Raw genomic sequence first — 288,358 nt, forward strand, 5'->3', positions numbered from 1 at the left:
ATTTACCTTTCACGAAGTGGCAAAAAGGTGGCGGGCCCAGGTGAAGTGGTTGCAAGGAAGGCTAAAGGATGAATATCTTCTGGTAGATCCAACCATCCATGTTGTTTTGTGATGAAAAGATGGGTGAGGTTTATCCTTCACAAAGTAGTGAAAGATTGGTGGGCCCAACAGGTAAGCTAAAGAATGAGTTAAGGATCATGCATCTTGTTCATGATCCGATGGTTAGCACTATTTTGCATGGTGGAGATGTGTGAAGTTTACCTTTCACAAAGTAGCGAAAGGGTAGAGGGCCCAACAAAAAGGTGGCTTGAAGGATAAAAGATGTGCATCTCCAAGAAGATCCAACGGTGCACATTGTTTCATAGCCCGAAGCAACAAGAAGTTTACTCTTCGCAAAGTAGCGAAAAGGAGCTGGTAGTTATGTGGTGGATAAGGTGGCAATACAGTTGGATGTCTAGCTAAGGCAAATGGTGATCTGTCAATAGGACACATGGGTCTGAATGAATCGTGAGGGGGCCCATTTGATTAAGCGGTAATATTGATGAAATCCACAGCCAGATAAGACACATTGCGGTTCAGATGTGGAGACTGACAAAGTTTTTGAGCGAATGAATGGCCAACACGAGGGGGCTATTTTCCAGAAATCAGTAGGACAAGTGGATTTCGCGTAGAGGGTCCAATTTGAAGGTTAAAGAAGTTAAAAGTTGCACATCTCAAAATTGATCCAACGATGCGCGGTGTTTCACATGGTGAAGATGCGAGGTGATTAACCTTTACAAAACAATGAAAACCATTAGCGGTGAAGGTTTCATGTAGTTAGTTAGATAGACTAGAGGTCACCATGGAGAATAACAGTTGAGCAGATGATATAAGATCCAACAGTCCGCATTGTTTCACAATGAATAGATGCATGAGATTTATGCTTCACGAAATAGAGAAAGGAAGGCGAGGCCCATTTCTAAGTCGGATGACCCAGGTAAGGTAAAGAACGTGCATGTTTTTCAGGATCCGATGGACGGCATTGTTTCACAATGAAAAGATGCGAGGTTTTTATCCTTTGCAAAACAGTGAAAAGACAAGATGCTTAGAAAATTCTTTGTGGTCAGTTGGAGCCATATTTTGAATTCAATTGTGAATTGATTTCCGAAGCATGTGGCTTAATGTTTATATTCAATGCTCAATTTCCATAATAAGCTTCACATTAGCTAAAACCTTGGCATCATTTCAAAGAGTCTTGCAGAGGAACCGATGCATAGAGAAAATTTCTTCAGGCCAACAAGTAAGTTTCTACATACTACTTGATAGTTACAATTTGAATTGTATCACTGGGTTCTTGAATTCTCAGAGGTCTATTAATTTTTAATTGAAATAGCTGTAATTCAAAGATGGAACCATGAAGAGATTTCACAGGGAAGGTGAATTATCAGGAGAGAGCCATTTGTGATTAATTTTTTGAACAATTAACTATGTCTACCAATATCACAGCAAAAATGAAAGAATTAGTGCCCAAGGCTCCCTGTCTGAGAATTGGCGACGGTTTATATGACAAAGGGAACTGGTTAAGGGATTCCAAGATTGGGATATCAAGTCTGGGACTCTTCAAAGTAGGATTTGGCCAGAGAAATTCCTCTGCTCCAATGAATAGTATATGGGAGTTAGATGTTAAAAATCTCGTAGTCCCAAGGGTTTTCATGGATGTGGACCTATTGACATAGATTACAAATAACTATGATCTTGTTGCCAGGTGTGTTAGAAATGTAAATGGGGGGTCATTAATTAAGATAAATGTTGATGAGTTTAGGAAAGTGTTCAGACTCAGTGAGGTGTCAAATTAGTTAGAGCCCATCAATTTTGAAACACTTGCACAGGTCTGTAATATGCAAAGAGATCACCTCAGGAGTGGCCCTTTGAAATAATTTTTTGTCAAAATAGGAGGATTGACTATTGTAGGCCCTAGCACCATGTAACCTTTCTCTCTAAATTTATTTTCTTTGAGGGCTAAAGGGATGTATTGGTCCCTATGTTCAATTTTTGGGGAAGATGCTGAAACAACCATGCCAACCCACTATATGCTCATGTTAGCACAGATTTTGAACCCATCTCTAACAGTAACTTTTGACTTTGCACCTTATCTTACTGATGCCATTTATGAAGGGTTGATGGGGATAAAAAATGCTAAGGTAGACAAACCTTCTGGATGGTATTCTCTTCTTATGCACATGTTTTTATTCAAAGGTGTTGATTATTTTGCTAATGATATGGACCTAATGAAGGAAAAGGATAATGAGGAGATGCATGTTCAATTGTGGAGAACAATTTTGTCTTGGGATAGAGAGGATTCGATTTATATGAAGTTTGATATATGTTTTGCATCTAGGCTTAGGATCCTCTTGTACCCACAAAACCCTAGGATCCCTAAAGTTGTCTTAGAGATCCTTAGGCCTAAGGAATTCACTCAGGATATTAATATTGTTCACAACTGGGGTGATATATACTTGTACCATGTCTCTACTGTGTTCAGAGTCTATGGTTTTAGAGGAACTCCATATTTGTTCCCTTGTCAAGTCCCATTCAAGATAGAAATTACGGAGGTCATGAGGTAAATCAGAGGTTTGCAAGAAGTAGAGTTAACAAATAGGGGGAAAGGCACAATTTTCCCAACTGTCACTATTGCACATCAATTCGTAATTAACAAGGGTGGTTGGAAACATTTTGATGATTTCTTTTAGCCATACAGGTTGTCTACTGTAGTATCAAGTTTTGCTAACCCTGAAGACTTTTTTAATGGTATGTTCAAGAGGAGAGCCATATGTAAAGGGAGACCACACCAATTCCATTTTCTTGAGGATTTGATCTAAAATGAATGCAACCTTGATGAATAGGAATTAAGAAAGGAAAAATGGATAGAATACAAAAGGGCTCTTGATTTTATCCACCAATTTGATATTGGTTATGACCCTTTGTCTAATTTTACTCCCTTTGAGGAAAAGGCTAAATACTTGATAGTTTATTTTGAAGATTTAATGCAGACCTTAAATGACAAAAGGGAAGTTATATTGAAAAATAATCCTGAAAAGGCTAAGTTGGTCCTAGCCAAGTCTGCCTTTGCTAAGGCCATTCCTCTAGGTGAATATGTGATGCATAGGAGGCCAAAATATAGTGTGCTAGTGCCAGTCAGGGGTGAGCCTTCTACTTCAAAGGGGAAAAGAGAAATAGAAGATGTAGTTGACATCCAAGATTCCCCTAAAAGGCAAAGTATGCGAAAAGAGGTGCAAATAGATGAGCCTTTATACTCTCCATCCCAATCCCCAATCCATGTGGGACATGAACATGTAGTGGCCGAGAAATTATTACAGTTAGGAAGTCTTGGGGAGATTGTCTGTACTTATGAAGAAGTACAAGAAGGGATGCCTGAAGAGCCACCAAGTGCTGAAATGGATTTGACTGCAGAGAATTTTAAAGGAAAAGAGTTAGACATTAGCATCAAATAAGACAGTGAAGAATTCTTGGCTGATAATAATTTTGTTACAACAGGATCTTTCATACAATTTGTTTGGAAGCAAAATATAGAAAAATTCAAAGCCAATTGTGAAAAGAGGAAAAGTGAACAACCCCAAAAAGATGCATCTATGGTGGAGGAAGAAGTAAAATAGCAAATGATGACATAATTCGTAACCATTACTCCTTAGCAGGGGAGAGAAATGATAGCAAAAGATGGTGTCCTAATTCTCGCTGATAAGCATATGTACTCATTCTTGGAGCAGTAAGGAAAGAAGCAAAGCCCTTGGAAGGAGTGACATTTAGCAAGGACCATGTTGCTTTGGTCATGTGGTCTCTAAGGAGGGATGAGAGCAGAAAGAGGAAGGACACTTTAGGGTCTAGCTACCTTGGAGGTATGATTGTGAAAAGAGTGCAAGACATAGGGGTAGTAGAAGCTATCAGCACAGTTTTGGAATCAACAAAATTCAATGTGGTAGTAGCCGAAAAGGAAGCCAACGAAAAAGTTGACCTCTAGGTAAAACTATAGATGGTTCTAAAGGCTTATAATGAGGCAAAAGGGGAGATAGCCCATAGGGATAGCATCATTGCCAAGTTGCAGAATCAGTTAGCAGGGCTATACTAGAAAGGTGAATCTTCTACTTTAATGATTGCCTGTTCTCTAGAAAAACCTCCATCCACCAGTCCAATAATTGAATTTCCCCCTTCTCTTATGACTTCTATTTTTCAAGCAACTGAGACCATAAAAAAAAAATGGAAAAGTTGAAGCAGGATCAGGCCCTGTTTAGAAGTAGGTATGAGGAAAAGTTCAGAGGCACAATTTTGAAGTTTGCTGACATAGTAGGAGCTTCTATATTGTACATTTATATGAAAAGAATTTTGAACATGTTGATTGATTTGAAAGAAGAGAAGTCTACTCTGGAGCCAGTTTTTAATAAGTGGATGTCTAGAGAGGTGGATTTGGAACTTATCTATCCATCTTATGAAGAGGCAGACACTGATGCAAATATTAAATCCACTTGTGAGTTAGTGAAAAACATGACCAAGTTAGCAGAAGGAAGAGTCGGTGTAGAGAGAAAGGCCAACTTGTATAGAAAAGAATATGCGAAACATAAGTTTGAACTGTTTCCTGGGGGTTTGGTTAGTTCAAGTCAGTTGAAAGATGAAAAGGTGTGGCTTGATGAGTTAGGATATAACTTGTCTCAATGGATAAATGAAGTCATCAATACAGATGACACATCTTTATTTATTTGAGCAATTGAAGAAATTGAGAAAATGTAGTCACATTATGGTTTTTTGGAAACAGAGGTTAAGCAATTAAGGAACACATGGAAAAGGTTGAATAAATTGAAGAAGAAAATTGTTAACTTCTCCTGGCATGGTGATGACGTATTCCAAGAGTGGAAAAACAAGTATGCAGTGCAAGAAGCGGAGGTTCAAGAACAGTTAGAAGATGCTGCAGCGGGATAACAAACTTCAAAGCTGTTAGGAATGAAATGATTGTAATTTATTTTTAGTGGGAATCATGGTTGTAACAAACTTTTCATAGGGAAGTCTGAAGCTTGTTTGCATCCATATAATTATAAATGGATACTAGGACTTTAGTAAAAAGGTATCACAAGAATTTGTAAAGAAACTCTACTGAAATATATCTAAGGTTTTCTGGTTCTTTTAGAAATTACCTTGAGTTATGTAAAACTTTCAAAAATGAATAATAATATATAGATCAAAAACTTTTTGAGCCTAAATATTCATTGTCTTCTTGTGTGCATTCATTGATTTACTAGTTTCTTTTGGATAATTTACGGTTATTCGACTGAATAGGGATTGCAAGGCAATCTTATAGATATGTTTTAGGCTTTTCTCTTTAGGAGAGGAATGCAATATACGTGAAACATATATGTTAGTAGATCAATTGTTTGTTTCTTTGAATTTGATAAATAGTTTTAGTTTAAAGGGAAATAACTTATATATATGTCAAGCATATATTGGGTTAATGAAAGCTGAAGTGATGAGATGTATGAGAATGTCTACATTTGGAACTCTTATTTAAATTGGGTGACTTTGTAGCCTGGATAAGGCACTGATATCAGTTGAGGAGTTTTTTCTATCTTTCTTGGGGTCAAGACTAAAAATGAATACATGTTTTCTTTTAATGTTTCAGTATTATTGAGGTGATGAGGTTCATAGATTTTTAGCATTGGTTTGCTATGGATCTGATATTAAAATTGTGAAAGTATTCAAAAGAGGTATACCCACCTGAGATTTGGATAAGCTTAAAGTGTAGAAGGTTTTATAGAATCCTTGTTATATATTTTTTTGGAATTGTATTTTCTTGTTGTCCTCTCCATATGCAATGGAGGTTTTGAATTTTCTTATTGTGGGAATTGGGGAAATCAGAATTTGAGAACAACAAAAGTCGCGACTCTGCTGGGGAGAGCCATAGTATGAATTTATATTGCAGATCTAGTTCTTATATTGCCCAAAAGTTTGTTCGAATTTGTGTGTGTTTGGTCCTTGGAGCAGGCCGTTTTCATCCCTAATCTTTGTTATTTCCCTCTCTAAAGATCTTCTTGTTTTATAGTCTTCTGCAAGTGATTTGTCAATCTTGTTTTTTTAATTTCCCATTATTTTGGGTGGCAACTCTGACATAAAATAACCAGTACTCTTGAATAAGAATATTTCATTTTAAGGAAAACAAGTATAATGTAGAGAGGAAGAAACACCAAATCATTCATGAGGAAAAATCCTCAAGAGATGTTGCAAGAAGGATTACCTGAGCAAGAACGAAGAGGCTAGAAAAGATTAATTGCACATGAGCCATCTAGTGCTACTTGGATACAAAAAGGCATTCATACAGGTAAGTCATCTGATAGACCCATATATGCAAATTCAAATTCTTCTTCCCATGAATCTGAGCAAGAAATTTTGGGTTTCCATTCTAGTTTGTGTTGGTAATAATGAGGATGTCCAAGTTTTGAATCAGAGGATCTATCAAGCTAGTTGATTTGGAAAGGATAGGAATAGTTCTAATGTTAAGATGGATTCTGTACCAAGAACTATAGATGTAAATATTAGTTTGATTGATATCAATCAAGTCAATGTGTCAGATTCTGAAGAGATGTTCCCTAATGAAGATAAGGTATCCCAAGAAATTGAGGCTCTCAATAGAAGAGTTCATCACTTGATCTCCCTAAGAGCACAAAAGGAAGCAAATAAAGAAAAAGAAGTTAAAGCTAAATTGATTGAGAGAGATAGGCTTTAAAGATAGATCACTGATCTTGAATTGTTCACCCAAGAGAAAACTAAGAGTGAGGATGAAGGTCTAGTCATCAGAGAAAATCTGACTGCCAAGATCAACCCTGCACACAAATTTGTTTTGCAACCTAGTAGGGACGTCCTTAGTGACCCACAACCTACTAGAAGTAACGTTGACAAAGGAAAATAGAAGTACATGGAAAATGGGTCCGGGTCTAAGAATATAGCAAGCATCTCTCATCAGTTGTCTGCACATGAGAGAGAGATAGATAGGATGAGGAAAGAGAAGGAAGATTTGCAAAGAGAATTGGAGAAAGCTGAATTAGAAGCAGCCAATCAAGAGGTCAAAAGAAAAAATAACTACCTAAAGGCTTCTCCCATAACCTTTCCTTCAACAGACCCAAATAATCTTTCACCTCAACATGCCTCATTCCCTCCAATTAAAATTTAGTCAACCCTGCTTGTGAGTACTATTCCAGTTAGTCAAGTCCCTATTACTAATCAAAGCAACTAGGTCCCTCCAACTCATGGTCTTAATATGAGAATGAAAATGGGTAATAACCCTACTGCTAACCAATTTCAGAGAAGACCCATTAATTTGGAGCTATACAGACAACTTTTCTTTGAGGGAATCCTAGGGTATCCTAACCATGTTCCTACCAAATTAAGGGATAGGCTTCACAAATTTGCTAGCAATAATGCTATAAGTGAAGAAGAGCATCTAAAATCTTTTAGTGACCTGATAAATAACTATGAGATTGTATATGAAGATGTCATCATGAAATTATTTGTACAGTCCTTTGTGGATGATGCAAGGGATTGGTACAAAGGTCTTCCTATAAATAGCATTGGTTCTTGGGAGGACTTTAAGAATTGTTTCCAAGAGCAATATGGTGATAAAACAAATGTGAGCTTTATGCTCAATGAGTTCAATAACATTCGGAAGTCTAATAATGAAATTGTCATAGATTTCAATGCAAGATTTCAGAAAGCAATGTATAGGCTTTACCAAGTGATGAGACTAGATATAATATGTGTCTGAATACTTATTATAATGCTTTTGATTCTAAAATGGCTTACATTCTAAGGGATAAAAACCCACATAGTCTGACAGATGCATTTAGAATTGCCCTCAATGTGGAAAGTAATAGGAAAGCATCTGGAAAGGTGGGAAGGAGGATTGATGGAAGGTTGTGGCAAGAATCAAAACAGCAGCCCAATAAAGTTGCTAAGGAGGAAGACAAAATAGAAAAGTTAATGACTTCTATGAAAGATCTTACTGCTAAGGTAGGTAAGAATGATAAACCTCATTATAATTGGCAAGATAGGCCTCCCAAATTACATGATATGTCATACAACACTACCTGGAAGGATGGTAAACCTCAAAATGATAAGTCAAAGAACACTCAGAACTAGGACACCCTAGACCCTTTGAAAGGAGGAAATGTACACAATAGTGAAAATACTCCTTTGTGCATGGCTTGTGATGGGCCACATTCTCCTCATTAGTGTGTTTTAGCTCAAGCTCTTGAAAAATCCATGAGAAAAGAGGGTGAGCTTGATATTAACATGTTTGACATTGTTATTGAAAGTGAATCTAGTGAGTGTGATGTGCTAAATTATAATAAATGTTATCAAGGGTAGCTGAAAATTGATTGGCATCCCACTTAAAATGTGGTAACCATTGAAGATGAATAAGTTCATCTCAGAAGACCCAATGATGAAGAGGTAAAAAATCTTACCAAGGCTGCCATAGCCAAAGCCAAGCACAACTACAATCTGATATGTAGTAAAAGGGATGGAGATCGGGGTGAACCTGGCTCCTTGTTTATGAAAGAAGTATCTTAGAAAAAAGACAACAAGTAATAGCACCCTGCCTCAAGATGGTCATGCAAAAAGTGACCAATCCAAAGATGTAGCCAAGAGTGCAAATAATAATACTACTAGTGATTTACAAGGGACTACTATAGCTAAAAAGGTAGGTCAGCCTAAAGTAGAAGGCCAAATTTAATACTAAGCCAATTAATAGTTCTACTTTTGATATGACTCAGGCTTTGACCCAAATAAAGGTTACAATCCCATTGTTAGAACTGTTGAAAATAAAGGAACATAGAGAAGTTACTCTCTCTTTATTTTCTAATATATTAGATAATACTACAGCTTTGCATATAGGTACGATGAAGGATGAAAAGGATCATGAGCTGCAAACCCTAGAAGTATATGTCGAAACAACTATTACATAAGAACCTTCATAGGTTGATAATTTCTATGTAACTTTGTTAGTGAATAACAGATTAATTAAGAACTGTATGATATACTCCGCTGCTACTGCAAATGTGATGCCATATGGTGTCATGAAGGAGTTGGGATTATCAGTAAGTATTGTTTATGGGAAGTGCTATGCTATGGATAATAGAGAAGTACCTATGATAGGTACAATGAAGGATGTGGAGTTAAAGATATCAGAATTTCCTGAAGCAACATATAAGATGGATGTCATAGTAACTAATACAAAACCTCATTATGGCATGCTATTATCCAGACAATGGGCTGCAGCAGTGGGGGAAATGTTTAGTTAGATCTTTCATATGCTAAAATCCTAGTAAATGGAAGCCATGTTAAACTATATAGAGAACCACATGCTCCTAGGGTGATTGAGAAGATAGACCCTAATATGCTAAATTGTATGATTGATGTGGATCTTGATAACTTCAGATTACAACCAATTCTACCTCAGCTAAAAAATATTGATCCTATTATTGGTGAATTGGAATCTCAGCAACAAGGTTTATGGTATATGTATTTTGATGGATCTTTCTCTAAGGAAGGGTCCGAGCAAGAGTTTTTTTGTGTCCCCATCAGGTATGAATTTCAAATACTCTTTTTTGTTAGCTTTCTAGTGTACAAATAACACTGTTGAATATGAAGCCTTGTTATTGGGGCTTGAAGTTGCTAAAAGGAATGGAATTCAGTTGTTAAGAGTATTGGATGACTCAGAGTTAGTTGTTTCTTAGGTAAGGTCTAAGTATGCATCCAAAAATGATTGTTTAAAAAGATATAAACATGTTGTTTGGGATGTGATTGAGCATTTTTGTACATTTTCTATTAATTGGATAGAAAGATCACAGAACATCATGGCTGATTTCTTAGCTAATGTTGCATTAAAAAATGATGATGTAACATTAACCGGTGTATCTATAGTTGAGATTAAAGCTAGGCCTACTATTCCTGATAATGTAAATAATTGGTAAGTGTTTGCGGATGATGAAGGTATTCTCAAATTCATACAATGCATTGATGTCTATGATGGATAGAAAATTGATTGTAATGCATTAGTAGAAGTGGTGGAAGATAGAGAAATAGTGTTTGCAAATGACATGGTCCAGTTAGAAACCACTGAAATCCCCAAAGGATTAGTAGAATTGGAAGGTATGTTTAGTCACGGTGACAATCATTTGCATCACCAGTCAGCCACCAAGTTAGACGAATTGGAGGAAGTGAACTTAGGGAAAAAATTATCCCCTAAGTTGGTATATATTGGGAGGAGCTTGTCTCCTCACATTAAAGAAAACCTTATTAATTTCTTAAGGAAGTATAAACATGTCTTTTCTTGGTCTTATGAAGACTTGAAGGTATATAGACAAAATCTATTTCAGCATCAAGTCCCTTTGCTTCCAGATGCTAAGCCTTTTCGACAAAAGCAAAGACCTATCAACCCCCTTTTGGAAATCAAAATGCAACAAGAGTTAACCAAGTTGAGGGAAGGGGGGATCATTAAGCCTATAAGACATTCATCATGGGTGTCTAATTTAGTTCCAGTTAGAAAGAAGAATGGGGACATCAGGCTCTTTGTTGTTTTCAGGAATTTGAATGTTGCTTCTTTGAAAGACAACTATTCTTCCCCCAATATGAGGTAATGTTGCAAAGAGTAATTGGTTGTGATTTGTTGGCCATGATGTATGGGTTCTCAGGATATAATCAAGTGTTAGTAAAAGAGTCCAAATAGTTCAAGACTTCTTTTACCACCCCTTGGGGGATGTATGTATATGTAAGGATGTCTTTTGGCTTAAAAAATGTTGGAGCTACTTTTTAGAGAGCAATGGATGTAGCTTTCAAGGAATTTATCAACATTATCATGGTTGTATACCAGGATGATTTAACATGTTTCTCCAAAAGGGCAGATGACCAGTGCAGGCATTTGGAAAAAGTTTTCAACAAAGCTCTGGAGTTTGGTGTTTCTTTAAATCCAAAAAAGTGTCATTTTGCAGTCACTGAAGGGAAGTTTTTTGGGCATATTGTCTCCAAGGAAGGGGTTAGAATAGACCCTGAAAGGGTCAAAGCCATAAATAATGTACCTAACCCAAAGAATGTCAAGGGCATTCAATATTTCTTGGGCAAGGTGAATTTTGTTAGAAGGTTCATTGCCAACTTTGCTGAAATAGTCAAGCCTATTGTTAGGTGGCTTAAGAAAGATACAAAGTTTTATTGGGATGAAGAAGCTATGCAGGATTTTGGTGAGATTAAAAGGGCTAATTCAGGAGGCACTAGTATTGAAGTCTCCTAATTATAGTAAGCCCTTTTCATTGTTTTCTTTTGCTTCTTATCATATAGTAGTTGTAGTCCTTCTTCAAAAGGATGCTGAAGGATATGAACACCCTATTGCTTTTTATAGTAAATCTCTACAAGTTGCAGAGCTGAAATATGAAATCAAGGAGAAGAAAGCATATGCTTTTTTTAAAGTTGTAGAAGCATTTAGGCCATATCTTGTGAATGCACAAGTAGTTGCTTACATCCCACATGCGGCTGTCAAGGACATATTATCTCAATCTAAGGTTACTGGCAAAAGGTGCAGATGGATAACCAGAATTCAAGAGTTTGATCTAGAGATTAAGATCACTAAATTGGTAAGAGGGTTAGGTCTTTCTAAGTTAATGGTTGAATCAAATCTCCTTGATGTTGAAGTTAACAATGTTGAAACTGAGAATATTCTGGTCACAAGTATTGAGACACAACCCTGGTATTCAGAGATAGTACATTTTTTAAGGGATGAAACATACTCGGAGGGAATGACTCCAAACCAAAGAAGGACATTGAAACTGAAGTCTCAAAAGTATGTCCTTATTCAGGGTGATCTATATTGGTGAAATAGAGATGGGGCATTCTTGATGTGCTTAGATAAATCCCAAGCTAGAAGGATGCTAACTGAAATGAATAATGGAGTATGTGGAGGCCACTACTCTGCCAAGACCACAACTGGCAAGATAGTTTGGGCTGGATACTATTGGCCTACTTTGTTCAAAGATGCCCATGAGCATGTCCATAGGTGTGACCCCTGCCAAAAATTTTCTTCCAAGTTAAAATATGAAGGAGCTTTGCCCCTTTACCTAGTTACAGTGGAAGCCTCTTTTGTCCAGTGGGGCATTGATTTTATTGGGGAAATAGTTGAGAAGTTAGGAACAGGTCACAGATGGATGAAAGTGGCCATTGATTACTTCACTAAGTGGATTGAGGCTATACCTACTAAAAGAGCCACTAGTAAAGTTGTCATTGATTTCTTGATGGATAATTTTATAACAAGATTCGGTGTTCCTGTGAAATTGATAATGGATAATGCTATGAGCTTTAGATCGGAAGAATTCACTGAATTTTGTACTAGCCATGGAATAATTATGTCTTATTCTTCACCATATCATCCTCAAGGTAATGGACAAGAAGAATCCAGCAATAAGAGCCTTTTGAATATTATTAAGAAAATTCTTGAGGAGAACAAAAGGTCTTGGGATCAGAAACTAAAATTGGCCTTATGGGTAGACATGATTACTATTAAGAAAGAAATTGGTGTATCACCATTTGAATTGATTTATGACACACAATCTAGGGTGCCAGTCAATAACCTTCTTCCTATATACAAGTTCCTACAAGTTGAGGAGATGGATTTATCAGAACCCATGGAAGACAGAATGATTCAAATGGTGGAAGTGGAAGAAATCAGGACTTTGGCTCATAAATGAAATTTGAAGATTCAGTTGTAATCCAAGTACCTTTTTGACAAAAGAACCACATTGAGGAAGTTTCAAATTGGTGACATGGTTCTTCAATGGAATGCAAGAGGGCAAGATAAAGGAAAGCACATAAAATTTGAGTCATTATGGATGCGCCCTTCTATTGTTTGTGATCTTAATGGAAAAGACTCATACTTTTTGCAAACAATGAATGGTGAGGTACAGGAATTTCCATTGCATGGATAATTCCTAAAGCATTACTTCTCTTAAGTCCATGCACAATAGGTTGTAGTTTGTATAAATTTAGGTTTCTTTTTGTTGGTTTCTATTTGGGCTTGTTTCTTTTGGTCTGTTCTCCAAAGTTTTCTGTATTCTTGTGTTGATCTTGCAATCAACCATCTCCAATCAGAGCCACTGTTATCACTATTTTGATTATTGGGTGATTTTATTCTCTAATCTGCTAAAGTCTGCAGTTGTGCTTAGTTTCTTCATTTTTTACCTCTGAGGGTTATTGGTCTAAGGGTTTAAGGTTTTTACAATTTACCCTTTTCTATCTTGAAATCCTTGCAGTCTATTTCCTTGTTACTTTTTCCACTTAAGTGGAAGGGTCGGTCCATTGTGAGGAGGGGTTCCCCCTTTTAGTTTTACCTTACGCGGGTCTTTAATAATGTTTTAATTTTTTGCCTTCTCCTAAGTTATTATTTCTTTGTCAGGCTTCGTAAAGATCATGCAAGTGCTAATTGATCTAATGGTGCATGCGATCTCACAAAGGGAAGATGCCTGAAATTTACCTTTTGTGAAGTGGCAAAAAGGTGGTGTGCCCTGGAGAAGTGGTTGCAAGGAAGGCTAAAGGACGAAAAATCTTCCGGTAGATCCAATGGTCCCGATTATTTCATGATGAAAAGATGGGCGAGATTTATCCTTCGCGAAGTATCGAAAGATTGGTGGGCCCAATAGGTAAGCTAAAGAATGAGTTAAGGATCATGCATCTTATTCATCATCCGACGGTTGGTGCTATTTCACATGGTGGAGATGTGCAAAGTTTACCTTTTACGAAGTAGCGAAAGGGCAATGGGCCCAGCGAAAGAGTGGTTTGCAAAATAAAAGATGTGTATCTCCGAGAAGATCCAACCATGTGCATTGTTTTGCAGCCCGAAGCAACATGAAGTTATGTGGCGGATGAGGTGGCAATACAACTGGATATCTAGCTTAGGCAAAATGTGATATGTCAGTAGGATACGTGGCTCTGAATGAATCATGAGGGGACCCATTTGATTAAGCAGCAATATTAATGAAATTGATGGCCAGATAAGACACATGGTGGTTCAAATGTGGAGACTGACAGAGATTTTGAGCGAATGAATGGGCAACATGTGTGGGCTATTTACTAGAAATCAATAAGACAAGTGGATTCCGCGTAGAGGGCCCACTTTGAAGGTTAAAGAAGTTAAAATTTGTGCATCTCAAAATTGATACAACGATGCACGTTGTTTCACATGGTGAAGATGCGAGGTGATTAACCTTTCCAAAATAGCAAAAACCATTAGTGGTGAAGTTTTCATGTGGTTAGTTAAATAGACTAGAGGTCACCGTTGAGAATAATAGTTGAGAGGATGATAGAAGATCCAATGGTCCACGTTGTTTCACAATGAAAAGATGCATGAGATTTATGCTTTGCGAAACAACGAAAGGCAAGAGGGGTCCATTTCTAAGAAGGATGACCTAGGTAAGGTAAAGAACGTGCATTTTTTTCAGGATCTGATGGATGGTGTCGTTTTGTAATGAAAAGATGTGAGGTTTTTATCCTTCGTGAAATAGTGAAAAGGCAAGATGCTTAGAAAATTCTTTGTGGTCCGTTGGAGCCATATTTTGAATTCAATTGTGAATTGATTGCTGAAGCATGTGGCTTAATGTTTCTATTCAATGCTTAGTTTTTGTAATAAGCTTCACATTAGCTGAAACCTTGGCATCATTTCAAAGAGTCTTGTAGAGGAATCGGTGCACAAAGTGGATTTTTTTAGGTGAACAAGTAAGTTTCTACATACTGCTTAACAGATACAGTTTGAATTGGTTTCACTGGGTTCTTGAATTCTTAGAGGTTTGTTAAGTTTTAATTGAAATAGCTATAATTCAAAGATGGAACCATGAAGAGATTTCATAGGGAAGGTGAATTATCAGGAGAGAGCTATTTGTGGCAATTTTTTCAAACAATTAACTATGTCTACCAATACCAAAGCTACAATGAAAGAATTAGTGCCCAAGGCTCCCCATCTGAGAGTTGGCATCAGTTTATATGACAAAGGGAACTGGTTAAGGGATTCATAGATAGGGATATCACGTCTAGGACTCTTCAAGGTAGGATTTGGCCAGAGAAATTTATCTGCTCCAATGAATAGTATAGGGAAGTTAAATGTTGGAAGGCTCATAGTCCCTAGGGTTTTCATGGATGTGGACCTGTTGACACAGATTGTAAATAACTATGATCCTCTTGCCAGGTGTGTTAGAAATGTAAATGGGGGGTCATTAATTGAGATAAATGATGACGAGTTTAGGAAAGTGTTCAGACTCAGTGAGGTGTCAAATTATTTAGAGCCCATCAATTTTGAAACACTTGCACAGGTCTATAATGTGCAGAGAGATCACCTTAGGAGTGGCCCTTTGAAAGAATTTTTTGTCAAAATAGGAAGATTGACTGTATTAGGCCCTAGCACCATAGAACCTTTCTCTTTAATGTATTTACTTTAAGGGCTAAAGGGATGTATTGGTCCCTATGTCAGATTTTTGGGGAAGATGCTGAAACAACCATGCCAACCCACTATATGATCATGTTAGCACAGATTTTGAACCCATCTCTAACAGTAACTTTTGACTTTGCACCTTATCTTACTGATGTCATTCATGAAGGGTCGATGGGGATAAAAAATGCTAAGGTAGACAGACCTTTTGAATGGTATTCTCTTCTTATGCACATGTTTCTATTCAAAGGCACTGATTATTTTGCTAATGATATTGACCTGATAAAGGAAAAGGATAATGAAGAGATGCCTGTTCAATTGTGGAGCACAATTTTGTCTTGGGATAGAGAGGATGCGAGTTATTTGAGTTATGATATATGTTTTGCATCTAGGCTTAGGATCATCTTGTGCCCACAAAACCCTAGGATCCCTAAAGATCTCTTAGAGTTCCTTAGGCCTAAGGAATTCACTCAAGATATTAAGATTTTTCACAACTGGGGTGATATATACTTGTACCCTGTCTCTACTATGTTCAGAGTCTATGGTTTCAGAGGAACTCCATATTTCCTCCCCTATCAGGTCCCATTGAAGATAGAAATTGCAGAGGTCCTGAGGCAAATCAGAGGTTTGCAAGAAGCAGAGTTAACAAATAGGGGGAAAGGGACAATTTTCCCAAGTGTCACTATTGCACATCAATTTGTAATCACCAAGGGTGGTTGGAAACATTTTGATGATTTCCTTCAGCCATACAGGTTGTCTACTGTAGTATCAAGGTTTGTTGACCCTAAAGACTTTGTTAATGGTATGTTCAAGAGGAGAGCCATATGTAAAGGTAGACCACACTAGTTCCATTTTCTTATGGATTTGATCAAAAATGAATTCAACCTTGATGAACAGGAATTGAGAAAGGAAAAATGGATAGCATACAAAAGGGCTCTTGATTTTATCCACCAATTTGATATTGGTTATGACCCTTTGTCTAGTTTTACTCCCTTTGAGGAAAAGGCTAAATTCTTGATACTTTATTTTGAAGATTTAATATAGACCTTAATGGAGAAAAGGGAAGTTATATTGAAAAATGATCCTGAAAAGGCTAAGTTGGTCCTAGCCAAGCCTGCCTTTGCTAAGGCCATTCCTCTAGGTGAATATGTGATGCATAAGAGGCCAAAATATAGTGTGCTAGTGTCAGTCAGGGGCGAACCTTCTACTTCAAAGGGGAAAAGAGCAATAGAAGATGTAGTTACAATCTAAGATTCCCCTAAAAGGCAAAGGATGGTAAAAGAGGTGCAAATAGGTGAGCCTTTATACTCTCTATCCCAATCCCCAATCCATGTGGGAGATGAACATGCAGTGGCTGAGCAATTATTGCAGTTAGGAAGTCTTGGGGAGATTGCCTATACTTATGAAGAAGTACAAGAAGGGATGCTTGAAGAGCCACCAAATGCTGAAATGGATTTCATTGTAGAGGATTTTAAAGGAAAAGAGTTAGACCTTAGGATAAAATAGGCTAGTGAAGAATTCTTGGCTGATAATAATTTTGTTACAACAGGATCTTTCATACAATTTGTTTGGAAGCAAAATATAGAAAAATTCAAAGGCAAATGTGAAAAGAGGAAACGTGAACAACCCCATAAAGATGCATCTGTAGTGGAGGAAGAAGTAAAAAAACAAATGATGACAAAATTCAAAACCATTACTCCTGAGCAGCAAAGAGAAATGGTAGTGAAAGCTGGTGTTCTAATTCTCCTTGAATCGGATATAGCAGATGCACTCATGCTTGAAGCAGTAAGGAAAGAAACAAAGCCCTTAGAAGGAGTGACATTTAGCAAGGACCACATTGCTTTGGTCATGTGGTCTCTAATGAGGGATGAGAGCAGAAAGAGGAAGGACACTTCAGGGTCCAGCTACCTTGGAGGCATGATTGTGAAAAGAGTGTAGGACACAAGGGTAGTAGAAGCTGCCAGCACAATTTTGGAATCAACAAAATTTAGTGTGGCAGTAGCCAAAAAGGAAGCCAAGGAAAAAGTTGACCTCTTGGTAAAACTAGAGACAGTTCTAAAGGCTTATAGTGAGGCAAAAGGGGAGATAGACCACAAGGATAGCATCATTGCCAAGTTGCAGAATTACTTAGCAGGGCAATACCAGAAAGGTGAATCTTCTACTTTAATGATTGCCCCTTCTCTAGCAAAACCTCCATCTACCAATCCAATCATTGAATTTCCCCCTTCTCCTATGACTTCTGGTTTTCAAGCAACTGAGACCATAAAATATGAAATGGAAAATTTGAAGCAGGCTCAGGCCCTGTTTGCAAGTAAGTATAAGGAAAAGTTCAGAGGCACAATTTTGAAGTTTGCTAACACAGTAAGAGCTTCTATTCTGTAAATTTATATGGAAAGAATTTTGAACATGTTGATTGATTTGAAAGAAGACAAGGGTACTCTAGAGCTAGTTTTAAATAAGTGGATGTATAAGGAGGTGGACTTGGAACTTATGTGTTTATCTTATGAAGAGGAAGAGGCTAATGCAAATATTAAATCAACTTGCGAGTTACTGAAAAACATGACCATGTTAGCAGAAGGAAGAGCCAAGGTAGAGAGAAAGGCCAACTTGTATAGAAAAGAATATGCTAACCATAAGTTTGAACTATTTCCTGGGGGTTTTGATAGTTCAAGTCAGTTGAAAGATGAAAAGGTGTGGCTTGATGAGTTAGGATATAACTTGTCTCAATGGATAAATCAACTCATTAATACAAATGACACATCTTTATTTATTCGGACAATTGAAGAAATTGAGAAAATGAAGTCACATTATGGTTTTTTGGAGACAGAGGTTAAGAAATTAAGGAACACATGGAAAAGGTTGAATAAACTAAAGAAGAAAATTGTTAACTTCTCCTAAACTAGTGATGATGTGTTCCAAGAGTGGAAAAACAAGTATGCAGGACTAGAAGCAGAGGTTCAAGAACAGTTAGAAGATGATGCAGCGGAATAACAAACTTCAAAGCCGTTAGGAATGAATTGATTGTAATTTCTTTTCAGCGGGAATCATGGTTGTAACAAACTTTTCATAGGGAAGTCCAAAGCTTTTTTGCATCCATATCATTATAACTGGATACCAGGACTTTAGGAAAAAGGTATCACAATAATTTGTAAAGAAACTCTACTGAAATATATCTAAGGTTTTCTGGTTCTTTCAGAAATTACCTTGAGTTATGTAAGACTTTCAAAAATGAATATCAATATACAGATCAAAAACTTTCTGAGCCTAAATCTTCATTGTCTTCTTGTGTGCATTCATTGATTTACTAGTTGCTTTTGGATAATTTAGGGTTATTCGATTGAATAGGGATTGCAAGGCAATCTTACATATATGTTTTAGGTTTTTCTCTTTAGGAGAGGAATGAAATATACGTGAAACATCTCTGTTAGTAAATCAATTGTTTGCTGCTTTGAATTTGATAAACAGTTTTAGTTTAAAGGGAAAAAACTTATATATATGTCAGGCATATATTGGGTTAATGAAAGCCGAAGTGATGAAATGTATGAGAATGTCCAAATTTGGAAATGTTATTTAAATTGGGTGACTTTGTAGCCTGGATAAGGCACTAATATTAGTTGAGGAGTTTTTCCTATCTTTCTTGGGGTCAAGACTAAAAATGAATACATGTTTTCTTTTAATGTTTCAGTATTATTGAGGTGATGAGGTTCATATGTTTTTAGCATTGTTTTTTTGTGGATCTCATATTAAAATTGTTAAAGTTTTCTCAAGAGGTATACCCACCTGAGCTTTGGATAAGCTTAAAGTGTAGAAGGTTTTATAGAAAACCTTGGTATATGTTTTTCTAGAATTCTATTTTCTTGTTGTCCTCTCCATATGCAATAGAGGTTTTCAATTTTTCTTACAGAGGGGAGTGGGGAAATCAGAATTTGAGAACAACAGTTTGCACATTACTTTCAATTGTTTCTACACTACCAAAAACTTCTTTGTTTCTCTTGGTGCATCTAACAAATCTTTTGCTTAAGTTTTAAAAATATTGAGATCTACCTCATAACCCATTTTTGTTACCCATACTATTCTAGGAAGTACTGCTTCCATCCATGTCTAATCCTTCTTGATGACAAAATAGATTTCTTTGTCATATTTATCCACTACACTCTGTGGTAGTCTTTCTCTAGTTTTCATTTTAGCTTGAAAATCCTTAAAGTATTCTGTGATGTTGTTTTCCTTAGCAGTACCCATGCTGATGAAAGCTTCCTATAATTGTTTGCCTATCGGTATGTCATATGCAAATTCTTTTGGTCATATACCAGGGATTTCCTTTGTGAAATACAACATTTAACATACTAAGAGATTACCAAAATGAAATGTCCCTTTCTTATCACGTTTTATCTTTTTCAAATTATCTATGAGTTCATCCTTTAGCCATTCACACACATCTATTTTTGCATCATTGTTGACCATTTCATAAGCACTATTAATGCAAAGACTAGAAACTGAATTAAGTTAGTTTGCATGTGTAGTTTTGTAACCAAGTATCATACTTATGAGTCTCACATTGATGTCCTTGATGTCATTGACTCTTAGTGATCTACTATCAGATGTTGCTCAGGTTAGGGTCATGAATTTGTTGTTAGGAACCTTCTTTGTTTTGTCAGGTCTGTTGCCAGTCGAGGGTAAGCCTGTTACTTCCCTTATTGCTTGCCGGGTGAATTTGTAGACAGAGTCTAACCAAAGAAATTCTCCATGTGCCCTACTTAGGACAATTCTCACTACTTCCAGAAATTCAGGGATGTTCAAAATTTCCACAAAACCTAAAGTCTCAATAATCTTGTGCTCGGGTTTGACAGTTCCATTTTCATCACAAATTATGGTTGTAAACATTTTTAACAACTCCTCAGAACCTAGTTCTTCAATGTTGCAGTGAATAGAAATCCTAGGGTCTTCAACATAAGCTACACATTTAGGAATCTTTGAAAATGTGCCTATGGAATCATCTTGCTTAGCTACCTTAGGAATAATTTTGAACATGGGCCTAAGGTGTTTTATATTTTCCAGGATAGTAGGGTTTGCAATAAATTTGGGAGAAATAGAAGAAGCCATTTAAAAAATACCTTTAGCTACCTGATAATGTCTGAATGCTTGAAAGAAATTGCTTCACACCTTCGCGTTGAATTCCTTTGCTCAGATTTTGCGCTATCTCCTAATTTGAATGCTCGGTAAATAAAAAATGAGGGAAAACCAATGATTTACAATGACTTTTCCTTCAACAACCACATTAAATGCTCGTTGGTTAAGTGAAAACTTAACACATTTTCTAGTAATGAAGAAATATATCTTCTCACCATTGACCAAGGGTAATCTACATGATATTCAATTTGCTGTAATACCCCCAAAGGGTTACTTCTTAGTTGGATGAAGAATCTCCTGCTGGTGGAGTAATACTTTGTTCTACCGGTGCAGAAATAGTCTCATCAACATTTTGATCTGTCTTCCTAATCCACTGTTTTGAAAATTCTTGCTTTACCTCATCTACCTTTTCTTTGCCTTTCAAACTGGGTCCTTTGTTATTTGTCAGTCAAGTCTTGCTTCTACAAAATTTTGCAATATGTCCAATTTTGTTACATGCATAACAAGTCATATTATTCTTATTAATAGCCTTTCCATATCCTATGCCGGTTTATGTTCAACATTGATTAGATAAGTGCCCAAATCTTCCACAAACATAACATCTCACATTCATTCTGCAGTTTTTTGAATTATGACCAACTTTGTTGCATTTGGAATATTGACCGATGGGTGTATTAATGTTCTGATTGTTTATAGATCTGCACTAATTTTCTCTATTACCAAACTTGTTACAGTTAAAGCATTTCCCATTAAATTTGTAAGCATTAGGTTGTGTTATCACTGTTTTGAAAATTGGGTGTTCTTGTCCCATAATCGGCTAAAATATGCAAAGATGTATTTGGTATAACCTTGTTGGCTTTGTGTTTTTGGGTCAAAGAGGGTTTAAGGTTTTTGTAAGATTTAACCCTTCCTATGATTTGAAAAACCCTTGCATTCTATTCTTGCATTAATTTTTCCACTTAAGTGGAAGGGTTGCTCCAACATGAAAGTGTCCCCCCCTTTAGGTTTTCCCTAGGTGGTCTTTTAAATATTTTTAATTTTTTACGCCTTTGCCTATGTCTTGTTTTAATATTTATCAGGCTTCTTAACTATTGTACAAGTCAAGGTTGATCCTGTAGTGTGCATGGCTTCACTAAGAAGAGATGCCTGCAGTTTAGCATTCGCGAAGTGGTGAAAGGGGTAAGCGGGCCTGGCCAAAGGATTGTTCGTCAGCTAAAAGGAATGCATCTTTTATTGGATCCTGTAGACACCTAAAAATGGTCAACGCTTGTGGGATCATACTTTAACATTGGCGCATTGCCTCATTTTAGGTTTTTGCGTCGCATTAACATTTCTCCTATGTCACGCACTTCGTTTTTATCATTTGCGAGCATCGAGTCATTCTTCTATCATCTCGCCTTCGAATTTGGTCTTGTCGACAACAACCTTCAGTCATGATTTTGGTCGATCTTTGTCCTTGTCAATCTTGTCATATTGCGATCGATTCGTCATCGATCCTTGTCCTTTTCAATCATGTCAATTTGGATCAATTTGTCATTGTTCCTCGTCAATTGGTGCATTTTTCAGTCAAATCGTTTATCACATTGGTCATTTATCAATCCAAAATCAAATCAAATCGAGTCAATTATCTTTCAAGACCTAATTCGTCTTCTAGGGTTTTATGATTTATTCATTTAACCTAATTTGTCATTTCTTCCTCTAGGATTACTAAATTATTTATTAATCCTAGGTCTTCTCATTACAATTAAATCTTTATTTAATTGGCTAATTATTCTTCCTCTTGTAAATTAATTAATAAATGACAAATTATTAATTAATTTACCTAATTTCTTCTAGTTCCTAATTTCCTATTTTTCCATCAATTTCTAATTCCTAATTGTCATCAATTTCAATTTTCTAATTTTCTTAATTTCTAATTTCTTTTCCCTCCTATTTCATCTCCTAATTCCATGGGAATGACATTTCAATTTGTCATAAATTGTCATAATTGATAATCAATCAATTTTGACATAGAATGTGTCATAATTTGTCATCAATTATCAATCAATCAAATTGTGCATGGAAAGTGCATAATTTGTCATAATTTGTCATATTGATTTGCAATTTCCATTTGAATTGCATCATGCTAATCTTGTCATTTATCCAATTCTTCTATAAATTGGATGATTTTCTTGAATCAATCCCGAATCCCTAATCAAACTATCGAACTTATGCTTCTAGTACTCTTGACCAATAACCAACATCCATCTTGCTTTCAATTGTATGTGTGCACTTGTAGGTGAGATCCACAAATCCATTTGAAGAGGAAAGAAGAACAATGGAGCCGCATGGAAGAAGCATCCAAATCGCCATCTAGTTTGCATGATATTCATTTCTGAATGCTTTGTTTTTATGTCTCTATTGAGTGTGCTTAGGATTAGATCATTGCAATGTGTGTTTATGATTGAGCTAATAATGAATAACATGTCTTTATATTTGCTTTGATGATTCCTAATTCCGATGCTACAGATCCAATGGCTCGCATTGCATTGCTAGCCCAAGATGCATGTGATTTACCCTATGCAAAATAGCGAAAGACTTGGTGGGTCCCAAAGGTAAGCAGTTCCTTTGGTTAAAGGATGATCAACTCAGAGAAGATCAACAATGCGCGTAGATTTGCAGCTGAAAGATGTTCATATTTTACCTTTCATGAAGTAGCAAAAAGGTGGAGAACCCAACAAAGGTGGTCACAAAAAGGTTAACAAGTGAGTAGTTTCCAAAGATCTAATGATTGTTGTTGCTTCACGAAGATGAGTTGCCTGAGGTTTATTGTTCACGAAGTAGCGAAAGGGTTGGTGGGTCCAAAAGATAAGCTAGTCGTGATTTTAAAGACCGATCAACTTGGATTTGATTGAATGGCCCGCATAGATTCGTAGCCCCAAATCAAATGAAGTTTACCATTCATGAAATATAGAAATGACATGGTAGGATAGGTGGGTCGCTTGGTTGAGGTAAATGATGGCTTGTCAGATGCATGTGGCTCTAAAGGATTGCTTAAGGGCCCACTTTGATTTAACTGATGATGGTGTTGAAACCCACGGTGAAATAGAACACGTGGCAGTCTTAGAATGGAGCCTGCTGGAGTTCTTGAGTGAATAGGAGACCGACACGTAAGATTCATTTGCCAGTGATAAAACAAAGCAAGTGGTTTCCAAGTCGAGGGCCCACTTTAAAGGTTTGAGTATGTTAAATGGTGTACATCTCGAGGTAGATCCAATGATGGGCATTGTTTCGTAGCCCAAAGGTGCACGGTGGTTAGCTTTTGTGAAATGACGAAGACCACTAGGAGTAATGGTGGTGCGCGGTTAGCAAAAAAGACTAGTGGTCACCGTAAGTAGTAAAGATCGTGCGAGTGATAATTGATCGGATGACCAGCGTTGTTTCGCGCAATGAAAGTGCACAAGGTTTAGTGTTCGCGAAGTAGCGAAAAGAAGGTGGGGCTCGTTATTAATATAGAAGGACCAGAAGAGTAAAAGAAGTGCAAGTTTCCAAGGATCCAATGAAAGTCATTGCTTTGCAAAGGAAAGGTGTCGGGGTTTTAAACTCTGTGAAATGGCGAAATAACGAAACAGGGAAATACTTAGAAAATTTGTGATCCATTGGAGCCCATTTTTGAATTTGATTCGCGAATTCAATTCCAAGCTCATGGTCGAAGCATGTGGGATAAATGTCTCAATTCAATGTTGAGTTGTTGTATTAAGGTCCACATCAACTGAATATTGGCACCATTTCGATGAGTTTTTTGCAGAGGAGCTGGTGCAAAGCGAATTTCTTCAGGAGAGTAACAGGTTTTTTGTATATTGCTTGCTAATTACAGTTTGAAAATCGGTACTTTACTATGTGCTTGCCTTATCAAAGTTGTGTTTGAATCTTAATTGATATAATTTCATAACTAGGATGGCACCAAGAAGGGATTTCACAGGGAAGGTAAATTATCAAGATAGGAATATATGTGATGACTTCCTAGAACAATTGACCATGTCCTCAAATGATGCGGCCAAAATCAAAGAATTGGTTCCTAAAGCCCCCCGTCTAAGGATTGGAGATGGTTTATATGACAAGGGTAGATGGTTAAGGGATTCATAAATAGGGATTTCAGGGATGGGTCTTTTTAAAGTGGGATTCAGTCAAAGACATGCCAGTGCCCCAGTGAATAGCATATAGGAACTAGACATGGGGAAGCTCATAGTCCCTAGGGTGTTTACGGATGTAGACATGATAACCTAGATCACACACAATTATGATCTTGTTGCTATATGTTTGAGGAATGTCAATGGAGGAGCCCTGATAGAAATCAATGATGATCAATTCAAGAATGTTTTTAAGCTCAATGAGGCATCAAATTTATTAGAGCCTATTGATTTTGAAACATTGGCCTAGGTTTATGATGTGCAGAAAGATCACCTTAGGAGTTGCCCTTTGAAGGAGTTTTTTGTTAAAATAGGAGGGTTAACTGTAGCGGGCCCTAGCACCATAGGACCCTTCTCCCTGAATTTGTTCACTTTAAGGGCCAAAGGCATGTATTGGGCACTATGTCAGATCCTTGGGGAAGATGTTGAAACAACCATGCCAACCCATTATATGTTAATGACGGCACAGATTCTGAACCCCTCTCTAGCAGTGACATTTGATTATGCATGTTACCTCACTGATGCAATTCATGCAGGGCTTGTAGAGATAAAAAATGGTAAGGTGGATAGACCTTTTGGATGGTATTCTCTTCTAATGCACATATTTTTGTTCAAAGGATCTGATTATTTTCCTAAGGAAATGGATTTGATCAAAGAAAAGGAAGGTGAGGAGATGCCTGTGCAACTGTGGAGGACAATTTTATCTTGGGACAGAGAGGATGCCAGTTATTTAAAGTTTGATAGATGCTTTACATCTAGGCTTAGGATTCTTCTATGTCCACAGAACCCTAGGATCCCAAAGGATCTTTTGGAGTTCCTCAGGCCTAAGGAGTTTGTTGAAGGTATTAAGATTGTTCATAATTGGGGTGATATGTATTTGTACCCTATTTCTACAGTTTTTAGAGTTTACGGTTTCAGAGGCACTCCATATTTATTGCCTTATCAAGTCCCTGAAAATAGGGATTGCAGAGGTCTTAAGGCAGATTGGAGGTGTGCAAAAGGCAAAGCTGACAAATAGGGGTAAAGGGACTAATTTCCCAACTGTTACCATGGCCCATCAATTTGTGATCACCAAAGGTGGTTGGAAATTCTTTGATGAATTTTTTCAATCGTATAGGTTGTCTACTACAGTAACTAGGTTTGTTGACCTTGAGGATTTTTTCAATGGTATGTTTAGGAGAAGAGAAGTATGCAAAGGTAGGCCACAACAATTTCATTTCCCTGAGGACCTAATTAGAAATGAATTCAGTTTGGATAAGAAAAATTTGAGGAAAGAAAAGTGGGTGGCATACAAAAAGGGTTTGGATTTCATTCATCAATTTGATAGCAGTTATGACCCTTTGTCTAGCTTCAACCCCTTTGAGGAATAGATCAAATTTTTAATTCTTTACTTTGAAGATTTAATGCAAACTCTGAAAGAAAAGAGGGAGGCTATAATAAAAGATAACCTTGACAAGGCTAAGTTAGTTCTAACTAAATCTGCCTTTGCTAAAGCCATCCCTCTTGCTGATTATGTGATGCACAAAAGGTCAAAATATAGTGTATTGATGCCAATAATAGGTTAGCCTTCCACTTCAAGAGGGAAGAGAACAATTGAAGATGTCATTGACATCCAAGAATTTCTAAAAGGCATAGGGTGGGGAAAGAAGTGCAAGTAGATGAACCTCGATACTCTCCCTCTTAATCCCCTATCCATATAGGAGATGAACAGGTAGTAGCAGAACCATTGTTGTAGTTAGGAAGCCTCAGAGAGATTGCTTAGACTTGGCTGTCAAGCAAGCTAGTGAAGAGTTCCTAGTTGACAACAATTTTTTCACAATAGGGGTATTCATGCAATTTGTATGGAAAAAAAATATTGAACAAATCAAGGTGAGATGTGAAAAGAGAATGAGTGAGAAGCCTCACAAAGATACAACCTTAGTAGAGGAAGAAGTTAAACATGAAATGATGGCTAAATTCAAAGCCATCACTCCTGAAGTAGGAAGGGAAATGGTGTCAAAGGCTGGTGTTCTACTCCTCCCTGAATTGGATATAGCAGATGCCTTGGTACTTGAAGTAGTCAGGAAAGAGACAAAGCCTATGGAGGGAGTGACATTCAGCAAAGATAATGTTGCTCTGGTCATGTGGTCCCTAAAAAGGGATGAAAGTAGAAAAAGGAAGGATACCTCAGGATCTAGTTTTCTAGGAGGTATGATAGTAAGATGAGTTCAGGATACAGGGGTGGTAGAGGCTGCTAGCACAATTTTAGAAATTGCAAAATTCAATGTAGCAGTGGCAGAAAAAGAGGCAAAGGAAAAGGCTAATCTCTAGTTGAAATTAGAAACAATCTTGAAGGCTTATAATGAGTCCAAGGAAGGAATAGCTAACCGAGATAACATCATTGCTGAATTGAAGTGTCAATTGGCAGGACAGTACCATCAAGATGAATCCTCTACTTTAATGATAGCTTCTTCTGCTACACAACCTCCATCCACTAGTCCCATCATCAAATTTCGCCCTTCTCCTATGCCTTCTAGTTTTCAACCAGTTGAGACCATTAAGCATGAATTGGAGAAGTTAAAATAGGCTCAGGTCTTGTTTGCAAATAAATTTGAGGTAAGGGTAAAGGCCACAATTTTGAGCTTTGCTGACACAATAGGGTCTTCCATGGTGCACAATAGCATGAAGAAGATTTTTTATATTTGGAATGAGTTGAATGAAGACAAGGTTATTCTAGAGGCAATTTTGGATAAGTGGATGCCAAGAGAAGTGGATCTAGAACTTATGTGTGCATCTTATGATGAAGAAAGATCGGATGCTATTATTAAATCCACATGTGAGTTAGCAAAAGGTCTGACCAAGTTAGCAAAAGGAAGAACCAATGTGGAGAGGAAAGCCAACTTGTATAGGAAAGAATATACTGAGCATAAATTTGAATTGTTTCCTGGGGGTTTTGTTAACCAAAATCAGTTGAAGGACAAACAGGTATGGCTTGATGAGCTAGGAGCTAACTTGTCTCTAAGGGTGAATGGAATCATTAATATAGATGACACATCCCTATTTGTCAAGACAGTTGAAGAAATAGAAAAGATAAAGTCACATTATGGCTTTTTGAATTCAAAGGCTAGTTAAGTTGAAGGAAAAAAGTGTTGGCTACTCATGGCCTACTAATGACGTGTTCCAAGAGTGGAGCAAGAAATATGTGGTGTAAGAAGAAAGAATCCTAGAGTATTTAGAAGATGTTACAGAGAAGCAACAAACTGAAGAGGTCGTTGATACTGAAAAGGACTTGTAACTGTTTCTTGGAGGATATTGCAGTTTGTAACAAACTTTTCTTAAGAATGTTCGAAGCTTGTATGCATCCATAATGTTATAAATGGATACCACGACTAATAAAAGAGGGATCACAAGAATTTTTGTAAAGAAACTTTGCAAAAATATATCTGGGTTTTTTCTATCTATCACAGAGAATACTTTGAATCATGTAAGATTATTTTCAAAAATGAATATAAAGATACAGATCAATACTTTTCTGGCCTAAATATGTGTTGTCTTCTAGTGTGCACTCATTAATTTGCTAGCTTCCTTTGAATAGTATAGGGTTATTTCATTGAAACATGGATTGTAAGGCAATCATATGGATGTGTTTCTAGCTTTACTCTTCAAGGGAGAGGAATTAAATATGCATGAAATATCTCTATCAGTAAATCAATTGTTTTCTCATTTTGAATTTGATGAGCGGTTTTAGTTTTAAGAGGATAAAACTCATGTATATGTTAGGCATGTATGGGGTTAATTAAGGCCGAGGTAGTGAAATGTATGCGATTGTTCGGTTTTGGAATTCTAATTTGATTTGGGAGACTTTGTACCCAAATAAGGCACTGGTATCCAGTTGTGGTTTTCTTTCTATTTCTCTTGGACATTAATATTGAAAATGAGTATAAGCTTTTCTATTAATGTTTCAGTTCTATTAAGGTGATGAAGTCCATAGGTTTCTAGCATTGGTTTACTATGGATCTCAAATTTTGAAAGTGTGAAAGTTTTCATAGAAGGTATACCCACCTGAACTTTGGATAAGTTTGAAGTGTAGAAGGTTTTGTTAAAACCTTGTTATATGTTTTTCTGGAGTTTTGTTCTTCCTTGGTGTCCTCTTCATATGAAAATAGAGTTTATTGTATTCCTAATAGGGAGGAGAGAAGGGAATAAGAATTTGAGAACAACAAAAGTGACGACTCTGCTAGGGAATAGTCATAGTGTGTATCTATGTTATAGATTGGTGCCTGAATTAGTTTGGAAGTTTGTTTGGATATCTATGTGTTGTGGAAGATTGCCTTATCTCTCATTTGTGCTATCTTTCTCTTTGAAAATCTTCTTGATTTGTTAAATATTTTCAAGTGATTTGTTTAAGCTTGTTTTCTTATTTCCCATAGTCTTTGTGGGTGTCAACTCTGACAAGTATAACCAGTGCTATTAAATAAGTATAATTATTTTAAGAAGAACAAGCACAATGGAGAGAGGAAGGAACACTGAGTCATTCATGAGGAAGCATCCTCAAGAGACATTACAAGAGCGATTACCTGAACATGAATGGAGAGGTCAGAAAAGATTAGTTGTACATGAGCCATCTAATGTTTCCTGGGTCTAAAAGAGCATTAATATGGGTAAGTCATCTAATAGACCCATATATGCAAATTCAAATTCTTCCTCCCGTGAATCTAATCAGGACATTTTGGGTTTCCATTCTGGGTTTTTTGGTAACAATGAGGATGTCCAAATTTTAAATTAGAAGATCTCTCATGCTAGTTTTTCTAGGAAGAACAAGAATAGTTTGAATATTAAAATGGATTATGTGCCTACGACAATAGATGGAAATATTAGTTTAATTGATATAGACCAAGTCAATATATCAGATTCTGAAGAAAGGTTCCCTGATGAAGATAAGGTGTCCCAAGAAATTGAGGCCCTCAATAGAAGAGTCCATCACTTAATATCTTTGAGAGCACAGAAGGAAGCAAATAAAGAAAAGGAAGTGAAAGCTAAACTGATTGAGAGGGATGGGCTTCTAAGGCAGATTGCTGATCTTGAGTTATTCACCCATGAGAAAGCTAAAACTGAGGATGAAGGTCCAGTCATCAGAGAGAATTTAGTTCCCAAAATCAACCCTATGTACAAATCTATTATGCAACCAAATAGAGAGGTCTTAAGTGATCCACAACCTGTTAGGAATACCATTGACAAAGGAAAACAAAAGTGTATGGAAGATGGGTCTGGGTCTAAAACTACAGCAGAAATCTCTTCTATGTTGTTTGCACATGAGAAAGAGATAGATAGGATGAGGAAAGAGAAGGAGGATCTGCAAAGGGAATTGGAGAAAGTTGAATTAGAGACAGCCAATCAAGAGGTTAAATGAAAAATTAGTTATCTAAAGGCTTCCCTTATAATTTTTCCTTTAGTGGACTCAAGTAAACCTTTACTTCATCCTACCCCACTCCCTCCAGTAAAAATCTAATCAACCCCATCTACTAGTATTGTTCCTGTTAATCAAATCCCCATTATAAATCAAAGTAGCCAAGCTCCTCCAATTTAGAACCCTAATGTGAGAATGAACATGGGTAATAACTTTACTGGAAACCAATTCTAGAGAAGAACCATTAATTTGGAATTGTATAGGTAGCTCTTCTTTGATGGAATCCCAGGGTACCCTAACCATGTTCCTACAGAATTGAGGGATAGACTCCATAAATTTGCTGGCAACAATGGAATCGGTGCAAAAGAGAACCTAAAATATTTTGGTGACTTAATCAATGATTATGAAATAATAGATGAAGATGTCATCATGAAATTGTATGTATAGTATTTAGTAGATGATGCCAGGGACTGGTACAAAGGTCTCCTTGTGAATAGCATTGGGTCTTGGGAAGATTTTAAAAACTGTTTTCAACAACAATATGGTGACAAAACAAATGTGAGCTTCATGCTCAATGAGTTTAATATTATTAGAAAATCTGATAATGAAATTGTCACTGATTTCAATGCTAGATTTCAGAAAGCAATGCATAGGCTATATCAATTAATGAGATTAGATGATAATATGTGTCTCAGCACTTATTATAAAGCTTTTGATTCCAAAAGGGCCTATATTCTTAAGGACAAAAACCCACATAGTTTGAGGGATACTTTTAGAATTTCTATAAATGTGGAAAGTAATGGGAAAGCATCTGGAAAGGTGGGAAGGAGGACTGATGGAAGGTTGTGGCAAGTATCAAAACAACAACCTAATAAAGTTGCTAAGGAAGATGACAAAATAGAGAAATTAGTGATTGCCATGAAAGATCTTACTGCCAAGGTGAGTAAAAATGATAAGCCTCATTACAATTGGCCAGATAGGCCTCCTATATTGCATGACATGCCTTACAATACAACCTGGAAAGATGGCAAACCTCAAAAAAAGAAGCCAAAAAATACTCAGAACCAAGTTACCCCAGATCCTTTAAAAGGAGGGAATGTTCAAAATATGGAGAACACTCCTTGGTGCATGGCTTGTGATGGACCACATTCTCCTCACCAATGTGTTGTAGTTCAATCCCTCAAAGAATACATGAGAAAGGAGGCTGAGTCTGATATTAATATGTTTGAGACTATTATTGAAAGTGATGATGAGTCATTACAGAATGAATTTAGTGAATGTGATGTGCTAAATAATAAGAGGTCTTACCAAGGATAGTTGACACTTGATTGGCATCCCACTTTGAATGTGGTGACTATTGAAGATGAAGAAGTTCATCTCTGAAGACCCAGTGATGAAGAAGTAAGAAATCTTACTAAGGTTGCCATATCCAAAGCCAAGCATAATTACAACTTTAGAAGTAGTAAGAAGGATGGGGATCAAGGTGAACCTGGCGCAATGTTCATAAAAGAAGTATCCCAGAAGAAAGCAGCAAGTAATGCCACCTTGCCTCAAGATGGTCATGAAAAGAATAACCAAATTAAAGATGTAGCCAAGGGTATGGGTAATGATTCTATTGATGATGTGCAAGGAACTGCCACAATGAAGAAGGTAAGTTAGCCTAAGATAGAGAAAGTTAAGACTAATACTGAGTTGATTAATAATTCAACTTTTGATACGACTTAGTCTCTTACCCAGATGAAGGTCGCAGTCCCATTGATAAAATTATTGAAAATAAAGGAACATAGAGAAGTTGCTTTATCTTTATTTCCTAAGATATCTGACAGTAGCACAACTTTGCCTTCAGGTTAAATCAAGGATGAAAAGGATCATGAGCTGCAAACCCTAAAGGTATATGTTGGAACAACTATTACACAAGAGCATTCATAGGTTGATCCTTTCTATGTTACTTTATTAGTGAATAACTGGTTAATTAAGAACTATATGATTGATTTTGGTGCAGCTGCAAATGTGATGCTATATGGTGTCATGAAAGAATTAGGGTTGTCAATAAGTATAGTGTATGGGAAGTGTTATGCTATGGACAACAAAGAAGTGCCAGTGATAGGTACAATGAAAGATGTGGAGGTAAAAATAGCAGCATTCCCTAAAGCAACATATAAGATGGATGTCATAGTAACTAGCACAAAACCTCACTATGGCATGATTTTATCTAGACAATGGGTTGTAGTAGTAGGTGGAAATGTTCATTTGGATCTGTCATATGCTACAATCCCCATCAATGGGAGTCAAGTTAAGTTGTATAGAGAACCACGTGCCCCTAGGGTAATTGAGAAGATAGACCCTAGTATGTTAAACTGTATGATTGATGTGGATCTTGACAATTTTAGAATACAACCGATTTTGCCTCAATTGAAAAATACTGAGTCTATTGTGATTGAATTGGAATCTCAACAACATGGTTTATGGCATATGTATTTTGATGGAGCTTGCTCTAAAGAAGGATCTAGAGCAGGAGTTCTTTTTGTGTCCCCATCAGGTATGACCTTCAAATATTCTTTTCTACTAGCCTTCCAATACACAAATAACACTATTGAATATGAAGCCTTGTTATTGGGGCTTGAATTTACAAAAAGGCATGGGATTCAGTTGCTCAGAGTACTAGGGGATTCAGAGTTGGTTGTTTCTTAGCTTTTATAACTCATAGAGGGCTTATTGGTTAATCTACAATTAGCTATTCTATGCCCAAATTTGTTACACTGGTAACTATAACCATGAAAGTTTGAAGCATACCGGTTAGGTTGCCTTGGTTGTATAAGGGACTGCCTCACTAGGGGTCTTCTCTTCATGTTGTTGACTCTAGTGAATCCTTCATGGTCACCTCTTTCATTTCTCCTTAGATTTGCATGTTGGTACAATGAATGTGGCCTCTGGTTCATTGCTTGTGTATACTAGTTTGTGTGATGATTTCCAACAACATCTGCATATATCTTCTTACCGGTATCCTTGCTTACAGTGAATGTCTTCTTTTCTTCACCTTCATTTGAAGATGTGAATTTTATTTCTTTGTTGGATGTGTTTTTGTTGTTTGAACTTTGACCTTCTTCAAAGCCTAGGCCATCAGTATCTTTGGATTTCTTTTGTTTGCTCAACATCTTATCTAAGGCTTCAGTGTTGCCTTCATATTTGCTTCTTACTTTTATTTCTTCCTTACTTTCTTCAAGTTCCTTTCCGAGCTTCACTATTTCACCTTCCAGATCCTGATTCTCCTTTTCCTTCTTCATTAGATCAGAGGATGTAACTTCACATATCCTCTTGGCTTCTTCTAACTACAGTTTCTAGTTAGATATAACTTGATTGGACTCATCCAGAGATTGATTCAAGAGACCTTGTTCATCTACTGCAGCAAGCTTGACCTTCTTGAGTTATCTTCTTGTTTTACTTAGTTCCTCAAGAGAAATTATAAGTTCTCCTTCTAAATTCACTTCAGCCTCAATATCCTCTTCTTCCTCATCTTCACCAGTTGGTAAAACTAGTGTCATAAATAGATTAACTTTTCTATCATTCTCATGGTATTCATCTTCAGATGCACTTTCTTCATCCGTGGTATCATCCTCAATAGTATATAGGTTCTTCTTCTTTTGATAGCCTCTCCTTTCTTGCTAGTAGACATTTCTTTCTTTATCTTTACTAGCAGATCTGCTAAGACCTCTTGACTCAACTCCATTGGTTTCATTATAAGGACATTTTGCAGCAAAGTGCCTAAGTTTACCATGGTTAAAACATTTTAGTGGTAGCTTTCCTTAATACTTGTTGGATCCTCTTTTGAGCTTTCTGACAAATTTTTCTACCTCTGCATCATAGTCTTTATTGGATCCTTTATGAGCAACTACTTCTTTACCCTTTTGGGTGGTGTTGAATGTCGCCTCTTTCCTTAAGGAAGCATCACCAGTTGTTCTCATTTCATAGGTTGTTAATGAGACAAATAGCTCATCCATTGAAAAAATCTTTAGATCCTTGGCTTCTTCTCTGGCAGACACCTTTGTATCATACTTAAGTGTAAGGGACCTAAGTACCTTCTTAACAAGGATCTCATCTGCAATTTCTTTTCCAGGTCCTTTGATGGTGTTCATAGTTTCATCAAATCTGTGAAGGTATTCTACAATCTTTTAATCATCCTTTATCTTGATGCCTTCAAGTTGGCCCCTTAGTACTTGTAGCTTGGCCTCTTTGAATTTTGCATCTCCTTGGCTAATGCACTATTTATGACTTTGACAAACTCATTATCAAACAACCCACTCAGGATAACATGTTTGGCCTTTGCATTAATCTCATACTCCTTCTTGGAATCCTGATCAATGGGAGGAACACTAGGAACAACATACCCATTCTTGACAAACATCCACACATCAAAACCAAGGGAGGAAATATAGGTCTCCATTCTCTTGCTCCAGAAGACATAGTTGGATCCATCAAACATGGGGTCTTTTGAGAAAGAAGACTCATTTCTTTCCATTGTGTTCTAAGTCCAGAATCTAACCAAGGTTTATAAATAATTGAGAACCTAGGCTCTGATACCAATTGTTATACACAAAGTACCACTGAGAGGGGGATGAATGAGCGGTTCCTAATTTTTTGACTTTTAAGGCAACTTTAGAATACCGATTGTTATCATAAGCACTAAATAATCAAACTAGTAAATCAAGTGTGGAAACAAAAAAGGACAATCACACAAATGCAACCCACAACACCAGATGTACGAAGAAAACCCAATATGGGAAAAACCTCGGTGAGAAATGTTGTTGGAGACTACTGCTCCAATCTAGCCTCACAAGTGAAACACTGAATTATAAAGTTTTAGGGCACCAAACGAAGGAGGACCAAGCTCCAACTTGGTGATGTATATAGAAATACAATTTTGATACAGTTATAACTTCTTGTTGCAAATGAGTTCTAAAACTCTTGATCAAATAGTTTATTGTCAGTTGATAGTCTTTTCTTCTCTACTGGATCTCACACTATTGGTTATGAGATCACTCTCTCTGATTCTTGGCCTCTATTCTCTCTCTCTCATAGTCTCGCAACTCATTGTGTCACACTTGGATGTACTCAATCACTGTCGGTTAAACCCTCTCACCGATTTTATTGTTGATTCACTCTATAACTTACTCAAAATAAATTCTAAGAGAGATGATTCTTCTTTGCACTCAAGCTCTCTTTACTCTTCTTCTTCTCCTCAAGCACCAACCTTTTCTATTTTGAGCTCATGTATTTATATTCATGGATTCCTACCAAGAATGCATTCAAACATTGTCATGTTAGGTATTCCTTCTCCAACTCGATCCAAATATGATTTGGTTTGATATGCTTTTCCAAGGATAAGATCTTCATGACATCGATCAATCACCAGCAAAGCTTCACATTCCAATAGACATTTTCTAAATCTGGAGGTCTGCACCATGCTTTTCTATTTTTTTCTATCATTTGTCATTATTTCCTTCGCCAAACAGGTACAAAGATCAAATCTTCTTGTAAGATCAGTGCAATTTCTTTTCCAACGCATCTTCCTCGAGCCGCAATCCTCTAGCATCCTCCCTGACTTGCGGGTTCCTCATAAAATCTGACCTACTTGCAGATTTGTTACATTGATGCACTCTTCACCGACCTATGCAATACATCCACCTAGCATCCAGCTGTCATGATTGTTGACATCCACCTTTTCTTGGATTCCTATGTTGGTTTAACATACTTTGACGACCAAGGTTGACTACCAGTTTAGTTTATGTTACTAGTATGACCATCAAACATCTTGTTTGTTCTGTTCACGGATTGTTGTGCCTTCATAACACACAAACAACCTTAATCCCATTTTATGCCTTACCGGTAAGCCTTCTTTAATGATAGATGACACAAGTCACATTTACCAGTAGCCTTCCTTCTGTCTTTCTCTTCTTATTACTTTCACCAATTCTTACTTACTAGTTACCTGATGAATACTAAGAGGGAAGGGGTGAATTAGTATACCAAAAAATACTGAGCTTAAACACTTAAATAGTTTAGCAGTAAATCGATATAAAAATTTTACTAACAAACCGGTTAACACAAATGCAAACCAAACAACAAATAAGGCATTCACCCATAGAAGAACAATCACCATAACACAAGAGATTGATGTGGAAAACCAAATGGGAAAAACCATGGTGAGATGAAACTCACAAGTAACTATCTGCAGAATAGTAACTAGACCAGTTAAGGTCATACAATGTTCTTTACCAGAATAGATCGTGTTAGGAATCTCAATCTTTGTTAGGAGATAAGTCCAATTAAAGACTACCTTGTGAGAGGATTTCAAATCCACAATTATGAACCACCTTGTTAGAGGATTTACAAAGGCTTTTCCAGGTCTACCCGATTAAGGGTTACAAACTTGTCGAAGATGTGAGTAATCAACAAGTGAGTGATCTAAATACTAGCACATTATGCTTGGTTAGATCCTTGGTAGGTCATTGTTAATGCATTTCAATATTACTTCAATCTTTAATATCTTCACACTCTGTTTCTTCACACAGACCTAGTCTTCTTCTGTGATTGCACATGCAAAAACTTCAGTAACCACACAAAATCCCTAACACCTTCTACAACCCTAGACATGATGTCCTTATAAAGGAATCTGATTTCATGTCGATCCAATAGGATTACATTGCAAGTTCCTAGGTTCAGTGCATTTAGACACATTTGGTAACACGACACAGAATCACTACCAAAGTGTCGGTGGATGATAACTCATCACAAAAATAATACCGGTTGGTAACTCATCACAGAGTAATATCGGTTCATACATTTACCTATTACCAGTTCACATATTTTATCGATTACTAGTTTGCCAAAATGAATACTGTGAAAAATGATAACTTCCGCTTCAATTCCTTCATGCTACTTGAGATCCTCGAACTACTTGAGGTCTTCATACCACTTGGGATCGGTAGACACTTTCTACAAAAACCAATAGCCTAAAGGCTATAATACATAATACCGGTTTGGAACAAATACCGGTTGAGCATAACTCATACATACAAAAAGTGATCTTAAAGCAAGTGTGTGTCCATCAATGACAATCACAACAACATCATCAATAATACCAACAATCTCCCCCTTTGGCATTGATGGCAACACTTAGGAAAAATTTTGACATCTAAGTGTTTTACAACAAAAAAATATGCCATAAGTAAAATTACTCCCCCTAAGCATATACACTACCCCTTTTGCACAAAATACAATGTATATTACTCTCTTACAGAAATAAACATGAAAGTATACATAACATGCATCAAAATTTTAACTACAGAATACTATTCCCCCTTTTCCAACAATGACAAAGTACAGCTAAATAACCCCTATTTCCATTATCATTAAAATAATAAGTGTTTATGACAATAAAGAGTGAAACTTGTCAAAAACTAATTTAAAGTCCTGCATAAATGTCTTCATGGATAAAGACCATGACTCAAGCAATGAGGTGACAACCTCACTTTCCATTTGCATCTGGAAAACCTATTCCTCCATGGCATCCAAGGTACTTATCTCTTGAGTGACCGTTAAGGCATCCAGATCAAGATAGCATTTCTGAAGTATTTGCAGTCTTGGTAGTAGAACCAGTTGAAGTTCCTACAGATCTTGTGTCTGGTTGCTGATCTCTAACTCTATTCTTGCAATCTGGAGTTGAAACCGGTGAACGGTTTGCCCAAATATGGTGAAGGAATCATAGGGTGTCTTGAAGGTGCTTATATATGCTTGCAAATCAGATTGTAGTTTGTCTTTCTGAGTAAGCACATCATCCCATAATAGATGGGGTTGGCTTATCTTATTGAGTAGTAATTTCCCCTTATCCATAGCATCTCTTATGTCCTTTTGTGCCTTCTGAAGTTCAGACTAGAGCTCATTTAACTTGTTCACTAAGGTTGTGTTTAGTGCCTTTTGATGCTTCTTTTGAGCATTGGCTTCAACAACATCTTCAAGGCATTGCACCTGGTCCTCTACAACTATGCATAAGAGTTTCAGTTGAGCTATAGAGGAATCAGTACATGGGAGGTTGGTACTGGGAATCAAACTGGTAAGAGTTTCCACCACAGTTTGAATAACATCTTGCTCCTTCTTCCTCCTTAGCACTTCCAGTCACTCTTGGGCAAGCTTAATTCAATGCATCAGCTCCATTTTGTTTTTAGATTGGAGGTCAATGGGTCTGGTAATATTAGCTGGTTTGGCTTGACTACCAGTTGCCTTTGGGGTCTCCACTTGTATGCTCTTTGCTGCTTCCTCCTTGTCCTTGGCTTTTTGCTTTTCTTCTTCTGCCTTCTTTTTCTCCTCTGCTTCTTTCTGTCTTTTCTCTTCTTCCTTCTTCCTTTCTTCTTCTTTTCACTTCTCCTCTTCCTTCTTCTTCTTCTCCTCTTCTTTTCTCTTCTCCTCTTCCTATTTATTTTCTTCTTCCTTCTTCTTCTTCTCCTCTTCCTGCTTCTTCTTCTCCTCTTCCTGCTTCTTCTTCTCCTCTTCCTGTTTCTTTTCTTCTTCCTTCTTCTTCTTCTCATCTTCCTGTTTCTTCTTCTCCTCTTCCTTCTTCCTCTTATCCTCTTCTTTTCTCTTATCCTCTTCCTCTTTTCTCTTTTTCTCCTCTTCTGTTTGTTTCCTCTTCTCTTCCTATTTTCTCTTTTCCTCCTCTTGTTTCTTGTTCTCATTCTCTGCTTTCTCTCTTTCAACCTTTTCTTTGTCCTATTTATCCTTGTCAACTTTCTCTTTGTCAGCTTTGTCCTTTGCTGTATCCAGGGTGACATTTTCACCATCCAAAGCATCAACGTCAATAGGGTCCATTTGTTCAGTGACCGGTTCTCTTTCAGTATCATACACCTCATCTGGTTTTTCAATTTCCAGTTCTTGTTCAGCTTTCTTGTTGGCGTTGGACACTTGGTGCAACCTCAGAGCAGCTTTGTCATGAGAGTGGGTATCTTTTACCACTTCAGGGACTTTCCCTTCTAGCAACAAGAGTCTCCTTATTCCCATGAAAAAGAGGCCTTTATATTTTTCCTTAAGTTCATAAAGTTCTAAATTAGACACATCAGGAAAATATTCAAAAAATATTTCCTCTCTTATTTCCTATTCCTTTTCTATGACAATGCCCCATTTGTTATCTAAGGAATTGTATAAAGAATCCAGTTTCATAGATTTAATTTCTGATGGCGACCAGTTATTAATACATAAATATTGAATGACTTCCTGTTCTACTTCCTCTTTCTCATTATCATTGAAATCATCAAAACAATCTACTAAATCACTTAACACTTTTCTCCTAATATTCTTGATAGTTCTTTTGACAATGTGTCAAAGGTTTGTAAGAGGAAATATCATATTTACTGGTGCTGATGATGTCGGTTCATTGTTGGTTGTCTTTGTCTTCTTCCTTGTTTGCCTATTCTTCTTAGGCTATTCTTCAGATTCTATGTCCTTTGAGTCCGATGTGTTTCCTTTTGTATTCCGTTTCCACTTCCTCTCAAATACCTTGGTGGGTGCAACTTCCAATTTCTTCTTTGTCAGTGACCGCTTGGTCACTTTAGGACTTGCTGAAGTAACCAGTGCTGATACAGATGGCACTACCTTTCCCTTCTTTACTAAAGTCTCTTCAACTGGTGTAACCCTTTCCAATTAGGTGTCGGTTCTCTTCTTCTCAGGATCAAGCAGTGAGGCAAGTAGGGTAGAAACATACCCATCTAGCATATTATACATTACCTCATATCCCATAGTTTCCACCTTTTCTTTTCTAGGCTCAACCACCTCCATTATACACTCATCTACTCTAATGGTGAAGGAGATGTCCTCTTCATACTTCTTGACAATATCACTAGATATTCTCACCCTTCGGCTCATCTTGCGTCTGAACTCATCAAATTATTTGTTTAGGACTTTAGGATAACTGGTTCCAACTGCTTGAAAACTTTCTCTATTTTGCTTGGTAATCGGTTGGTCAGCAGACCACTGAATATCACCAACTCCTAGGAAGTAGCCTTGGAAGTATAAGAACAATCCGACCAATAGTTGTCCAAATTTAAACTTCAAGGCATTGTCCTATTTGATTGACTTTAGATTCACCAGAAGTTTCCTTTTCATGCAAGTGCATAAATCAAATGAGGCATCTTCCATGATCATCCTATAGGAGGCATTTACCGCTGCAGCAAAGACAAAGTTAATTCTGCTAGCATGGAATGTCCGATAACCTATCACCATGCAGGCATATTTAACCACATCGTCCTTGATGGTATTGGCCATCATTCCCTGTTGGTTGCTCACAAAACTAGTGAGCTTGGTCATTTCTATCTTAATGACTTTCCTTAGGGTAGGCACATCTCCAACATTACAGAAACTAGTGATGGCATGAATCACTTCCGGTTTGATGTCATGTGTCTACTCTAAATACATTTTGTCACCATGCACTCTACTTAGAATGATGCGGATGTGATCATCTGTAAATTCTTGAAGGAAATAAACCGCATTGTGAAGCTTCTTCTTTTTCAAGATGTTGTATTCTGGTTTGATCTTCTTGTCCTTCCCATAGAATAATCTTAACTGAGAATGGATCACTAGAGATCCTAGGTCTTCAATTTTTAGTCAATATAATCCAAACTACCTTCCTCAACTATAATTCCAGTAGGTAGTTGGGATAGGGCATTATATTTTGCCTTCCGTTGGATGAAATCAACTGAATCAATGGGTGCACTAGAACTAGAGTGTGATGCAGAAGCCATGTTAAATAGGGAAACTCAAAAAATACCTTCGTAAGTCAAGATTTAGGGCTTGTGAATTCCGCTTTGCCACACACTAATTTAGTTTCTGGAAAACTACTTTGAGTTCTACACTTGACCGATTGATATTATCTTTTGATTCTTCTTCAAAGTTTTGAAATCTCTCTGAATCACAAGACAAATCACCTTTTGTCTCTCTGCACTTGAAAACTTCTTCGCTCACAAATTGATAAGTGAAAATGACTTGAAAATCCCTTTTAAATGAATTCTTCACCTACCGTAATAAATGCTCCACCATTAAGGTGTAAACCCTAATTTTCCTTTTACCATTTCCGATCTTCTGCCAATTGATAGGTATCACATACCGGTTAAGGTCTTTTATCGGTGTAAACCGAGGGTTTGAAACATTTCACCAATTTTTTTTCCCCTAAGCATTTATGTAGCTTAGTTTGCTGGTTCAGAGATTTCCACACTAGGTGCAGAAACCGGTTCTTCTTGAGTCACTTTTTTTGGCTTCTTTTTCTAGGTTTTCTTCATATTCGGTTGAACAGTTTCAACATCAATCTTTCCTTTTGGAGTGATCGGTATATCACATGATATGTTCTTTCTCATTCTGTAGGTTCTGGTGGGGTGTCCCAGTTTGTTGCAATGATAGCAAACCATTCCAGGTGATCTCCAGGGTCCATTATTCATGTTTCCATTCTTCCTTCTGCATGTTGCAACAGTGTGACCATTTCCATGATAGATCAAATAGGTTGTTCTCCATCTGGTTTCCGCTTGATATCCACTACTACCTGACTGATGATTATAGGTATTAAACTGGTTTGGATTCCGGTTCCCAGAGGGTTCAAGAAAAACTCCTTGACTCCTTTGAGGATACCTTCTAGTATTGTGCATGACAGACCTGCATTCAAATGCTCTATGCCCAAACTTGTTGCATGCATAACAATTTCCATTGAATCTATTGGATCTAGGCTTATTGTTTAGAAAGTAAGGAAAGTTATTGTAAGACTTATTTCTATATAAATTAGCAGTATGTCCTTCCTTGAGACAATTAAAGCAAACAGGTTTTAACTTTTTCTTATCTTTATCCTTTGATGTTGATTGCTTCTTTGATTCTACATCTTTTGTTCCAGAGGTCTCACCTTCCTCATAACTAGAAAAACCAAGTCCAGTGGTATTCTTCACCAGTTTTGATGATTCAAGCTTTTGTTCTAGCTTAACAATGCTCTTATTGAATTTGGCACATATTTCCTTTGAATCAGTGAGTTCTTTGGAAATAGCAGCATTGGACTCCTTCAAGGTTGCATTCTTAGAAATAGCCAAGCTTAGTTCACCTTAGATTTCTTCTTTTTCCACTTTACTCTCTTGGAGATGAGCAGTAAGTGCATTATTTTCTTGCTTCAGCTTGGAGATCACATGATCTTTTTCTTTTACTAGATCTTCATCTTTTCTTTGGTTCTCAAGCTCTTGACACATCTTGATAGTTTGTCCTTCAAGTTCTCTTCTTAGGTTGGCATTAGACTCATTCAGTTTTTCAACTTCTTCAACTAGGGCTTCCATGTCTGCTTCATTAGAGGAACTATTTTCAGTTAGTTCAATCAGTTTTTTAGCATGCTCTCTTCTTTTTGCCAGAGATGTCTTATATTTGACTTTGAGTTCATCATAGGCTTTCTTAGTTTGAGTGAGCCGATGAGTAAGTTCCCTCACAATGTATTCCCCCATATCTCTTTCTAAGTGGTTAAACTTATAGAAAGGTTGGCTCTGATACCAATTGATGAATACTAAGAGGGGGGATGAATTAGTATACCAAAAAATACTGAACATAAACACTTAAATAGTTTAGCAGTAAACTGGTATAATAGTTTTACTAACAAACCGGTTAACACAAATGCAAACCAAACAGCAAATAGGGCATTCACCCACAAAAGCACAATCACCATAACACAAGAGATTTTGACATGGAAACCCAAATGGGAAAAACCACGGTGAGATGAAACTCACAAGTAACTATCTGTAGAATAGTAACCAGACCTGTTAAGGTCAGACCAATTAAGGTCATACAATGTTCTTTACCAGAACAGATCTTGTTAGGAATCTCAATCTCTGTTAGGAGATAAGTCTGATTAAAAACTACCTTGTGAGAGGATTTCAGATCCATAATTGTGAACCACCTTGTTAGAGGATTTACAAAGGCTTTGCCAAGCCTACCCAGTTAAGGGTTACAGACTTGTCGAAGATGTGAGTAATCAACAAGTGAGTGATCTAAATACTAGCACATTATGCTTGGTTAGATCCTTGATAGCTCATTGTTAATGTATTTCAGCATTACTTCAGTCTTCAATATCTTCACACTCTGTTTCTTCACACATACCTAATCTTCTTCTATAATTGCACATGCAAAAACTTTATCAACCACACAAAAACCCTAACACCTTCTGAAACCCTAGACATGATGTCCTTATAAAGGAATCTAATTTCATGTCGGTCCAATAGGATTACATTGCAAGTTCCCAGGTTCAGTGCATCTGGACACATTTGGTAACACGACACAGAATCACTGCCAAAGTGTTGGTGGATGATAACTCATCACAAAAATAATACTGGTTGGTAACTCATCACAAAGTAATTCTGGTTCATACATTTACCTATTACCGATTCACATATTTTACCGATTACCGGTTTGCCAAAATGGAGACTGGGAAAAATGATAACTGCCACTTCAGTTCCTCATACCACTTGAGATCCTCTAACCGCTTGACATCAGTAGACACTTTCTGCAAAAATTGATAGCCTAAAGTCTATAATACATAATACTAGTTTGGAACAAATACCGGTTGAGCATAACTCTTACATACAAAAAGTGATCTCAAAGAAAGTGTGTGTCCATCAATGACAATCACAACAACATCATCAATAATGCCAACATTACCTAGCCAAATTGGTTGACATCAATGACAACTTAATGCCAAATTGCCAACATCTTTTGATCACTGACATAGTAAACCTTCACAAACTTACCCTAAATAGACTTTAAAACTTAGTTAGTTACAAAACCCTAAGATTTAAATCATAGATCTTTACAAGTCATTACAGATCATCATATAGATCATTACAATCAATTATAAATCAATTACAGTCATTGAATGATCACCACACATCAATGTGATACACTTTCAAACCCTTCGCTCATTCTACTAAATACTTCACTCATTCCCAAGAAATTTTCTCTTTGATCACACCAAAACATTATTTAAACACTTCATGCGGATTCAGACACATCCTCACCATCTTGCAAACATAATGTAATACATCGCCAAACTCAAAATCATTACCGGTTATAAGATTTGAATACCAATTCTTAAACCCTACTAAAATCCTATAGAAAATACATCAGTCAATCACAAAAAGGACTTCCGGTAGCCAAAACATGGTGCAGTTCCATTCATAACCTCATTACAAAGTTACAAACACATATTCCAAAGTGCAGCACCAAATTCCTCATCAATCTCAAGATCCAATTACTTAAGCATAACACAATTTCACATTTACCGGTTAAAGTCTTTTCTGCTAGTTAACTGTCAAATCCATTCCATAGCTTTTTGGTCAATCATAGATGACTTAGATAATGTGATAGAATAATATAACCATAGTTTCCATAAATGATAACACAAATTGATCATCACATCATCAAACAACATCTCAACTATATTATCACCAACAATCCTTATACCAGTTCATCAATATCATCAACAATTATGCCAATATGCCAATAGGGACATCACTGGTATCATTCAAATAGGTTACTTCTTGAATATCTTTCTTTGTGATCTTATAGGGTTTTTCTATCCATAAGAATTCATCATGGATTCATCTTAGAACATACCTCACCCATTCGGGCTCATCGAATACTTGGAAATGAACAAACTGAATGAAACCCTTTTCCTCCAAATTCTTAAAATCTGATTTCAAATTGCCAAATCCATCAACTGTGTGCTGAGTGTACACAAATAGCTTGTCTGAACTCCAAGTTCTTCAATTTTATAATGTATGTAAGCCCTAATATCTTCCATGTGCAATACTTTATATACTACAGAGGAAAACACATTATTCAGATCATCTTCAACTGACTTAAATGGATGTTTCTTGAAAATGAGCCTCTCTCTTTTAATGATTTCAACAACAAGTGGATTTGAGATACCAAAAGATGATGCCATTATGAAAATTAGGGTATGAACAAATAGCTTTGAATGTGGGTAAATAGGTTTCCAATCTCAATCGGATGCCAAGAATCTTTGTTGGGTCACTACAAGTACGAATTTTGCTTTTGAATCTCTTTCATTCTGATACTCTACTCTTTTCTCTTTGATCACATTGTAAAGAATGAATAGAGAAATGCCTTTTATCCTTAAAAAACCTAACTTTTAGCTGCAATAAATACAAGGAATCAGTTCCAGTTAAGCTCAAAATGATATGCTTCCACTAATCTAAAAAACTGCTATGTTCTGCTCTACTACCAAATAGTTGATCAACAAAACTTAAGATGCGCACATGAAACTATGCTCAATCACTCCCAAAAAAACTTTGCATACTCACCATCACATAAAATGATCATCTAAGTTGATCTAATATATCTGCATCGCCAAAATAGATCTCCATCAAGTTAGCTTCACAAAACTACAAAATATAAAACGTGTAGTCTCATGTTGGCTCACTCCATCACAAATCCATATACCATACCTAAAACATATGATCACAAGCTTCACATGCAATGAAACTAACTCCTCGAACACAACACCAATCATCAAAATCATCCCCATACTTTTGCAACACATGTTACCCAGCTTGTCCATACAATAGCTCTTCTCTTCCAGAATCACCAGATACTGTAACAATAATCATGCACTAGAATCAACACCGAAGGATGAAAATGCAAAGTAAGTTGCCTCAAATGTCCAGTCAACTATTCCAATCACTATGACCAAAATTATACAACCTAGAATGAATTATGCTCAATGAATCTGCAATATTATGCTCACTTTCTGTCGAACATATGCCTAAGTCAATATGACTTCCGATAGATCAAATCTATAGGTACTAGATAGAATTACTAGTATGAGTTGCCTTCAATGACAACCCCTAAGTAGTATCCATGCATCTAACATCACCGAAATAGTGTCTCTTTCCAATAGTGTGTCCTTGTATGAGATTGTGTGAGTTAAGATCCTAAGATTGGGGGTTTTTTCCCTCGAAATTAGTGATATTGTATCTCCTTGTGATTGTGCTTTTAATTGCTCCTCTCTCTCCTCTTTCATATACTTTACCACAATTATTTGTGTAGGCTCATACTCTCATTAAATTAGGGGCTATATGTAGTGTCATAAATTTTCATCAGTCTAGTATACACCTCATGTTTGTGCCCCTACTTTAGTGTGTTGTATCCTCATCCCCTTTCTAGGTACACTTGTGCCTATTTTCTAGCTTTGAGGCCATGAACAACCTTTTGTGCATTCTACCATGGGATATCCACCTCATTTTACCTTTGTTTGGGCTCTAGTTATGGAGGGACCAAGGCATGGAGTGCCCTAGTCTAGACCATGGTGCCCCAAAATTCCATGGTCCCTCTTAATCCAGCCACAATTTAAAATGGGGTAGATGCTATATCTTCTTGGTTATATTTGATCCTTGTGGTTCTACATGACCCTTTGAGGTTAGCCTAATCAATAATTTACTGAAAACCCCATATATAAAGACATTATATCAATTCATTTTAGATCTAATTCTCCATCTACATTCAACCTCAAATACTTGTACATTTATAAAGCATTCATCATCAAGCATTTTCGGATATCTTCAAGGTTACATATTCATTGTTCAACCATTATGGAGCAAAATTACATCAATCTTCTACAAGCATGTGTGTGTAATTAGGGTTTTATGTTTTTCATGTCATTTCATACAGCATATGTGATTACACTGAAAGAGAAAAGCATCATCATCAACAAGTGCAAATTTGAGGTATATCCATGCAACATTATTTCTATCAAGGTTAATTCTTATACCTTAGTTTGACTTAGGAAAACCCTTGTTCCCAATACTTTTCCCTTTATTTTTGTGTATAGTAAATAGGTACATATTTGTGCTCGAGAGGATCGACAGAGTTCACAAAGACGAACATGTTTAGCTTTTGAAGGCAATAAATTTAAATGACCATGACAAATTGATGTGCCCTAGTCCCAACAAATTAGGCCAAACTTATAGGAATAGATCTATGGCATCTTATTTTTCCTAGATCTAGGTCACTATCTTTGTATGCCATCTATAGCTCGCAATTTCTATCAATTTACATAAAAAATCCCTTGTTTTACCCTAGATTTCATTTCACAAATACATCTTTCAATATAGAAAGAGGAGAAAACAAACTGGGTGAACCTAATTAGAATTTTATAATTTTTTCCATTGGGAGTAATCCTAGATATATTAGGTCCATTCCTCTTTTAATGTGGTGGTCTTTGAAGTAAAATTAGTGGTTTTGTTACCTTAATTGGAGAAACTCTAAATTTCACCATTACAGTTTCTTACACTATTATACAATATTTGCATTTAGACTTAGTAACCACAACACTAGGTGTTTCATACCCAATTCCTTGACATTACAAATTATTTGTAAGTTGTAAGAGTTGTAACACTCCTTGCTCATGTACACCAAGATTTGTTCCTTGATGGCCCATAATTTGTAACTTAGGCTTGTGTTCAACATTCTCATAATCGGTATCTTTCTCTATGACAACATTATCCACAGTGTTGTAATCTTGTCAACTAAATATCTTAGGAGATATCAAGAGTTGATCAACATGAAAGATATGCTCACCACATACCATGCCTTTAACCTTGATCTTGGCCTTGAGCTCATGTTTCTTGAAAATAGAATCTTTTAGTGATTCAAGATTGAAATAAGATGAAGATGAACTTGTTTCTCAGTTTATAGGTATTGTAGTTTATGGTTTAGGATGAACATTATTGAAATAAAGATATGGATTTAGATCACCTTGAACTGTGACTTATGTTCCATTATGTGAGAACTTGATGCATTGATAGTATGTTGAAGGAATTGCTTTCATAGAATATATCCATGTTCGTCCCAAAAGTATGTTGTATGTGAGATCAAGGTTAGAATTTGACAAACCACATCTCTCACTACTAGCCCCACTCCAAGTGGCAACATGACTATTCCTTTAGATGAGGGCTCTTCATCATCATATTCTTTTATGTCAATCTTCTTTGTAGAGGCCACAATTATTTTAGATAATCCTAATGCTAATACAACTCTCAAAGTGTAAATATTGAGACCAGTTCCTCCATCTATCAAGACTCATTTTATGCGTTGTTTATGGAGGAACACTTCAATATGAAGTGGTGGATTTTCTAACTATTTAATGTCCTAAAATTACATCCCTCATAATTTTCGACTACATTTGGGTCTTTGCCTTAGTGTTTGCACCCCTAAGCTTGATCAGAGACCTGAATATGCTCATGCACACCAAAAACACCTTACAATGGCCACCTTGATCCTACCCCAAAATAGGGCAAGACCAGGAAGAGGCACCCTAGTCCTCACTAGGACTAGGGAGTGGCACCCTGGGACCCCTTAATTAGGGCCTATATTGATCCTCTCCCTTAGACCTAACTCAAATTTAAAGTGGAAATATCCACCCTATGTCTGCTCAAGTCACAAAATCAATCAATTAATCCTACTAGCAAGTATATAAGAGGGATTTCCCCTCTCATTTGACAGATCATGAAATTACATCAAGCGTTCAAGTATTCAAGAGCAATTGAGTGTTTTTATTTTTCCTCTAACCTTTGGAGTAGCAATATTCTAGATTTCAAGCATTAAAGAGGAGATCATCATTCCACTTCATGAAATCATAATTCCATGTGGAGGCAAACAAAACTTCACAAGGAGGTATAAGCATTTCATTTTCAAGCAATTAAACATCCCCTCAATGAGGAGGATTTCTACTTTGAGTCCTTTCATTTACCTTATTTCAACCACTTGGTTAATTCCAAAATCGGGGTTTGGCCTGAAGGCAAACCCCTATTCTTTCTATGTGCAGGAAATAGGTGTGTAGCTATACTTCTAGAATTATGCTTTATTCACAAAGACAAAAAACCCTTTTTGATGTGTAGAAATTTTGGAGGACCGAGTGGAGGGTGCCCCTATCTAGACACATGGTCCCTACAACTTTTGCCCGATTTCATAGAGTAGCTCCAAATCATCTCAAACTTATCAGATCCAAGTGCACGAATGAATTTTGAATCTATAGCTTATTGTTTTTGCATACTTTCTCTCCATTTCTAGCACTTAATCTTAATTCAATTAATCAACTTCCAATAGAGGGTCAATTGCTTTCCAATCACAACCAATCTAATTAGTATTCAGTCATTGCATCCTTTGGGATTGGTTTTAGTAGATTCATCCCCCTCTTTTGAATGTAAGGTTTCCCCAAGTGAAAATTGAGCTTAGTGAATTTCTCCTTCTACGTGGAGAATTTGCTAAGCACCCAATTTCCCCTTTACATTTTGGTGAACCCGGCTCCTTACACACTTAATTCTAATTTTTGTTTTTAGATCTAAGTGTTTACAATTTAAAATTCAAATTTTCAATTACAAGTTCAATTTCCTTACAATTTTTAAAAACTTAGAGGTTGAATTCACAAAAACCCTAATTTTTTAGATTCAAAATTGAGCTTGTCATTTGTCTAAATTGGATTGATTGTTTCAGATATGAGAACTTTTCAATTTTGCAATTCAAGTTTTCATTTACACTTTCAAGTTTTCAAAAAATTTAAACATTAAGTCGTTAAATCATAGAACCCTATTTTTTAACTTTAAAATTGACCTTGTGGATTGTGTAGATCTTGAATTAATTTTCAGATTTAGGTCTTTGCTTCAATTTCAAAATTCACCTGCCCTCCTTGCAACATTCAGTTTTTCAAATTTAAATTTTTTAAACTAAGTGGTTTAGGCAACAAACCCTAATTTTTAAAATTGAATTAATCTTGTACAAATTCATTTTTTTCTTTAAGCATTTAATTGGCTCAATTAAATCTAAAGCCTCCTTTTGTCCTTCTAAACATCATAAAAGTTGGCCCTTAACTGTGCCCTTTTTTCTTTCAAATAATTATTTTATCAAACATCTTAAGTGTGTCCTATTTCGACCTTCAAGGTTTATTTTTGCATATCTCCACATCTTCAATTCCCATATCCTTCTGGAATTAGCATTAAAATCACAATATCTTTCTTGCTCTAAAATTTGGTAAAAAGTTGGCCAGACCATGTGTTCGAACCATGCTACTACCACCTTGGTCCTGACTTTTTTTGCTTAAATTTTGGGAGCCTGTTTTGACTATATTTTACTCCACAATTCTACATATTTGTGAGATTTTATTGATTTTAAGTCACCCTAAGGTCAAAAACAAATCTGAATTTCAACATTTCCATTTTCAATTTAAATTTTAAATTTAAATGGTTAACTACACATACCCTAATTTTTAAGATTAATTTGATTTCTTCAATATTTCAACATTTCAAACTCTCAAAATTTTAATTAAGAGGTTAGATTTGGACAATCCTAGTTTTATTTGATTTTCTGTCCTTTCAAACTTTTAAAATTAAGAGGTCATTTCAGCCCTAATTTTAATTTCAAATTTTTATCTTCTAGAGGATAATTTCAAATATTCTAAATCCCAAATTCCTAGGAGATTGCATTATTATTTCCAATTTCTTTTCCCTAGTGCACGAGTTTTACTACAATCAGTCCTACCTATAGTATCCTCATTAGGAGAAGATGTATAATTGCAAATGCCCAAAGTTTAATTACCAAGGAAATTGAGCCTAATTTGAATATCTTTTCAATGAGGATATTGGTGGTTCTTCCCATCCTACAGATACTACCATTTATTCTCTTGATAATTCTCACAATGAGGAGGAATCGCTAACCAAGGTATCTATTGACCAATTGGTGAAGATGGACAATGGATGAGTCAAGAATACTCTAAAAGTGAAGCTCTCCCATTAATTGAAGGATTAAGAAGAATGATTCAAAGTGATAGTAATGGTGTTGTTATCTTGCATGGTATTGCTCATATTGTAGATTCTAATATCATGCCTATGATGATTTGTGCCAAAAATCTAGGTTATATACAACCTCCTAGTCAAGTTAATCATTCCATTCCTTTGACAGCTCCTATGACTAGTGTCCCTACCTTCACATCAAACATCATGGCTACCTCTACACATAATATCATACCTACAAATGTTAGTCATGGGGGAAATACATCTTTTTTCATCTCTGCTACCATGAGTGTTCCCCTTATTACCTAATCACATTTGCCACCTATAAATGTTAGTTAGGAGCAACTTCTTCAATCACAATTCCTCATTCCTCCTATGACTCTTCCATGTGTTACCTAATCTTCTCCATTACCTACTTATCATAATGTCCCACCTCCTTATTCTCAATATTTTCCTTCATTCAACAATATTACTCCACCCTCTCAATCAAACATCTCTAATTTTAAACCTTCTACCGAAGCTACAATCAATAGTCGAGCCCAAACAGTGTCTTCGGTACAACAACAAATAGCTTCTATGAATCAATCCAAGTATAATGTGCCCACATTTCATGTAGAGAGCTCATTATCCAATGACATTGTTAGAGCCATCCCTCCTAAATATGTAGAAGTCCCTCAATTGGAACTTTATAATGGAAAAGGTGATCCCTTAACACATGTTAAAACATTCCAAACTTTTTGTAGTGAATCTACTCATGATCAAAGGTTGTTAGCAAAATTGTTTACTAGAACATTAAGGGATAAAGCTTTTCAATTATATTGTTCTTAGCCTCCTTATTCTATTACTTCTTTTCAACAACTAGCTAATGCTTTTATTCAACAATTTCACAATAACATTAGTCCTAAATTTAATTTAACTAATTTGATGCATTGTAAACAAGGATTTAAAGAGAAAGTGATTGATTTTATTGGTAGATATAAGCATTTGTATTCTCATATTTCTTTTCATGTGCCTAATCAAGACATTCAAAAGATTTTCATTGCTAATTTACTGAGTTTGATTCTCTTAATTGAGTTTACTTCCTTTTCGTAGTTGTGCACAATACTTCACAATTATCAACTGACTGTGAGTCAATTGGAACAATCATCTCCTTCCATGGCTTTGAGTGATAAGGGTGATAGTTCTCAACAAACATTTGTGAAGTTCAAATCAAACAAAAGATTCATCAAATTCAATTACAACAACAACAATAATCAACTCGTAGGTGCTACAGGTGTGCCTACTTTGTCTAAATTTTTTAAAAGAGAAAAAGAGTTTACTCCTTTGAATGAATCTTTGTATAGCATTATGTCTCAGTTAATACAAATGAATGTGTTAAAACTTCCCCAAATCAAACCAATTGATCCATTTAAGACAACTTCACCTTAATTTGATGCTAAATCTTTTTGCCAATATCATCATCAACCTAGTCATGACACTAGGAAGTGTTTTCATTCAGAAGTAAGATTCAAGAGTTGATTGATAACAATACTATATATGTGGTATGTGTGAATGATAAAGGAAAAAAATCTATATCTCCTCCTAAACCTCAATTTTTTACTGATCCTTTACCATCCCATTCCACTAATGTGATTGAGATTGACTATCCTACTTACTCTGCTAATGATGTGACCCTTGAATCTAATAATGTGATGAACCTTGTAGATAAACAAGAACCTCCTAAGGATTTGTGCATAAATTTTTATCCTAGCGAGACCATTAAGGAATCCAATGGCCCATTATACATATGTGAAAAAATCAAAGGTATACCCGCTAGAGGAGTGCTTATTGATCCTGCTTGCATGGTTAATGTGATAAATGAAGAATTTCTTTATACTTTGTAATTACATCAAGTGATATATGATGATACTGATATGATAGTTAAAGTTTTCGATAGCTTCTCTTGTCCTACTATTGGTTCTATAACACTTCCTATTTATATTAGCACTAAATGCTTAGATGTTCAATTCTCTATCATTCCTACATCCGATCAATTTCGTGTGAAGTTGGGACATACTTGGCTTTATTCCATGGAAGTGATCGCTTCTATTATTCATAAGTTTTTGAAATTTCCTCATAATGGTGAAATCATATTGTTAATCATAGCATATTTCAACCTACAATTAGACATGGAGATGTGTGTCTTGATTATTTTTGGTCCAAACAATTCAAGCCTCTTCAACCTTAGAAGTGATGTTCTTTTTAGATCATATCAAAACTGGAAAAATGAGATGATTTTATCCTTGAGTAAACCTATAAATTTAACACTTAGCATTCCTCTTGATGATCATATACCTCTTCTTGAAGATAAGATTACTCTTCCTCCTAAGGAAAGAAATAATCTTCTTCCCAAAAAGGCACCTATTCCTTCTACTAAAGAGAAGAGTGTCCTTTCTCCTAAGAAAAGAGTGACAGACTTACATAGCACTGAGAGGGGGGGGTGAATCAATGACAACAAAAACAATTCCACTTCAAACATAGACAAATAAAGACAGTTAACTAGTTTACTTAAAACTATGCATGCAATCCAAAGTGATATTAAAGCATCCACAACAAGTAAAACATCCACCATAACACAAGTGTTTATATGTGGAAAACCCAACTGGGAAAATCCACGGTGAGATGGGACTCACAAGTTAACTATCTACAGTAATAGGTAACTGACCAATTAAGGTCTACAAAGTGCTCTGCTAGGAGCGAATCCTATTAAAGATTCCAAAGCTCTATAAGGAGCTATACCCTATTAAAGGTAGTACCCTTCTAGAAGTAACCTTAGTAGAGGATTTCAAACCCAAACTAATGGATCACCAGGTTAGAGGATTTTTACAATGAAGCTTGTTAGAGCTTACCCGGTTAGGGGATTTGACTATTGTAGTGATTAGAAACAACAAGTGGTGTGATCTAAAAATAGAACATATTGTTTGAACAGATCCTCTTCTGCTCAATCAAAACTACATCACTAACATACTCTGCAACTCCTTCAATAATTCACATCAAATTATCACTTGTATTTGGCATCATAAAAATAGTTCATCACAATGTCATTATATATACATTAGATTTCATGGTGGCTCAAGAACCTCATCACAATTTCCTAGGTGTAGAGTAACTAGACAATCTTTCACAACACATCATAGATTGCCACAAAATCTGTTGGTTAGGGATAACTCATCATGATCAGTGATAACTCATCACGACCGGTGATAACTCATCACGATCAGTGATAACTCATCACACAATTAGTGAAACCGGTTGGAACATTGATATCGGTTAAGAGTTAACCTCTTCCAACTCGTAGACCGATTTTCCTCCATTTACCTCTTTGATAATCTCCACGGTATCTCCAAGATGGTGTCATGTCATTTTTGCATATACTAGTTGTCTACATATATCGATTAGACACCTTCAAACCCGATTGGACTTCTCTATACAAATGATACCGATTTGCAATACAAAGACTTAGGAGTAATACCAGTTTGTCTTAACTAAGATGACTATGAAAATGTGAACATATGTGTGTGTATACATGTGCCATCAATGACAACACATAAAGTCATCTATTACAAAAACCATCATCAAGCCAACAATCTCCCCCTTTGGCATTGATGGCAACACTTGGAAAATTTTACAACTTTACAACTAAGTGTGCTTACAAAATTGTACATACATATTTCTACTCCCCCTTAACAATACATACAAAATTTTACAACACATACATATTTCTAATCCCCCTTTGACAATAATGCCAAATTGAAAAGTAAAATACATATATATTATATCAAAATTTGCATCAAAAACTACATATACAAAAATATAATAGTTTTTTATAGGGAGTGTTCACTACAATTTTCAAGAAAATGTCACTAAAAATAATCTTCATCTCAGTAAAATCATTATCCCATGTTTTCAATAATGTTTCAGTGATCTCAATAGTTGTGAGAACTTGTGCAGCAAATTATTCCATTGCATCCACTCTGCTCATCTCCGAAGTCACCAAAACCACTTATGCATCCTTGTATGCCCTTTGTATGATGTCCACTTTAGGTCTCAACTATTTCTTTAGTTCTTTCGAGGATCGAAGTCTCTTAGCTTGTTCACAATCATAAACATCTAACCGATGTTGCAAATCATCAACTGATTTGCCAAAATCTAAGGCTAAATCCTATAAAGGTATGTAAGTAGTACATATCCTCTCCAGTTCTTGTTCTGTCTCTTCTTGCCTCTTCCTCAAATTAGGATTAAAAAATGAAACATTAGATGTATAGGCCAAAATCCTTCCTCTAGTTTCAACAATAGATTTGAAAAGATCTTTATTTAGGGATAAAGCAATCTTCCCTTTATCAATATCTGTCCATAATTGTTCTCCCCTCTTCTTTTGGTAGTTCTTCTTAGATAAGGTCTATGCATCTTCTTCAAGGGATTTTAGTTGTTCAGTAGAATCAATAACCAAGTGGCCAAGCTTGCCAATAGGGGTAATTAATTTTCTAGTGTCAATCTCTAGTAGGAGACTTGACAGAATATCAACAACGGTTTGAATTGTTTCCACTTCTTTTCTCTACTCTTTTAGCCTTTTCTTTTGAGCTCTAGATTGCATCATTGTAGAAATCACCATTAGTTTAGATGCACTCATATTATTTACATCTATAGGTCCTTTGATGCATATTGAGTCATCCTCATCTTAAGTGTGCTGCTTCACCTTTTCTTTTTCCTTTTCAACTGTTTTAACTGCTATCTTCTCCTCTTTTTTCTCTTTCTCTTCATCCTTTTTCTTTACAGTTTCCTTCATTTCAACCTCTTTCTCTAGTTTCTCTTTTTCTGCCTCTGTTTGTTTCTACTGTGTATCTGTAGTAACCGGTGGTATTTGATTTTCATCTTGGTGTTCTTTTTCTGGTGACGGCTGAATATCCACACTAGATTCTTTGACCGGTGCTTCATCTGCTTCTTGTGTATCAATAGTGTCTGGTTGTTGTATAGGTTCCTTAACTGGTTCAATGATATTACCAGTTGTATCAATAGTGTCATATATTTCTTCAGTATCATCAACAAAGAAAATAACTGGTGGAGAAGTTGTGTCATCCTTATTCTTAATAGGATAGACAACATTCAGTGTAATAATCTCTTCTTCATCTAGCTCTGGTAGAGCTCCAGTCTCTATTTGATCAGGTTTATTTTTATGATTCTTCATTTTCTCATGCATCCTTTGAATGTTTTGGGCAATAAGATGAGTATCATCTTCAATAGATTGAACCTTTTCACTCAATAACTTAAATCTTCTTGACTTAGAATGGAACTGTCCTTTGAAATTATCAAGCAATGCTAATAATTCATCTCTAGGTAACTTAGGAAAATATTGAATGAAAACTCTATCAATAATTTTTTGATCTTGTTCTACATCCATTTTCTACTTATTTGCAAGAATAGAGTACAAAGAATCAAAAATATCTTTTTCAATATTTCGAGGCAACCGATTGAATTGACAGAAGTGGTCGATTACCTCTTGAACAATTTATTGCTTTTGTTCATCATCAAGTGAATCAAAACATTCTCACATTATCAAACCATTTCCTCCCTAATATTGTTAATGTCCTCTCAAAATCAAGCATAGGCTTGTATGATGAAACATAAATAGGAATACTTTTCTTTGAAATGTCTCCTACTGGTTTGGCTTTCTTACTAGTCAATTTCATCTTCTTTGGTTCCTCTTCACTATTAGTATCCTTAGATTCTGCTTGAAGAATGAGGTTCCTACCTCTCTTCTTTATTACAGTCTGCTTCTTTGCATACTTCTTGTCACCCTTGTACTGGTGGACACTGAAGGTGCTTGCTCAACTTTATTCTTCTTCTCTTTGGCACTACTGGGTTGAGTGGGTGCAATCTATTCCTGGTAAGTTCCCAATCTTTTCTTCTTCTTATCCTTGGGAGATGCCAAAAGGTTGTTGGAATAACCGATTAATAAGTCAGTTGACATCATAACTCATTTCTTCCATCTCATCTTCCTTGGGTTCAATGACCTCCATAGGGAAAAAGTCAATGGTGACTGTGAAACAGATGTCTTTTGAAAAGTGTTTCACCACATATTTAGGTAGCCTTAACCTCATGCTCATCTTCTTTTGGAACTCATTAAAATATCTTTTCTTGGCAACATGAAATTTTTTCTTTACTGCCTTGATGTTGTTCTTTATTTGAGTTGTAATCGGTATGTCCTTCAACCGTTGAATGCCACCAATTCTAGGTAGGAAATTCTAAAAATAGAAGATTAGACCAATCAACAGTTGACCATACTTACACTTTTGACTATTGTCTTTCTTGATTGATTTTAGGTTCAACATCAATTGGCTCCTCATTGCCTTGCATAACTCATAATCTGCATTCTCTGCAATCATCATGTACGCTACATGCACAATAGTAGATGGAACACTGTTCATCATGCTAGAATGAAATATCCTATAACCAATGACCATAGTTGCAAATTTGACTTCTTGATCTGCAATGTTGTTGACCAAAAATGCACGGCCGTTAGTGGTGGTCTTAGTCAGTGCAATCACAGTATCTTTTGAAATTGTCCTCAGTTTTGAAACTTCACCAGTTTGCCAAAAACTAGTCATTGCATGAATTGCTTCCTTCATGATTGTGTGTGACCTGTCAAGATACATATTCTCTCCATGCACACGACTAAGGGGTTAGATTCAAAGATAGTCCCATAGACACTAAGAGGGGGGGTGAATCAGTGTCTAACTGGTTATTTGAATATTTAAACTTATTTGTAACTTTACAACCCAAAATAGTGTATCAGTAAATAAGAATAAGTGCAGTGAACACAAATAAAAGAGACAACATAGAAACACACCATAACACAAGATATTTTAACCTAGTGTGGGAAAAACCTCGGTGGGAATTGTGACCCACAATATTTACTCACTGGCCAATGAATAAATACTACTTACAATAGGGGCCTGCACATGCAGGGAGGCCAACAGCCTAGAGCTCACTACTCAAATAAGGGTCTCACTGACTACAAAATAGATTAATAAATCCAATACAATGTACTTCTCAAAATAGAATCTTTAATGCTAGGTTCAGTACCGGTTTAAGCTCAGATAGATACCTTAACCAAAAACCTTTACTGCCACTAAACAATTATCATCTACCATACATATCCTTCATTGTACTTCCAAAATGATCTATAAGATCTCATACATATACCAATCTTTTATAATATACCATGTCAGCTTACAAAAGATAATTATATTCACAAAATATTTTACATAAACAAAACTTGTCACATGTTGGCCTGAGTGTTTGTATTCTTTGTTGCCGATGTAATTTGAATGCCGGTGTAAGCACCTATCGGTGTCAGTGTCTACCGATATATGATATTTGTCGCTGCATGTAGAAACCTATTGTTGGTGATCCTATGAATTTCAATACCGGTTGGTTTCCAGTTGGTTTCCATCAATGACAACATCAACTATTCTCATAAGAGTGTAGAATGCCAACATAAAGACTATCTTAACATGCTCTTCTTCAAAATCTTCAAGAAAATATGTCACATTATGAAAACCTTTTTCATAAACCCTAATGTACTCGGATTTGATTTTCCCACTTTTATCATACAAATATTTGAGTTGTGAATAGATTGACAGTGATCCTAGATCCTCAATTTTATAGTCTATATAATTGGATAAATCACCTTTGATTATAACACCATCAAGAACTTGAGACAATGCATTATATGATACTATTTTGTTTGATTCCATAGACTCTATAGGTTCAGCAATAATCATAAGTCTCTTTGCTTGTGTGGATGACGATTCCATTGTGGATAATCTTGATTTGAGAGAAATTAACAAAAGAATACCTTATTCCCTTTGCGCTGGCAGGGTTTCTGGTTGATCTCTCAAATGCACACCCATTTCACCTTCTCTAATCTTTGAATCCGATTCAACATTTGATCTCCGACAAAAATCCATTCATAATCAGCTAGCAATTCTCTTTTTCGCTCTGCAGGTGCTCAAAACTCTTCTTTGAATGCAATTAGTGCAAAAGTAACTTAGTAAAACTTTCTTTTGTAAACTTATCCACGACATTAATTACTCAACTGATAGGGTAACTAATGGAGAGGGGTACTCAAAGAGAGTCAATCCTTTTCCAAAAGGAAGTCAAGTGATGTCTTATTGGGCTCCCTTCATTATACACTGGTCTATCAACCAAACTAAACATCCAAACTCTCTAGGAGTGCTCCCAATTAGTATGTGCTCACTAGTTTCTCAAGCATGGTTGAGATTCACAAGTGTAAACCCAACCTTACTCTATCAAACTCCTAACATATGCTTGCAGGGGTTGTAGTAGGTGTCCATAAGGTTTTACAAGGCCAATAAACTAGTTTTGTGTTTGGGTTTCATCCATTTCTCCATCGCTCTTCCTTTTCCCTATTTTCTAGGCCTAGTAGCCCTAGAGCTCCAATTAGCCCTACCTAACCATTTTTTGTGGATTTATTCAAAAATTTTCCGAAGAGCCAGGAAAAATCATTTATGATCTGAGTACCCTTTTGGAAGAAATTTAAGATTCCTAAAGTGAGGAAACTAGGTCTGATCGTACAGGTGCGGAACCCCAAAATGGCATGTTTTGAAGGGTTATTGGGTCTTTTAGTCATTTTCCAAGGGTTTAATGTCTTCCTTGATCTGCCACACCTCCACACTTCCACATAGGCTCTACCACACCCCACTTTCTCATACCAAACACTTGGCAACTCCAAACCTGCTCATCGTTGCAAGCACTTGCGAAATTTCAATCACTTCCTAACCGGACTATGACTGAGCTGACCTAGGAAATGATGTCCAATGGCCTTACAATAACCTCTAAATGAAAAACAAGATTATTTACACTGTACAAAGTTTCCATGGCTTGAGTCCCAAGGTTTATTAAGATAAATTCAAAGGACTTCAAGCCGGTACCATGTTTGGTCCTCTAAAACCCTTGCTCAGGCTGAGAGCTATCAAAATCAAAAAATCAATTCAAACCTACAAAAAAAGACTAAATCAAATGATTCCTGAGCACTACAAGTACATATACAAATCGATTATCAAATAACATCAATGTAATCAATCCATCAAGTATGGACTGTTGCTCCAAATTTGAGAAAACACAAGGTAAAACTTAGAAAATGGTCTTCAAAATGTATTATGATTTGGTCCAGGCATTCAAAAACCTCATTACATTCATACTCAGGGAATTTATATGCCATTTTGATCCTAACTAACTCTCCATCAGTTAATTAACCACTGATTTACTCAAACTTACAAAAAGTTGCTCAACGTTGCAAAATATTGTCAAGCAACATTGACAACTTTTGCCAAAAAGTGCACTTTTGCATTTCATGCTTTGTTTCTCATTCTAAACCACCTAGGATGACTTAAAATCATTAACATGACATTTCTCAATGTTAAATAATGCTTTTCAAGATGTTTGACACCAAAATGCACGTTTATGCCATTTTAGGCTTACAAGGGCTTGCAAGCCAAAATTGAGTAAATGCATGATCTCATTGACATCCAACCTACCTGAAGAGGGGAAAAGACTTGTGAGGTGGATTAGATAGCAAATATGCAAATAAAACATATAATCATATGGAATCCAAAGACATAATTTGAAATTCTCAAAACAAGGACAAATGCATATACCTCACAAACCAATACCTTCTCCTTCAGATGGAGCTTGATGAAGTGAAGGCGCCCTTGGATGATGCTCCACTTGATGTGCTCCACTTGCTTGTTTGATGTGGATGGCTCTCCAATGTTGTACACAATATGAAATGGATTTTAGGAGGATGATATGGATAAAATGATCAAGTGTGGATGAGATATGATTTGGACATGATAAGGTTGCTAAGATGATTTCCTAGACTCAAAAGGGCAGCATAAGATTACTGGACTTGGAGATGAAAAATGAAGGGATGGAATCCTCAATTTATAGGAAGAGGAGATGAAAAATGGATGGCTAGGATGGATTCAAGATGAAGGGCTAGGATTTCTTGTGAGCTCCCACAAGGCCCAAGAGAGGGTATGGAGACCAAGAGATATGCCTTAAAGGCATTTCTTGTCTCCACACTCATCAAGGTACATTGGGAGAACTTCCCAAGGTACCTTGAGAACAACAAGGTGCATTGGAAAGACTTCCCAATGTGCCTTGAGAGGAGAAAGGGATGTGATATTCCTTGAAGAATGGGGAGGAGGAATTTAAAATTATCCAAAAAGGGATAATCATGGGGATTGGAGGAATAAGAAGGAATTAAAAATTCCTTGGGAGAGGAGATGCCTAGAGGATTGTGAGATTTTGAAAATCTCACATTCACCTAGGAAAAGAGCATCAAAAGCTAGTGGTTGGATGGAAGGGACAAGGGGTTGACTTTGTGGCTAATCATGAAGATTACCCACTAGCAACTCATTAAGAGGGGATTAGAGGAAGAATTAGGTGGGATAGGATTTGTAGGAGGATTTGACTAGGAGAGAGAATGAGTGGAGGGAATCAAAAATTTGAAGAATAATGTTAAGTGGGTTTAGGGAGTTTCCAGAAGACTTTATTAGGTTAATGATGAATTAAGAAGATGATTTATAGGAATCATGGAGGCTAACTAATTAATTGAAATTAATTAGCCAAGAGGAAGATTTGTGAGGATTTAATTTTTTAGAAGAATAAAGAAAGGGATTGATTTATTAAATAAATCAGTCACATACTATAGTGACTATTAATTATATTTAATTGATATTAAGGAGAATTTGAATTAACATAATTAATTAATTAATTATGTGAGGAATTAAAAAATTATTTAAAAAATTATTTTTAAGTGTCTACATTTTGCCCCTCTTTGAAGCGAGGTGTGATGACGTGTTGATTCAAAGTATAATCTAATTGATCGATTCGATTGATAAGATCTAGATTCAGTCTAGTTTCAGGAAGGATTCATCCTATATAAGATAAAGATGATCAAAGCATCTAGTTTCAGGAAGGATACATCCTATATAAGACATGATTGATCACAATGTCTGGTTTCAGGAAGGATTCATCCTATATAAGACATGATCAAAGCTTTTGGTTTCAGGAAGGATTCATCCTGTATAAGACATGATCAGAGCATCTAGTTTCAGGAAGGATTCATCCTATATAAGAAATGATTGATCACAATGTTTGGTTTCAGGAAGGATTCATCCTGTATAAGACATGATCAAAGCATCTGGTTTCAGGAAGGATTCATCCTGTATAAGACATGATTGATCACAACGTGTGGTTTCAGGAATGATTCATCCTATATAAGACATGATCAGAGCGTCTAGTGTTAGGAAGGATTCATCCTGTATAAGACATGATTCATCACAACGTCTGGTTTCAGGAATGATTCATCCTGTATAAGACATGATGAGAGTGTCTGGTTTCAAGAAGGATTCATCCTGTATAAGAAATGATCAAAATCAGAACTAATTAAAAATAACTAAAATAATTATTTTTAAGTGTCTACATTTTGTCAGTGTGTAGAAGATAGAAGGAGAAAAAGATGCCCCAGCGTAAAGCATGGGAGGTGTATGCCCTCTCGGGAATTTTTGCGAAAAAGGACGAAAAAAATTTTCGAACAAAAAGAGGAAGAAGAATCAAGGTGGAAGGGATAAATGAGGAAAAAATAATGTAATCATGAAGAATTTGGAAAGAAGAGTAGGAGATGCGAGATCGCAGAGGAGAATGGGCCCTCACGGGAGCCCACATAAGCCACAACGGACCCAATGAGGGGTCATTGTCACACACAAGCCTTGGAGCCACTCGAACAAGAGAGGATCTGACGATTCGACCGACCGAGGAGCTATGGAGCACCGGTGAGTAGGTCTATCCCTCATTTAAAATTTTTGATTTTAGGTAATTTTTAGGGCTAGAAATAGGGGTCAAGCTTAGGCGAGATGCTTGCGCTGATCGTTGTTTTAGTGTATGCGCTCCTAGAATAGCGTGAGCACTCACAATTAGCACGGGTGCTCACCAGGAGCTGGTCAGGATAGTGGAATTTGGGAGGTCTATGGGGGGATCGACACGAATGCTTGTACTTCAACACGGGCATTCGCACTTTGATGCGAACACTTGCGCTTTAGTGTGGGCACCCAAAGGATTACACGAGCGCTCGCATTGATGGGGTTGGAAGGGAAAAACCAAAGGAAAGGGGGAGCTCTGTTGGCGCAAGTGCCTGCAAAATGGCACATGCATCATGGTTTTGGCATGAGCACTAGCTAAATTAGTGCACGTGCCTGGGAAGGGGGGATGCATTTTTTCTTAGCATTTTTGGTATGGGAGAAAGGATATGGGTGGTTCAGGAGGTGGGGAAAGAATTTTTGGGCATGAAAATAATGTTTTGGTTTAATAGATGCAGGTGGAGAGGGAGCTTTGGCCTCCCATGATGAGTCTCTACCATGAGCTAGGCCACGATGAGTTGGTGGTTCTAGATGCATTGGGGTTGTATTATGTAGGTAGGTGGCCCAGGATTTGGGTGCATGTTGCTATGATAACTGCATTGGTGGAGAGATGGGATAGTCGGTATAACACCTTTCGTTTACCAACTTGAGAGGCGACCATGACTCTACTAGATGTTTGGAGGATCTTGAAGATCCTCATTTGTGGCATGATCCCTGAGTATCAGTTGGTTGTGGTTGATTGTTATCTAAGGGAGGTGTGCGAGTATGAGATGCCACCGATGCTAGATAGGAGAAGGATGCACCTGGGTCGAGAGATGGCCATTTGACAGATTCTTCGGCTAGTTTTGGTGATTTGCGGTTTTTTGAGTGGGCAGATTCTTCCGGATTTAGGTGGACACGGATTTCCTGTGGGGTGGAGTAGATGCATGTATTTCATGATTCATGATGGTGTTCAGTATGCATGGGGCTCTATGATGCTGACCCAACTTTATCATGATATGCACCTGGTGACCTACAAAGAGTATGTCAGTTTATCTGTTGGGGTGACACTCTTACACATATGGGTGTGGGAGCATATTGTAGTAGTTGGGTCACTGGGTGCTTAGGATAGGTGGCCATGATAGCCATTTGTGGACAGGTACATGGGACTATTGCACTACACACAGACAGAGTCCGTGTGGTTTTGGAGGAGGATTCTAGATGAGCTAGCACAGTTCACATGGAGGCCATTTTTGGGGTGTGAGTGGTGGAGGGATGATTGGCAACTTCACTGGGCACGGGTTGAGATGTGGATTTTTGGGAGGTCAGTCTATATCATGGAGTATTATGCTCCATTTAGGGTGGTCTGATAGCTTGGGTAGGTGCAGGATATTGTGGGGGATATTCCAGTGTATCCCCAGATTACATGGGAGGCGAGGTATTGGGGGCCTATAGTGAGTCCCTTGGATGGTTGGACGAGCTTCCAGATAGAATTTCACATAGTCTGGGATGAGAAGATGGGAGTGGGGGAGGATCCAGGTATGATAGGTGGTTACCGAAGCTGGTGGGAGGGGCACTTGCTAGTGCGGCTTACAATTCCAGGAGTTTTGGGTGGTGAGGAGTTAGAGCTGGGGGTTGATTAGGTGGTGGGTGGGGAGGATGATGGCCCAAGAGAGAGATTTGTAATTCAGGTAGGGCACGGCATGGGCGGGGGGCAGTGGAGAGTTCAAGTTGTGTGGCAGAGGGTTCTAGAGGAGGAGGGAGGGGATGGAGAGGATGCCCCAGTGGGAGAGGGTGCAGAGGCCGCAATTGGAAAGAGAGAGGAGGCTGCAGTTAGAGAGAGTGAGGCTATAGTTGGAGAGGGAGAGGTTGTGCCCATGGATATTCCTGAGAGACAGGCAGGGGAGAGGGGGGGACTGTCACAGACTGATTTTGACCAATTACAGTAGGAATGGGATATCTATCGGGTGAGGCTTCATTCAATGGAGGATGAGCTACAGGTAGAGAGAACTCGAGGGGAGAGTTTGGAGGAAAAGGTCAGGTAGCTAACACAGGAGATATTTGATCTAACAGAGAGTTTGCATACTACCAGGACAAAGGTGGATGCCTTGAGGGTGAAGGGGGAGGAGGTAGAGAGGATGTTGGAGGAGGCCTGGATAGGTACAGCTATAGGAGGGCTACAGGATGTCATTTAGTGGTAGGATGTTGATTTAGAGGGATTATAGGCCTGAGTGCAAAGGGCAGAGGTGGATGTGACATGGTTGTGGGTTGAGAGGGATGCAGCTTGACAAACATTGGTTCTTGCGGGATTGGCACAGATATTTTCTGACACTCTGCAGCAGTGAGAGAGAGTAGATAGATCAGCCCGAGAGGCACAATATTACAAGGGGTTATACCATAGAGTGGTGCCCACAGGACAACGAGCAGCCTCGTATATTGAGAGTGTGCAGTCTCATAGGACCCATAGTCAGTGGCCGACTCAGAGCCAACAGACGGGGGGATCAGTGGGTTTTCGGCCACTAGCAGGGGGTGCAGTAGGATTAGGAGTGGGAGGTACAATAGAGGGGGGTGGTGAGACAGGAGGGTCAGGCTAGCTCCTTGTAATGCTTGTGTATTATATTATGACCCTTTGGGGTGATCATTGTATTATGATAGACACATTTACCTCTATATATATATACATGATTTGGTTGGTGGCACATGATGTGTAGAATTTATTGTGATGGATTATTTTTGTTTTTCTTATAATGTCATATATGGATGCAATCATGGATGTGCTATGGTGACCCATTTTGTGATGTAGAGTGGATGCTTATATATGTATGTTTATGATGTGTTGCTGACATAGTTTTTGGATGTAGGATGAGTGATTTTTTATGCTTTATGTATGAATACACATGTGTGAGTGATTTATGATGCAGTCTAAATGTAATACTATATGGATGAGTGTATCTTCTATTTATGTGATGCAATCTTATATGGTAAATGTTTTGTGGAAAATATGACTGTCTGAGAAATGCACTCTATATGATGTGAATGAATTAATAAAAAGGGGGAATATGCTAATAATAACACAATGATCTTAGATAGAAGAATATGGAATAGATGGGAAGTGGGGGAAATTGAGAACTCCATGGGATTATTGAGTTTAGGATTTGATGGAATGATGGTGAGATTTTGTGCACAACAAATGTGGAGAGCCAACCTAGTTTAATATTGCCTTGAGTGACTTGCACCACTGATTACAAAAATTAGGGTGCCACGAGAAACCCAAGGCGTGGACTAACTCTTTAGACAAATGGGAATTTCTTGCACACAACAATGCAAGTGTTAAGAAACACTAATACAAGGTTGTGGGTTTGTGCAAGAAAACCCTCAAACACACCAATACCTCTTGTACATGAGAAGGTAAGTGTTGATAAACATGAGTACCAGATCATCAGTTTATACAAGAGAGATCCAAAACATGCCCTGCTATGAAAATATGCCCTAGTATGCACCTATTGTAACATACTTGGATATGGTAAACCCAGGCAGTCGTAGATAGTTGCAATCTTAGGGCAAAAGATGCAAGTCTAAATGAAAAGATCCAACAAAATCTAGCCAGTCAATTCTTCCATGACCAAATGATACCTCTTGCCAAGAGCAGGACTAGGATGGGGGATTAGGTTTCTAGGTGAGGGAATGAATCATCCCTAGGGTAAAGTCGACTTGTGGATTTAGGCAAGTTATTTTTATGGTTTTGGAAAGTGACCTACGGACTTGGGATTGTTTCTCAAGAGTTCTTGAAGCTTGTAGACATATAGAAGCTTAGTTTAAATGGGACATTCCTTGTTCATGATTCAGGCGAAGACTCATCATCATACGTGTGTTTTATTAGGAGGTGGAAGAGAAGGAATGTTGTGAATGGGAGGACTGGATGGCGGAGGATTTGTAGTGTCGATCGGATAGATAGTGGATCCGGTTATTTACCTTGGCACCTACATGGAGGTTTTCACCAAGGTACTTGTCCATCGCGCCACAAAGTGTTTCTCACTGGTGGACGGATTGTTTTATTTTTTTTATTTTCTCTTTTTTCTTTGTATTTATTTATTTTTTTTATTTTTTATTTTTTTGACAATTTAGGACTTCCTGAAGACTAGGAATAAAATATTTTGAGGTGCATGATATTCATTGGATCATCCAAAGGATCACCTTCAGGAGTAACCAACTAATTGTTACTATTTACTAAGTTGTCATTAGTTTTATGTCCAAAGTCATCCTATATACTCTAGTCGGGTAATACTACCAAAGTACTCAGTCGATAAGCACTAAATCAGTTGGTTATAGAAGAAAGAAGTCACAGAGTTTAGTATACACCAAGTTGTTTACCGAGTAACGCTCTATGTCTACCAAGAAACAAAGATGGTATACCGAATTAATATGAACCGAGTGAAACATGTTACCAGATTCATTGAACCTAGACACGTATGTGGAAACGAGTTACAAGATTGAGGAATAGGGAACTATTATCACATAGGAAATTGCACCTTAAGATTTTGTATGATTTTGAGGACATCTATCCAATGAGATAATTTGTATGGTTATTCATTCGATGAATCATGTTTGTAAGATCGAAGCATGAACAGATCACCATCATAAGAGATCTATTTATACAACATGAAATGAGGATCAAAAAGTATGAAGCAAGACATGTGTGATAGATAAGTTGAAAGGAAAAATCATGAGAAAGCACAATGTGTTGTGACTATTACGACTGATAGAGATATTCAGAGGTCATTGAGAAAGATTTTAGAGAACAATTAAGGAACAGAGTAAACAGAAGCGTTTACCAAGTTGATTTATCAATTACCGAGGTATGCTATGAGCAAGGTAATTTCATATTGAGCACATAGAATCTGCTATAACATTTCAGATGTGAAGTTGAAGATATTTTGTAAAGATTTTGATTGTATTATTTTGAGTTGTAAGAGAAAACTTTAACAGGGTAAAAGACTCTAACAAAGTCTATAAATTGTAAAGCCTTTAACCAGGTACAACATTTAGTATAAGTGTTGTAAAATCCTTTAGCAAGGTAGATCTAAAGATATTGATACTCCTAACAGGGTAAGATATCAAAATTAGCTAAACATGTAGCTCTAACTGAGCAACCTTTATTATTGCAGTAGTGAAGTTGTGGGTGCCATCCCCATCATAGTTTTTCTCTCTAACAAAGAGTTTCTGCGTAACCAAAATATATGTGTTATGGAGTGAAACATGTATGAATGTTATTTATATGTTTTAGCTTTATATTATGTTTCAGCAATATTTAGTTTATGTTTTTCAGTAAATTTATTATTGAAGAAAAGTTTTGGAGTACTGATTCACCCCTCCCCTCTCAGTGCATTAGCTTTCCATATTGGACCTAACAATTGGTATTAGAGCTTCAATCTTGAAAAAGGGTTTAACTACCTAAAGAGAAATATCTTATCAATGGAAGGCTACAAACAATCTTGGAGAATTGTGAATCTTCAAAATGAATTGGATCATGCTAATCAAGTGATTGCAAACATCCAGAAATAAATGCAAAGATCACTGAAAGTTAGAAGAAGATTGTCTGATGATTTATAGGACTCATAAGAGCTGGTGGAACAAATTGAGACATCATCCACAGTATATCTAAAGAGACTAAAGAAATGATTGGATTATTGAAAGAAAAGAACAAAGCACTGACTGATAAGCTAAAAGCAATGAAAAGAGAACATGAGCATTTCAGCACACAGATGACTGAAAATCTTGATGCATTGAGGATAGCTGAGGATAACATAAGAGATACAGAAAGAGAAAAACAACAGCTTGAAGCATTAGTGTCTGAAAAGAATGATGAAATCACAAGGATGACTGGAATTCAACAAAATCTATCTGATCAATTGGGTTATGCACATCATGAAGCAAATCTGAAAGAAAATGAGAATCAAGCATTGAAACTTGAAATATCAAGATTGACCGATGAACTTGAAACCAAGAATAAATCCAAAGAAACACTGAAGAAAAGTTATGAAGCATCAAAGATGTTGGATGAGCAACTGAATATAAGATGACCCAACAAAGATGCAAGACTCGATTACAAAGGAAAAGACTCTCCCGAGAAAGGAATCCACATCATCGAGAGAGGAGAATCATCAAAACAAGCTGGAAACAAGAAGAACATCAAAGGAAAGAAGCCTATTTACAACTATTGTGGAAAACAAGGACATACTGCCAACATGTGCCAAATCAGAAAATGTAAGCAACCAAATGTCACTAGGTCTAATGGTTATTTTTACAATTGCAATAAGTATGGTCACACATCTAATCAATGTAGGACTAAGTTGGTTAACAATTATCAGAAGGCAAAATTCAAGGGGTTTTGCAAAAACTGCAATAGATATGGTCACAGTACCAAGAAGTGTTGGTTTAAGCAGAAAAACTATATGCGGTCTTCACACTGAGCAAATGCTAGAGGTTACCGAACTCACACAGATATCAACCGACAGTATACTGCAGTACCATGGGATTACAATACAAGGATATGGTGTGAATGCTATGGAAGGTATGGCATGTTTTCATTGTCACAAAGTTGGACACTTAGCCAAAGATTGCAGAGATCAACCAAGAGGAGATACTGAAGAAAAAAAGAAGCAAATTACAGATGATTTGGAAAAAGAAAGAAAACATGTCAACCAATGAAGAAAGAACCTTACCTATCGAGTTAGGTGCATCTATTTCAAATTAATCAGTAAAGGTGTGAAGGGACTACATTCTCTCAAGGTTATATCTTGATAGTTCCTATTTTATCATGTACTTAATTCCAAAATCTGCATAGCTAAGATGCAATAGCAAGTTTGAAATTTTATCTAGTCTTTTGGAGTACCAGAGAAGTCGGTAAATGCAGGAAGCCTGTCTAGTCGGTAACAGAATAAAAAGGAAGGTAATTAGTTTAAAGGAACCGAGTGCATTTAATGCTTTCTTACCTAATTGTACAAAGCCTAATAAGGTAAAATGTGTACTTAAAGTCCTTTGCGCGGTCATTTTACACTTACCAAGTTTTCAGAAAGTAGAGCTAAGTGATTCAAAGGCGATCTAACTCCTCCCGAGCAAATTTCAAGGTATTTATTCATCAATCTCAATGCATTTTTCAAGCAAGTCAACCGATCATATTAGTTGAGAATACCTGCTTTATATTTACTAAGTGGAAAGTGTTTGTTGGTTAAGTTTCAAACCCTAAGATTTTTTGTTAGTAATTATCCAAAGTTTGAAATGGCTCCAAAGATTCAAAAACCTATTGTTGTTGAAACCACTGGGAGGTCCTCACTGAAATATTCCTTACCTCCAAAATTAGCATCCGAACCCGATGATAAAATTGCATTATCTCTCATTCCAAATAGGGTTCTATTGGTTGAGGATGTCAAATTCTACACTAAGTGTCGTGCTGAGGAACTAGGTCATATTGAGATCAAGGACATGTACGATGAATTATGCACCAATGGAAATCTAGATAGCAAATATGAGCATATCTAAGTCAAGGGATTGATTGAAGCCCTAACATACCCACGAGTCTTCAAACCCCAATGGGTTAAAAATTTTTTGAGCAGAGTTCATGATGACTTTGTCTGGTTAGAGGAGAAACCATTCAAAATCACCAAGGAAATCATCCACTTAATCACTGGATACCCTATATTTGACCATGCCCGAGCTCAAAAAATGATTTCGCAAAAAGAATTGATCACTTTAACTAGAGTTGAATCTGATTGCAGAGGTCTGAAATTGAATAATGTTACAGATGTAGAGCTAAAGTTTGAAATTAGAGTCATAGGTTATTGTTTCTTTCAGTTGGCAAGGGAAAACAGTGTACCATGTGCAACTATTGATTTAGCATACAAAATTGTGAAAAAGGGTATGAAGATTGACCTATGCAAAGTGTTGTTGAAAAGTCTTTTTGAAAATATTTACACCAAAAGGAAGCCAAAGAAGAACAACTCAGAAAACACACTAAAATTTGGGCCACTCTTAGTATGCATGTTTTTCTATTTTTCAGAAATTCTTTCCATCACTCGGTAACTTAGTTTGGGAGCTACACTGACCAATCACCCATCAAATAAATGACTTCATCAATCAGCTAGGTGATAATTTCAATGATATAATGAATGATTATTTTAGCAAATTTCAGGAAAAGATGCATAATAGGTACAGAATACCACCCTAGTTAATGGAAAAATACAAGGATAATATATTGTTTGAAGTGGACACCGACTGCTGTTATATCAATGTAGTAGAACCAAGAACTCAATCCTTGTCGCCTATGGGTTATGAGATTGATTCTAACATTATGCAGTAGTAGATAGATACCTTTCTTGCACTTCCAAGGCATGCTACCTAGATCAGGTACGGTACCTATGAAGAGGTTAAAGGAAAAGTTAAGATGAGCATTGTAGTTCCTAAGGCTACAAGGAAAGCAACCAAAGTGATCAAAGTATTAATAAAGAAATTTGGAGAAGGTTCTTCCTCCACTCCTGTCAAGAGCGATCAAGTCATCACTAAGGAGGAATATGAAGCCCAAGAAGCAACAATTACATTGAGCACCGAGTTACCAAAAGGCAAAATTTTGAAAAGGAAGAAATAGGATACATCACAGGTATCACCTACTCCTCCAATGAAGCGCCCCAATACTAGATCATTTGTAGTGTCACCGAGTAAGAAGCAGAAAAATGTTGCAATGGCTAAGGTAACAAAAACTTATAAGAAGTCTACTCAGGGACTCATTTTGAATAAAGAGCCAAGTGACACCAAATTTGAAGACGTAAGTAAATTTCATATTGTTAAGAGCACAAAGAAAGATGTACATAGTGTTGATAATTTTTGTGCAAATTTGAAATAATATGGTGGATTTGGAGCATTCAAATATGTAAAATATGAATCCAGAACTAGTGCAAAAAAGAGGCAAACTGAAGAAGTTGTAATTTGCACACTTCTTAAATTTCAATTAGTCCCATTAGAAGTAACCAATTCTCTTCCAAAAGCATTGTACTTATACATTGATAATAGGTGGAAATATGCTATGGACTCAAAAAAGCAGATAAGAGAAAGAAGTCTGGTACATCTCTTTCCAGACATGCCGGTAGATGAGATAAGTGAACGTCTAAAAAACTACCAGACAAACTTCCTAGTCAAGCAAAGTGCCTTGAAACTGATGAATGGCCTTTATCTTGAAGTAGAGAAAGAGACAAAAGAAAAATGGCAAGAAATGTTTTGAATCAAGAGTGTTGATGAGAAATGTGAAGTTGAAGTTGTTGATATCACCGAGCAAGATCTTGCTGGTACTATACAATTTGATGAGGATATCATGGACACCGAGGTACGTGAATAGGAGATGATAGAAGGGAATGCCTATGCCAAACTAGTATCAAGTGAATCCGTTTTGGAAAAAGTCAAGTCCTATCCTCCGGTAACTCAGCATGTTTCAACCAAGACACCTCAAGACACTGAACAAGGCAAAGAGGGTCAACAGTCTACCAAAGGAGAAGCTACTTCTCAGACCACTAGGGAATAGACTTCTCAAGCCCCAACAAGCACTGAAACTGTTGCCACCGAGACCCCAAGCAAGGAATCACCAAAGGCTACATCTAAGACTAAAGAAACCAACAAAAGTGTTGCCTCTATCGAGCAACCTGCCGAGGGTGAACAAGCCTCCCAAGCCATTGTACTGGTTCAACTGATGAAAGCCTCATCATCTAAAGAGAAGAAAATGAAGAAGCATAGTTTCAAGCTAGATCTGTCAAAGCTGATTGTGTTGCCAAATGTAGACATTTCAAAACTGAAAGGGCAAGCACTCATTGAATTTGGGGAACTATGCAAAGCCAAAGCAGAACAAGAGAGACAAATGGCTATACAGAAGAAAAACAGAGTACTTTAGAACTTTAAAGCATTATTAATAGACATGCTACCTGAAGCTATCGTGATAAAAGATGCAGCCATCCATATTCAATTGGATGAACTCCTCACTAAAATAGAAGCATCTGGAGTAGATGCATCTGAATACCTGAGCAAATTGAAGGACAAAGAACTCATTGCCAAAATGATTGAAGAGGTACAGAAAGCCATTGCTATCGGTAAAGTAAGCTAGCCGGACAAATTGTTAAGTTGTCCCCTCAACTCAAACATATTCTTTATTTATTTCAAAAGCTTTGTACAGTTTCTTTATTCATTAAAGATATCAAGAATAAAACCGAAGTTATTGAAAAAGAGATCACCAATCTCTCAAATAAATTGACCACCAAGCCCAATTCTATTCAGAATTTCTATACCAAGTTACAATCTTTCATGGCTCAACAGTTGGAACTTCGGAATGAAGAGCACAAAATAAGAATGGATGTCATGACTCTTCAAACCTTATTCATTCTACACTTGTCCTACGTTCAAGAGAAGATTAACCGAGCTACCTATTTATCCACTCAACAAGAGGGAAGCACTTTAGATGGTCTGATTTCACTGTTAGCTGATATTACAGCTCAGAATTCTCTAATGGACAATGTCAAGAGTGCACTTACCAATGCTCTCACCGATGCTTGAACTAAGTACAAATCTATTTTTGATTAGTTGCCTCCATCGAATGGTAACTAGTTTTGATGTTTGTCAAAAAGGGGGAGTATAGTGTATACAAGAGGAAGTATGCTGAGCAGATCAGAGTATCTGGATGTACAAGTAATTTTGACAGGGGGAGCAGTGAACATTGAGCAGTGAATACAAAACAGTAAAGTTGCATGCGAAATCAGAGTTATGTATAGTATATTCATAAAGGGAGTATATCTGAGTATACTATTTATTGACAATTGTATATACTGTCACTTTAATCAATTTTTGTAAGTATATAGATTTTTGAGTTATGACTTTGAAAAGAGTTTTGCCAAACATACCAAACTAATGTCAAAAGGGGAGATTGTTACTATTTACTAAGTTGTCATTATTTTATGTCCAAAGTCATCCTATATACTCTAGTCGGTTAATACTACTTAAATACTCAGTCGGTAAGCACTAAAGCAGTCGGTTATAGAAGAAAGAAGTCATAGAGTTTAGTATACATCGAGTTGTCTACCAAGTAATGCTCTATGTCTACCAAGAAACAAAGATGGTATACCGAGTTAATATTAATTGAGTGAAACATGTTACCAGATTCATTGAACCTAGACACATGTGGAAATGTGTTACAAGATCGAGGAATAGGGAACCATTATCACATAGGAAATCGCACCTTAAGATTTTGTCTGATTTTGAGGACATCTATCCAATGAAATAATTTGTATGGTTATTCATCAGATGAATCATGTTTGTAAGATCAAAACATGAATAGATCACTGTCATAAGAGATCTATTTATACAACATGAAATGAGGATCAAAAAGTATGAAGCAAGACATGTGTGATAGATAAGCTAAAAGGTAAAATCATGAGAAAGCACAATGAGTTGTGACTGTTACGACTGGCAGATATATTCAAAGGTCACCAAGAAAGATTTCATAGAACAGTTAAGGAACAGAGTAAATAGAAGGGTTTACTGAGTTGATTTATCAATTAACGAGGTATGCTATGAGCAAGGTAATTTTGTATTGAGCACATAGAATTTGCTATAACATTTCAGATGTGAAGTTGCAGATATTTTGTAAAGATTTTGATTGTATTATTTTGAGTTGTAAGAGAAACCTTTAACAAGGTAAAAGACTCTAACAAAGTCTATAAATTGTAAAGCCTTTAACCAGGTACAACATTTAGTATAAGTGTTGTAAAATCCTTTACCAAGGTAGTGTAGGATTTGAGAAATATAAATCCACAAAACCCAAAGAAACCTGCATGCAAGAAACCTGTCACAGAGAAAGAGAGAGAACGAAACAAGGGTTTTGGCTCTGACAAAGTGAAAAGATTTATTATCAGAGAAAAATGAATCAAGAATATGACAATAATACAAGAGATCAATTCTTATAAAGGAGATCAACACCGAAAGGAAAACCTAACCCTAAGGTGAGAGCATTTAATAATTAAATATTAATTATTAAATGACTAATATATGCATAAAGTGAAATCTTAAGAGGAGAGTAAAGTTAATTAATTACTTTACTCTAACACCCCCCCTTAAGATGAGCTACAATGCAGCTACAAACAATGCAGAAGAAAGCAAAGGAACTACAATGCAATAAAGGGTCCCGACAACAAGGCCTAATCAGGTACCTGAATACAAGAAAATATGTATAAAGTGGAGTAAAGGAGAAAACCCAGTGGGAAAAAACTCCTCTCCAAAAAGAGATATAGAAACATGCTAAAAAGAAAACATGAAGGAAGGAAGGCCTCCCTGAGACCCCCCAAGGACAACCTCCTTCACCCCAAGCATGGAGCGCAACTGAAGATAGCGCAGAGATGCCAAAGGTTTAGTGAAGATGTCTGCAACCTGCTCCTCTGTAGGAAGGTACTCCAAGATGAGAGAACCATCCTGAATCAACTGCCTGATGAAGTGCATGTGGATTTCAATGTGCTTTGTCTGCTAATGCTCCACTGGGTTGCGAGAAATGTGAATGGCACTCTGATTGTCACACCAAAGAATAGTGGGACAATCTGGAGAAAACCCAAACTCTGTCATCAACTGCCAAAGCCATAAAACCTCCTGACTGGCTAACACTGTCGCTCGGTACTTAGCCTCTGTAGATGATAATGCAATAGCAAACTACTTCTTGCAAGACCATGTGATAGGACCAGAACCAAGGCAAAAAACAAAGCCAGAAGTAGACTTCCAATCATTGACATCACTAGCCCAATTGGAGTCAGTGAAGCCAATGATGTGAGGGGATCCTGAAGTGTAGTGAATGCCATAATGAGTGGTGCCCCGAATGTACCTCAAAATATGTTTGGCTACTTGCCAATGGCTCTCATGAGGATCATGGGAGAACTAAGAGACAAGGCCAACCGCAAAGGAAAGATCAGGACAAAAATGTGTCAGGTACAACAAACTGCCAACCAATTGCCTGTATAAAGTGGGGTCTACTGAAGGAGTAGAGAAAGTGGAAGACAAAACAACACCTGACTGAAATGGAGTGGGGGCAGACTTGCAATCAAGCATGCCAAATCACTGAAGCATATCAAGAGCATACTTCTCTTGAAATATGGAAATCCCATCCAAAGACTGAATATCCTATAGACCCAGAAAGAAATGCAAGGGACCAAGATCTGTCATCTCATATTGCTCCATCAAAGCTCTCTGAACACTCTGAATCATGGAGGATGAGCTACCTGTAAGGATGAGATCATCTAGATATAGCACAAGAATCAAAAGATCACCCTCCTGACATTGAATATACACTATGTGATCAGAATGACAGCGTGTGAAGTGAGATGAAAGCAAGAAAGAGTCCATCTTCTCATACCAAGCCCGAGGGGCTTGTTTGAGACCATATAATGAACGTCAAAGTCTGCAAACCAAAGAAGTGTCCTGCACAAATCCCTGAGGTTGTTCCATATAGATCTCCTCATGTAGGTCTCCATGCAAGAAGACACTCTTCACATCCATCTGAAACACTATCCATCCCTGTGAAGCTGCAAGTGAAAGTACCAGGTGTATAGAATTCATCTTGGTGATAGGAGCAAAGGTCTAAGAGTAGTCAATACCCTCTACCTGAGAAAACCCCTTCGCAACAAGACGGGCCTTATACTTATCAATAGAATCATCTACAGCATACTTGGTACGATACACCCACTTGCACCGAACCAACTTTCTTCCCTTAGGAAGAGTACAAAGATCCCAAGTATGATTCTTCATCAAAGAAGAATACTCCTCATCTATGGCCCTATCCCACTCAAGGTGTCATGTTTCCTCTAAAAACTTTTGAGGATCATCTGAAATGGCATGACTCAAAAGACTAGAACCAGATGTCTGAGCATGAGTGCGATGAGTATCTGAAGGATCACCTGCCAAAGAACCAGCTGCATCAACAGTGTCACGGGCCTACCTCAGCAAAGACGGAGCAACTGGTGGTGGTGGAGATGGTGGATCAACATCTACATCATCCTCAAGAGATAAGTAATCCTCAAGAGATGAAGAGGAAGGAGTAGGCAATGAGGGAGAAGCTAGTGATGGAGAATCCATCGAAGGATAGAGCTCATCAAACTGGACATCCCACCGAAACAAGACCTCTCTAGAATCAGGATCAAACAACCTGTATGCCTTAACATCCTCATAGTAGCCAACAAATATGAGTGGTCGGCTCTTCCTCTCCATGGCTGTCCGCCGAGCATCAGGAATAAATGCCCAAGCCTCACTACCAAAAAATCAGAATATAGAAACATCAGGCTTGTCATGGGTCCAAGCCTCCTCAGGAGTCATATGTTGCAATGCCTTATGAGGCATCTGATTCTGAATACAATTGGCACAATTGACTGCCTCAGCCCAAAATGAAGAACTCATAGCTTGAGACTGTATCATACAATTTGCCATCTCTCGTAAGGTCCTGTTCTTTCTCTCAGCAACACCATTCTGCTGAGGGGTGTAAGGAACTATAAATTGATGTTGTAAACCATGCTCAGTGCAAAAATCTCTGAAAGCCTGATTAACATACTCCCCCCCATTATTTGTGTGTATCCTCCTGATAGAAAGTCTAGATTGCTTCTCCACAAATGTCTTAAAAATCCTGAATGAGTCAAAGACATCAGACTTGTACTTAAGAAAGTACACCCATGTACGTTTGGAGAAGTCATCAATAAAAGTGAGCACATAACGGGCCCCTAAAAAGGAAGGAGTCAGAAAGGACATAAGATCACTGTGTACCAACTCTAGAGTTGTCCTAGCATGAGAGGCTCGACCCTTAGGAAAAGGATCTCGATGATGTTTGCCAAGGACACAACCATGACATACACCATCAGTACAAGAAAACTATGGAAGCCCAATCACAAGTGCTTGTGTAATCATTTGCTGTAGATATCTGTAATTGACATGGCCAAAACGCTCATGCAAAAGCCTACTCATTGAATCTGCATGTGCTATAAGAGAGGAACCAACAGTGTCTGAACTCTCAAAGCCATCAAAACTATATAAGTGAGATGCAGAATCCACACTCCCAGTAGCCACAACTAAGTTAGGATCATGAAGATCTTGAATAACCACATCATGAGGTGAGAACTCAACTGTCTTACCAGAGCCAGAGTGGCAAATTTGATAAATGGATAGAAGGTTTGTCGAAATGTCAGGAACCAAAAGTACATCCTGTAGACAACCACCATCCAATGAAACAGTACCGGAACCCTGAACGAAAAGTTGTGCTGAGTCACCAACTGCAATATGTCTAGTGCCTATAGGGGCAAGAGCGGTGACTGAATCCTCTGTGTGTGTCATATGGTGAGAGGCACCAAAATCTAGAATCCAAGTGGATGCTGAGGACAATGCTCATGCAGAAAGAGCATGACCTTTCCCTGTGGGTTGTGAAGGAGGCTGAGGTGCACTGATATTATGCTACTGCATGGCTTCCTCCAAAGCCTCTAAATGTTTCCAACACTTGGAAACAGGATGTCTTTCCTTGCCACAAAAACTGCAAGGATCACCAGATTTCTTCTTAGTCTTGGAGGAAGACTCACTAGACTTTGAAGATTTGCCCTGTTTAGAATTGGACTGTGGTTTTGAATCAAACTTAGGTGGTGGCTTGGAGGGATTCTCACTAGCCTCTGAATCTTTCTTAGGCTTCAATTTCTGCTTCTATTTTCCTTTGGAGGACTGGGCTACCAATGCCTGGTTCTATGAACCTAAAAGTGAATCCAACTGCTTAAGCTTAGCTTGCTCACGAGTCAGACGATCACAAAAGACCTCAAAAGAAGGCATGACATGTCGAGCACCCAAGGCATCCATGGTGGAATAGAAGGTCGAAGAGAAGATCTGAAATGGACCCCAAAGCTTGGAGAGGATCAGAAAAATGCACTCTGTATCAGTCTTAGTCTTACCACAACCCTGCAAGATAGATCTTTGCTATTTGAACTTCATCAGAAAGTCCTCAATAGAGGGAAATGAATTAGGTACCAAGGAAGTTAACTCTGCCTCAAGCTGCAAAGCTCTGAACTCGTTGACAGTACCAAAAAGTCCATCAAACTTGGTCCAAATAGCTCGAGGAGTGAGACAGCCCTCAAGATGAAACTAGAGACTGTCGGAAATGTGTAAAGCCATCAAACCCATAGCCTGATCCATATTATTCCTGTGCTGCATAAACTCAAAGGGATGTGTCAACTGAGGCTGAACCTCATCTAAATAGGACCATAACCCTCAAGACTGGAGAAGAGTCATCATGCGACCCTTCCAAGTGTGGTAATTATGCGGTGTGAGAGATTCAATAGGTCTGTCAGCCATCCTGTGAACTATGCCTCAACTACTCTGAATTTTTTTTAATTATTATTAAGTGGTCTTTCAGAACTAGACAGAAGATGTAGAAGGGGTTTGGTTGTTTTGTTTTGGTGTTTGTAGATTCTGGTTTTCTGATGTAAATAACAGAAAGCAAGAAAAAACACCCCCCCACAATGCAAAAAAACTAATCCCTAGTACAAACTGAAAGCCTGAAAATGATAGAAAGTAGTAACTAGTTGAGATAAAATTATGAGAACCTAAAGAATTTATTGATGAAATAGACTGCAGATCTAGAAAGAGAATAGAACCACCTTTCCGACGCCTATTCACTTTTGAAAAACGGAGCAAAAACGAGCAAGTTATGCCCCTCGGAGTGCAAAAAGACTAATCGGATTTTGACTGGGAAAAAATACAATCAAACTAGAGAAATATAAAAAAATTCTTGCACCATTAGAATGGTCTTGGAGTCACCTTTCCAACGCCTATTTGTTTTCAAAAAATGGAGATCGAATGCTCGATTTATGCCCAATTTTGTAAAACAGCTCCAAAAAGACCCAGATGGGCCCTTATAGCCCTCAAGGGCTTAAAAAAAGAGGCCTCTGGTCCGCTGGGCGACCAGGAGCTGGCGCAAAGGGGCTGGTGGTGAGGGGGTGGCGCGGGAACGGTGTGGGGGCAGCATCACTGGTGCTAGCGGAGGACGGGAGGCACCTGGGCGACGCAGGGAGCGGCGGGCCGCTGGGCGGCGCGGCGGTGGCTGCCGGGCCGCGACCAGTTGTTACCGCCGGCGGCGGTGGCCAGGCAGTGGCCGCCGGGCTGTACACCGGCGGCACGCTTTTTGAAATGGCGGTGCCCTTTGTTTTTTTTAAAAAACTACATTTGGTTTATTTATTTATTTATTTATTTTTTTGCCTCGAACTGCGTGCCCTGGGGCAGTACGGCCTTGGGGCAAATTTTTTTTGCCTTCTGTAGCAACTGTGTTCGAATCAGACAAATTTTATATGAAAATAGGGGTTTTTGGGTGCTGCGAGCTCAATGGTGAGTTTCGTTTGGGCTCAAAGTGCACCAAAAAAATGTACTCCCCTATTCCAAAATAAAAAACAGAAGACAAACACAGATCTGATGCAACCAAAATCTAGATCTCAAAATATTTCAAAAGTCTGAACAAGCTGCAGCAGATATGGCTCTGATACCATGTAGGATTTGAGAAATACAAATCCATAGAACCCAAAGAAACCTGCATGCAAGAAACCTGTCATAGAGAAAGAGAGAGAACGAAACAAGGGTTTTGGCTCTGACAAAGTGAAAAGATTTATTATCAGAGAAAAATGAATCAAGAATATGACAATAATACAAGAGATCAATCCTTATAAAGGAGATAAACACTGAAAGGAAAACCTAACCCTAAGGTGAGAGAATTTAATAATTAAATATTAATTATTAAATGACTAATATATGCATAAAGTGAAATTTTAAGAGGAGAGTAAAGTTAATTAATTACTTTACTCTAACAGGTAGATCTAAAGATCTTGATACTACTAACAGGGTAAGCTATCAGAAATAGGTAAACATGTAGCTCTAATCGAGCAACCTTTATTATTGTAGTAGTGAAGTTGTGGGTGCCATCCCCACCATAGTTTTTCTCTCTAACAAAGAGTTTCTGTGTAACCAAAATATATGTGTTATGGAGTGAAACTAGTATGAATGTTATTTATATGTTTTAGCTTTATATTATGTTTCAGCAGTATTCAGTTTATGTTTTTCAGTAAAGTTATTATTGAAGAAAAGTTTTGAAGTACTAATTCACCCCTCCCCTCTCAATACATTAGCTTTCCATATTGGACCTAACACTGATAAGCTCCTGATCCATATTTTTCTATGATTACATATGGTCCAAGCCAATTAGGCTTGAACTTGTCTTTCTTTTCTCTTTCTTGGAGGTTTTTCTAATTCTCCATGAGGACAAGATCATAAATTTGGAACTCCCAGGTTTTGTCTTTATTGTGATAACTCATGCACAGATGGTTCTGATATACCCGGAGATGGTTCAAGGCCTTGAGGTGCCTTTCATCTAACAATTCTAGCTCTTGTAGTCGGGCAATTTTGTATTCTTCCTCTGGTAAGATATTTTGAAGTGATACCCTTAGAGAGGGGATCTTGATCTCAAGGGGAAGGATGGCTTCAGAGCCAAAGTCTAGGGAATAAGGAGTGGCACCTATGGGGGTGTGGATGGAGGTGTGATAGGCCCACAGAGCAGGATGGAGTTGGAGGTGCCAATCCCGACTAGCTTTATTGACTATCTTTTTGAGGATCTTGATTAGGGTTTTATTAGAAGCCTCAGCTTGGCCATTGCCTTGGGGGTAATATGGGGTGGAAAAGTGATGTTGAATGTTGAATTTTTGGCAAAGTTCTTTGACATCCTGGTTTTTAAATTGTCTCCCATTATCTGTGATAATGACTTTGGGAATGCCATATCGGCATATCAAATAGTTTAGGATGAACTTGGATATCTATTTACCAGTGGTAAAAGTGAGAGGGATAGCCTCTACCCACTTGTTCAAATACTCAGTGGTGGTGATAATGAATTTATGTCCATTGGAAGATGGAGGGTGAGATTGAGCCCCCACTGCGAGAAGGACCATGGTGTAATAAATTGCTGCAATTCTTATGATGGTGCATGGATCTTGTCGCCATGTTGCTGGCAAGGGATGCATTTCTTCACATAGTTATATGCATCTACTTCCATTTTAGGCCAATAGTATCGAGTTCTCAAAATGTTTTTAGCCAATGTGAGCCCACTTGAGTGTGCCCCACAGATACCCTTGTGTACTTCACGTAATGCCCATTCTGCCTCTTGTTTATCTAAGCACCTTAGGAGGGAACCATCAAAATTCTTTCTGAATAGAGTGTCTACAGGGAAGGTGTAACGAGCATATGGGAAAATGAAGGTTTTTTGTTGGGTTTTAGTTAGATGTGGGGGAATGGTATTGTTTTTGAGGAAAGCGAAGGTTTCTTGGTATCACGGGGACTCGGGACCAATGAGAACACACACCATTTTAAACTCTGGTAGGTCATATGCTGGTATAAATAGTTGCTCAATCAAAAACTCACACTTCTGACTATCTGTTGGCATCTGAAGGAGGGAGCCAATGGTGGTCATTGTATCTTCAGCCCTATTGCTAGTTCATGGGATTTGATCAAACTTGATTGTCGTGAAATGTTGTTTAAGATCTTCAACCATGGTATTGTAGGGAAGGAGTTTATCATATTTTGTCTAGTACTCATCATTGACTTGTTTTATGACAAGCTAGGAATCACCATAGACTTGTAACTCTTATTTTTCAGTGGATAGCCAAGCGTAAACCCGTGATAAGGGCCTCATATTCTGCTATGTTGTTGGTTCATGCAAAGGCTATCTTGTATGATTTGGGGATGCCATCTCCTTGAGGTGTGACCAATAATACTCCTGCCCCTAATCCATTTTGGGTGCAGGAGCCATCAAAGTATAACTACCATGTGGAGGATGTGGTAATAGTCATAATGAACTCTTTTGGTAATTCTATAAGAAGAGGATGGTCACCTAGAAGCGGAGCTTCAACCAACTAATTTGTAATGACCTATCCCTTGATTGCCTTTCTATCCACATATTCAATGTCAAACTCACTTAGGAGCATGACCCATTTGGCAATTCTACCACTGAGAGTAGCTTTTGACAGGAGATATTTAAGTGGATCAATTTTAGCAATCAACTTTGTTTTATTGTTTAGCATATAGTGTCGGAATTTCTGCATGCTGAACATCAATGCTAAGCATGCTCTTTCAATGGGGGTATAATTGATTTCATATCCTACCAGTGTTTGACTAATGTAGTAAATGGCATGTTCCTTCCCTTGGTCATCTATTTGTGCCAATAATGCCCCCAATGCCACTACAACAGCACATATATACAAAATAAGGGGTTTTCCAGGAGTAGGAAGCATCAACACTAGAGGTGATGCTAGATATTCTTTCAGTTTCTCAAAGGCCTTTTGGCATAAGTAGTCCCATTTGAATTTTATGTCTTTATGCAATAGGTGTGCAAATGGATGACACTTGTCTGCTAGCTATAAAATGAAACGTTTGATTGATTGGAGTTTTCCCTGGAGACTACGCAGTTTTCTGAGAGTCTTTGGTGGAGGCATTTCCATAATAGCTTTTACCTTTGCAGGATCGACCTCGATACCTCTGTGGGAAACAATGAATCATAGTAGTTTTCCTGATGTGACACCAAACACACACTTTTTGGGATTCAGGCACAGTTTGTATTTTTCCAATCTTTCAAAGATCTGTTTTAGAATGGGGATGTGTTCTTGTCTTGTCTTGGATTTGCCTAGCAGATCATCCACATAGTCCTCCATAATTTTGTGCAAGAGGTCATGAAAAAATGTTGTCATTGCATATTGATATGTAGCTCCAGCATTTTTAAAGCCAAAAGGCATGACTCGGTAATAGAAAGTACCCCATGGTGTTGTAAATGCGGTTTTATGCTAATCCTCAACTGCAATCCTGATTTGGTTGTATCTGAAAAATCCATCCATAAGTGACAACATCTCATGTCCGGCCATAAGGTCCACAATCATATCTATATTAGGGAGCAGGAAATCATCTTTAGGAAAATCTCTATTTAGATCTCGGAAATTTGTGCAGATGCGGATGCCCCCAGCTGGTTTGCCAATAGGTACAATGTTGGAAACCTGTTCAACGTAGTCTATAGGTTTGATGAATTTTGCATCTAACATCTTTTGGAGTTCCACCTTGACTAGGAGTACAATATGTGGGTGCATTTTGCACAGTTTTTGTTTTATAGGTTTTGCAGCTGGGCGAACAGCAAGATTATGAACCACCAAGGCAGGATCCAACCCTGGTATATCACCATAGGACCATGCAAAATTGATTTTTACCTCTGTAAGGAAGTTGATGAAATCTTGTTTCTCTTTTTCCATGAGGGACTTAGCGATGAGAATATTTTATGGGATGAATTCAGTGCCCATGTTGATGATGTATGTTTCTTCTATCAGCAAATTCAATCTATCCTATGGAAGGTAACCAATGGTAGGGAGGTCATGTCCCTCATCGTCAAGTGCCTCTTCTAGGTTTTCACTTTTGGATATGCCTTTTGTTTTTATTTTTTGTTCATCCAAAGGTGCCTCAAGGAGGTTTTCACCTAGGGAATCATGTCTTTTCCTTTTATTATCTTTTTTATGGCTAATGGCGTTGTCCTTATTAACAAAGTATCCCTTTTTGTGTAGTTAGAAACCCTTGATCTGGTTACAATCTTCCAGATTTTGTGCCATCAGGAGAGCAATGAGAGCATTATCATTAGCGCAGATATCTAAAGTGGGTTTGTCTTGTTGGCCCCAGTCAATGAGTTCAGGATGGACAAGATGTAGCTCATGTGAAGTGGGAGGGGTTATGGGGGTGATGGTATTGATGTAAACATCAAAGAAGATATATTTCTCGTATTCATAAGGCATTTCGTGGAATTCCTCTTCGTCAACGCTTTCGATATCCAAAGAAGGACTAGAAGGGGCACCGATGATAGTAATCTCAGGCACCGGGATGTACCCTAAGCCTCTATTGTATTTGTAGGAGATAGGATTTATGGGTTCTTTTCTTCCTTTCTCCCCTGGTACTAGGTCGTGTCCTTTGTAACCCATTTTTTCAACTATGGTAGATGCTTTTGGGTACATTTTTTTTTATACTTTTGTTGGATCATCATCCTCTTCCTTGTACAACCAGGAAGAGGCATCTACTTCAAGGCTCTCCTCATTAAGTGGGCCCCATTTCTCGAAGATGGTATTTTGGCATTACATGACTAGTTTTGGGTCCTTTTTGAGCTCTTTTGGTTTGCCAAATGACTTCTGAGAGAGAGGGAGGTTGACTATTAATAAGATGTCCTCCAATTTGTATTCTCTAGAGCCATTGTCCAAGATCTTGATTTGATTATCTGGTTGGGATGAAGTGGAGGCAACATATGATGTGTCAGATGGAGGCATTGGTGAGGGTCTATTTAGTGGGAAATGATATGGATGCTTCCCCTCTAATAGTTTTCAATATTGAAAAGGTTGGGGATCACCTTTGATAGTGATCTCTCTTCCATTATAGGGGAATTTGATGCATTGGTGATAGGTGGAGGGTATGGCCACCCAAGGAGAATGTTGTAGGGGAGATCAAGATCTAGTACTTGGCAAGGGGTTTCAATTATCATGGGCCCCACTTGAAGAGGCAAGGTGATCATGCCCTTTGAAATTCTTTCTGCATCATCATATGCCTTTATTGTGATCCTTCCTAATGTGTCTACCACATCCTCAGAAAGTCCCAATTATTTTATTAATTTGTATGTACACAGATTAAGCCCAGATCCCCTGTCTATCAGGATACATTTGACCTTATGCTTATCGATAAGAGCTTTGATGTGCAAAGGTTTGTTATGGTCTTCATCTGCGGGAGCATCTTTGGAGGTAAATACAAGGTGTTGCTGGGCAGCAAGGTTTCCAATGAGGGCTTGGAATTGGGTGGCGTTGATGTTATCAAGAATGCGTGATTCAAGAAGGGCTTGTTCCAAAATTTCCTTATGGATTGGGGAAGTCTTAAGAAGTTCCAAAATGGAGATCTGTGTGGGGGTCTTCCCAAGTTGGTCAAGGAGGTCATATCCATGGGTGGAAGACATGGGCAGGGGATTTGGTGGGGGAGGGACTCCTTGGATGGTGACCTTATCTCGACATGTAGTTACATTGTAGTCATTCTGGAAATGGGAGGTGGAATGCATGACGCCTTGAATGACTATCCTAGTAGGATTTGGTCTATTTTGGGAAGGAGGATTAACTCCTTGGATGGTTATGACATTGACATGATTTTCTGTAGGTTCAATGCGACCTACTAAAAATTCAAATCCGGTTATGTGATTAGTGTAGTCATAACCCATTGTGTTAGATGATGAGCCTTTTCCTTTATCATGCTTCAGGAAGGGTTCGTGGTACATTTTGATTTTTTCATTGTTATTACCAGGTTTTGCATTTGTTACTTCAATCTCACCCCTATCAATGAGATCTTGTATCTAGATTTTCAGGTTCATACACTTTCATGTATCGTGCCCCTTGATACGATGGTATTCACAATACTCATTTTCGTTATACCATCTTGGTTTAGGTTGATTGGGGTCAAACGGGCGAGTGATTGGAAAAACCACTACACCCACTTGGACAAGTTTTTGAAACACCATTTCAATAGGCTCAGCCAAAGGAGTGAAGTCTCTTAAAGTCCTATTATTCGATCGGGGTGGTCATCCCTAGATTGAGACATTGTTGTGAGGTTTTGGGATTGATTTTGATTGCTTTGATTATTAAATTGATGATTATTGGTAGTGGATTTTGGGGGAGCAGCCATGGTTTGGACCCGCTTTGCATTAGTTACACCATCACTGACCATGTTTTTGTTTCTAGACCAGAATTTTGGCTTGTCTTTATGATAAGAAGAAGAACTTTGTGTCGACTTCTAGTAATGTTCCAAGGTTCCTTCCTCCAACAAGACACATTCGAGGGTGAGGCCCTTATCAGTCAATTTTTGGAAGGATTTGATACATTGGGATATTAAGGGTCTTGAAAGCTCAGGCACCAAGTTCTTTTGAAATAGCTCAATTTGATGTTGTTCTAGCATATCCCACTAGAATTTCTTAATAAGATGTCGCCATCTTTGTAGGAAATTGGCGAAGGTTTCTCTGGGCCTTTGTTTTGTATTGCATAGGTCCATCATAGAAACATCATTAACCATGTTGTAAGCATAGTGTGCCACAAATATTTCTACCAATTTTGGAAAGGAGACAATGGAACCTCATGGTAGAGATGAGAACCATACCAGGGCATCTCCCGTGAGACTCTTGGGAAAGAGTGTGCAAGGATAAAGGTCACTATAGGAGACTTCTTGGCATAAGATGTGGAATTCTTAGACATGGTCGCGGGGGTCTCCTTTGCCTTCATACTTGGTGAATTTGGGGATCTCAAATCCTGGGGGTTAGGGTGCAAATGATATAGATGGGTCATAAGGACAAGGGCAAAACTCTTCGAATGAGTAAGTTTTCCTTTTATTAGTCTTTCTTTCATGCCCTTGATGATATTTTTCATGTCTTGAATTTCCTTGATGAGGTCTTGTTGTGGACTTTGATAATGATGAATTGTATTTGCCCCAAGAATTGGATGAGCCAAAGAAGGTGCACCACCACCAATATATTGATATGATGAGGAGACGTGAACATGGGATGTGTGGACTAATGTCACCGGGATTTGTGTGAGAGTTGGTTGTGGTAGGAAGGGAAGTTTGTGGAATAGAAATATGTGGTTGAATGGAAGGAGGTGGTATAGAAGTGTGTTGGAGAATAGATGAGATCAAATGTGATAGTGGTATAGATGGTAAGGAGGAAGAAGGTGGGATGGAGACCACGATGGGAGGTGCCATGGGTGGAATTGATTGAGATTGGATGATTGATGGGGCTGCATTTGATTGAGTTTGAATAATAGGTGCAACACTTTGTGTTGGAGCGAGGCCTCCTTATGGTTGTTGGGCGAGGGCGGATCCATTAAATTTAGGTCGAAGTTGAGCTCCATTTTCAAGGCAAGTTTTTAGAAGTACAGTAGGATTGTGTTGAATAAACTTTTCCATCATCTCTTGGTTATAAGAATCCGCTAGGAAAGTTTGCACTTCCGGAGAGAGTTCATCTTGGCTAACCATGTTAGGATTTTGGCTTTGATCTTGATTGCTACGTTGCCCACTTTGTGTAGGATCTTGCGTGGGGTCTTCATATAGGCCACTAATGTTAGGTATGCCATATTATTGTTCAACCATCTTTCTCTTTTGGGATCAAGTTGTGACCATACACAAATAACCTTAGAAATGTTTGGAGGGGGGAATTTGTGATGAAAGGACTTAGCTAGATATTTGTGGAATTTTGGATTTTGTCTTTTATGACAAGAGATTTTGTTGATTGGTGGGGTTCTTGTATTACAGCCCGGATTTGATTAGGATTTGAGACCTTAGTCCTTGGATGAGGATATTAGGTGGTGGATGCAACCACAAGCAAGGTGATGACCAACTTGGGTAGAATTTAGACCTTGGATTAATGATTAAAAAGCCTCTCTTATACCAAGGGTTGACTAATGACCCTAAGCAAAGTAAAGACGTGAATTAAGAGTCTTGATCGACTTAAAAAGGATTAGGCAAAAGGTACTTGGAGAGGATTTTCCTTCAAGCACGAGAGCCAATTAATCAATGATAAGGTCTAAATGAAATTTCATAAGGCATGTAACTTTAACATGAGGTTAAATTGGATTAGAGGATGATTGGATTTGGATTTTGATAATTGATTTGATAATGGTGGGAGATTGATTTGATGTTCTAAGTCCTTAGGAAATTTGAGGGTGATTGATAGAGGAGGTATGATAACGATGGCCTAGAAGAAATTTGATGACTAGGTTGTTCTTAGCATGTACATGACTCAATGGAGGATCGATTCGAACAACAAGTTATATGAAGGGACAAGACCACCCTGATTTGGATGATAGTTGGTGTTGCAAAAGGACAAACTTGAATGTTGTTGGAGAGGATGGACTCTTAGCTTCTCTCTTAGGCTTATGAAACATGTAACGGACGAAGCTTTTGACACAATTTTGGATTTTGTGTAGATAATGTCTTAGACAATTGTTTGTGTCTTGACAAGTGTTTTGCAAAGTGTTTGGGGATAATGATGTGTTTTTAGTCTACTCTTGGCAAGTGTGTACCAAACAAAGAAAACACAATGATCAAATGCATGTTAACTCAAAGACACTCATGCTCATATACCACATTCTGAAGGCTGGCAAGGACAATAGTCATTGGATCCCAATCGGTTTCCTAGCTACGCTTACCTAGAGCGGACACTTAGATGCTTGACCCCACTGGCTCCCCTCTATGACACTCACTTCTTGGGGCAGCCAAGCATCAATTCCAATGAAAACTCCTCATGGTGAACTTTGTGTCTCTACTAAGGGCCATAAAAATATGGGTGGCTTTAGAGGTTTGACCTCCCACACCAATGACTAGAAGGTTTTTGGCTACTATGAACAAGGTGTTTAGTAAGTGTTTCCGTTAGGAGCTACCCTTCAAAGTTGCGCAAGTGCAATTGAGGCCTATAGCCCAACGAAGCACCAAGAACTTAGTAGTCACGCAAGTGTGATTGAGATCTCTAGGATCCTACTAAGCACCCAATGTGAGAGTGAACTCTCATATAGCCCCAACCATTAACCCTTTCATAGTCAATGGCCTATTTATTATTGTGAGTTGGGAACCCCAGGTCTGAGTGTATTCACTTGGGTCATTCCCCTCTTAACTTCTCAAAGAGAAAGTTGGGAGGGCAGGCCCACTAGAGGAAAACACACAATCAAACAAGAAAAGGTTGGAGGGTCTAGATTTCTGACCATCTAGCTAGACGAGAATGTACTCTCCTACCTTTACGCTTTTCTTAAAAAGACACGCAAGACAAAGGTTCATTCCATTTTAATTAATATCTAGGTGCCTAATTTAAATAAATGCAAAATGTTTGGTTGAATCTGCTTAGACAACCTGCAAAATAGTGAGATTAGTAGTTTTTTCTGATATTTTTGAGTCTTGGATGGTTGGATTAAGCTACAAAATTAAAAGGATAGAAATTAGACCTAACTGTACTGCACATAGAGCGCACGCGCTGAAGTGCAGTCACCCATGCCGAAATGCCTGGGTACGCGCTGAACCAAATAAAACCAGTAAACAAATTGACAATTACACAAAATAGGAAGGGATTTTATACCTGTCTGTCACGCTAGTCAGAAATGCTCGTGCTAAAACACCTCCGCTCGTGCTAAAACTGAAAAATAGAGATCGGTAGGAGTTAGTTGGTAAAATTTCAAAATTCAATTCCAAATAACAGAGCAGGAATTTTGGAAAAAATAGTCGTACTGGTTTGAATCGGATGCGCTACAATGTTTGCGTTCATGCCGAAATGCCTGTGCACACAGCAAAAAAATAGATAAAGAGTGATTTTTAAAAAAAAAAATTATGAGCGGGAAATTTTTTTAAAAAAATCTAAATGTTCAGATGCGGTCGCGTCGTCGTGTGTACGCTTGCACTGATGTGTCTGTGCTCGCACCAAAACAAGTTTTCCAGTCGCACTAAACCTGAGGCACTCGCATTGATTTGCAGTCTCTCACGCTATTCCAGAACTTACGTCTCATGACTCACAAAAAATATTAGTTTTTAGGGACGAGGGTCCCACCGGACGTGCCAAAATGAAGAGGGGAAAAGACTTGTGAGGTGGATTAGATAGCAAATATGCAAATCAAACATATAATCATATGGAATCCAAAGACATAATTTGAAATGCTCAAAACAAGGACAAATGCATATACCTCACAAACCAATACCTTCTCCTTTGGTTGGAGCTTGATGAGTTGAAGGCACCCTTGGATGATGCTCCACTTGATGTGCTCCTCTTGCTTGTTTGATGTGGATGGCTCTCCAATGTTGTGCATAATATGAAATGGATTTTAGGAGGATGATATGGATAAAATGATCAAGTGTGGATGAGATATGATTTGAACATGATAAGGTTGCTAAGATGATTTCCTAGACTCAAAAGGGCAGCAAAAGATTACTGGACTTAGAGATGAAAAATGAAGGAATGGAATCCTCAATTTATAGGAAGAGGAGAGGAAAAATGGATGGCTAGAATTTCTTGTGAGCTCCCACAAGGCCCAAGAGAGGGTGTGGAGACCAAGAGATATGCCTTAAAGGGATTTCTTGTCTCCACACTCCTTAAGGTACATTGGGAAGACCTCCCAAGGTACCTTGAGAAGAGCAAGGTGCACTGGGAAGACTTCCCAATGTGCCTTGAGAGGAGCAAGGGATGTGACATTCCTTGAAGAATGGGGAGGAGGAATTTAAAATTCTCCAAAAAGGGATAATCATGGGGATTGGAGGAATAAGAAGGAATTAAAAATTCTTTGGGAGGGGAGATGCCTAGAGGATTGTGAGATTTTGAAAATCTCACATTCACCTAGGAAAAGAGCATTAAAAGCTAGTGGTTGGATGGAAGGGATAAGGGGTTGAATTTGTGGCTAGCAACTCATTAAGAGGGGATTAGAGAAAGAATTAGGTGGGATAGGATTTGTAGGAGGATTTGACTAGGAGAGAGAATGAGTGGAGGGAACTAAAAATTTGAAGAATAATGTTAAGTAGGTTTGGGGAGTTTCTAGAAAACTTTATTAGGTTAATGATGAATTAAGAAGATGATTTGTAGGAATCATGTAGGTTAACTAATTAATTGAAATTAATTAGCCAAGAGGAAGATTTGTGAGGATTTAATTTTTTAGAAGAATAAAGAAAGGGATTGATTTATTAAATAAATCAATCACATACTATAGTGACAATATTAATTATATCTAATTAATATTGACGAGAATTTGAATTAACATAATTAATTAATTAATTATGTGAGGAATTAAAAATAATTATTTTTAAGTGTCTCCACTACCAATGCATATCACAAACATATGTGGACCTATGAGTAGTCCCTTATTCACAATCTAAAACCAAACTATAGACTAATAGACCAAAAATGAAGAAAATGCACTCAAAACTAAGTGCTCCTGCACCATACTCCCCCAATGAGAAAGAAGTCAAGTGACTCCTTTAGGCAACAAAGAAATCAGAACTCCAAGCTTAGAAAAGTTTGTCTTAGGTACCTAGTTAGCCTCAGATGCTGGAAGGTGCTGCCATTTGATCAAGTGCTCCATATAGGTAGTATGCCTTGTTTTCTTCAAAACTCTAGAGTCTAACACGTTCTCAGCTTGGGGAATGGGTGAAGGTGGTAAGGGAAGGTCTAAAAATGCTCAAGAGACCTATGAGACTCTACTATTTTCTTCTGGAAATGTACCCTTATACTTTACCAAATCTACAACATTGAAGATGGGAGATAAAGCCATATCACCGGGTAGGTCTAACTTGTATGCATTATTGCCATACTTGGCCAAGACTTTACAAGGACCTATCCTCCTCATCTGAAGCTTACTATGGATACCTTTCTAAAGCCTTTCTTTGTTCAAGTGAACCATGACCATGTCCCCATCTACAAATTGAACATCCTTTCTTTTCTCATCTACTCTTTCCTTGATTCATTGAGTGGTGTTGAATAGGGTTGTCCTAACCTGCTCATGAACCTCTTGCATGGACTGAGCCATGTCCAAAGCATGTCCACTCTTCTGCCCCATCTTTTCAAAATCTTTTAGCTCCAAAATACCTTGAGGATGAACGCCATACATAATCTCAAAAAGGTTTTTACCGGTTGACCTATTCACACTATCATTGTATGCAAACTTAGCTTGATGGATGATCTGATCCCAAGCTTTTCCATACTCCTTTGTCAAGCATCTAAGAAGGTTTCCGAGTGTTCTATTGACCACCATAGTTTGGCCATCTATTTGGGGATGATAGGTTGAACTAAAAGACAAGTTAGTACCCAATCTCTTCCACAAAGTCTTCCAAAAATGACAATTAAACTTAGCATCTCTATCTGATACAATGTTGATAGGTAAACCATGAATTCTAATAACCTCCTTCAAAAACAAGTGAGCAATGTGACTAGCATCATGAGTGACCTTACATGGAATAAAATGGCCCATCTTACTAAACCTATCTACCACAACATAGATGCTATCAAAACCTGATTTGGTTTTAGGCAAACCAACAACAAAATCCATACTTACACACTCCCATGGCTAGTTTGGGATAGGTAAAGGCTGATAAAGACCAACATTGGAGGATGTACCCTTAGCTCTTTGGCAAAACACACATTGTTCCACCTATTTCCTGATATCTCTTTGCATATTAGGCCAATAGTAGAATCTTTGGACAAGTTCCAAAGTCTTGTTCAAACCAAAATGTCCACTTAGGCATCCATTGTGCTTCTCTTACATCAAGTTTTCTCTCATAGACCCTTTAGGAACACATAGTTGTCCTCCTTTGAACAAGAGTCCATTTTGTAAGGTGTAATCTGCATATTCACAATGAAAATGATTTCCAAACTCTTGGCAAACCTAGTAGGTAGTAGCAAAGTCTTCATCATCTTCATACAAATCCTTGAAACTATCCTCTCCAATACTTTTGAGCTACACTTCTTGCACTATTAGTAACCTTCTACTCAATGCATCAGCTACTTTATTACATTGTCCTTTCATGTGTTTAATGGTAAAGGTATATGACTGCAAATACTCTACCCATAATATGCCTATGGTTCAGCTTTTTTTGAGAATTGAGAAAGCGAAGACCATGATTATTAATATTAACAACAAATTCCTTAGGTAGAAAATAATGCCTCCATTTCCTAAGGGATTGAACAAGTGCATACAACTCCAAATCATAAGAGGAATACTTTTACTTTGCATCATTGAGCTTCTCATTGAAAAATGTAACCAGTATATTGTCTTGGCTTAAAACTACTCCAACCGCTATGTTGCTTGCATCACATTCAATGGTGAAGAGTTTATCAAAACTTGGAAGAATGAATACTGATTGACTAGCCACCTTTGTCCTCAAGAGATCAAATCCTCTTTGTTCTTCCTTTGTTCATTTAAACTTGGTTTTCATGCCTCTCTTGATTGTCTCAAGCATGGGTGCACATATCTCACTAAATCCTTTGATGAACTTTCTATAGAATTGAGCCAAGCCATGAAAACTTCTTACTTCACTTGTTGTCTTAGGACTAGATCAATTGATTATAGCTTCCACCTTAGAGGAATCCATCTTCAAATCACCTATTGAGATTACAAACCCAAGATACACCAACTCCTATTTCATAAACTCATGTTTCTCCAGGTTGGTGGTTAGTTTCTCATCACATAGTTTCCTCAATACAATTTCTATATGCTTAAGATGTTCATATTTAAACTTGCTAAAAATTAAGATGTCATCTAAGTAAACAACAATGAATTTACCAATATAGTCCTTGAGTACTTCATTCATGAGTCTCATGAATTTGCTAGGAGCATTTGTGAGTCCAAATGACATAACAAGCCATTCATAGTGTCCTAATGTGGTCTTGAAGGTTATCTTCCATTCATCACCCTCCTTGATTCTGATTTGGTGGTAACCACTCTTGAGGTCTATCTTGGTGAAGTATTCAGCACCTCCTAAACATTCCATCAAATCTTCAATTCTTGGAATGGGAAATCTATACCTAATGGTAATCTGGTTTATGGCTCTAGAATAAGTGCAAAGTCTCCAAGTACCTCCATTTTTAGGGGCCAAAATGGTGGGTACTGTACATGGGCTGATGCTCTTTCTTATTAGTGCATTGTCTTAGAGTTCTTGTATTTTCTTGGCTATCTCCTTATTCTAATCTAGTGTCATTTTGTAAGCTGCCTTAGTGGGCAATAAAGCTCTAGGTATGAAATCAATTTGGTGACTTATGGCACGTTGAGGAGGCAATGTTGTTGGTGTTCCATCACTAATAATGTCCTTAAACTAATTTAGGACTTGTTGCATTTCTTTGGGAATGCATACTTTCTTCTCTTTTCTATTTTCTTTTGTCTTTACAACAATGGAAAACCTGACTCTTTCTCCTTCCTTGAGTGTGTTGATGAACTCTTTCTCACCAACTAGCAACACATTAGAACCTTTTTATCTGCCCTTTACTTGGTCTCCTATGTACTAAATTTTGTAGGTGATTCCATCCTTTTGAAAGGTATCAGCATTCTTCTCTCCATGGTGTATTGCTTTTCTATCAAACTGCCATGGCCTACCTAGGAGTAGGTGGCAAGCATCCATAGGCAAAATGTCACACAATATTTTGTCCTTGTAGCCTCCTATAGTGAAATCTGCCCAAGTTTGTTCATTCACAAGAACATGTTGCCCCTTGTTGAGCAATGCAACTTTATAGGGATCACTATATGGCATTCTTGGTAAATTGAGCTTACTCACTGCTTCCTCTGACACTATGTTATCTATGGATCCTAAATCCACAACCAATCTGCATATCTTTCCCATGATCTTGCATTTTATGCTAAACAAGGATCTCCTTTGGCTAGGTTCCTTCTTGGCCAGTTCCTTAATCAAGACTCTTCTTATCATAAGATTCTCTCCAACCTCTGAATCCAAACTCACTTTTGATGCTTTCATGTTTTCTGCATCCTCTTGAGCATAATTTACTCTCCTCTCACATCCTTGGGATGAAGAAGACTTCTCAAAAATCTATAGACCGGGTGTCCAAGCTTATGGCAATTGTAGCACTTCATTGTGGCAAAATAGGACCTTCTTTCTGATCCACTATATCTTCCTCTACTAGAGTTGCTAGATCCCCTTCCTCTATAGTTGCTCTTGCTATTGGAATCCCCACTTTTCTCAACCAACTTGGATTCCCCTTGGGATCTTTGGTCTACACTTCTTCCACCAAAGCTACTTCTCTAACCTCTGCCATCTCTCCTCCTACCTCTGCATTGGTAGCACTTATGAATGATATTAGGACATAACAAACTCAATTCTTCTTGAATATTCCATCTCAAGCCATTCAAGTATCTGGCTACCTTGATGCTTTCATCTTCCACCACCTTGGATCTCAAGCACAACTTCTAAAATTCCTCAGTTTAGCTGCTCACATCCAAGTCTCTTTGTCTCAGGTTTTGTCTCCTCTTATGCAATTGGATCTCATAATCTTCAGGCATGTATGCTTCTTTCACCTTGGCTAACATTCCTTTCCAAGTGGCTATTGGGTTCTTACCCTCTTTTTGCCTCTCTTCTTGGATGAATTTCCACCAAGTCAAGGCTACTCCTATCAATCTAGACTTGGCCACCTTCACCTTTTGTACCTCACTAATCCCATCACATTCAAAGTGATTCTCCAATCCTTCAATCCATTCCATCACTACTTCTAGCTCCATTTTTCCACAAAAAGTGACACTCCTTCCAAGGATTTTCCTCCTAAGGCCTTGATTCCTTTAAGGAAAGGCTCTTTAGGTAGAAGAGGGTTTGTTTTAGGTGTGATATCCTCTTTTAAAACTTCTTTTCCCTTCACTTCATTGACCTTGATTGTCACTTTATCAGTCTTGTCTTCAACTGCGTCTAGTTTACTCTCTAGTTGTAGTAACCTTTCCCTCAGGATCCTATTCCCTTCCTCTTGTTCTTCTACCTTCTTGGCTAACTCTACATTGGTCACCATCCTTATACGATTTTCTCCTACTGATTCAATGTTTGTCATGTATTGGCTTCTTCCCAAATCTTGGTTGCTCTAATACCACTATGATGGGGAGGGGTACTCAAAGAGAGTCAATCCTTTTCCAAAATAAATTCAAGTGATGTCTTAGTGGACTCCCTTCATTATGCACTTACCTATCAACCAAACTAAACATCCAAACTCTCTAGGAGTGCTCCCAATCAGTATGTGCTCACTGGTTGCTTAGGCATGGTTGAGATTCACAAGGGTAAACCCAACCTTACACTATGAAACTCCTAACATATGCTTGCAGGGGAAATAGTAGGTGTCCATAAGGTTTTACAAGGCCAATCAATTGGTTTTATGTTTGGGTTTCATCCATTTCTCCATCGCTCTTCCCTTTCCCTATTTTCTAGGCCTAGTATCCCTAGAACCCCAATTAGCCCTACCTAACTGATTTTTTTTTATTTATTCAAAATTTCCTCAAAGATCCAAAAAAAATCATTTATGATCTAAGTACCCTTTTGGAAGAAATTTAAGAGTCAAGAAGTGAGGAAACTAGGTCTGATCGTACAAGTACGAAACCCCAAAATGACATGTTTTGAAGGGTTTTTGGGTCTTTTGGTCCTGTTCCAAGGGGTTAATGTCTTCCTTGTTCTTCCACACCTCCACACTTCCACATAGTCTCTATCACTCCCCACTTGCTCATGCCAAATACTTGGCAACTCGAAACCTTCTCATCCCCGCGAGCACTTGCAGAATTTCAATCACTTCCTAACCGGGCTAGGACTGAGATTGCCTAGGAAATGACATCCAATGGCCTTACAATGATCTCCAAATGAAAAAAAAGATTATGTACACTATACAAAGGTTCCATGGCTCAATTCTGAAGGGTTATTGAGAGAAACACAAAGGACTTCAAGTTGGAACCATGTTTGGGCCTCTAAAACCCTTGCTTAGGCCGAGAGGCTATCAAAATAAAAAACTCAATTCCAACCTGCAACAAAGACTAACTCAAATGCTTCCTAAGCACTACAAGAACATCTACAAATCAATTATCAAAGAATAGCAATGAAATCAATCCATGAAGTATGGATTGTTGCTCCAAATTTGAGAAAACACAAGGTAAAACTTGGAAAATGGTCTTCAAAATGTATTATGATCTTCTCCAGGCCTTAGGAGTAGTTTTACCTTTGTGCATGTTGCTCTTGGTACCAGAAGATTCTTCTTTCTCAGATGTATTGAAATCAAGTCTAGATGTGTCTCTTTTTATCCTCTGAGATTGGATATGCTCATCCAGCATAGAAGAACTCTTATCACACTTTTCAAGCTTCCCATTAGCCTCTGTAAGTTCTTTGGTAAGATCTTCATTGTGTTTTGTTAGAGTCTCTCTTAGAGATATTTCCATTTCAAGATCTAACTACAAAGCCTCCTTCTCTTCCTTCTCCTCATGCCAATGGTCATTTAAAGCTGCATTCTCCTATTTGATTTTAAAAATCTCATGATCTCTCTCTTTGATTAGGTCTTCGAATGCCCTCCTCACTTCAAGATCTTGACTCATGAGGATTGTTAGAGCTTCAAGTTATCTCCTCAGATTTACCTTTTCACCATTTAGTTTTTCAACTTCTTCAGTGAATGCATCAATTTTGTCCTCATCTAAAGAACTATTGTCAGAGATCTCCAATAGTTGCTCAGTTAGCTCTCTCCTTTTAACTTATGAAGTTTTAAATTCGACCCTCAGGGTTTCAAGCTCTTCCTTGGTTGCATCAAGCACTCTAGCCATCTCTAAATAGCTCATATCCCCCATGGTGGCTTTAGGGTTTCCTTCGAAGCGAATAAGCCTTAAGAAAGTTAGGCTTTGATACCAATTGATAGACTTATAAAACACTGAGGGGGGGGGAGTGAATCAGTGACAACAAAAACAATAACAATTCAAGCATAGATCGGTAAAGACAGTTAACCAGTTTACTTAAAACCATGCGTGCAATCCAAAGTGATATTAAAGTATCCACAACAAGTAAAACATCCACCATAACACAAGTGCTTATACAAGGAAAACCCAACTGAGAAAAACCACGGTGAGATGGGACTCACAAGTTAGCTATCTGTAGTAATAGGTAACTAATCGATTAAGGTCTACCAAGTGCTCTACAAGGAGCGAATCCTACTAAAGATCCCAAAGCTCTATTGGGAGCTATACCCTGTTAGGAGTAACCTTGATAGAGGATTTCAAACCAAAACTAATGGATCACCTGGTTAGAGGATTTGTACAATGAAGCTTGTTAGAGCTTACCCTATTAGAGGATTTGACTATTGTAGTGATTAGAAAACAATACGTGGTGTGATCTAAAAATAGCACATCTTGCTTGAATAGATCCTCTTCTGCTCACTAAAAACTACATCACAGACATACTCTGCAATTCCTTTAGTAATGCAGACAAATACTACTATTTCCAAATAACTCGTTGAGTCAAAGGAAATACTTGCTAAGTTTGGCAAAAGTATTGTCAAGCTAGAGTAAAAGCTTGAGTCATCTAGACTAGCAAAGAATACCAATGGTCTTGGTTTTTCTAGACATGAAGAAGGAGAATCCTCAAGAACAAATGCTGAAGCATCAAAGAAGCAACCGACACTCAAAGGAAAAGGTAAGCAAAAATTCAAACCTATTTGCTTTAACTGTCTTAAACAAAGACACACTACCAATGTATGTAGGAGCAAAGCCTACAATAATTTTCCTTATTTCATCAACAATGTACCTAGATCCAATAAGTTCAATGGTCATTGTTATGCATGCAAGAAGTTTAGGCATAGAGCATTTGAATGCAGGTCTGTAGTGGATAACACTGGAAGATATCCTCAAAGGACCCAAGGAACTGGTCCTGAATCTTTTATGAACCGGAACCACAACCAGTTTAATGACTTCAATCATCAGTCAAGAAGCGGTGGTCATCAAGCAACAACCAAATGGAAAGAAAGTTGTATGATCTGTCATGGTCATGGTCACACTACTACAACATGCAGAAGAAAGAATGGAAACATGTACAATGGACCTTGGAGAGCACCTGGACTTGCTTGCTATCACTGCAACAAATCGGGTCACATTGCAAGATTCTGCAGAAGCAGAAAAAGTATATCTGATGATATACCAGTCACTCAGCAAGGAGAAATAGATGTTGAAAACATTCAAGAAGACATGAAGAAAACATGGAGGAAGAAACCAATAATGTCGGAGGAGGAACCAGTTTCTGCACCTAGTGTGGAAATATTAGAACCGGCAAACTAAGCCTCAAAGGCTTAGGGGGAGAAAATGGCGAAATGCTTTTGAACCCTCGGTTGACATCGGTAAAAGACCTTAACCGATATGTGATACCTGTTGCTTGGTAGAAGACCGAAAATGGTAAAAAGGCAAATTAGGGTTTACGCCCTAATAAAGGAACATTAATGATGGTAGGTGAGAGACATGTATAAATGCAATTTTTCAAATCATTTCTCACTATCTGTTTTCAAGCAAAGAAAAGTTTTCAAGTGCAGAGCAAAGAAAATGCAATTTGAGCTTAGATTTCAAGAAAATGGATAACTTGAAAGAGATTCAAATTTAGTTTGCAAGCAGTAGTGGAGAACTCAAAGCAATGATTTGGCATCCGACGAAGAGTGAAGTGAAGCAGAATCTTGAAGCCCTAAATTCATGTTTGAAAGGTATTTTTCGTGTTCTTGAAATACTCTACAATGGCTTCTGTGTCTCATACCAGTTCGAGTACATCCATAGAGTTAGAAAGTTTTATTCAAAGGAAGGCTAAATATAATGCTTTATCACAAGTTTCGGCTAGAGTCATAGTTGAAGAAAGAATTTCTGATTATATTGATTGCAAAATAGAAGACCTAGGGTCTTTAGCTATTCACACTCAGTTAGGTCTATTTTGTGGCAAGGACAAAAAGATCAAACCAGAGTTCAGTATCTTAGAGAAGAAGAAACTCCATAATGCGATATATTTTCTGGAAGACTTCATAAAGGATCACATCAAGATCATCTTGAGTAGAGTCCATGGTCACAACATGTACCTGGAGAGGATGCATGATATCATGCCTAAGCCAATTCATCCAGTCACCGGTTTTTGCAACACAAGGGAAGTGCTAGCCCTAAGAATGGTAAGTAAAACAGAAATGACCAAGCTCACCAGTTTGAAAAGTGATTCATGAGGTATGATAGTTAATCCTATCAAGGATGAACTGGTGAAATACGCCTGCATGGTGATAGGCTACAGAACATTCTCAGCCAATAGGATTAATTCTGTATCTATTGCAGCGGTAAATGCGGCTTACCGGATGATTAAAGAGGATAAATCATTTGACATATGCACCGGTATGCAGAGGCGACTCCTGTTAAATATTAAGGCAATCAAAAAGGACAATTCACTTAGGTTTAAGTTTGGACAACTACTGGTAGGGTTGTTTTTCTATTTCCAAGGCTAATTTCTGGGTGTAGGAGATGTCCGGTGGTCCCCTAAGCAACCAGTAACCAAGTAGATAAAAGAAAGTCTGCAAGCCATTGGAACCGGCTACCCTTAGGTAATGAACAAATACTTTGATAAGTTCAAAAGAAAGATGGGTCAGAGGGTAAGAATCTCAGGTGACATAGTAAAGAAATACGAAGATGACATATGTTTCACTATTTAGGTGGACAAATGTCTAATGGAGGTTGTTGAGCCTAGAATGGAGGAAGTGGAGCCTATGGGCTATTAAGTCATGTTTGACATACTAGAAGGGTATGCTTCAACCCTTATTGCCTTGCATCTTGATCCAAAGGCTAAGAGGACCAGAACCTACTTGGAAAGGATCACACCAGTTGAAGAACCATCAGTGAAGAAGGGAAAAAAACTGGTAGCTAAGAAAGCTAAGGTAGTGCCTGCAGCATCAGCACTAGCTACCACTGCGACTCCAAGAGTGACCAAGCGGTCACCGGCAAAGAAGAAACTGGAGGTAACACCAGCAAAAGTCTTCAAAAGAAAGAGGAAGACTAGGGCAAATGAACCAAACTCCGAAGAAACTGAGTCTGATGAATAGCCAAAGAAGGCTAGACGGACCAAGAAGATGAAGAAGAATGAACCAGCAACATCTGCACCGATAAATATAGATATCTCCTCTTACAAACCTTTGACACATTGTCAAAGAACAGTAAAGAATATTAGGAGAAAGTTACTTCATGATTTAATAGATTATTATGATGAATTCAATAGTGAGGAAAAAGATGAAGTACTACAAGAAATCATTCTTTATTTATGTAAAAATGACCAGTCACCATCAGGTCAGACACTAGATTCATTATTTAAAGAATTGGATAACAAATGGCACATTGCCATTGAAAAGGAACAGGAGATTAGGGAGAAATTTTTTGCATAGTACTTTCCTAAACACTCAAATACAAAATTGTTTGATGTATTGGATCAAAATAAAGGTCTCTTCTTCACAAGGAGAAGAAGACCCTGGTTGTTGGAGGGGAGAGGTGATGATGTAGAAAAAGATACATATCAGCACATGGTCCATAATATTAGTTCTCACAATGCACGAATGGCCAACCTCTAAGCAGAAAAGGAACTCGTTATTTCCAAACTGGATGAGGTTTTTGATGAGGAAGGAAACCTGGTGGAAGAACCAATCGACACCATAGATGTTGATGCCCTAGATGTAGAAGATGTCACTCAAGACATACCTTCTGAGGGTACTGAATAGGGGCAACAGGCTGATCAAGGTGGTGAACAAGCTATGGATACACAACAAGCGGCAAAAGATGAGGAAGAGAAAAAGAAGAAGGATGAAGATGAGAAACAGAAGAAAGAGGAAGAGAAGAGAAAAGAGGAAGAGGAGAAAAGAAAAGATGAAGAAAAGAAGAAGCAAGAAGAAGAAAGGAAGATGGAAGAAGAAGAGGACAAGGAAGAAAAGAAGAAGAAAGAAGAGGAGAAGAAGAAGAAGGAAGAGGAAGAGAAGAAGAAAAAGGAATAGGAAGAGAAGAAGTAAAAGGAAGATGAAGAGAAGAAGAAGAGGGAAGAAGAAGAAAAGGAAGAGCAGAAGAGGAGAGCAGAGGAGAAAAAATAGGCAAGAGAAAGAAAAGGAAGAGGAGAAGAGAAGAGAAGCGAAAAAGAAGAAAGTTGAAGAAGCCAAGGAATGAGAAGCGGCAAAAATCTCTTAGGTGGAGAATCTGAAGGCAACAAGAAGTCAACCCTGATTGGTTGATCTCTCGAGTCCTATCAATCTCCAATTTGCAAGTGAGTCAGAGCTTATGTAGAGCATCAAGGTTGCTCAAGAGTGCCTTGAGATCATTCACAGGAAAAAGGAATAGGACATCTTCTAGGCAGCTGTAGATACACTTATCGGTCTAATACCCAACACTAATCTTCCTGACATTGATTCATCACTAGCACAACTCAAACTTCTATGTACTATAGTGGATGATCAGGTGCAAAGTCTAGAAGAAGCAGCAAGGCCAATGTAAAGAAAGAGCACCAAAAGGCTCTTAATGTTTCTCTAGTGAAGAAATTGAATGAGCTTAGGACTGAACTGCTAAAGGATCAAAAGGACATAAGGAGTGCCTTGGATGAGGGAAACTTCCTACTCAGCAAAATTTGTCAACCTCATCTATTCTGTGATGATGTGCTAGCCAAGAAGCAATAGCTTCAAATGGACTTACAGTCCTACTTGAGCACATTCAAGACTCCTTATGACTCCTTTGTAGCATATGGGCAAACCATTCACCGGTTCCAGATTCTGTCAGCTAAGATGGAGCAAGAGATCAACACAAGGTCTAGTGATTTGTAGGAGCTTCAACTGGTATTACTTCCATGACTGCAAATTCTCTAGAAATGCTATCTAAACCTGGATGCCCTGATAGTCACACAAGAACTGAGCACAATAGATGCCATGGAGGAATAGGTATCACAAATGCAGACAGAGAAGGAAGTGGTGACCTCCCTACTTGAGTCCTAGTCTCTTTCCATGAAACAATTTTTGCAGGACTATAAAGCAGTTTTTCACAAGTATTATTCAGTATTGCCATAAAATCTTTTATATATATGGAAACAGGTTTTTCAACGGTACTTTGTCATTGTTGGCAAAGGGGGAGAAGTATATGGTTTTAAATTTTGAAATTTTGGTATATCAGAGGGAGAAGTATCTATTTTGAAATTTTGATATATACTATGATATATGTCATGCCCAGAATTTAGGGCAAAACACAAGCGACAAATTTTTTTTTAAAACAGGAAATTACATGCATTCATTCGCTTTAAATAGTTGTGACATCTTAACATGTGGTTCTAACATATTATTCATTAATATATGGAAACAGGTTTTTCAGCAGTACTTTGTCATTGTTGGCAAAGGGGGAGAAGTATATGGTTTTAAATTTTGAAATTTTGGTATATCAGAGGGAGAAGTATATGTTTTGAAATTTTGATATATGCTATCATATATGCTATATGCTCTTATGATTATGCTTTGAGTGCAAAATTTCTATACACTCTGTTGATTAAGGGATAGTGTATATGCTTAGGGGGAGCAATTTTGTTAATGACAAGTTTTTCTGTTGTAAAATACTTAGATGTCAAAATTTTATTTTCCTAAGTGTTGCCATCAATGCCAAAGGGGGAGATTGTTGGCATTTTTGTGGTTTATGATGTGATTGTCATTGATGGACACACACTTGTATTGAGATCCCCTTTATATGTATGAGTTTATGCTCAACTGGTATTTGTTCCAACCGGTATGTTGTATACTAGTCTCTAGACTAGTGGTGATTTTACAGAATGTGTTACCCGGTCTGAAGCTGCATGTCGACCCCAAGCGGTTCGCAGATCACAAGCGGTACAAGGGAGCAAAGCAGCACAACACATTCATACCAATCTTCATTTTTGTCAAACCGGTAACTGGTTTTTTGTATGAATCGGTAATACTCTGTGATGAGTTACCAACCATCTTTTTGTGATGAGTTACCAATCCACTGATTGTTTGACGGTGCCGACACATTGACGGTGATTCTTGTGTCATGTTACTAAGTATGTCTAGGTTCATTGAACCTAGGAAATTGTAAAGAAATCCTATTGGACCGACATGAAATTAGATTCCTTTAAAAGGACATCATGTCTAGGATTTTAAAGGGTTGCGAAAAGGGTTAATGTTGAGCTAGGGTTTAAGGTGGATGTTGATTTGTTGTAAGAGTGATCTTATCTGAGAAGATCAAGTTGTAACTAAGAGAGAGATAGAGAAGACTGAAGTAATGCTGGAATGCATTAGCTGTGAGCAATACTGGATCTAACCAAGCATTTTGTGCCATTAGATAGATCAAACACTTGTTGATTACTCACATCTTTGACAAGTCTATAGCCCCTAACCGGGTAGGCCTCAAAGCCTTTGTAAAATCCTCTAACAAGGTGGTTCACACATGTGAATCTAAAATCCTCTAACCAGGTAGTCTTTAATCAGACTTATCTTCTAACAGAGATTGAGATTCCTAACAGGATCTGTTCTGGTGAAGAACATTGTAAGACCTTAACCTGTCTGGTTTCTATTCTGCAGATAGTGACTTGTGAATTCCATCTCACCATGGTTTTTCCTAGTTGGGTTTCCACGTCAGATAGCTTGTGTTATGCTTGTATTACTTTAGTGGGTGAATGTTTTATTCACATTTTGGTTTGCATGTGTGGTAACAGGTTTGACTATCACACTGCTTTACCGGTTTATCTTTAGACTGTGTAAGTGTTTTAGTGCAAAGATTTTTTGCATACTAATTCACCCCCCCCTCTTAGTATTCATCAATTGGTATCAAAGCCAACCTTTCTATAAGTTTAACCACTTGGAAAGAAATATGGGGGAATACACCTTGAGGGAACTTACTCAAAGGCTCACTAAGTCTGAGCAAGCCTATGATGATCTTATGGTCAAATACAAGGCATCTCAAGCAAAAAGAAGAGAACATGCAGAGAGACTAATGGAACTATCTGAAAGTAGTTCTGAAGATGAAGCTAACATGGAAGCCATGATTGTTGAAGTGAATAAGCTAAATGACTCAAACTCCAATCTGCGAAAGGAATTGGAGGGACTGACTATTCGGTTTACTCAAGAGCTTGAGAACCGGAGAAAAGATGAAGATCAAATAAAGGATAGAGATCATGAGATCTCCAAGTTGAAACTGTTAATGCATGGTAGCTTATGCAAGATAAGATATTTCTAACCTTCCTTGTTCTGTTATTTACATGCTTCATGTCTAAACTTATATTGCATATGATTATCGGATTTTACAAACATTGCTTAGCATATTAAATGCTATAAGTTATCGGGTTATTAGCCGATACATACTTGCTATCGGGTGCATAACTATTGGCACCGATCCACATCTGTTATCGGGCTTAATCATTGGGCATATTTGTTATCGGGCTTAATACATACACCGCTTCATTTGGAATTAACAATGGTTAATAAACTGCACCGGTTGGATTACATACATCGTGCATTTTAAATTATTGGTGTTTACATGAACCGATTCATTATCTTGATCAATCATTATATTATATTACAATATGCTATCAAGGTTTTGAACCGATAAACAGCCTTGTGTTAATAGTATAATTACAAAGGCACCGATCAATGGGTGCATTGATCGGTCATGCCTAAAAGGCATGACCGGTCAATACACCGATTGACCGGTTGCCTAAATGATATATATACCAATTGAATTCATTTGGAGGAGACATAGAAAACATAAAATGATCTCTCTCTTTCAGACCTGCAAATAAAATCAGAATTATTAGACTTCAACATAATTCCTCATATACATTTATAGCATACATAGTTCATAACTTGTTCTTTAATTTAAATTGAAATAACTTTACATGGTATCAGAGCCAAGGTAATCGAACCTAAGGCTATTCAATTTTTATAAAATTCAAGGACTAAGTTACAAACTACATCACATTTCCATAATGGCCAACACTATCAGATTTGAAGATAGACTCGGAGGTAGCGAAGATTTTTCAGCTTGGAAGTTTAGAATCAAAATGATTTTAAGAGAAAACAAAGTTGATTCATATGTCCAAACTGAAAGTGTACAAACAGAAGATGAAACTGAGAAATCCACATGGATCGAGGGAAATGATAAGGCTATTAAAATAATAGTGGATGGGGTAAGAAATAATATAATGCCCATCATTAGAAAGCAAGAGACGGCTTATAAAATGTTCAATGCACTTGAAAAGACATTTGAGAATACAAATGCAAGTCGTACTCTAGCACTAAAATGAGAAATAAATCATATCACCATGAATAAAGGGGAGACAATCAACACCTACTTCATGTAGATATCTGTTCTAAAAGATGAACTTGCAACTTTGGACTATGAGATCCGAGGCAAAGAACTAACACTCGTTGCTTTAGATGGGTTGCCTAGTGGATGGAGCACATTCGTCCAAGGCATCAGTGCAAGGTCCAAATATCCTAAGTTTGAAAGACTAAGAGATGACTATATACAAGAAGAATCTTGATTGAACAAAGTAGGAATAAAACAGAAGAATATAGATGAAGACTTGCAAGTCCTAAATACAAACATCAATAAAAGGTACAAAAAGAAGCAATTCAAGAAAAGAAAAGCCAAACAAGGCAAGAACACTTCTAAGAAAGACCTATCACATGTTCAATGTTATAGGTGTGACAAATTCTGACACGATGTTGCAAACTGTCCGGAGAAAGGGAAGCAAGCCACATTTGCAAAAGTGAAGAAATCTAGAAAAGAAAATGACTCCGAGAACTATGTCCTCTACTCAACACTTACAAGCCATACTTCAAACAAATCTAACTCATGGGTGATCGACAGTGGCTCATCTAGACACATCACCGGCTTTAGAGAAATACTAGACTCCATGATAGAGAAAGATGATGAGGAAGTAACCATCGGAGACGATTCTTCACATCCAGTCAGAGGAATTGGAACCTGCACCATCAAACTGAAGTCAGGCATGTCACTACGACTTGAAGAAGTACTATATGTTCCAAGCATCAAAAGAAATCTAATCTCCATATCAGCACTAGAAGATCAAGGATACAGAGTGACCTTCATGGAAAACAAGGTGTTGGCTTGGCCAAAGAGATCCTCCATCAAAGACGCTAAGGTCATTGGTCGAAGACAAGGCTATTTGTATGAGTTATGTACAGAGCCCAATCTAGCATTGATCCATGAAGCAACTAATACAAATGAAGTATGGCATAGGAGATTAGGTCATCTAAATTATAGAGCTTTGTCAACCATGGGAAACCTTGTCATAGGTCTACCTAAGTTGAAGCAATATCATTCAGAGGCTTGCAAAGGGTGTGCCTTCGGTAAAAATACCAAAAATACATTTCAGAATAGTACTAGGAAAACTAGCAAAGTTTTGGAGTTAATTCATTCTGATGTATGTGGACCTATGTCCATACCCTCGCTAGGGGGATTTTTGTACTATGTAATTTTTGTTGATGACTACTCTAGGAAGACGTGGATCTACTTTCTGAAATGTAAAGAATCAGAAGAGATCCTAAGTAGGTTCAAAGAGTTTAAAACATTAACAGAAAATCTCTCTGAAAACAAAATTAAAACCTTGAGAACTAACAATGGGGGGGAATACACATCAGAACTATTTAAAGACTTTTGTAAAAATTTTGGGATTAAGAGGGAGTTATCAATACCTTATAATCCACAACAAAATGGAGTAGCTGAAAGGAAAAATAGGACCATAGTAGAAGCTGCCAGAGCCATGATACTAGATCAAAATCTAAACTTGAACCTTTGGGCAGAAGCAACCAACACTGCTGTGTACATACAAAATAGATGTCCTCATTCACACCTTGAAGATAAAACTCCTGAGGAAGTCTTTACCAAAACAAAACTAGATATCAGCCATCTTAGGATATTTGGGTGTCTGGTCTATATTCATGTACCTAAAGAGAAAAGACTAAAACTAGAACCCTCTGGAAAAAGGGGAATACTTGTAGGATACAGTGAAACTTCTAAAGCCTACAGAATCTATGTACAAGGACAGAGAAATATTGAACTCAGTAGGGATGTAATCTTTGAAGAAGATTTAGCCTTCAAAAGGGCTCAAAATACAATAGAACCTGAAATTCATAATCCTACTTCTAACCTAGAAGAAGAACCTACTCCTAAGCTTCAGAGGGAGTATCTTGAGGAAACTATAAGTGAAACACAAAACCCACCTATAGATAATCACAAGAAAAGACCACTATGGGCCACCAAAACTATAGCAGAAGCTCAGAAGTTCGCTGCTCTGTCAGGAACCTTCAGGGAAAGCAAGAGGCCTAATAAATTCATCAACTATGTTGCACTTATGAATGATCTCTCTAAAGCTGAACCTAACAATGTTTCAGATGCACTCAAACATAAAGTATGGATAGATGCCATGACTGAAGAATATCAGTCCATTATGAAGAATGATGTTTGGGAGATCGTTCCTAGGCCAACCAAGAAGTCTATCGTGTCTTCTAAATGGTTGTTTAAAATCAAGCATGCTGCAGATGGTAATATTGAAAAACACAAGGCCAGATTTGTAGCTAGAGGGTTCTCACAGAAGGAAGGAATAGATTACGAAGAAACATTTGCACCTGTTGCTAGGTACACATCAGTAAGAGCTGTCCTAGCCATTGCAGCAGCAAAGGGGTGGAAGGTACATCAGATGGATGTTAAGACAACATTCCTAAATGGCGAGATCATGGAAGAAGTCTACTTAGAGCAACCTGAAGGGTTTGAAATTCATGATGCAAAGTCTCATGTGTGTAGACTCAAGAAAGCTCTTTATGGGCTCAAACAGGCTCCCAGAGTTTGGTATGAAAGAATTGACACCTACCTCTCAAAGCTGGGTTTCTCTAAGAATGATGCAGATCCTAATCTCTACCTCAAAAGAAATAAAGGTGATATGTTAATTTTAATTTTATATGTTGATGACTTATTAATTACAGGAGATAATCACCTAATAGATCAATGCAAGAAAGATATATCCATAGAATTTGATATGAAAGACTTGGGGCTTCTTCATTACTTCCTAGGATTGGAAGTATGGCAGAATTCTGATAATATTGTACTGAACCAAGGGAAGTACACCTTGGACATATTGACAAGATTTAGAATGCTAAACTGCAGACCCATGACCCCTCCTATGGAAACCAACTTCCATAAACTTAAAGAAGCAGCAGTAGAATCAAGACCTACTGACCCCACTCAATACAGGTAGATGATTGGGTCCATGATGTATCTAGTAAATACAAGGCCAGATATCTGCTATGTTGTTAATGCCTTAAGTCAGTTCATGTGTGAACCTAAGGAGATACACCTGGTTGTAGTAAAGCATATAATGAGATATCTACAAGGTACCCTAAAGCTTGGTCTTAAATATGAAAAGGTTGACATAGATCTACATGGATTTACAGATTTAGATTGGGCTAGCAGTGTGACTGACAGAAAGAGCACTTCAGGGTGTTGCTTCAGTTTAGGGTCAGCCATGATATCCTGGATTAGAAGAAAACAATCTTCAGTAGCTCAGAGTTCCACAGAGGCTGAATATATTGTAGCTTCAATGGCTGCCCAAGAAGCAGTATGGCTAAGGTATTTGCTCGTGGGATTATTTGGAGAACCTATGAAACCTACAGTTATTCAGTGTGATAATCAAAGCTATATAAAACTTTCTGTAAATCCAGTATTTCATGACAGGTCCAAACATATTGAGATTCCATATCACTATGTACGAGATATGGTTGACAGGAATGTGATAAAGTTAGAACATGTGTGTACAGGAGATCAGACTACAGATATTCTGACCAAACCACTTTCCAGAGTGAAGGTTGATCACTTCAGAAAGGGTTTAGGTATGATAGAAAGGTAATCTACTTTGTAATCTATACTTACATATATTTAAGATGTTTAATGTGTAAACTTCTTTGTCATGTCTGGACTATCTCTTGGCTTCTTGCCACCTGTGTTCATATCTAAGAGGTGACGATCTCTCAGATACTGAACACTTGTATGTAGACATCATAAGGTGATGATATTATGATAGTCAAACCAGTAATCATGTTGGATCACTGGTAAGTCATGGATGTGCCATGACCATGTTGTGATACAACATTTGCACAAATGTTATTGCATTATCACAATTTGGATATAATGAGAAATTAAGCACTTCTCATATGGTTATCCTTGTATTGCGTGTTAGGCAATACTGATATCACGTGTAGGTGATATCTCAACCATTGATCATGATTGGATCTCTGGTAAGTCATGGATTTTCCATGACTATGTTGTGATAAACATTTGCAAATGTTATTGCACTTATCAAAACTTGGATATGATGAGAAACTAACCTTTCTCATAGACTTATCCTTAAGTATTGCGTATTAGGCAATACTAATATCACGTGTTAGATGATATCTTGATGAATCTTACAAATCACATGTTTTGGTGATTTCTCACATGATCAGGTGATGATTCTCTTACTTTTATCACATGTTAAAATAATACTTTATGTCACATACTCAGGTGATGTTCTTCTATTTTGTATCATATGTCTTGATGGTACTTCTCATGTATAAATGATTTTTGTTGATTGACATTATCTTAGTTATGAAAAGGAAATGTGATGCAGGTTGCCTTATCTATCTTCCAAAGCTAAGAGGGAGTGTTAATGCATGGTAGCTTATGCAAGATAAGATATTTCTAACCTTCCTTGTTTTGTTATTTACATGCTTCATGTCTAAACTTATATTGCATATGATTATCAGATTTTACAAACATTGCTTAGCATATTAAATGCTATAAGTTATCGGGTTATTAGCCGATACATACTTGCTATCGGGTGCATAACTATTGGCACCGATCCACATCTGTTATCGGGCTTAATCATCAGGCATATTTGTTATCGGGCTTAATACATACACTGCTTCATTTGGAATTAACAGTAGTTAACAAACTGCAACGGTTGGATTACATACATCATGCATTTTGAATTATCGGTGCTTACATGAACCGATTCATTATCTTGATCAATCATTATATTATATTACAATATGCTATCAAGGTTTTGAACCGATAAACAGCCTTGTGTTAATAGTATAATTACAAAGGCACCGATCAATGGGTGCATTGATCAGTCATGCCTAAAAGGCATGACCGGTCAATACACCAATTGACCAGTTGCCTAAATGATATATACACCAATTGAATTCATTTGGAGGAGACATAGAAAACATAAAATGATCTCTCTCTTTCAGACCTGCAGATAAAATCAGAATTATTAGACATCAACATAATTCCTCATATACATTTATAGCATACATAGTTCATAACTTTTTCTTTAACTAAAATTGAAATAACTTTACAGAAACAAGAGATTAGTGCACTGACTGCTCACCTTCATGAGAGCAGAATGGAAAAGGAAGAAATGCAAGGAGAACAAAACATAGCCACCACTGAAAATGCAAGTCTAATGGAGACAAATACTACTATTTCCAAAGAACTCTTTGAGTCAAAGGAAATACTTGCTAAGTTTGGCAAAGGTACTATCAAGCTAGAGCAAAAGCTTGAGTCATCTAGACCAGCAAAGAATATCAATGGTCTTGGTTTTTCTAGACATGAGGAAGGAGAATCCTCAGGAACAAATGCTGAAGCATAAGAGAAGCAATCAGAAATCAAAGGAAAAGGTAAGCAAAAAATCAAACCTATTTACTTTAACTCTCTTAAAGAAGGACACACTGCCAATGTATGTAGGAGCAAAGCCTACAGCAATTTTCCTTATTTCATCAACAATGTACCTAGATTCAATAAGTTCAATGGTCATTGTTATGCATGCAACAAGTTTGGGCATAGAGCATTTGAATGTAGGTTTGTAGAGGATAACACTGGAAGATATCCTTAGAGGACCCAAGGAACTGGTCCTGAATCTTGTATGAACCAGAACCACAACTGGTTTAATGACTTCAATCATCAGTCAAGAAGTGGTGGTCATCAAGAAGCAACCAAATGGAGAAAATTTTGTATGATCTATCATGGTCATGGTCACAATTCTGCAACATGCAAAAGAAATAATGGAAACATGTACAATGGACCTTGGAGAGCACCTGCACTTGCTTGCTATCACTACAACAAACCGGGTCACAATGCAAGATTTTGCAGAAGAAGAAAAAGTATATCTGATGATAAACCGGTCAATCAGGAAGGAAAAATAGATGTTGAAAAAGTTCAAGGAGACATGAAGAAAACATTGAGGAAGAAACCAATATTGTTGGAGGAGGAACTAGTTTCTGCACCTAGTGTGGAAATATCGGAACCAACAAACTAAGCCTCAAAGGTTTAGGGAGACAAAATGGAGAAATGCTTTCGAACCCCCAGTTGACATCGATAAAAGACCTTAACCGGTATGTGATACCTATTGCTTGGCAGAAGGCCGGAAATGGTAAAAAGGAAAATTAGGGTTTATGCCCTAATAGAGGAGCATTAATGACAGTAGGTGAGAGACATGTATAAATGCAATTTTTCAAATCATTTCTCACTATCTATTTTTGAGCGAAGAAAAGTTTTCAAGTGCAGAGCAAAGAAAAGGCAATTTGAGCTTAGATTTCAAGAAATTGGATAACAAGCGGTAGTGGAGAACTCAAAGAGGTGATTTGGCATCTAACAAAGAGCGAAGTGAAGTAGAATCTGGAAGCCCTAAATTCATGTTTGAAAGGTATTTTTCGTGTTCTTGAAATACTCTACAATGGCTTCCGCATCTCATACCAGTTTGAGTACATCCATAGAGTCAGAAAGTTTTATTCAAATGAAGGCTAAATATAATACTTTATCACAAGTTCCGACTGGAGTCATAGTCAAAGAAGGAATTTCTGATTATATTGATTGCAAAATAGAATACCTAGGGTCTTTAGATATTCACACTCAGTTACGTATATTTTGTGGCAAGGACAAAAAGATCAAACCAGAGTGCAGTATCTTAGAGAAGAAGAAACTCCACAATGCAATATATTTTCTGGAAGAATTCACAAAGGATAATATTAGGATCATCTTGAGTAGAGTCCATGGTGACAAGATGTACCTAGAGAGGACACATGATATCATGCCTAAGGCAATTCATGCAGTCACTAGTTTTTGCAACACGGGGGAAGTGTCAGCCCTGGGAACGGTAAGCAAAATGGAAATGACCAAGATCACTGGTTCGACAAGTGATTCATGAGGTATGATAGTTAATCCTATCAAGGATGAACTAGTCAAATATGGCTGCATGGTGATAGGCTATAGAACATTCTTAGCCAGCAGGATTAATTCTTTATCTGCTGCAGTGGTAAATGCCCCTTACCAGATGATTAAAGAGGATAAATCATTTGACATATGCAATGGTATGCAGAGGCAACTCCTGTTAAATCTTAAGGCAATCAAAAAGGACAATTCACTAAAGTTTAAGTTTGGACAACTACTGGTAGGGTTGTTTTTCTATTTCCAAGGCTACTTTCTGGGTGTAGGAGATGTCCAGTGGTCCCCTGACCAATAGGTAACCAAGCAGATAAAGGAAAGTGTGCAAGCCATTGGAACTGGCTACCCTGAGGTACTGAACAAATACTTTGATGAGTTCAGAAGAAACATGAGTCAGAGCGTAAGAATCTTAGGTGACATAGTAAAGAAATACAAAGATGACATTTGTTTCACTATTCAGGTGGACAAATGTCTAATGGAGGCTATTGAGCCTAGAATGGAGGAAGTGGAGCCTATGGGCTACGAGGTCATGTTTGACATGCTGGAAGGGTATGCTTCAACCCTTATTGCCTCGCCTCTTGATCCAAAGGCTAAGAGGATCGGAACCTACTTGGAGAGGATCGCACAGGTTGAAGAACCTTCGGTGAAGAAGGGAAAAGAACTAGCAGCTAAGAAAGCTAACGCAGTGCCTATAGAATTGGCACTTGCTACCACTTCTACTCCAAGAGTGACCAAGCGGTCACCAGAAAAGAAGAAACTAGAGGTAACACTGGCAAAATTCTTCGAAAGGAAGAGGAAGACTAAGGCAAATGAACCGAACTCCGAAGAAACCGAGTTTGATGAATAGCCAAAGAAGGCTAGACATACAAAGAAGATGAAGAAGAATGAACCAGCAACATCCGCAATGGTAAATATAGATATCTCCTATTACAAACCTTTGATACATTGTCAAAGAACAGTAAAGAATATTAGGAGAAAGTTACTTCATGATTTAATAGATTATTATGATGAATTTAATAGTGAGGAAAAGGATGAAGTACTAGAGGAAATCATTCTTTATTTATGTAAAAATGATCGGTCACCATCAAAGATTAAATCTCAGACACCGGATTCATTATTTAAAGCATTGGATAACAAATGTCGCATTGCCATTGAAAAGGAACAGGAGATTAGGGAGAAAGTTTTTGCATAGTACTTTCCCAAACTCTCAAATTCAGAATTTTTTGATGTATTGGATCAAAATAAAGGTCTCTTCTTCACAAGGAGAAGAAGATTCTGGTTGTTGGATGGGAGAGTTGATGATGTAGAAAAAGATACACATCAACACATGGCCCAAGCTACCAGTTCTCACAAAGCACGAATGGCCAACCTCCAAGCGGAAAAGGAACCAGTTATTTCCAAACTGGATGAGGTTTTTGATCAGGAAGGAAACCTGGTGGAAAAACCAATTGACACCATAGATGTTGATGCCCTGGATGTGGAAGATTTCACTCAAGACATACCTTCTGAGGGTACTGAACAAGGGCAATAGGCCAATCAGGGTGGTGAACAAGTTGTGGACACACAGCAAGCAACAAAAGATCAGGAAGAGAAAAAGAAGAAGGATGAAGATGAGAAAGAAAAGAAAGAGGAAGAGAAAAGAAAAGAGGAAGAGAAGAGAAATGAGGAAGAGGAGAAAAGAAAAAATGAAGAAAAGAAGAAGCAAGAAGAAGAGAGGAAGAAGAAAGAAGAAGAGGACAAGGAAGAAAGGAAGAAGAAAGAAGAGGAGAAGAAGGAGAAGGAAGAGGAAGAGAAGAAGAAAAAGGAAGAGGAAGAGAAGAAGAAGAGAGGAGAAGAAGAAAAGGAAGAGCAGAAGAGGAGAGCAGAGGAGAAGAAAAAGGCAGAGGAAGACAAGGAAGAAGAGAAGAGAAGAGAAGCGGGAAAGAAGAAGGCTGAAGAAGCCAAGGAATGCGAAGTTGCAAAAAGCTCTCAAGTGGAGACTCCGAAGGCAATCGGAAGTCAACCCAAACAAGTTGATCTCTATAGTCCTATCGATCTCCAATCTGCAAGTGATTTGGAGCTTATGTAGAGAATCAAGGTTTCTCAAGAGCGCCTTGAGATCATTCGCAGGAAAAAGGAATAGGACATCATCCAGGCAGCTGTAGATACACTTACCAGTCTAATACCTAGCACTAATCTTCCTGACACTGATTCATCACTAGCACAACTCAAACTTCTATGTACTATAGTGGATGATAAGGTGCAGAGTCTAGAAGAAGCAGCAGAGGCCAATGTAAAGAAAGAGCACCAAAAGGCTCTTAATTTTGCTCTAGTGAAGAAATTGAATGAGCTTAGGACTGAACTGCTAAAGGATCAAAAGGACATAAGGAGTGCCTTGGATGAGGGAAACTTGCTACTCAGCAAAATCTGTCAACCTCATCTATTCTATGATGATGTGCTAGCCAAGAAGCAACAGCTTCAAATTGACTTACAGTCCTACTTGAGCACATTCAAGACTCCTTACGACTCCTTTGCAGCATATGGGCAAACCGTTCACCGGTTCCAGATCCAGTAAGCCAAGATGGAGCAAGAGATCAGCACAAGGTCTAGAAATTTTCACTAGCTTCACTGGTATTACTTCCACTACTATAAATTCTCTAGAAATGCTATCTGAACCTGGATGCCCTGACAGTCACACAAGAATTGAGCACAATAGATGCCATGGCGGAACAGGTATCATAAATGCAAACAGAGAAGGAAGTGGTGACCTCCCTACTTGAGTCCTGGTCTCTTTCCATGAAACAATTTTTGTAGGACTATAAAGTGGTTTTTCACAAGTATTATTCATTATTGTCATAAACTCTTTTATATATATGGAAATAGGTTTTTCAGAAGTACTTTGTCATTGCTAGCAAAGGGGGAGAAGTATATGGTTTTAAATTTTGAAATTTTGGTATATCAGAGGGAGAAGTATCTTTTTTGAAATTTTGATATATGCTATATGCTCTGAATGCAAAATTTCTATACACTCTATTGATTAAGGGATAGTGTATATGCTTAGGGGGAGCAATTTTGTTAATGACCAGTTTTTCTGTTATAAAACACGTAGATGTCAAAATTTTATTTTCATAAGTGTTGCCATCAATGCCAAAGGGGGAGATTGTTGGCATTTTTGTGGTGTATGCTATGATTGTAATTGATGGACACACACTTGTATTGAGATCCCCTTTATATGTATGAGCTTATGCTCAACCGGTATTTGTTCCAACCGGTATGTTGTATACTAGTCTCTAGACTAGTGGTGATTTTGTAGAATGTTTTTCCCGGTCTGAAGTGGCATTTCGACCCCAAGCTGTTCACGGATCACAAGTAGTATGAGGGAGAAAAGAGGCACAACACATTCTTAGTAGTCTTGATTTTTATCAAACCGGCAACCGGTATTTTCTAAGAACCGGTAATACTCTGTGATGAGTTACCAACCAGCATTTTGTGATGAGTTACCAATCCACCGATTGTTTGACAGTGCCGACACATTGATGGTGATTTCTATGTCATGTTACTAAGTATGTCTAGGTTCATTGAACCTAAGAAATTGTAAAGAAATCCTATTGGACCGACATGAAATCAGATTCCTTTAAAAGGACATCATGTCTAGCATTTTAGGGGGTTGCAAAAAAGGTTAATGTTGAGCTAGGGTTTAAGGTGGATGTTGAGTTGTTGTAAGAGCGATCTTATCTTAGAAGATTGAGTTGTAACTGAGAGAGAGATAGAGAAGATTGAAGTAATGCTGGAATGCATTAGCTGTGAGCAATACTGGATCTAACCAAGTAGTTTGTGCTATTAGATAGATCAAACAATTGTTGATTACTCACATCTTTGACAAGTCTGTAGCCCCTAACCGGGTAGGCCTCAGAGCCTTTGTAAAATCCTCTAACAAGGTCGTTCATATATGTGAATCTAAAATCCTCTAACTAGGTAGTCTTTAATCAGACTTATCTCCTAACAGAGATTGAGATTCCTAACAGGATTTGTTCTGGTGAAGAACATTATAAGACCTTAACCAGTCTGACCTTAACCGGTCTGGTTTCTATTCTACAGATAGTGACTTGTGAGTTCCATCTCACCATGCTTTTTCCTAGTTGGGTTTCCATGTCAAATATCTTGTGTTATGGTTGTATTACTTTTGTGGGTGAATGTTTTATTCTCATTTTGGTTTGCATGTGTGGTAACCGGTTTGATTGTTAGACTACTTTACCGGTTTATCTTTAGACTGTGTAAGTGTTTTAGTGCAAAGATTTTTGGCATACTAATTCACCCCCCATCTTAGTATTCAACAATTGGTATCAGAGCCAACCTTTCTATAAGTTTAACCACTTGGAAAGAGATATCTGGGAATACACCTTGAGGGAACTTACTCAATGGCTCACGAAGTCTCAGCAAGCCTATGATGATCTTATGGTCAAATACAAGGCATCTCAAGCAAAAAGAAGAGAACATGCAGAGAGACTGATGGAACTATCTTAAAGTAGTTCTAAAGATGAAGCTAACATGGAAGCCATGATTGTTGAAGTGAATAAGCTGAATGATTCAAAATCCAATCCGAGAAAGGAATTGGAGGGACTAACTATTCAGTTTAGTCAAGAGCTTGAGAACCAGAGAAAAGCTAAAGATCAGATAAAGGATAGAGATCATGAGATCTCCAAGTTGAAACAAGAGATTAGTGCACTGACTGCTCGCCTTCATGAGAGCAGAATGAAAAAGGAAGACATGCAAGGAGAACTTCAAACATAGCCATCATTGAAAATGCAAGTCTAATGGAGACAAATACTGCTATTTCCAAAGAAATCTTTGAGTCAAAGGAAATACTTGCTATGTTTGGCAAAAGTATTGTCAAGCTAGAGAAAAAGCTCGACTCATCTATACTGGCAAAGAATACCAATGGTCTTGGTTTTTCTGGACATGAGGAAGGAGAATCCTTAGGAACAAATGCTGAAGCATCAAAGAAGCAACTAACACTCAAAGGAAAAGATAAGGGAAAATTCAAACTTGTTTACTTTAATTGTCTTAAAGAAGGACACACTGCCAATGTATGGAGGAGCAAAGCCTACAATAATTTTCCTTATTTCATCAACAATGTACCTAGATTCAATAAGTTCAATGGTGATTGTTATGCATGCAACAAGTTTGGGCATAGAGCATTTGAATGCAGGTCTATAGTGGATAACACTGGAAGATATCCTCAGAGGACCCAAGGAACTGGTCCTGAATCTTTTATGAACCGGAACCACAACTGGTTTAATGACTTCAATCATCAATCAAGAAGTGGTGGTCATCAAGCGGCAACCGGATGGAGAGAAAGTTGTATGATCTATCATGGTCATGGTCACACTGATGCAACATGCAAAAGAAAGAATGGATACATGTACAATGGACCTTGGAGAGCACCTGGACTTGCTTGCTATCACTACAACAAACCGGGTCACATTGGAAGATTCTGCAGAAGCAGAAAAAGTATATCTGATGATATACTAGTCACTCAGGAAGGAGAAATAGATGTTGAAAAAGTTCAAGGAGACATGAAGAAAACATGGAGGAAGAAACCAATATTGTCTGAGGAGGAACCAGTTTCTGCACCTAGTGTGGAAATACCGGAACCAACAAACTAAGCTGGCGATAAAATGGCGAAATGCTTTCAGACCCCTGGTTGACACCAGTAAAAGACCTTAACCGGGATGTGATACCTATTGCTTGGCAGAAGGCCAAAAATGGTAAAAAGGCAAATTAGGCTTTACGCCCTAATAGAGGAGCATTAATGACGGTAGGTGAGAGACATGTATAAATGCAATTTTTCAAATCATTTCTCACTATCTGTTTTTGAGTGAAGAAAATTTTTCAAGTGCAGAGCAAAGAAAAGGCAATTTGAGCTTAGATTTCAAGAAATTGGATAACCTTGAAAGAGATTCAAATTTAGTTTGCAAGCAGTAGTGGAGAACTCAAAGCGGTGATTTCGCATCCGATGGAGAGCGAAGTGAAGTAGAATCTGGAAGCCCTAAATTCATGTTTGAAAGGTATTTTTCGTGTTCTTGAAATACTCTACGATAACTTCCACATCTCATACCAGTTCGTGTACATCCATAGAGTCAGAAAGTTTTATTCAAAGGAAGGCAAAATATAATGCTTTATCACAAGTTCCGGCTAGAGTCATAGTCGAAGAAGGAATTTCTGATTATATTGATTGCAAAATGGAAGACCTAGGGTCTTTAGCTATTCACACTTAGCTAGGTCTATTTTGTGGCAAGGACAAAAAGATAAAACCAAAGTTCGGTATCTTAGAGAAGAAGAAACTTCATAATGCGGTATATTTTTTGGAAGACTTCACAAAGGATCACATCAACATCATCTTGAGTAGAGTCCATGGTTACAAGATGTACTTGGAGAGGATGCATGATATCATGCCTAATCCAATTCATCCAGTCACCAGTTTTTGCAACACAAGGGAAGTGCCAGCCCTGAGAACGGTAAGTAAAACGGAAATGACCAAGCTCACCGATTCGACAAGTGATTCATGAGGTATGATAGTTAATCCTATCAAGGATGAACTGGTGAAATACACCTGCATGGTGATAGGCTATAGAACATTCTCAGCGTGTAGGATTAATTTTGTATCTACTGCAGCGGTAAATGCGGCTTACAGGATCATTAAAGAGGATAAATTATTTGACATATGCACCGATATGCAGAGGCAACTCCTGTTAAATCTTAAGGCAATCAAAAAGGAAAATTCACTTAGGTTTAAGTTTGGACAACTACTGGTAGGGTTGTTTTTCTATTTCCAAGGCTACTTTCTAGGTGTAGGAGATGTCTAGTGGTCCCCTAACCAACCAGTAACCAAGCAGATAAAGGAAAGTCTGCAAGCCATTGGAACCGGCTACCCTGAGGCACTGAACAAATACTTTGATGAGTTCAAAAGAAAGATGGGTCAAAGGGTAAGAATCTCAGGTGACATAGTAAAGAAATACGAAGATGACATCTGTTCCACTATTCAGGTGGACAAATGTCTAATGGAGGCTGTTGAGCCTAGAATGGAGGAAGTGGAGCCTATGGGCTATGAGATCATGTTTAACATACTGGAAGGGTATGCTTCAACCCTTATTGCCTTGCGTCTTGATCCAAAGGCTAAGAGGACTGGAACCTACTTGGAAAGGATCACACCAGTTGAAGAACCATTGGTGAAGAAGGGAAAAGAACTGGCAACTAAGAAAGCTAAGGTAGTGCCTGGAGCATTGGCACCAGCTACCACTGCGACTCCAAGAGTGACCAAGCGGTCACCAGAAAAGAAGAAACTAGAGGTAACACCAGCAAAAGTCTTAGAAAGGAAGAGGAAGACTAAGGCAAATGAACCGAACTCTGAAGAAACTGAGTCTGATGAATAGCCAAAGAAGGCTAGACAGACCAAGAAGATGAAGAAGAATGAACTAGCAACATCTGCACCGATAAATATAGATATATCCTCTTACAAACCTTTGACACATTGTCAAAGAATAGTAAAGAATATTAGGAGAAAGTAACTTCATGATTTAATAGATTATTATGATGAATGCAATAGTGAGGAAAAAGATGAAGTACTATAGGAAATCATTCTTTATTTATGTAAAAATGACCGGTTATCATCAGAGATTAAATCTCAGACACTAGATTCATTATTTAAAGCATTCGATAACAAATGGCACATTGCCATTGAAAAGGAACAAGAGATTAGACAGAAAGTTTTTGCACAGTACTTTCCCGAACTCTCAAATTAAGAATTATTTGATGTATTGGATCAAAATACAGGTCTCTTCTTCACAAGGAGAAGAAGAATCTGGTTGTTGGAGGGGAGAGTTGATGATGTAGAAAAAGATAGACATCAACATATTGCCTATGCTATCAGGTCTCACAAAGCACGAATGGCCAACCTCCAAGTGGAAAAGGAACCGGTTATTTCCAAACCGAATGAGGTTTTTGATGAGGAAGGAAACCTAGTGGAAGAACCAATTGACACCATAGATGTCAATGCCCTGGATGTAGAAGATATCACTCAAGACATACCTTCTGAGGGTACTGAATAGGTGCAATGGGCCGATCAGGGTGGTGAACAAGTTGTCGACACACAGCAAGTGGCAAAAGATCAGGAAGAGAAAAAGAAGAAGGATGAAGATGAGAAAAAGAAGAAAGCGGAAGAGAAGAGAAAAGAGGAAGAGAAGAGAAAAGAGGAAGAGGAGAAAAGAAAAGATGAAGAAAAGAAGAAGCAAGAAGAGGAAAGGAAATAGAAAGAAGAAGAGGACAAGGAAGAAAAGAAGAACAAAGAAGAGGAGAAGAAGAAGAAGGAAGAGGAAGAGAAGAAGAAAAAGGAAGAGGAAGAGAAGAAGAAGAGGGAAGAAGAAGAAAAGGAAGAGCAGAAGAGGAGAGCAGAGGAGAAGAAAAAGGCAGAGGAAGATAAGGAAGAAGAGAAGAGAAGAGAAGCAGAAAAGCAGAAAGCTGAAGAAGCCAAGGAACGAGAAGTGGTAAAAAGCTCTCAGGTGGAGAATCTGAAGGCAACTGGAAGTCAACCCTCACCAGTTGATCTCTCTAGTCCTATCGATCTCTAATCTGCAAGTGAGTCAGAGCTTATGCAGAGCATCAAGGTTGCTCAAGAGTGCCTTGAGATCATTCACAAGAAAAAGGAACAGGACATCATCCAGGCAGCTGTAGATACACTTACCGATCTAACACCCAACACTAATCTTCCTGATACTGATTCACCACTAGCACAACTCAAACTTCTGTGTACTGTAGTGGTTGATCAGGTGCAAAGTCTAGAAAAAGCAGCAGAGGCCAATGTAAAGAAAGAGCACCAAAAGGCTCTTAATGTTGCTCTAGTGAAGAAATTGAATGAGCTTAGGACTGAAGTGCTATAGGATCAAAAGGACATAAGGAGTGCCTTGGATGAGGGAAACTTGCTACTCAGCAAAATCTGTCAACCTCATCTATTCTATGATGATGTGCTAGACAAGAAGAAATAGCTTCAAATGGACTTACAGTCCTACTTGAGCACATTCAAGACTCCTTATGACTCCTTTGCTGCATATGGGTAAACCGTTCATCGGTTCCAGATCTAGTCAGCCAAGATGGAGCAAGAGATCAACACAAGGTCTAGGGATTTGCAGGAGCTTCAACTGGTATTACTTCCACAACTGCAAATTCTCCAGAAATGCTATTTGAACCTTGATGCGCTGATAGTCACACAAGAACTGAGCACAATAGATGCCATGGAGGAACAGGTATCACAAATGCAGATAGAGAAGGAAGTGGCGACCTCCCTACTTGAGTCCTAGTCTCTTTCCATGAAACAATTTTTGCAGGACTATAAAGCAGTTTTTCACAAGTATTATTCAGTATTGTCATAAAATCTTTTATATATATGGAAACTGGTTTTTCAACAGTACTTTGTCATTGTTGGCAAAGGGGGAGAAGTATATGGTTTTAAATTTTGAAATTTTGGTATATCAGAGGGAGAAGTATCTATTTTGAAATTTTGATATATGCTATGATATATGTCATGCCCAGAATTTAGGGCAAAACACAAGCGACAAATTTTTTTTTAAAACAGGAAATTACATGCATTCATTCGCTTTAAATAGTTGTGACATCTTAACATGTGGTTCTAACATATTATTAATTGATATTAATTACTATCATAACAATTTACGATAGTTCCTAATATCAAGAGGGGCGAATAAAATTTATAAGGGAATATTAAAATTCATTCCAAAGTATTTATAATTTCGTTTGCGAATATTAGAACTTAAATTAAACTATTTCTCTTAACTAGACATTAACATAATTTACTTGGTTCTATATTAATTATATAACAATTTTTTTTTCCCATCTTGTAATTACGTTCCTCCTTAATACTTAATTTTTACAAGAAATTGGCTTCTAATTAATCAATACTAAAACCTATTTAATTGCGTTAATATTATTAATTTACCAAATCCACCCAAATCTTTCATAAGATTGAACTCCAGAACAATTAAAATTTATACATCTTTTTAAAATATGCCCATTTGATTATCAAAAGCATATATAAGTTTATAAAAGTATTTAGACTAAAAATTTGCCCTATTCATCCATATTTTCAAATTCTATAAATATATAGCAATATATATATATATATATATATATATATATTATTTTATTTTATTTTTACATATTTATAAGTCATGCATGCAAACCCTAACATAAAATGTAAATTATAAACTACCCTATAAAATCTTCAAAAATAAACTCTTCTTTTCTCATGTTACCCTAGCCCTACCCGGGCTAGGGTTTTACTTTTCGTTTCTCATATTGCAAGGCCTATCAAAATCGAAACCCATGGAGGAGCAGCCGAACTTTATTTTTTTTTTAAAGGGGAGAGACAGTGGTGCGAGGGTTTTACACGACTGCCACTGTGTGCCCACACAGTGGCGGTCTGCGGGCTATCCACTGTGTGTTCACACAGTGGCGGCACGAGCGTCGCTCACTATGTGCCCACACAGTGGCGGTCCACGGGCCGCTCACTCTATGTTTACACAGTGTTGGCGTTGGCGTTGCCCACTGTGTGCACACACAGTGGGTTTTGGCCCTCCGCCCGAAAACCCCATTTTTTAAATTTATTTATTTTTTTTATTATTTTTTTTTTATATATATATTTTTTTATAAGTTATATATTTTTTTTTTTATAAGTTATATGTATATTTCTTTGCATTATATATACAAATATGTTTTGTTTTTTTAAAGTATGAATATACATAAATATATGTATATATATATATACTTTCTGTTTATATACATATATTCAAGATATAAACTTAAATAAACATATTTAGAATGCACTTAAATTATTTCTTTCTTTGCTAACCTTATTGCTTTATTCAAAAATAGGCTAATAATTTAGATTTATCTAAATATAGTTTTACTTTCTACCAAAAATAAGGTAACTATCAGAATTAAATTCACTAAGAGTAGTATAGATTTTATTTTCTGCAAAAAGATAAATAATAGAGTACGAAAATTTTAACAGCAACTACACACATATGTGATTATTAAACTAGATAGACTATTAAATTTCCAGACTTAAATTCCTATAAATACATATGCGATTTTAATTTCTGCAACTTAATTTATATAGAATCTTTTAAACTTAGCCATGCAATAGGAATTAATTTGGAACTTTCATATTCGAAAACAGCATGCATGCAATCATTAAATCATTTCTTTATTTTCCTTAATCTATTTCATATGCATAAAGGGGTAAAATAAATTTCATTTCTCTTTCCTAAATATTGTATAACCTGCAATTATTAAAGTACAAAAAAACTCTAGGAGCTAAATCCAAACTCATTTCTTTTGTATAACATAAAACAATATTTCATCTCTTTAAGGTACATTAAAATATGAAGTAAACCTTCAATACTAATGGATCTTTCATTTCTATTAAATGAGGCTCTCACAAACATTTGATACCTCTCTTTTCAAAAATAATAGATATGACATAATTTTTATTTTACAATGTTGCAACTTAAAAACATAAACATTCCAATTCCCAAATCTTTTTGAAAACCGCAATCTCTACTTGTCCTTTTTCCTTTCTTCCAACAACCTGCAAATAAAACATAGGCTATGACCATGGAGTGCTCACCTCCCATCCTAGGCTAACTAGTAGCCACCCCCGAGCTCGGAGAACCAAGCCCTAGACAGGCAACAAACATGCAAACACAAAAGACAGAGAAATACACAACTCAAACACAACCCCAACCCGGGCTACACTTCACCACACATTGGTGATGTCTTTTCAAGGGTGGTAGTGGACCAAGTACCCTGAGGAGACTGCAAATATGGCAAAACAAATAGCCACCTCATGGTAAACTAAAGCATATAGCCACCTCATGGCACACAGAATACATCAAGTATAACATAATCAGCCCTTTATTCCTTATGCCCCCCAAGGCATTCATGCCTTATTTCTCTCCTTATGACCCCCAATGCATAAACAAGCCATGCAGCAAGGGTACACAAAATTCCCTTGTGATCGCTCTCATAATGAGAGTCTCTCACTCGAGGGTTGTCACTTCTACCACCCACAAGATCCTCCTCTCTCCCAAGAGTAGGAGATCTTGATTACCCCCAAACACAAAACAAAGTATAAAACAAAATACCAAATAAATTTCCAAAAGAACATGCACGGAAAATAAATCTCTTTTTCACCCACATTACTTACAAGCACATGCAATAAGAAATCCATTGTATGATGAATACGACCAATCCTAATCTGCCCAAAAGGTAGTTTAGTTTTATTGAGGATGAGCAGCCCAATTCCATGGTTCTTCTCTTTCTACCCTTAGCTAAAATTCTCAAAACCAATATTCTATCCTTTTTTTTTTACAAAATTCTTTTGTCTCCAAAAGTGGAGAGTAGGTGATTACCCTTAAATTTTCCAATTCTTGCTTAAGAAGCTCATTCTCTGAGTTCTCACAAGTTTCTAAAATCCCAAAAAGGAAAGTAAAGCAGAATGCAAAAAGATTCTCATTCGAATAGGAAAAATCTCAATTAGATTTAAACTTCTAATTTTCAATTTTCGCACAACTCAAAAAAAACAATTTTTAAAGCATTAAAAAGATCATTTAAAAGTAGAAACTTGCCTAAAATTACCCCTAACCCCTAGGTATACCTTATGGGCTTTAGGAAACCCTATTAAACTACCCCTAGGTGTTCATTTAACCCATTTTAAACCCCCCTAAAGTTTATTTTCGGGTCAAACATATGTTGACCTCTCCAAAGATTCTTTTCCCAAAGTATTTATGACAACCCATTATATTATTTAAGAAAAGACTATAGTTAAACACTTTCCCTCCAAGAGACAAAAATAAAACATTTAAATTTAAATCCACACGTGTCAAGTGACACAAATAAAACGCTTTTACAAAATAAAACATGAAATTGTCTCTTGTGGGTTTTTACACATTAAATCTAAATGACACTTAACACACATGCAGCATATACTGTTACAAATAAAATACAACACAAATGGGGTGTTGTCTCTCCAAATAGACAACCCCTGGCTTACGAACATACATAAGTCTAGGTTTGGTTCTCCGTAATTTTCCCATGGTCACATGGATAATTCCTACGCAACTCAATTTACACATTAGTACTTCCAAATAATCTCATATAATATAAAACACATGAATAATAATGCACTACAAACACTCTGCATACAATATACATTTGTTAATCGATACATCTTTCATTCAAATAAATCCACATAACAATTATCATCATTCACATAATTTTGATCCATACATTAAAACATGCAGTCCTATTTCTATCCTCATAGTAAAGTCCTGCAAATCCAATAATGACATACCTCCTCTCAAATTTATCCTATTCTAGGATCATCTAGAGTTTTGTATCTATAAAGCATATAAATGAAGCATCCACATTCATAAATGTTACCCTATCACAGAATCGTATAAGTTCTACATCCAGACATAGCTGACATACGTTAAATCAAGATTATCCAATCAATGGGTCTTTTAGGATTTCAACTTCATAACACATCAAAAGTACACCACTAGGTGCGATAACTCTATAACTTGGTTCAATTACCTTTCTCACCAATCTATCTATCTAAAACAGTCCATTCTATTGAATTATAAGGCATTTATTAATAGGTCAAACATGGTCAACTAAGTAAATCAAAGCTTGGTTTGGGGTAGGCCTTACATCCTCCTCCCCTAGAGTTCGACTTACTCCTGGAGGTCGCACAAGTAAAATTTTGAAGTAGGGACATAACCTTTTCCTCCATTTCCATAAGTTACTCAAACTATTACCTTTCCTACTAGAAGGATGAAATACCAAAATCAACTTATTATTGTAATTAACTTACTATCTTCATAAGGTTAAATTCTTAGTATATTTTTTTTTATTACATTTCCCTTCAATTCTTAGGTAGGTTTTTACGAAGTTCTATCTTTCAACAACTTACATTATTGCACCCCCCAAATCATAATCAAGGTTACACATATAGAATTTTCTAGGAGTTCTACTTCGTTTAGGATTTGTTTAAAAAAAACATGTTTATCCTATTGTATCCTCGTCCATGCATTTTACTTAAGAAAATTGACATCACACTTAATCACAACAAATCTACTTATCCTACCTTCAAGGCACCTCATTAGGGTGTTAATACACTATTTGCTAAACCGTCCTAGGTGCATAATTTCTTCCAACTTTCTTAGGTGGCAAGGCAAAAATCAAATTTAGGTTCTTCAATTCCGCCCTTATATAGGGTAGTTTTCTACCACTAGGGATTAAAATGTTTTTATATTCCTAGGCTACAAGGTTTAAGTTTTATAGGGAACATTTTCGCCATTTCCAAACATTAAGGTACACTAAAATCCCATTCCAAGGGAGTGATGGAACTTATTAATACTTATTTCAGATATCATCCACGCAATCATCTCCATACCCATACCAAATTTTATCAGTCGACAGTCATTACTTTCGCAATTCATTAGGTCTCGGTCACACTTTTGTTATAAACTTTCTCTTTCAAGTTACTCGCAATTAATTTTACTTAGGAGGATATCCCTTCCTTTATCTTAATTTGATAAAACACGTTCTTTGTTAATTCTTGTGCCTAATTTCACTCCTTGCGGTATTGTCCCTTGACACGCTATCAGTGGTTCTATGAACATGATAGATATTACACAAATCACATCACTAGGGCTAGTTGTATCAACCATCAAAATGACCACTTGACACTTTACAAGATCAAAATACAAGTTACTTCTACCAAGTCCAATAAAAGAAGAAAAATGTCGGCAATTGAAAAATATTAAAACTAGAAATACGGCGAGTGCCATAGTTCATATAAAAAGAAACATAAATTTAGTGGTCCTCTCATCATACACAAAATAAAAATAAATAAAAAAAGTTCTAGCCCCAGTGTCACAATATACTCTTCACAGAAAATCAAAATTAAAGTTGAATCAAACTCGAAACAAGATGACCATTCCAGCCATGCTATAGGGAGTAACCGCAGCACATCACCCAAGATCATGCGTCCTGAGTGTGTTAGGAAGTGATTATTAGACACTTGAGCTTTTAGATTCTTTAAATTCCTTTATTGATTTATGAAATGCATTCTTATACAGGAGATCGCATTCATTTTAATAAATCATGTTCCATTTTAACCTTCACATGCTAACTATTTCAAGCAACACTTTCCGATATAATCCACTATCTATTTAGGGTGGTTACCATCCTTAATTAATTCTAACAGGTGATCGCACTAACTCTACCATTCTTCGTCCATTCTTCTTGGACTTCTATTAATTATCTTAATATGCTAAGCCCTGACTCAATGTTACGTGGTAGCTTCTTATTTTACTATTTTACTTATGCAATTATAAAATCAAGGGGGTGTGCACTCGAAAGTGGCCAACACCCATCCTTTTAATTAAAATTTAGTAAAAGGAAATTTATCTCATTCCATATTACTTATTTATCTTTACCTACTAGCCAACTTCGGCATATCACAATCTTCGATCTCTTCAATTTAAATCAAACATCTTACCATCCTAATATCTAGTTACCCAATTACGGTATAACATAAGGATGTCCCATAATTACTAATGTCTTAAGACTCCCAGAATTTCCAAGTTCTCCCATAGCTAGCCACCTAGTTCCGCCCCTTATCATTGTTCCCATACAAGATTATATACTACCAACTGATCTTTCATTAAAACCTTGGTATTAAAATACTGCTATACTATCTCTCCATAAGCCATTTCCATCCGCATGTTGCTTCATCCATACTCAATGTTTTCGCATACTTTCACACTTGAGTGCCAAAATTTGCAAAGCTTCTTCGATTGTGCCTACTAGTTAAATTGTGTTACATATTGTCTTGTACCTAGCGACTAACCATGATTGGGTTGCACTTTCCTCCTTAGTTTCTGATCGACATCCAATTACACATTTCTAGATTATAGGATCCTAATACTTTTACACTCCTTGCACTTCAATGGGGATTTCAACTCTACTCTCTCTTCCATTATCTACTTTTTCCAAGATTATCTTCCCATAAAGGAACTAGTTGAGGTTTTACTTGCTTGTACCCCCAATTATATAACCACAGATGAACTTAGGGTTTATTGTAAATACATGTTTTTACCCAAGAAGTTCATGCCTCCTTTCTCCTTATTTAACTCACCTATAGTATTACTAGGGTTCTCTGATCAAGGGGATTGTCATACATCAGTTTAGTTCTTATCTTCAAGGTTATCCAATTCTAGCTTCACTATATTGCTACAAACATTGTCTAACAATTGCTCTTAATAAGAAATCTAACATGATCACATTCTTAAGGTACCTAATCATTAGGATATGTTAATGCTTCTTTCTACTATTCACAAGAGTACCTCTTAACTCTCCTTCATTGTTGTCTCCTATGGTGGCCTTGATCTTTTTAACCATCATAATTTCACATAGCTTAAAATTTTATTTTGATCTACCTTGATTCTTATTTATCTTGTTTATATTGTCTTTATCTTAGGTCTAACTATCTTGCTTGATTTGCCATGTCAAGAACATATCTCAATGGGTGGCATTCCTTTAGTTACCATCTGGGGTATTTTATCGAATGATTAACTCCTCATACTTAATTTGATTAAGGCAGTTATTGCGTTTTAGGTTCCAATTGAATGGTAACCTTGTAGGTATAAAAGGTCTAATTTTCGTTAATAGACACCGAAATTACTTCATATGAATAAATAGTTGAATATTTCACAGCCTTTGGGGTTTTATTCAAGCCGTAAATATTATCACTAATAATTTCTAATTTCAGGGCTTTTAGTGACCCTTGGAACCCCTTGAATTGATATATATTGACCTATTGATCCACAAGCATTTTCACTTATGTTTCACTTTGTTATTTCGCAAGTTCCACCTAGGTGTTATACTTTAAGTCATAGTTTTATTTCAACTAAGTTATGAATGTAGCCCATGTTCACCAGTGTATGAACCTAGGGCTCTCATACCAAAATGTCATGCCCAGAATTTAGGGCAAAACACAACCGACAAATTTTTTTTTAAAACTCGAAATTACATGCATTCATTCGCTTTAAATAGTTGTGACATCTTAACATGTGGTTCTAACATATTATTAATTGATATTAATTACTATCATAACAATTTACGATAGTTCCTAATATCAAGAGGGGCGAATAAAATTTATAAGGGAATATTAAAATTCATTCCAAAGTCTTTATCATTTCGTTTGTGAATATTAGAACTTAAATTAAACTATTTCTCTTAACTAGACATTAACATAATTTACTTGGTTCTATATTAATTACATAACAATTTTTTTTTCCCATCTTGTAATTACGTTCCTCCTTAATACTTAATTTTTACAAGAAATTGGCTTCTAATAAATCAATACTAAAACCTATTTAATTGTGTTAATATTATCAAATGGAGCCGTTACAATTAAAGTGCCAATCATCAATGGGATGATTAATTTACCTAATAAAAGTTCCCTCTTGGGTTAATAGGGTTCACAAGGTTTAGTCTGCTTAGAGGGATTAATCTTTACACCCCTACACTATCCTCTTATATTAATTATCTAATTACTTTGTTTAATAATTCCATTTATTTATGAAAATCCAATTAGATCTCCAAAATTAATTTACCAAATCCATCCAAATCTTTCATAAGATTGAACTCTAGAACAATTAAAATTTATACATCTTTTTAAAATATGCCCATTTGATTATCAAAAGCATATATAAGTTTATAAAAGTATTTAGACTAAAAATTTGCCCTATTCATCCATATTTTCAAATTCTATAAATATATTGCAATATATATATCTATATATTATTTTATTTTATTTTTACATATTTATAATTCATGCATGCAAACCCTAACATAAAATGTAAATTATAAACTACCCTATAAAATCTTTAAAAATAAACTCTTCTTTTCTCATGTTACCCTAGCCCTACCCGGGCTAGGGTTTTACTTTTCGTTTCTCATATTGCAAGGCCTATCAAAATCGAAACCCATGGAGGAGCAGCCGAACTTTAATTTTTTTTTAAAGGGGAGAGACAGTGGCGCAGGGGTTTTACACGGCCACCACTGTGTGCGCACACAGTGGTGGCGCGGGCGCCGCCCACTGTGTGCCCACACAGTGGCAGTCTGCGGGCCGTCCATTGTGTATTCACACAGTGGTGGCACGAGCGCCGCTCACTGTGTGCCCACACAGTGGCGGTCCACGGGCCGCTCACTCTGTGTTCACACAGTGTCGGCATTGGCGCCGCCCACTTTGTGCACACACAGTGGGTTTCGGCCCTCCACCCGAAAACCCCATTTTTTAAATTTTTTTTTTTTTTTAATTATTTTTTTTTTTATATATATATTTTTTTATAAGTTATATATATATATATATATATATATATATATATATATATATATATATATATATATATATATATATATATATATATATATATATATATATATTTCTTTGCATTATATATACAAATATGTTTGTTTTTTTTTAAGTATGAATATACATAAATATATGTATATATATACTTTCTATTTATATACATATATTCAAGATATAAACTTAAATAAGCATATTTAGAATGCACTTAAATTATTTCTTTCTTTGCTAACCTTATTGCTTTATTCAAAAATAGGCTAATAATTTAGATTTATCTAAATATAGTTTTACTTTCTGCCAAAAATAAGGTAACTATCAGAATTAAATTCACTAAGAGTAGTATAGATTTTATTTTCTGCAAAAAGATAAATAATAGAGTACGAAAATTTTAACAGCAACTACACACATATGTGATTATTAAACTAGATAGACTATTAAATTTCCAGACTTAAATTCCTGCAAATACATATGCGATTTTAATTTCTGCAACTTAATTTATCTAGAATCTTTTAAACTTAGCCATGCAATAGGAATTAATTTGGAACTTTCATATTCGAAAACAGCATGCATGCAATCATTAAATCGTTTCTTTATTTTCCTTAATCTATTTCATATGCATAAAGGGTTAAAATAAATTTCATTTCTCTTTCCTAAATATTGTATAACCTGCAATTATTAAAGTACAAAAAACTCTAGGAGCTAAATCCAGACTCATTTCTTTTGTATAACATAAAACAATATTTCATCTCTTTAAGGTACATTAAAATATGAAGTAAACCTTCAATACTAATGGATCTTTCATTTCTATTAAATGAGGCTCTCACAAACATTTGATACCTCTCTTTTCAAAAATAATAGATACGACATAATTTTTCTTTTACAATGTTGCAACTTAAAAACATAAACATTCCAATTCCCAAATCTTTTCTGAAAACCGCAATCTCTACTTGTCCTTTTTCCTTTCTTCCAACAACCTACAAATAAAACATAGGCTATGACCATGGAGTGCTCACCTCCCAACCTAGGCTAACTAGTAGCCACCCCCGAGCTCGGAGAACCAAGCCCTAGATAGGCAACAAACATGCAAACACAAAAGACAGAGAAATACACAACTCAAACACAACCCCAACCCGGGCTACACTGCACCACACATTGGTGATGTCTTTTCAAGGGTGGTAGTGGACCAAGTACCTTGAGGAGACTGCAAATATGGCAAAAAAAATAGCCACCTCATGGCAAACTAAAGCATATAGCCACCTCATGGAACACAGAATACATCAAGTATAACATAATCAGCCCTTTATTCCTTATGCCCCCCAAGGCATTCATGCCTTATTTCCCTCCTTATGACCCCCAATGCATAAACAAGCCATGCAGCAAGGGTACACAAAATTCCCTTGTGATCGCTCTCATAACGAGAGTCTCTCACTCGAGGGTTGTCACTTCTACCACCCACAAGATCCTCCTCTCTCCCAAGAGTAGGAGATCTTGATTACTCCCAAACACAAAACAAAGTATAAAACAAAATACCAAATAAATTTCCAAAAGAACATGCACGGAAAACAAATCTCTTTTTCACACACATTACTTACAAGCACATGCAATAAGAAATCCATTGTATGATGAATACGACCAACCTTAATCTGCCCAAAAGGTAGTTTAGTTTTGTTGAGGATGAGCAGCCCAATTCCACGGTTCTTCTCTTTCTACCCTTAGCTAAAATTCTCAAAACCAATATTCTATCCTTTTTTTTTTACAAAATTCTTTTGTCTCCAAAAGTGGAGAGTGGGTGATTACCCTCAAATTTTCCAATTCTTGCTTAAGAAGCTCATTCTCTGAGTTCTCACAAGTTTCTAAAATCCCAAAAAGGAAAGTAAAGCAGAATGCAAAAAGATTCTCATTCGAATAGGAAAAATCTCAATTAGATTTAAACTTCTAATTTTCAATTTTCGCACAACTCAAAAAAAACAATTTTTAAAGCGTCAAAAAGATCATTTAAAAGTAGAAACTTGCCTAAAATTACCCCTAACCCCTAGGTATACCTTATGGGCTTTAGGAAACCCTATTAAACTACCCCTAGGTGTTCATTTAACCCATTTTAAACCCCCCTAAAGTTTATTTTCGGGTCAAACATATGTTGACCTCTCCAAAGATTCTTTTCCCAAAGTATTTATGACAACCCGTTATATTATTTAAGAAAAGACTATAGTTAAACACTTTCCCTCCAAGAGACAAAAATAAAACATTTAAATTTAAATCCACACATGTGTCAAGTGACACAAATAAAACGCTTTTACAAAATAAAACATGAAATTGTCTCTTGTGGGTTTTTACACATTAAATCTAAATGACACTTAACACACATGCAGCATATAATGTTACGAATAAAATACAACACAAACAGGGTGTTGTCTCTCCAAATAGACAACCCCTGGCTTACGAACATACATAAGTCTAGGTTTGGTTCTCCGTAATTTTCCCATGGTCACATGGATAATTCCTGCACAACTCAATTTACACATTAGTACTTCCAAATAATCTCATATAATATAAAACACATGAATAATAATGAACTACAAACACTCTGCATACAATATACATTTGCTAATCAATACATCTTTCATTCAAATAAATCCACATAACAATTATCATCATTCACATAATTTTGATCCATACATTAAAACATGTAGTCCTATTTCTATCCTCATAGTAAAGTCCTGCAAATCCAATAATGACATACCTCCTCTCAAATTTATCCTATTCTAGGATCATCTAGAGTTCTGTATCTATAAAGCATATAAATGAAGCATCCACATTCATAAATGTTACCCTATCACAGAATCGTATAAGTTCTACATCCAGACATAGCTGACATACGTTAAATCAAGATTATCCAATCAATGGGTCTTTTAGGATTTCAACTTCATAACACATCAAAAGTACACCACTAGGTGTGATAACTCTATAACTTGGTTCAATTACCTTTCTCACCAATCTATCTGTCTAACACAGTCCATTCTATTGAATTATAAGGCATTTATTAATAGGTCAAACATGGTCAACTAAGTAAATCAAAGCTTGGTTTGGGGTAGGCCTTACAATATATGCTATATGCTCTAATGATTATGCTCTGAATGCAAAATTTCTATACACTCTATTGATTAAGGGATAGTGTATATGCTTAGGGGGAACAATTTTGTTAACGACAAGTTTTTCTGTTGTAAAACACTTAGATGTCAAAATTTTATTATCTTAAGTGTTTCCATCAATCCCAAAGGGGGAGATTGTTGGCATTTTTGTGGTTTATGCTGTGATTGTCATTGATGGACACACACTTGTATTGAGATCGCCTTTATATGTATGAGCTTATGCTTAACCGGTATTTGTTCCAACCAGTATGTTGTATACTAGTCTCTAGACTAGTGGTGATTTTGTAGAATGTGTTTCCCGGTCTGAAGCGGCATGTCGACCCCAAGCGGTTCGCAGATCACAAGCGGTACAAGGGAGCAAAGCGGCACAACACATTCTTACCAGTTTTCATTTTTGTCAAACCAGCAACCAGTTTTTTGTATGAACCAGTAATACTCTATGATGAGTTACCAATCCACCGATTGTTTGATGGTGTCGACACATTGAGGGTGATTCCTGTGTCATGTTACTAAGTATGTCTAGTTTCATTGAACCTAGGAAATTGTAAAGAAATCCTATTGGACCAACATGAAATCAGATTCCTTTAATAGGACATCATGTCTAGGGTTTCAGGGGGTTGCAAAAAGGGTTAATGTTGAGCTAGGGTTTAAGGTGGATGTTGAGTTGTTGTAAGAGCGATCTTATCTAAGAAGATTGAGTTGTAACTAAGAGAGAGATAGAGAAGACTGAAGTAATGATGGAATGCATTTGCTGTGAGCAATACTGGATCTAACCAAGCAGTTTGTGCTATTAGATAGATCAAACACTTGTTGATTACTCACATCTTTGACAAGTCTGTAGCTCCTAACCGGGTAGGCCTCAAAGCCTTTGTAAAATCCTTTAAGAAGGTGGTTCACACATGTGAATCTAAAATCCTCTAACCAAGTAGTCTTTAATTGGACTTATCTCCTAACAGAGATTGAGATTCCTAATAGGATCTGTTTTGGTGAAGAACATTGTAAGACCTTAACCAGTCTGACCTTAACCGGTCTGGTTTCTATTCTACAGATAGTGACTTGTGAGTTCCATCTCACCGTGGTTTTTCCCAGTTGGGTTTCCACGTCAAATATCTTGTGTTATGGTTGTATTACTTTTGTGGGTGAATGTTTTATTCACATTTTGGTTTGCATGTGTGGTAACCGGTTTGACTGTTAGACTGCTTTATCGGTTTATCTTTTGACTGTGTAAGTGTTTTAGTGCAAAGATTTTTGGCATACTAATTCACCCCCCCCTCTGAGTATTCATCATTATCCACCTTCTTGAAACAATGATCAAAAATATCAAGGGGAGGATGAAATGCTTGATTTGCTTCATTAGCACTATAGATTCTCTATCTCTTTCCTCTATTGCTTATTTGTGATATTCTTCTATTTGTTCTGCTTATTCTTCTATTTGTTGTCACTAGTGTTGTCTACTTGAGGATGATGCAAAGCATTGAGATCTCTTTTTGGTCTCTCCCATGTTGACTCAAAAGACACATGTATTCCCTTCTTCCATGGTGGTTTCCTTTCTTTAGGGGATAAAAATGATTCTATGCATACATATACATGATATGCATGAGTTATCATAAAAATCATACTGACTCCAAAGTTAGGTGAAACCATCTTGTGCTTTGTATTGTGTGTTCATTATCCTTTGATTTATGCTCTCTTGGGGGATAAATTATTGTGATAATGTTCTTGTCTTCTTTGGGTGTATCCTACCTTAAATCAAATTCTCTCGATAAGGTGTACACAATGTCTTTAACATGGGGGCATACACTCCGCTCATGATTCTCTCTCTTGATACTTTAAGTTACTTAGCAAACTTTGTCTTCACTTTATAATTTTTGGTATTCTTTCATGACTCATAGTATGAGAACCTTACTAGTTGCAGTCATGTTTATCTTTCTCTCTCACACAATCTTCCCTTTTACCTTGTCATTGAAGTCATAAGATCCTAAAGTCCACTAGGGGCTTGGTGAATCTTGCCTCCTTGACGTGGTGAAAGTCTTTCAATCTGAATTCCTTGTACTTTACCAAAAATATTTGTGTAATCTCATACTCCCACTAAAGTGGGGGCTAAATGTAACGTCCTAAAATTGCACCCCTCACAAGTTTCGACAACATTTGAGTCTCCGCCTTAGTGTTTTCACCCCTTGGCCTAATTAGAGACCTAAATATGCTCATGCACACCAAAAACACCTTACCATTCAACAATGCACTCAGAGGCCACCTTGACCCTACTCCAAAATAGACCAGGACCAAGGCATGGTGCCTGGGGTACCCTTAATTGGGGCCTATCTTGATCTCCTCCCTTGGACCTAACTCAAATTTGAAGTGGTAAAATTCCCCCTATGTCAGCTCAAGTTGGAAAATCAGTCAATTAATCCTACTGACAAGTATATAAGATAGATTTCCCCTCTCATTTGATAGACCATGAAATTACATCAAGTGTTGAAGCATTCAAGAGATCAACCATTCAAGAGCACTTGAGCATTTGTCATCTTCCTTCAAGCTTTAGAGGAGCAATAGAGTCAAGATTTTAAGCATCGAAGAGGAGATCATCATTCTACTTCATGAAATCATAATTCCATGTGGATGCAAACAAAACTTCACAAGGAGATATAAGCATTTCATTTTGAAGCAATTCAACATCCCCTCAAAGAGGAGGATTTCTACTTTCAGTCCTTTCATTTACATTATTTCAACCACTTGGTTAATTCCAAAACCAAGGTTTGACCTATAGGAAAACTCCTATTCCCAACACATTTCCCTTTCTTTTTGTGTGTAAGAAACAAGTGTACAACTGTACTTTAGAACTTAGCTTTATTTGCAGAGACACAAAAACCCTCTTTGACAAGCACAAAGTTCAAAGGACCAAGGGGAGGGTGCCCCTTTCTAGACACATGGTCCCTACAACTTTTGCCCAATTTCATAGAGCAACTCTGAATCATCTCAAACTTCTCAGATCCAGGTGCACGACTGAATCCAAAATCTGTAGCTCATTGTTTTTGCATACTTTGTCTTTATTTCCAACACTTAATCTTAATTCAATTAATCAACTTGCAAAGGAGGTTGAATCGCTCTCCAATCACAACAAATATACTTAGTATTTAGTCCTTGCATCCTTTGGGATTGGATCTAGTAGATTCGTCCCCCTATTTTAATGTAAGGTTTCCCCAAGTGAAAATTGAGCTTAGTGAATTTTCCCTTCTACATGAAGAATTTGCTAAGCCCCCAATTTTCCCCTTTATAGGTTGTTATGGAGATGTATACTCTACTACGACAAATGTAAGGCAATTAAGGGTAGAAAGATATCCCACCATTTCTTGAAACTAATCTACATTTATATCAATAGGAACAAATTTTTATTGTAGTATGTTGTCCAAAAAAGCTTTGTGAGAAGGTGAAATGTGCAAAATTTCAAGGATTGAAATGAGAGAGAGTGTCTTTCCCAATTGGTCTACATGGTTATATTGGTTGTTAGACAATAAAGTTGTTTTGGACATAGCACCTTGTAAAGTAACTTTACCCCATTGAGTAGTGACATTGCATTCAGGGGCTTTGGATTTTATGGTTATGGTAGACACATGGTTTTCCAATTTAGTGATATGATCAATAATGTAATCATAGGCCATATTAGTGTAATTTTTGCATATGTGTTTTCTCTAGTGGCTTTTTCTTTGTCATGATTTGGAAATAGTTCCTTGAACATCTCACTTGTTCTTCATTGGAAGTGTGACCCTCAATTTCAATTGCACCATTGTCAATAAGATCTTGAATGAGATTCTTTAATTTATGACAACTATTAGTCTTATGGCCCTTGCTCTTTTGATATTCACAAAATTCATTATCATTCCACCATGAAGCTTTTACCTTTGGCTCAAGTGGCTGATTATTTGGTAATTTAATGAGCTTATTGGCAACCAAAATTTTTAATGCACTTTCAATTGGTTCTCCCAAAGGTGTGTACTTACTTGGAGGTCTTGGTGCTCTTTGTGTATTTACTTGATTACTTGATAAACTAGCACCAGGAAAACTTATCATTAGTTTGACCGTATAGGCATTGACAACCCCATCATTGATGGTATTTTTGTTCTTATTCAAAAATTGGGGTTTGTCTTTCCCATTTACTTCATCTTTGTTCTCTTTAAATATCTTGATAGTGCCTTTCTCAATGAGGACATTCTCAATAGAGTGACCTTTCTCAATAAATTCTTGGAATGTAGACAAACATTATTTAGAAAGGTCATATCCAATATCTTAGGTAAAAATCTCAACCATCTTCTTTTGTGGAATGTGACAAGGACAGTGACTAGCCAAGCTTCTCCATCTTTGTAAAAATGACAAAAAAGATTCCTCATTTTGTTATTTAGTGTTGCACAATGTTGTATAAAGGCCTCTACCAATTCACCCCATGATTTTATTCTAGGTGGTAAGTGTGAAAACCATTCCATGGCTTGTCCACCTAAACATTGTCGAAAATGTCTCATTAAATAAGAATCCACTCTAGCAACCTCTATGCAAGTTATGAAAAATTCTCTAATATGTCATTTTGGATATCCTTTTCCTTTATATTTATCAAAGTTAGGTACCACAAAGTGAGGATGAAAAGGTGGAATAGGTATGCTTATGTCAGAAGGATAAGGACAAATATCCTCAATTGTATAGTTATTTGTAGGAATTCATATACTTTCCATTTGTTGTGGTAGTTAGTTAATTTGTTGTTTCAAATCATTACTAGGTGGAACCTTATTTCTTTGATCTATCCCTAAGCTTGAGCCATTGGATGGACAAGGAGGAATGAGAATGTATTGTATGCAAGTATGATATTGATCATAAATGTGTTAAGGTGGTGGAGGAATGTAGTTATTGTATGAGCCACTTGGTATGTGATTTTGATGAGGTACACTAGACCTTGGGAAAGTGTATGTGTGATGACCATGTATAATTGGTATTATAAGTGTGATATTGGGTATGGTCATCAAATCTAACATGTGGTATTCTACTATAGCAATTGCCATGACTAGGATCTTGAGTATCTTATTGTCATTGGGTTTAAGCATTGGTATTCCTTTAGCCTTGAAAACTACATGCACGGGGTTATTCGTAAGTTTGTCTAGCATAATTGGCATGAGTGTAAGAATGAGGCACTTCATGATTTTGAAAGAGGGATGAAGGTTACTCAACTATGATACACTCACATCTAGGTCCACCATCATTATCATTAGCTTGATTTGGATAATTCTTTCAAAATTTGTGTCACATCAAAATTGTGGGGTAATCTTGGACCATCTTGAATTAACATATGGAAAAATATTTGATAGTCTCTTATCCAAATTGTCTCAAGAAAACTATAAAAAACTTGCATTGAACATGTGATCTTGAAGATCTACAGTTATAAAGGACTCGTTGTCAAATTCTTTTTCATTACAACGATTTTCAAGGGATTTTGTGTTGTAAAATTCTTCCTCATCAAACTCATATGTGTTCTGAGATTTTTGAGCTTCTTCAACTTGTCTTCTAGACCTTTAGGATCAAGTTTCAACCATGAAAAGGCCTTAGGTAAAATGGAGTATGGAAGAATTGATGGAAAATGGGGTTATGAAAGATAAGATAGTTATGGAAATGGAGGAAGAGTGTTGTCTTGAAATGTCCCTGTAGGCATCTCAAAATTCTTAATGCTTGTGACGTTGTACTTTTACATGTCTGTGTTACCTTATTAACATTTTTTTTACGTCATGCACTTGATCTTGATCATTTGTTGACATCTTGTCACTCGTCTGCACTTCTTTCCCCTTCGATTGTGTTTTTTGCATTTGCAATTAGGTCTAGACAATATCATGTTCAAATTGCAATCTTTTGTCTTAATCATCTTGTCATATCAATTGGACATCATAAATCCTAATTAATGTTGAATTAGGGTATTTTTTCCTCAATCTTTATCATTTTCAATCATCTTTGACCAATTCTCATCATTTTGAACCTCTTTCAATCATCCATTGTCGATCCCTTATCAGTTTGTGACTAGTTTGTCATTGGTCTTTTATCATTCAACCTTCATCAAGTCGACCTTTTATCAATCTTCAATCGATTTGTCATCAGTCTCAATCAATCATCATTTATCATCAATTTAGGATCAATTAGTCATTGATCCTTATCAATTTGGTTCCCCTTGTCAATTATTGACCAATTTGTAAATGATCTTTGTCAATCAATATCAACTCTTTATCAATCATCAAGTCTTCATCATTTATTCTTGATCAACCCTATATCAATTGCTTTAGTCTTGTCATGACCTAATTGACATCCTTTCACTTCTAATATTTCTTCTAAGGTTTTATGATTTAATCATTTAATCCTATTAACCTTTCCCTCTAGGTTAAATAAATTTATTTATTTATCCTAGGTCCCCCTTGTCACAATTAAATATATCATTTAATTGGCTAATTAGTCTTTGTGCATTAATTAATAAATTATAATTTATTAATTTATGTCACCTAATTTCCTAATTCTTCATTTCTATTTTCTTAATTTTCTAATTCCTCATTTCCACCTAGTTTGCCAATTTTTTTATTTCAGATTTCTTCTAATTTTCCCTCCTAACTTTTCCCACTAATTTCTCCTAATTATCCCCCCTTTTTGTGCTCATTTTGTCATAAATCAATGAGCAAGTTTTTAGGCCAATTTGTCATATGTCATGGAGCGAATTTTGTGCATAATTGATGAACATGATTTTCTCTCAATTTGCATAGTAATTTGTCATAATTTATCAATCAACATATCAATCAATTTTGGCATTCAATTATGCCATGTTCAAATCAATTTTCCTTTTTTGAATCAATCATGCTAATTTCATCCTTTCTTCAATATGTCTATAAATTGGTGTTTCTCATCATTGATTTTCTAACCACAATTCGAGTACCCTCATGATGTCGCTTTCGAATCCACCACTTGGAATCTTCTTGTTTGCTAATCTTTTGTTTTTGTAGGTAATACCCACATAATTTGGAGGAGAAAGAATAAGAATGGAGGCCAAGGAAGGAGATTTCTACATGTGGTTTGTGTTTTTGTTTTGAAATCTTGTATTTTCTTCCTCTATTGAATGTATTGGGATTTATTTCATAACTTGATAGTTTTGGGGGCTAGCTAGCCCATGGGTTACAAATCTTATGCTCAATTTTCTATATATATTTTCTAGTGAACCTAACGTAAACACGTAAATATGATAATTTTGTGTGTCTTATGTGTGGATTTGTTCTTGCATGCAGATTTTAGGTACTAATTTATTGTTGTATGTGGGTTTCAAGTGTTTATTTGTTGTTGCATGTAGGTTTTGTGTGAGGAACTATTATTGCATGTGGGTTTTATAGATTCTAAACAATGATTTATGCAAGATTTCTTAACATGCAATGAACAACAATTCTTCACATAGCCTAATTACAAGGTTTTAATGAACAATAATTCTTCACATAACCTAATTAGGAGGTTTTAATGAACAACAATTCTTCACATAGCCTAATTAGGAGGTTTTAATGAACAACAATTGTTCACATAGTTTAATTAGGGGATTTAATGAACAACAAATTCTTCTTTCATTTCTTAAGGTGTTAAAATGAACCCCACAATCTTCATCTAGATTTTTAAGTAGGGGTACTGTAATGCCCCGCCAGGAAACCCCTAAGGGTTTAAGTTAAAAACACTCAAATAGAGTGTAAATTTTATTTTATTTTTATAATAATTAAGAGCGTTAATGAAAGGTTACAATATTAAGATAGATTGAAGTTATCTCAAAGTTATCTCTAACTAGATAACACAGCAGAAGGCTAAAACGATCCTAAGGAGTTTCCCAACGCGATTACATAACCTTACACCTAACTCAACTTGCATCATTAGATCCATTAAACTGGATATTTAAATTACGAGATAATGCATGGATCTTGATTATATATGTGTTCTATGGTTGGACATTTTATAATTTTAGGAAGCGTTCATTTACTTTGGGGGTTAGGAGGCCATTGAGAGATTATTTATTCATTGCACTTTAATTCATAATTACATTAAGAGGCCTCCAAAAAGGTTCATGCATTTAATATAATGAAGTTCATTCTATTGGGTTTAAGGTATCCATTCTCAATCGATTTCATCCTTTAATATTAAAAGTATGGTCAATCAGACGAGGTTCATTCATTAAGAATTAACTACAATTAATAGAGTGACATCCCTTCTTTTGATTTCGTGCATAGCCAACTAATGAGTTGTAATTCTTATATGAAAGATAAAATGTGAGTAGCCATAGAATTCATTTGAAGTTTTGATAGTGCAAATAATTGGACTAATTTCATTAAAGTGGGTGTGTATTGGGTCACACGAGAGCATCCTTTAAATTAAAATATCGTTAGCTAGATGAAATTTATCATTTCAAGATTTGAATAATAATATCATAGTGACATTCTTCTATTGGGATTAAAATACAAATTTCTTATTGCATATCACTCTTTTTTTTTTTTGTTAAATGAAGTTAATATGAGAGATACTTTTACGAAGATTTAATGTATAAACAACAAATCAATTATTTCCCATGTTAGTTCAATTTTAGCAATCATAAGGGATTCTTTTTTTTTATAAGGGTTATAACATGGATATCTAGTTGAGTCCACACAATTATCAAATTAATCTGGTGAGGATTATTGGTATATTTACAACAAAAATAACTAAATATATTCATCCAATATAGTGGAATATAATTAACATGGCGTTGCTCATTTAAGAAGATAAAAGTAATTACCTATATGTTGATCATCCTTTAGATTCCAACTTGGAAATTATAACATTAATTCTATCTTTATTTCCCCTACTCATTTGTTCAATTTACATGCTTAATAACAAGTTAATCCGATGATGAAATCTAGCAAGATTCTTTCCACTATTACAACTTTAATTAACATATTTTAAACACTTTGCCATTATCATAATTTACAATGCTCTATGAACCTAAATAACTACATTTATCCAGATGAATAATGTTATGCACTTGGATTTAAATTCATTAAATTTACACCATACACTTATACAAGGTAACAACCATACATGATAACTTAAAGAATGAAACAAAGGAAACTAAAACATCGCATAACACAGGTATGATCTCGGAGTTCACCCTTAAAGGGCTACATCTACGGGTCTGCTCAACTGCAAGACCCCTTTGGTATTATATCGTTAGGAATACATGATTTATAAGTCTTTTACATGTTTGCCACTTAGGCGAATTACAAGCAATATACAACAGACACCTCGGTCTGACTTTACAAAATGGGTCCCTTCTAAAGCGGATTCCAACTGACACTTCAAGGCAATTACAGGTTCTAATGACTGATGATATTTGACTAGGGGCGTACTTCGGCAATGACCGACACTTATAACTAGATAGCAGGGTCTGAAACAATTACATCAAGGTTTGCCGCCACTCTAAACACAAATATGGAACTTAAACTTACAACATTTTTCTTTAAAACGATACAATGTCAAAATCTACATGCATCCTACTAGCATATCGTTGAAGAAATAACAAATACACGAAGATAAATTTAGAATTCATACTCCTTGAAACCTTCTCATTAACATGTATTACCAAACGTTAATCCGGAATATAATTATTTTCAAAGTTCTCCAACTAAGACCATATTTAATCTCTGTTTCAATTAATACTCCCGATTTGAATTGGTCCCCAAAATTTAATGTTAACTAAAACAAATCTAATAATCTATGTTTAATGATTACCCCCTTTTTATCCACAATTCTAAATATACGCAACCATGCATTTAACGTATATATATATATATATATATATATATATATATATATATATATATATATATATATATATATATATATATATATATATATATATATATATATATATATATATATATATATATATATATATATATATATATATATATATATATATATATATATATATATACTTTGACGTTTAAAAATCTAATTTCAAATAAAATGGATCTTCCCACAAATTTATTACAACTTCTTTTATACTTTCCCATGACTTTTTTTTTTTTTTTTTCTTTCACTTTATAAATGTCAATATTATATATATATATATATTTTTAACAACAAATAAAATATATAAAAAAAAGCAATATCACAAACTATACATTTTCTTTTTTTTTCTTTGAGAAAACCCTAAACTTATCGCAGGACCTGCGACCCATTTATTTATTTTTTTTAGGAAGAATCAGACATATTTCTTTTGGTTCAAAATAAAATAAGAGATAACAAGAGACCTACCTCCCATTAGCATTCCTGGCATGAATTTGAAGAAGAGCTCCACCTGCAACTCCAAGCACGAGAACTCCATTTCTCTTCCAACCATTTTCCCCATTTTTTTCCAAAAAAAAAGCTCTCAAGAGAAGAACCCCCAAAAATCCTTTCCAAACTAGGTTAAAAAGAGAAACCCTAATTTTGCCCTAATTTTCAATTTCGAAATTAGGCATTTATTTTTTTAAAATAAGATAAATAAAAATCAAAATGGAAACCACTATTCAATCCTTCTTATTCATTTTTCTTTTAAAATTAAAAAGCTTCCATTTCTTATTTAACTCTAATTTTAAATTTCTTCATATCACTTAATAAGCCAACACTTTATATTTTGATTAATTTAATTTAATAAAAATCAAACTTTTATACTATATCCACTTTACAAGTAAAAAGGAACTAATTTCTTTTAAATAATAAAATTTACCCTTTTTCTCCCAACATGCGAAAATGATTAATTTATTTCTATTTCTCAATTGACTTTTAAATTTTTTCTTTCCAAAACGCTTAACTCATTAAATTCATTATTTTCGAATTTAACTATTAAATTGACTTGCTATAACATAGTAAAGTGACCTTTTTTTTAAATAAATGACTAAGCTAATGCAAGAGTCTTATTTCTTCTAATTTCTCAACTACAATGCGTAAATGTTACAAATGCGTAAATGAGCACACTAACCCAAGTTAAATACCTTAAGCTTGCTACAATAATAATTTAAAGCAATCTCTTAAATTAATGGTTAATCATATAAAGGAAGCTACCCATTTAAATTTCTAAATTACTAATGTGCATGTCTACTTATAAATTTGAATTTAATACCTAGAACAACAAACTCCACTTACCGCGTGCAAGGCACGCAAAATGAGGAAGTCCACCAAATCACATGACATGGAATCCAATGAAAAGTGAGAGCCCCACGTACCACACATGCGATGCTCACCTGACCATGGCTAAGGCAAGACGAGAGTTATATGACCACCAAAACCGAATTCTAAAGATGAAGGAGGCATACTCAACCTTGCAAATCCCAAGGAGATGAACCTTGCCTTAGGCGGTGTCGTAACTGCAATCTCCTGCACTCATGAATCACACAAGCATACATATACATATACATATTCAATGTAGGCATTAGCTCGAGATTTATCACAAGAGTTAGGAAACAATTACATATACACAAGAATCGATGCAAAGGCACAATAATAAGTATGCACAAGTATTTATATTATCTTAACTACACATTGCATCACAGTTAACCTACCATTCAAGAATGCCACATAGGAAGTCAATCAAGGTCACACGGGTTTTACAAGTCCGACTAGGGTATGGGCATTACAGGTACAAATTGGACAGTATATTGATGATTTGTGTAGCATATTGGCATTCATGAAAAAAATATCATTGAAACTACTAATTGATTTGGTGCAGGATGTGGCCAAAGAATCTTATCAAAAATAGATTGTCTATGTTTTTTAGATTAGTGCACATTTCAATTTCTAAAGGTTAATAAAAAAGTGTTTGCATTGTCTTCTTAGATTTTAGGTCACATAGACATTACCTTTCATTTTAGCATCCTCATTTTGCACTTAGGTTTAAAAATCATTTTCCCTAAGTCCTCATTGCATTGCCATACCAAATCTAGGCTTTTACTTAGGTCATATTATTTCCTTGCATATGCCTTTCTTGCATTAGGTTATATCATTGTATAGTACAAAATCCTAGGTATTTTCTTAGGTTAACATTTCCATACATTTGCAATCATATCACACCATTAGCTCATACCATATTCCAATTTTTGTCAATGTTTTCATTCATACCTTAAGCTCATTTCATAGCATTAGCTCATATCATTGTATAATAGCCTTGAGTTAGTTCATATCTTTAGGTCATTTCATATCTCTAGATCATATCATATATTGAAGTAATATTCATATCATATCCTTAGGTCCTTGTCATAATCATTGCCTTCTTGCATTTAGTCTCAAAATTAGGTTTTTCCAAACTTCAAAGATTCAAATCTCTATAAACCCTAAGTTGTTGTTAGGGAGTCTTGACCTTTTCCAAAATTTTCCCTTTTGTCAACATCATTTGTCAAACCTAGATTAGCATCCAAGCGTATAGGTGAGACATTGTCATTTTGTCATTTGTCCTCTTGTCCTTTTAAGATCTTGGATTCATTTCAATTTCCCAAGGTTTCATCTTTTGGTTTGCATTCCAAGAGTTTGTCCAAACCTTGAAAAGTCAAAAAAATATACATTGCATTCTTTCTCTACCTTGCATCATCATTTGCTAAGGTTGCACTTAGTTGCATTTCTTGTCATCCCAAAATATCCAAAAAGACTAAAAAAATAAGTTGCATTGCCAATCATCTAGGTTGCATTTAGTTGCATACTTTTGTCATTCCAAAAATTCAAAAGACCAAAAACATAAGTTACATTTTCAATCGCCTAGGTTGCATTAGTTGCATACAAAATTCTTAAAATCCAAAATCCAAAAAATATTGCATTGCATAGTGACATATCTATTGAAACAAGATTCCAAGCTCCTATGATACAAAAAAGTTTGACATATCAACCGATGATAAGTCCATTGAATAACACATAGCAATCAAGTTTTAATCCAAGGAAAACACAATTCTATCAAACCCAACAACAAGGTAAAATTGATCAAACTTTTTCAAGTGAAATAAGTATCCAAATATAGAAACTAGAGAAGAAACTAGCTCAAGAAATGGAGATCTTCAAACAAAAAGTGAAGAATAGTGAGAATTATAGATCTCAAATGATGAAAACATTTCAAAAATTTCACGTTCTAAACCCAAGAATTGAGCCAATTGATGTAAAATCTCTCATCGAATGAATAGACATACCATCTCTCCTTGCACAAATAGACATGATGAAACAATTTCAAGCAATGAGCACAAATTTTAACCAAGTCCCAAGACAAACCTCAAATCAATTCTTGAATCAACAACCAATCATCCAACAATAACCATACATTCATCAACAATGAATCATCTAATAACAACCAATCATTTAACATACACAACCAATGATCCAACCAGCACAACCAATGAACCAACATGTCCAACCAACACAATCAATGGTGTAATTTCAACAATATGCTCAACCAAACACACAATGACAAAAATTGGTCCAACCAACTTTGGAGTATCGACAACAAAGTTAGCCAACAAATCAATATCTACAACTACAACCAAACATTAAAAACCCAATTACAACTTATAATAGGCCAAGTTTCAAACATGTCAGACCAGTTCAACAAAGTCCCAAAACAAGTCCAAAATCAAAACCCAACCATATAAAAACCTTGCAAGGATTCAAATGCATCTCCAAAGAAAAATGGCTCTATTACAAATCTTTTAAAGATATTCCTTGACAATTCTTCCATTAAAGATCAAAATCATTCACCTATGTCTAGCAACGGCTCATCCCCTCATAACTAAATTGAATCTCTAGTGACATCTATTCCTACATCTCTTGAAAATTCACAAGAGCCTTCCATATCATCCTCATCAAATGATACAACTAAGGATTAAATTCCCCAAGGGTTGTCCATAATTGATTGCCAAGCTTATCTAATTCATGATGAAATTCCTTGCCATACTTCAGAAATGCTAGACCCAATGCCACCATGTGCTTCTTTTCCTATCAAACCTATTTTTTCAAAGTCCATCTCCCTCATGTCAAAGCATTGATTCTTGTCCAAAATACCCCACACCTATCCAAAGTCCAATCCCATGTCAAGAGGATGATTCAAAGCATGAAAAAATGAACCCTAAAACAAATCAAGATCAAGATCTTTAAGCCTTATCATTCCATCTAATTATTGGCCAATATCCCATCTTCCCAAACACCCCTGATAATCCACCTATGCACTTAGTTGTATTTCATTGTCATCCCAAAAATCCAAAAAGACCAAAAACATAAGTTGCATTGTCAATCATATAGGTTGCATTTAGTTGCATACCCTTGTCATTCCAAAAATTCAAAAGACCAAAAACAGAAGTTGCATTTTCAATCATCTAGGTTGCATACATCATTCTTAAAATCCAAAATCCCAAAAATATTGCACTGCATAGTGACATGTATATCGAAACAAGAATCCAAGCTCCTATGATGCAACAATTTTTTACATATCAACTGATGATGGGTCCAATGAATAACACAATGCAATCAAGTTTTAATCCAAGGCAAACACAATTCTATCAAACCCAACAACAAGGTAACATTGATCAAGTTTAATCAAGTGAAACAAGTATCCAAATACAGAAAATAGAGGAGAAACTAGCTCGAGAAATTGAGATCTTTGAACAAAAAGTGAAAAATAGTGAGAATTCTATATCTCAAATGATGAAAACATTTTAAAACTTTCACGGTCTAAACCCAAAACTTGAGCTAATTGATGTAAAATCTCTCATCAAATGAATACACATATCGTCTCTCATCGTACAAATAGACATGATGAAACAATTTCAAGAAATGAGCACAAATTTTAACCAAAACCCAAGACAAACTCAAATCAAATCTTGAATCAACAACAACCAATCATCCAACAAAAACCATACATTCATCAACAACGAATCATCCAGAAACAACCAAGGATTCAACATACACAACCAATGATCCAACCAACACAACCAATGATCCAAGATGTCCAACAAACACAATCAATGATGCAACTTCAACAATATGCTCAACCAAACACACAATTCCAAAAATTGGTCCAACCAACTTTGGAGTATCGACAACAAAGTTAGCCAACAAATAAATATCTGCAACTACAACCAAAGTTACAACTCACATCAAGCCAAGTTTCAAACATGTCAGACCAATTCAACAAAGTCCCAAAACAAGTCCAAAATCAAAACCCAACCATGTCAAAACCTTGGCAGTATTCAAATGCATCTCCAAAGAAAAATGGCTCTATTACAAAGCTTGTAAAGATATTCATTGATGATTCTTCCAAGAAAGATAAAAGTCATGCACTTATGTCTACCAATGATTCATCCCCTCATAAATAAATTGAATCTCCAATGACATCTATTCCTACATCTCTTGAAAATTTGCAAGAGCCTTCCATATCATCCTCATAAAATAATACACCTAAGGATGCCATTCCCCAAGGGCTATCCATAATTGATTTCCAAGCTAATATAATTCATGATGCAATTCCTTGCCATACTTCATAAATGCTAGACACAATGCCACTATGTGCTTCATTTCCAATCAAACCTATTTTAGAGGATCTCATTAAAAGTCCATCTCCCTCATGTCAAAGCATTGATTCATGTCCAGAATCTCCCATACCTATCCAAAGTCCAACCCCATGTCAAGAGGACGATTCAAAGCACAAATAAATGAACCCTAAAATAAATCAAGATCAAGATCTTGAAACCTTATCATTCCATCAAATTTTTGGCCAGTATCCCATCTTCCCAGACACTCATGATAATCCCCCTTTTCCTATCCAAGAACACAACCCTTTTTTAAGTCCTATTTGAATTACACTCCTTGAGCAAGATCAATATGTCCCTTCTACTCTTCCTAATAATCCCATTGAAATTCAAGAGCAAAACACCTTTGAAGAGGAATCAAATGATCTTCCTCCTTATCAAGATCAGAGGATCCCTCCAACTTCATGTTCACAACAAGACCCTATCATCCCTTTAAATCCTCCAAAATATCCTCTTGTTCCTTCATCTCCATGTCTCAATCCCCCATATACACCCCAAGATCTCATTTCCTTTGATGATCCCATTATTCCTCCCACTCCATCTCATGAAGAGCCTACCATTGATCCTATGCCCCCTTATGATCTTGATTCCCCTCATGATCCTGATCCCCCTAATGATTCTAATATGTTGGTAAAATATGTTTATGAACCCCCTATATGCACAATGGGTTCCTCCACTTTAGTCCAATCTGATCCACTTCATGATCCCATCATTTCTTCCATATCGTATCCACCTCATAATGGACTCACATCTTCTTCTTGAAGCAAAGAGTATCCTACAAGTCAAAATATGTATAAAGGAAAAAGGGTAGACCTTCATGAGAAAGAACCCTTCCATACCAAACAAAATCTTAATTTCCATGGCCTTAGTGACATTCCTCAAGACTTTGGTATCCCCACCAAACCAAAATCCAAACTTACACCTTCCCCTTCATCCCTTCCATCTATTTTAGGTCCTTATATCCTTTCATCCCCTATGTAGGATCAACAAAGGCGCGTGTCCTTGAGCACCTTCCATCCATCCAAAAGACCTCCATTTCATTCCTACCCACACACATATTCCTTTCCCTCTCTAGGCAATTTGGATGCCAAGCATAATATTTGTAAGTCCAATAATCCACATACATTCAAGAATCAACATGTCAAAAAGAAGAAAAATATGATCCAAAAATAAAAATAAAAATACAAACGGCAAGAAAGGCCCACTAAAAAAAAGAAAGAAATGTCAAAATCTATATGGCTTCCTAATGTGTTCCAAGGAACCACAAAAGCATGAAAAATAAAAAACCATGTTGATCCCTGAGCAACTCCTTGAAGCACAACAGTATAAAAAAAAATCTATATTGGCATCCAAAGTTTCTATTCCTCCATCTAAACCTTTCAAATCTATTCCTCCATCACCTCTTTCATCCATTTTGGGCCCTTATATCCCAAAATCCCTATCCCTTCCTCCATTAAAATCTTAATATCCAAAATCTATTTTTCTTCCATTAGTCCATTACCCCTTAAGGTGTGTGCCAATGCTAATCTTTCCAACATTTCCATCTTCTCAAGCTCAAGTATTATAATACCCTATCCATTATCCAATGCTTCTTTTCCATCCTTTCATCCATCCTATCCAATCTTGGCCTTAATCCCATTTCATTTCCATGTCATTATCTTGTCAACGTCTTTGAGAATAATTTTAATGGTCATGGTTCATTTTTTTAAAGCTACTATCAAAACAAAAAAGATTCTTGAGTCCTTCTTCCATCCCCTATCATGTGTCCATTTTCTACTAAAAAGTCTAAAATACAAAAAAAAAAAAAAAAAAGTTAAAAAGTTGAGAATAAGAAAAAAAAGGAAAATAAATAGAAAATAAATAATTCATCCTCTGGTGAAAACCTTACAAATAGGCACATTGGAAAAGTACCATGATGAAAACTTGGCAAACAGGCATCAGACATAATCTATGAACTTCTTGCATACCATACTTGGGGGAAGGTTTCATCTGTCTTATCCTATCATATCCTATTCTATCGTAATAATATCATACCCTCCTTTATTCTTTCATCCCTCATGTCCATATTCCCCTTTTCCACCTTTGATCTTGATAAGGCTAAGTATCTTTATGAATTTCATGCATCCTATTCACAACTTTTAGTCTATTATAGCTTTTGGTTTTTATCCATTAGCTTATTACATCCTTTCGTCCATATCCCTTGGCTTATTGCAACATTTTTTCACTATCCCTTAGCCTATCACAACCTTCAGTCCATATCCCTTATCCATTTTTTATCTTGCTTATCCTATCTATATCCTATCCCAATCCATACATTATTTTTGGTCCCTTGATCTCGATCTAACATAAAGATCTAAAATGCAAACCATAGTTTCAAAAAACTCTTGACATATACCTCATGTCATGCCATTACTTTACATTGTCATTTACAATCCTTTATCCCATCGCGTGATGGCCCTTAGAAATGTTGGAAATATGGATGAATTGATTATGTGTTGCATTAATTTTTTGTCATTGATGTCAACACTAGCTATTATGGTTGGTTACCGGAAAATAGGTTTTGGTTACTGGTAGAAGATCTAGTATTACCAGTAGAAGGGACTATCTGTTGGACACTTCCAACATGTTTGGATCAATGGAGTATGTTTGATTTTATGTATTACATGCTTCTAGAACATTTTTTGGTTAGTTAGTATTGACTTGGTGATCAGATGCTATCATACACTCTTGTAAACCCTTACCGGCATGGATTTAAGGTTTAACTGACAAAGCTTTCATTGAGAATCCTTGACAGAATGCTAAGTGGTGTTGGTGTGGCTTCTAGATGGAATTTAGATTGCCAAAGGTGATCCTTGATCATGCCTCAACTAATTGAAGACATTCTTTGGCATGGTGGACCTAGATTAGGTTTAGTACCTATCTAGATTATGGACCGGCATCATGTTAATGTGTTCTCTACACATTACCGGGATGATTTATGGATTGGTTATTGTTGTTTTGGTCTAGAGCCGACATGGCATATCATTTTAATATGGATGTATGTAATGATCTTATTGTAATATCTTTAGGTGGCTGACCTAATTGGTTTAGGCCTTAGGGTTTGTATAAATTATATAAGATCTCTTTATAGATCATGGTATGGTATGGGGATGAAATAAATGTGTCATGGTCCTGGAATGAAATATCATATGTGAAGGAGATTTTGTTGATCATAGGTGATCTAATTGGGTTTAAGTAAGAGGTCAAAGGCCTCCGGTATTGAGCTTAACTGAGACTGTAATCAGGCATGGTAGATGCTATCTTTGGAAGTTCATTATTCTGGATTATTGTCCAATTGTCTTGAAATGGTTATAACCTCTCTGTAGTCAGTGAGACTCTTTTGTAATGCACAATACACTCTAGGTAGTGTGCCTTCCTGCATGTGCAGGCCCCTCATTGTATCACATACGTTTTGAAAAGTATCATCTGACTATGGGTAGGCTTCCCATCATGGTTTTTCCCTTTACCGGGTTTTCCACGTACATGTCATGGTGTTATGTGGTATGGTTCTATTATGTTAATTGTTTGTTTCATTCTTAAGTTTTACTGCTTACTAGTATCTATTTATGTTATTCTGGTATTCAATGTTTATGTGCTCCGGTTAAAGGTTATTAAGTGGTTTAATTGATATAATCTCTTAACAATTGATTCATCCCCCCCTCTCAATTGTTCACTAGTTATCCTAATAATTGGTATTAGAACTTTGGTCCTCTTTTGCAGAAGCTTAACAGTTTGAGGTAGATCCTATGAAAGCTAATACTTCTAATCCACTGGCAACTATTTTTAGAAGAGAAATCCCAAAGCTTGATGGAAGAAATTATGGGATATGGAAAAACCAAATGGAGAATCATCTTAGATGTCTTGGCAAGGATATTTGGGAGATCACTGAGAAAGGATATACACCTTATGATCCGACATCTGGCAATCCTGCTCTTGCAATCCTGGACAAGAATATTGAAAATGATTGTAGAGCTAGAGAAGCCCTCTTGTGTGCACTTATTGATCAGCAAATCATGGGATTGACTGATAAATCACTGGCAAAGGTTATGTGGGATAAATTGAAAACTCTGAATGAAGGTGATCCTACTGTCAAAATTGCTAAACTTGATGGTTACCGGGTAACGTATGAGAACTTGAAGATAGAAGATAATGAAAGAATTGCTATATTTATGGAAAGAGTAAATGAGATTGTTATGGGAATTCAATGTTGTGGAGGATCTCTGAGTGAAGAAGAAATAGTTTCCAAACTATTGAGATCCCTTTCACTGGCTTACAAGATGAAGGAAATTTCAATTAATGAACTGACAACAATGGCAAATACTTCAGTTAACAGAGACATTCTGATTGGGAAATTATTTGCTTTTGAGCTTGAAGAATTTGGACCTTCTGGAGCTGCAAAGTCTGAACCTACTTTTCATGCATCATCATCTATCGGAGAAAGTGATTGGAAAGGATTATATGCAAAAGAATTGGAAGATATGAGGAAAGAGGATGAATAATTTGAGAAACTTGAAGCCTTATTTTCTAGAAGAGTACCTAAAGGACCGACAGGAAGTAAGTATAAAGGAAAAGAAACCTTTATATGTTTTGCATGTAATAAGATTGGTCATTCTGCATCTATATGTCCTAAAAGGAATGCAAGATTTGAAGACAGAGTTAAGAAATCATTTAAGCCTAATCAAAATAGATATAGATTCAAGAAAAGTAAACAATGCTACATAGCAGACGAGGAATGAGTAAGTGATGACTCAGAGGATGCACTGACAGTAGACTCTACTAGTGGATCCAATAATGGAAAGGAATGGGTGTTCTATGCTTTAAAGGAAGATGAACCAGAAAAGGCCCTGGAAGCAAAACTTGAAGACAAGGATGAATGGTTGATTGATAGTGGATGCTCACATCATATGACTGGAGATAAAAGAAATTTTTTGTCCCTGCAAGAATACAATGGTGGTTAAGTCAGATTTGGAGATGACAAAGCATCTATGATCAAAGGTACAGGTATTATTTCTCTAGATGGAAAGCATAATACTAATAATGTCTCTTATGTAGAAGGTTTAAAGCAAAATCTTTTAAGTGTTGGTCAATTGGTGGACAAGGGTTTCCAACTTCAGTTTGAAGATAAAAAATGCAAAATCATTAACATAACTAGTTTGGATATTGCAACCGGTACTCAGAGTAGAGGTAATATCTTTCACATGAATACTGGTAATAAGACATGTTTCATTTCTCATATTGATGAGAGTTGGTTATGGCATAAGAGGTTTTGTCATGTTAGTTTTGATTGTATTGTTAAGATTAGTTCAACTAAGGTAGTTAGAGATATACCTAAGATTATGAAGCCTCATAATCTGGTATGTAAGGAATGTCAATTGGGAAATCAAGTTAGAACTTCTCTTAAGAGCATACATGATAAATCTAATGATGTACTTTATTTGATTCACACTGACTTATGTGGTTCGGCAAGGGCTAGAAGCTTTCGAGGTGATAGGTATTTCATGTTGATTATTGATGACTATTCTAGGATGATGTGGGTGACTTTTCTTAGGGAGAAGTCTGAACCCTTTGAGAAATTCAAGATCTTTAAAGCAAATGTAGAAATAGAAACTAGATTGAAAATCAAATGTCTGAGATTAGATCAAGGCGGTGAGTTCACTTCTCATGAATTTAACAGTTATTGTGAGACAAATGGAATTAGGAGACAGTTATCTACACCTCAGACTCCTTAGCACAATGGATTAGTAGAAAGAAAGAATAGAACCATTTTGGATGTAGCAAGAACTATGATGATGGAAGCCAAATTGCCTCACATCTACTGGAGAGAAGCAGTGAGTACAATAGTCTACACATTCAACAAAGTTCACATCAAAGGTGAAACCAGTAAGATCCCTTATGAATTATGGTTTGGGCATACACCTTCTATTAAATATTTTATAATTATTGGAAGTAAATGTTATATCAAAAGGAATGATTCAATTGGGAAGTTTGATCCTAGATGAGATGAAGGGATATTTCTTGGATATCCAATTCAAAGAAAAGCATATAGATGTTATAACAAGAGATTGCAGAAAATTATGTAGAGCGCAAATGTGAATATGGATGAGTAATACAAAAATAAATCTATATCATATGACAGGGAACCAATAGTGGAAATGATCATAACTGAATGACAATGCCTCAAGCAGTATAGGAAAATGAGATAGTTACATCAGTACAATCTGAAAATTCAATTGTGACTGATGACTAGAGTAGTGAACCTGAAGTTCAGAAGACACTAGGGCATGTAAGGTTAAATCATTTTGAAGATCAAATCATTGGAGGTAGAAACAAGGGAGTTATGACATGAAAAAGATTGACAAATGAAGAGGTATGTCTTATTTCTCAAATTAAACCGGCATCTGTTATTGAAGATTGTAAAGAGAAACATTGGTTAAAGGCTATGGAAGATGAATTAGATCATATAGAAAAGAATGAGACTTGGACTTTAGTTCCCCAACTTAAAAATAAGAATGTTATTGGAACTAAATGTTTTTTTAGGAATAAACTAAATGAGGATGGTCAAGTTGTAAGAAACAAGGCTAGACTGGTTTGTAAAGGATATTCTCGAATGGAAGGAATTGATTATGGTGAGACATTTGCACCTATAGCTAGAATTGAAGCTGTTAGACTATTTCTTGTCTATGCAACTTATAAGAACTATAAGGTCCATCAAATGGATGTTAAATGTGCATTTTGGAATGGTGAACTTGAGGGAGAGGTATACATTGAGCAGCCTAATGGATTTTCACTGACAAATGATAAAGATATGGTTTGTAGATTAAGGAAAGCTTTATATGGTTTGAAACAAGCTCCTAGAGCTTGGTATATAAGGTTGGATAAATATCGTTGAAGCTTGGTTTTACTAAAGGCACTGCTGATAGTAATTTATATTATAAGATCACTGATGATGATATTCTGATTATTGAAGTATTTATTGATGATATCATTTTTGGAGGTGAAGATAAATTGTGCATGGAATTCTCTAATAATATGGAGAATGAATTTGAAATGTCCATGATTGGTGAGATGAAATTTTTTTTAGGTTTGCAGATTACTCAAACTAATAAAGGCATTTTTATCTATCAAACTAAGTATCTAAGGGAATTGTTGAAGAAGTTTGGTATGGATAATTCCAAACCGATAAGTACTCCTATGGTGACTAGTGAGAAATTATCTATCAAAGATGCATCTACATCGGTAAATCCGATAAGGTATAAGTCTATAATTGGTGGCTTGTTATATCTAACTCAGACTAGACTAGATATTATGAATGTGGTAAGTATTGTTTCAAGATATCAAAGTAATCCTAAAGAAAATCATGAATGTGCAGTAAAGAGGATATTCCAATATTTGCAAGGAACAACAAAATATGACTTATGGTATTCTAGAGATGATGACTCCACTTTTTTGTGCATATACAGATTCAAATTGGGCAGGAGATATAGATGACACAAAGAGTACTTTTGGTGGAGCTTTCTTTCTTGGAAAGAAATTAGTTTCATGGATCAACAAAAAATAGTCATGCATTTCTTTATCTACTGCAGAAGTTGAATATGTTGTAGCAACAACTAATTTCACTCAAGTCTTGTGGATGAAGCAAATGTTGAAGAATATTAAGGTAAATTGTAGTGAACTGGTAGTTATCTATTGTGATAATTCTGCAGCTATTGACATGTCTAAGAATTCAATATTTGACACTAAGACTAAATACATATCAATAAAATATAACTTTTAGAAGGACAAGGTAGAACAAAAGGAAGTGAAACTAGTTTATGTGAACATTAAAGAGAAGATTGTAGACATATTTACTAAACCGTTGTCTATGGAATCATTTAAGTATTTGAGAGACAGGTTAGGGGTTTTTGCCCCTCCAACAGAGACTTGTTTGATGCAGTTTGGAATTAGTCTAACATGCATTATTAGAGATACTATTCATTTTGACACTAATGAGTGGTGCTACTACTTAGGGGGAGTAGTTAGCTTTCAGATTTAGAGGCTTACATTCTTGCTTTGATATTTTTCTCAAATTTCTGGTATTGATGTCAAAGGGGGAGAGATAGCGATGTGAAAAATAATTTTAGAACCTTATAGAGATATTATTCACAGGGGAAGAGTTATTGATATTTAGAGCTATATACAGGATATTGTTGGTTGTCTTTCATAGGGGGAGACTTGTTTGGCATTTCTTTGTTACTTAGATGTTTTTCACATCTAGTGTTTCCATCAATGCCAAAGGGATAGATTGTTGGAAATATGGATAAATTGATTATGTGTTGCATTAATGTTTTGTTATTGATGTCAACACTAGCTGTTATGGTTGGTTACTGACAGACAGGTTTTGGTTACCAATAGAAGATCTAGTGTTACAGATAGAAGGGACTATCTGTTGGACACTTCCGACATGTGTGGATCAATGGAGTATAATTGGTTTTATGTGTTACATGTTTTTGGAGCATGTTTCGGTTAGTTAGTATTGACTTGGTGATCAGATGTTATCATACACTCTTGTAAACCCTTGCCGACATGGGTTTAAGGTTTAACCGGTAGAGCTTTCACTGAGAATCCTTGACATAATGCTAAGTGGTGTTGGTGCGGCTTCTAGATGGAATTTAGGATGCAAAATGTGATCCTTGATCGTGCCTCAACTGATTGAAGATATTTATTTTGCGTGGTGGACCCAGATTAGATCTAGTACCTATCTAGGCTATGGACCGGTATCTTGTTAATGTGTTCTCTACACATTACCGGGATAATTTATGGATTGGTTATTGTTGTTTTGGTCTAAATACGACATGGCATATCATTGTAATATGGATGTATGTAATGATCTTATTGTAATATCTTTAGGTGGCCGACCTAATTGGTTTAGGCCTTAGGGTTTGTATAAATGATGTAAGATCTCACTGTAGATCATGGTATGGTATGGGAATGAAAAAAGTGTGTCATGGTTGTGGAATACAATACCATATGCGAAGGAGATTTGGTCGATCATAGGTGATCAAATTAGGTTTAAGTAAGAGGTCAAAGGCCTCTAGTATTGAGCTTAACCGAGACTATAATCGGGCATGGTAGATGCTATCTCTGGTAGTTCATTATTCTGGATTGTTGTCCAATTGTCTTGAGGTGGTTATAACCTCTCTGTAGACAGTGAGACTCTTTTTTAATGAGCAGTACCCTCTAGGAAGTGTGCCTTCCTACCTGTGTAGGCCCCTCATTGTATCACATACATTTTGCTGAAGTATCATCTAACTGTGGGTAGGCTTCCCACCATGGTTTTTCCCTTTACCGGGTTTTCCATGTACAAATCATGGTATTATGTGGTATGGTTACATTGTTTTAATTCTCTATTTCATTCTTAAGTTTTATTGCTTATCGGTATCTATTTTTGCTATTCCGGTATTCAATGTTTATGTTCTTCGGTTAAAGGTTATTAAGTGATTTGATTGATATAATCTGTAATAAACTGATTCACCCCCCTCTCAGTCGTTCACTGATTATCATAACAAGAAATTGCATCCATGTTGTCTCCATAATAAATGGCCTTTATCTTCCCTATGTCCATCATCATTTCAGCAAGCTTATTTATCCACTCTTTATATTCCTTCCCTTGCTAGACATTGGGGAAAAATCATCAAAATCAAATAACATCTTGAAAAAATTCATAAAAATCAAATAAAGTCCTAAAAAAAATCCATAAAAAATAAAATAAATCCTAAAATAAACCTAAAAAAATTGCAAAATGTCTTGAAATAAAATGAAAAAAATGTAAAATGTCCTTAAATAATCCAAAAAAAATTGTAAAATGCCTTGAAAAAAGCACCAAAAAATAAAAAAAAATTAAAAACTCTAAAAAGAAATAGAAAACTTAAAAAATCCAAATAAAAATCACTTTCATTTTGCTAATAAATTATCCCCTTTGTACATAGATAGACATTTTAGTAGACGTTAGACAAATAACAAAATAAACACTATGCTTATCGAAATCACGCATCAACAACTGAACTGTTCAATCAAGTAAGAATTCAAATTGATCCAGTTGTCATATCAATCAAACAACATCAACATTATCTATTAGGTCCCGAAGACAACTGAGAGGGGGGGAGGTGAATCAGTTGTCAAATAAATTTAAACCAAAAAAAACTTAACCAACTTACTGCTTAGTACCGGTGAGATAGTCTGTTATATCGGTGGACAGATTAACAGATAAATGCACTACCGGTAAAGATTAATGCATGAAAATAAAAGACAAAATCATCCACAACACATAATAGCAATGTTTGTATGTGGAAACCCTATAAGGGGAAAAACCATGGTGGGAAACCTTACCCACAATTAGATGATGCTATTGCAGATAGTAAGTGTACATAAATGGGGTCTGCACATGCAGAAATGCCAATTACCTAGAGCTCATTGCTCAATCACAAAATGAGAGTCACATTGACTATCGTTGGATGCTTAAATCCAATAAGAATGTATTGCACAAAATAGCATCTTCATATACTGGATTCAATACCTGTGTAATGCTGATATGCTTTCACAAAAACCTAGTTTCACCTTCAAATGATGTCTGCATGTATAGCTCTGCTCAATCTTGTATATACCTTCACACAATCCTTTTTCACATTCCACACTTGATCTTACAAATAAAATCTTACATTTATACCATAACCTAAGACCAATTTTAGTAGGTCGACTCTACAAGATATTACAATAAAAATATTTTACAAAGAATATAATATCTGATGCAAGAACCGATTGAACATGTCATCTTAATGCATTTACAATAATAATTAACCATCTCCATAGTGTGCCATGTTGATCTGGAAAAGATAAACCTGCTGGTGTAATCCTAGACTTATTTGCCGGTAATAGCAAATATGAAACTATGAATATACTAATGAACAAAACTCAAGAACAAGATGTCCAAATGATGTCTTCGACATAACCATGTGTTTTCCATATCATTCCAAGTGCCGGTGATCATTATATCTTGTCGGTGTACCAGATACCAGTGACTGTGCATGAGTCACTTGCTTGCCAGTGAATGTTGTTGATTCTCCAAAGTGCTAGAGTTGATAAGAGTTTAGTAGGTGTTGACATCAATGACAAAACCATACCAAAATACCAACAATCTCCCCCTTTGGCATTGATGGTAACACAAGATGGAAAAACCATCAAAGTGCCAAAATAGAAATGCCAAGTACCAAAAACCAACAATCTTCAAAAAGATTGTAAGCAGAGAGTAATAATCTCTCCTAAACAACAATCTCTCCCCCTGGGAGCAACATGTGTTTTCCTTGTGTTTTTCAAAGTTTTTCCATACCAATCTCTCCCCCTTTGACATCAAATGCCAAAGTTACAATAAAACCAAGTTCATATACAAAATACCAATCAATTCAATATACCAACTACTCCCCCTGAGAAGTAGCTTCTCATCAAAGACCAAAATAAAAGATTTCTCTTTTAATTCTGTCAATTGATGACAATCATCAACTGTCTAAGTCTCTACTAGTGGTGGTATGACTCCAAGATGATCTCTCAGATATTCAAAAGTCTCCTTAGGCAAAGGTTTAGTGAAAATATCTACAATCTGTTCTTTAGTATTCACATAAACTAGTTTTATCTCCTTTGCTTCAACATTTTCCCTTAGAAAATTCAGTTTGATAGAAACATGTTTGGTTTTAGAATGTAATACCGGATTCTTAGATATATCAATTGTTGCAGTGTTATCACAATAGATAGTAATAGGTTCCTTGCATTTTACCTTTATGTCTTTCAACATTTTCTTAAGCCATAGTACCTGTGTACATTTAGTTGTTGTTGCAACATATTTTGATTCTGTTGTTGATAAAGATGTACAACTTTGTTTCTTACTCAACCAAGAAACTAATCTATTTCCAAGAAAGAATGCTCCACCAGTGGTGCTTTTTCTATCATCCACATCTCCTGCCGAATTTGCATCTGTGTATGCATATAATTCAAAGTTTTCATCTTTAGGATACCATAATCCAAGATTTATAGTGCCTTGTAAGTACCAAAAAATCCTTTTTACTGCCGATTCATGATTTTCTCTAGGATTACTTTGAAATCTTGAAACAATACATACTGCATTCATAATATCAGGTCTAGTTTGTGTCAAATATAGTAAACCTCCTATCATAGATTTGTATCTAGTTGGATTAATTAGTGTAGATTCATCTCTTTGTGATAATTTGTCATTTGTTGTCATAGGTGTGCCTACTGGTTTAGAGTTTTCCATCCCAAATTTCTTTAGTAACTCTTTTAAGTATTTAGATTGACTCAAGAATATACCTTTATCAGTCTATGAAATCTACAATCCTAAAAAGAATTTTATTTCTCTAATCATAGACATTTCAAATTCGTGTTGCATTTTAATAGAAAATTCCTTACATAATCCATCTTCTCTTCCAAAGATTATATCATCAACAAATACTTCTATAATCAATATGTCATCATTAGTTACTTTATATTATAAATTGATGTCTGCATTTCCTTTAGTAAAACCAATCTTTAAAAGATACTTATCCAATCTTGCATACCAAGCTCTTGGAGCTTGTTTTAGTCCATACAAAGCTTTCCTTAACTTGCAAACCATATCATTGTCATCTGTCAAAGAAAATCCATCAGGTTGTTCAATGTATACTTCCTCTTCAAGATCTCCATTCAAAAATGCACATTTAATATCCATTTGATAAACTTTGTAGTTCTTGTGTGCTGCAAAAGCCAAAAATAATCTAACTGCCTCAATTCTAGCTACTGGTGCAAAGGTTTCATTGTAATCAATTCCTTCTTTCTGAGAATATCCCTTAGACACTAGTCTTGCTTTATTTCTGACAACCTTGCCATCTTCATTAAGTTTGTTTCTAAATACCCATTTGGTTCCAGTTACATTTTTATCTTTAGGTCAGGGAACTAATGTCCAAGTGTTGTTTTTCTCAATTTGTTCTAATTCTTCTTCCATAGCTTTAATCCAAAATTTATCTTCACATGCCTCATTAATAGATGATGGTTCAATTTGAGAAATAAGACATACCTCTTCATTTGCCAATCTTTCTCTTGTCATAACTCCTTTAAACTTGTTTCCAATTATCTGATCTTCAGAATGATTCAGTCTTACATATCGGGGTGTCTTGGCTTGCTGTTGTTCCTCAATTACTGTGGAATCCTCAGATGATACCGGGGTAACTGGATCTTCATTTTGTACCGGTGGATTCAGAGTAAGTTCATTTGTCAAAATTTCTGTTGCTGGTTCAAAGTCTATATACCTTGAAGTTCCTCTGAATTGTTCATGAATCTTTACATTTGTACTTTGAACAATTTTCTGCAATCTTTTGTTGAAACATCTATATGCCTTGCTCTTAGATGAATAACCAAGAAATATTCCTTCATCACTTCTAGGATCAAATTTGCCAATATACCCATCTCTTTTAATATAACATTTACTTCCAAAAATTCTGAAATACTTAAGAGTAGGAGTATTACCAAACCATAGTTCATGAGGGGTCTTACCGGTTTCACCTTTGATGTGAACTTTGTTAAATGTATAGACCGATGTATTGACTACTTCTCTCCAATATACATGTGGTAGGTTTGCTTCTGATAACATACTTCTTTTTACATCGAAGATAGTTCTATTTTTCCTTTGAACAACTCCATTCTGTTGTGGTGTCTGAGGTGCTGATAGCTATCTTCTGATTCCATTCACTTCATAGAATGTATTAACTTCCTTAGATGTAAATTCACCTCCTTGATCTGATCTTAAACATTTGATTTTCTTACCGGTTTCATTTTCTACCATTGCTTTGAACAGTTTGAACTTTCCAAGTGCTTTTGATTTTTCTCTGAGAAAAGTAACCCAACACATTCTAGAATAGTCATCAATAATTAGCATGAAATATCTATCACCTTGTAAGATTTTAGTTCTAGTTGGACCACATAAATCAGTGTGAATCAAATCAAGAGCATTATTTTATTTTTCTGGAATACTTTTGAAATTAGCTCTAACTTGTTTTCCAAATTGACATTCCTTACATACTGTATTCTGAGGTTTGATAATTTTAGGTAAATCTATAACTACCTTAGTAGTACTAATCTTTACCATGCAATCAAAGTTTACATGACAGAGTCTCTTATGCCATAACCAACTTTCATCTATATGTGCAATTAAGCATGTCTTTTCATTGTTATTTAAATGAAAGATATTACCTCTAGTTTGATTACCGGTTGCAATTTCCAAACCAGTTCTATTCATGATTTTGCATTTTCCATTTTTAAATAGTAACTGAAATCCTTTCTCAACTAATTGACCAACACTCAAAAGATTATGCTTTAATCCTTCAACATAGTAGACATTGTTAGTGTTATGCTTACCATCAAGAGATATTGTACCCTTACCTTTCATTGAACAAGCTTTGTCATCTCCAAATCTCACTAAGCCTCCATTGTATTCTTGAAAGTTCAAGAATTTACCTTTGTCTCCTGTCATATAATGTGAGCATCTTGAATCAATGATCCATTCATCCTTTACTTCAACTTTAGCTACCAGGGCCTGTACTACCGGTTGAGCAGTAGGTGCCGGTTGATCTTCTGTTATAGCAACAAAAACCCATCCATTGTTTGTCGGATCTTCATCAAAATCATCAGTCACACCTTCATCAGCAATGTAACAAGATTTGTCTTTATTCCTCTTAAATCTGTATCTTTGATACTCAGGGTTAGGCTTGTATGTTCTTCTTGCTTCTTATCTTAGTCTAGCATGTCTATCAAGGCATCTTGAAGCCATATGACCAATCTTATTGTAGTTAAAACATTTACAGGGAGCTTTACCTTCATACTTACTTCCAACTAGACCTTTAGGCATTTTCCTTGCAAATAGTGCTCCAAGTTCTTCAAGTTCTTCATTTTCTTTCCTTCTTTCTTCAAGTTCTCTTGCATAAAAGGCTTTCCAATCAGATTTGTCAAATGATGGAGCAGATGATGTTGATGCTTTAAAGGCCAAATATGTCTTTATAGTAGCAACAGGACCAAATTCTTCAATTTCAAAAGCTGAAAGTTTCCCAATCAATGTATCCCTAGTAACTGATGTATTAGGCATTGTTCTTAACTCATTTAGAGCAGTGACTTTAATTTTATATGTCGGTGGCAATCCTCTTAAAACTTTTGAAACAATTTTATCTTCACTTAAGGTTCCTCCACAACATTTAATACCCAAAACAATTTCATTTACTCTTTCCATAAAAGCAGAAATCCTTTCATCTTCTTCCATTTTCAGATGTTCATACCTAACTCGAAAGCTTTCAAGTTTTGCAATTTTGACTATGGAATCTCCTTCATTCAGTGTTTCCAAATGATCCCAAATAGCTTTAGCAGTAGACCTATCTGATAGTCCGATATTTGTTGATCAGATAATGCACTCAAAAGTGCTTCTCTTGCTTTGCAATCATTTTCCTCATCTTTAGTCAAGTTAGTTGGACTAGGATAACCTTATACAACACCAGTATAACCATTCTTTGTAACATCCTAGATGTCTTTTCCAATGCAATTTAGATGTGTCTCCATTCTGATCTTTCATATGCCATAGTTGGTTCCATCAAGTTTAGGACTGTCCTTCCTGAAATAATTAGTAGATATTGGATCTGCTCAAGCTGTTAAACTTCTACAAAAGAGGACTATGCTCTAATACCAATTGTTAGGTCCCAAAGACAACTGAGAGGGGGGTGAATCAGTTGTCAAATAAATTTATACCAAAAACAACTTAACCAACTTACTGCTTAGTACTTGTGAGACTGTTTGTTATAACGGTGGATAGATTAATAGATAAATGCAATACTAGTAAAGATTAATGTATGAAAATAAAAGACAAAGTCATCCACAACACATAACACCAATGTTTGTATGTGGAAACCCTGTAAGGGGAAAAACCATAGTGGGAAACCTTACCCACAATCAGATGATACTACTATGGATAGTAAGTGTACATAAATGGGGTCTGCACATGTAGAAAGGCCAATTGCCTAGAGCTCACTGCTCAATCACGAAATGGGAGTCACACTGACTACAGTTGGATGGTTAAATCCAATAAGAATGTACTGAACAAAATAGCATCTTCATATGCTAGATTCAGTACTGGTGTAATGCTGATATGCTTTCATGAAAACCTAGCTTCACCTTCAAATGATGTCTGCATGTATAGCTATTCTTAATCTCGCATATACCTTCACACAATCCTTTTTCACATTCCACACTTGATCTTACAAATAAGATCTTACATTTATACCATAACCAAAGACCAATTTTAGTAGGTCGGCTCTATAAGATATTACAATAAAAATATTTTAAAAACAATATAATATCTGATGCAATAACCGATTGAACATGTTAGTTTAATGCATTTACAACAATAATTAATCATCTCCATAGCATGTCATGTTGATCTGGAAAAGATAAACCTGCCGGTGTAACCCTAGACCTATTTGCCGGTAACAACAAATATGCAACTATGAATATACCAATGAACAAAACTCCTGGACAAGATGTCCAAATGATGTCTTCGACATAACCATGTGTTTTCCATATCATTACAAGTGTCAGTGATCATTATATCTTGCCAGTGTACCAGATATCAGTGACTGTGCATGAGTCACTTGCTTGTCAGTGAATGTTGCTAATTCTTCAAAGTGCCAAAGTTGATAAGAGTTTAGTAGGTGTTGACATCAATGATAAAACCATACCAAAATACCAACATTATCATCCATTTGTCAATCATTATCATAGGTCTAATATAGGGTATAGTATACTCAAAACCACATTGTTTCCTGTCTTAGATGTGGTACTGCATTTCCTAAAACCAGACAACATGATCATCCTTTTGTCTCAACATTATCAAATCTGGACAATGAAGATAAGAATGTTTGTTTGACTTGTTTGAATTTGCAAGTCTTACCTTTCATTGATTTATCTTTGATCGTGTTCCTATTCTACTCAATGATGTCACTTAGTGATTTAGAGTGGTCGGGATGGTTAATGGTTATTTTTAATTTTGTATTATGTTTGTGGAGTGTTTCGTAACATTTTGGGGCATGCATGTCTTAGGATTTATTGACTCATTCCTTGTCTATGATGTGTCTTAGGGATAGCATTATTTCCCTAGCCTTCATTTCTATGGTGTGTTGCATCCATTTTTCCATAAAAAATAAAGGTTTTCACCTACTATTGTGCATTTATGCAAGCAAGTTTTTTTCTTCACCACTAACTCTTCTTCGACTAATTTTCTTCCTACTAACATTTCTTCCATAAGTCATTGCAGTCAATTTGGTCTAGTGCTTCGATACACCTAAAAACAAGTTGCATCCTGCATTCATTTGTTCGTACATTTTCACATCATAATCATTTATTGCATTACAATAACAAAAACACATCATGTGTACATCATTATCATTCATTAATTTGCATGAAAAACCAAAAAAAAATGAAGCATTTGCATGACATCATTATCCATTCCATCTCATAAAGAGGTATCCACAATCATAAATACATTTCATTCATTGCATCATATGAAATGTACATTAACACATCCATGCATGGAATCATATAGATAGAAAAAGTGCATATCATAACATAGTTGCATATCATATCATATATATCAAAAGTGTCAGAGTACAAAATCAGACTATCTTCCCTAATATGGCCCATAGGATAAGTACATAATGGAAAAAGATGTCTCAACCATAATGAGTGTGTGTGTCCCTATCAGAGTGAGCTCCCTCTATCCTCCTGATCTCTATTTATTGGCAAATTGGAGGAATTGATTATGTGTTGCATTGATGTTTTATCGTTGATGGCAACACTGACTATTTTGGTTATTTACCGGTTTCTAGTAGGTTCTAGTAGAGTGGTTGGATTATGATATTGATCCAATATGCTCCAGTATGTTTCAGTTTGTGGAATTGGTTTGGATCTATCATTCATGCTATTCATATGTGTATCACGATCAGTTGGTTTGGGATTTGATGACTTAGGAGCTATCATTTGTTCTAGTAAGCATTTTGGTCACCGATAAGGGTTATACTAGTAGAGCTTTGTTGAATATATTTTGATGCACATGATAAGTGGTGTTGGTGTGGCTTCTAGATGGATTTCAGGATGTTGGTGGTTATCTTGTTCATTTTCCTATTGATCGGTGGTGTTGGATTTGGGTTCAGACCTAATGCTATCTTATTCGGCTAGGTTATGGACCGGTTTATCTAATGTTTTGGTGGATGATCTTGATGCGTTTCTAGTTGGATCTTTTGATTGGATTATGTTGTTTCAGTCTTAGTCTATCTTTTTTGATCATTGGATTGTGGTTTATGTTATGAATCTATTGTATTAACTTTTAGGTGGCCAACATAATTGTTTAGATCCCGAGTTGGTATAAATATGATGTAAGATCTCTTTGTAGATCGTGGGTTTTTGGGATATAGGTTTATCTGTGTGCAAATAAGGTTGTAATCATATTTAGAGGTTTTGTTCTATCATAGGTGATAGAATTGGGTTGGTGAAAGAGGTTTAAGACCTCTGGTACTGAGCTTAACTGGAACTGTATTTAGCCATAGGAGATGCTATTCTTGCAGTTCACTCTTCTTTCTAGATTGTAGTCTAGATTTATTTTATAGTCAATGAGGCTCCTTTTGTGATGAGAAGTGCACTCTAGCTTGTTGGCCTTCATGCATGTACAATCCCCTCTTTATGTAATCACATACTTACTACGGAAGTACTATCTGACTGTGGGTAGGCTTCCCACCGTGGTTTTTCCCTTTACCGATTTTTCCACGTATAAATATTGGTGTTATCATTTGTGGATGGTTGGTAAATATTTTGTGGTATATATTTGTGCTTAACTATTATATCTACTATTCTGATAATAAGGTTTTAATGCGTAAAGTTCTATAATTTGTCAACAACTAATTCACCCCCCTCTCAGTTGTTCACTGGTTATCTGAGTTGTCTAACAATTGGTATCAGAGCTTGGTCCTCTCTGTAGAAGCTTAACCTCTTGAGGAAGATCCTATGGCATCTAATAGTTCAAGTTCATCAAGTTCATCTGCAGGTGTTTTCTAGAGAGAAATTCCTAGGCTTGATGGAATAAATTACAGAGTATGGAAGATTCGGATGGAGACTCATCTGATATTTTCTTTGTAAGGAGATTTGGGAGATCACTGAGAAAGGATATATACCTCATAATATAACATCTAGCAATCCTACTCCTGCAGGCTTGGATAAGGATATTGAAAATGATTGTAGAGATAGAGAAGCCCTTTTGTGTGCACTTCTAATCAACAAATTATGGGATGAACTGACAAATAAACTGCAAAGGCTATATGGGATAAATTGGAGACTCTGAATGAAGGTGACCCTACTATTAAAATTTCTAAACTTGATGGTTGCCAGGTGAGATATGAGAACCTGAAGATGGAAGAAGATGAAAGGATTACTGCTTTTATGGAGAGAGTAAATGAAATTGTTCTGGGAATTTAGTGTTGTGGTGGATCTCTGAGCGAAGATGAAATAGTTTCTAAAGTATTGAGAGTTTTTCTATTGGCTTATAAAATGAAGGCTACTACAATTAATGAGTTGAGAATAATGGCAAACACCTCTATTAATAGAGATACCTTGGTTGGGAAGTTATCTACTTTTGAGCTTGAGGAATTTGGTTCTTCTAGAGTTGCAAAATATGAACCTCCTTTTCATGCATCTACATCACCTACCGGCAAGAGTGATTGGAAAGCCTTATATGCTAAGGAACTGGAGGAAATGAAGAAAGAAGACAAAGAGTTTGAGAAACTTCAAGCCCTATTTGCTACAAGAGTACCTAAAGGTATGACAAGAAGTAAGTATGAAGGAAAATCACCTTTTAAATATTTTGCATGTAATAAGATAGGTCATTTTGCATCTAGATGTCCTAAAAGGAATTCAAGATTTGAGGAAAGAGCTAGAAGATATTTTAGGCCTAACCATAACCATCAGAACAAGCATAAGTAGAGAAACAAAGACAAATCATGCTACTATGCGGATGAGGAAGGTGTGACTAATTCTAATGATGAACCAACACAAGATTCAGCTGGTGGATCCAACAATAGAAAGGAATGGGTATTCTTGGCTATTAAGGAAGATGATATGATACCTAAAGAAAAGGCCCTTGCTGCTAAAGTTGAAGACAAGGATGAATGGGTGATAGACAGTGGCTGTTCATATTATATGACTAGAGATAAAAGGAAGTTTCTATCTTTGCAAGAATTTGATGGCAGTCTGGTTAGATTGGAGATGACAAAGCATGCATGATCAAGGGAACAGGAACTATATCATTGGATGGTAAGAATGATACTGATAATGTTTATTATGTTGAAGGTTTAAGGCATAATATTTTAAGTGTAGGATAGTTTGTGGATAAGGGATTTCAGTTACAGTTCAAGGATGGAAAATGCAAGATTATCAATAGATCTAGATTGGAGATTGCAACCAGTACTCAGACTAAAGGTAACATCTTTCATTTGACCTCTGATGAGAAAACATGTTTGATTGCACAAATTGATGAGAGTTCGCTGTGGCATAAGAGGTTGTGTCATGTGAATTTTGATTGCATTGTAAAGATCAGTTCTACTAATGCAGTTAGAGATATATCTAAGATTGTGAAGCCCTATATACCGATATGTAAGGAATGTCAAATGGGAAAGCAAGTCAAAACTTCTTTTAAGAGTATACAAGACAAATATAATGATGTTCTTGGTCTTATTCATACTAATTTGTGTGGTCCTAATAGAATCAAGAGTTTTCAAGGTGATAGATATTTTATGCTAATCATTTATGACTATTCTAAAATTATGTGGGTTACTTTTCTAAGGGAAAAATCCAAAGCATTCGAAAATTTTAAAATATTTAAAGCTAAAGTTGAGATAGAGACAAGATTGAATATTAAATGCTTAAGGTTTGATAAGGGTGGAGAACTCACATCCGATGAATTTAACAGTTATTATGAAAAGAATGGGATAAGGAGATAGTTATTTGCACCTTGGACACCTTAGCGGAATGGAGTTGTGGAAAGAAAGAACATAACTATCTTGGATGCAGCTAGAAATATGATGATGGAAGATAATATGCCTCATATCTACTAGAGAGAAGCTATGAGAACGATGGCATACACATTCAAATGAGTTCATATCAAAGGAGACACTAGTAAGACACCTTATGAGTTATGGTTTGGTCATACACCTATAGTTAAGTATTTCAGAATCTTTGGTAGTAAACGCTATATCAAAAGAGATGATTCCATTGGAAAATTTGATCCTAGATGTGATGACGGGATAGTAATTGGTTATTCTATTGAAATAAAAGCATATAGATGTTATAAAAAAATATTACAGAGAATTGTGGAGAGTACTAATATTAAGGTGGATGAGATGAACATAAGTCAAATCAGAATTTATGAGAGAGAACAAGGAGTGGAAATGATCATAACAAAACCAATAGAACCTACACTGAAATAGAATGTTGAACTAGTTACTCAGGCAGTACCAAAAAATTCAATAGTAACTGAAGATCAGAGCAAAAGAAAAGAAAATCAAAAGACTCCTAAGTATGTTAGGTTAAATCATTTAGAAGATAAGATCATTAGAGACAAGAATAAAGGAGTGATGACAAGAAGAAGGTTGGCAGCTGATGAGGTATGCTTAATTTCTCAAACTGTATCAGCATCAGTAATTGATGCATGTAAAGATGAATGTTGGATAAATGCTATGGAAGAGGAATTAGATAAGATAGAAAAGAATAATACATGGACTTTAGTTCCCCAACCTAAAAATAAGAATGTTATTGGGACTAAATGGGTTTTTAGGAATAAATTGAATGAAGATGGAAAAGTTGTGAGGAATAAGGATAGATTGGTTTGTAAAGGTATTCTCAAAAGGAAGGAATTGATTATGATGAGACTTTTTCTCTGGTAGCTAGGATTGAAGTTGTGAGATTATTTCTTGCTTATGCTACCCATAAGAACTAAAAGGTTTATCAGATGGATGTTAAGTATGCATTTCTGAATGGAGATCTTGAAGAGAAAGTTTACATTGAACAACCTGATGGATTTTTACTTTTAGATAACAAAAACATGGTTTGCAAGTTAATGAAAGCTTTATATGAATTGAAACAAGCCCCTACAGCTTGGTATGCAAGATTGGATAAATATCTTTTGAAGCTTCATTTCACTAAAGGTAATGCTGATAGCATTTTATATTATAAGATCGCTGATGATGGCATATTGATTGTTGAAGTCTTTGTTGATGATATCATTTTTGGAGGTAAGGATAAGTTATGTATGGAATTCTCTGATAATATGAAGAATGAATTTGAGATGTCTATGATTGGGTAGATGAATTTTTTCTTAAGTTTGTAGATTACTCAGATTAATAAATATATTTTCATCTATCAAACTAATTATGCTAGGGAGTTGTTGAAGAAATTTGGTATGAAAAACTCTAAACCGGTTGGTACACCTATGGTTACAAGTGAGAAATTGACTAAGATAGATGTATCAACATCGGTAAATCCTAAAAGGTACAAGTCTATGATTGGAGATTTTTTATATCTGAATCAAACTAGACCGGATATAATGAATGCAGTTTGTATTGTATCAACATATCAGAGTGATCCTAGAGAGAATCATGAGAGTGCGGTGAAAAGGATTTTCAGGTATTTGCAAGGAACAACTGAATATGGTTTGTGGTATCCTAAAAATGATGATTTTACACTATGTGCATATACATATGTAGATTGGGCTAGAGATGTTGATGATGGACTTGAAAAGCACTAAGAGGGGGGGTGAATTAGTGACACCAAAAATAAAACTACTTCAAACACTAACTGATAGATGAACTTAACAAGAATTTTAAACACAATGCATGTAATCCAAAATGATATAACAACATCCACAATAAGTAAAACATCCACCATAACACAAATATTTATACGTGGAAAACCAAATAGGTAAAAACCATGGTGAGATGGAACTCACAAGTTAACTATCTGCAATAATAGATAACTGACCGGTTAGGGTCTATAAAGTGCTCTGCTAGGAGCGAATCTTGTTAGAGATCCCAAATCTTGATTAGAAGCTTATACCCTGTGAAAGGTAGTACCCTCTTAGGAATAACCTCGGTGGAGGATTTTTGAATCCAAACTAATGGATCATCTTGTTAGAGGATTTGAACATTGAAGCTTGTTAGAGCTACTTGGTTAAGGGATTTGAATTCTGCTCTGATTGTTAGAAAACAACATGATTGGTTTGATCTGTCTGAGTAGCATAATACTTGCTTGATCAGATCCTTTTAAACATATTCAACACTGCTCTTCTGCATACTCTGCAACTTAACTCTTTTGTATTTCGCACACAACATATGGGTAAACGTACAAAGTTGGGTCCCAATCCCGTGGAAGTCCACGGGTTGGGAAATGAGCCCGCTAGAAATGGGTGCCTGATTTTTACAAATCGGGCACCCGTTTAGCTTCAGGTGCCCGAGCCACCAAAAAATGGGCGTTCATTTAGCAACGGGTGCCCGAAGCTAAACGAACACCCGTTTATTTCAAATCGGGTGCCCGATTTGAAAAAAATGGGCATTCATTTTTGAAATGTATTTATTTTATTTTTTTAACCATTTTCCATCATTTTTACTGTTTGGAAAATGGGTAGGCATTTCTGAGGAGCACAGGTACCCGTTTTTTTCACCTCAGCTAACCCCCTGACCATTTTTACCTCCTTCTAGGTATTTAGTTTTATTTTTTATATTCTGTTTTATTTATTTTTATTGTTTTTCATAAAAAAATGTTAATGCATTATTATTTTTTAATTTTTATGTTTTAAAGTTTGAAAATCATCTTTTATTTCATGTTTAAAATAGTTTTCAGTTTTCAAATATTGCAAAAAACATGAATAGTAAAAACCATAGGAAAAAAACAAAAAACATGAATAGTATTTAAATCGTAGGAAAAAAACAAAAAACAAAAACATAAATGAACAATAAACATTAGACGCAAAAAATAGACAATAAACCCTGAACAGAAAAATGAACAATAAACATTAGATGCAAAAAACAGAGAATAAACCCTGAACAGGAAAACGAACAATAAACATTAGATGCAAAAAACAAACAATAAACCCTGAACAGAAAAACGAACACTAAACCCTAAATAGAAAAAAACGAACAAGTCCCAGGAGAAATTTGACTATCTTGGTTGATTAACCCTAAACCCTAAACCCTAAATTATAATCTTTAATTATAATCTTTAATTAAAACCCTAAACATTGGATTAAGATTCAATAACTTGGCTATAGTACAGTGTATTTTTCCATTGGATTAGATGATAAGTATAATAAACATAGAGAAAGGAAAGGATCAAAAACCCTGTAATAATTTATTTTACAAAAGGTTTAACCAAATCTTTATTTACAAATCAAAATAAACTCTAGGATTCATGAAAGTTGCACTAGAACAGACAAGTATGGAGGTAGGTAACATCACAATTTTTTTAATCTAAGAGGGGTTTTTCTTCAACCTAATTATGTTCATTATTAATGTAGGCTTATGAAAATGGATCTTAAGACTCCTTTTAATTATGGACATGAAAATTGTTAAGGTAGAATCAAGGTAGGGTTGTCTAAGAAATGTTTGTTGATTTCTCGAAAGGATTGGACTTAGTGACCTACTTGCCTCAAATGGAAAGCAAGAAAGTATAAATAGAAGGTGTACATCAAGAGTTTGAGGTATTGCAATCTTACTGTAGCAATATTAGTAAAGTGTTGGTTGGTTTGCAAAATGCACATGAAAATAGTAGAGTGTGTGTTGGAAGTGAATGTATTATATTATGTGAAAGCATTAATTGAAATAGTAAAATAAGAACCAACAAGAAGGGAGAGTTGAGGGTGGTGTCTATATAGGGTAGATGAGTTATGTATTCTAATATATGACAAATTTTCTTGGATAGGTTTCATTATAAACCCCACTAAATTACTTAAAAATTTACACATCTATATAAATTTATTGTGCCAAGTATATATTAAATTAAAAAACTGATTATATATTTATATGTGTATGTATCATTTTACATTTAGAATGAATTGATTCTAAATTTTTTTATGATAATTGCTTGTATTTCATTACCAAATGTTTATTCTAATTGATATAATTGATGTACATAATTAAAATATATTTTGAAAATTATTTAATATGTAAATAAAAGTTGATCTTAAGTAAATAAATTATTTAATATGATATAATGAATTTCCTCTTAAGTATCACCATCGAAGGGTATGTGATCTTCATCTACAAAGGGAATGAAACAATCTACAATAGGATCCTCTAGGAATGGAGAGATATGAGGGTCTCCATGGATCTCCTAAAGTCTATTCCAAAGTGTGTGGGGGAAATCAATATCCAATGCAATACACATAGAATCATGATCTTGATACTAGATCAAATCACTCCTACATGGTCAATGATGTTACACCAAGATTATATATTTTCTAGTGTTTCTAGTTTAGGTATGACTCCATACATAAAAGGAAAATGATTACACCACCTAAAACTTATGAAGATACCATTTTACAAAAGAATCATAGTTATCCCTTTCTAATTTTACCACAAAAGGATGAATAGAGAAACCTATGATACCTCCTCAAATAAAACCTTAAAAAATCAATAAAATCAATACATAAAAAACATATCAAACAAATTCATCTCATGTAAGATGGTCATTTTCAAGTGCCAAGATGTCCAAGTAAATGACTAGAATGTGAAATCACAAAAAAATGGTCATTTATTCAAGCTTCAGCTTAGTGTAGTACTACTAGTTGCGATCACTAAATCATCCAATGATTCTAGAAAAGAACACAACAAAGTAGTACATGTATTGACAAGTTCATAGATATAACTTATGACTTTAACTTATGATTATTTTTATGATTTTGATGGAACTTATACTAATTCATCTTTAGATGTTAAAAAGTATTGTTTGAGTTGCATGGGCATTATGATGTTTTATTTTGTAGAATTTTTCTTATACTTTGATTTAAGTGGATAATATTTCTTAAATGATGCTTATTATTACCCACCTATTAATAATATTATAGATCTATGTGAGTTTCCTTTTTTTATATTTAAGTTGCTAAATTGTATTTAATTATAAGTTTTTTTGGAAGGTGAAATGTATATTAAGTAGTTTGTAATTGTAAATTTTCATGTTTGTAATTGTAATTGTAAATTTTCAAGTTTGTAAATTTTCATGTTTGTAATTGTAATTGTAAATTTTCATGTTTGTAATTGTAATTGTAAATTTTCATGTTTGTATATATATGCAAATTATTTTCACATGATGGATGATTTTGAGATAGATGAGCTATTAGGTATAGTACCACCTCCACCTCCACCCCCTCCACTTCCACCTCCACCTCCACCACCACCTCCACCTCTACCTCCACCTCCACCAAATCAGTTGCGTCAGACAATTAGGATAAATATTGATGCTTTGATTAGAGATATTCACACTATTAGGTGTGAGCCTCATCCACCCCCTCAGTTGTTATGCCTTGCAGATAGTATGCAAGGCATTGTACAGTCTGTGCAGGCATTAGATACCTATCGTAGATGGCGTGAGGGATTGCATGCATTATACGCAGATGGCCTCACATACAAACAAGTTAATGACTTAAAAATAACAAAAATAGATTTGAAAAAATATTCTGTGAACCCTAAGAGGGGTGAAGAGATAGATCCAAAGAAGCCATGGATCTCTATTCGATGGTGTAGGTACCTGGACATTGCTAACCACTTTTGGGAGCAGTAGTGGATGGTCTTTGACCATCAACCACACTCCAATCATGAGGTCCTGATGTATTTTTTGAAGAAATTATGGGTGGAATTTGAATTGGGCAAAAAGCCCAATTACTTTGATATTAGATCATTTCAGGGGGTTGGGAGAGGCATGCCCCTAGATAGGCCAGGAGCAAAATTGAGCGACAGGGTTAGAAACCGTGTGCACGATGATCCATTGGTTCCTCTTCCATCACCAATTGTTCTAGCACTTGCCCATCATCGAGCAATGGATTTAGCTCTAGGTTCATTGAGTGCCCTGTCGAGCAATTTGGTACAACAGTTGCGGGAGGTGAGGGCTACCCCATGCTTTGCACATGTTTGCACAAGTTGTGGGGATGTATGTAAGGGTCCACAGAGTGAGGCTACCCCTAGAGGAGATGGTGATTTTGATGATGCTGATGCCGCCCATGGTGGTTACGATGATGCTGAGGAGGCTGCACATGCTGATGTCATCTCTTCATATGTTGATCTCCCGTGGGCAGACGATGATCAGCCTAGAGAGGTACAAATTTATTTGTATAATTTACAGTGCAATATTAAATTCCTTATATATACACATATGAACCAAACATGAGTCAATTTTTTCTGAACAAAGGATGGTTCATACCACATCATTGAGGAACCAACAACATGTTACCTCAATACCTAGAGATGTTGGTACCCCATTTACGGTATGAACTTTCATCTAGATACATTGTATTGATATGTACATTTAAAATAAATAATAAATTTTTTAATGTAATGATTTACATATGATATGTTTTTTCAATTTTGTAGGGTGCTTCATGTAGCACTGAGGTGGGTAGTTCTTCACGTGACCCATGGACAACTGAGGCTCAGCCTCATATACCACTAGTATGTTTTTCATCCATTAATTTAAAGTGTTTACATGCTTACTAATTTAAGTACAACTTTGATTCATGTTCGTTATTTTTTGCAATTGTAGGCTTCTGGATTGTTTGATGGTGCATCACATGTATGCCTTCGACCATCAGTTACTTTGCCTACATCACATGTATGCTTTTCTGTGATGATCTTGTAGTCTATATATATATATACTTTATAATTTATGTATATATACAAGTTTGATTCATGATTTATATATGTTGTTCAGGTCCACACCACTACCAATATTGGTACGACTATGGGGTTGAGCCAGATGCAACCATCGACATTATCATTTGAGGCACGATGATTACAAAAATAATTTCTAATTTGTTTATACTTTGTACCTGGCTTTTATATGGATTATCAAAATTGATGTACAATGTTTTTTTTGCAGGACTTGGCTACGACCACTTTTCTTGTTCATGATAGTGGACCTCCATGTACCAGTGAGGGCATTGTAGAGCACGGTCGTATGGTAATTTATTTTAATTTTTTTAGTATTTAATTACTTTATAAGTTAATTATGCAAGTAACTTCTTCTCATATAAAATCTTTTAATAATGTACAGGAGGGTGCAGACACCGATACTGTACAGGAGGGTGGAGTCACTAATACTGCACAGGAGGGTGGAGACACTGATATTGCACAGACACGGGATGGTGCTTCTCAGGACCACGTGCAACAGGATGATTCATCTCAGCCACCTTCACATGGAGTGAAGAGGACTGCATGTGAGATGCATGCGAGTTCTTAGATTGTATATTTTAGATCATGTCATGTTATTGTATTGTGGACTTTTTATGATGACGCTTGTTATGTTATCCCGGGACTTGTTATTATGTGATTATATATAGGACTTGTTGTTATGTGTTATGTGATTATAAATAGGACTTTTTATTATGTCATTTCCTTGCTATTATGATATCAGGTCATGTTATGTGATTTGGCGCACTCTAGTGATTATATATGTGATACATTGTTTTGTTATTCTGTTATTTGGACTTGTTTTAATGTCATTTCCTTATTAAATTATTATTTCAAGACTTGTTATGTGATCTATTTATGAATTTATATATTAACATTATGATTGATCATCTTATAGTGCAACAGTTTATAATTCAATGTGCACAAAATAACATTAAAAATAAGATAACTAATACAATATTGTTTATGAAACCAAAATTGTATCAAATGTAGACAAATACAATGTTAAAGGGACAAAGAAAAATAATTATCATGATTAAATATTTAAAAGAGTTCACACAAGTATCGACTTATTAATTATAAATGAATCTCATAGAGGAATCATGATTTTCATGATTATATAAAAGGATTATTAATTATAAATGAATCTCATAGAGGAATCCAATAGATTGATGGAACTAAAGCTAACCAAATTATTAGGAAGCTACAAACATAGTATCGACTTTCCTCTTAAGTTGACCACACTACTTTACTAGTGCATTGATGGTTTATTAGTGCGGATAATAGTGGTATGAAAAGCATGGACTTCATGGTACTAAAATAAAAAAGTACACTATAAATATAGATTTGTCATACAATGATAAATATAGAGTCAGGTCATATTTAAGACATAATTCTATCTTTGAACTTACAATTAATCTATGAAGAGATTACAATAAAATAAATATATCATAAAAAATTGGAATTCAATTATAACACAATTACAATGTGCACAAAATAACATTAAGAAGAAGATAACTAATACAATGTTGTTTATGAAACCAAAATTGTATCAAATGTAGACAAATACAATGTTAAAGGGACAAAGAAAAACAATTATCATGATTAAATATAAAAGAGTTCACATAAGTAACACAAACTTACATGCATATAAATTTGATTCAACCTAATGTACCATCTGCATCCTCTCTCTTCTACAATGCGTCTATGATTTCCTCATGCTCTTCTACTGAAAGTGTCCACAATACCTTATTAGTAGGTCTACCTTTGTATCTTTCTAATTTGATGTTTGTTGCCACCACCAAATGAGAATGGTGTATAATCTTCTTTTCTGATTGGTAGTCTTCATAAGCTGGTAAGCCATTCCTTCTTGTTAAGTATTTGCGTAGCCATGTACCAACCACCACAACAGACCCAACTGGATACTGAAAACCATTATCATCTACTTGATCACATATCAACTTTTTCTTAGGTTCTACACATCTAGCTAGCCAATACTCAACCTGCTCATCATTATCCTTAGGTGCAACAACAACATACACATGTCCTATAAAACAAATTTGAGTACAATGTGTAGAAATAAAACTTGTTAGAATTTATAATTCAAATATGTAATCATAAATTATATGACAATACATAAAAATATATAATTTAAAGTTATAAACAATAAATTGAATTAAATTACTAGGTTGTATGAGGTCTGAAACACGATCATAATCTTCTGATGCAAATGCATGATCGGGTCTTCATTTCTTCTAACATCTTCATATTGTGTCTCAGTAGGTGTTAAGGATTTGTGTTGCCATTCTTCGACCCATTTCGTATTCTCGCATTCTTCCCATTCACCTGTAACACAAAATTGTCAAAAACATGCAAGCTCTCTAGTCCATATAGTCCAAGTGTTAGAATTAGAACTCTTAAATGAATGCCATCTAGCTGACCCATTTATTGTATCACAATCATATCTTGGAAGGATATTCTCCTCTTTAACTAGCCAGAAGAAACACCTAATTGTAGAGTTCTGACTTGATCCTGTGGATAAATTTGCACTACACCGATCCACAATTGCACTTGCATTTTTAAATTTAGCCTTTTCCTCGAATTTGACTTGCTCTCTGCAAAGGGCTCTCTTAACACATGCATCGGCACCGTCATGTTCTCCTTTCCCATGTCCAGCCTAAAAAAAACTCCAAATGTGTTCGATATTAGTTTTCTTATGAATCCTACTTAACCAATAAAACATTCTAGCATTCTTGAATTGCCCTTTGCAATTATCAGACCATATTAGATGTTGTGTCATCTGAATTTCTCTCTCCCTCAAATTCTGAAAAAAGGTCTTGAAGCAAAATTGGACAAACTCAGATGAGTGTAATTTATTATCACTCATATAGAAATGGTACTCTCTCAAAATTTTGTGATCCTCTTGTGTACTATCCGGTGCATGCCTGTAGACAATATGGCCAAAAATTGATACCTGCACTGAATTGTAGTATTGTGATTGTACCTCATCTTGTGGTGCAAGTGTGCAGTTCTCTATAAAGTCAACAACTGAAAGTATACTACCAACAGGAAATGTATCCTTACATATTCGAAACTGGCCATCAAACCATCTAGCATTTTGAGTGTGTTTAACATATTTAGGTATGATGTTACTCTTGAATTCATTCATAAATGCATGAACACTAACTTTTTCAGTGATTAGATCACATCGTTTTCCAACCTTTCCATCCTTCAATGGATACTCAATAGTTTTAAATCTTTTAACATCAATTAATTATTGTCCAAAATCATTTGAAACATTTTCATGCTAACATTCATCCAACAATGCAAGATTGCCACATATATCACATACACCAAAAACACATGCATTGAAAAGGAAATTTTGTTCATTTAGTGGGTTGCAAAACAAACTTAAAATAAACTCCTTTATAGTTTCAGGTGGTATATTTATACCACATTCTTGGAACATTCCATTACTATGCATGGTAACACGTATATATCGAAATACATCATAATGGTAGTGAAATTGAACATGAGTTTTGAAACAACATGTGACTCTTTCCTTGTTAATTTGAACATACCAAGGTTTACACTTTTCAAAAGACCTTTGACAAATGCTAATAGTCAACACCTTATCATCCAAAAATTTTTTATACAATTCAGTTTGAGTCATGTCCAATAGGTGTTTTGGATGTGATCATGAATTTTTGACCCAACTCTTAATTTAAGAACATCTCTAACATTAGGTGATACTCTTGTATTATCGTGCCAAAAAATTTTGATCAAATTTTTGACTTCACCAGTAAGTTTCATATCAGACCTTGGTAGTCTACCACTAAAAGTCCACAATTTGTTTGCCGAATCACTTTCAAAATTAACTCTTCTTTTTACGGCTCTTGACAAAGTTTTGTGATGAATATTAAGATATCCACTTATGTTACTCATCATTCTTTTATTAGAAGTTGTTTGATTTACTAAAGCTATTGTTATTGCCCATCATGCCACATTTTTATCTTTAGAATGACTTTTCTTTCCAATTGTATCAAAGGCACTAACAACAGTCAATACAACTTGTTTTAAAGACTCCTCCTTCTTCTTGGGTTTGACATAAAAGCCTAACTTCTTCATCACTTTTCATATTTTAGTCATTTTAATTAGTTGTACCATTAATTGACATTGAAACCCAAATTTCTTATTATAAAAAAAATGTCTAAACAATCTATTTGCATGTGTCCTAATCTGTCTCCATGAAACCAAGCCAGGAAGGTTGTCTAGTACATCACTTTTAATTTCAAAATTTTCATTCATTTGATTATCATTTAAACATGTTTCATTTTCAATTGGTGTTTCCATGTCTACATGCACATTATTGGTTTTAGTTGTAGGTGGATTTTCAATTTCATTTGGAGTTTCAAATTTGGTTTCAATTTTAGTTTCAAGTTGAGATCTAGTTTCAGTTGGGGTTTCAATTTGGATTTCAATTTCACTTTCAACTTGACTTCTAATTTCATTTGGGGTTTGATTTTCAATTAGAATTTCATTCAATAAGTAATCTACTTCTACTAAATCACCAATTTCTTCATGAGAAAAAACATAGGGCTGTGAAGACATACATGTATCCAATAATGGATTAGAAGATGCACCTGAATTAAATGGTTCTATTGTGTTTCCTTCGTCAGCATTTATGGTCTCATTGATGTTCTTCTCTTCTAAAATGATTATGGAACTTGAAGCTCCTTGTCTCATTCTTGATCTTCTCTCTCATTGATGCATTGCCTCCTTCTCCCTATTTATTGCAATCTCCTCAGTTGTCAGAACCTTCCTTTGCCTCTTCTTGTGTTGATTTGATCTCATGGCTACACCAAAATTTGAATTCAAATCAATCTCCTTACCAAATCGACAATAAGACAAACAAAGAGAATGATTAATCAAAACATTCTCTTTGCAGATCATACTTGTTAGCCAATTATTGAAAAATCATTCAATCATTAGGATTTGTGCTTGTGGGCCAGAGCCTAGCCCAACGGATCTTTTAAGAAACGGGTGCCCGTTTCGCTTTCAACGATACAGAGCGAAACGGGTGCCCATTTTTTGAATTTAAAAAATGGGTGCCCATTTTTTAAAATTAGGGGCGGGAAACATTCCTTAGCTTTGTTTTTTGCTTCGGGATAGGCTTGGTCTCACCAAGCCTATGCTTGGACCTCCAAAAAAATGACTAAGGTAAAATGACATCAGATTTCTACCTTGGCCTAATTTTTTGAGAGCCTTTCTGATTGAATTTTTTGACGAAACAAAAACCCATTAGAGTTTTCAACTTCCTAATTTCATAAATGTAAATTGTATAGTGATAAGATTTCTTATACTATTTTTGTATTATTTATTAATCAAAAGTGGAACTTAAACCTAAAATACCAAGGTTCACTAAAACTTTAATAACTTTTTGGTTTTTAGGATTTTATAAAAATAAATTATATGGCATCAATCTACATACAATTCTTTTGAATATTTAAAAAAAAAAATTGAAAAATATGAAATTTTCATCAAATTATAGTGGTCGTACACCCGATGTTTTGAAAATATACTTTATTGTTAGTTAAAAATTAATAAAAAAATATATATTCAATTAAAAAAAAAGCAAAAATATTCTCATCAATATTTGGTGTCTTAGGTATCATTTCGCAGAAGGATTTACAAAATTCATTTATTTGCATCAAAAAAGGGTGGTCATACACATGTGTGGTATGGTCCTAAAACAGACATTTTGAAAACCTGGTTTTTAAACATGCCTACTAAAAAGGGATTTCTACCATGTGGGTATTAAAATAAATTACATATTTGAAAAGTAGACTCTGAGCATTACATTTTCTATTCTTGAAGTTTTTTGAGATTCAATCTCTAAGTGCATCAAATTTTGACATCAATCGACATAAAATTTGAAAAACAGAGAAAACACTTCCACTTTTTGCCCAAAAGTGGGACTCAACTTCTTGCAGCCACCCATATCAGTGATATGAAATTGTTGGTGTAAATAATTATTTATCTTGGATATTATTACACCTTACTTAAGTTTACTTAGGTACATGCATTTCATAATAGTTTGGGTATGAGACACTTGGGTGTTTGTGTCACATTGGGATAGTGTGTGTAGGAGAATTTCCACTTTTTATGATGTGATCTTATTGTTACACTCCACATTCAGTGGGTCATCCACCTCATGTGGACTATTATATTATTTCTCCTACCTATCCACACCTATTTCCTACCTACCCTTGTTTATTATTGAGCCACATGTCATGTTTGTGTGCTCACATATCCATATAGCCTTGCCTATATAAGTAGACTCATATTCATTGTATGTAACAACGATCACTTGATGATCCAGTTGATCAGTATTTTCATCTTAATAGAATACAGTTTATTTCTATCATATATTTTGTCTCTCTTATTTGTACTTTCCATTGCCTCTTGATCTTGGCAAAATATCACATGTTATCAGAGCTGGTCCATGTCTCACATGGTATCAGAGCCATTAGAGTGTCATTGGTTTACTAATTGAGAGAAATTGATGTTATTTGGGGTTGTGTATTTTGGAGTTTTCTATTGCAAGTTTTTATTGAAGCTTGATGGGTCAAATCTGAGGTTATCATTGGATTGAGGAGGTCCAAGAAAGTTAGTTTTGCCTTTCATCCAAATCAGACTTCGGAGGCCAAATCTAGAGGCATTTGAAGTTTGAGGCTGCGGCGGAAATTTTCCAGAAATTATAATTTTGCAGGCATTTTTCAAATAGCGATATCTCACTCATCCAGACTCGTTTTTTCAAGAATTTTTTTTTGTTTTGGGGTAGAATTTTGTGATTTGTACAGTGGTGTAGGATTTTTCTAATTTTTAGATACAAGTTTTTTGGAAATCATGAAATCCTGATTTTTACAACTTTGGAGGCTTTGTTTGGGCTCATATGGACTCCTTTTCAGGTGTCATTTTTTTTGAAAGTGCATATTTTTTCATCTACTTTCATAATCTGCTATCTGTTTGCAGTGATTTTAAGTAGAAATTGTACTTTCAGTATTTGGCCATTTCTAGCATATTTGGTACTTGCATTTTGCTTGGATCTCAATTTAGATCACTAGCAGTATTTGTTGAAGTCTCTTAGATCTCATTTTGAGAAGTTGTAAATTAAAATCAGAAGTCCACTTTGCCTTGTTTTGCAAGTGGCCCATTGTATACGCACTAAGTATAAAGTGTCAAAATCACCATTTTGGAGGGATTTCTTGATTGAGTATTTTTGGGGGGGTGTCTTGTGTGATTATGCCTCTCTCTATCTTGTGTTTTTTCTTTTTGGTGCTATGGGTTCTCCTAAATTTCCACTTTTAACTCCTCATAAATATGCATCATGGAAAATTAAGGCATGGAGTAAACTAATGGAAAAAAGACTCATTCATTATGTAAATGAAACTATTATAGCACCACCTGATCCTAAGGTTGATCATATTGCTCAAATTGAATGGCTTACTAAGAATGCTATGGCACTTGGAACTCTTAGAAAGTCTGTATCAGATGACCTCATTTTTCACATTGATAAGTGTATAACAATTAAAGAGGCTTGGGATATTTTTAAGAAATTGTATGGTCAAGTTAATGAGATTAAGGGCTACAAGCTTGATCGTGAACTCACAACTTTGGATCCCAAGGATTTTGATACAATCCAAGATTATGTCACAAAAGCAACTGAGCTAAGAACAAAGCTAAAGGATTGTGGAATTGAAAAAAAGGATGCTCAATTGGTTTATAACTCGTTGGACAAACTTCCTTTAGAGTTTGCAGCCTTTGTATCTAGCTTTCACACCCATAGGTTAGCTCAAGGTTCCTCATACACTTCTCCCTCATTTGATTCATTCACGAAGACATTAATACTTGAGAAATCTAAGTTGACCACAATGGGGATTCTCAAATCTTCAAAGTTGCAAGCTTTGGTGGCTAACAAAGGTAATCAAAGTAATCAAAGAAAAGGCAAGAATCAAAAGCAACCTAAGTCAAAACCACAACAAGGTGATTCACCATTCTCACCTAAGAGGAAATCATGTAAGGACAATCTTTTTTGTGGATATTACAAGAAGTTAGGACATGATGAACATCATTGTTATAAGGAGGATATTGACGAGTTGAAGAATCTTCTTGAGAAGAATAGAATCAACCTACCTTCTAGAATGTCTACATCGACTTCTTCTTCCAAGGATAAAGGAAAGGATCACTCTTTTGGGACAGATAAAGGAAAGGGACAAGCTTTTTGTGCTATTACAAGTCCTAATTCAGGGAGATGGCTTCTAGATTTAGGGGCTTCTCATCATATGGCATCTTCGTAGTCTATGTTTTCTACATTTGAGCATTGCCACATGTTGCAGATTTTGATGGGTAATCATACATACATGGATGTGATTGGGAAAGGATCTATTGCCATTGGGGATAACTCCTTCAATGATGTGTTGTGTGTAACCCACTTGACAAATAATCTTCTTTCCATCTATCAAATCACACATGGGGAAACTAGGAAAACTGTGGAGTTCACACCTGATTTAGTTATCATTAGAGACTTGGAGAGTGGAGCTATCATTGTGACTGGGGTGGTTGATCATTCATCTCGGTTGTACTCTTTTTTAGATTTTGGTCCTATTAATGAGGTTGATTCTTCCTATGTTGATGATTCAGATTTTGAGGAGAACTTTGGGTATTTGAACTTGGGGATTCTCACATGTGACCCCATTCTTGAGCCTTGCATTTCATCTCCTTCTACTAATATCACACGACCTATTGCACCTGATGATGCAGCTAGTGCGACAGTTTTGCCTTCTTATGATTCAGTGCAGCAGGATATTTCATGTCTTCCAGCTTCAGTTGATTGGGATGCCTACTTGACAGACATTGCAGGTTTGTTTATGGACTCCTACATTGTAGATTTGGGAGATACCATTGATGAAATTCATCTTCTCTTTGATGAAGATGATCCTTCTTTGATTGTTGTGAGGGATCAATCTGACCCTCTTGTGCATTCTCTACATGATCAATCTTTAGAGGTTGACATGATTGTGAATACTTTAGTACAACACTTGGAGGAGGTCTCTTTATCTTTTGACGAGACATATGAGTCTTTGGATATTGTTCTACATTCATCTCCACTAGATCTTGGAGTGCCTTTTTCAGCAGTGTGGCACAGTTTACCATCTTTGGAGGGGGTACCTTTCAGCATCGACATGGGAACACTTGAGCAATTTTTAGAGATTCCTTTCATCATGAGTATTTTTTGCTTTATCTTCCCTTCATGGTTGGGGAGACTTCATGGATACACATTTGGTTTTGTTACTTCCTAAGGGGAGGAATGTTGTTCGACGTTCATGGAGCAGTTTCTTCATTCATCTTCGAGCTTCTATCATTGGTGCAGATTCCACATTGAGGGGGGGCTTCCTAGTCTCTCTTCTTCTTCTTCTTCTTCTTCTCTCATATGGGGGGGACTTTTTCCTCACATGGGATTTTGTCCTTCACATACTTCTATGAGAGTTCTTTGTATCTAGTTTTCATCTCTCTTTTGGGGGAGGGTTTTTTCCCATTGGTTTTCATGCATTTGCATTTGTACATGGGTACCTAACATGGCCTCATAGTCGGGACCCATCTTGCATTTCTTAGTTGCATTGTAGACTTAAGTGCATTCCCCTAAGTTGCACTTATGAGGGGGTGTTGGTGTAAATAATTATTTATCTTGGATATTATTACACCTTACTTAAGTTTACTTAGGTACATGCATTTCATAATAGTTTGGGTATGAGACACTTGGGTGTTTGTGTCAGATTGGGATAGTGTGTGTAGGATAATTTCCACCTTTTATGGTGTGATCTTATTGTTACACTCCACATTCAGTGGTTCATTGACCTCATGTGGACTATTATATTATTTCTCCTACCTACCCACACCTATTTCCTACCTACCCTTGTTTATTATTGAGCCACATGTCATGTTTGTGTGCTCACATATCCATATAGCCTTGCCTATATAAGTAGACTCATATTCATTGTATGTAACAATGATCGCTTGATGATCCAATTGATTAGTATTTTCATCTTGATAGAATACAGTTTATTTCTATCATATATTTTGTCTCTCTTATTTGTGCTTTCCATTGCCTCTTGATCTTGGCAAAATCTCACATGGTATCAGAGCTGGTCCATGTCTCATAGAAATAATTCATTGTGATGTCAATATATAGACATTTAGATTTCATGTTGGTCCAAAGAAATCATAACACAATTACCAAGGTGTAGTGTATCTGGTCAAGTGATCATAACTCATCACAAAAATACCGCCAAAAAATGTCGGTGGGATAACTCATCATGAATTGTGATAACTCATCACACAATCAAAGAATATTGGTTGGAAGAATCAATACCGATTGGAGTTAAATATATGAACCATTATCCTTGAATCTCCTAATATATGTTGGCATTCTACACTCTTATGAGAATAGTTGGTGTTGTCATTGATGGAAACCATCTGGAAACCTTCTAGCATTCATCTAGTAAAGCCACCAACAGGCACGGACACTAGTATTGACATCTACATACACCGATAGACACTTCACTGGCAGCAGCTACAATGCATACCAGCACCCCAGCTGATAGGGAATAAATTTTTGTTTATTGTATTTAATGTAATTATCTTTTGTAAAGCTGACATGGCATATTGTAAAAGACATATATATGTATGAGATCTTGTAGGTCATTTTGAGAGTTGTGTATTATGTATTAGGTTATATAAGTGACAACAAAGGTTTTGGCTATAGAATGAGCTTAAACCGGTACTAAACCTGGCATAGTTGAAGCTGATTTGAAGCAGTACATTGTATTGGATTTTATAATCCACTTTTGTAGTCAGAGAGACTCTTATTGAGCAGTGAGCTCTAGGCAGTTAGCCTTCCTACATGTGTAGGCCCCTCATTGTAAGTAATATTTATTTACTGGCAAGTGAGTGAATATTGTGGGTCACAAATCCCACCAAGGTTTTTCCCACACTAGGTTTTCTCGTTAAACATCTTGTGTTGTGTGTTTTCTATGATGTCTTTATTGTTCCTTTTTACTGCATTAATTCTTATTTACCGGTACACTATTTTGGAATGCAAATTTCTTAATAAGGTTAAATATTCTACTAACTAGTTAGATACTAATTCACCCCCCCCCCTCTCAATATCTGTTGTTCACCAAAAGTGATAACCCAAGAACACCTACAATTGATCTATGAAGTAGCCAATTCAATCTATGAAGAACCTTAGGGCTTGGACAACATGACAAGGATATGAATCCTTCTACTCTTCAGGCTCTGCAAAACCTAGGCGGGTATACCTTTGATGCTTCGAATTAAACCTATTACACACCTATGACAGCATCAACATAAATAGGTAGATCTCACCAAGGCTCCAAAACAAGTAGTTTATTGTAGATGGGCTAGATCTACACATAAAACTCAACTATGCTTGAGCGTGAGATAGATGAAACATTTCAAAACATAACATACACTAAAGATATTCTAATTGGATTTTAAATTGGTTTGAGAACCCCCTTAATTGCAAGATCAGTGCCTTATCCAAGGGCAATAGAGTCACAAATCAAACTATAGGTGAAAAATTATACTATAGATCCATCTTAATTCTCAAGTATTCCTGTATTTAATGCCTTGCATAAATACATTACTCAACTCATCCACAAAAATATCAGATCCAAAAACATAAACCTTTTTTTATTAATGTTTGCTCATAGAGTTTAAAATCTTCCTTGAAGATTACCCACAAACCAACATTACACTCATAGACACAGCTACTCGTGACCAACTTGATCGTCCTTAAGAATCAGATTTGAATAAAATGAGATTACATTTCAAAGACAAATTCTATACAAATTTGTGCATGCCTTACATACACAAGAACCTACAACTAAGAGCACCTATAGCAAAGAATTGAACTCCATTACTGAAAGGAAAACCCTGCCCTGTACAATCTTCAAGAATACTCAAAATTGGAAGCCATGAAAACTGGAGCCATTCTCCAAATTTCTGGAACCCTTACAAATGAGAAGAATTGGGAATAAGAAGGAGAGGGAAGAAAATCAAATCTACAACTGAAATTGCCAAGTGTTTCCTCTCTAACTGAATTTCATTCCCATCAAAACTGCTCCCAAGATATCTGATCTTTGTCAAAATTGACTACATAATTGAATTCTTCATGTTGAGAGCTTTCCGGAAACATATAATACTTCATATTTTTGCCAAAAATGCAACCCTAGGCGAATTAATCCTTCCAATGTGCACAATCATTTAAATTTTTGAATTTTCTCTATAGTCAGAACTATATATTTAACTGATTTTAATTTTGATTTTTTGCCTCCATTTTGCCCTGATGCTTTGCCATGTGGCAGCCTCTGATTGGTCAATGGGGTTGACTAGATGCCACCTAGGATGACACCTCATCACTGCCATGTCATCCGCTTTGTCACTACCACTTGGTCGCCATGTGTACACCACCTCAGTCCCACATCATTGCCACCTAGGTGCCACCTTCGTGCCACATCATCACCACCGGGATGGGACCTGCCTACTGGACATCTGACTGTACCTACCACATCATCGCCACCTAGACTTTGCCATTTTGCATTTTGCCTTTCGCCATTTCATGGCCTCTAACAGGTGAGCATCTTCAAGCTCTGAAATCGCGCAGACCGTCGGATCAACTCGAACTTGCTCGATCTTTACCACTGCTGCATTTTCACCAAACCATTTCACCATTTCGTGGCCTCTAACATTCATGCATCTTCGACCTGTGAATCAACGCGCTTCGTTGGATCATCTCGGACCTGCTCACTGGTTAAGCCGACCCTTCTCTGCAAAATTTGCCTGTTTGCCTCGAGAAGCATGCCTGCATGGGGTCCACCTAGTCACCACTTTGTCACCTCCTCCAGTCACATTGGGATCCATGATCATGCATGGGGTCCACCTTGGGTGCCCAACAGCACCATCCGTTAAAAGCCTTGATGGCTTTGACATATTAGTTGTGTAAGGTTGTTCTTATAAACATTAAAAACTATCACTTCCTAGCGAATGTGGGATAATGTGTTTGCCCAGGAATGCACTTTTTTGAAGCAATCTCTGAGACTTTAATGGCACCTGGTGTTTGCATTTGTTTGATTTCTCCAGTCTCTTCTTCAACGACCATGTGAACTTTGGAATAGCAGGCTGTTTCCAAATCACTCCCCATAATAAACCATAATCTATTTCAAGCAATAACCATGGAATATTTATATCTGGAAAAATTTGCTATCAAGAGGACCTTGCCCACTTTGATCCCCATTGTAACAATTGGGTATTGAGTGCTATTCCACTGCTACCCCTAAATTATTCGCTAATTACAGCTCGAGATCCTCCAGTTTTGACTCCATTCATTCCAAATGGTTCTCCAAGATCACCTTGACAATTTGTTGCACCACAATGGCACTCCACATTTGGTCCAAACTATATAAACCTGTAATCACCACCCCTTATATCTTGTGCTGCAAAAATGCCAACTCTAGTCTCTCCAACAAACCACGCAAGAGGAGAAAACTGGCAATTGCACTTGCTGTGGAAGTTTTTCAGCATTCCATATGCCACGCAGGAGGGAGAATGGACCTGGACTTCCACATAAGGAGGGGATGGTTTGGCTAGAGCTATAGAAACTCATTTACACCTGCCAAAGGAGCTCCATGCTATACATCTGCTCACCCACACTATAGACCCAACAACCTATGCCTTTTACCTCTGCAACTCATGGTATTTGGGGAATGTTAGCAGCCCAAGGCGTTTGGAGGATGTGAGCAGCCCATGGCATTTGGAACTATACCTACTAATGCACATTTGCTGTCTCTAATTGCCCCTTTCACCAGTCATGTGGGAGGGGAAGCTGATGCTAGCAAGTTGCAATTGGAATTTCAAATTTCCACACCACGCCACATTGCCATTGCTTGACGTTTCAATGCTTTTTACAAGCCACGTTGACATGCTCTGCTGAAACATTAGCATGAGAGTTTTAAATACAGATTCATAGGTTGCATCCACAACACCCACTGCCATCATAGCTGGATGATTATGGTATTAGAGCCTGGTCCTCTATTTTCAGAAGCCTGATAGCTTGAGGAAGATCTTGACACCGATAAAGATGGAAAATCTGATGAAGCAACTTGAAGGAGCTCTTACGGACTATGATGCAGAGAAGTTAAAAAATATCAAATTAGAAGATGATTTAAAAGCAGCTCAGGACATTATTCAGGCACTTCAAGAAAATCTTACTGTTACAAGGAATAAGAGAAGAGAACTTTGTGAAAAATTGCAAAATGAGAATGATGAAAAGGAATCACTAAATGATATGATAAGCAAATTGAAACAAGAGATCATGACAACAAAAAATGAAATGCAGGATATGACTATGAGATTTTGCAAAGAAATTGAGGACAGAAAGAAGAATGAAGAAGAATTGACCAGAAGATTAAATGATGCAACAAATGAGAACACAAGACTTAGCTATGAAAATGACATGTTGAAGACAGATCTTATGCATACTCAGAATGACTCAAATGAACTAATGAGACAAAAAGAAATCTTGGAAAGGGAATTGGAAACTGCAAATCAACACAAAGAAAAATTCAAGAAAAGCTTAGAAGAACTTGGTACCTTATTGAAGAATCAAAAACCCAAAGGTGAGACTTCTGGAATTGGATTTGAAGTTGGAGAAAGCTCCGGTACTGCAAATACCCAGGATCACAGCAAACCAGTAAGACCTTCTAATACTTACAAATTCAATGGAAAATGCTTTAACTGTAATAAATATGGTTATAGGGTGAATGAATGTAGATCTAGGAATTATCAAAACATCAATCCTCCCACCGGTCAATGCACCAAATGCAACAAAATTGGTCATAACTCTGAAAATTGCAGAATGAATGTAAGATGTTATGTTTGTGGAAGATTTGGTCATTTATCAAATAAATGTAGAACATAAACTAGCATAGGTTATGGGAAAGCTATTCAGAAAAATAATGTAACCTGTTATGCATGTAACAAGATTGGTCATATTGCTAAATTTTGTAGAAGTAAAGGTACACCGGTAGATAACAGAAGTACTAGCTTGAAAGGTAAAGAAAATGTTGAAGAGGTTAAGCAAGAATTTTCAAAGAAATGGATTAGAAAAGGTGATCTAAATATTGGGATTACTCCTCCACCAGTAGAACCAACAAATGCTTCACCGACAGGACAATATGATGTTCCACCGGCAGGATAGAGCAATTCTCCACCGACAAGATGTTCTTCATCAAATTGAAGAAAATTATCTTGAGGGTTTGGCAATCAAATGACACATGTGCTATTATTCCCTCGGTTAGAGAAAGAAGTTGAAAATATTTCATTACCGGCAAATAAAGTTGAGCTAATACATTACCGACAAGCAATTAATGTGGTAGGTAGCAGAAAAGACTTTATAAAATAAGGTTTTTGGCTCCATTTCATTTCACCGTGAATTCAAACTTTTAGAGAGCGCGAAGATTTCCAAGCTAAGGCATTCTGAGCAAAGAGGCAAAGCACTTCAGCAATCAATCCATCCAAAGGCAGAAAAAGGTATTTATCATCATGGCATCCTCCTCTGCACCTGAATTCATAGCAAACCCTATAGTAGGTGAGGTTATAAAATGACCTAGGCCCATGTTTCAGCTAGTTCCCGAGGTAGCTAAGAAAGATGACAACACAGGTGCTTTTTCAAAAATTCCAAAAGGTGTTGTTTATGCAGAAGACTCTAGAATGTATATTCATTGCAACATAGAGGAATTAGGTGATGAAGAAATTGAAAACATGCATAAGTTTGTTATATGTGACAACTCCGGGAATGTGAAACCTGAACATAAAATTGTTGAAACCCTAAGATTCACTAAGTAGGATACATGGTTCATTATTTTGGCTTGACTCAATGCATAAAATTACAAAGGTAGCTGTGAAAGCAGTAACAGGGTTACCTTCCACCGGTAACAGACCCGACAAAACCAAGAAGGTCTCCAATGACTTGGTAACAAACTTAACTGGTGCAACATCCGACAAGAGATCATTGAGGGTTAATGATGTGACCGATACAAATGTTAGATTTGTTAGCATGATTCTAGGTTACAAAGCAACTCATGCTAATAGGCTTAACTCAGTTTCCAGTTTATGCATAAAGAGTGCTTATGACACAGTTAAGGACAATGTAAAAATTGATATCTGTGAATGGTTAAAAGATGAGTTAATTGACAACTTAGCAAAAATCAAGAAGGATAAGAAAGGAACCTTTAGATTTGGAAATTTACTTGTATGCTTAATGCTACACATAACCAAATAGGCTCCCAGTATAGGCAACAAGGATTTTGGATTCAACATACCAGTAGGAAAACAATTGTCTGACTTATTCAACAACATGGGTGAAAACAGAGAAAAGAATATCAATGAGTATTTTCAAGCACTAAAGGTCAGAATGAATAAAAGAATCAGACTATCACAAGAAATTGTCAACAAATACAAGGATGATATATGCTTTGTGATCAAAAAGGATGAGATCTGGATGGAAGCAGTCATCCCAAGAACAATCTAGGTTACAGAGATGGGGTATGAAATAGATGACCACATAGTGGAAACTTATGCCAAAGCACTTCTAGAAGCCCCCAATGAACCAAAGGAAGAAGTATTTGGTAGTGCTAAGACCATCGAAAGTCAAATTCAATCTAAAAAGAGAGTAAAGAAAGTTGAGGCATTTGTGATGAAAGGAACCAGACAAGCAAAAGCCATAAAGGAAGATGTATTAAAGAAAACTGGCATAATAGAAGATGAGTTGGCATCCCAGCAACCTGAAACTCATCTATCACCGGTAGATACTTCCTCAGAAGGAGATATGCCAGCAACTTTCAAAAGAGTTGTTAGGAAAAGAGACCCCTCACCGGTATCCACTCCTTCACCTAGAAGGACAAGACAGAAGCAACAAGCTGTGAGGTCTCTGGTCAAGAAAGCCACACCTAAGAAGAAGCTGACCCCCAAAAAGAAGAAGACAAACACTGACTTTTCCCCTCTTGACATACTACTAAATGAGATCACAGAGGAAGGTAAATTGGAAAACATAGGGAAAATCTATGACACCCTATCAGATGATGAGAAAGGACAAGTCGAGGAGAGTGTTATATTACACATGGACATGTATAAAAAGTTTTTGATGCAGGTCCTAAATGAAATTCCTGATGAGCTATATAAAAGACTTGAGGCTAGAAGGCAAGGAATAATTGAGTTGGATAAGAAAATAAAAATAGAAAAATTACTTGTAGTATACCCGGTCAACTCACCTAAGGAAATTAATGATTTGATAGCTCAGGCCAACCGAATAGTTTTTTCCACTACACACCAGCAAATATCACTAATGGCAGGTAGAGTTACTGAAGTTTCAGAGGAAACATAAAATGGTTGGGATACATTCTTGGTTGAAAAAGAAAAACAAGAAGAATATATGAATCCCAAGCCCATTCTGGTATATCAAAAGGATAAAGGGAAAGGTAAAGTTGGTGGACCACCAAGTATCAAGATTAGAGACAACTTACCCCCACCTCCTTTAAATACTCCACCGGTAAAAACAACAACTGCAGAAGATCAACCGGCAGCTGAGAGCATGGACACACAGGATAATAATCCTAATCCTGAAGTCTTATATACTGTGAATGTTGATACGCAGAAAATCAACATAGTGGTAGATAAGGATACAACAGATAAATCAGGAAATAAAGAGCAATCGACAACAAGAAACAAAGAGCAACTGACAGCAGATTCAGAGAAAAAGATGGAATTTGGAACACAAATAGAGAAACCAACAGAACTAAAGGCTCCAGAACAGATGCCACCGGTAAGAAATGATGCAAGAAAACCAGTGCTTAAAGAAATGGAGACTCAAACAGACCTATCAGAGGTCAATACTAGCATGATCACTTCCACTGGCACTCAGTTTGTTGGGTCACCATCAAATGTAACAGAGGTATTACTCAAATCTATCAAGAAAATAACTGATTATAGCTCACAAGCCTATAAAGCAATAGATGATTCAATTCCAGTTTTGAAATCAATAGCTCCAAATTGTAATATAGCCAACAAAGATTCTTTAGGCCAGTTGGATACACTTTGTAAATATATTTCTGGAAATTTTGAGCAAACAAAGGTAGAAACTGTAAAGGAAAGTGTAGAAAAAGAGAAACATAAATTCTTTGAGGAAGGAATAAAGAAGTGTATCGGGGAATTTGACACACTTCTACCGGAATTGTGCAATTTATTGAAAGAGTACAAAACTTTGTACAAAGACACTTGTAAGATAAACTTTTTGACCATAGATGTAGACAAAAAGATGAGCAAGGTACAGGAAGAGATCAATAAACTTGTTGATAATTTTGTTAACTCACCCGATACATTATTAGTTTTTGAGGAAAAGATAACAAATTTTGAGGAAGAATTGCTCAAATTAGAAAGAGAGAAAGAGAAAATAATAAACAAGGCAAAATTCTTGAGATCTAAACTAAGTCCAAGATTGGACTATTTAGCATCTTTGCGGAAGGAAATCTTAGAGGCACTAACACAGGGTAGCAAAACACCGGCAGAGCACTTGCAGCATCTCACCGGTATAGTACACAGAACTGAGATAGCAATAAAGGAGAGCAAGAAGTTTATGGATGGCATAAACTTAATTTTGGGAGATATTCTTCATATAATAACTACCCAACTACAAGGTTGAGGTTATGAATTGGTACAACTACAAAATCTACTAACCATTGTCATTGATTCCAAAGGGGGAGTAGTAGATGAGAAAATTCAAAACACAGGGATCACATGCTCAGGGGGAGCTCTCACATTTTTGGTAACATTTTTTTGAAATTTCTCATGAGTGTTGCCATCAATGCCAAAGGGGGAGATTGTTGGCATATGGACACTCCAATGAGACATTGTGTGTGATTGAAGGTTTTGTCATTGATGGCAACCTTGCAATCCTATGGCACCAGCAAGACATTATACCGACAAAGCATTACTCAGGCAACCTTGCAATCCTATGGCACCGGCAAGACATTATACCAGCAAAGCATTACTCAGGAAACCTTGCAATCCTATGGCACCGGCAAGACATTATACCGGAAAAGCATTACTCAAACAAGACAATGCACCAGTATCAGCAAGATCAATCTACACCGGCACCAGCACAGAAGGAAATATGTATACCGGCACAGAGGCCAACAAGATTTTTGATATGTAATATTTTGTTTATTATTGTAAGCCGACTTGGCAAATTGTAAAAGGACTCTTGTGTATAAAAGAGATCATTGTAGGCATTTGTAGGATATGGATAGGAAGTATAATAAATTATAAGGCAAATCTAATGTGCGAATTGTAGATCAAGGCTATATGTAAAGAATAGAGCAAGAACCGATACTGAATCTAGCATTGAAGATGCTATTGTAAAGCAGTACAGAATATTGGATTTGTGTAAATCCTCATTGTAAGTCAGTGGGACTTCTTATTGAGCAGTGAGCTCTAGGCAGTTGGCCTTCCTGCATGTGCAGGCCCCTATTATAAGTAATATTCTCTTATTGGCTAGTAAGTGAATATTGTGGGTCACAAATCCCACTGGGTTTTTCCCACACCGGGTTTCCTCGTTAAACATCTTGTGTTATGGTGTTCTTTTCATGTGGATGTTTTTCATTCTGTTATTTGCATTAATTCTTGCATACCGGTATACAGTTACTTTATGTTCTGCATATTCAGTTTCAAGAAAATTACACTATTGGTCAGATATTGATTCACCCCCCCCTCTCAATATCTGTGGGAACCCTAACAGATTATGCCAATTCTTGCTCTTAAATTCTCCATTCACTTGCCTCTTTGAATAATCTCAATCAAAATTTAGATACTCAAGAATTCTCCCAGTGAGCCAACATTGACCATGACCATATTCACCATATGAGTGGCTTGATTGTTTGCAACTTTCTCTAGCATCATCATTTGTCAAATGGGAGATTGCATGCCATGAAATAAGAACAATTCGCCACAAAAAATAGTGCACAAGCATGGGCCAGGTCAAGCCCCAAAGTGGGTCCGACTAAAAAAAAAATCATTTTCAAGCGAATGGCCTTCGAAATGCTTCACACACCTTAAACACACCTCTGGAAATGATCGGCATTGCTTTCGGATCATCAAACTGAATTTTGCAACCTTCAAGCAATTATGCCGCATTTTCGCATTTAATCGCGAAGACGTAATTTTCAAACCTGTCAAAACACCTTTCTAGATCTCACCATCTGACAGGCATGTACTCTGATATGCAAGAATGAAATCTACCAAATGGTTTCTCAAGATGAGTTCTGAGAGAAGAGATATTAATCAGCAAAAATGGCCAACTAGCTTTGTCGACACTATGGACTTGATCCAGTCAATGTCCTGGCAACACATGATGCCCTTCTCAAAAATATCAAATGACCTCCATAGGCCCTCAAATTTGAAACAAAGGTACCTTAAAGTACATATTAAAACTTAGAAATCTCATTTTGATCACAAGATTGACAGGATGCAAATGAAGCGCTCATGAAAATGGCTACTTTAACTGATATATCACTGAAAGTACGGATAACTGAAAACGATGACTAAATGAACCCTTTTGAAAACCGATCAAACGGATTGGCAGAGGCTTGAAATTTGAAACATAGTTCATTATTTATACCAACATTATCCTAGAATAAACATTCTATCATGACACTTACTAAGGCAAATTTTACACTTGTGTGAAATAGGGCTCCGACTAGCTGTCGAAACAGGGACTAGTCAAACCACACAAACTGCAAACGGATTTGGCTATGAAAACTACGCAAATGGATTCATTAGGACTTGAAATTTTGCAGGATGACTCAAATTTATGCATAGAATTGAATCCATTTTGAAATTCTCCATGATGATCAATAGGGAAAAATATGTAATCGCTCAAAGTAGGCTACTCAATAAAATCTGCATTTGTGCACAAAATGCACTTTCAACTCACCCCTCGAAATGGATACCTCATAAACTTCTCCAAACTGAATTTTGAAAGTTGCACATCACTGCATAGGCCAAATGAAAGGTTTAGGACATGAATCCCGTGCCTTACCCTCTGAAAATCAACTGGCTCCATTTTGCCCTCTCGCAAACTAGGCCATTCAAACTGACTCATCTAGGTACTTTTCTGACATGCAGAGCAAAATTTTGAAATGGGCCTATAAACTTTGACTCAAATTTAATAAGTCCCAAAAGTATCTTTGGGACTATCATTAATCCTAATAATTGGTATTAGAGCCCGGTCCTCTATTTTCATAAGCCTAACAGCTTGAGGAAGATCTTGACACTGGTACAGATGGAGAAATAAAGAAAGCAATTGGAAGGATCTCATGTAGACTATGATGCAGAGAAGTTGAAGAATATCAAACTTGAAGATGATCTAAGGACTGCACATAAATTCATTCAAGGACTTCAAGAGAAGCTTACTATAGCTCGAAATAAAAGAAAAGAACTTCATGAGAAGATGCAGAGTGATAATGATGAAAAGGAAACTCTTAATGAACTTGTGAACAAGTTGAGACAAGAAAAGAGTACTATGAGGAATAAACTGCAAGATATGACTATGAGATTTTGTAAAGACATTGAAGACATGGAGAAGAATGAAGATGACTTGACTAGGAGACCCAATGATGCTAGAAATGAAAATATAAGACTCAGTCATGAAAATGATATGTTGAAAATAGACCTGATTCACAAGCAACATGATAAAACTGAACTTATGAGACAAAAAGGAGTTCTGGAAAATGAGCTGGCTACTACAAATAAACACAAAGAGAAATTCAAGAAAAGTTCGGAGGAATTTGATAATATGCTGAAAAGTCAAAAACCTAATGGAGATACTAATGGACTTGGATTTGAAGTTGGAGGAAGTTATGGTATTGCGAACAATCATGATCATAGTAAACCGGTAAGACAACCTAGTGTTCTCAAATTTTGATTCCCTTCTCTCCTCCTTGTTAGGAATACAATAAACTCTATTTGCATATGAAGAGGACACTAAGGAAGAACAGAACTCCAAAAAACCATATAACAAGGTTTTAACAAAACCTTCTACACTTCGAACTTATCCAAAGTTCAGGTGGGTATACCTTCTGTGAAAATTTCACACTTTTAAAATTTGAGATCCATAGTAAACCAATGCTAGAAACCTATGGACTTCATCACCATAATGTTAGGGTTCCCACAGATACTGAGAGGGGGGGGTGAATCAGTATTTGACCGGTAGTCAAATTTTCTTAAGTTAAAACACACAGAACATAAAGTAGCAGTGTATCGATATGCAAGAATTAATGTAATAAACAGAATAAAAAACATCCACATGAAAAGAACACCATAACACAAGATGTTTAAAAAGGAAACCCGGTGTGGGAAAAGAACTTGGTGGGATTTGTGACCCACAATATTCACTTACTGGCCAATAAGAGAATATTACTTACAATAGGGGCCTGCACATGCAGGAAGGCCAATTGCCTAGAGCTCACTGCTCAATGAGAAGTCACACTGACTTACAATGAGGATTATACTAATCCAATGATCTGTACTACTTTACAATAGCATCTCCAATGCCAGATTCAGTACCAGTTCTTGCTCTGTTCTTTACATATACCCTTGACCTATAATTCACACATTAGGTCCGCCTAATAATTTTCTTTCTGCTCGCTTACTTTTTTTTCAATTGTCTACAATGATCTTCTTTATATACAAGAGTCATTTTACAATTTGCCAAGTCGTCTTACAATAATAAACAAAACATTACATGTAAAAAAAAATCCTATCGGCCTCTATGCCAGTATACATCTTTTCTTCTGTGCCAATGCCGGTATAGAGTGATCTTGTTGATGTTGGTGCACTGTCTTGCTTGAATAATGCTTTGCCGATACGATGATTTGCCAGTGCCATAGGATTGCAAGGTTGCCATCAATGACAAAACCTTCAATCACACACAATGTCTCATTGGAGTGTCCATATGCCCATAATCTCCCCCTTTGGCATTGATGGCAACACTCATGAGAAATTCAAAAAGGTGTCCAAAAATGTGTAGACCAAAAAAAAATTTACCAAAAATATGAGGGGCTCCCCCTGAGCATATGATTCCTGTCTTTGAATTTTCTTATCCTACTACTCCCCCTTTGGCATCAATGATAAAGGTTGTCAAGATGTTAGTAGAGTTTGTAGTTATACCGGTCCATATCCTCAACCTTGTAGTTGGGTAGTTATTATCTGAAAAAGATCGCCCAAAATTAAGTTTATACTATCCATAAACTTTTTGCTATCTTTTATTGTTGTTTCAGTCCTCTTCACATTACCGGTGAGATGCTGTAATTGCTTTGTTGGTGTTTTACTTCTCGGTGTTAATGCCTCTAAGATTTCCTTCCATACAGATGCTAGATAGTCCAATCTTGGACTCAGTTTAGATCTCAAGTGTTTTGCCTTATTTATTATTGTCTCTTTCTCTTTCTCCTATTTAAGTAATTCTGCCTCAAAATTTGCTAACTTATCTTCAAAAATAGATAGTGAATCCGGTGAGTTGACAAAATTGTCTGCAAGCTTGTTTATCTCTTCTTGTGCCTTGCTTATTTTCTTGTCTATATCTATAGTCAGGAAGTTTGTTTTGCATGTGTCTTTGTAGAGGTTTTTGTACTCTTTTAACAAACTACACAGTTCCGGTAGAAGTATGTCAAAGTCTCTGTTACACTTCTTAATTTCTTCCTCAAAGAATTTCTATTTCTCCTTTTCTACAATGTCCTTTATAGATTCTACCTTTATTTTCTCAATATTTCCAGAAAAGTATGTACATAATGTATCCAACTGTCCTAAAGAATCTTTATTATCTATATTACAATCAGGAGCAATTATCTTCAAAATTGGTATTGAATCATCTATTGCTTTGTAAGCTTGAGAACTATAGTCAGTTATTTTCTTGATGGATTCAAGTAATACCTCAGTCACATTTGTTGACTTTGATGGTGACCCAACAAACTGAGTACCGGTGGAAGTGACCATGCTTATATTGACCTCTGGCAGGTCAGTTTGTGTCTGCATTTCCTTTAGCACTAGTTTTCCTGCTTCATTGCTTACCGGTGGCATCTGTTCTAGAGCCTTTAGCTCTGTCAGTTTCTCTATTTGTGCTTCAGATTCCATCTTTTTCCATGTATCTGCTACCGGTTGCTTTGTATTTCCTATTATTGGAGGCTCTTTAGCCATATCTATTTTTTCACTTGGGTCTTTATCAAATGTTATGTTGATCTTTTGGGTATCAACATTTATAGTGAATAGGACTTCAGGATTTGTATTGCTATCCTCTGCATCCATGCTTTCAGCTGCCGGTTGGTTTTCAGGGATTGCAATTTTTATAGGTGCAGGTAGGTTATCTTTAACCTTTATGCTTGGAGGTCCACCAATTTTCCCTTTCCCTTTGTCCTTATCCTTCTGATATACCTTAATAGGCTTGGGATTCCTATATTCTTCTTGTTTCTCTTTTTCAACCAGAAATATGTCCCAACCATCTTCTGTTTCCTCTGAAACCTCTGTAACTCTACCTGCCATCAGTGAAATTTGTCAGTGTGTAGTGGAAAAAACTGTCTGGTTAGCCTGAGCTATCAGATCATCAATTTCTTTTGGGGAGTTTACAGGATATATAGCAAGTAGTTTTTCTATTTTTATTTTCTTGTCCAATTCAATTACTCCTTGCCTTCTGGCCTCAAGTCTTTTGTATAAGTCATCAGGAATTTCATTTATGACTTGCATCAAAAACATTTTAAACATGTCCATGTGTAGTATTACACTCTCCTCAACTTGCCCTTTCTCATCAGCCGATAGGGTGTCATAAATTTTCCCTATGTTCTTTAGTTTTCCTTCCTCTGTGATCTCATTTAACAAAATGTCTAGAGGTGCCAAGTCAGTTTTTGCCTTTTTCTTTTTCTTAGGGGTCAGCTTCTTTTTGGGTGTGACCTTTCTGACCAGAGATCTCATAGCTTGTTGCTTTTGCCTTGTCCTTCTAGGTGAAGGAGTGGTTGTCGGTGAGGGATCTCTTTTCCTAACAACTCTTTTAAAGGTTGTTGGCATGTCTCCTTCTGAAGAAGTACCTACTAGTGATAGATGAGCTTCAAGTTGTGGGGCTGCCAACTCATCTTTAGTTATGCCAGTTTTCTTTAATACATCTTCCTTAATGGCTTTTGTTTGTCTAGATCCTTTTCTCACAAAAGCTTCTACCTTCTTCACTCTTTTCTTGGATTGTATTTGTTTTTCTATTATTTTAGCACTACCAAATGCTTCCTCCTTAGGTTCATTGGGGTCTTCCAGAAGTACTTTGGCATAAGTTTCAACTATGTGGTCATCTGCTTCATAGCCCATTTCTATTACCCAAATTATCCTTGGGATGACTGCTTCCATCCATATTTCATCCTTTTCGATAACAAAGCATATATCGTCTTTGTATTTATCTACAATTTCCTGAGATAACCTTGTCCTTTTCTTCATTTTCATTTTTAGTGCTTGGAAAAAGTCATGAATGTTGTTTTCCTTATTCTCACCCATGGTATTGAACAGTTCTATTAGTTGCTTTCCTATAGGTATGTCATATCCAAATTCTTTATATCCTATACCGGGAACTTGTTTTTTTATATGAAGCATTAGACACACTAACAGATTTCCAAATCTAAAGGTTCCTTTCTTATCCTTCTTTATCTTTCCAAGGTTGTCTATCAGTTCATCCTTTAGCCATTCACAGATGTCAATTTTTGCATTGTTGGTTATCATGTCATAAGCACTCTTAATGCATAAACTTGAAACTGAGTTAAGTCTATTGGCATGAGTGGCTTTGTAACCTAATATCATGCTTATGAATCTTACATTTGTATCCTTTACATCATTAACCCTTAAAGATCTTTTATCAAATGTTGCACCTATTATGCCTATGACTAAATCATTTGAAACTTTCTTGTTTTTGTCTAGTCTTTTATCGGTGGTCGGTAACCCTGTGACAGCCTTTACTACTTGCTTGGTGATCTTATGAATTGCATCCAACCAGAAAAATTCTCCATGAACTCTGCTTAACACTATCCTAATCACATCCTTAGGAAATTTAGGAATACTAAGGATTTCTGTGAATCCTAGGGTTTCAATGATTTTGTGTTCAACTTTGATATTGTCGGTATCATCACATATCTCAGTTTTGTACATGGTTTTGATTTCCTCATCTCCTAGCTCTTCAATATTGTAGTGAATATACATTCTAGGGTCTTCAGCATATACAACACCTTTAGGGATTTGAGAGAATGCACCTAAGGTATCATCCTTCTTTGCTATTTCAGGGACCAACTGAAATACAGGCCTAGGTCTTTTAATTACTTCCACAATAGTAGGGTTCACTATGTATTCAATTGCACAGGTGGATGCCATGATAAAATACCCTTTTCTGTCTTGGATGGATGATTGCTTGGAGTGCTTGCTTCTTGCTCGAAATGCCTTAGCTCAGAAATCTTCGTGCTCTCTGAAAGTTTGAAATCACGGTGAAATGAAATGGAGCCAAAACCTTATTTTATAAAGTCTTTTTCACTACCTACCATATTAATTGCATGTCAGTTATGTATTCACTTAACTTTATTTGCCAGTAATAAGTGATTTTCAACTTCTTTTCTCTAACCGAGGGAATAATAGCACATGTGTCATTAGATTGCCAAACCCTCAAGACAATTTTCTTCAATTAGATGAAGAACTTCCTACTGGTGGAGCACTGCTCTATCCTACCGGTAGAGCATCACATTGTCCCGTCGGTGGAGCATTTGTTGGTTCTACCAGTGGAGGAGTATTCCCAATATTTAGATCAGCTTTTTTAATCCATTGCTTTGAGAATTCTTGCTTAACCTCTTCAACTTTTTCTTTATCTTTCAAGCTAGCACTTTTGTTGTCTACCAGTGTACCTTTACTTCTAAAAAATTTAGCAATATGCCCAATCTTGTTACATGCATAACAAGTTACATTATTTTTCTGAATAGCTTTCCCATAACCTATGTCAGTTTGTGTTCTGCATTGATTTGATAGATGTCCAAATCTTCCACAAACATAACATCTTACATTCATTCTGCAGTTTTCAGAGTTATGACCAACTTTGTTGCATTTGGAGCATTGACCGGTGGGAGGATTGATATTCTGATAATTCCTAGATCTACATTCATTTTCCCTATGACCATATTTATTACAGTTAAAGCATTTTCCATTTAATTTATAAGTACTGGTGGTCTTACTAGTTTGTTGTGATCCTAAGTATTTGCAGTACCAGAGCTTTCTCCAACTTCAAATCCAATTCTAGAAGTGTCACCTTTCTGTTTTTGATTCTTCAATAAGGAACCAAGTTCTTCTGAGCTTTTCTTGAATTTTTCTTTATGTTGATTTGCAGTTTCCAATTCCCTTTCCAAGATTTCTTTTTGTCTCATTAGTTCATTTGAGTCATTCTAAGTATGCATCAGATTTGTCTTCAACATGTCATTTTCATAGCTAAGTCTTGTGTTCTCATTTGCTGCATCACTTAGTCTTCTGGTCAATTCTTCTTCATTCTTCTTTCTGTCCTCAATCTCTTTGCAAAATCTCATAGTCATATCCTGCATTTCATTTTTTGTTGTCATGATCTGTTGTTTCAACTTGCTTATCATATCTTTAAGTGATTCCTTTTCATCATTCTCATTTTGCAATTTTTCACAAAGTTCTCTTCTCTTATTTCTTGTAACAGAAAGATTTTCTTGAAGTGCAAGTATCTGACCGGTAGTCAAATTTTCTTAAGTTAAAACACACAGGACATAAAGTAGCAGTGTACCGGTATGCAAGAATTAATGTAATAAACAGAATAAAAAACATCCACATGAAAAGAACACCATAACACAAGATGTTTAAAAAGGAAACCCGGTGTGGGAAAAGAACTTGGTGGGATTTGTGACCCACAATATTCACTTACTGGCCAATAAGAGAATATTACTTACAATAGGGGCCTGCACATGCAGGAAGGCCAATTGCCTAGAGCTCACTGCTCAATGAGAAGTCACACTGACTTACAATGAGGATTATACTAATCCAATGATCTGTACTACTTTACAATAGCATCTCCAATGCCAGATTCAGTACCAGTTCTTGCTCTGTTCTTTACATATACCCTTGACCTATAATTCACACATTAGGTCCGCCTAATAATTTTCTTTCTGCTCGCTTACTTTTTTTTCAATTGTCTACAATGATCTTCTTTATATACAAGAGTCATTTTACAATTTGCCAAGTCGTCTTACAATAATAAACAAAACATTACATGTAAAAAAAAATCCTATCGGCCTCTATGCCAGTATACATCTTTTCTTCTGTGTCGGTGTTGGTGCCGGTGTAGAGTGATCTTGTTGATGCTGGTGCACTATCTTGCTTGAATAATGCTTTGCCGGTATGGTGATTTGCCGATGCCATAGGATTGCAAGGTTGCCATCAATGACAAAATCTTCAATCACACATAATTTTTCATTGGAGTGTCCATATGCCAACACATAATAGAACTAAAACATTAATAGAAAAGCTTATACTCATTTTTTAGTATTGATCTCCAAGAGAAATAGAAAGAAAACCACAACTGGATACTAGTGCCTTATTCGGGCTACAGAGTCACCCAAATCAAATTAGAATTCCAAAACTGAACAATCGCATACATTTCACCACCTTGACCTTAATTAACCCCATACATGCCTAACATATACATGAGTTTTATCCTCTTAAAACTAAAACTGTTCATCAAATTCAAAATGAGAAAACAATTGATTTACTGATAGAGATATTTCATGCATATTTAATTCCTCTCCCTTGAATTGAAAAGCAAGAAACACATCCATATGATTGCCTTCCAATCCATGTTTCAATCAAATAACCCTAGAATATTCAAATGAAACCAACAAATTAACGAGTGCACACAAGAAGACAACACAGATTTAGGCCTGAAAAGTATTGATCTGTATCTTTATATTCATTTTTGAAAATAATCTTACACGATTCAAAGTATTCTCTGTGATAGCTAGAAAAAACCCAAATATATTTCTGCAGCGTTTCTTTACAAAAATTCTTGTGATCCCTCTTCTATTAGTCATGGTATCCATTTATAACATTATGGATGCATACAAGCTTCAGACATTCTTAAGAAAATTTTGTTACAAACCGCAATATCCTCCAAGAAACAGTTACAAGTCCTTTTCAGTATCAACGACCTCTTCAGTTTGTTGCTCCTCTGTAACATCTTCTAACTGCTTTGGGATTCCTTCTTCTTGCACTACATATTTCTTGGTCCACTCTTAGAACATGTCATCGGCAGGCCATGAGTAGCCAACAATTGTTTCCTTCAACTTAACCAACCTTTTCCAAGAGTTTATCACTTTATTAACCTCTGAATTCAAAAAGCCATAATGTGACTTTATCTTTTCTATTTCTTCAACTGTCTTGACAAATAGGGATGTGTCATCTGTATTAATGATTCCATTCACCCTTAGAGACAAGTTAGCTCCCAGCTCATCAAGCCATACCTGTTTGTCCTTCAACTGATTTTGGTTAACAAAACCCTAAGGAAATAATTCAAATTTACACTCAGTATATTCTTTCCTATACAAGTTGCCTTTCCTCTCCACATTGGCTCTTCCTTCTACTAAATTGGTCAGACCTTTTGCTAACTCACATGTGGATTTAATAATAGCATCTGATCTTGCTTCATCATAAGATGCACACATAAGTTCTAGATCCACTTCTCTTGGCATCCACTTATCCAAAATTGGCTCCAGAATGGCCTTGTCTTCATTCAAATCATTCCAAATATAAAAAATATTCTTCATGCTATTGTACCATGGAAGACCCTATTGTGTTAGCAAAGCTCAAAATTGTGGCCTTTACCCTTTCCTCATATTTATTTGCAAACAGGACCTGAGCCTGTTTTAACTTCTCCAATTCATGCTGAATGGTCTCAGCTGGTTGAAAACCAGAAGGCATAGAAGAAGGGGGAAATTTGATGATGGGACTAGTGGATGGAGGTTGTGCAAGAGAAGAAGCTATCATTAGAGTAGAGGATTCATCTTGATGGTACTGTCCTGCCAATTGACGCTTCAATTCAGCAATGATGTTATCTCGGTTAGCTATTCCTTCTTTGGCCTCATTATAAGCCTTCAAGATTGTTTCTAATTTCAACTAGAGATTAGCCTTTTCCTTTGCCTCTTTTTCTCCCACTGCTACATTGAATTTTGTAGTTTCTAAAATTGTGCTAGCAGCCTCTACCACCCCTATATCCTGAACTCTTCTTACTATCATGTCTCCTAGAAAACTAGATCCTGAGGTATCCTTCCTTTTTCTACTTTCATCCCTTTTTAGGGACCACATGACCAGAGTAGAATTATCTTTGTTGAACTTCACTCCCTCCATAGGCTTGGTCTCTTTCTTGACTGCTTCAAGTACCAAGGCATCTGCTATATCCCATTTAGGGGTGAGTAGAACACCAGCCTTTGACACCATTTCCCTTCTTGCTTTAGGAGTGATGGCTTTGAATCCAGCCATCATTTCTTGTTTAACTTCTTCCTCTACTAAGGTTGTATCTTTGTGAGGGTGCTCACTCATTCTCTTTTCACATCTGGCCTTGAATTTTTCAATATTTTGTTTCCATACAAATTGCATGAATGCCCCTATTGTGACAAAATTGTTGTCAACTAGGAACTCTTCACTAGCTTGCTTGACAGCCAGGTCTAACTCCTTACCTTTGAACTCATCTTCAGTTAAGTTCATCTTAGCACTAGGTGGCTCTTCTGGCATTCCCTCTTGTGCCTATTCATATGTGTAAGCAATCTCTCTGAGGCTTCCTAACCGTAACAACTATTTTTCTATTGCATGTTCATCTCCTATATGGATAGGGGATTGAGAGGGAGAGTATAGAGGTTCATCTACTTGTACTTCTTTCCCCACCCTTTTCCTTTTAGGGGATTCTTGGATGTCAATGACATATTCAATTATTCTCTTCCCTCTTGAAGTGGAAGGCTCACCTGTTACTAGCATCAATACACTATATTTTGACCTTTTGTGCCTCACATAATCATCGAGAGGGATGACTTTAGCAAAGGCGGGCTTAGTTAGAACTAACTTAGCCTTGTCAAGGTTATCTCTTATTATAGCCTCCCTCTTTTCTTTCAGAGTTTGCATTAAATCTTCAAAGTAAAGAATTAAAAATTTGATCTTTTCCTCAAATGGGTTGAAGCTAGACAGAGGGTCATAACTGCTATCAAATTGATGAATGAAATCCAAACCCTTTTTGTATGCCACCCACTTTTCTTTCCTCAATTCTTGCTTATCCAAACTAAATTCATTTCTAATTAGGTCCTCAGGAAAATGAAATTGGTGTGGCCTACCTTTGCATACTGCTCTTCTCCTGAACATACTATTGAAAAAATCCTCAGGGTCAGCAAACCTGGTTACTGTAGTAGACAACCTATATGGTTGAAAAAAGTCATCAAAGAATTTCCAACCACCTTTGGTGATCACGAATTGATGGGCCATGGTAACAGTTGGGAAAATAGTCCCTTTACCCCTATTTGTCATCTCTTCCTCTTGCACACCTCCAATCTACCTTAAGACTTCTGCAATCCCTATTTTCAATGGGACTTGATAAGGCAATAAATATGAGTTCCTCTGAAACCATAAACTCTGAAAACTGTAGAAATAGGGTACAAATACATATCACCCCAATTATGAACAATCTTAATACCTTCAGCAAACTCCTTAGGCCTGAGGAACTCCAAAAGAGCCTTTGGGATCCTAGCGTTCTATGGGCATAGAAGAATCCTAAGCCTATATGCAAAGCATCTATCAAACTTCAAATAACTGGCATCCTCTTTGTCCCAAGACAAAATTATGCTCCACATTTGCACAAGCATCTCCTCACCTTCCTTTTCTTTGATGAAATCCATTTCCTTAGCAAAATAATTAGATCCTTTTAACAAAAATATGTGCATTGGAAGAGAATACCATCTAAAAGGTATATCCACCTTACCATTTTTTATCCCTACAAGCCCTGCATGAATTGCATCAGTGAGGTAAGGTGCATAATCAAATGTCACTGCTAGAGAGGGGTTTAGAATCTGTGCCATCATTAACATATAATGGGTTGGCATGGTTGTTTCAGCATCTTCCCCAAGGATCTGACATAGTGCCCAATACATGCCTTTGGCCCTTAAAGTGAACAAATTTAGGGAGAAGGGTTCCATGGTGCTAGGGCCCACTACAGTTAACCCTCCTATTTTAACAAAAAACTCCTTCAAAGGGCAACTCCTAAGGTGATCTTTCTGCACATCATAAACCTGGGCCAATGTTTCAAAATCAATAGGCTCTAATTAATTTGATGCCTCACTGAGATTGAAAACATTCTTGAATTGATCATCATTGATTTCTATCAGGTCTCCTCCATTGACATTCCTCATACATCTAGCAATAGGATCATAATTGTGTGCGATCTGGGTTAGCAAGTCTACATCCATAAACACCCCAGGGACTACAAGCTTCCCCACGTCTAGTTCCCATATTCTATTCATTGGGGCACTGACATGTCTTTGACTAAATCCCACTTTAAAAAGACCCAGCCCTGAAATCCCTATTTGTGAATCCCTTAACTATCTACCCTTGTCATATAAACCATCTCCAATCCTTAGATGGGGGGCTTTAGGAACCAATTCTTTGATTTTGGCCGCAGCATTCAAGGACATGGTCAATTATTCTAGGAAGTCATAACATATATTCCTATATTGATAATTTACCTTTCCTGTGAACTCCCTTCTTGGTGCCATCCCGTTTATGCAATTATATCAATTAAGATTCAAACACAAATCTGATAAGGCAAGCACACAGTAAAGTACCAATTTTCAAATTGTAATTAGCAAGCAAGATACAAAAAGCTTGTTACTCTCCTGAAGAAATTCTCTCTACACCAGCTCCTCTGCAACAAACTCATTGAAATGGTGCCAATATTCAATTGATGTGGACCTTAATATGACAACTCGACATTGAATTGAGACATTTATCCCGCATCCATTGGCCATCAACTCAGAATTGAATTCGCAAATCGAATTCAAAAATGGGCTCCAACGGATCACAAATTTTCTAAGTATTTCCCTATTTCATTGTTTTGCCATTTCGTGGAGTTTAAAACTCCTGCACCTTTCCTTCACGAAGCAATGACATTTGTTGGATTCTTGGAAACTTGCACTGCCTTTACTCTTTCAGTCCTTCTATATTAGTAATGAGCCCCACCTTCTTTTCACTACTTTGTGAACACTAAACCTTGTGCACTTTGATCGCACGAAACAACGTTGGTCGTCCGATCAATTATCACCCACATGATCTTTACTACTTATGGTGACCACCAGTCTTTTCTGCTAACCGCGCACCACCATTACTGCTAGTGGTCTTCCCTACTTCGCAAAAGCTAACCACCCTACACCTTCGGGCTACAAAACAATGCCCATCGTTGGATCTACCTCGAGATTTACACCATTTAACATACTCAAACCTTTAAAGTGGGCCCTCGGCTTGGAAACCACTTGCTTTGTTTTATCACTGGCAAATGAATCTTACGTGTCGGTCTCCTATTCACTCAAGAACTCTAGCTGGCTCCATTCTAAGACTACCACGTGTTCTATTTCACCATGGGTTTCAACACCATCGTGAGTTAAATCAAAGCGGGCCCTTAAGAAATCCTTTAGAGCCATGTACATTTGACAAGCCATCATTTCCCTCAACCAAGTGACCCACCTATCCTGCCATGTCATCCACTGTGTAACTACCATGTCATTTCGCTATTTTGTGAATGGTAACTCCATTTGATTTGGGACTACGAATCTACATGGGTCATTCGATCAAATCCAAGTTGATCGGTCTTTAAAATAATGATTGGCTTATCTTTTGGACCCACCAACCCTTTTGCTACTTCGCAAACATTAAACCTCAAGCAACTCATCTTTGTGAAGCAATGACAATCATTAGATATTTGGAAACTACTCGCCTATTAACCTTTTTGTGACCACCTTTCCCAAGCCCTCAACCTTTTCACTACTTCGCGAAAGGTAAAACACGAACATCTTTCGATTGTGAATCTACGCGCACTATTGATCTTCTCTGAGCTGATCGTCCTTTAACCAAAGGAACTGCTTACCTCGAGGACCCGCCAACTCTTTCTCTATTTTGCAAAGGGTAAATCACATGAATCCTGGGCTATCAAAGCAACGTGAGGCATTGGATCCAATACAAGATGCATTCCTTTTAGCTGATGAACAATCCTTTGGCTGCGCCCGCTTACCCCTTTCACCACTTTGCAAATTCTAAACTATAGGCATCTCTTCTTCGTGAAGCCACGCACACTACAAGATCAACCTTGACTTGCACGATAGTTAAGAAGCCTGACAAATATTAAAACAAGACATAGGCAAAGGTGTAAAAAAATGAATATATTTAAAAGACCGCCTAGGGAAAACCTAAAGGGGGGGACACTTTCATGATGGAGCGACCCTTCCACTTAAGTGGAAAAAGTAATGCAAGAATAGAACGCGAGGGTTTTTTAAAACATAGGAAGGATCAACTCTTTCAAAACCTTAAACCCTCTTTGACCCAAAAAGACAGAGGCAACAAGGTTATGCCAAACACATCTTTGCAGATTTTAGCCGATTATGGGACAAGAACACCCAATTTTCAAAATGGTGATAATAGTGGCTCTAATTGGGGATGGTTGATTGCAAGATCAACACAAGAATTCAGAAACTTTGGAGAACAAACCAAAACACAAGCCCAAAAACAACCAACAAAAAGAAAACTAAATATATACAAACTAAGACCTACTATGCATGGTCTTAAGAGAAGTAATGTTTCAAGAACTGTCCATGCACTGGAAATTCCTGTACCTCACCATTCACTTTCTACAAAAAATATAAATCCTTTCCATTAAGATCATAAACCACAGAGGGGCCTATCCATAATGACTCAAATTTTTTGTGTTTTCCTTTATCTTGCCTTTTTGTATTCCACTGAAGCACCATGTCGCCAATTTGAAACTTTCTTAACAAGGTTCTTTTGTCAAACAAATATTTGGATTGCAACTGGATCTTCAAATTCCTCTTATGGGCCAAAGTTCTAATTTCTTCCACCTCCACCATCTAAATCATTTTATCTTTCATAGGTTCAGATAACTCCATGTCTTCAACTTGCAGGAACTTGTATACTGGAAGAAGATTATTGACTGGCACCCTAGATTGTGTGCCATAGACTAATTCAAAAGGTGAAACCCCAATTGCTTTCTTGACAGTAACCTTGTCTGCCCATAGGGCCAACTTTAGCTTATGGTCCCAAGACCTTTTGTTCTCCTCATGGATTTTCTTAATAATGTTCAAAAGGCTCTTATTTTTGGATTCGGCTTGCCCATTACCCTGAGGATGATATGGTGAAGAGTAGGACATAACTATTCCATGGCTGGTGCAAAATTCAATGAACTCCTCTGACCTGAAGCTCATGGAATTATCCATTACCAATTTCACAGGAACACTTAATCTGGTTATGACATTATCCATTAGGAAGTCAATAACAACCTTACTTGTAGCTCTCCTAGTGGGTATAGCTTCAATCCACTTAGTGAAATAATCAGTAGCTACTATAATCCACCTATGACCTCTTCCTGATTTCTCAACTATTTCTCCAATAAAATAAATGCCCCATTGGACAAAAGGGGCTTCCACTGTGACTAGGTTGAGGGGTAAAGCTCCCTCATACTTCAATTTGGATCAAAATTTCTAGCATGGGTCACATCTCTGGACATGTTCATGGGCATCTTTAAACAAAGTAGGCCAATAATATCTAGCCCAAACTATCTTACCAACAATTGTTTTGGCAGAGTAGTGACCTCCACATATTCCATCATGCATTTCAGTTAACATCTTTCTAGCCTAGGATTTATCCAAACACATCAGAAATGCCCCATCTCTATTCCACCAATACAGATCACCCTGAATAAGGACATATTTTTGAGATTTTAGTCTTAGTGTCCTTTTCTGTTTGTGGGTCATTCCCTTTGAATATGTTGCATTCCTTAAAAAATGCACTATCTCTGAGTACCATGGTTGTGTCTCAATACTCGTGACCAAGATGTTCTCAATTTCAACATTATTCACCTCAATGTCAAGAAGGTTTGATTCAACCATCAGCTTAGCAAGGCCTAAACCTCTCACCAATTTAGTGATCTTAATCTCTAAATCAAACTCCTGAATTCTGGTTATCCATCTGCATCTCTTATCAGTGACCTCAGACTGAGATAAAATATCTTTAACAACCACATGTGGGACATAAGCAATTATTTGTGCATTTACAAGATATGGTCTAAATGCTTTAACAACCTTGACCAAAGCATATGCTTATTTCTCCATTATTTCATATTTTAACTCTGCAACCTATAAAGATTTGCTATAAAAAGATATAGGATGTTCATATCCTTCATTATCCTTTTGTAGAAGAACTGTAGCCACTGTATGATATGAAGCAAAAGAAAATAGAGAGAAAGGCTTACTGTAATAAGGGCACTTTAACACTGGTGCCTCCTGAATAGCCTTTTTTATTTCATCAAAAGCTTTTGAAGCTTCTTCATCCTAGCAAAACTTTGTATCCTTCTTAAGCAATCTAACAATGGGTTTGACTATCTCTGCAAGTTTGCAATGAATCTTCTAACAAAATTTACCTTGCCCAAGAAAGATTGGATACCTTTAACATTCTTTGGCTTAGGTACATTGTTTATAGCTTCAATTCTTTTAGGGTCTATTCTAACCCCTTCCTTGGAGACAATATGCCCGAGTAGCTTCCCTTCAGTGACAACAATGACACTTTTTTGGATTTAAGGAGACACCAAATTCTAGAGCTTTATTGAAAATTTTTTCCAAGTGCCCACAGTGGTCATCTACCCTTTTGGAGAAACATGTTAAATCATCTTGATACACTACCATGATAATGTTAATGAATTCCTTGAAAGCTACATCCATTTCTCTCTAAAAAGTAGCTCCAACATTTTTCAAACCAAAAGGCATTCTTACATATACATATGTTCCCCAAGGGGTGGTAAAAGCAGTCTTGAATTGTTCAGATTCTTTCACTAACACCTGGTTATATCCTGAGAACCCATCCATCATAGACAATAGGTCACAACCAATTATTCTCTACAACATTGCTTCCATATTAGGAGAAGAATAATTGTCTTTCAAAGAAGCGACATTTAGGTTCCTAAAATCAACACAGAGCCTTATGTCCCCATTCTTCTTTCTAACTGGGACCAAATTAGACACCCATGATGAATGCCTTATAGGCTTAATGATCCCCCCTTCCCTTAACTTGGTTAATTCTTGCTGCATTTTATATTCCAACAGGGGGTTGATAGGTCTTTGTTTCTGTCTAAAAGGCTTAGCATCTGGAAGAAAAGGGACTTCATGCTAAAACAAATCTTGTCTATATGCCTTCAGATCTTCATAAGACAAAGCAAAAACATGCTTATATTTCTTCAATAATTTAATAAGGTTAAGGCTGACATGAGGAGACAAATTTTTTCCAATATACACCAACTTGGGAGATGATTTTGTCCCCAAGTTCACTTCCTCTAATTCATCTAACTTGGTGGTTGACTGCTAATGCAAATGACTGTCATTGTAACTGAACATACCTTCTAATTCTACAAACCCTTTATGTATTTCATTAGTTTCCAACTAAACCATGTCATTTCCAAACATAGTTTCTCTATCTTCAACCACTTCTACCAAGGAATTGCAATCAATTTTTTGTCCATCATAGTCATCTATGCATTATATGAATCTGAGAAAGTCTTCATCATCAACAAACACTTGCCAATTATACACATTATCAGGAATGGTCGGCCTAGCTTTTATCTCAACTGTGGATACACCAGTTAGTGTTATATCATTATTTTTTAATACAACAATTGCTAAGAAATCACCCATGATATTCTTTGATCTTTCTATCCAATTAATAGAAAATGCACTAAAATGTTCAATCACATCCCAAACTGCATGTTTGTATCTTTTCAAATGATCTGTTGAATCTCTAGATGATGCCGATGTAACTGGATCACCATTCTGTACCAGTGTATTCATAGTAGGTTCATTTGTGATTGTCTCTATTGTTAGTTCAAAGTCTGTGTACCTTGAATTTCCTCTAAACTGTTCATCAATCTTCACATTTGCACTCTCAACAATTTTCTGCAAACTCTTGTTAAAACATCTATATGCCTTTCTCTTAGATGAATAACCAAGCAATATTCCTTCATCACTTCTAGTCAATATACTCATCTCTTCTAATATAGAATTTACTTCCAAATATTCTAAAATATTTAAGAGTATGAGTATTACCAAACCATAGTTCATGTGGGATCTTACTACTTTCACCTTTGATGTAAATTCTGTTGAATGTATAAACTATTGTATTGACCGCTTGTCTCCAGTATATATGAGGTAGATTTTCTTCTGATATCATACTTGTGGCTGCATCCAAGATAGTTCTATTTTTCCTTTCCACAACTCCATTCTGCTGGAGTGTCTAGGGTGCTGATAACTATCTTCTGATCCCATTCACTTCACAGAATGTATTAAATTCCTTAGATGTGAATTCACCTCCTTGATCTGATCTCAAACATTTGGTTTTCTTGTTGGTTTCATTTTCTACCATCACCTTGAATAGTTTGAATTTCCCAAATGTTTCAGATTTCTCCCTGAGAAAAGTAACCCAACACATTCTAGAATAGTCATCAATGATTAGCATAAAATACCTATCTCCTTGTATACTTCTAGTTCTTGCTGGACCACATAAATTAGTATGAATTCAATCAAGAACATTGTTAGACTTTTTTGGAATACTCTTAAAAGTTGCTCTAACTTTCTTTCCAAATTGACATTCCTTACATACCGGATTGTGAGGTTTAACAATTTTAGGTAAATCTCTTACCGCCTTAGTTGTACTGATTTTCACAATGCAAGCAAAATTTACATGACAAAGTCTCTTATGCCATAACCAACTTTCATCAATATGTGTAATCAAACATGCTTTCTCATTGTTGTTCAAATGAAATATATTACCTCTAGTCTGATTACCCGTTGCAATTTCCAAACCAGTTCTGTTTAAGATTTTGCATTTATCATTCTTGAATTGTAATTGAAATCCTTTCTCAACTAATTGACCAACACTCAAAAGATTATGCTTCAAACCTTCAACATAGTAAACATTATTAGTATTGCGCTTACCATCAAAAGATATAGCACCTTTTCCTTTGATCAAATAGGCTTTATCATCTCCAAATCTTACTAGACCTCCATTGTATTCCTGAAAGGTTAAGAATTTACTCTTATCACTAGTCATGTGATGTGAACATCTTGAATCAATAATCCATTCATCCTTATTTTCAACTTTAGCTATCAGGGCCTGCTCTACTAGTTGAACAGTAGGTGTCCGTTGATATTTTGTTATAGCAACAAAATCCCATCCATTGTCTATCGAATCCTCATTAGAATCATCAGTAACTCCTTCATCAGCATAATAACAAGATTTGTCTCTATTCTTCTTAAAATTGTTTTTCTGATAGTCAGGGTTAGGCTTATATGTTCTTTTAGCTTCTTCTCTTAATCTTGCATGTCTATCAGGACATCTAGATGCCATATGACCAATCTTATTACAATTAAAACATTTAAAGGGTGTTTTACCTTCATACTTACTTCCAATTGGACCTTTAGGCATTTTCCTTGCAAATAGTGCTTCAACTCCTTCAAGTTCTTCATTTTCTTTCATGATATCTTCAAGTTCTCTTGCATAGAAGGCTTTCCAATCAGATTTATCAGATGATGATGATGATGCTACAGATGATGATGATGCCTTGAAAGCTAGATCTATCTTGATAGTAGTAACAAGACCAAATTCCTCAAGTTCAAAAGTTGAAAGTTTTCCATCCAAAGTGTCTCTAGATACTGATGCATTAGGAAATGTTCTCAATTCATTTATAGTAGTAACTTTCATTTTATATGCCAGTAGCAAAGCTCTTAAAACTTTAGAAACAATCTCATATTCACTTAAGGTTCCTCCACAACATTGTATACCCTAAACAATTTCATTTACTCTTTCCATAAAAGCAGAAATTCTTTCTTCTTTTCCCATTTTCAGACTTTCATACCTAACCTGGAAGCATTCAAGTTTTGCAATTTGACTATGGAATCTCCTTCAACCAATCTTTCTAGTTTGTCCCAAATAGCTTTAGCAGTAGATTTGTCTAACAATCCCATGACTTGCTGATCTGATAATGCGCTCAAAAGTGCTTCTCTTGCTTTGGAATCATTTTTTTCATCTTTAGCCAAGGTAGGTGGATTAGGTTGACCTTGAGTAGGAGCAGTATAGCTATTCTTTGTAACATCCCGTATGTCCTTTTCAATGCGATTCAGATGTGTTTCCATCCTGATCTTTCATATGCCATAGTTAGTTCCATCAAGTTTTGGACTGTCCTTCCTGAAATAGTTAGAAGACATTAGATCTCCTCAAGCTATTAAACTTCTGCAAAAAGAGGACTAGGCTCTGATTGTTAGGTCCCAGAGACAACTGAGAGTGGGGGATGAGTTATTTGTCCAATAAATTCAACCACAATTAACCTAACCAAAACTTAATGCTTAATACGGGTAAACCAAACTTTATGTTGGTAGACAGTTTTATCAGTTAATTGAAGTACTGGTAAAGATTAATACATGAAACAAAAAGACAATAACATCCACAACACATAACACAAATATTTGTATGTGGAAACCCTGTAAGAGGAAAAACCATAGTGGGAAGCCTTACCCACAATCAAATGATACTACTATAGATAGTATGTGTGTACAATATAGATTCTACACATGCACAAAGGCCAGTTGCCTAGAGCTCACTGCTCAATCACAAAATGAGAGTCACACTGATTGCAATTGGATGGTTAAATCCAATGATCATGTACTGCATAAAATAGCATCTTCATATGTTGGATTCAGTACTGGTTTAGTTCTGATTGCCTTCACAAAAATCTTCCTTCAACCTTCAAATGATGTCTGAGTGTATAGCTCTACTTATTTTCGCATATACCTTATTACAAATATTTTTCTCTATCGCATATCAATCTCACAAATGAGATCTTACATTTATATCATAACCTAAGACCAATTGAATAGGTCGGCTCACTAAAAGATGTTACAATGAAATCAATTACAAATAAATTGATATCTGATGCATGATGTTGGCGCAATGCATTTAAAATAATATTAAATCATCTCCATAACGTGTCATGTTGATCTAGAATAGATATGCATGTCGGTGCTTATCCTAGACCTATTTGTTGGTAACAACAAATATGCAAACCCGAATAAACAAATAACCAAATAGCCAAAACCAAGTGATTGAATAATGTCTTCAACATAACCAAGTAGTCTCCAAGTCATTCCAAGTGCTGGTGAACAATATAATCTGTCGGTGAACCAAATATCGATGATTGTGCATAAGTCTCTAACTTGCCAATGAACATAACCAGAATCTCCAAGTGTTGATAAGTGTTGACAAGTGATGACATATGTTGACATCAATGACAAAACCATATCAACATATCTAAAATACCAATAGTGAGTGAATATTGTGGGTCACAAATCCCACTGAGGTTTTTCCCACACCAAGTTTCCTCGTTAAACATCTTGTGTTATGGTGTGTTTTCTATACTGTCTTTATTGTTCCTATTTACTGCATTAATTCTTGTTTACAAGTACACTGTTTTGAAATGAAAAATACTTAATAAGGTTAAATATTCTGTCAACCGGTTAGATATTGATTCACCCCCCTCTCAGTATCTTTGGGACTATCATTAATCCTAATAGTATCCTCAATGGCCTTAAATGCTAAGGCATTGCATTCAGTGATCTTCTTTATGGAATCTAAAAGTACATCTATCACATTGGTAGGTTTGTAATTCATGGTGGAAGTGCTAGGTAGATTATGAGGTTTTGTAATTGGTTTCTTCTCATCTCTGGATTCCTTAACCACTTCTGCTATCTTGTTTCCATCTTTAACTTCTTCCTTATGCTCACTCTATTTTTCAACTTTGTTATCATCCTTACCATCATCCTTATTGTCTTCCTTGCTAATTGTTGGTTCAACTACACTCTATTCATGTCCCTTTTCTGCTACTGCTTCTGCTTGTGCTTCTGTCGGTATTTCAGTATTAAGCTGAGTATCATCCATGATGGATTTTGATTTCTTAACTTCAGCTAGTATCTCAATATTCTGCTAAGAGTCAACAGTGTTGATTGGTGACTCAGAGATCTCAATATTTGTAGCTCTAGTTTTCTTTACGTCTGTAGTTTCCTCATCCACGACAATGTTGAAGTCCTGAGTGTCCACATTCATAGTAAAAATCATGTTTGACTCTGAATTAGTGTCATCTCTTGTCATTTCCTATGCCTTCTCCTCTGGTTGACTGTCAATTTGTGTCAGTGCTTCTATAGTTATTTGTGGGGTATCCTATGTCAATGGAGGAAAGTTATCCTTGACCATAATATCAAGTACACTACCAATTTATTCCTTTACCCTTGTCTTTCTGATATACTTTAGGAAAAGATTTATCCATTTTTTGTCTTTCCTGCTCTTCTTTCTTCTCTCTTTCCACAAAAAATATATCTCACTTATCTGTTGTCTCATTTGCAATTTCCTTGACTCTGCTTGCATAAGGCTAACATGTTGGTGACCATTCACAAAAATTGTTATGTTTGCCTCTAATATTAAGTCATCAATTTCCTTCTTAGAATTAACAAGATGCATAGCTAATAGAGCTTCTACCTTTAGTTTCTTATCAAGCTCCATGATAGACATTCTCTTTTCCTCTAACCTTAAGTATAAATCATTTGGTAGATCATCTACAACTTCAATAAGAACTTTCTTGTATATATCAAGATATAAAATAATACTTTCTTCTATGGTATCCTTATCTGAATCCTTGAAAGAATGATAGAATTTATTTACATTACCAAGGTTACCTTCTTGGGTGATCTCATTGATCAATTATTCTAGTGTAAGAGTATCTGGTGCCTTAGTTTCAGATTTCTTCTTTGGAGTTACTTTCTTCTTCGGACCACTGGGCTGTCTTATAGCTAGTTGTTTCTTCCTTAGAGTCCTTGACTTCTTGGGAGATGGAGAAGGTGCCAGTCACGTTTTTCTCTTCTTCCTATCCACTCTCTTGAATTCGGCTACCTGATCAATCTCAAAATCAGATGTAGTAGCCATAGGAGAAATGTGAGCTACCGATTTCTACAATGATTGACTTACATTCACACTAGCAGCAATACCGACAAGATTCATCAATCCTTCTGTAACATCCTTTACCATCTTAGAAGCATCTTTCATAAACTTATCTCTTTTCTTCTTCTTCTTCATCATAGCAACACCACTTTCAATGGTTTCAGCATTACCAAATATTTCCTTTGTTGGTTCTGGTGGAGCATCTAGGAGTATTTTAGCATATGAGTCTAAGATGTGAGAATCTACCTCATATCCCATTGCAGTAATCCAGATAGTTCTGGGTCTAACTGCCTTCATCCAAATTTCATCTCTCTTCACTATAAAGCATATTTGTTTATCATATTTATCTACAATGTTTTGGGGAATCCTTTCCCTTTTTCTCATTTTATCTTGGAAGTTCTTGAAATAGACTTTTACCAACTCATCACTATTAGATCCCATACCGGTAATTGCCTCCTTTATCTGTTTTCCAATAGAAATATAATAGGAAAAATCCTTGTGTCCTATACCAGAGATCTCTTTTGAAAAGTAAAGCATTAAACACACTATTAGACTTCCAAATTTGAAGGTTCCTTTCTTATCACCTCTGATCTTATGCAAATTCTCTAGCAGTTCATCCTTTAACCATTCACAAATATCAATCTTTGCATTGTTCAATATCATCTCATGTGCACTATGAATGCATGAACTTGACACAAAATTCAACCTATTTGTATGACCAACTTTATATCCAATGACTATGATAGAAAATTTAACATTTGTATCCTTTATATCATTGACCCTAAGTGACCGGTTGTCAAATGTAGCTCTGGTTAAACTCATAACCTCTTTGCTAGGGATTTTCTTCTTTTTGCCAAGTCTAGTACTGGTGGAGAGTAAACTAGTAATAGCCCTAATAGCTTCCTTGGTAATCTTAAATACTAAGTCCAACCACATCACCGTGAACCCTACTAAGGACATAGCGGATGGCTTCATCTAAGAATTCTAGCATATGGAGGATATCTATGAAACCTAAATCCTCAAATACCTTATGTTCCAGTTTCAAATATCTCATTCTTGTTAGTGATTACATTCATGTATATGTTCATCAAATATTTAGACCCTAAACTCTCTATGTTACAATGTATGCATGCCCTAGGGTCTTCAGCAAATGCAACTCCCTTCAGGATTCTAGAAAATGCACCAATAGAGTCATCCTTTTTAGCTATCTTAGGAATGATCTTGAAAATGGGTCTAGATTGTTTTATGTTCTCCACAATTGTAGGGTTTGCTACAAATTCAGGAACAGAAGATGAAGATGCCATTGTGAAAGATAAATACCTTTTAACTGAGAAATCCTTGAATACCCTAAAAAGACCTTTGCTCCTTTGCCTTTAGAATGCCTTTGCTCAATTTTGCTCTCTTCGAATGCTTGGTTGCTTGGTGAGTTGAAATGAGAAGTTACGAGCCTTTATAACCAAAAATTAACTTACAACTGCAATAAATGCTTCGCCGGTGAAGTGAAAACTCCACATATCTGCTAGTAAAGAAGAAATATAACTTATTGCCACCAACCGAGGGTAAATGCATGATTTTAAATTTGTTTCCTTACCCCTAAGGATTACCCCTTAGTTAGATTAATAATTTCATGTCGGTGTAGAGATAGATTCATCACTCCTCACATTGTTGGAGCTGAGAAAATACAATACCACAGGATCCCAAATGATCTCTGTAAGCTGAAAAACCTGTTACAAGGAGAAGCAAGGAAGCAAATCACAAAAGAAAGAAATACAGAAAATATGCTCAAAAAGAGAGAGCCCAATATTCACAAAAATGTAATGTAATAATCATCCTTCTTGTTACAAAGAAAAGAAAGAACTTAACCTTTAATAGGTCAAGAAACCCTAAAAGGGAAAACCTAGGTTTGCACATAATAATTAATAAAAGAATTAATTATTATGCACCTAAAGTTAGCTTAAGTATAAAAGAGATAAAGGGAACTTAAATAATTAAACAAATATTGTTTAACTAATCAAGTAAATACCCAAATACTCTAACACCCCCCCTTAAGCTAGACTTAGGGAGAAGCTAAAACCTAGAACAACTACTAAAAGCAGGAAAGATGGGTGCCGACAACAAGGCTTGATCAGGTACCCAAATACAATGAAATTTCTAGGAACTGGAGAAATAGAGAAAACCATGTGGGAACAAAAATCTACTCCAAAAAGAGATGGAAAATAACACCACTGAAGCATGAAGACCCTCCAAACTCTGTCGAAGATTAACTGTTGAGCTAAAGAACCTCCACTGAAATAGAACATGACCAGGTAGAGAAGACTATAATCTGTATGAGTGCCCTCAAATGACACTACCCGAATCAGAAGGCAAACAATGCAAACAACTGAAATCAAAGATACAAATGGCATGAAAACACCAAAGCCTAAAGAGCTGATCAATCGAACCACGGAAGCATTAGAATCAACAAGACAAACCTCCCCATAATGCTGAAGAGGGACAAGAACATTGAAAAGAATGACCAAGAAGAATTGGATGACGAAGAACCAGGAACATCAAAGGCACACAGATAGTACATGGTTTCATGGAAGGAACACTCACTTGACACACAGCATGAGGTGAATGTCATGGAAGAAACACTCACTTGACATAGGTGGATGGCAAACAAGGAAAACATCAACCCCCTCATGTTAGTTTATCAATAGTGCATGTACAACAAGGCATGAGATATGCAAGATCCCAAGTAAACAATGCATGATGGAACTTTATCTCAATGCATTCACATAAATACAATGTTACAATGATAAGAAGACAAGAAAGGGAAAAAACAACAAAAACCGAGACATCCTACTGAAAGAAGAGATCCCAAGACTTGAAATAACCAAGATATCCACCAGAGTGCTGAAAAGAAAAAAATTGAATAAAATATGCATGGAACATAATCTAGAAATCAAAATCATATGTCTGGAAAAAACATAGCGCACGCTTTTCAAAAATATAATTTTTTTGAAAAATGGAGTTCGGATGCTCATTCTACATCTCCTGGAGTGCAAAAAAGAGACCACAGTTAGACTGGAAAAAAAAATAGTCAAATATTAAAATGGGAAAAAAATACCAACATCATGAGGCCCGGCTCGGAACCATCTTTTTGACACCTATTCATTTTTGAAAAAATGACTCCGTATGCCCAAGATATGACCAAAAAACCAAATCCCCCTTCAAAACAAGAGGAAGGGGTAGTTTGGTGGCTTTGGCGAGCGGAGGTGGCCAGTGAGTGGCACTCCGGTGGCAGGCTAGTGGCACCCCGGTGGCAGGCTAGTGCTCTGTTGGCTAGGTGGCAGAGCTAGGGAGGCCGGTGGGTCAGACTGCAAGGCCAGCAGGCACTGCGGGCGGCGACGGGGGCTGTAGCAGAGGCGGGGCCGTAGGCGGACAACGGGGAGCCACAGGGAGACTAGCGGGAGAAGCTGGAGCTTGGTGCTGGCGACGGTGGGGCTAGCTAGAGCTGGAGGGTTGGCGGGGGCGGGAAGACGAGGCCTGCGAGGGGCAGGGGTCGGACTGACAGGTTTGGTCACCGTACGATGGGTAGACTGTCAGCGCCGGTACCCTGCGAAAAACAAACCCCAAAAAAACTTTGAAACCCCCTTTTTTATGCCTTTTTTTATTTATTTTTTTTCATATTTTTTTTTTTGAAAAATTGAAATCCTGCCTGCATGCCTAACAAGGCAAAAATATTTTTTTTTAATTTTTTTCTCAAACTGCGTGCCAGGGTCGTATGCCATGGTTTTGGAGAAAAAATTCACCCAGATGCTCAGGAGTCAAAAATGGACAAATTTAATATGACTATAGGGGTTTTTGGGCCTTCTGAGTATGATGGTGAGGTCCATTTAGGCCCAAAGTGCTTAGAAAAATAGGCCTATCCCTAAGCACACACAAAAACTGCCTGAACCCCAAATCTGCTTCTAATGCAAAAATTCTCAAAACAAGAACAGATAGTTGCAGATCTGAAGCTCTGATACCAAGTTGGAGTTGAGAAAATACAACACCATAGGAGCCCAAATGATCTCTGCAAGCTAAAAAACCTGTTATAAGGAGAAGCAAGGAAGCAAATCACAGAAGAAAGAAATACACAGAAAATATGCTCAAAAATAGAGAGTCTAATATTCACAAAAATGTAGTGTAATAATCCTCCTTCTTGTTACAAAGAAAAGAAAGAACTTAACCTTTAATAGGTCAAGAAACCCTAAAAGGGAAAACCTAGGTTTGCACATAATAATTAATAAAAGAATTAATTATTATGCACCTAAAGTTAGCTTAAGTGTAAAAGAGATAAAGGGAACTTAAATAATTAAACAAATATTGTTTAATTAATCAAGTAAATACCCGAATACTCTAAAACTCATCTCTCTTCCTAATCCATTGTTTAGAAAAATCTTTCTTGATTTCAGTCACCATTTCTTTGCCTTTGTTATTGGGTCCTTTATTGTTAGCCGGTACAGTCTTCTACAAAATTTTGCAATATGCCCAATCTTGTTACATGCATGACAAGTTACATTGTTTCTCTAAATAACCTTTCCATAACGTTGACCGGTTTGAGTTCTACACTGATTAGATAAATGTCCAAATCTACCACAAACATAGCATTTCACATTCATTCTGACATTGTCTGAGTTATGACCATTTTTATTGTATTTGGAACATTGACCTGTGGGTAAGTTTGTATTCAGATCATTCCTAAATCTAAATTGATTTTCTCTATGACAAAATTTGTTGTAATTAAAACATTTCCTATTAAATTTATAAGGATTAGGTTGCCCTACCAGTTTATTGTGATCATGATTGTTTGCAGTCCTAAAACTTTCTCCATGTTCAAATCCAAGTCCATTTGTTTCTCCATCAAGTTTCTGACTTTTTAGCATATCATTAAGATTATCTGAACTCTTCTTGAATTTATCTTTGTATTCATTTGCAGTGACCAACTCTCCTTCCAGAGTGCTAACTTGTCTCAAAAGTTCCTCTTTGTCATGTTGCATGTGAATCAATTTATTTTTAAGCATATCGTTTTCATAAGTAAGCCTTAGAGATTCATCTAATCTTTCATTAAGTCTTCTGGCTAAATCTTCTTCATTCCTCTTTCTATCTTCAATATCCTTGCATAATCTCATAGTTAAATCTTGCATCTCATTCTTCATGTTACTGTTCTCTTATCTCAATCTTTGCAATATCTCTAAGAGTTTCTTTTTCTTCATCATCTTGATTTTGCAATTGTACATGTAATTCTTTTCTTTTATTCTTTTCTATAACTAGATTATCTTGAAGTGCTTTGATGAATTCCCAGGTAGTTCTAAGTTCATCTTCTAGTTTGATATTCTTCAATTTTTCTGCATCAAAATCTTCAAGAGCTCCTTCCAATTGTTGTCTCAAACTTTTCATCGATATCGGTTTCAAAATCTTCCTCAAGTTGTTAGGCTTCTAAAAATAGAGGAATAGGCTCTGATACCAATTGTTAGATACTTGATCGGTCCCAAAGACACTGAGATGGGGAGGTGAATCAGTGTCTAACCAGTAAACAAAAGATTTCAACTTGTTTGCAACTTTATAACTCAAATTAATATATCGATAAACAAGTAATAATGCAATAAAGAGAAATAACAGTATAACCATCAATGCACACCATAACTGTTGGTATTATGGATGTGTTGCATTGGTTTTGTCATTATTGTCAACACTTATCAGCACTTATCTTTCTAGAGATCTTTGTTTATGTTCACTGGCATGTTCATTGACTTATGAATAGTCATCGGTATCTGGTTCACTGGCAGGTTATATTGTTCACTGGCACTGAGGATGATCTGTTATCATCTAGAGATTACTTGGTTATGTCGAAGACATGGTTTGGACACTTCTTTTGGATATTTGGTTATTGGTCTAATTGAGTTGGCATATTTTCTATTACTGACAAATTGGTCTAGGTTATGGACCAACAAGCGTTATCTATTCCAGATCAGCACAACACGTTATGGAGATTGTTGGCATATGCACACTGTTATAATATGTTATAACCATACATGCTACAACATAACATGCAAACCAATATTTTAAGGTTTACTCAACACACCTCACAAATTACAAAGATATAACCATACATGCTACAACATAACATGCAAACCAAAACAATGTCAGCTAGGACATACTCTAGACCGAAATCAACTCCTTGGACATGAAACACCTTCAATAATCATGCCATGAACATTTGTATCTATTGGCATTGTGTTTTCATTGATGTAAACTAGTATAGGATGGCTACCGATATAAGAGATATATGTACATCACTGTCATTGATGCATATAGGATGTGATGTCTTTGATATCACCTTGTGTTGCAGATCACTGATAGGGTAAGGGAGAGAATGTCATTTAGTACAATGACCATTGGAGTCACCAGTACACAGATAAATGTTTGACTTATGCTAAAGATATGAATAGGTTACCAATATAGTCTATCACCAATAAGGAGAGGTTGTCAAGTGGTAAGTGATGTGTTGACAGTGAGTTGTTGCCAATAGGCAAGCTTATGACTAGTGTACAAGAAGGGTGAGGAAAATGCTTGGATGTTAATTGTGATGAAGAGGCAAAATATTACCTAAATCACATCAACATAGGAGGAGAAGGATGTACAGGTCACTTGTATGTTGTGTGGATGAAAAATAGTGGGACTCCCATCGGTTAAAGATGTAGTCACCATGTGAAGAGATGATTGACAATGAGCATGCCCCACACCAGATCACATGTACCTATTTGAAGATATGTTGCACAAACAATGAAGCCACATGAGTACATTACAAGATGCAAATGACAAGGATCCACTACCACTGGTAAGTGGAGCTTATCTCCTATTATGCAAAGTGTGCATCATAGTTCTATTTGATAAGGAAGAAGAGTTAAAGGCAGGTGTTTGAAGGCTCACACTAAATCTACCGATAAAACAAAAGGATGCCTTAAGTGCATGAAATCAAAGATATGTGCTTGACTAATAGAGAAGGCATGTTGAGTTTCTGGGACAAATGAAGAGTGATGGGTTTGTCTCCTTGAAAAACCAGTTGAGATGATGTTTGGTCTAGTGATGAAGAAGGAAAAACTGAGCAGTTGCAGATAGAGAGTGCAACCGGCATGCAGATGCCTCAGATGGAAACAGTTGAACGTTGATGACATGGTGTCATCAAGGGGTTTATCGGTATGTAATTCCACTGCTAATGCATCAAAGTGTAGATATAGAAGACTCCCATCTGATGAAGATGTGCATAACGTATGTTAGAAAGAGTGCTAATCGGTTGAGTCTTCCATCGAAAGAGAAGAAGAGTGCAAGGTTGATGACAGACCGGTTAAGGGTTTAATTGAGAGGGTTAGTAAGCTGGTAGATGAACCTAATAATGGAGTTGGTTGATGATCCCATCCATACCAACACAGATGATCTAGCAAAGGTGGATGCCAACATAGGGGCCATGTGGACGTGAAGTGGCATGCATACATAGGTCAGCATGTTGAGTCGGTGAAGTATCAAGCAGTGAGGTAGATGGTGGCAGGTCGATATTTATGTCTACTATGAGATTCATGGGATGTACAGTAGGGGTTTGTGGTTCAAGGTCAAGCGGACAACAAAGATCCAAAACAAACTGGTTGTGTAGATCGAGGTAGGTGAAGGAAACCACAAAACTATTCTTGGTGATCGACCAAGAAATTTGCTGATAGGTTAAAATCAGATTGCCAAATATAGAAGGAGTGATCAAGAAGGCACGATAATGGCGTGATTGATTGATGAGTTAGAGTTCATCAATATAGGCAATCGGATCGGATGAGATCTGATTGGATTTGGTTTGCCTTGAGGTTGATGAGGAAACCCTAATTGCCTGGAGTTTGAATTGGTTTTTGGCAGGAAAACCTGTTTATAAATATGGAAGCCAAAATCGATGAAGATTGCCATTGGATGAGAGAGTATTGTTGTTGAAGGAGTGAAATCAGTCAAGTGCTCATCAAGAAGAAGAAGAAGAAGAAGAGACTGAGTGTGAGGAAGAACAGGGTTGGAGTGTTCAACTGACATCAGTGAGGCAACTGATAGTCCACCACTAGGTCTCACAAAAGAGAGAACTGGCAGTGACCATACTAGCATAGAAGAGTTGCAGAAGATTGCACAGAAAGAAAGAAATAGAACCAACAGAGTGTAGTACCAGTGGAGAGCAATAGATTAGCTGAGAAGAGAGAACTGATAGAGAGCAAAACGGATACAATGCAGAACCAGCAGAGAGTAGAACCAATAGAGAGAACTGACAAAGAAGAATAAGAGACTGAACTGGTGTACGTGTAGCAGAGAGTAAGGTTACAGCAGTGAGAGGATGAGCAAAGAACCGGCTATGAACTAGAAATAAAATCTAGTAGAGAGATTTGCATAAGAGTTACAAAATTCATTTGTAAACAAGACTATTACTTGTGTATTTGAATATATGCATAGTAGACCACTGAGTTGGAGCTCAGTGCAGGGGTTGTATCTCCTTGGGTTGGTGCCCTAAATCAAGGGTTGTAGCTCCTTGGGTTGGTGCCCTAAATCAGGGGTTGGTGCCCTAAATCAGGGGTTGGTGCTCCTTGGGTTGGTTCCCTAAAAATTGTAATCAGAGATTCATTGTGAGGCTCAATTGGAGCAGTAGACTTCAACAACATTTCTCACTGACATTTTTCCCATCTTGGTTTTTCCTCGTATATGCTAGCGTTATGTGTTGTCTCTTGTGTGTGAGTGCATTTGTGTTAGTCTCCCATCTAACTGGTAACTCTACTTTTAGTTAGATCTGATAACCAGTATACACACATAGGATAGATAAAGAGAAAAGTTTACAAACCATTGATTCAACCCCCTTTCAGTGGTACATTGTGTCTAACAATTGGTATCAAAGATTAGGTTCCCAGTTGATAAGCTTTCTCTAGCTTGGGTAGATTCTAGCTTAAGGGCATAATCATCTGTTTAGTGCTAATCCCTACTCTGATATTTGATGGTTCAAACTATTCCATTTGGAGTTGCAGAATGGAAGTCTACTTATCCTCCCTAGGGTTTGATGTGTGGATGTGTGTTGTAAATGGCTATCCTAGTAAAGTCAGTCCTCCCACCAATTCTGATGCAGCAATGAAGGCAATACTCTATGGGTTATCAGCTGATATATCCTCATAGGTGGATAGATGGAGATCGGCAAAAAGATTATGGGATAGGCTTAAGAAGCTCTATGGAAATGAGCCTACCACTGCAGAACTGATTTGTGAAGATAGAATGAGAAATGCATCTCATGTATCTGTAGATGATGAAGGCATATCTTCTAGTAGTCGTAGCAATGATGACGAAGAAACCCACCTCTTCATGGATCAAGAATTATATGATGAGAGAAACACATCTGAGACTGATAATGCATATCACTCCTACTGACAAGATGTGTTTGGCAGTGATAGTGAAGGTAAAGAAGAAGAGGAAGCAGAAGTTGATCTTGAAGGAGAACTTGTAAATGCACTTGAAGAACTTAGTAGAGTAAGAAATGAATACAAGTTATTCAAGAATGCTGCTATTATGGAGTAGAATCAGTTGATCAGATGCCTTGAAGAATCTAAGAAGTGTGTCTTAGAGTTGAAAACTCAACAAGAAAGCACTAAGGAGTGTCACTGTAATGATCTTGCATCTGAGATAGAAGCAAAAGATAAAGAATATCAGTAGCTAGTTGGAGAAATGGAAATTCTCCAAAATGACCTTGAGAAGTGTCAGGATGAGCTTAAGGTAAGAATCTGGTTTGATGGCAGCAATCATGCCTTGGACAAAATGTTGAAAAAGAAAAAGAATGCCAAGGACACTGAAGGATTAGGAAGTGGTTCTAGTGAATGCTACACCAGCAAGAATGTCCCCCATAATGACATTTTGTTTGTCTCCTCAAATGGAGAGAACAAGGGACATACCTTCATAGTTAGAAATGCTCTCCAGAAGAAGGTTGATTTAACCACAACTGGTGAAGACATGCAGACAAGGATGAAGACTGGCGCTGCAATAAAAAGGAACAATGTAGAACCCAAAGGAAAAGGGAAGATGGGAGAAGACAACTTCACCGGAAGTAGGAACATGAGAAGACAACAAAGAAGACCTCCTACCAGAAGAGGATAAAGGAATGCTATCGCCCACAAGACAAAGAAAGTGTGGGAAAAAAGAGAGATCAGATGGAAGAGCTGCAGAGCATGGACAATCCAAGATCCATCCCTAGAGAAGTAGGAATAGAGATGCCAGACCAGTAAGATATCCCCATGAATGGCAGAATAAGTTTGTAAGTTATAAATCTTCCTTCTCTGGTTACTGATTTTCATGTAATGGTTTTGGCCATAGGGTAGAAGAATGTAGGAAGGGATATAGAAGGAACAATCTAGGATCTCATAAAAATCATGCATATGGGTTAAATGTATCAAGGAGTGGAAACATGCATAATTCCTCTCCTAGTTATGCATATAGTATTGGTTATAATTGTAATGGATCTTGCCATAAAAAGTTTGAATGTAGGAAAAAGAACTTCTAGTCACATGACAACTGGTATAGCAACTATGCTCAACATAGAAATGGATACAGAGCATATAGAAGTTAGAGACCTGCATGGAACCAAAGGAGAAATGTCCTTGCAGGATCAAGAAGTCCACCGGTTCTGATAGTCAGTTATAGTAACATGACCAGAAGAAGATGGTCTAACCGGTATGTTAAAAGGTTCCCTAATCATGAGATTGTCATGGATGTTGTGTGCTACTACAACAATGCTTCTGGTTATGATGTGAAATCTAGAAATGTAAGGACCAATTAGTAGAAGGTAAGACCTACTCCCAAGATTGCAAATGGGAAGAAAAATGAGATCAAGCAGGAATGGAGGAAGAAGCAAGGGGATGCAACCATGGACCAACAATGTGCATTCAATGCACAGGTGATATCTCCTAAGGCTTAAAGGAGATTCAGAACCTTAGGGGGAGTAGCACACTAACCTTATCATTCACCCTCTCAGTGAAGAATGACACATGGAAGAACAAGCTGGTGTCGGTATGAAGGAAGAAAATGAGATGATAAGTGTGTGTAGTGACTACCTTGGCTACACACCTACAGATGAAAGATAGATCACTACTACTGTGTCAATGGATGATAAATTAACGATCGGAATTAGATGCAAAGTGACACAAAAGGTTAGGAGTTACAAGAAGGGGATATAGTAGTGATGATGGATCGATACAAGGAACCGATCTGTGCAGAATGTTACCAATATGATTGCTAACAGGTACTTACAGGTTATTTAATCCAATGAGGTTCGAGATCATTGCCTTAGCCTTGGTAGCATGGAATGAGGAGTTTATGTCTTAGGTGGTGTTGATGAAGACCTATATAATATATGTTAGCTCAATTGTCGATCATGTAGGAATGCATGCTTTTGGGCTAACCGACTTGATTTATGACTTGGTGATGACATTGTATAGCATTGTGTACATCTAGGATCATGTCATAGGCTATGGTGGGTATAATGGAGCTAAAAGATCATCAAATGCTCACATTTGCACAACTCAACCGGTATATGGATATGATTGGAGTTTTGGTATAGGACCTGACAAACATTATGGACCTAAGATGTATGACTCAGGGGGAGTTCAAGTGCTTATGAAGTAGAACCGAAATTCTTGAACTTGTGGGTGTACTGACTGCCTAAACTACAGATGATAGAAATTGTTGTAGGAATACCCAAGAGAATTTCATGATTAAGGGTATCTAAGTTTTATTTGGTTGGTTGTATTCATAGTACAATCAAAGTTGATTCTAAAGAAATTTGGGATCGGACAAGGAGAGATACAGTTTGACCAGTAGCTAAGTAGTATTCACTAACACATCCTTTTGAAATTGAGTGTTTTAACAATTGGTATCGGATTTGCCTACTCAATTGGTGTCAGTCAGTGGTTGACTTCTCCATCTCAAGTGTTGTAACTTGAGAATATGTAATAATTGGTATCAAAGGAGGAGATGCATCTGGTAAAGAAAAGGGGGAGAAAGATTTCGGTCAATGCCCGATAGATACAAGGAGGTATGAAACTCTGACAATGCCCTTTTACCATTGTTGTCAAAGGGGGAAAAATATTCTCTAGTATACCACATACTACATGTGTGAGAATCCATGGATTATACAAAGGGGGAGAGTTGGATCACACAAAGGGGGAGAGAGAGTATGTAGTATGCAGGATACTACATGAGTTGACATCAATACCAAAGGGGGAGATTGTTGGTATTGTGTTGTCATTGATGTCAACCAGTATAGGATGGCTACCCGTATAAGAGATATATGTACAACATTGTCATTGATGCATATAGGATGTGATGTCTTTGATATAACCCTGTGTTGTAGATCACCGGTAAGGTAAGGGACATAATGACTTTTAGTAAAATAACCATTGGATTCACGGGTACACAAGTCAGTTTTTGACTTGTGTCGAAGATATGAACAGGTTACTAGTATAGTCTATCACTAGTAAGGAGAGGTTGTCAATTGGTAAGTGATGTGTTGACAATGAGTTGTTGCCATCCGACAAGCTTATGATCGGTGTACAAAAAGGGTGAAAAAAATGCTTGGATGTTGATTGTGATGAAGAGGCATAATGTTACCTGAATCACATCAACACATGAGGAGAAGGATGTACAGGTCATATGTATACTATGTGGATGCAAAATAATAGGACTCCCACTGGTTAAAGATGCAGTCACCATGTGACGAGATCACTGACAGTGAGTGTGTCCCACACCAGATCACATGTGCATGTTTGAAGATATGTTGCACAAACAAAGAAGCCACATGAGTGCATTATAGGATGTAGATGACAAGGATCCACTACCACCGGTAAGTGGAGCTTATCTCCTATTATGCAAAGTGTGCATAATAGTTTTGTGAGATAAGGAAGAAGAGTTAAAGGAAGGTGTTTGAAGGCTCGCACCAGATCTATCAGTAAAACAAAACGATTCCTCAAGTACATGAAATCAAAGATATGCACTAGACCGACAATGAAGGCATGTTGAGTTGCTCGGACAGATGAAGAGTGATGGCTTTGTCTCCTTGACAAATCGATTGAGATGATGTCTGGTTTGATGATGAAGAAGGAAAGGTTGAGAAGATACATATAGAGAGTGCATCTGACATGTAGATGCCTCAGATGGAAATAGTTGAAGGTTGATGACATGGTGTCATCAAGGGGTTTATTGATATGTAAGTCCACTGATAATGCATCAAAGTGCAGATACAAAAGACTCCCATCTAATGAAGATGTGCATAAGGTAGGTTAGAAAGAGTGTTGAGCAGTTGAATGTTCCACCAGAAGAGAAGAAGAGTGCAAGGTTGATGACAAACCAGTTAAGGGTTTAACCGGCAGGGTTAGTAAGTTGGTAGATAAACCCGACAATGGAGTTTGTCGGTGATCTCATCCATACTGACATAGATGATCCAACAAAGGTGGATGCCAACATAGGGGACACGTGGAGGTGAGGTGGCATGCATGCACAGGTCGACATGTTGAGTCAGGGATGTATTAGGTCAAGAGGTAGATGGTGATAGGTCGACATTTATGTCGACTGTGAGATTCACAAGATGTGCAGTAGGGGTTTGCGGCTTGAGGTCAGGTAGAAAACAAAGATCCAACACAGACTGGATAAGCAGATTGAGTTAGGTGAAGGAAACCACAAAACTATTCTTGGTGATCGACCAAGAATCCACTGACAGGTTAAAAGAACATTGCCAAATATAGAAGGCGCGATCAGGAAGGCACGACAATGGCAGGATCTATTCATGAGTTATACTTCATAAATCTAGACGATCAAATTGGATGAGATCTGATTGGATTTGGTTTGCCTCGAGGTTGATGAGGAAACCCTAACTGCTTGGAGTTTGAATTGGTTTTTGGTGGGAAAACCATTTTATAAATATGGAAGCCAAAATCAATGAAGGTTGTCATTGGATGAGAGTATTGATTCTGAAGGAGTGAAATCAGTCGAGTGCTCATCAAGAAGAAGAAGAGACTGAGTGTGAGGATTAATAGGGTTGAAGTGTTCAACTGACATCAGTGAGGCAACCGACAGTCACCTACTGGGTCTGATAGAAGAGAGAACTGACAGTGACCATACCAGCATAGAAGAGTTGCATAAGATTGCAAGGATGACAAGTACTAGAACTGATAGAGTGTAGTATCGATGGAGAGTAGCAATGTAGCTGAGAGAAGAGAGAACTGATAGAGAGAAGAACCGACATAGTGTAGTACTAGTGGAGAGCAGCAGAGTAGCTAAGAGAAGAGAGAACTGGTAGAGAGCAGAATTGATAGAGTGTAGAACCAACAGAGAGTAGAATCGACAAAGAGAGAACTAACAAAGAAGAAGAAGAGACTGAACTAGTGTAGGTGCAACAAAGAGTAAGGTTGCAGCAGTGAGAGGGTGAGCAAAGAACTGACTATGAAATGGATAGAAGATCTAGTAGAGAGATTTGCAGAAGAGTTACACAATTCATTTGTAACAAGACTATGACTTTTGTATTTGAATATACTCATAGTATACCACTGAGTTGGAGCTCAATGTAGGGGTTGTAGCTCCTTGGTTTGGTGCCCTAAATTAGGGGTTGTAGCTTCTTGGGTTGGTGCCCTAAATCAGGGGTTGGTGCTCCTTGGGTTGGTGCTCCTTGGGTTGGTTCCCTAAACATTGTAATCAGAGATTCATTGTGAGGCTGGATTGGAGTAGTAGAATCAAGAAACATTTCTCACCGAGGTTTTTCCCATCTAGGGTTTTCCTCATATATGTTGGTGTTATGTGATGTCTCTTGTGTGTGAGTGCATTTGTGTTAGTCTCCCATCTAACTGGTAAGTTTCCTTTTAGTTAGATCTAATAACTAACATACACACATAGGATAGATAAAGAGAAAAGTTTGCAAACCACTGATTCACCCCCCTCTCAGTGGTACATTGTGTCTAACAGTAACATGCTACAATCATCGGGTCAACAATAATGTCACATAACATGAACATACTAGAGAAATCATCAATAATGAGCATAATGATCAATACGGACCATCAACACAAATATGACACAATCTAGAAACATCCACAAGCAATGTGAATTATCACAACAACAACTACGACATCATCACTTAGTAGAAACCGAACCTCAGAACACCAACAAAACTATTTGTCAAACTAAAAGATACACTTGCAAACCTCCAAATCACGAACGATATAAATTGAGGACACACCAAAATGTCCCAAACACTCTACCAAATATGCAAACCAAGATATTGCAACATGGAGCAATGAGGAGAAAAATCTAGAACGCTGATCAACACTGAACAACTGAGAAACCAACCTCAATACCAGATCACATAACTTGATCAATTCACCATGTGGATCATAGAAACTTTAGTTGAATCAACTAGAGATACTTATCTCAAAACCCTTTAATTCGCAACAGCACAACTACAACACACTGGCCAAGCCAACTCATTTAATCTGAATACAACACTGAAACACACAGGAATATGTTGACATCAATACAACAACACATTCTAGCAAACTTATCAACTATATCTAACAAGGACCATGATCAACACATGCTGAGACTTGTGAGGGGCCCATTGATGCATCATTATCGGGGATCAGAGATTGGGTGGAACAAAGCTTGATGACAATGACAACTAATGAGTTACACTTCCATCGAGTTTCGATATTCCAATAAGCTTTGAGATGGTCTTGATGAGGACCACGACTGACTCATGGTAACATGCTAAGTTGGAAGCCAATTATTGGTCCGTGTCGGAGTATTTGTCAATAGCCTTTCAGATTCAGTAGGGACCACATGCGACTTGATTTGACTTGCTAGGTTGGATGTCGATTATTGGTCCATGCTGGAGTTTGTGGAGCGCGATTGGAATTCGATGTAGATTACAAATCATGATTTTGGCAATTGAAGAAGTTCAACAGTTAAGATATGAGGAAATTGAAACAAGCCATTTTTCTTGACACATATATAAATCATCTGAAGAAATAATTGTAGGTGAGGTTGGAAGTGGATCTTGATCAATTGCAAAAGTTGGTCTGTTGCTGGTTAATGGTTCTATTGATTGTTGAACTACAAAACATTGTGCCTGTAATTTGTGAGGATCTAATTCAATCTGGAATGTGTATGCTACCTAAAAGGAGACTAATTCAAAGTGATTAATTTGTAACTTTTATGTAAATTTAATTTACTATAATACAAGTGATTATTGCTGTGGTGTGTGGGTTTTTCACTCATAAGGGTTTTCCCATGTGAAAATCTGGTGTTAACTATGTGATTGCGAATCTTTCATGTTGCTCTTTTTTTTTCCTATATTGTGCATCTTAATGATTGTAATTGAGAATTAAAATGCATCCTTGCTTCTCTCCTCTTTGAATTTAACATTGTGGAAGGTGTTTTTGTGTTGTTCTTTCCTTACAAGTGGTATCAGAGTCTGGCCAGTTGTGTTATAATTGTGGGTAGGGTGAGATTTTTGTTTTAATACTGTAGTGGGAGTTTTATAGAGAGTTGGTGTGAAATTGTAGATTGAAGATGGCGAGCACATCAGGGAGAGTAGACATTAAAATTTTAATGGAGGCAATTATGAGTTATGGAAACTCAAGATGGAATACCTATTGGTGGACATAGGACCTTGGGTTGCGATGTTCGAAACCAAACCATCTGGCATGAAACAAGAGGATTGGGATCTTATAGGTAGGAAATTCAAAGGGTTGATTAGACTTTGTCTTGAAAATTATATTCTATTGAATGTTCATGAGGAGAAGATAATGGAAACTCTGTGGAAGAATCTTGGAGACATTTATCAAGTAATATCTCTGGTAAATAAGTTATTCCTGAGGAAAAAGTTATACTCCTTGAAGATGAATGAAGGTACATCTGTAGAAGACCATCTAAATGCTTTCAACATGATTGTTGCATAGTTAACTTTTGTGGGTGTAATAATAAATGACAAGGATTGTTGTATGTTTTTGTTGTGTTCCTTGCCTAACAAATGGGACCATCTGGTGATGGCCATTGGAAGTACAAAAACCACTTTCAAAATTGAAGATGTGGTTTCTTTGCTACTATCAAAGATACTCTAGTTGTGCATGACAGATCAAAAGAAAAAGGAAAGTGAAAGGACAAGAGGCCCAAATCCAAGTCACAGTGGAGATCAAAGTCTCTGAGAAAGAAGTCCAAGGCAAGATGCTGCAATTATGGGTAGACTAGCCATATCTGAAAGGATTGTGAGGAGGAGGAGAATAATTCTTCTGACAATGAGTCTTCTCAGAGTGATGCTAGTGCCTACAGTGTTGCCTTGGAAACATGACATCTCAATAGAGATGAGTCTTGGTATTGAATACTTTTTTTATTTGCTTGGAGAGTTTTCTGATGGTGCAGTGTAGCATTTTGGATCTTAGCATGGATTGATCATGGAGTTTTTTCCTTTAATACCAAGAGGCTTGTGGATCTATTTTCTAGGTGTTGTTCCTTTAGGGTGTTACTAGGTGAGATAGTTACAGTTCTACATGCATGATTTGTGCATGGTAAGAGGAGGTGAGATGATTTCTCTGCATGGGGATGTTGATAGTAATTAGTCACTCATTTCTATGGTGGTGCTTGATGGATTCCTAGACTATGGTGTTCGATGTGGACATGATTGGCAAATCAGATCTATTTTTAATCTAGTGCTTAAGTCATGTTGTCTACATGAATATTCTCTTTGAGATCTCACTTTGCGTGTAACAGATTGGATTTGCAAGTTATGCAGTTGTGTCAACTGATCACCTATTCAATTGCAGTGGGATAAATTGGATGTGGATTATCTATATCCACGAGGTTTGATTTAGTACTTATGCAGACTTGTGCATTGGTGTGGTTGCTTTGAGATAAGAGGATGGATGATAAGTGAGTACCTAGATAGTTGGTTATGGGGCCATGTAGCATGGTGTATTTCCTTGGTTTGGAGATCTTTGGTTTCACTTGATGTGATTAGCAATACACTTGTGTGTGTAGACCAAGAAGATTTTCAGATTTGGGAGATGGTGTGTCATGATGCCCAAAGATCTCGGTACCACGGATTAGTGGGAGCTTTAGAAATGACTGCATATTCACCATTAGATGGCAAATGATCTTCTTAGTGTCAAGATGTTTAGAAGATGCCTTAGATCTTGTTGTTGTAGAAGGATCTTTTACATTTTCTATCACACTTGTAGAAGATGGTAATCTTTATGATATGTTAACATCTTGAGGGCTCAAGGAGTCCTTCATTGAGGTGTTGATTATGCTTGACATGTTATGTTGGTTTAGAGTATGATGGTGTTATGTCATGGTACACTTTTGATACTAGTTTAAAGTTTGGCATGATACATTTCTTTTGATACCATGGCATGTTCACCTGGAACATGTGATCTCCTAAGAGGGGATGGTAAGATCATGATGTCATGATGGGTTCTTGATTCTGTAGATTGGAGCTTTGATAGTGGTTTGGTGAGTTCTCTTTGTAGTGGGTATGTTGGTCATAGCCTAAGAACTTCGTGGGAATGTAGAGATGTATTTAGAGTTTGTCATGGATTGATCAATTGTTGGTACACATAGATACATAAAGACTTAGGTGAGGATATAATTCTCTTGAGATGAGAGATGTATGCTAAGATGGTTACTCTTGATGAGAATTCAGCTAGAAGTTTGAGGAGCCTACAACTTGGTTGGATGTGAATTCAATAGAGACCTATGAGGGGATTTCTCTTGGATGAGTCATGATGACATGGAAATCTTGGAGGGGCATTCTTGTTCCCCAGTCTTGGTCTACACGGCAGTTTATCACTTGAGAGGTATTGCCCATTGTTTCTTAGGAGCTTTATGTTTTTCTTTCATACTCGTGGATCTTGAGCTAAAGTTAGATAGTTTTGGAGGATTCGTTGTGAGAGATGGATAACATGTTTATCTCCTTAACATAGGGGATGGTAGTGGACTGATTTCCTGAAATAGGAAATGGAATGGTTTGATCTTCTCTTGGGATTGTAAAGGATATCTTACTTATCATTACTGACACTTAGACACAAGGGCTTCACTTAGTGAACCTATGTTATAGCACGTGTGTTCATGACATACTAAAGAATTCCCCTATTTTCAAAAAATATTTCCCTAAACTCCTTTTTTGTCACCCCCTCCCAATACACAGCCCAAATTAAAATCCCCCCTATTTTCACCAAATATTGTATTTTTTCATAGTCGAAATTAAAAACCCCCTATTTTCACCAAATATTGTATTTTTTCATAGCCAAAATTTAAAACCCCCCTATTTTCACCGATAGGCAATATATTGCAGCCTCATTTTTGGGATTCTAAACCCCCCAATATGAATGCACATGATATAATATTGCCTAGCTAGTGAATCCCCCATGCACTTAGAGGTGTATGCAGAAGGAAATGCTACATGTTTATGGTTTGCAACTTTCTCTCTTTGGTTTTTTCTTTTGGTGATCTTCTTATATGTTCAGATTCACTTGGCAGTGGATATGAGGTTTTGTATGGAGCTACAGTGATCACTAGTTTGTGGTCATATGTTGTCAATTAGGTGATGACATGGAGGTTCTTGTATCTCTTTCTTCTGTCAGATGTGGAGAACTTGGAAGAGATATGTGAGACTTGTTGAGAGAGGTGTTTCTTGCAACAATGTTGTTTGTAGGATGTGCTTATCTTTGTGGATGGACCTTGGTACTACATGGTTACTTTTTTCTATGTGTTATGATTTGTAGACTCTGTATGGTTTTTATTCTTTTCAGATTCAGCATTACCCATGTAGTGGGAGTTTTTGGATGTGTTTAGTCTTCGTTGACTGGTTTTCACATGGAGCTCGTGGTTACAAATTGTGGGTTGGTTGTGTTGGTTGCATGAGTTTACTGATGGTCGATACCTCTATGGTATGTGAGATTAAATGGTTAGAACTTATTGTGCTATTTTTCAATTATGTGGGTTTATTAGTTAGATGGGAGTAGTCATTTTGCCTATTGTTCTAGCTGATGTGTAGTCTCGAATGTTTCACAAATATCGGTGAGTTATTCATCAAGTGGGAGAATGTTGAGAATGGGTGTCTCAAACTTACTAGTTGAAATCTCGATCAAATGGCATTTGGTTTCTACACTAATCAGTTCAGTGTGGAAATTTGTCTTATTGTCGACTAGCTCCAAAGGCAGTAAAATATTCTTAGTGTTTTAAACACAGTTAGAGATGTAATGACTTCAATAAGACTTATAGAAGTCTTGATGACATTGAACACTGAAGTTGGGCAAAACTGTTATCGGTAGAACTTAAGTTTCTGGTAGCCAAAGTCACTTTTCTATCTGATGAGATCTTTTCGATAAGATTGTTTAGTGTTTGGCAAAAGTGTTATCAATAGAACTTAAGTTTTCAGAAAAGTCATTTTAATGTTGATGATCGATTCTATGATGATGTGTCGATAAGCTTTGAGATGGTCTTGATGGGGACCATGATTGACTCATGCTAAGACTTGTGAGGGGCCCATTGATGCAACACTATCAAAGATCAGAGATCGAGTGGAACAAATATTGATGACAATGAGAACTAATGAGATAATTCCATCAGGTATCAATATGTCAATAATCTTTGAAATGGTCTTGGTGGGGACCACGGTTGACTCATGCTGACATGCTAAGTTGGAAGTCGGTGATTGGTCTGTGTGGGAGTATTTGTTAATAGCCTTTGAGATTCAGTAGGGACAATGTGTCACTCGGTTTGACCTACTAGGTTGGATGTCGATAATTGGTCTAAGTTGGAGTCTATGGAGCATGGTTGGAATTCGGTGTAGATTACACACCATTTTTTTGACAACTAAAGAAGTTCGATAGTTTAGTTGTGAGGAAACTGAAACAAACTATTTTTCTTGATAGAGATAATCATTTGAAGAAATGGTTGTAGGCGAGGTTGGAAGTAGATCAATCAGTTGAAAAAGTTGGTCTATTGGTAGGTTGATGGTTCTGTTGATTGTCGAACTACAGAATGTTATGCCTATAATTTGTGTGGATCTAATTCGATCTGGAATGTGTATGCTACTTGAATAGAGACTAATTCAGAATGATTTATCTATAACTTGTATGTAAACTTGATTTACTGTAATACAAGTGATTATTGCTTTGGTGTGTGGGTTTTTCACCCATAAGGGTTTTTCCACATGAAAATCTGGTGTAACTCTATGATTATGAATCTTTCATGTTGCTCTTTTTTTCCTATATTGTGTATCTTAATGACTATAATTGAGAATTAAATACATCCCTGCTTCTCTCATATTTGAATTTAATACTGTGGAAGGCATTTTCACATTGTGCTATCCTTAAAATCTTCACTCTTCACAAACTATAGTTGGATCCTTCAAAAGTAGGAAGAGTCAATTTTTGTGCCATCGGATCTCCTCAAGTAGTTAGTCTCACTTTATATGAACCAAAGCTCTGATACCAATTGTTGAATATCCCGGACATCTAAGAGGGGGGGTGAATTAGTTGTCAATTAAAATATTTTACTTATTCCACATAAACAAATCCGGTAAATTAATTCTTTATTTCTTAACCATAAAATGATACAAGCATGAGAGAGCATACACATGAGACACTTGATTTAATGTGGAAAACTTAAGAAGGGAAAAACTAGGGATAATGCTAATTCTCAAGTGTAAAACACCTATTAGGGTGACATTAGTTAAGGTGAAACTACCCAAAAAAGAGGGCTCACTACCTAGAAGAAGTAGAAGAAGGAAAAATAAGGAATCCACCACTGTAGCACAATTGCCACTAATTTGCAATGCTGAAAGAGACCTTCGACTCACTACCTCTGATACCTAATAGAATTAATGCACTACCACACTGCTCAACAACAACCACACAACCTCGCACAAATTCACACCAATTGGAGAGAAATGTTTCTTTTTCAATCTACTTACATCTATGTTTCTTCATTACAATCATCCTTTATTTATAATTTAATCTCTTGAAATATGAATTCTTCCAACTCAACCAAAGCATTTAGCGAAACACAATTTGAAATAGGTCTACACTAAATATTTCCACTGTGAAAAGGAATGAGAAGTGGACCACACCACAATGCACTTTATCAATCAAAACAACATGTCATCCATATGCTACAATCACTAGAGAAAATAAATAGGACATTCAAGGTTGATCGAACTTAGAATGAACATATCTAGAACCAAGTCTTCAAAGCACATCTTAACATCTTGAATCAAAATAACAAAGATAAAGAGAAAAAATAGCATAATCTTCAAAGCAAATCTTAACATCCTAAATCAGAATAACAAAGATAAAGAGAAAAAATAGCATAACTCCAAAATATTATCATCAAAATCAGAAATGCAGAGAAATGTGGAGCACTGCAAACACTATCGAAAACCATCATCATTGAATGCACTTTCAGAGCACAACTTTCAAAGCACCAAATCATAAGAATGACATCCCAAGACAACATGCAACAAAATACCAAAACTTCATGATTGTAACTGTAACATATCAAAAATATGGAGCACAAACCATTCACTAAAACACAGAATCAATATGTTGATATTAATCACAACCATACTGACACACTATCAACTTCACATTTGCAACAATAGTGACTTATAGAATCCAATGGTTGGATTATGTCATTCAGAAAGATATATTGTTCAAAGGAAGTTAGTTGTGTATTCCAAGGATTTCAATGGGGGTTAATTTGATCAAGGAAAAGAAAAGAGGAGGATTAGTAAGAAATTTTGTTGTTGACAAAATAGTTGATTTGGTGAGTGAACACTATATTTAGCCATAGATATATAAGGATGTTAGGAAGTATGTTCAAAGTTGTAGACATTATTAGATTGCAAAGTGGAGCAGTTACAATATCAAACCATACAAATCTTGTTAGATACTTGATCAGTCCCAAAGACACTAAGAGGGGGGGGGGGGTGAATCAATGTCTAACCGGTGAATGAAATATTTAAACTTGTTTGCAATTTTACAACCCAAATTAATGTACCGGTAAGCAAGCAATAAAGCAATAAAGAGAAATAAGAGAGACAACATCAATGCACACCATAACACAAGATATTTTGGCGAGGAAACCCGGTAGGGGAAAATCCTCGATGGGATTTGTGACCCACAATATTTACTCACTGACCAATATGAATAAATATTACTGATACAATAGGGGCTTGCACATGCAGGATGGCCAACAACCTAGATCTCACTGCTCAATCACAAAAAGGAGTCACACTGACTACAAAATTGGATGATTAAATCCAATGACATTGTACTGCTCAAAATAGCATCTACAATGCTTGATTCAGTACTGGTTTAAGCTCTATCAAATACCTCTGCCACAAACCTTTCTTCGCTCTGCTCTGCTCTTATTCGCTCATCAAAATATTACATCAAAATTCATATACAAATATCCGCTCTTATAATCCTCTTGCATCGATTACTTATACATATTTCGCATACCTATCACACTTTTCACATACCTATGTAACTTCCTACTACTTACAAAATGACCTATAAGATCTCATACATATATGAGTCTTTACAATACATCATGTCGGCTATACAATATAATTATAATACAAAACAATATAATTTATATGTCGGCTGGGGTGCCGGTAAGATCTTTTGTCAGTGTAGACTGGGTACCGGTGAGAATAATCTTGTTGTGCCTGCTAGTGCCGATAGATGATGTTGTGTTGCTGGTGTATGCTATGAACCATATTACCAGTTGGTTTCCATCAATGACAACATCAACTATTCTCATTTGAGTGTAGAATGCCAACAAATCTTTGATAGTATCAGAGAGACCTTGGTAAGACATCATCATGGATTTCATATTGGGGTTACCAAGGACACAAGGGGACATGATTCAATATTGGTAGTAGTGGATATGATGCAGTACATATTGGAAACTTATTTTTTAAAGAGATTGCCAAATTGCATGGATTACCAAAGAGCATAATTTTAGACTGGGATACAAATTGGATATTTTTGGAGAACCTTCTGGCAAAAGATGAAGACATACCTAAAGTTTGGTTCATCATACCATCTGTAGACTAATGGATAGACAAAAGTAGTAAATAGAAGTTTGGATAATCTGTTAAGGTGTTTAGTAGGAGACAAAGTAGGAATTGAGATATAGTTCTACTACAAGCAAAGTTTGCATGTAATAATTCATTTAACCAAAGCACAGGGAAGACAACATTTGAGATTGTGATTAGAGTACACCATAGAGGAGTTTTAAAGCTCAAATATATTAGTATGGAAACTAAAAGAAGTGAAAAATCAGAAGAATTTGTATGATACATGGATAAAATGCATAAATATGTCTAAAAACATTTAGAGGATATGAACAGTTATTATAAGAAGCATGCAGATGAGAAGAGAAGACATAAGGAATTTGTTGTTGGGGATGAAGTCATGATATATCTTAGAAAGGAAAGATTTATAGTAGGCACATTTAACAAGATGAAGATGAGGAAGTATGGACCATGTAAAAATTTTAGGAAGTTTGATTCAAGAAAAACATATAAAGTAGAGTTACCAGAGGCACTCGACATATCACATATTTTCAATATTACAAACATCTATGAGTATCGTGGAGGATAGTCAGGTGACAATATTAACAAATTCTATTTGAAGGATTAGTTACCACATCAACCACTAGAGAATATTGAGAAGATATTGGATACTAGAGTTGGAAAATGCACTAGGAACAAATAGTATCAGGAGTATTTGGTGAAGTGGAAAGGTAGGCTGAAAAAAGATTCAACATTGATAACTCAAGTTGAGGTTGACTATCTTGGTTTTCCTCTAGTCCCCACAAAGTGAGGGTCTCACTTTTCTTTCTAGTCTTGAGTGTTTGATGCAAGAGCATCCCTATTTATAAGAGTAAACTTTCATCAACCAAAAACAATTTTTTTACATTCAATTTGTAGTTGTCTCAACATTTCTATTGCATTTCATCGCACTATACTTTCACACTTTGTAGATCTATATTTATATTCAATACAACATACTATACATTAGATCTAGAAATGAGCTATGATTTGCACTTTTCATCAATAAGTTATCATTCTTTAAAGTTACAATCAATCTCTCCGTCAGAGCATTCTAGGCCTAATTGGGACATTTTGAGTTTCCAAATAATTCCCAAAAAGTGTGGAGCTTAGTGTAACATCATTCAAGGTATTTTGGGCCCTATGGAAACATTTCCCATGGTATGCAACCCATTATAATCTTTTGCGAAGCATTTTCTTGTGTTTTGAGGTCAACCTACACATTTCATCATACCATGGGTTTTGTGAACCCTTGTCGCTAATACAGACCTTTGATAGAGCTAGATAAATGTATTTAAGATTATTTTGTAATCAATCCATAGCAATTAAGTTATGTTGTTCAAAATAGACATATCATTAGAACTAAAGCTTATCAAGCTGCCAATCCTGCAGGACTAGGGTCAAACCAGTGAACCTATTGTAATATCATGTAATGCCTTGCAACAAGCCTGTGAGCCCCAAATATTCTGCATATGAAGGCATGTGATGTAATGTAATGTTGTAGATGGTGAAATCAATACAACTTCATGTTTGCTAAGCATTTTCTTATTTTATTTTCTTTGTGTTGATCTCTATGCTACATAGTTGGATAGTCCTTTCTAGACCCTCTTTCTGTGGCTGCACTAGAACTTGTCATTTTCATCTATCTAAATACAATAGATATATCAATTATATAGGTTGGATCAAGTACATATTTGCACAACATATACACATCAAAGATATTATTCTTTTTAATTGTGTGTAGGAGAAAATCAAGTTTTCAATCTATTAACCCAACTTGATCTAGAATTTTAAAGGATCTTAGAAATCTAGGAGACAACTTAGAGGCTTTGCATACTAACATTATTGCTTTATAAGTTTATACTTATATGAATATTGTGTATCATACAATAAATGTTCTAGAGGTTTTTCCTAATTCAACTTATATTTTTGTCTATTCTTTGACCCCTTTAGCCTCTACTAAATTTAAGTTGCTTGTTGTTCCCTTTCCTAAATCACATTTGGTTTAATCAAGATGCAATCTTTAATTATTATCTAGTTTAGAGATATTTTTCATCATTTCCATATAGTGCAACCTAGGATAGGAAATTTTCCAATCATGCTTGGCCATCCATGACATATATTTGTAGCATATTCCTTAAAATCTAGTTGACCTAATTTATTTGTCAATTTATTTTTAGATGATAGGTAGTACATAGATTTACCTTGAGTTTAAGAGAAGTATAAATTGTGCTCCAAAATTGTGAAGTAACTAGTGAATCTTTCATTTTGAAATTATTTTCTATGTTACAACAATTTAACAACCTAAATAGGCAACTAGAAATTAAACTTTTTTTAATAAATAGTTAAAAACTATTAATAGTTGAATTTAAGTAAAAATTTCAATTAAACTTTAGTCTACAAGTTTTTCTTCTAGATCCTAAATATTATTAACCTATTTTGGTTCTATAGGACATTCTAAAGTTGTCAAATGACTTCTAAAAATTGATATCACCTTGGAAGGACCCTATTAGACAGAAATGCTCCTTTTGCCTAAATTAAACAAGTTTGAATTCCACTAAATTAATCTCTATAAATAAATCCTACACTTACACCTAGATATTTGGCATTCTCTTAAATTAGACTTGTGCTCTATAGGCAATAGACATGTTATATTATCTTACAATGATTTGGGCTAACACTTGTCAAACTCTAGTTAGTTTAGACTCATTCCTATTGAGAGTTCTAGATGAGCTTGAGCATTCTTAGAATTCGAAACCTAAATGCTTTTGAAGGCTTGAGAATTTTTTAAGATTTGGTTTACTTAGGTTTTGGGTTTTAGAATTTATAAATTCTCTTAAAAGATCATATATATGTGAAATTTGTTAGATTTTGACTTAATTGGATCTTAGTTCTAGATTTTACAAGTTATAACTTTAAAGATTGGGATACTCTAATGTAGACTATTACCTTTGATGAACATGAAAATTTGATAATGAATAGTTTATTTAGTTTTAATTCCAGAATTTATAATGTAATATCTCATTATCTTAAAATTATATAGATAACATGTGTCAAACTATGATTAGTTCACACTTAGACCTCTCAAAGTTTATAAACAAGTTTGAGTACTCTTCTTTGAAGACTAATTGCTCTTACAAACCAAGAATTTCTTATAAGTAATCCTAACCTTTTGGTTGTAGAATTTTCAAATGAATGCTCTTGAATGATCATGTAGATGCAAAACTACTTAGATTTTGACTTAATTGGAGATTTGGATTTTAGATTTCATAAGTTATTACTATTAAAATTAGTTTACTCTCGCATAGAGACATGACATGATTTGGTTGGTTTGGGCTAATAGGGGCTTTCAAAGTAGTATGAGAGAATTTGCTCAGGACCATTCTCTCTAGCAGACACATAAACTCTATGAAGTTCATTCCATTTAGTTTTGGTTCTGAATTTTAAATATAATATTCCAAAAGAGTGGCGCTCCTTCAATGCAGACACATGTCGCTCAAAGATTTACTTTGATGGATCAGTGGTGTAAGGTCACTTTACTAGATCTATGGCTAAGGTTTGGTCCTTAAAATCAGTAGTCAAAAGTTGCCTTTACAGAATGATAGATAAGATTATAAAACTCAGAGAAGACTTAATTGAATTTGATAAGAGATTTTGAATATAAAACAAAGAAATTTCTAACATTTAAAATTTTAATCTTAAAAATTGTCAATAGTGTATCTATGCAGCAACCAGCAAGCCTGTAAACTAATAATACATCTATATAACAGCCACTAATATATAATTTTGATTCTCTTCTTAAAAACAAAAAAAAAACATCTATTACTACATAATTGATTCTACTAAACCATTATTTTGTCTACATAATTAATAAATTATTATCTAATTGATTGAAGTATACTATCTTATCTTGTTTAATTGTCAGAGTCTGGCATGTGTTTTGATTCCCTGCTCAACCTTTCTAAGCTTGGTGCAATTGCATAAAGGGAATATGATAATCTAGACTTTGAAGATTGTATTTTCTCCGTCCGCCATGATAGTCTTGCTCTTTTCTAAATGAATTTTAGATGATGACAAAAACTATTTTGGGGACCATCTTGTGAAATATCTAGGGGACCATCTCCCTATTAAATGTAGGCGTGCCCCTGGAGATACATCCATTCCAAGTTAGATTGTATCTTATCCATCACATTCACCTTTATTATTATTCCTTGGAAGTATTTAAGTTGTATGAAAACAATTTGGATTCATGGCTGGAATTTGTGGATTTCAGACAGCATGATTAAACTCTTTTCCACATACGCACTAGGTAGCACTAGAGTGCTGAACATTCAATCATGCTTAACAACTATTGAAGCACCTGTCCCAGTCACCGAACTTTTTCTTTCAATGCACTTGGAACAAGGCCCATGAAGTTGATAGTTTACATTTATAACATGATTTCAGTTTGAAAGAAAGGATGGAAGCCTTACGTTTGTAAGATTTATAGGTGGGTTGTTGGGATTGTGTGAGGTCAAATTCAATGGAACAAGTTCTGGCCTTCAGTTTTCGAGGAAAAAGAAATACAAAGATCAAAAAAGGGTACTTTGTAGATTCCACTGAGGAAAAGAAGCAAAGGAGAGGCATATACATGTTGTCGTCTCTTCCATGCTAATGGTGTGTTTTAATAGATGTCATTAGTCATGCGCGTGATCAAGGTGGTACTAACTCTGCGTGTCAGAATTTGGACTATACCTAGTGCATGAATAATAAGAAGAAGAGAAATTGGAAGAGAAGAATAAGAGGATGAGTTTCCTACACTATACATAATAATACGTGGTGTTCAGAGTGGTTACAACGATATGACTAAAATTCAGAAGGTATTAGAGGGGACATGGAATGAGACGGGTGGGTCTAGCCAGTACAAAAAATCCTTTTCACAAAATCTAGCCACCGCGATTCGAATCTCCGTCTCAGAGAAAAATCCTTGATTGCGTAGCAGTGTGGGACGACTTCCACGTGCTTTTCGCCCTTACCTCTTTCAATGCGAAAACGAAGTGTGATTTGGAGGCCTGTAGGGCTGTAGATCGCAGGGACAAAGGAAGTTAATGCGTAGCTAGGCTACACCCTATTTATTACTTATTAGCTGCAAGACAAGTTGAATAGTGTGAATTCAGTCTTTACATTTCAGAGATTTATTCTGTAGCCTTCTGAGTGTCGGAACAGTCTAGGCTGCGGCAGCTTTTTATAGCGATCATTTGTGTTGTGTGGCGACGAACAACGTACGCACGGGTGCAGATTTATCAGAGACGCACATGGGGAGTCGGGAAAAAGAAAAATCAAAATCTCTTCCTCGTTCTCATATTCTCAGATGATTTTTTTTTTGTTGGGTCTTTTTAAACACTTGGGTTAATCATATGCGCTTCGTAGTTCGTCTCAGTCTCCACATTCCTGAATCATATGAGATGTATTCCTACTTAATATCCTCTATACATTACTGAATCATACCTAACATTTTTACATTATTCCATTCGTTGTTCAGTAGAATTTTTGCATAGTTAGAGCTTAGGGAAGGGGAGGGGAATGATCTAATAAGTATGTGCTGTTGCAGCTGCATCTTTATTCGCTGTATTAGACAAAACAGTTGTTGAATTACCGCATGGGTGTAGGGATAGGCTATTGATTAGGGGCAAAAGGACGCGGATGTCTGCCATTATTCCAGAAGTTCAGGTATAATATCTGGTCCCAGGGACCCCACAGGATCGTCTGTTTGCAGGATACAAATCTCAACCTCTTTCTCTTTCCCCTTCCTTCCTGCACCCTGCACGCTGCACGCTTTCTGATATAAGCCGCAATCCTCCCTGCCCGCATTTTTGTGTCTTGAGATGAGTTATTGGTATGATTTGATTTGCATGGGACGAATCAGGAGCATTTTTTGGACGGTCTTTATGGGCCTGCTGTCGTGTATTTCGGCCCCCTGTAAGCCCATGCAAAGCCCTGCTTCCACTGGACCTGGACTCGACCTTACCAGGTTTCACAGAGAGAGTGTGGTCGACACTCCACATCTTTCCTTCCTCGACTCTGCCTCCGCAGCTATCGATTTTGGTGGGATTTTTCATCACAAACCGGCGGCTATTTTTCGCCCGGTGGAAGCAGAGGAGATAGCCGGTTTTCTGAGGGCTGTGTATATGTCGAACAAACTGGACCATCAGGTTGACTTCACTGTGTCCGCCAAGGGAGCCGGGCATTCCATCTATGGCCAAGCGCAGGCACGGGCACCCAATGGGCTTGTCGTTGATATGCGAGCTCTCAGAGGTATTCAAATCCACAACAAGTACGCAGATGTTGCAGCGGGAGAACTCTGGGCAGACGTGCTGATTGAATCTTTGAAAGTTGGTCTTGCGCCTCGATCCTGGACCGATTATCTCTATCTCACCGTGGGGGGGACGCTTTCCAATGCAGGCGTTAGCGGGCAGACCTTTCGCCACGGCCCTCAAATCAGTAATGTTCTGCAGTTGGACATAGTCACAGGTAATAAGCTATGTCATCTTTGCACTTATTATATTCAGTAATGCTTTTTGGGAAGAATGAACTATTACCCAACCGTGTAATGTAGCCTATTAGAGCACTACGTAGTGCAAGAGAGTTTGATGTAACCCTAAAATTACAGTTGTCAAGAGATTTAGAATCAAATTCATCAGTAAGTTTTCTATTCATTTTCATGACCAAGATCAAATCTATGTTGACTCTGTATTACGTTACCTAATTTGTCTTCAATTAAGAAAAAGCCCACCTTAGAGATGCGTAGGATTCAGTACAGTAAAAGCTATAAACAATGCTTTTGGGAGTAGTTTTTTATTCTTTGATATGATAAATATAGAAATTCTATGATATGTTTGATGTAACATTATAAATTTATATTTATATATTGCAGTTTTTTATTATAAATTGAATTAAAATAGAATAGAAGACTTTTAACATAGTTTATTAGACATCAGACCTTGTCAGACCTTCTGTAATTTGTATAAACAATTTATCTACGTAGCAGATTTTGAAATAACTTTCTGTAATATTAAGCAATATAATTGACATCAAAGTTTGTGACAGAGCTATATTAGGTTAAATCTATAGAACTCCCTAGAATTAAATTTATAGTTGACATAAATTTTTCAATTTTTAGTTTTAATTGTAAGTAATTTTCAATTAAAATTTTAAATCACATTTAATGATTCATTCATTTAAAAAAAATAAAAAAATTTGCATATTGTTTTCCTCTTATGTGAAAATATATTCATGTTTTACAGAGTATTTTTGCCTGACCGTCCAACATTATATGTCAGTCATCTTTAAATAGTTTTGCTTTTACCAGGTGGCCATTACTTGTTTTAAAAGATAAGATTTTTATACATGGAATTTGTATCTAAAAGATATGATGGGTTACGGTTAGTTCTTACAGTTAAGATTTCATATTCGTATATTTGTTTTTTATATGCATGCGTGCACAACGAGCTCAATTGCTCAGTAGTACTTGTTTTTGAATTGAAACACAGGGACTGGAGAGCTGTTGAATTGCTCTGCCAGTGAAAATGAGGATTTGTTCTACGGTGCCATGGGAGGGCTGGGACAGTTCGGCATCATAACCAAAGCTCGGATCATTCTGGAACCCGCTCCTCAAAGAGTAAGAACTATTATTACACCATTCCAAGTTATGCATGCACGGTCAGGCATTATTTTCTTTGCCTGTTCTGTCTTCTTCAACTGCAAGTTGAACGTACTCAATAGCCTTTAAACGCACTGTTCTTTCTGTTTCCGTATGAAAAACTTGCAGAGCAAATTGTAATAGCAATTTTATTATCTCTTGCCGCTGTTAAAGTCGATGGCTAGACCTATAACAATTTTTTTAACTGACCAAAAAACAGTCCAAATAATTATATATAGATAATATTCCAGTTGTCAGTTACCTATCATGAAAATGAAGAAGAATGTACTCAACAAATGTATGGTGAAGAGAAGTAAAGGCAGAATATTAGATGTGAATGTTCTTAACCAATATATGGTGAAGAGTAGAAGAGGCTGAAAATTGAAGCTGGAAATGTACAACCAATATGGAGATAATTTAATACGAAATAGTAATTGTTTTTTCCTTCAACAGTCCTAGCAACTTAGGGCCGTATCAAACATCACTAAACAGTCATTTTTTTTTTGCCTCTTTATGTACAATCAAAGTGTCGTACTGAATCCTCATTTAACTTCAATTTGCTTTAGGTGAGATGGGTTCGGATCTTCTATAATGATTTCGAGCAATTCGCTAGAGACCAAGAACTCATTGTGTCCATGCACAACGGTGTAGATTACTTAGAAGGCTTCATGATCCTCAACAGCGAAGCGATGCACAGTTGGTCGGTCGGATTTCCCACAGCAAAGCTGCCGAATGAAAGCTTTGTCCAGGGCATTGGAAGCCAGGTCCACTTTTGCATAGAAATAGCCATGTACTTCACACACCATGGGACTGCACATATGGACAAGGTATGCACGCACATTATTTTTGTTTGTTTCTAACGTTGTAGCATCTTTTATCGTGAATCAACTGAGCCTGTATATTTGCAGGTTGTGGGTCGTGTCATGTCGAGATTGAGTTTCATTCCCTCGTCGATATTCAGTGCGGATGTTTCATACTTCAATTTTCTGAATCGTGTCCATGCCGAAGAGTTGAACCTGCGATCTAGCGGACTGTGGGATGTCCCTCACCCGTGGCTCAACATGTTTGTCCCACGAAGCAAGATTCATCAGTTTACTTCCAATCTTACACAGATCATACCTCGCCACACCTTCAAGGGCCCAATTCTCATATATCCTGTGCTTCGAAGCAAGTATGGAATTCACTATTTTCCAACCTTTCTCTTAATAAAAATTGGGAAGATCTTTGTATTTTGGACATGAACATTTGGATAAATTCGAATTACACTCAATGATATATTATCCGGCAAAATTCATCAATAATTAATGAACTGAAAAGTTCCTACCATCTTTGTTTTTATCATAAAATCCAGGCATTTAGGGTGCAATGGCTATATCAAGTGATAGATCCAAATGTCTCGTGGCCTATCTGTATCCACGTCAACTAGAAAACTATTCTATTCCCAATTGTATTACCTACTTAAAACTCATATATAATCTTTAAATTATAGAAAATAGAAATGGCAGGTAGACTGTCAGGTCAAGAGTTGACAATCCTTTTTATATCATAAAATAAAGGATCAAACCCACCTAATTGATGAACCCTTGCTAACCAAAAAGATGGAGTATTGTTGTTGGCAATAAATTTTTATTTATTTTTCAGTCTTCATTTCAAATTTCCCTTAGGAAATCACCATTTTTTATTATTTTGATATGCATTTCAAAGGCTAACAGCTGAAGAAATAACATTGCAGGTGGAATACGAACATGTCTGCAGTATTGCCAGAGGACAATGAAGAGATATTTTATGTTGTGGGAATGCTTCGTTCAGCGGACCCACATTGCTCTTCGGGGACCTCCTGCATGGACAATCTGCTCTTACAAAACCAAGAAATAGTTGATATATCAACTACCATGTCAGAGCTTAATGTTGACAATGGGATTGCTGCCACTGCCAAGCAGTATTTGCCCTACTATACCAGTGAATCTCAGTGGAAGAATCACTTTGGAAGCAAATGGGAAATGTTTGTACAGAGGAAGGCAAGATACGATCCTCTAAACGTATTGGGTCCTGGACAGAGAATTTTCAAAAGAAAAACCAGAAGTACCACACATACCCAATAAAAAAGAAAAGCTACTATATGTTGTTATATACAATGTCACAGCATATAAGCCGCAGCAATAGCTAAGAGCGTCCGTTCTCCGCGTGAAAGATGACCTCCAGGCTTGAGCGTATACATGCTCACGCCGGTCTTTTTGTTCCAATCTGTACAGTAGCATATATTCAAGTGTGTGTTTCTCCTGTACAACGAGCATATAATTTCTGTTCACAAATATTTAAGCAAATGAATAGATGGTACATCGAGCATATAATTTCTGTTTACAAATATTTAAGCAAATGAATAGATGAGATACATCTTATGGATAAATCTTGAATCTCGCCCTTTTTGGACTGAAAATTGGAATGGTTTTTCTTAATATTATGTGGATTAGGAAGTTTGCAAATCGATACAAAATACTAATGTTTAAGCTATTAACTTTCCTTTTTTCTTCTTTTTCTTTTTTGGTTTGGAATTAGTCCAATTTAATCTTTTATCAAAAAGGGCTGGTGGTAAAAATGTATGGGACAAAGTTTGAAACAAAGACATAATAAATAAGAGGAGCTAACTAAGCAATTAAAGTAGGTCTAGTAAAAGGGAATCTTTATAAGTAGGATTTCTTTAGACAATTTCAAGAACATCATCATCAATAGGCTTTTAACTAGTATGAGTGGCTTCTTTAGAAATATTTTTCAATTGAGCACACATTGTGGAGATGACCAAATCTAGGTAAAGGGTCTTGCTAGAATTAGGCCACTTAGAACCACACTAAAGAGAGGAACAAATGGGTTGTCAACAAGACTAAGACCATCCTTCCTCTAAGTTGCAATATCTTTGCTAGTTAAAGGCTAAGAACAATAGGATTGTGATCCTTTGTCATGTCTAGGGGATTGGTTGCTACAACACTTACACCCTTCTAAGGAGAAGAGGGGCAAGAGGGACTCTAGCAAATACTAAAGAAGTTTCTTGAAATGCCTACAAAATGGAGAATATGGATGAGAATCCCAATAGGGCCACAAGCACCAATTGGAAGACCTTGATAGAGAATAAACCAAGCACAGTGAGCCAACATAGGTTTGAGAATTACCAACTAAAAAGATAGAAATCATGCTACCAGAATTTGATAGAGGATTAAAGCTACCAATAATGGTTGAAGTTTATGTTTGATCGGTACGCTAAGCATATAATTTTGGCTTACAAATATTTAAGCAAATGAATAGATGAGACATATTTTATGGATAAATCTTGATTCTTTCATTTTTGGACTGAAAATTGGAATCATTTTTATTCTCAACATTATGTGGATAAGGAAGTTCAATATGTTTTAGTTGTAAATAGATACAGAATACTAATGTGTAATGTCGTAAATTGCACCCTGTGTAATTCCACAGTACACTAATTGGAGAACTCCATTCCCCTATTGTCCTCTTGGCTCGCTCCATCACCCTTTAGTTATCCCTTTCCTCAACCTTGTTGACTGTATGGCTCGTGGATGCTAGAGTGTCACAGAGATGCCAACACGCTGCACTAGCATCTTGCAAATTTGCAACCCACATGTGGTTGTTTAAACATTATACCTGCGATTGGCAAGGCTCGTAATGCCACTTCCCATATCCATCGATGTCAGTTTTGCTCCCAGGATGCATATCTTCCCTCTTTGACTCCATTCTAGCTCACTAGCAACTCATTCATATTGGATATTGCTGAGAAGTTTGTTGAAATGATGTGTTGTCATTGATGTCAACATATTCCTCTGTGTATTCCAGTGTTGCAGTCAGATTAAATGAGTTGGTTTGGTCAGTGTGTTGCAAATGAGTTGTTGCGGATTAAAGGGTTTTGAGATAAGTATCTTTAGTTGATTCAACTAATGGTTCAGTGGTCCGCATGATGATTTGATCGAGTTATGAGATCTGGTATTGAGGTTTATTTTTTAGTTGTTCAGTGTTCTAGATTTTTCTCCGCATTTCTCTGAAATCGTAATATCTCGGTTTGTGGATTTGGCAGAGTGTTTGGGACGTTCATATGTGTCCTCAATTTAGATGGTTCATGATTTGGAGATCCACAAGTGAATCTTTCAGTTTGATAGTCAGTTCAGTATGTGTTCTTGAAGTTCGCTATAATGATGATGAAGATTCTAGTATGTGGTGATGTTGTGGTAGTTCATGATGCTTGTGGATGTTTCTAGATCGTGTTCTATCTGTGTTGATGGTGTACATTGATCGTTGTGTGCATAATTGATCATTTTCTTGATCTGATGGTGTTCTTTGTGTTATGCGACATTCATGATGATTGTAGCCTGTTGTGGATGTTCAAGGCGTAATTCTTGGAAGTGTTTCTTGTTTATGGTGGTGATTTAGGTTTGTACTATGTCTTAGTCAACATTGTTTTGGTATGCATATTATGTTGTAGTGTGTTCTTATAATTTGTGATGTGTTGAGCCGACCATGAAATATAGGTTGATGATTTTTATAAATATATGTGATAATCATATGAGAGATATATCTGCATTATATCTACGAGTATGTGTGATCAGATAAGTGTGCAAACAAGTGTTTTGATTTTTTGGTAGTGTGAAAAAGTGTGGCAAAGCAGATTAGACATTGTGCTTATATCGAAACTGTAACCAGGCATGAGGAGATGCTATTTCATTAATTCATGATCCCCTGGATGTAATCTGAATGTTTTTGTAAGACACCAAGTCTTCCTCGGGGCTGTATCCTTTCTTGCTTTGTGATTTGAGCAGTGAACTCTAGGCAATGTGCTTGAATGCATGTGCATTCCTCATTGTAATATTTTATTTACTTCCAATAGGGTATTATCTCGTTATGGGTAGGTTCCCACCATGGTTTTTCCTTTAACCATGTTTTCCATGTCTAAAATCTTAGTGTTATCTATGTTATTGATTTGTCCTTTCATTGTTAAGATTCATCAGATCTAAATTTAAGTTTAAGTTGAGTAAAGTTTGTGAGCAAACTGATTCACCCCCCCCTCAGTTTGCTACATTGTTGCCAACAATTGGTATCAGAGCCAGGTCCTTCAGAAGAAGCTTGATTGCTTGAAGTTATCCGCGATGGCAACCTTTTCTTTTAAGAAGGATAGTTCGAGATTTGGTGGAACAAATTACACTATATGGAAGAACTAGATGGAATGTCACTTGAGAGGCATTGGTGAAGATTATTGGAAGATTACTAAGAATGTGTACAATGTTCCTGCAAATGGTCCTAGTACTCCAGATGAGATAAATAAATTTAAATTCAATATTAGAGCCAAGGAAACATTGTTGAGTGCCTTGATTGATTCTAACATGACTAATGTGATGGATTTGTAGACTTCTCATGAGATCGGGAAGAAGCTAGAGACTTTGTGTGAAGGTGATAGCCATGTGAAAGATGCTAAGTTGCAGAGCTTGAGGGAAAAGTATGAGATGCTGAAGATGGGTGAAGATGGGAGCATTAACTCCTTTATACAGAGAATGAATGAGCTTGTGTTGAATATCAGATGTGTCGGTGGAGTGTTGGAAGAATAAGAGATTGTAGCTAAAGTGCTGAGATCCTTGCCTCCTTGTTCTAAGCACAAGGTTGCTACTATTGAGTAGATCCAGATGATGATAGATGTGACCAGAGACATGCTGATTGGAAAGCTTGTTGCCTTTGATTTGAGCAAATTTGATGAATCTCTTCCTAAATCTGAATCTGCATTCAAAGCTACTGTTTCCGGAAAGCAAAAATATGATCCAAGAGAAAGTTCTACAAGAGTATTTAGATATGAGAAGAAGATGAGAGAGCTTGAAGAAGAAGAAGAAAGACATCTTGAAGCCCTGATTGCAACAAGATTGCCTAACGGAGTCGGTAAGTATGAAGGGAAGTTACCTCTTAAATGTTTTTCATGCAATAAGAAAGGACATTTTGCCTCAAGGTGTTCGGAGAGAGTTTCTATGTCCAAGCCATTAAATACATATAAGCCTAAATATTAGAAGAAGTTTTATTTTTTTGTTGATGAAGGTGTGACAAATGATGAATCTGATAAGGGAAATTCAGGAGATGAATGGGTGTTTATTGCTATCAAGGAAGATGATCCTATTACTACTGATTCTACTAGCTGCATAATTGAGGAGAAAGATTTGGCTGCAAAAGTTGAAGAGAAAGATGAATGGGTTATTGATAGTGGTTGCTCTAATAAGATGGCAGGTGATAAGAGTAAGTTTGAGTATGGAAAATTATGATGGTGGTGTAGTAAGATTTGGAGATGACAAAGCTAGTATAATCAATGGTAGAGGTTTTATTTCTCTTGATGATAAGCATAACACTGATGATGTCTTGTATGTTGAAGGCCTAAAGCATAATCTTTTGAGTGTTGGAAAGATGGTTGACAAGGGATATTATTTGCAATTCAAGAATGACAAATGTAAGATCTCGAGAAAATCTGAAATTGAGATTGCATCAGGTATAAAAACTAAAGGTAATATCTTTCACTTGAATGTTGGTGGTAAAAGTTGTTTGATTTCTCAAGTTGATGAAAGTTAGTTATGGCATAGAAGGATGTGTCATGTAAATTTTGATTGCATGGTTAAGATAAGTTCTACGCAAGCAGTGAGAGATCTTCCTAAGTTGGTAAAGCCTTTTAATCTGGTATGTAAGCAATATCAATTAGGGAAGCAGACAAGAGTTTATTTCAAAAGCAAATAGTATACTTCTAAAGGAATATTGGATCTTGTGCATACTAATTTGTGTGGTCCTTCTAGAGTGAGAAGCTTGCACGGTGACAAGTATTTCATGTTGTTGATTGATGACTATTCAAGGATGATGTGGGTTACTTTCTAAAGGGAGAAATTTGAAGCATTGGAGAAGTTCAATATTTTCAAAGCTATGTTTGAGACTAAGACTGGATTGAAGTTGAAGTGTCTGAAATCTGACAGAGGTGGTGAATCTACTTTTGGTGAGTTAAATTCTTTTTGTGAAAAACATGGGGTGAAGAGACAGTTATCTACTCCGTAGACCCCTTAGCAGAATGATGTTGTGGAGAGGAAGAACAAGACAATTCAGGAAGCTTCTAGTATGATGATGATTGAAGGAAATGTTCCACATATATATTGGAGAGAAACTGTGAATATTGTTTTATACAATTTTTAATGAGTGCATATCAAATGTGATATCGGTAAGACTCCTTATGAGTTATGGTTTGGTCATGTTCATACCATTAGATATTTTAGAATTTTTGGAAGTAAATGCTATATCAAAATAGATGAAGATCTAGGGAATTTTGATGCTAGATGTGATGAACTTGGTTATTCTACTAAGAGAAAGGCCTATCGGTGTTATAATAAGATATTGAGAAAGATGGTTGAGAGTGTTAATGTGAAAGTTGATGAAGGAAATGAGTATTAGTCCAACTGCTTTGGATATGATTTAGATGATTAGGATTTTAGTTAAAATAAAGGAAAGCAAGTGTAGACCCAGAATCAAATTTAGATTGCTCCGGAAAAGCTTGAGAATGAAGGAGAAGGTGCAAGTGCTAGAGCAGAAGAAAGATCCCAAGAGTTTGAAATTCAAGAAAATCCTAAGACTCCTAGGTATGTAAAGTTGAATCATTCAAAGAATCAGATAATAGGAGTAAGAATAGAGGTGTGATGAGTAGGAGAAGAATTTTGAAGAATATTGCGTGATTTCAATGATTGAACCTAAGGATGTTAATGAAGCATGCAAAGATGAAAATTGTGTTAAAGCAATGGAAGAATTGAACCAGATTGAAAAGAATAATACATGGATCCTTGTTCTCAAACCTACGGATAAAAATATAATTAGAACTAAATAGGTGTTTCAAAATAAGTTGGATGAAAAAGGTGAAGTTATTGGGAATAAAGCAAGACTTGTTTGTAAGGGTTATTCTCATATGGAAGGAATTGATTTTGAGGAGACTTTTTCTCTGGTGGCTAGAATTGAAGTTGTTACATTATTTCTTGCCTATGTTGCTTACAAAGATTTCAAAGTTTACCAGATGGATGTAAAGTCATCCTTTCTTAATGGTGAGCTAGAAGAATAAGTTTATATTGAGCAACTAGATGGTTTTCAGTTGACAGATCAGAAAGATATGGTTTGTAGATTCAAGAATGTATTGTATGGATTGAAGCAAGCCCCAAGAGCTTGGTATGCCAGATTGGATAAGTATTTGATGAATCTCGAATTCAATAAAGGTATTCTTGATAGTAATCTATACTTCAAGATTGATAATGATAACATCTTAATTATTGAAGTTTTTGTTGATGATATTAGTTTTGGTGGAAATGATGGTTTGTGCAAGAAGTTTGCAAATGATATGCAAAATGAGTTTGTAATGTCTATGATTGGTGAGATTAAATTCTTTTTGGTATTGCAAATTACTCAATTGGATAAAGGTATTTTTATATCTCAATCTAAGTATGTAAAGGAATTGTTGAAGAAATTTAGTTTAGATGATTCAAATCCAATTGGTAGACCTATCGTGACCTGATGTAAGTTGACTAAGGATGATGACTCTCTAAAAGAAAATCATACTAGATACAGATCTATGATTGGTAGATTATTATATTTGACTCAGACTAGACCAGATATTATGAATGTTGTTTGTCTTGTTGCTAGATTTCAAGCTAATCCTAAGGAATCTCATGTTGTTGTTAAAATTTTTGTATATTTGAAAGGAATAATTGATTATGGTTTGTGGTATCTTAGAGATGATGACATTTCTTTGAGTTCTTTTACTAATGTTGATGATAGATAGAGTACTAGTGGTGGTACATTTTTATTGGGTAAGAGATTGGTTTCATGGATTAGTAAGAAGCATAATGCCATTTCTTTATCTACTGCAGAAGTTGAATACATTATTGCCGCTAGAAACTATTTTGAGGTGATATGGATGAAGCAGATGCTGAAGGATATTAGAGTTGGTTTTTATGAGCTTATTGATATATATTGTGATAATTCAAGTTCTATTAACATTTCTAAGGATCCGATGTTGCATTCTAAGACAGAGTATATATCAATCAAGTTTCATTTCTTGAGAGAGAAGGTGAATGAGAAAAAATTCAGATGGGAGTATGTGTCTACAAAGGAACAGATTGCAAATATCTTCATGAAGCCCTTGCCTAAAGATACATTTGAGTATCTCAAAGAGAAGCTAGGGGTGATTTCCCCTCCTGATGAGAACTAAGATGCATTCATTTTCTTTATTCCATTGAATTTCATAGAGATATCTTGTGATCTAGATAGATGAGTGAGGCTACTACTCTAGGGGAGTAGTTGGTGTTGTTGTTCAGATGTTCAGTTTTGGTATAGAGAGTGTTTGGATAAGAGTGAGAGAGATTTGTGCTATATGTGCCTTTTGCATTAATGTTAAAGGGGGAGAGAGTCCTATGTTGAGCTGTGTGCATGATCTTGGGGGGAGATTGTGTTGGCATTTGATTGAACCGGTAAAGACTGTTGGTGATATGCAACTGGTTAATGATTGATTGGTGAATGTGATGAAGAGATTTAGATTCATGTTTCATGACTAAGTCTTGTGTTTTCATTGATGGCAACAATGTTTTTGTAGTCATCTACGTCTTGGAAACCAACCGATAAGGTATAACCGGTACAGAAGACAATTTTCCAGTGAACTGACAAATAGGTCCTCAACCGTAAACTATGAACATAGTTGCATTCCGACAACTAGTAGAGGTGATTCATGAAGAGTTGGATGATGCGGTCTTACAACAATGATGGAGATAGGTATTTGGATCTATGTTCATAACCACATTGGCAGATTCAACCGGACAAGCGAGATTTGATGTACATAGCAGACATTCTGATGAATACTAAACTAGTAGTGATAAAGTCACTTAAATCGGTAAAATGACACAAGTTTTTGAGTTCTTATGTTTGTGGCCGACATAAGTAAAGCGTGTATTGCAAGAATGTCTAGATTCATTGAACCTAGGAAATTGTTCCAAGGTTGTAGCTGACTAAAGTTGATATCTATAAAAAATGTGATGAGTTATGAGATAGACATACATATGTGGATGAGATCGAAGGTAAATATTGAATTTGATTATGTGGTGATTAGTGAATCTCTACATGGATGTGTTGTTGAAGTTTTGAGGATCTAAAGCGGATCTTATCAGACACTATGGTGTTACATGAAGATCATTTGACTGTTGTTTCCCTAATAGTTTGCATCAGTAAAATCCCCTAATTGAGTAGGTCCTAACAGGCCTTAACTTGTAAATCCCCTAATAGGGTAGCTCTATATCAGAGTGTTAAACTCTCTTGTGAGGTTGATCCTAACAACTCAAAGCTCCTAACATGGCTTATCATTTAAATCCCTTAATCGGGTGACTCCTAACTGGGTCTGCTCCTAATAGGGCATATTTGTAAGACCTTATGTTGGCTTTGTGTTGTCATTAATGTCAACCAATATAGGATGGCTACCGATATAAGAGATGAATGTGCAACACTATCATGGATGAATATAGGATGAGATATCTTTGATATCACCTTGTGTTGCAGAACACCGGTTAGGTAAGGGAGAGATTGTCATTCAGAAGAATGACCATTGGAGTCACCAGTACACAAGTTAGTGGTTGACTTGTGTGGTTAAGATGGACATGCTACCGGTACAATCCCTCACCAGTAAGGAGAGGATGTCAACTGGTAAGTGATGTGTTGACAATGAGTAGTTGCCAATTGGCAATCTTATGACCAGTGTACAAGCAGGATGAGAAGGATGTTGAGTTGTTGTTTGTGATGAAGAGGCAAAATGTTACCTATATCACATCAACACTGGAGGAGAAAGATGTACAAGTCACTGGTATGCTATGTGGATGCAGAACAACAAGACTCCCACCGGATAAAGATGCAGTCACCATGTGAAGAGATGAATGACAGTGAGTGTGCCCCAACTGAATCACATGTGCATGTTTGAAGATATGTTGCACAAACAGGGAAGCCACATTAGTGCATTGCAGGATTTAGATGACAAGGATCCACTCCCACCAGTAAGTGGAACTTATCTCCTATTATGCAAAGTGTGGATCGTAGTTCTATGAGATAAGAAAAAAGTGTTAAAGGAAGGTCTTTAAAGGCTCACACCGGATCCACCGATGAAACACTAAGATGCCTCAAGTGCATGAAATCAGGGATATGCACTGGACTGATAGAAGGCATGATGAGTTGCCAGGACATATGAAGAGTGATGAGTTTGTCACTTTGACAAATCTGTTGAGATGATGTTCGGTCTGATGATGAAGAAGGAAAGGTTGAGCAGCTGTGGATAGAGAGTGTAACTGCCATGCATATGCCTCAAATGAAAATAGTTGAAGGATGATGACATGGTGTCATCAAGTTGTTTACCAGTATGTATGTCCACTGGTAATGCAGACAAAGTGCAGATGTAGAAGACTTCCATCTGATGAAGATGTGCATAAGGTAAGTTAGCAAGAGTGTTGACCGGTTGAGAGTTCCACTAGAAGAAAAGCAAAGTACAAGGTTGATCACAAACCAGTTAAGGGTTTAACTGGAAGGGTTAGTAAGCCGGTAGTTGAACCCAATAATGGAGTAGTTTGGTGATCCAATGTATACTGACATAGATGTTCAAGCAAAGTTGGATGCTGACATAGTTGCCACGTGGAGATGCAGTGGCATGAATGCACAGGTTGATGTGTTAAGTCGGTGAAGTGTCTGTTGGTATCTGATTGAAGATTGCACTGATGAACTATTGTGTTGTCATTGATGTCAATTGTAACTGGTAATAATGTTGTTGTGATGTTGTTTTGTAACCGATAGGTGAGATAGTGAAGGAAACTGATATTACTTAAGAAGCAATGTGATCAACCGGTAACCCTACCTGTTGATGTGCCAAACCCTAGCTGATGGAGCTTGGTGAATAGGTTGTATTGGTTTACGATCAAATGGTGAATGGTAATGATTATGCAACGTATGCATGTTGTATGTGATAAGTTGCAAATGGTTTTTGATGTGTAAAGATAATGATTTTATCTTAGGAATGAGTGAGTACATTGCATGAAGTTGAAATCGCGTGATGAGTTACAAGAATCGATGAAGTGGTGATCAAGGAGCGATCAAGGTTGTATTGAACACTGTGCAATGATTTTTATATAATCCAATAGTCATACTTGAACCGATTTGTTTGTAATCTCTATGAGATCTTAAGTTTGTGATGTGTTACTGATCTATTGTTTTGCTTATAAGGTCAATGAGCTATTTTGTTGTAGAGTTGGCAATTTTGGTAAAGTGTTAGTGTGATTGATTGCTGAACCAGAAGGTGTATCTACAGTATGTGTGAAGGAAGATAGGAGCATGAAAAGGATTTGATCAAGTAGAGTAGTGATATTTACCATATCAGCAAACCCCTGTTGTTCTCTAACAATTACAATAGTTAAATCCCTTAACCGGGTAAGCTTTAACAGGCTTAGTGTTATCTAAATCCTCTAACCAGGTGATCCATTAGATTGGATTTCAAATCCTCTATCGAGGTTACTATTAATAGGGTATTATAGTCAATCCCTTAACCGGGTGATCCCTAACAGGATTTGTTCTTAATAGGACATTTTGTAAAGCTTTAACAGGCTTGGCTCCTAACAGGGCAAACTTCAGAAGAGTTCAGAATACTTGTGGGTATTCATCCCCACCTTGGTTTTTCCCATTTGGGTTTCCACGTCAAAAATCATTGTGTCAAGTGGTGAATGGTTTTTGTGGCTATGTTTGTTATGGATAATTTGCTTAACTGTTAAATCCACTTAGATATGATAAGACGACCAATAGTAATCTGAAATGTGCTTTTACTATTGTTAGTAAAGTATTTTGATATATTGGTTAGATGGTTTGAGTATTTCAGAGCTATTGTACTATTATTCTGTTATGAAAATCAACCGGTATATTTGACAGTTCTATTACAATTTGTAGTTCAGTGTTTGAATCAGTTAGTTCTGAGATTGACTTGTGAGATTGTCTTTGAGGTTTCTGGATGTTTTGTCAAATTTTTATCTATTGATTCACCCCCCCTCTCAGTAATTGTCTAGATCCTTATTGATTCATCATACCATCAATTGGTATCAGATCTTTTCAGGTCCTCTAGGGTCTAAGCCTAATAGCTTGAGGTAAAGATCTAGAAGAACATGATGAAGAAAGAAGGTCCGAAGTTTAATAGGGAAAACTACAAAATATGGAGTGATAGGATGAAAATCTATATCAAGAGTCTAGGAAGTCAATATTGGGAACATGTTATATGATATATTGCACCTAGTGGGACTATGTTTGATGATCAAAAGAAAGAGAAACAAGAAAATAATCAAGCATTGGAGGCCATTATTAGTTCTTTGTCTGATTCAGAGTATGTTGATGTCCATGGTCTGGAGACTGCTTATGATGTGTGGAAGAAACTTAAGGAAATATATAGCGGTGATGAGCATGTGAAGATTGCCAAAGAAGAGAGTTTGAGAGGTAAATTTGATGACATGCAGATGGATGAAGGTGAGAATATTCAACAGTATGGTCAAAGGATCAAGGAGATAGTTGGTGAGATCAAGAGTGTTGGTGGTAAAGTGGAGGATTCCACAACGGTCAGTAAGGTGTTGAGAACCCTTCTACTGGTCTACACTATCCGAGTTGCAACCATTCAGGAGGTAAAGTCTATTGATAAAACTAAGGTAACTCTTGACTCCATCATTGGTAAACTTACTGCATTTGAATTAGATGGTTATGATGGTAGTGCTCAGTTATCCAAATCTGCATTTAGAGCTTCAGTTTCTAATCCACCTATGAGGAAAAGTAGAGATGCTAGTCATAGTTATGAGTCTAGATCCAGCAGAGAAGTTGATGATGAAGACAGTCTGATCGAGCTTGAAGCATTGTTGGCCAAGTGGTTACCCAGAGGTACTGGTAAGTACAAGGGTAAATTACCTTTGAAGTGTTTTGCATGTAACGATATTGGACACATTGTAGCTAACTTTCCTAATGGTGACAATGAGCATAAACGTGAGAAGTACAAGAAGGACAAAGGAAAAGGCAAAAGAGATTGCCTCAGTGCAGTTGATGGTGGTATCATTGATGGGGAATCTGAGGGAGATGCTAATGAAGACATTGTCTTTGTTGCCATTAAAGAGGAGACATCTAATCAGAAGGCATTAGTCTCTCGCATGGATAGTTCTGATGATTGGATCATAGACAGTGGTTATTCACACCACATGACCAGTGACTAGAGTAAATTTCTTACTTTGAAGGAATTTGATGGAGGAGTTGTGAGATTTGGAAATGACTCACCCTACATGGTAAAAGGAAAGGGAACCATTTCTCTTAATGGAAAGAGCAGTGCAGATGATGTCTATTAGGTCAAAGGATTAAAGCACAATCTGTTGAGTGTAGCTCAACTAAATGACTATTACGATTCCCAAAGATACTGAGAGGGGGGGTGAATCAATATCTAACCAGTTAATAGATTTTCTTAACTCATTAAATGAATTGCATGCCAAAATAGTGTACCGATAAACTAGAAATAATGCAGTAAATAAGATCAATAACCACAACATAGAAAGCACACCATAACACAATATTTTTAATGAGGAAACCCGATGTGGGAAAAACCTCGGTGGGATTTGTGACCCATAATATTCGCTCACTAGCCAATAAGTGAATATTACTTACAATAGGGGCTTGCACATGCAGGAAGGCCAACTGCCTAAAGCTCACTGCTTAAATACAAAAGGGAAGTCTCACTGACTTACAAAAATGGATTATACAAATCCAATATCATGTACTACTTTGGTTCAGCGTATGCTATGCCAGGTTCAGTGCCGGTTTAAGCTCATACAACTTCCATAAACCTTATTCCACAATCTGCTTTAATATTCGCATCTGCCTATTACATTTCATACATGCTTACACAAATGATTTACAAGATCTCATACTTATATGAGTCCGATTACAATTCACCTTATCGGCTTTATAAAAATATTTTACAATTAAATACAAAATAAAATCCTATTGGCTGGGGTGCCGGTACACATCTTTGCCGCTGTCGCTGCTTGTGCCTGTGTCAGTGCCTGCCGGTACCATAGGATTGTAAGGTTGCCATCAATGAAAATACCTTCAATCACCTACAATTTCTCATTGGAGTGTGCATTTGCCAACAATATCCCCCTTTGGCATTGATGGCAACACTCATGAGAAAAACAAAAATTGTATGCAAAAAGTGTTGTCCAAAAATTTTACCAAAATTGTCTTACCAAAACTGTATGCTCCCCCTGAGAAGATGATCTCTTTTGTCAGACATTAATTATGTGCTCCTTACTCTTTTTCTCATCCTCTACTACCCTTCCTTTGGCATTAATAACAAAGGCTATCATTCAATGTCAATTGAGTGTAGTTCCTGTCAGGATCCCTATAGCCAGTTGGTTACAATCTGATACAGATCTGCTAATGAAAAATTTAGGCTATTATAGAACCTCTCACTATCCTTTAGTGTTGCTTCTATCATTTGGATTGTACCAGTGAGTATATGCATTTTTTCTTGCGGTTTCTTAAGTCCTGGAACAAGAGCCTCAGAAATCTCTTTTCTCAAAGAGATGAGGTTATCTAGTTTAGGATCTAGTCTGCATTTCAGTTCCTTTGCCTTAAATTTTAATCTCTCCTTATCTTTTTCAAGTTTTTCAATTTTCTCTTCATAGCTAGTAATTTCCTATTCTACTACTGATACAAACCTATTAAATTATCAGCAATATTATTGCTTTCCTTTTGTGCTTTGCTGATATCTGTATCTATATCCTCTGTCAAAATGTTTGTCTTACATTTATCTCTGTACAATTTCTTGAAGTAAAAAATTGTCTTTCCTAGTGCCGGTAATAATGTATCAATATGTTCCTTACTCTTCTTTACTGTCTCCTCAAAGGATTTTTCCTTCTCTTTATTTATTTTCTCTCTGAAATTCTCCTCATTGATTTGATCAATTATTAGTAGGTTGCATCATCTTCAAAATTGGTATGGTGTCATCAAGTGCATTGCAATCAGTTATTCTAATTGCAATGCACTTGCATATTGTGTCATCAATTGCCTTATATGCAAGTGCATTGCAATCAGTTATTCTAATAGCAATGCACTTGCATATGGTATCATCAATTGCCTTATATGCAAGTGCATTGCAATCAGTTATTTTCTTAATTGAATCAAGCAATACCTCTGTTACATTGATTGGCTGAAATTCTGTCCGTGAAGAACTAGATGGTTAACCAATTGCCTTAACAATTTGTAATCCACCAGTGAGAGTAACCTCTTTTCTTATGTTGACCTCTGGTGGGTCAGTTTGAGTCTACATTTCTACTAGCAAGGGTTTAGGTTTCTTAGCCGATGTCGGTCGCACAGTCTCTGCATTAACCTTTACCTCATCCTTCTTCTCTTCTGATTTCTTAGTGTGTACCTTAGTCTATTTCTCAGAGCTTTCCACTGCCAGTTTCTTTGATTGTGACTCTGGGTTTTCTACCTATTTCTCTGTGTTTACCTCTAAATTGTCTACAAGCGGTATCTCAATAGATTTGTCAGAGCTATCAGTTGCCGGTTGCTTAGTAGATAGATCAGTATGTACACCAGTGGTATCTGCCTTTCTTGTATCCAGGGGGTTAGTTGATTGTTCAGTTTGTTGCTCAGCCCTAATTTCAATATTGCCAACTGTGTCCTCAACATTTGTCTCAACTGTAATGTTTTTTGTTGGTGGCTTAGTTGCCACACCTCTCTTCTCACTTGTCTCCTTATCAACCACAATGTTGACTTCCTGTGTGTCAATATTCATTGTATACAACACCTTTGAATCAGGATTTGTGTCCTCATGTGTTGTCTCCATACTCTCAACATTATCTATTACCAATGGTGTATCAACAGTTTGTGCTGGTGGAGTATTAGAATGAGGTGGGGGTAAGTTATATGTTATCTTTATGCTCAGAGATCCACCTACCTTACTTTTACCTTTATCTTTTTCTTTTTGATAGACTTTAAAAGTCTTTGGTTATTTAAGCTCTTCTTGTTTTTCCTTTTCTACAAAGAATATATCCCTTATTCGTTGTTTCTTCTGATATCTCATTAACTCTACCAGCCATTAATGGTACATGTCGGTGATCGGTTGAAAATACTGTCCAGTTTGCCTCACTTATTACTTCATCAATCTCTTTTGTTGAATTCACTAAGTGAACTGCAAGTAGTTTTTATATCTTCATCTTTTTATCTAGTTCAACAATTGCTACTCTTCTTGCTTCTAACCTTCTATACAATTCATTGGGTAAATCATCTACAACCTCAATAAAAAATTTCTTATAGATATCCAAGTGTAGGATAACACTGTTTTCTATGCTTTCTTTTTCTTCATTTGAAAATATGCTATACAACTTGATGATGTTTGATAAGTTACCATCTTCAGTTATTTCATGCAGAAGATTGTCAAGTGGAGGGACAACTTGTTTTTCTTTCTTCTTTCTTGGAATCATCTTCTTTGCCAGAGGCCTAACTGTCTATTGTTTCTATCTTGTTCTCTTATGTGTAGGAGCGAGTACTGGTGAAGGTTTTCTTTTTCTTACTACCCTTTTGAATTCAGCAGGTATTTCATTGTTAGAGGAGGTACCAGCCGGTGAAAGATGTGTTTCCGGTTGTAATCCTTCTAAGTCACTCTCCTTAATACCAGTTTTGTTCAATATGTCTTCTTTGATTGCTTTTGCCTGTCTTGTTCCTTTTCTAACTGTTTGTTTAGTTTTCTTTATTCTTTTCTATGATAGAAATTTTCTTTCAATGGTTTCTACATTTCCAAATACTTCCTCTATTGGTTCTTTAGGGGCTTCTAAAAGTGCTTTTGCATAAGTTTCTATTATGTTCTCATTTGCCTCATATCCCATTTCTGTAACCCAAACTGTCCTCAGAATGACTGCCTCCATCCAAATTTCATCTTTCTTTATCACAAAGCATATTTCCTTTTGATATTTATCAACTATAGCTTGAGATATCCTTATCCTAGTATTCATCCTAGCCTTCAGTGTCTGGAAATGTTCATTTATGTTCTTCTCCCTATCATCTCCCATGTTGTTTAGAATATCCAGAAGTTGTTTTACTACCGGTATGTCAAATCCAAAATCCTTTCTACCAATACTGGGAACTTCCTTGGTGATATATAGCAATAAGCATATAAGTAAGTTGCCAAATCTGAATGTCCCTTTCTTCTCCCCTTTGATTTTCTTCAGATTGTCTATTAGCTCATCTTTTAACCATTCACATATGTCAATCTTTGCATTGTTGTTTACCATGTCATAAGAAATTTTGATACATAAGCTAGAAACAAAGTTTAATCTGTTGGCATGTGTAACTTTGTATCCAAGAATAATGCTAATGAACCTTACATTGATATCCTTTACATCATTGACTCTTAGGGATCTCTTGTCAAAGGTTGCACTGGTTAGGGTCATTACAGTGTCATTAGGAGCCTTTTTAGTTTTGTTAGGCCTGCTACTAGTGGAAGGTAAGCCTATCACTACCGTAATTGCTTCTTTTGTTATCTTGTGAATGGAATCTGTAGACACCTAAAAATGTCTCATTGATCATGTACTAATTATTCCTCTAATTGATTAAATAATCTTTATTATTTAATTAATTTAATTAATCTATTTCTTCTAATTTCATATTTCCTCATCATCTTACTAATTATTCTATTTTCTATTTCTGTCATCATTTAATCATTTTAATCATTTCCTAAATATTAATTAAATATTTATTATTTAATTAATTATGATTAATTCCCTAATTTAAATAATCTTTATTATTTAAATAAATTACTAATTATTCAATTTCTATCTCTGATCATCTAATCATTAACTCTTTTCTAAATATTAATTAATTAATTATTATTTAATTAATTATGATTTTATCCTTTAATTTAAATAATCTTTATTATTTAATTAAATTTCATTTCTAAATAATTAGATAGTTTCTTTAAATTATTTAATTAACTAATTAATTCTTCCATTTCCAAGTCCCCAAGTTCTAATTTCATTTAATTTCATATTCTTCTAATTTCTTCCAAATTCAATTACATGTGCATGATTTCAAAAACCAAATTGAAAATCAAAGTAAAGTTCTAAATATATTCAAATACTAAATTGAATTAATAAATTCAATTATTTGAATAAATCTCATGTAAAGATTAAATTGAAAATCTAAGTCTAAATACAAGCACATGCTAAATTAATTAATTAATTAAATCATTTATCTCTCCAATCTCTATTTCCATCTTTTAGTTAGCTTCTTCTAAATTAAGATTTCTTTGTCATCTTTATTTCTACCAATCATTCTTTTTCTTCCTTCAATCAACTATTTCTCAATCAGTTAACTCAATTAATATATTCCATCTATTGAATTCCACTCCTACAATTAGCAGTTCAACTATCAATTTTCATGTGAGCTCACCCGAGTTCCACCTCTTGATCAATATGTTCCACCTTTCAATCAATCTTCTCCAATTTTCTATAAATTGGGCATCCAATCTCCATTTTCAACAATCACGAACTTTGAATCTTTGTGTCACTTGCAAGTTGCCAGCACAATATCTGAGAGCCATCATACCACAGAGAGGAGAAGAGCAATGGAAGCAATATGCGATCTTGGGATAGGGAGTTTTGATTTCATTTGATTATTTTAATTCCTATTTGCTTGATTGTGTTATTCCATTGTCTTATTTGTTAAATTCTTTGGTTAGAAGGGATTTGTGATTTCCCTTTTGCTTATAATTGATTACTTGTTATTAAGATGAATTTTATATGTACACATTTTGGTGAACCCGATGTGAACTAACAACAATTTGACCTTCATTATTTTTCTATGTGATTTTTGCAGATTGTGCAGATTTTTCATTTTTTTGCAGGTTGCACAAATTTTGAGAAAAAGATTTTTCTATCATGCAATCGAGCATTCATCGTCACGCAATCGCATAGACATCATCACACATTCTACCCTTCAGGGTCACGCATTCATTCTGATAAGGTCACGCAATCACCCTGTCCAGATCGCGCAATCGCCCTTTCCGAATCACGTATTCATAGGAAGCTTTGCTATTTAATTTTTTCTTCCGTCTGTTATCTGTTCTGTTTAATTCTGTCTTAAATTTGGTTAATCCGAGATCAAATTGCTTTTATTTTATGATTTGATTGATACAATTTATGGCAAGAAAAGTTCAGTTCAGTATTTCAAATGCGAGAAGGATGGAACAACAAAGGAGAGAAGCCAAACGCTATCAAAAGGTTCTTTAGGCAGAAAAATTGATACAGGATTCAGAAGAGCAACTGGCCTTAGATAGATATAATAGCTTAGTTCTTTCTTATATAGTTAAATATGATCTAATCAATATTGAATGGATGATGAGGGTTTGCCTAGGGCTTCATAATTGGTTTTGCAGGTTCCTGATTGGGTTTAGTTTTCTTTTATTTGTTACTTTTTAATTTTTTTTGTTGTCTGCCTTCTGTCACGCAATCGACCTGTTAGTGCTACGCAATCAACCAGATATTGTCACACATTCGGTCTGTCAAATTTATGCATTCGCTCTGCCAGATTCACTCATTCGGTTTGTAAGTATCACACAATCGCACAGGTAAAATTACACATTTGCCTCTGTCTAGTTTTGAGGTTTTTTTTCTGTTAGTTTGTTTTTACTACTAATCTTCTGTTTAGAGCTTGTGGTGGATTTTTAGAGAGGATTAGATTAGTAGTTTTGCATGCACACTTCACACTTCATTTTTGGTGGTTAAAATCAACAACAGTTAAAATTGACATGCATGGATAATCTCACACTTCATTGTTGGTGCTTAAAATGAACATGGGTTAAAATAGACATGCATGGATAATCTCACACTTCGTTGTTGGTTCTTAAAATGAACATGGGCTAAAATTGACATGCATGCATCTTACACTTGTTTTTTGGTGCTTAAAATCAACAAATGGTTAAAATTGACATGTATGTCTTCATAATTGGATTTGGTGTTTAAAATAGACATGTACATGCGTATCTAACACCTAAATTTGGGCTATAAAATGAACGTGAATCAGGCTGCATTAGATTAAATCATTTTTCATTTTCTTAAGGTAAAGAACTTTTTATTGTGTCTGGGGTGGACCTAGTGTTGCACTAACTGACTTTCCACCCACCTTTGGGGTCTTGGGAGAAAGAAGGAAGGTGACAACGACATCCAAATTTTATTTTATTCTACATAGTGAGGGGTACCTTTTACTGGGGATTTCATCACCCCACATAGGTACTTCGAATTGGGATGCGTTGGGGATATCATCTCTCCTAGCGTACTCTTGGGTGGGTTTTTTGAGCCGCTATATAAATATACTGGTCAGGCGGCTAGAGTGTTGAGTGAATTTGACGTATGTGGGGGCCTTACCTGCACTGATAAGCTCAACTAAAGCCTTAAGTGGATTTCTCTGAGAATCCATCGTTGGATCGGGACCCCTCGAAACCTAATACTAAGAACCAATTTAGTTGCCAAAAATTCTACATTCAGTGGTTCTGGGAGTGTGGATCGTACCCCATAGATACCCTTCATGTACCTTACACTATTATATAGGAATCCCTTGGCTATAAGATCCTTGGATCTTCAGGGTAAGAGAGACTAGCATGCCCGAGAAGTGTGTGCCTTGGAGTGGAGCCAGTGCTGCCAGACTCTCTATCTGTTCATTTTTTCTCAGTATTTCATAAGGGCCTCACTGAATGGTGTCCACTATCCAACCTAAGATTATATCTCATGCTTGTTTATGTATTGATGTGTTAGACCAGTATTGAGTCAGTCCCTAGGGCTATTTTAGGCCCTATCCCATGAATCTCCAATTTTTTTGAGATTGTATGAAAATTGAGTTAGTTAGCTATACATACCTACCAGCAATTGTTCTCAAATTTGGAAAACTACAAAACATTGTCCTACACACGAAGTTATAGAAAATAAAGTCCATTTTAAAACCGAAACTCAAAAGTCCTTACATACTTGTGACCCTAGGTAGTCTTTTACATAGTCTTTTGCATAGTCCTAATCACATCCTCATTTTCATCCTACGTCTTTTGTATAGTCCCACTTATGTCCTCATTTTCGTTGTACATTTTTTACATAGTCCCAATCACATCCTCATTATCGTCCCGTCTTTTGCATTATCATCCATATTAGTTACATAGTCCTACATTATCATATACATCTTCATATAGACCTCATATACATCTAAGTCCATTGTCAGTTATAGGTTCATAGCATGCACCTTCATGGGTCTCCCAAGTGATGGTTTTCTCCCCTTCGAGCAACCTAATCTAGTTCCAAATGGCGGTCAACGAGAAATCATTGATGGTCTAGCTAACTTAGCATGGGATTTAAGAAGAAGCATACACGAGATAGACATTGAGTCTAGGATTTCCCATATAATTGATAGAGAGATTGAGGCTGAACAACTTCGTCAACAAATGGAAAGACTTGCATTAGAGAAATTTAGGAATGCTCAAAAGGTCTCATGTCAAAATCCTCAATAGAGAGTCTTGCATACCTCATATTTACGTCTACAGTCTAGGGTTAAGTCGTCATCTTGCATAGAACCACCCTCATATAAGCAATTTTAGATGCCCATCACAAGGTCCAAGAAAGTGAAAGGAATGATGGACCCAAACAACACACAGTCTATAAACCCTACTTGGAATTTAGACATGTCAACAGGTCAACACTCAGGTACATAAACAATGTCCACCCTAAATGAATTACAACAACATTTGACAAAGGAAGAAATTGAATCTGCACAACAAGACTCACATGTCCTCATGATCCTAGATGCACTTATACATAGCAATAGGGACAAGTATCTTTCGTTGTTAATACAAAATGGGGCAAAACTACCTGAGGATTTTGATCACAAAGATTTTACCACCAGGAAAAACTTTAGGTCCAGATAATAGTCAAACATCACCCTTGACACAAATACAAGCAACAACCTCCAGTTTTCCTCAAAACGCACCTATCTAAACAAATGTCAACACAAATGCAAACTTTCAAACAAGTGTGTCATCTTCGACAATCAATGCTAGTATACCATCACAAAGCATACCAATAATATCAAGTGTCTCAACACCTATTCAAACACAAGAAACAAGTGCAACCCAACCTCCAGTTTCCTATTCTATGGGATCCATATATAGTCAACAAAATGCAAATCTAGGTATTGCCAATACAACAAGTACAACTCAACCAAACATGGGTTCGCATATCAGCTATTTCACAGTACCTAGTGGAATGCACAACACACAAGGTTATAATCTCGGTACCTTCCAACAACCTCCTAGTTATGCAACCACGAATCCTTTTGTGGGACATACACAAACACAAGGTATACCTTTGACACAAACAAATATTCTAACACAACAAATATAGAATTTACAACAACAAATGATGACCATGCAAACTGGTAATGATAAAAAGAGATACACAATGTAGGACTTACATCCTTATCCATTCAATCACACATTATACATGTCGCCTTTCCTACAACATTTTGAAACGCACAAATTTGATAGATATCGAGGGAAGGGTGATCCTAGAGATCATATCAGAGAATTGTTTACGACATATATAGAGGTTTCCTCAGAAGATACTTATCTAAGGAGATTATTTCCTACAAGTCTGGGAGGTCCAGCTTTAGGGTGGTTTTCACATTTACCACCAACCATCACATCATGGGGAGAATTAGCCGAACAATTTATTGCCAACTTCTTGCACAACATTGACACCCCAGTTACTTTGATGGACTTGTGTGCTGCTAAACAATATGAGAATGAGACATTTGCATCCTTCATACAATGATGGAGGGCTCTCTATAGGAGGTGAAAGACAGTTATCCCAGAAATAGAGCAAGTGGATATGTTCATAGAAAATTTGATTGATAAGATTAAATATCTGATACAAATGCAATGTTGAACCACATTCAAACAAATCATGGAAAAGGCTCTCAAATGTGAGAAGGGACTAGTAGAACAAGGTCTTATTAAGTATGGCAATACCAACAACAATGACAAATCTAAGTTTTGGTCAGAAAACAAAAATGTGACCAATGATGGTATTGTAGACGCCATAATGATAAACAAAACTCAACCCATTTTATCTTTAGGAATGAGTATGTCATCTAATCCACATACAAGGAATAACGCAACCTCGGCAAATGTAAATGATACACAAAACATGAACACAAGATACCCCTGGGTAAATGCTCCAAGAAGAAATTACACACCTCTAGGAGAACCTATTGAGTCAGCACTCAAATAGTTAATACAAACAAACATGATCACTTTACCTGAGGTAAGAGTGTATGAACCAGGTCCTTTCAAACCCACATGGTGGAATGATAATGATTTCTGCAATTATCATAGGACTAAAGGTCACAAAATGACAAGTTGCTACAAATTGAAAAACTTGGTCCAAGATATGATAGACCAAGGGAACATCACAATTGATACCGATAAAACCTCAACAAACACAAATCATACAATTTTTAAGGATACTTTTGTTAAGCATGACAAGGGGAAAGCTACCACATCAGGTACCCAAGACAATACAACTAACTACACAAAGGTCTCATATGACTACACTATTCATGCAATTATCTCAAGAGATGTAGCAAACAATGATTCACAAGAAACACTAGATCAAGATGACCAATATCAAAACACTCACACAGATGATAACCAAATTTGTATGATATTAGAGGCACTGAAGTACGATGATGATAGAAATCTTTGTCTCAGAGACTGGGGGCATGATCAACCATCTCACTCAGGTTGGTTTGAAGATGAACTCATAGAACATATCATGGATATCAAACATACCCATAAATACTATGAAGAGGGATTTAAACTAAATCTTGATAAAATAGCCTATGATACAAATGATACAATCTCTATGATCACCATAACTCCTAGAGACAGAGACTATGCAGTAGTTACTCGCAGATCAAAGGTAACTTTACAAGGAATACCACAAAATCAACCACCAACAGTAGGAACTTACAATGTTGTTGACCAACTTAAGAAAACTCCTGCATAGATATCATTATTCAAACTATTAAGAAATCTTGCCCACTCATAGAGCTATACTGGATGAAGCACTTCAAGATTTGATAGTGAATAGAGATATAAATGAAAATGTCTTCCAGTCTATGGTGGGAAATCTAACACAAGGCACACGTATTGCATTCACAGAACAAGATATTCCTAGTGATAGACTACTTCATAATGACCCTCTACATCTAGAAGCTTACATTCAATAGAGAAGAATCAGAAGAGTACTAATAGATGGGGGAGCCGATCTCAACATTTGTACTTTAAAGCTGGTCAAAGCATTAGGGTATTCTGAACTTCACATTGATTCTTCCAAGAGGATAAATATCAAGGCTTACGATGATGAAGAACGTCCATCTAAAGGCATTGTAACATTACCCATACAAGTAAGACCAATAATGACAGAGGTTGCTTTTCAAGCCTTGGACAAAGAGTTGGGATATAACATGTTATCGGGCTGCCCATGGATCCACACCATGCAATCAGTACCATCCATATTCTATCAATGTGTCAAATTCCCATACAATGGTATTGAAATCACCATAAAGGGTGATCCAAATCCATTCCAACATTTCAATTATCTGAAAGACAGTGTGGATAATCAGGTTACCTATCAATCAGGTCGCACCTCTCACTACACAGCTAGAAACCTTAAAGATCATAGAAACAAAAAAGGAAATGCCTACAACATCCTCCTTACAAATAAAAGATATGGGTTGTGGAGAGTACTCTATTACAAATACTTTAAGTGGGAAATAATTGTCTCTTTCTCCTAAGTCCTTTGGGAAACCTCACACTATAGTGCAAAAGTGAGACAAAGGAAAAGAAATTGTTAGATATACAGACTCATGCTCTTTCATTAGATGGAGTGACTTACAAGAAGAATCCTTGAATGAAGATGTTAACCATTGGATATATAGAGAAGAAGATCATATGACAATACCTAGAATACACATAGATCAGTATGGCAATGGATTCAAAATACTCTAAAGACATGGATATGATGGTACCACAGGCCTTGGGTTACAGAAACAAGGAAGACTAGAACCTGTTGTTCCTAATGATAATTGAGGGAATCAAGGATTGAGATACAATCATGTACAACATATCACAAAAGCAAGACAACGTACCCTTGATATTCTAAATCGACCAAGCAAACCATCAGATTTCATATCACAAAGGAATTTGTCCACACAGGTGATCCCATCTTTGTTTCAAACAAGTAATCAAATACCTGCATCACCTAGTACAAAATCAGATGGAGAAGACATGAGACAACTCCTGCAAGAACCTATCACTGAGTTACAAAATAATGTAGTTGTTGACACAACAGTATAGGCTAATGTGGCAACAAATGTAGGTTTACCACTACCACTCGAATCCCACCCATGGTTATTAACACTACTTCTACCGCGAGAAGCCACTTAGGCTCAACCTAATGAAATAGATGAAGAAAGATTGCAAAGGCTTATACCAAGCTTAAGAAGGGTAACTAATGTCCAGAGAAGACCAGTCAATCTACAATAGAATCAGAGTCAGGAATAAGAAGAAATAAGTGATGATAGCTCATGTGATGAAACATATATTGAAAGTGAGATAGACTCTCATGACTATGAATTATTATTACTCCATTATTCTAGCCCACTAGAAAGTGTAATATTAAGGAATCAAATAAGGCATATACAAGATGAAGATAAACAAAGTCAGTCAAACACTCAAGTCTTCATGTTATCAAAGTCTACTAAAGAAGGGAATAATGATTTACCCCTAGTTCATTTACACTTGATTGATTGGGGGCAAGAAGGAAAAACCAACACTGGATTGGTTTGAAAATGACGAAGCAATTTTAGAATTTCAAGGAGTTAGAGAGGGATTTCCACAAGGTGATCATAAAGAAGGGTTTGTTATAGACCTAAATAGAATGGCATACTTTGGAGAAGAAAGTTCTTCTGCAACAGAAGATAAGGATCAAACTACCCATAATGGAAAGAGTGACTTGGGTAACCTTCCTATGGAAAGAGAAAGTTCAGCACTACTTACAGAGGAAATAGAAGAAGTAAACATAGCAGAAGGGGAGGTTGTACATAACATCCATCTGGAAAAATCACTAAGAAAAGAAGAAAAAGACAGATTCATCCATTTTTTCAAACAAAGACCTATCAACTTTGCTTGGTCCTATTCAGACATGCCAGGCTTAGACTCTGAATTAGTGTTGCATCACTTACCTTTGATATCGGGAGTTAAACCTTACAAGCAAAAATTAAGAAAAATGCATCCAAGTATCACATTACTAGTTAAAATAGAACTACAAAAGTTGCTAGATGTAGGTTTTATTAGACCTATTGACTACACAGAATGGATATTCAACCTAGTACCTATGACTAAGCCCATAGGAGGCATAAGAATCTATACTAATTTTCAAGATCTAAATAAAGCTTGTCCTAAGGATGACTTCCCGCTACCTAATATCGATATGATAGTTGACCTAACAGCTGGAAATGAGATGCTATCCTTAATGGATGGTTTTTGAGGATACAACCAGATTAAAATTGCACTAGAAGATCAACATAAAATGGCCTTTACATGCCCATGGGGAACATACTACTGGAATGTGATGCCATTTGGTCTCAAAAACGCCGGAGCAACATATCAAAGAGCCATGACAACATTGTTTCATGACATGATCCATAACATAATGGAAGATTATGTGGATGATATATTGGCTAAATCACAAACAAGAGAAAGTCACCTTGTAGTTCTTACATAGATATTTGATCAGTTGGAATAGTATAATATCAGATTAAACCCAAAGAAGTGTGTGTTTGGTGTAACAATAGGTAAACTATTAGGGTTTATAGTGTCAAACAGAGGAATTGAAATAGACCTTGCCAAGGTCAAGGCAATCATTGATATGCAACCTCCGTCAACACTTAAACAACTCAGAGGGTTATAAGGAAGACTGCAATCCATAAGAAGATACATAGCACAATTGGCAGATAAGTGTCACCCATTCCAACATTTACTCAGGAAAGGAGTTACTTTTAAATGGATAGAACAATGACAGGAAGCTTTCCAAGCTCTGAATGATTATATTTTGAACACACCAGTGTTAATATCTCCTACTCCACAACAACCTCTATTGTTATACATATCAACAATGAACTCAGCTCTAGGAGCTCTATTGGCACAACATGACAAAAATGGAAAAGAAAGAGCCATTTATTATATAAGTAGGACTCTGATTAGCTATGAGCTTAATTATATCCCCATAGAGAAAGCATGCTTAGCAGTAATCTTTGCATCCCAAAAGCTCAGAAATTACATGTTGAGTCATAAGGTACACCTCATTGCATGCTTTGACCCACTCAAGTACCTATTGAGAAGAGAAACACTGACCGAGCGATTGGCTAAGTGGGTTATGATCTTGAGTGAGTTTGATATAGAATACATAGACATAAAAGCCATCAAAGGACAAATTATAGCAGATCAATTAGCAGAGGTTCCTATACAGGATAGTCACCCATTGCTGATAGACTTTCCAGATGAATATGTGTTTACATTAACTACCTCAGTAGTGTGGAAGTTATACTTTGATGGGTCATATACAAATCATCGATCTGGAGCAGGGATTCTCTTCATTACTCCTCAAGGGGATGTTATACCTAAGTCATTTAGGATCAATTTCCAATGCACCAACAATATGGCTAAATATGAAGCTCTCCTCATAGGGCTTTGTACAACTCTACAATGGAAAATACAAGAGTTACAGGTCTATGGTGATTCATAATTGATTGTAAACCAGGTCAATGATGATTATAACATGAAGGATGACAAACTCATGCCTTAAAAGAAGTTGGTTGAAGATTACAAGGAGCGCTTTAGCAAAATTACCTTTGAACAAATCCCAAGAATACAAAACAAGGCAACAGATGTAATGGCAACCATAGGATCTCTTCTGAATATGCCTACTAATGAAACTTAGTTTGAGTTCATCATAGAACAGTTGATGCTACTTGCATATGAGACTCCCCTATCATAATATGTATGTGCAATCGTGGGTCTAGAATCACCTTGGTACAATGAAATATACACATATTTACATACTCAATACATGTCACCAGATCTGTCCAAGAATCAAAAGAAGGTATTTATTCGTCAGGCATCTTGGTACACAATTATAGCCGATACTTTGTATAGAAAGGGTTTTGATGGAACTTTTCTCTGATGCTTGGATGAGAATGAGGCACACCTTGCTTTAAAAGGAGTCCATGATGGAATCTGTGGGGCTCACCAAAGCGGTCTGCCATTGTCAAAGAAACTGTTGAGAACAGGTAATTACTGGCCAACCATGGAAAAGGACGCTTACAAGTATGTACAGAAGTGTAAACAATGACAAATGCATGGAGACCTTATTCATGCACCAGCATAAGATCTTCAACCCATCACATCACCATGGCCATTTTCACAATGGGGATTAGATTTAGTGGGTAAAATCAACCCTACTTCTTCCAATGGGCACAAGTTCATCTTAACAGCCACTAAATACTTTACCAAATGGGTTGAGGCAATTCCTCTAACATACATCACTGGAAAGTAGATAGCAAAATTCATGCTCAACCACATTATATGTAGATACAGAGTTCCAATGTGCTTTGTTACAGCTAATGGGCATCCATTTAAAAACTAAGAATTGAAAGAGTTGTGACAAATTTCACATACAACAGAGATTTGCCACACCATATTATCCATAAAGTAATGGGCAAGCAGAGGCTACAAATAAAACAATATTGAAAATTCTTAAGAAAGTAGTCACTGACACAAGATGGGACTGGCATCTCTAGTTAAATCCTGCTCTTCAGGCTTACAAAATAGGAGTACGCACACCTACAAGATCAACACCATATTCCCTGGTCTATGGGATAGAACCGATACTCCCCATTGAAATAGAAATATCATCTCTAAGAGTCTCCTTACAAAACATCATTTCAGAGGAAGACTACAGGGTACCAAGGTTACAAGAACTCGAAAGCCTTGATGAAAAAAGACAAACAACATTTAACCATCTACAAGGATATCAAAACAAACTGAGACGAAGTTATAATAAACGGTCCACCCACAAACTTTCCAAGTGGGAGATCTAGTACTTAAAGAGAATCAAAGGAACCTAGCGGAACAAGAAAGGCTAAGGAATTTCGAACCTAACTAGCTAGGTCCTTTCATTATAATAAGGGTCATAGGCAATGGAGCAGATAATTTGGCTACCATGGAGGGAGATCCACTCTCTGACCCTATGAACAACATGCACCTCAAGCGATATTATACCTAAGGGTTGTACAGTTTAGGTTTTATTTTCCGCATTGCATGTTATATCATTTAAAACACTGCATTAGATATAGTTTCTTTTTTAAATGCATCACATTCTCAAAAGTTTTGGCAATTACATATAGCAGCATCAATTTAACAAGGCAACTATCCAAGTTTATCATTTGTTTGCATTCAAGAAAAGAAAAGGTCATTTCCTCTCTTAGATATGTTACTACTTATCAAATTGCCATTAGTTTTATATCCAAAGTCATTCTATATACTCTAGTTGGTTACTACTACCGAAATATTTAGTCGGTATGAACAATCTAGTCGATTATAGAAGGAAAACAGTCATAAAGCCCAGTATACACCAAGCTATCTACCGAGTGTTATTTCATGTCTACCGAGCAGTAAAGATAATACACCGAGTGAAACGTGTTACCAGATTCATTGAACCTGGACACACACACGAAAATGTGTTACAAGATCGAGGCACATAGAACCATTATCACATTGGAAATTGTACATATAGATTTTGTATAATTTTGAGGTCATCTAACTAATGAAATATTTTGCATGGTTATTCATTCGAGAAATCATGTTTGTAAGATCGAAGCAATGAATCAGATCACCAACATAAGAAATCTATTTATACAACATGAAGTTAGGGTTAGAGATATATATGTGAATGAGAGAAATGTGTGTGCATATGTGTATGAAGCAAGACTTATGTGATACATGAGAAATCACAGAGTATTATGACTGTTATAGAGACACAAAGGTCACCGAGAAGGTTTTTAGAGAACACTCAAAGAACAAAGTAAACAGGAGGGTTTACCGAGTTACTTTATGAGTTACCGAGGTATGCTATAGGCAAGGCAATCTTATTTTGAGCACATAGAATCTGCTACAGCATTTCAGATGTAAAGTTGCAGATATTTGTAAAAGTCTTATTGTAATATTTTGAAGTTGTAAGAGAAACCTTTAATAGGGTAAAAGACTCTAATCAAGTCTATAAATTGTAAAGCCTTTAACCAGGTGCATCATTTATATAAAGTGTTGTAAAATCCTTTAGCAAGGTAGATATAAAAGATCTTGTTACTCCTAACAGGGTAAGCTATCAGAAATAGATAAATTTGTAGCTCTAACCGAGCACTCTTTATTATTGCAGTAGTGAAGTTGTGGGTGCCATCCCCACCACAGTTTTTCCCTCTAACCAAGAGTTTCTGTGTAACCAAAATATATGTGTTATGGAGTGAATCATGTATGATTGTTACTTATTTGTTTTAGCTTTATGTTATGTTACAACAGTTTTTGGTTTATGCATAACAGTAAAGATATTGTTAATAAAAGGATTTGAAGTACTGATTCACCCCTCCCCTCTCAGTACATTAGCTTTCCATATTGGGCCTAACAATTGGTATCAGAGCTTGAATCTTGGAAAAGGGTTTAACTGCCTAAAGAGAAAGATCTTATCAATGGAAGGCTACAAACAATCTCGGAGGATTGTGTATCTGCAAGAAGAATTGGACCATGCTAATCAAGTGATTGCAGACATGCAAAGGCAAATGCAAAAATCTCTGAAAGTGAGAAGAATATTATCTGATGATTTGTAGGACTCTCAAGAGTTAGTGGAACAAATTGAGAAATCATCTGAGAACAGTATGTCTGAAGAGACTGAAGAAATGATTGGACAATTGAAAGAAAAGAACAAAGCACTAGCTGATCAACTAAAAGCAATGAAAAGAGAACATGAACATTTCAGCACACAGATGACTGAAAATCTTGATGCATTGAGGACAACCAAGGACAAAGTAAGAGATCTAGAAAGAGAGAAACAACAACTCGAAGCTTTAGTATCTGGTAAGGATGATGAAATCATAAGGTTGACAGGGATTCAACAAAATCTATCAAATCAACTAGGTTATGCACATCATGAAGCAAATCTGAAAGATGATGAGAATCAAGCATTGAAACTTGAAGTATCAAGGTTGAGCAATGAACTTGAAACAAAGAAGAAATCGAAAGAAACATTGAAGAGGAGTTATGAAGCATCAAAGATGTTGGATGAGCAACTGAATACAAGACGACCCTACAAAGAAGGAGGACTCAGTTACAAACGAAAAGACTCTACTGAGAAGGGAATCTGCACTACCGAGAGAGGAGAATCATCAAAGCAAGCTAGAATCAAGAAGAACATCAAAAGAAAGAAGCCTATTTGCAACTACTATGGAAATCAAGGTCATACTGCCAACATGTGTCAAATTAGAAAAGGTAAGCAACTGAATGCCACTAAGACCAATGGTTATTGTTACAATTGTAATAAATATGGTCACACATCTAATCAATGTAGGACAAAGTCTGTTAACAATTATTAGAAGGCAAAATTCAAAGGGTTTTGTAAAAACTGCAATAGATATGGATATAGTACCGAGAAGTGTTGGTTTAAGCAAAAGAACCACATGTGGTCTGCACACCGAGCAAATACTAGAGGTTACTGAACTCACACAGATCCTTACTAACAATATTCTGCAATACCATGGGATTACAATACAAGGATATGGTGTGAATGTTGTGGAAGATATGGACATATAAGTGCCAACTGCTTTATCAGGTTTGGAATGAACAATCGAAGATCATGGAGAAATCCTAGTATGGCATGTTTTCATTATCACAAAGTTGGACACTTGGCTGGAGATTACAGAGATCAACCTAGAGAAGACACTGAGGAAATAAAAGAGAAATTAAAGATGATTTGGAGAAAGAAGGAAATTGTGTCAAACAAAGAAAGCACCTTACCTACCGAGTTAGGTGCTCCCACTCCAAATTAATCGGTAAAGGTATGAAGGGACTGCATTCTCACAAGGTTAAATCTTAAATAGTTCCTATTTTAGTATGTACTGAATTCAAAATCTGCATAGTAAGATGTAGTAGTAAGTTTGAAATTCTATCAAAGTCTTTTGGAGCACTTTACAGGAAATTTGTCAAGTCGGTGAATTCAAGAAGCCTGTCAAGTCGGTATATGAAGGAAATTTGGTTACTCGGTTAAAGCACAAAAAGGGAAAGAAAGTTAAGTAGAACCAAGTGCATTTAATGTCTTTGACCTAACTTGCATAGAGCCCGATAAGGTTTATTATGTACTTAAAGCATTCTTTGAGGTCATTTTCATTCACCAAGTTTTCAAGAAGCAGAGCAGAGTGAATCAAGGCAATCAAACCATCTTCAAAGCG

General features: G+C 36.4%; 2 protein-coding genes across 2 annotated transcripts; both read left to right on the forward strand.

The window, feature by feature from the left end:
• The first annotated feature begins 79,934 nt into the window (after nucleotides 1–79,934).
• On the forward strand, nucleotides 79,935–226,254 carry LOC131876734 (uncharacterized). Its single transcript, XM_059222199.1, has 2 exons — nucleotides 79,935–80,222; nucleotides 226,093–226,254. The coding sequence occupies exons 1-2, from the start codon at nucleotides 79,935–79,937 to the stop codon at nucleotides 226,252–226,254; spliced, it is 450 nt and encodes a 149-aa protein (XP_059078182.1).
• A 25,579-nt stretch (nucleotides 226,255–251,833) lies between these two features.
• Nucleotides 251,834–257,011, forward strand: LOC131036280 (cytokinin dehydrogenase 3). Its single transcript, XM_057968134.2, has 5 exons — nucleotides 251,834–253,455; nucleotides 254,475–254,602; nucleotides 255,190–255,450; nucleotides 255,532–255,794; nucleotides 256,356–257,011. Exons 1-5 carry the CDS (start codon nucleotides 252,810–252,812, stop codon nucleotides 256,723–256,725), a joined length of 1,668 nt encoding a protein of 555 aa, XP_057824117.1. The 5' UTR covers nucleotides 251,834–252,809; the 3' UTR covers nucleotides 256,726–257,011.
• The last annotated feature ends 31,347 nt before the right edge of the window (nucleotides 257,012–288,358 follow it).

The sequence above is a fragment of the Cryptomeria japonica genome, chromosome 6 (genome assembly GCF_030272615.1).
Source record: "Cryptomeria japonica chromosome 6, Sugi_1.0, whole genome shotgun sequence".
NCBI lineage: Eukaryota > Viridiplantae > Streptophyta > Pinopsida > Cupressales > Cupressaceae > Cryptomeria > Cryptomeria japonica.

Excerpts from the sequence above, each read along its gene's own strand:
- LOC131036280 (XM_057968134.2), top strand. The coding sequence starts at position 252,810 with ATGAGTTATTGGTATGATTTGATTTGCATGGGACGAATCAGGAGCATT. Across the intron at positions 253,456-254,474 it reads GCAGTTGGACATAGTCACAG|GGACTGGAGAGCTGTTGAAT; the intron begins GTAATAAGCTAT and ends ATTGAAACACAG. Across the intron at positions 255,451-255,531 it reads GGACTGCACATATGGACAAG|GTTGTGGGTCGTGTCATGTC; the intron begins GTATGCACGCAC and ends GTATATTTGCAG.
- LOC131876734 (XM_059222199.1), top strand. The coding sequence starts at position 79,935 with ATGGGCCCTTATAGCCCTCAAGGGCTTAAAAAAAGAGGCCTCTGGTCC. Across the intron at positions 80,223-226,092 it reads GCACGCTTTTTGAAATGGCG|GTGGCAGAGCTAGGGAGGCC; the intron begins GTGCCCTTTGTT and ends TCTGTTGGCTAG.